At 43.7% G+C, this 288358-nt stretch overlaps 1 protein-coding gene across 1 annotated transcript; it reads left to right on the top strand.

The window, feature by feature from the left end:
- Nucleotides 1-140966: 140966 nt before the first annotated feature.
- Nucleotides 140967-264049, top strand: LOC146191286 (cell adhesion molecule Dscam1-like). The gene is made up of 28 exons (XM_084600303.1): nucleotides 140967-141030; nucleotides 144757-144929; nucleotides 146694-146850; nucleotides 188101-188262; nucleotides 192285-192446; nucleotides 206256-206603; nucleotides 207830-208156; nucleotides 213620-213797; nucleotides 214424-214653; nucleotides 231880-232041; nucleotides 232359-232646; nucleotides 235750-235869; nucleotides 236228-236404; nucleotides 237827-237974; nucleotides 240851-240999; nucleotides 245972-246103; nucleotides 248405-248572; nucleotides 249063-249133; nucleotides 249329-249569; nucleotides 250713-250805; nucleotides 252520-252741; nucleotides 253477-253782; nucleotides 257319-257486; nucleotides 257633-257970; nucleotides 259176-259242; nucleotides 260631-260814; nucleotides 263254-263438; nucleotides 263868-264049. Exons 1-27 carry the CDS (start codon nucleotides 140967-140969, stop codon nucleotides 263381-263383), a joined length of 4965 nt encoding a protein of 1654 aa, XP_084456429.1. The 3' UTR covers nucleotides 263384-263438; nucleotides 263868-264049.
- The last annotated feature ends 24309 nt before the right edge of the window (nucleotides 264050-288358 follow it).

The following is a 288358-nucleotide window of genomic DNA, read 5'->3' as shown; positions in this document are numbered from 1 at the left end:
TGAACTCCGGTGAGACACGACGGCGCATGCTGGTTTGTTGCGCGACCAGGCGCTATATGATGGATCGTGGCGGCAAAGCTTATTTATTTATTTGTAATACCGGCAGCGCTCGACTGCATTATTGCAGCGGGTAATGCTTATTGTTTGCGAGAGGCCGTTGTGTGAAAAAGAAGGCAAGAAAAGAACAGAATGTCGGCACAATAATAAACTAAGAAAAATAAATTACAGGAATGAACGAGCAAATTAAACGAAGTGACTGCGCTAGTAGCTACACTTCTGACATTAAAGCCCGAAACAATGTTTAACGGTGATATTCAGCAATTTTCTGTGCAATTCGATTTCATTCGCTGACCTAGTGTGGAAAAAATTAATAACGAAAGACATTGGTCCGACAAATAAATTCTCTAATTTTAAGTTGCTGATCGCAGTGACCTCTTAGACACAAAACGAGAAGGCAAACAGTAAGCTTTTCTGTCTACTCTAACTGTTCCGAAATACATTCTGTGGAGCATTTCTAACCGCAAGTGTTTTCTGCGCCTGCTTAATAGTTCCCATTCCAAGCCATTCCTATGTGATGAAACGCTAGACGTGAAGTTATAATTATTGCAGAAACATCGAGCTGCACAATTTTGCATCCTTTCAAGCATGTCGGAAATAAGTTTGATATGAGGGTCTCAAATCGTACAGGCATACTCCAAAATAGATGTTACGTTAGTAAAGTAAAATATTTCTCTAATTTCGGTAGGCGCTTTTCTAAAATTACGTTTGATGAAATTTAGCATTTTGAAGCCCTTGCTGATATGTATTCGACATATTTATTCCAGATTAGGTTAGATGAAAAATGAGCCCCTATATATATATGTATTCGCTCACTCACGACAGCTGTACAATGTCTAAAGTACATAAACAGGGATGGGTAGCATTTACGTGTGAAGAAGACAAATTGCCACTTAGAGGGGTTAAGAGGCATACATCACACACCAGCTCTGTACAAAGTTCACATTTCTCTAGAGATAATTATGGTAAGAGGGACACATGATGCTGTGATAAATGATGGAATCACCTGCATACAGACTTATTTTGCATGACAGATTATAAAAAAATATCATTGAAATATATAAAAAGACAGCAAGTTCCCTAAAACAGATTCCTGAGGGACTCCAGAGGTGACCGCAACATAATCAGACTGTGAGCCATTAATTATAACGCGTTGCTTTCAATCCTGTAGATAGCATTGAATCTAGTCAATTAGTAAAAGGTAGACCTAGAAAAAATTATTCATGCAACAACAAATTATGGGAAACATAATTAAACGCTTTTTTAAACTCCAGAAATAAGCAGTCAATCTGTACACCACGGTCAAACGAAACAAAAAGATTATGACTGAATTCCCAGAGTTGGGTTGAACAAATGGCCAGTTCTGAAACCATGCTGGGATCAGGGGAACCACTATTGTTTTCTAAATGCTTTACTAAAGCGCTGTACACTATGTGTTCCATCGTTGTATTGCATACACTTGTGAGCAAAATTGGTCTGCAATTGAATACAGTGTGTGTTGGGCCACCTTTAAGAATTGGGACTACATTTGCAGTTTTCGATTCTTGAGGTAAAGATGAAGAATCTAAGGATATTTCAAATATCAAAACCAAAAAATAGGCAATTGTGTTGGAGCAAGCCTTTAACACGTAGGAAGGTAGGCTATCAAGTCCATTTGCCGAGGAAACGTCTATATTGGCAAGCAATTTGACAACGCCATTGTATGTAACAAAGAGTTCGGTTTTATAGCTTCAACACAACGTCACGAGTAATCTGCAGTTTATGATGCAGTGAAGTCTTGAAAGCTGACTGGAAATAAGTATCAAATTAGCAGGCCTTCTTGTAGTCATCTAACTAATACATTACAATTTTTTATGCTATGAAAGGCAGTTGATTTTCTACCGGCTGTTTTTAAAGACTTACACATTCCTTTCGAGTTGTTCTTTAATTAAGACCTAGTTCTAAGAAATATCTTTCTTTTGAAACCTTGTTTGCTATATTTACATCTTTTGTAAGAGAACGTAACATGGCACGTGCTCTAGGATTGCGATGCCTCCGGTAAGTGTTTAGGAGACGATGTCTCTTATTAACCAGTCGCCTGACCTCCTGAGTAACCCAAGGTTTACGTCTGCGTTTCTTTGCTGTCGGAATTTTGGAGGGAACGTATTTGTCTATAACATGTTTCAGGGTGCAGCTGAATGTTTTCCACAAATCATTACACTCTAAGGATGAATTTAGGTGGCTGAATTCCGGCAGAAAATTGGCAAGCTCCTGTGAGAGTGATGCGAATACGGGCAACAACGCATTCATGGTCACTAATACCAGGAATGACCAAGTTTTCAGATACCAGTGAAGCCCGATTTGAAAAAGCAGGTCTAGAACAGAAAACTGGCTAGGACCAAGCCTAGTAGGCTCAGTAACAAAGTGGTAGAGTTCATTTGCCATTATTAAGTCATGAAAAGCTAAGTAAAGTGCTGATAAATTGCTAAGGACAGACTTATTCTTCAACCGCTGAACTTCAGACATATTGAAGTCCCCGCCAATAAGATAGTCGTTATTTATTGTACACAAACAGTCAGACAATAATCTACACGACTCAGGTGAAGTGAAGCATGGGTGAGGTGTGCCAACATTTAATAGATGCCCATTGCTAAGACGGATATTGCAGCAGACAAATTCTGCGCCTGCAGCTGGGACTACAAGAGGAGACGACTGAAGTAATGAATCAGCGAGAAGAAAAACACCAGCGTCATTTAGATGGCGCTCGAAATGGTACACGTGAAATCTAGGTGGAAAAACTTGGGAACTAAAAATGTAATCATCGCGTCATAACTTTGTGCCTATAACTACGTGTGGTTTAACGAAAGAGACAAGAGTAGCAAATTTGTCGGTTTTGTTTTTATGCTCCTACAGTTTACGACCAAAAATGTAAGGTCAGAAATATGGCGGGCTGGACGATTTGTATGCTCCCCTTGCTAACGGGCCAATTTCGCAGCTGCCTCCCTCTTTGCTATTCCTTTAACTCAACAATTAAGCCCTGAGTGCGGAGTAAACAGCTGACGGAGGGAAAGGGGGTCGGAGGTTCTGCAAGAGCATGTGAAGAAGCGGGGCTGGGACTCGGGTGTGCTGCCTGCGGGCCAGGCAGGCATTGCTGTAGCGACGGCCCGTTGGAGCCCGCCGCGACATTCCCGGACCAAATAGGGTGCATGTCGCCCATCCTGGCGGAGGCGCACCGGGGCGAGCCTCAAGACGGAGCCTGTTGCGGCATCAGGCGTGGGTGGCTCCTTCCCCCGCAGTCCGTCTTCGTACCACTGGTTACATTCAATTTTTCAGTCCCGGACTATCATAGAGAAAGGATTGGATAGTCCTTTTTCTATGGGTCTACTGGCTGACAGTTGTCGTCTACCACTTTAACGGAAAGCAGCGCTATGGTCACATGACCTTGTAAGTTTCCTCTATCGTTTGCTTTTAGCAGACGATCCCAGCCATCAGTCACCACCAAGCATTTCTTTCGTAGTGACGCCGCGCGCGTGTTTATCGTTTGACGTGGCTGTAGTACTAAATATAAATACCAAAGGCACGAGTAAATCGGTGCTTTTCGGGAACGGAGCGTGGCATGCCTGAAGGCTAAGAGCTTTGCAGAACTTTGTTTGGCAGGGTTTGCTTGTCGTTTCTGGTCGGAAAGTCCTTCCAATCAGGGCCCAGCTCATTGCGCTCAAAAGTAGACAAAGCTTTTGCAAAAGCATTTAAGACAAGTGTTAGCTGCGGCAGCACACGATGGTTCGGTTGCGATGCTTTCAAGCCTACGAGCTGAAACGATCGCGAAATAGATGAAGTTGTGACCAGCACTAACAAACATCCGTGGCTCTGGACGTTCCGTGAGTTATGGAATCCAAGGCAAGAAAGCAAAGATGAAGATGCAACACTGAAATGTCTTACAGCGGCTTCGAAACCAACTACGGAGCTTATCTCATTGTTCAATGCAAGGCAAAAAGTGTTCATAATACGCCTCACTCAATATGGCCTCAGTAGTCTGACTCAATATGGCCACCAGCCCGGGAGCTATACTGGTGTGCCGATCTTCTGGGCTGCCCGTGGAAAATCGAACGCCGGACGCCTGTCAGCAAGTGCTTCGCGACTGCCATAGGCTGACAATCGAAATTACCGACTATGTATTGTTAGCGTATGGCTTCTTTTCCCGGCAATCGGACCGGCCTTGTAGGTCACGGCATCATTTTGCAAGCTCTCTCGCTGTAACAAATATACAGCAGCTTCTACTAGTCTTTGTTGTCCCGGAATAAACGGTGTTTTATCTAGATTGCTCGTGGTGTTTCATTCGTCGTGTGGTACCATGGCTGAAGAACCTAACTGTAAAAGGCGTGGTCCAAACTACGATTTCTTTGTCGAATTTTCTTTCTTGTGCTTGGTGGGCATGTTGTCAGTGGCGGTTACTCAAAGAAGGAGATGGGCGGCTATTGGGAGGATCGTTTTATGGGGTGCCGTTATTTAAAAGTGTAGAATTTTTGTTCACACATTTACATAGTCCACAGCTTCTCGTCGACAGAAGACCATACTGCTAAAGCAGTGAAAACGATGGCTTGTTCTCCGAACACGCAGAGTAAAGCCCCGAAACAAGTGAAGTGTACTGGATTATCATCCGCGACCTGCACGAGCTCTCATAGCTTCTGGTAAAAAACCTTTGATGGCCAGTTCTTCAGTAATTACCCGTTTAGTAACGCGGAAATTATTGTTCGCATTCTGCTTGGCAGCTTTCCGGATGGCCTGTAAGGTATGGTTAACAGCGGCACATTAAGTTTATTCGGCCCCTCAGAACATAATTCTACATCGTCGGCCGTTATATGGAGCCCGGCCTGAGTCGTTGCAAGATAAATGTCCGTTCCAAGTCAGCATCAGCAGTTCAAGCGGCCCAGAGAGAAAGATAAGAAAACGTAGACAGCAGAGAGTGCTTCGGCACCCCTAATCAAAACGGCTGGCAGGGAAAGTAATAAAATGATGAGATCAGAAAACGTTTTGTCGTCCACTGCCAAAGATGTCAGGAAAGTGCCTGGAGACAAATATAAGAGAATGTGATAACAGAACGCTTCAACACCCAGTACAATACAATGGAAACATACGTACTAGAACAGCAAGATATTGACACTTCTTGACATTAATCTCACGCAAACTCAAGCTGAAAAAGTAGAATTACTTGCACTTAACAGCGCTACGAATGGTTGGCACATACGCCCAGAGGAGTAGCTATGACTGCTTCCTCAATGCGTAATTAATTTTTTTTTGTCACACGTTACAGAAAGTATTGAGACGCGGACTTCTTTATTGTCTCGCAGCCTTTGTTTAGCTTCGACGCTACCTAGTCTAGCTAATATTTTTCTCATCATATACAAGTTTTGTGCAGGCGCGAAGCTCGGCTAATAATGTATTATATGCATAAAATCATTTCCTGCAGTACTCAATTCTTAAAATAGTTCCTTAGATTATACTCTTGTGTTTACATTAGGCTCCCAGCACCCATGTTTATCACAGTGCACGCTCTGCTTTCTTAATGCGCACTGAGAGTAGCCGCCCAAAGCAATAGATGAGTAGCTTTTGATCGTGTCTGAAAACATTGCCACAGATACAAAGAATAACTGCTTGCCTCAGTGAACCAGATGACCATATTTGTAGCATGCGATTACAGTGACAGTATCAAATGCGATGGAGGGATGACACGTCCTCTTAAAGAGTAGCTTTAGCACAAGTATGCAAAGGTACTGAAGCAGGATAGGGTTTGGGTTGCGTGTGAAAGTCTAACTTTCTTGGATATCACTTAGTATAATTTATGAAACAACTATGAAATACTGAAGATACTGAGGCCAGCAAGAGTGGAAATTCTGCACGCCTTCGCAGTGTGAGTGTTACAGGAGCAGCCTTAAATAGCACCCCTAAGTGTGCTACTGCTTACGTAAAGATCAGGAACTCTGGACCTAAAGTTATCTCGACAAACCCAGCCCTGACACATCGATATGATGGCCACGCGCCTTCAAGACACTCTCCCATGAACTGTTTGCTGACGAACCTCAGCTTTTTGCCTCCATCATAAAATAGCTATCCGATCATAATATGTATTTTCGATATTAAGCGCCGTCAGGATATTAAGCCAATGCCTCGCTGAAATGAGCTAATCAATTCTTTCAACAAAGGCAGAGCCACTACACGAAATCAGTAAATGAGAAGGCATCCCAATTATTTTTCAGGGTTCTAAAAGTTTGTCTCTGTTCGTTACGGCATGACCTCAACAGTTCCCAGTGCTGAATCGTTGAGAAATAAAGTTGTTTACCAAAACAGTCGAAACCGTTTCGAAACGCTCACAGGTTTTCTGACATTTCGCACCCTAACAGATAGATAACCGTCATTGCGCGAGTGCCAGACTACGTCGCTTGCGATCGCTACTGCCTTCCCAATGAAGCGCTGAGGGCCCGGTAACATATAAAAAACAGCTCGATGCCTCAGTAATCACCTCAAACGTTGCACAGGTTATGTGGCTCAAGCTACAATAACGTGCGAATGCAATAGTTTGGCGCAGGTGATTTGTAGGTAGAAGATGAAAATGATATCGCTCTTTTCTCGTCATTACTTGTCAGAGGTAGGATCGTGGGGAGGACCGTGATGTACTACATTGACCAAGTTACCAGGAACGACACTGATATAAATCTCGCTTTAACCAAGAAATGAAAAAGTGCTGGCTACCTTCCTTAAAGAAGTTAAGACAACGCTAAAAAGTTTGTTGTATGGTAACAATGTGGGGTCCCTGTCTAACTGCCGCAATCTTTTTGAACCTCATCTACGGCAACAAAGCGATACCCTTGATTGCTCTGGTATCGAACACATAAAGCATTAAGCAGAAAGCTGCCAAGTCATAAATCAGCGCTAGAATGTTTTAGGTTTTCCATAGCATTTTAGAAGATAATGTAATGAACAGTACCTTTTGTTCACTACGACATGGGCAGCTTCTTATCAAGGAAGGACTGCTGTCCATATTGTACTGCTCTTCACTGCGTCTGGTCTGGTGTTTCGAAGCCAACCAAAAATAGCAAAAAGTATATAGGCATCATGGGTACGGAGAGACAGGAAGACAAGAAAAGACAAGGAGGCTAACCGAGAGAAGACAACGCTCTGCTGGCCTACAACGTGGAAAAAGAAAGATATTTAATTGATATTAGAGTATAGATAGTGAGAAGAATTCAAAGGCCCGCTGGAAGCAGAGCGAGAGGTGTGTTAAGAGTGTCGTGCTTTCTTTGACGATGAATAAAAAACCGTCCAAGAACTTGGAAGGGTCACTATTATTATTACATAGTAATTATGCCTAAATATTTATTTAAACATGGGCGATATAAAGCAGGATTTTATGTCGTATTGAAATGACATAAAGAGTGGACATTACGGAGTTATGAATTACGTGTGCGTATAAATTTCGGGACAAATACTTTAATTTGCTATATTTGCGCAGCCAATTCATACATCGTTCAGAGAGAAAGGCGAGGCACTAAAATGAGACTGCCAATGTGGGTTCGCAGTTCTGCTTGGATACATTCGAGAAGCTAGCAGCAAGGCGCAAATCGCCCGTTTTCGTGCCTTAGTGCCGATAAATAGCACCCAAGGGACGAAACGATAGATTTTAGATCGATGTTTTCCACAACTGAACAAGAGAAGCGCTGCCTCTTAAAGTGAGAAAATAGAGTATTTCACGCGCTACAAAAGCCATCGAGCCATCGGCAACGCAAGCTGATTTACGAGAGGACCCCTGGAGCCTTGTCGTCTATAGTGCTCTGACGACAGCGCTGCGGCTCCCCTGTTACCGGGCGTAGAAGACGCTCTTCGATTTTATGCCTCCGCTAGAATCGGACTTGGGTTTCGCTGCGGCCGAGCATTTACGTTAGCTGCTATTCGTCATAGCAATAAAATGAGCGACACGCCACAAAAACACAGCGTAGACAACCGGTCACGCTAATGCACTCGCACTCGGGCATAAAATTGGACAAAGAAATGGCGTGATACAATTGATTTATTCAGTCGAATGCGGAGAAAATAATTTACGATCGGTATTTGCAAACGCCTTCAATGTTTTGAGAGGGTAATCACAAATCCATCAGTCACAGGTTTCACAAGAAAGGAGTACTTCTGTACTGTTCTCTGTGATTACGTATCTCACTCGTGAGTTAAAACTGGCAGTGTCTTCAGAAGGCCCTAAACAAAAAAGGCAAACTTTTTGCCGGATAAAATGAAATGATATGAAATATGGAGCGACGCTATTACCTCGCCTGCCACGGTGGTGCAGTGGTTAAGGTGCCCGACTACTGTGCCGGAGCACTTGGGTTCAATCCCGACGGCCGGCGGCTGCGCTTCGATGGAGGCAAAACAGAGAGGCTTTGATGTGTTGTTGTTGTGGCTGTAGGAAGAAGGAAAGGAAAATGCACGGGCCTGCTACTGGCTGTGTAGCTGAGCCACCTCCGCTGCTTCGTGCGGACAGAAGAGAAAATAGAGAAGAAAAAGAAGAGGGAGAGAAAGACGCGCGCCGCAACAACAGCCATCGTCCACCACCGACGCAGTTGCAGGTGCAATGACGGCCTACAACGAATCAAATTCAGTGGCAGGCTAGCCCCCGCCGCAAGCGGCGGTGGCCTACCTGTCCCAATCCCATCAGGGCCAGGATCAGCCACCCTTCACCACCTCCGCCGCTTTGATGTGCTGTGCAAAGTCAGTGCTCGTTAAAGGTCCCCAGTTGGTCGAAAATACTACGTAGCCCTCCATGATGGCACCTCTTTTTTTCTTTTAACTTTCCTCCCACTTTTCGCAGATAGTTTACGGCATGGTTCAAGGGCCCACAGGCCAAGTGTGACAGATACTGCGCCTTGAGTGAGTGAGTGAGTGAACTTTATTAATTGCTCGGAGATATTTTTCTTCGCCTCTTCAACCGAGGCTGACGAGCGGTTGGCGCCCCCAGTCCAGGGCACCACTGGCTTTCGCCAGTTTGCGAGCTCTTGTGACCAGGTAGAGCTGAGCCTCCGGGTCAGAGCTGGCCAGCAAAGCCTCCCACTGTCTTTCATTTGGGTTTTCAATTTTTTGCAGTTGATGTGAGCTGCATTCCCATGTTATGTGGTACAGGGTAGGGGTCTTCCCGCACCACGGGCACTCGTCTCTGAATGTTGTGGGATGCATCATGTGTAATATGTGTAAATTAATGAAGGTGCCCGTCTGTAGCCGCCTCAGATCTATGGCCTCCTCGTTGCTGAGCTTTTTATGCGGCTCCGGATATACTTTCCGCAAGCCTCTGTAGTGTTGTAGTATTGTGGTGTAGTCAGGGTCAAGCGGAATCAGGTCCTCTGTCCCGAGACTGTTGGGCGCACGGTAGGTTGCATGTCCTCGTGCTACCCTGTCTGCGTACAAATTCCCCGTGATCCCTGCATGCCCCGGAATCCACACTAGTGTTTGAGTGTATAGTTTTGTTGGCTCGCTTGTGGAAGAAAGGATTTGGTGCGCTACCTTAGATAATTTACCCCGTTGAAAATTTCTGCATGCGGATTGAGAGTCTGACAGTATCGTCAGACTCTCTCCCGTTTCTCTTCCTTGCCTAATGGCCAGTGCGATAGCCACTTCCTCTGCCTCCGTGACTGTACAGTTTTGGATCGAGGCGCTAACTACCTCCCGGCCTTCGCAGTCTGTGACCGTGGCTATCGCCCTCTTTGCGTTGGTTTCGTATAAGGCTGCGTCGGTGAACCTTGACGTGTCTTGTTGGCCGAATGTTTTTTCATAATACTCTGCCCTTGCCTGCCTTCTTCCCGGGTGTAGGCGGGGGTCCATGTTTCTTGGTATGGGCCGAACTCGGTACCAATTTCTGACTTCCCGCGATACCTCTCTTGTCTTGTTATAAGCCTGTAGGTGTGTGCTATATCCCAGTCTTTCCAACACCCGTCTTCCCGTCCTCGTTTGTAGAAGTCTGTTTAGCTGTGACTTGATTTGGGCTTCTGCTAATTCTTGTATTGTATTGTACAGACCCAGAGCTGCTAGTTTGTGGTTCGGTGTGTTCTTGGGGAGCTTGAGTGCGGTCTTGATAGCCATTTTGATGATGGCGTCCGCTCTGTCTTCCTCTCCTTTGGTCATATTGAAGTAGGGTAGAGCATACGCTACTCTGCTAATAACGAGGCTCCGGACCAGTTTGAGTGTGTCGGGCTCCTTCATCCCCATTTTTTTTTTTTGCTGGTCACCCGTGCTATCATTCGGGCGACCTGCTGGGTCGAGGTCTTGAGCAGATTAAGTGTGTGTTGACACCTTTGATTCGATTGGAGCCACATCCCCAGGATCCTCACGGTTGTCTTTTCGGGTACTGTCTCCCCTTGCAGCCGGATCTCGAGCTTGTGGCCTTGATCTGTGGGAGCAGAGCGGTTGCCCTTCCCTCGCCAGAATCTGATCAGTTCTGATTTTCTTGATGAGCACTCCAAACCCCTTTGCTTTAGATATTCTTCGATGACAGATGCTGCTTCTTGCAATTTCGCTTCCTTCTCCCCGAGTGATCCTGTGGTCGTCCAGATGGTGACGTCATCAGCATACATAGCGTGCTGTATGCCCTCCACCTTCTCGAGGCGCCTGGCCAGGCCAATCATTGCCACGTTGAACAGCGTGAGCGAAATGACTTCTCCTTGAGGTGTCCCTTTGTTGGGCGGGGAGAAGGTCTCTGTTTCTATATTGCCAATCTTGATTTCGGCCGTCCGGTTACTCAGAAAGCTCCTAACGTACTCGTAGACTCTGGTTCCACAATTCGTGTCTGCCAGACCATCTAAGATCGCCTTGTGACTAACATTATCAAATGCACCTTTAATGTCCACTGCCAAAACTACGTGTTCTGCCGAGCGTGGGATACCTGTCAAGACATCTTATTTGATCTGCAGGAGAACGTCCTGGGCTGACAGCTTTTCTCTGAAGCCAAACATGGTGTCCGGCATCTGAGCGCTATCCTCTAAGTAATTTTTCAGTCTATTATTGACAACCCTCTCGAAAATCTTTCCCAGGCACGAAGTTAAAGAAATGGGCTGCAAATTCTCTATTGCCAATTTTTTCCCGGGTTTCTGGATCATGATGACCACCGAGTGTTTCCACTGCGCTGGCACCGTTCCTGCTTCCCAATGCTTGTTCATGAAATGCGCCAGTGCCTTGATATTGCTGTTGCTCATGTTCCGAATTATGCCATTAGTGATCTTGTCGTCACCAGCCGCTGTGTTTCGAGTGGCACTTGCTATTGCCGTCCGGACTACTTCCTCCGTGATCGGCTCGTCCAATTTTGGATTTGGGTCTCCTTTGTAATCTTCTGCGTATGGATATGGATCCTCTAGGTCTACTCCGTAGCATTTGTCGTGGACGGCCTTGATCACATCTTCCTTCGTGCCTGGGAATGTGTGTAGCAACCGCTCCAGCGACTTTTGCCCCTCTCGCTTGGTTTTGGTGGGGTCCATGATGGCTTTTAGAATTCGCCATGTCTTGGAAGTGCTGAGTGTCCCCTGCAGAGAGTCGCAGAATTTGCACCAGTTGGCTCTCGTCAGTTGTTCCGCGTACTCCGCCGCCTTCTTTGTGATCTCCACGATTTTCATCCTAAGCTTTCGATTGTGCCTCTGTTTCTTCCATCTTCTTAACAGTCCCCTCCTCGCTTCCCACAGGTGGAGTAGATGGGCGTCTATTTCTGGTGTCTCATTTGTGCGTGTCAGTTCTTGCGTAAATCTGCTTGTTTTTCCGCAGCGCCCCGCACCAGCTATCAAGATCCTCAATCTCGCCTTGGTCCTCCTCCTGCGCTTCTCTGAACATGTGCCAGTTGGTAATCCTGGCTGCGCCAACCTGACGCCTGATCTTGTAGGTGTGGATGGTCGTGCTCAATATATAGTGATCACTGCCCAGATCGTTAAGCGTGTTTATCCACTTAACATCGCCACAGTTCTTGACCATCGTAAGGTCCGGGGTAGTGTCCTTGCTCACACTGTTGCCCGTTCTCGTGGGCACTCCCGGGTCCGTTACCAGTGTTAATTCATGTCTGTCTATTAGCTCTCTAATAATGCGGCCTCTCTTGTCCTGTCGCGTGTATCCTCAGGCCAGGTCTTTTGCATTAAAGTCGCCTAATATAATTAGCTGATTTCCTCTTACCAAGTTTAATATGTTTCTCCGAGAAGCCTGTCGAAGTCGATTTTTCGTTGGGAGGGGGAGCTGTATACATTTAGGATAAAAGTGCCCTGTTTTTTGTCACTCTTTTGGACCACCTCCACAAGGATATGGGGTGTTTCAATCCCTTTAAATTGGTCATGCCGAATTGTTGTAATGGTCTTCTCCACCATTGTCGCCACCTTCCAGCTCTCGTCATCGGCAGCAAAGACCTCGTACCCGCTAATTGAAGGGGAACTGCCAACCTCCTGTAGGGCTATCACAGCCGGTGGTTCCGCTTGTGAGGCCAGCAGCTGTGACAGCATTCCTTTCTTGCGTCTGATGCCTCTAGAATTCCACTGCCAAATCTCTAGGCGGTCTTGCTTCGCCTTCTGGTGTCTAGTCATGACCGGTCTCAGATTGCAAGCTGGTCAGTCCGGGCCTGTGATATGGCTTCTCCGCCCTTTCTCTTACTGTGGTGGCTGTTGTTTGCTTCCTAATCAGTTTGGTCATCTCGATTTGCATCGCCTGAAACTTTTGCTCTATATAGCCTGTGACTTGTTCCATGGCTTTCTTTGTGATTTGCTCAATGATGTGTGGGAGCAGCTGTGCTAGCTTTCCTCTACTATTCTTCCTACGTCTTCGGCAGTCAAAGGGGGTGTCTGATTTACCGATGGTGTGGATTTTTCGAACTTGTTTTGTGTAATGTTAATTTGGTTCTGCATCTGATCTAATCGTTGCTTAATCATTGCGTTCTTCTTTCTTATTCCTTTTAGCTCGGCTAGAATTTCTGTTCTTTCCTCATCTAGCTGTTTTTGGGAGGGCAATGCTGGCCAGCTCACCTGATCAAGGTCTTTTTTCTTCTCTTCTTTCTTCTTCTCCCAGGCCCCTGGCTTGCTTTTCTTCGCTGGCTTCTTGGGTTCCGCGTTGGCCTCCGACCTGGACTGGGACCTGGACCGCTCACGCGATGTTTCCTCCTCCCCGTCCGAACTGAACCACCTCTGATGCTTCTTCATGATGCCACTCGTTTCTGGGCGGCTCTGACGTGACTTTGGATGTCCCTTTGTCTTCTTTGTGATCTCCTTGAGCTTGCTTCGGCAGCCGGTGGCTCCAGTCTCATGTGCTCCTCCACAGAGAGCGCATTGGGGTTCGCACTCGTGACTTTCCTCCGGATCTTGCTTGTTGCATCTTCTGCATGCCCTGATAGACGGGTTCGGGCATACGTCTGTTCGGTGTCCTGGCTTTCGGCAGGTGTAGCAAAATTGCTTCGTTGGCTTGTACGGATCGCATGGGATCTCTCCCCCATAGTAGTACACCCACTTCGGTACGATTGGCCCCTCAAAGACAATGAGGGCCGACTTGGACTTGCCCATTGCTCTGGCCGCGATAATTTTCACGCCCTGGGTCCTGACGAACAGGTTCTCCATTAATTCCTTCTCCGTTGCCCCGGGGTTGATGCCGTGGGCCACCCCTTTGAGGTACTCTTCCGGTGTAGTCATAAAAGCGTTGACCGGATGGTCTTTTCCCTCGAAATTCAAGCTTCGGATGCTCATCATGCGCTCCGCCATCTGTATGTCTGGGGTGCTGGTGACGATGATGTTGGATCCCGGTCGGAGGCGGACCAACAAGTCTTTCAGACGAAAATTCTGTGGATCTCCGCAGGCTTGCGCTATAGCCTTGGCTGCTTGGGGTGTTGTCAAGTTCTTCACCACCAGACCCTGATGGGGTCTGAAGATCACCTTAGCGTCATTCATCGGCAGTGGTTTCGCGCGCCTGAGTCGCCACTCCGCCTCTCCGCCTTTAAAACGGTTCGAATTCCGCGCTCCCTCCTCCGCGCCGGGCCGGCGTCCTCTCGGAACAGGCGCGTCAGCTACGTCGTGACGTTGGCTGGAATCTTGCACGGTGGCGCTGCCTCCGCGGCCTCCCCGGCTGCTCTCCGCGCCGCTCGCCATCTTGGATTCATGTACCGCCGCAACGGCCATCTTGGCTGGTGGCGCCGTCGTCGCCGTCTCGCCCACTTGAGTGTTTGCTGTCGTATTCTCGGTAATCTTGGCCTAACGCTCCCGTTTTTTCGCTTTTTTCTGCCATAGTCTCGAAACTACGGTTGTCCACTCGCCTTGAAAGGTGTTGTCCGTGGTATTCGTATCGGTGGTCTCGATGGTGTTGGCAGCCGGCGTTCCGCCTGTTTCCCCGTCGGGTGGAGGCAGGTTCGGGCACGGTGTGGTGTCCATCGATAGATCTTGGCCTTGGGTGCCGTCCATTCTCGAGCGAAATGTTGGCCCGGGTGGACCTCCTTTGTCTAGATCCTCGCCCCCGCGGTGGCTGCCGCCAGCCGCAGGGCGCTCTCGGTCCCACTCGCTCCTCCGCTGCCGCGCTAAGCCTAACGCCGGCGTAGTCGATGGAAGTGCTGCAATAATCGAAAAATCGGTGGTCCGCTCACCAAAAAAAAATTGGTACTGTCAGACTCCTGTCATCTTCCGATCTTCGATTGATAATTTGAAGGTGGTCCGATGGAAGTTGGCACCGCAATTGGCTCTTTTGTCGGGAGCCGAAGTGGACGCGTCCGCCCTGTCCGGCGTCAGTCCGGCGAAAAACCTACTGCGCCTTTCATCTCCTATCAGAATCAGAATCAAAATTTATTCAACGAGCTATGATTGTATATAAAGATTTTTGTAAATACCGGAGGAGGTCCCAAAGCCGAAGGCTTCACTGGCTCTACCAATTATTAAAATGGTGCGAGGGTATGCAAACAATGGCATTTTGCGAAGCAGCCGGAAAAATGGAAAATAATAGGTTTTTTTAAATATGCATCTGTTGCTATGATGTCATAAACATTCTGCTGTTTCTTTCGCCACAAAGTTAGAAATATGCCTGTGAATAAGAACTGTAAAAGAGGCTGTGGTTATTAGAAAGGTAGTGGAGGTGTGCCCGTTGTTTTATTCCAGGCGCTGTCAACGAAGTCAAAAGCATTGTACAGCCGAAACGGTTTCTTCACTTCGCCTTACTCTAGATTAGTGAGAATGACATTTAGGTGAATACGCTCACTCTATAATATACGTGGAACATGCCACATGCACAAAATCAAGTCCATGAAACACATTATTGGACAATTCCCCTAAGGAACGACTAAAAAGAATGTTGTATTCATGTCTTTGATTTTGAAGGGAGGCAACGTGAAAAAGATCTTCGAAAAATGTTGAGCATGGTATAGCTTGGCCTAACCCGAAATAGCCGTGGAAAAGTATTGAAATTGCCACAGCAAACATCTCTGCATGAAGTGCCACCGCATCGTAGACGTATATTGCATTGCGCACATCCGCCGATCTACGTAACAGCTCTGTCATAGCAGCTGCCTCCTAGCTTAGTCTACCATTTACGCTACTATGTGATATGAAAGATTTCTATACAAGCGTATAAAATGGTACTTAAGCAAGCTGTACGAACGTGCCTGCGTGGTCTAGAGGCAGCGTGTCTCACTCTGAATCTTAGAATCCTATAAGGCTCTATCCTGACCTCACCCTCACCTCAGAATTCAGTAGCCCAAGGTGGCAGCTGCCGCCAAATCGGCCATGTCATAGGCTCGCATGACATCGCACAATCCCAAAAGTAATCAGCCTCAGGCCATGTCGGTTAACAGCTTTAACCTACCAGAGTCATCCCTGTGACATTCATTACACAAACTTGACGACATTCATGCCTGGATGAGTATGTTTTGCACTAAATACAGTAGTCTCGAGCCTTATCTCTCATACGATCACTTTATATAGGCGCCAAGAAGCGGGACTGTTCCGAAAAGATAAAAGCGTAGACCAGAGGGAACCGACGATAGACATGCAGCAAGAGAAAATACCTACGCTACGAAAAATTCCAGCACACACCAATATCACTCCAAAAACTAACTGCTCTTCCAAGACACCTATAATTAAGTATCCGGGGCCTATACGATTGAAAAACGAACGCACATATTAGGAATCAGAATAATCGTCATGGCAATATCTTAGTTAACGAAGTGCAGAAATACTGAGAACCTTCAATAATATGAGCAATTTTCTGGTTTAAAGATATAAATTTGAAATCAGCATTTTTCCTGTATATAAATGCAAGATTCTAGGCACTTTCTTAGGCTGTTTCACTGGGTAGTACCATGGAAGAAGAGTATGTACGAACGCATGCTTTCAGTACGGAAAACCTGCTGAAAACATTTCCATCAGGTTATTGCTTCGCATAGCTACAGGTCTCGATAATCGTTTCATGAGGAGTTCTAGCTGCGAACGTTAAAGTAGGCTTTGTTTGTTTAATTGCAAATAGAACGGTTTAAGTCAATAGCCCCTTCATAATAAAGCGTATGGTAATATGCCAGTCTTAGTATCTGCGTGTACCAGAAGGTCAACAATCTTTCGTGAAAAAAGACTGAAGCTCCGGGAAGGTTTCAGAACAAAGAGATCAATATCTGTAATGAAAAGTGTGAGCCATGATATCGTGCTTTTCCAATCTATAGCACTGATAATGACAGCGCAGCAGATAGCCAAGATAAAGGGTTTGCGTGAATCTTTAAAAAATTTTTAAAAATTTATTTTTTACTCGTCTGTGATTGGAGTGGTTTGCTTGTTTTTATATACGCTTAACTGCTGGCGTATGTTGGTTAAGTTTGCAGTACACGTGCTCAGAATTCATTACCGACACAGGATGTCACTCGGTCATACCTGTGAGAAAAATATTTATGCCTCTCTGTAGTATTTGCAAATAGCGTTATTTAAAAAAGAAGTCGTTCCATCTGAGGTTTGTCATAAAAGCGATGACGCTTCCAGACTGACTGGACAGCTTAATATTATAAAGCAATAATGGAGATTTACTTTGTACGTAACCGTTGAATTACCCACTATTATGCAGACAGGAAATGAAATAATCTCAGCAAGTTTGCGCTGTATTGAGTGTTCAGTGCGATCAATTTATTTTGTTCATCTTAAACTAATTGGAAAGAAAGCCTGCGCTGACGCACATTGATGCTTCAATTTTTGCGATGTTTCCTTCCTTTTTTTCTCGTTTTTCGCGAGAGAATATTAGGAACAATAATTTACCAATGCCAGTGAACATTCGTCGCTGCTAGGAGATGAGTGTGCTTCTACTTCAAGAGTTCGTCAAAGTAGCTACTTGGACTAGGATTTAAGAGAGATGATACATCAATGACTGTGTTTAGAGAAGTTGATAATGTAAGATCTGTATGAAGTCAAAGGTAAAAGTGCACGTTTTTTCGGAAGCAGAATTCTGAAACTGTGAATGCTGCCAGTATGGCCTGCGTGCGTCTTTGATAGCTGCTGCGAGAGCGTTATGTTCCAGATTTAGGGACAGGCCGGGGAATTACGTTTGAGTTTAGGCGGTAGCTATTTCCCTGTCTACTGCCAGAAAAAGCTTATCACTCAAGAAGCAACAGCTCGTTTTACTAGCGTTATCCCCACCAATACAAGGAATAGATAAAACTAGAGGTAGCATATGTACCTTAGTAGACTGTGATCGGCTTCTTCTGTCCTTTTCATCCAATTTCTCCCCACAGCCGCAACAAATAAGTTCACATACGTAAAATCCGGAGATTTTGCTTTGACTACTTGACGTGTGATTGGTGTATACGTTCCCATTTTCTGTACTCGCGAAGGAAGCGAGGAAGGTTATTTGCTTTCACCGAACACCTCAATTGTCTGTGCATGTTTTTATTTTCTACATGCATGCATGTAGCTAACCGGCGTAGCATCGCAAGACTATCTCTTTTTTATAAATTTTATCATCATCTTTCGCACGAATCTGTTATCATCCCTACATACCGCATCTTCAGCCGCACGAACCACGAAAAGATAACCCATCTTCCGCAAGCCCGCACATCTGCGCATCTATATAAGTTTTTCGTTCGCACAGCAAAAGACTGGAATGACTTGCCTGCCGACGTCGTGCTCCATACAGACCCATCAATGTTCAAAGCATCACTCGAAGCAATATTATGCCCTGTAACCCACTCCCTCATGTAATACCCCTTCAATGGGGCTTTTAGGTCGAAATAAATAAATAAATAAATAAATAAATAAATAAATAAATAAATAAATAAATAAATAAATAAATAAATAAATAAATAAATAAATCTAGCAATGGGAAAACTGTATCTAGACGCGCAGGTTCGTATGTTTTTCATCAAGAATTCGCTGGCCCTTTTAAGGCCAGTATCTTATAGACTGGATAGAACGTCCTCACTTTAAAATATTTTTAATAATTAGTTGATCTTTCTAATCTTATTATTAGTTAATCTGGAACTCAATTTGACATGTTAAATTTCAATTGATGGATTATACATACATATTCTGTCCTTTCAGTTGGTACTTACATGTTGCTGAGTAAACGTCGGCAATTTTCTTTATATTTAGTCCATTCGTGCTTAAAGTTTTCAATGCAATGACCGTTAACAAACCAGCAGCAAAGACCATTAATAAAGCAAGACAAAATGAACCGCCATGACGCTCCACACTCGCCCTCGACTCTCGTGATAAATTAATGAACCGAACTGGCACCGCACATGGCCTTCGGCTCCTACCGCAAACACTGTCCGGTCTCTACGCAGTTCTGCAAAAGAAAGGCGCCGTATCTCCTTTCGAAGGTGAGGGCCGCGTGGCAGAGTAATGACTTGCCGTGACTTGCCGTCGCCTTTCGCACTCTCTGTTTCCATAGAGCAAACAGCACCTGCCTCTATATACTCAAAGCCCACTGTTTGGCTTTGCCGCCGCAGCTTGGTGGACTCTTGGCACGAACGTGGCAATGTATACCGCTTCCACCATTAGCATGATTGATATTACTTTCTGTGCGTAGTACCGCCTGAGTGAAAGGGAACTGCACAGCGTTTACTTTTCTTGGGTGCGGCTCTGACGTAAATGGCAGGGAGCGAAGTAATCTCATACCTTGTCTAGGTGACGTTGCAAGTTTATCATCCAAGGTACGGCATTTTCAATACTCGCGCGGCTCGAAGCCTAGTGGTGCTTCTTCAGCAACCAGTCGCAATGTGCGTCCACATTATGACAGTCTCTGGTGCGGGTTTCGGATCGTGTGCTTTGTGCTGTGGCATGCATTTTTCACTTATCTAAAGAAATAGCTAAGCAAAGCTATTTAATTTTCCCTTTTGGCGATTTGAAATCATCCTATTTTGGCGTTGAGATCATGAGCAAAGCCATGCAACAGAAAAGAGCAAGCCTGCCGAAAAGTGCGCTCAGCTTCTGTTTGCTCACATATTGGGGTCGGAAATTTTAGTAGCTGGCATATTATGCTCAGAATACCTTTTTTGGTGAGCTAAGGTGATTGCTGCAAGCAAAAGGTAAACGTGAGGGCAAACATATTTAAGAACTTCCCAAGTTCCTTTTTCTTTTTTTACAAAGACATCAAGCAGAAAACGATACAGCGTTTTTCCACGAGCAGGATAGTAAGCCAGTGGTTGCGCAGAGATATTTTCTGTCCCGATCATTAACGACTTGAACACAGCATCAGCCGATATGTTCCCTACTCTTACGCTACATTCTCCAACTGGCCTCATTTCGCCCTACGTTTGAAATCTTGAATTCATCATTGGTTACTTGGTCCACATGCGTCACGAGTGTATGATATATATAAGGATTTTGGCAAACGAAATTTTGAAATCAGCGCCGTGTAAGCTATCCGACCCTAAATAGAGAAGTGGCTGAACCCGATGGAACGTAAATTACTCAAATGTGGAAATCACCAAGCAGTCTCGTTAGCTAACATTTTGCGCGGACACATAAGTGCCGCCTTGTTAATTGCTACTTTATGTGATTCAGCTTACGAATCCTCAATTACGTACATGCACATTGATAGTCGCTTGATCTCTAATACCTAATTTAAGCCTCTCTTATGGCGCCCATATTCATTAGGATACAGCCATGAGCTATACTCGGCATACATACTTAAGTCCCAATTTAACCAAGCCTTAAGGATATGCCTGCATGGCTGAAGAAAAACGTTTCTGGCTCATTCCCACTGTTCCTGAAGCGTTCAAGTTTGAGCACAACCCGCCGACTAAACAGTGCACAACCATGTTACCTGCCAGAGTTATGCCCGTAATATTTTGTTCACAACACCGAACACACCAGATTTTCCTTACTATAGATCCTTTAACGCTATCTAGTTAAAAAGCAGACGTTGACGAAGGGTGCTGGAAGGGAGAAAAACGCTACAAACGCCTTGTGTGTAACAAGCGCACAAGCAGGTCGTGATATCACGCAGGTTGGCTAATTCCAGCAACCAAAATGCTTGATCAATATTGGAGCGCGGACACCAGCATCGACAAGCAGTCGTTGTAAACGGTATGCCGCCCCTTCAGTGCAGGTCAAGATTTGCATCTACGCTCGACCACGAGATGACAAACTGTTTGTAAACGATAGCATTAAAGCCTTTTCTCGAGAAAATTTGACGCTGTCATTGGTGCCAGCGTTAGTAGTGTGGGCGGCGTTGTGAGCGAAAACTCATGAGCATGCCTGTAAGTGAAAATAGTTGGCAGCTGACTAGAAAGGGCCCTGACAAGTTGGTGAGTTGTGTCAGGTTACCATATCACGTGATATTTATCGAGCTCTGCCAACGGCTGGCAACTCGTTGAGATCATTCAAGATGGGAATAGACCTTTCTGGAAACCTTGGATCCGAGACAAACACGCTGCTCCCAGACCATTCAGAAATATTCCGTCGGCTTGATTCAAACTTTCCACATATCTAACTGAACGGACAATGTCACAACGATAGCATAAAATGAGCAGGAATCTTGATTGCTAGTTCTTGCCATTTCCTATCTGTTATCTATTTGTTTAGGAACAACTCACTAGTCAGGTACACTAATAGCGCCAGCCACACTCACAATACCGTTTATCCTTTTCAGACTTCGGTGTAGCTATACGAACAATATTGTCGACGTAATCAAAATGAACACGGAGAAACGCCAGAACAAAGAAGACGTCTATTTTTGGAAGCGGTAGTTTTAGAGGCCAGAAATTATAGTTGTCTGCGTCTTGTTATTAGTTCTGAAGCAAAGAAACCAACGTCTCGATTAGTATCACACTTCGGTTTAATTAATACGGAGGAAAAATAGTAGTCGACCGCAATTTCAAAGCAATCTCGTATGTGTAAATCAGAAGTGCTTTCTGGAGCCAGGCTTGTTGTCCTGTCGGCATTTGCTAAGACTCCATAATCAAGCTGACACAGTCAACTTTATATTATTCGTTACCAAGTAAGGCATGCTTTCGGAAAGTGAATTCTTTTGCATTGTGTGAATTATTGCTATTTATGTGAATGTGACGAAGCAAGGCATTTATTCTTTTTTCCTGCTTAACGCATGCTGATGCTGCTCCACATTTTATTACTTGAATATAACGAAATCTTGAGCTCCACGATTTTTTATACCTATATCCTGAGCACCTTTTTTTTTTTTTTTTTACCTATATGCTATATTCTTGAACTGCCCTCACCTCAACTTTTTGGCCAGTTTCTTATCCGTAGGGCGCCGGAAAACGGTTACATCCTAAATCTATATATTTACACGGTGGCAAGGCAAGGTCTAGCAAAGGAACTAATGAGGCATACGCGCTTTTGTAAAATCAAAAATTGACATTCGGGAGCAAAGCATGGTGGAGAAACTTACTTCTGCAGACTCCATCTGTGGAATATAATAGACAATAAGAAAAGATCAACCGAAGAGCTGCAGAATAATATTCACCCTCTGAAGTTTTTCAATGTTCATTGGCATCACAGAGTCACGTGCTTTTGTATTCTCTTCGCTGCACTGTATCATGCGCGCTGTGCAGAGTGTCATTGGCCAATGTCGAAAGTATTTAGTAACTCTTGCCTACTAGCTGTGTCTCTCTATTACACAAGCACATCTCGTGGGCAGGTCGCATGTCTTCACAGATTAATCATTTTCGAGTTTCTCCATAACATGCTGCTTTACTCTACAGTAATATCAAAGCTGTGAATGAAATCAGCTTGAAAGACCGAACGATGCATCCACCCGAACAAGCCAGCCTTCTACATCTGTGGTTTAGAAGCCAGGAGCAAGTACTAGAAGGAATTGCGGACAGAGATTGCGGCATGTATAACCTCAGAGTTTGGACTTCGGGAGAGAATGGGAGGCTCAGATGCCGAGTTAGGAGAGTGTTGGTTCACCTGGCGCAAATGAGGAGGCACGTGTTATTGACATAATTGTACGAAGGGAATAAGATGGAGAACAGGCCTCTAAACAAACGACCGCCGTTTAGGACAACACGTTTGGTTCATCTCACAGATGCGTGTGACATCTCGGACGAATAGGTGTTTCGGCACGCTAGACTGATTTCCACGCGACTTCAGCACCCACGGGACTGCGATACCCCAAAGAGGCACGCCTAATGCTTAGTCGGCTTGAAATTATTCTCGCTTGGTTGTTCAATATTTGCTGCGTGAATGCAAAGTGATGAAGAAATGCAGATGTTTGCCGCCATTCCTAGTAAATAATGGCAAAAATAGCGCTTACGATTACGGCAACACTGCGTGGACACAGATTGAAAAAGTGCTCAGTTAGAGAGCGCGGGATTTTGGCGTCAAGATCCAAGAGCGCACATTTCGACAAAGGCTAAACACAAATGCACAATTGACTTTTGTTTTGTGTGCTAGGTGGGCATCTGAGAATTTATTGGTAACTCTTGTTTAAGGAATCTCTCATAGGTTTCCTTAGCGCCTCTCGCGGATAGGCTACACTCCAAATAAAACGCCAACAAACAGCAATGAAACATTTGATGGTGCAAGAGTTGGTTGCATTCATACATATCTTGTACATGACAAGCAGCGTCCCATTCATGAATTCATGCCTTCCTTGCTGTCAGAAGGTAACAGCTCATGCAAGTGTTTTTTGTTGTTGTTTATTGTCGGCATTGTTGTTCTTGCTGTTGACATGAATGCGCTCTTGGCTGCATTATGGCAATTTCGTCGTGCCGCGTACTTCTGCGCGTGAGCGCATCCTTTTCCCCTGTTTCTTCCGTAACTATGCACCAACTGCTCAAACAAGCTATACTTATAAGAACCAGCATATTTCCTCTTGTTTTCCTGCTTTCTTCGAGAAGTGACTGATGCCTAGCAAATCGGTTTCCTAACTACAGCATTTACGACATCTTTTGTGGCCCCGTCATTAAAACATGGGCTCCGTCTCGCTAAGCTACCAAGAGCTCAATGGATGAAGTGTGAGTATAGCGTGCTTAGAGGCCCTCCAGAAGCCTGGGTCATCAGGTCTTGATCGTAACGTGGGACAGCTATTAACGTCCGTTCAGCCGTACATAATTTGGAAAGGCAGCTTTGACTTAAAAGGTTAAAAAGAATAAAATGGAGAGTAAAACTGATTCATGAACCTCTTCCTGCAACGCTCTGCTCTTTTAAACCTATTAGTCGTCGCGGTAGCCGGAGGTCCGGAACTAAAAAGCGCAGCAACCTCTCGTTTATGCGATATATCTGGTGGTGTTCGTTTTACCTCATCTTGATCTTCACTGCATCTGTACGCGGCGTGGCTTAGGCTGTTGCCTAAAAAAAGGCATTTTGAACAACAAAAAGGACACTGTAGCCTTAAATATGCTTCTGCTGGGGGCTTTCTTCAAGTAGAATTACGGGACCGGGTTGTTTGCAAAAAGTTTAAGAGTGCCGGTATATCCCTGTTTCATTTTTTTTTTTTTTTTGAATGAGATAGAAAGTCTAGCCAAATGTACTCACACCAACTAACATCTTCGCACTACTAAGATTCATTTACAATATTCCACTTTCAAGCTGTTCATGCATTCGGCACGCTCTGTAATTTTCAAACTTTTGTTTATTTTGGATGGTGGAGTGACTTTCCGATAGTGCGTGCTGTCCCGGCCTGTTTGGATCCCCGATGTGAGAATTTTCTTCATATTTGCAGATTTTAACAATGCTACATTCCCTTTCTCGGTGACCACGTGGCGGCTTCAAGGTGAATGAAAATGAGTAAATACATTTTATAAGAATTTCTACTGAATATAGGTATAAGAGTTCTGAAAACTAGTTACGGTGCATAAGTGAAGAGTCTCTTCATTTATATGTGTCTCTGCTGACTTAAGGACCGTACTGCGTGTTTCTTTTAGTGCACTGTTAGAGCACAAAACTTACATTTTTACCGCTATATTGTCTATAAAAATGACGGCGAAAAAAATACTTTCACAAAAGAAACAGACATGTTTCGTAGTATTATCGTTGTGTTTTAACAAAGCAGCACTGGAGGATATCTCTTTATCTTGAATTTTATTAGGATCTGCTCAAAAATTGGGGAAAGGTCGTAACCTAAAACTTTCAACCGCAATCCGTGTTCGTGAGTACTAGCCGGAATCAAATGCTCACTACCATTTCACAACAGTGATAAGCGTTTTGTCTCCGCGTCTTTCAGACTTCTGATAAGCGTTTACAATTCTCATTCATATAATTTCTCAAAGAACATGTGCATTGATGTATGATAAAGACCAGCTATCAATATTAAAGGGCTCATCACAGCATTACCTCTCATTCGGAACTTAGAAGGGGATTGAGCATTGCCTTTAAGATTTTAACACTACTGTGTTACATCGCACGAATCGCATCTCGAATTCATTGACCTAATCATATTTTGCTTGAGCCAAGATCTTTTGTGGTGCATAGATAGCATGTTGGCCTCTCAACACAGAGGTCGTGGAAACGATTCACAAACCCACCCAAAATGAACCATTTTATCTATCAGTCTAATCTATTCCTTTTATTTAAAGGAGCTTTCTTCACATATCTGATGTCAATCCGAACCATATGGCCTTGTCCTAAATTACGTTGCCCATTTGGAATGTTTCACTTTAGACCAAGACACCAATTTCATCGAGGAGGCAGAATTTTCTGCGACACGGAACATTTAAAAGCGAGCGCATACAAAAAATCTAAGCAAGGTCGTGTGGTGAAAATAACACCTGCTAGGTGAGAGCTCACCGGCAGTATACCAGGTCTTTTGGTGCACAGTTCTTTCTGACGCGTTTTACGGAATACTGCATATATTATGTTTTTTTATAATACGTATTGCAACATGACATCAGCGCGAAACAGTGTCGCTGTATTCTCAGTTGCATTTCGCTTTTGATGTTACAAGCTGCGTCTATTTACTCTTTTACTATTGAATTTGGTTTCATATCATTATAATGTTTTATAAATACTCGTGCAACACTGGTAATTGTTTTTTTGCTACTTACCATGTAAATAGGACCCATAACTATGATGCGTACAGTCACGTTCGTAAATAAAACTAGATTAAATTTGTGCATTTTACTTCTTTATTAAATGTGCCGCAAAACAGCAACTAAAAATGAAAAAAAAAGGCTGTAAATTACTTAGAATGGCAATATATAACAAAGAAAATAAGAAGCTGATTCTTCTCTTCACGCCATATTGAAAGATCTGAATGATTAGTTGCTTTGAGACTCTTTTTTTCAACTTCAGTTTGCTGTGTTCTGCAAATTCCGCATTAAAGTCGGACAGCAAATGTTCCTCAAAATTATACCAATGGGATTTCTTGCGACACCAATGTCATAGCGTTTGCTTTTCGGGATTGTCTCAAACCAGCTCTGTTTAAGCAGTGAAAAATCTACGTTACGCAATTTTTGTTTTGTAAAGTATTTTCTCTTTTGGAGAGAATGAATGCTAGTGTTTGAAAATGAAGCTTATGCGGTTGTAATTTGATCGAATGACATAGTTTGTGAAGGCGTTGCTACTTGTGACAACTGTGGGATATACAGCAATCACATTCCGAATTAAAGATGGAGAGCAAGGTTACCTGTAAACTCTTATTAATAGAAGCATGGCTATATAGACTTTTAAAAAGGCTTTGCAAATTGAAGATTCGATCCTTAAATCACAGCTCCAAAGTATACTTTTCATCGAGTAGAACTCACCCGAAGCCTTCTTTTTCTTTTATATGGTGCTAGACCAGGGCGGGAGAATCGTTTTGAGACCAAGACACACAATCGAATATTCGAGTGATGTTGTGTGGCGAAGCCCTCCTTCGTCGCTCTCTATTGAGAAGACGCTTCCCAGCTTTCCTCGCATCCGGACTCATTCGGCTAAGCCCCTTCTTTTGCTATAATGGTTAAAATTAGTAATTAATAGCCGAAAGCGCTTAAAAGGCAATGAAAAGCGCCTGTAAACCTACTGTGTCGCGAGATTAACTCAACTTTTTCATTATAATTCAGCTGCTATCATACACAACCGTATAACCTATGAGGCCAGGGGGCGCGAACGCGCACGCTCTATATTCCTCTCCAACTGCCTCACATTTATTTTTTTCATGCGCCCTGTCTTTTTCTTTTTTATTTGTTCCGAAATGCAGCGCAAGCAAGCATCCTCGCTGTGGTTCCGCCACAATCTCTAACAGAACCTTCTAAGGGAAGGAGAGGAAAGAGCGCATTAACACAATGCTAACACCGTATTCCCGTGGTTGGGGATCTGTTCAACGCCCATCTGGCGTACTTTTTTCGTTGCATGAAGGCTCATATAGTCTTCGCGGAGATGTTTTACTTTCGGGAGCAAATTTAGGCAGAGTGCCCTTCAAGTTCACCCTTCAGTACGGTATCATGTTTACTCTCCGGTTCGCCATGACCTCCGGATGGTATTCCGCTGAGTTTGCCTAGAAGGTGAGCTGGAAGATTTCCTGCCTAATTAAAGTAACTTAAAGGGGGGGGGGGGGGGCGACTACCTTTGGTGTTTAAAATTACGCCAAGGAGGAGGAGGAGGAAAGGCAGGGAGGTTAACCTAAAAGAAACTGATTTGCTACCCTGCACTGGGGGAAGGAGATTAGTGGATGTAAACGTGATGAGTAAGAGAGGGATGGGTGAAGTCAGTATAGTCACAACACATCACGCCACAGTCATATCACGTCATATAATAGCAAACTCGATCAGGCCCGTGGTTTTCATGAAGCGGAGCAGTGCCTGGGAGGTCTTCACTGCCGACGATCGCCACGGCCAGTGACCTAGAACTTTGATTTCTGTCAGTAGGCGTCCATCTAGACGCTCCAGCGCATGGCAGAGACAGTGTCTTTCCGCACTGTATATGGGGCACTCACAAAGAATGTGACCTACAGTTTCGTCGCACCCGCAAGCTGCATATGCAGGGCTATTTATTATACATATCACAAAAGAATAAGAGTTTGTGAATGCTACACCAACCCACAGGTGGCAAAGCAAAGTTTCTTCACGTCGGAGTACGCCGTGTAGAAGCCGGAGCTTCAGGTCAGTGTCCAGGAATTTTAAGCGCGAGTTCGCAAACTGGCCAAAATTTCCACAAGGTGAGTGTGTGCTCCCGCGTAAGTGTGCGAAGCCTACTCCTCTGCGTCGGCCGTTTAAAAAGGGATCAACACACAATCTCCATCTTGGTGGGCAGTTCGCGCGAATTCGTCCGCACGGAGATTGGCCACTATGCCGCTGTGTCCTAAAACCCATTGGTAGATGATGTCATGTCCTTCATTTATAATAATAATAAGACGTTTCCCGCATGCTCCCGCTTAATAAAAGGAATTAAAGAATGCTGAAGTAAATTTGCGGCGTTTAACCCGTTTCGCATGCAAAACCTTCATACATTTATCCTTATATATCATCCTTTAAATTTTCATATTATAGACTGACATGAAATATTATTAGGTAAAATGCGTCGCATTAGTTTTATTTAAACATATCCGAAAGAAGCGATTTCTCGTCTTAACAAAAGCGTGAGAAAAACTTCTTGCCCTGAGGGAGGAAAGTTATTACAAGGCCGACATTTGTGCGCTGTCCCCCCCCCCCCCCTCCCACCTATCTAAGCCAATATATTCCTTCCTTGTTGGCCGCAGGGTCGCTAGCTTTTCCAAAAGCTAAATAAAGGCGCAGTGAAATAACAGCAATGACAGAACGACACACAGCATGGTAGCTTTCGATGTTTCGGCTAAGAAGCCTTTAGATGATGGAAAGTTTTTCAGATATTCTTTTTTATCTATATCTACCTTCTGCTAGCTTTACCTCTGAGTATGCTAATAGGCATTTCCTTTACTGCGGAGGTGACCACAGCACAATACAAATTATTTTGTTCATGCTATCAAGAATGTCGTCATGTTCCCTATACGTCTACCAGATATGGATTTTTCACTGGCAAAAATGTGGCTGTGCTTGAAGGTGTCAAAAGACGCGAACAAAAGGTTGAGGTTGAGCAAGGCGAAAGGACATGTCGAGAAACATGAAAAGAAATAAAATCGTCAAATTTTGAGAACAAATTTTACCAACTCTGTATTGTCAAAATTTCTTGGGGAATGTCGTCATAGATGTGCGTACAAAAAAATTTCTTAATAATATAGCTGCTGATGCGAGCATGCACAATGCTCAGCACAATAACACTTTGAACTAAACATTTTGAGGTTTTTGAACGACGTCATTGTACAGACCAAGAACCTCCTCGTGCCATCACAATATTTGCGGTCACTGGTGCTGGGAATGTAAATATGCTTAGCTTAACCAAGAACACAAAAACCTAAGTCCTCTAAAATCAGGCGCCTAAGGTTAGCTTTTCTCACATGCTTAAACTGAGATGTTTCGGTTCCTTATGGGAGCCTAGTCGGGGGTACAAAGCTGGCTCTGTTTTTCCACTTATGTTTGTAGGCGTTCTATTCAACTATCCGAATGAAAAAGCACACATACTTGGACCTAATGTTTGAATGCCAACTTCTTTTGAAAGTACGCCTGCATTATTTAGTCCTTTTACGACCACTTTCCCTGTTCTGCTGCGTTCCTCATGACTACTCCTGCGGGCCTGCTACAGTACTCTATCGGCATTCAATTATGGAGTTTCCATAATGGACTCTATTATTATGGTCTTTGATAGTCGAGTTCGTGCGAGGATGAGCGAGGGTAAGTCTACAGAGTGATCTGCGCTTGATTGCTCGCAGCTGGAGGCGTATGTGCTTCAGAAGAAGCGAGTATACTTGCTGCTAGGGATTAGCCTCAGAGTAGGGACGACAAATCCCTGTGATCCGAGCGCAACCATATAGGCAGTGACAAAGTATTATGCACGCAGACTGCTCTATGAGGATAGCAACTGAGCAGCACAGTGAGCTGTTCTGAGGACCTAGGAGATTGGGCATGAGATTAGCGAATGTATACAGCTGGATTAGTAATAAGCAGAGCAATGCAGTAGATGGAAAAGTTCGCGTAGTCTGCGCTTAAAGGCAATGGGCAATTCTCGCTCCGTGATTATTCCTTTGTGTCATTGCGGAACTGAACGTCGGGGTTTGATTTACACGGGCGCAGAAATAAAGGGAAAATCAGAATCCATGAGCGGAGTAAAAATAAACTAAGAGCACTGCAATCTCTGCATTGGAGTAATGCGAAAGCACGGATGCTGCTGTTGGTTGCTTCTGGTTGCTTATAGTTGCCTTATTCACTTCTTGTTTGCCCATTTAGTCTTCGGGGCTTTCAAATTGCGCGCTAATCCATTTCTATGTCCTTTTTCGGCTCTACTTCCGGTCACGTGACGTCACATCCTTGACGTCATGTCCATTATGGCACCCCTTAACTTTCCGCTTTCCACTGCCACCTTCCTCCCTTCCCTACGGCACTGTTCAGTGTCCACCGAACAAATGGGGCAGATATTGCGCCTTTCCTTTCCTGTGATCCAGTTATTCTAATTAATTACCTAATAAACCTATTGGCCCAATTTATTTTTTATTCAGCAACATTACGTCACCCTCTATTGATTGACACCACTAACCTCTACCACTTATCAATTACTCACAACTGCTGCAGACACAATTATGCGGACAAGGTCTGCGGACACGGTCTGCGGACATGGCCTGTGGACATGGCCTGTGGACACGGCCTGCAGACACGGTCTGTGGACAGAAATCTGTGAACATAGCGAAGTAATGCTTTTGCATTGATAAAGAAATGCTTCAATCAGTAAGGTTTAGGGTGACGATGTGAGCAAGTAGCGGTCATTTAAGTTCACCTCCTTAATTGGATCGTGCACTTCTTGTTTTAGTCAAACGGGGGTACTGGATACTTTATCGGAGATTAATCAATAATAAATTTGTTTTACTTCCGGGCCAAGTAGTTCGTAAAGGGGAAAAACAAGCAAGCTTGTCAGGTGAAGTCGTTTTATTTTTGCCTAAGCGTTATTTTGGTCAAAGCAGCTTTCAATTTCTTGATATTTTGTAAAGCTCTTCCTTTTATGTTCCTGCGTTAGAAATGTACATGACAACCACCTAAAAAAGCTTTGGGTACCATGTGTATAATTGCTGATGTTTAGCTAGCAAGGTAGTTTTTAGCAAACCTCATCCAACGTGTTTGCGCCAATATTCAGAAAATTGCTACAAAAGATAACATTTGTAGTCAAATCCGTTTCTGCATTCTGTCTTCATGGAAATGAGACCGCCACCGTCAAGATTGAATCATGCGCCTTCCCTGTACCAAGCTTCGACTTCGACAGTTCCTGAAAAGTCGCAGTGAGTCGCGTTTCGGGTGGTTATTGTGAAGAAACCTCGCACATAAAAATTCCATTCTTAGGGATTCTTAATGGCTTGAGTAGGGTAGTCGATAGGAATGTAGGCGTTACACGTTTCACATTCATGCCTTATGAATATGGGCTATGCACTTTCCGGCTTCCAAGCGAAATCACGTTCCAGTTTTCGCTTTTTTTATAAGCAGAAGACAATAGCCATGCGTGAATAATTTCTCTGGTAAAAATGAGCATTACTAGCTTGCAAAAAAAACAAAACAAAGAAGGCTGAAAGAACCATTCACGAATACGCGGAAGTGCGGGCTTGAAAGAGTGCCAATAGTATAGATTTCCGATAAAAAGCAGGAAAGTAATGGCCGTGTGATGTCGGGGTAAAAAACGAGACAGACTGACACCACGGGCTTCCTTCATTATTTCTGCTATTATCTTCAGTTTCTATAAAGCTACGTCGGTCTGAGAAAGAAATGCAGCATTAATAATTCACCAGCAGTTAGTTCAGTAATGCTGCTGATTATTATGTATCTCTAAAATAAAGTGCAGTCTTTTCACTCTGGCTTGCTTATTTCCTTTTACTAGGCGAGTATTATTTATGTAACAAAAGAACTTCGAAGTGGCTGTACTAAAAATAAAAATGAACGTGCTGCCTATTGTACGCTGTTTTTGGTGTGATTAATGCTAGCTAAGTAGCAACGATTGCAGGAAAAAATGCAAAATTGTCCCTTGTTCGTCGATATTGATTATGTAACCTGTAATGAGTTCTATAGTAAGCTTTAAGGTTTGCGATCAGGTGCCATTACTGAGGCTGTCGATCAGCATGGAACAAAATAGGATTAACAGTGAGTCTCCTTTGAAGACTGAAAATAATTTTGTGCGGCAATCTAGAAATTATCATAGCTATATTTGACAATCAGGCAATAACTCATAGTAATGACTCTCAGTAATAACTCATAGTAATGACTCTCAAAACACCAGACCTAGGATATTGCTCTACAGAACATAATTTGTCGGTCTCTGGTTTAATACTGTCCAAGCTCAGGGCATCCACCTTTTTATCCTCCTTGTTTTCCTGTCAAGTGAACAAACATTTCGGGCTCACTCAGCATATTTTAAGCAGCATATAAGGCATTTAAGTGGGTTATCCCGTAACTGACGCTCTACATCATGCCCGTTGGGCAACTTGCATCACGCAAACGAAAAAGTTATTTCAAGTGCGCTTGGGCACTAAAATTCGAAGACCGCCGCTTATTTCCTCTTGTTACGTTTAACCCAATACAGTAAAGCTCCTTGCTTGCTATTTTGTAACAATGATTCGATTTATTGAAAGCTGGAGTTCAGAATTTTTATTGTTTTTTATAGTGCTTAAGCCATCACGCTATGAAGATGCGCTGCACGGTGACACAGAGAGCACAGAGATAGTAATGTCAGGCACTTGATTTCGAACGCGTTGTGGAACACGACACGTAATTACAGTGTGGTCACGCGTTGAAGGTCTAAGCCAGCCATACGCTGGGATGTTTAAAAAAAAACATAAGTGTAATGGTTTAATGGGGAAATAATGAGAAATATAGCTCAATGCTCCTTATGGTTTCCTGCCGTGGGTTTCTGTAGTAGTTGGTTTAAGCTTTATACTATCAATGCACCTGAAATGACCTAAAAGCAACAAATACTGCGACATCGCCATCGGACCTTGAAAGTGACAAAAAAGTCATATTTTGCAAAACGAATGTGAGGCGAAAGCTCACCTTCGAGCAAACTATATCAACTATGCAATAACAATGCACTTATTCCAGTTATATGCAGTCTGTAGTGGACTTCGAAGCTAAGCGAAGATTGAGCTCAGAAACAAACATGGAAGCTTGATTGTAGCTATTTCGTGGGACCGATGATTTCTTTACCGGAGCAGATACTTGGGCTGGTAAAAAAAAAAAAAAAAAGAGAACTAGTAATTAATTTCAGGACTTCAGCATTACTCTTGTGCATTATTGGCATGGGGCATAATTTCTATTGATCATAGAATACTCAAGGACTTTACAATAAGTACATGCTGATGCATTAAAGGTGATAATGTGCCTTGTGCGGTATAGCCATTTTGGCAGTAGATCTCTATGGAAAGACCGCTGCCGAACGTCCTGCGTGTTTAACTGCCAGTCTCTCCTGCTAAGCTTGGCATCTCGTCGCCTTCATCAACTTTCATCTGCGCTCTTTGAATCAAGAACGCACTTATATCGCACTACCCCTTCAGGTGTCTCAAATAGTGATAAAATTTTACATTCCGATACCACTAATATTCTCAATCACCTTATTTGATCTATTATTAAGCATGCTTGGCTTTAAAAAACGAGCCTGCTCTCGAAGCGCAATTAAAACACGACGTGCTTGAGCACCTCCTTCTCATTTGCCTAATTAGGCTTACTGCTTCGTCATATTATTGTCCTTATTCCCTTTTTACATAATGAACGTTCCTTCCCTCTGCTCTCATTATCTCTTGCTACAATCGTCACGCTAAAATGATAATTTAATTTGGCCACTCATAATGTTACGCTCTATGCCTCGCATATCTGCTTGAAGTCATAAAGCTACTATACTGCACTGTTTATGTATTGTAGGCTAAAAGAATTCATTATCAGCCTTTCTTACTTCTTAGTAAGCTTATTCCAAAACTATCATACTAGTTGCACAATCGCGTGCGCGTATATTGTCACAGGAAACACTCCTTCTCAAATACGTCACCATTTCCTGAACCATCAGCGTACTTCTTTCTCTAAGCCAAGCTAGCCCATTGCTCGCACAGCATTCGAAAGTGAAACAGGGGCATAGCCAAGAAGAGAGCGAAAAGACGATGGCAATCCGAATCAAAGATAAATAATTGGTTTCTACCTTGAAGAGGGTGCCTAAAAACAGCTTAAAATGGATGGCAGTGAAGCAAACTACGTGATCCACCTATCATATAGCTACGAAAAAGATACGTACCGCTGCCATTAGAGACTTGGCTTTATGCCCAAGTATAGAATGGAGGAAGCTTTAAAACTGTGATATATATACAAGGACGTTGGACATTATTGCAGAAAACAATGCAGATAGAACGCTCCGCACCACGGCGTTCGATCGGAATCGGGCCATTATAGAAAATGAAGGGGTGGTTACGTTTTCAGCAGCCGTGTTTTCTAGAACTGCCAGACTCAGCTGATTGCGACATCTCTTGGTTTCTTTCAATTTTATCTCTCATCCGCATTGACTTTGAGCTGGGACCTTTTTACTCAGCACTCGTTATCTTTTTTTGCCGAAAATTAATTATATGAAAAACATAGAACTTAAACCGACGCCGAGATAATTTCTCATCCCGCTCTACTTCTCAAATAGCTCTGTGCTTCGTAGGTGACTTCGTAGGTTTTCGATCGATAGATAAAAAATATAGACGAACACTGAGCGGAGCAGGGCTCAAGGGTGGAATGCGTAATGCTGTCATAAAATAAAACTGCCTCAGAATATATCTTATTATACCCTTCCTGCCCTTTCTCCCTTTCTTATTTTGCGAGAATTGTTTGCAGTTGTAATAAACTGTTATAGAATCTGTGCCCAATAATACCAATCTAATTATGGGCTATAAAATGTTTTAAGAATAGGATATGCACGTCGTGTGCAGGAGAGGGGGGTGGGGTGCTGAGGAATTATGATGCAGTCACTTATCCCAGTTGCTAGTGCCACGTGGCCTTCGGTTAAGATTGCCTACAGCTGCATCTTGTCGCCCCTGTCTGCAGATGACATGCCTAGAGCGCAATCAACCAACCAATTATGGCATCACTCATGACCTTCTAAACAAATTGTCTCCATCCCCCTCGCACCCTTTATCATTATAGGCCCATTACCCCAATTTTCATGATCGCCATCTCCCCCGGCGCAACTCTAAGTGTTTGCATCTCTTACCTTGCAAAGTCCTCGCTGCCTTGTGTACCTTTTATGACAAGAGCCATGCAGTTGAGTGCCAATGCGGGTGCGTTCAGTACCTGAGTGGCGCTGCTCAGTATGGATGTAATCTTGTGTGCTGATTGTCAGCGTCGTAAGACTCTTCCTTTACATCGGTCTACGCCACTGCAGGCTTTCCACTGCCCAAACCGACCATTTCTTCAGTTGAATAGTCCTAGCAGTCTACAGCCTATATAGCTACGCTAAACCGCACCACTTGCGGCCTTCACCTCAACCAATAGCACATCCTTATTGCTTCGAAAATTCCTTTTGAAGCACGGTGCTCCACCTCGAGTTTGCAAGCAATAGGAGCCATGCCATCTTATTTAAAATTTTTGAGCGAAGTACTAATAAATGAATAAAGGCAAAGTACACCGGACTACGAGAGCTTGCGAGTGCCTCAATTACTTACCTAGTAATATGCTACCTATGTATGTCACGTCTGATAACCAGTATTGGGATCAGATTCTACCATTTATTACCTATATGCCTACAGCTTCCTTGTTTATGCAATGACTGAAATCTATCTGTTGTTTCTGTTGTAATGTCGCGAACTTCCGTCTACGCTTGGAACCATCGTTCCCTGCCATCCCCCAGATCTGAGGGCTCATTTCGGTTTGGAAATCTCGAACCGCGCTGAAGAATGCCAGTCAAAGCAGTCAAACAGAAAATAAAGAGAAAGAGAAGAGCTGTCAAACCGAAAATACCCCTAAATATATCTTTGTCCACATCTTCCATCCTGGCACTCATTAATTGGGGCCTCAACACCAGCGGATCTTTACAAGAATGTCTGTCTTAAAGTATCGCGGTCCCTACTGTGTGATACAGTGGACCTCTCCTGTCCCCTGTCTCCTCGAACACTTAGCGCACCCAGTGAGCTTCACTTCCGTAGAAGTGAGATCGTTCATGTCGACTGCATTAAACCCAAGTTATGACCTTGCTGTTATTTTTGTCTATTTCAGCTGCGAAGGCAGCGCCCCCTTCCTCGCGGACGCGAGACTGCAGTGAATACGTTGAGCGAAGACAATGGTGGAATACGAATACGAGAAGCGCTGTTCTCTAGGAGACTACTAGGCACACAGGAAAACCAGCGTTACATTTCGAACGGCTGTCAGCAACCAAATCGCGAATATTGTTGGCATAGCCAAAAGAGATCATGAGCAATCACCGCGACCACGTGACGCGTCCATGTTGGGCGGTATGCGATCGAAAGTCTTGATAAAAGCTCGCCTCTGCCATCGGTCGGCGTTCAAGTGCAGAGGCAACGCATCGGAACCCCACAATACATAATTTAAATGCTCTTGGTAGGTTTTTTTCTGTTTGTCTTATTAGATACAATTCCTTTCAATTGTGCCAGTGCTGCTGCTTTTGCTACTTGTCTGGTTAAGATACAGAGTTTGAAATGTTGTCAGTACCATGAATGCATATCTAGGTAACACTCTATCAATAAGCGGGTGTTTGATGTAGCCTAAGCGTTCAATGAAAATGGCCCCGTACTTAAATATTGTGAGAGAATTAGCATGATCTGCTTCTATATTTCCATACCCTCATATTTTTTACACTGCTTTCAGGAGCAACAAACGAAGCCTGACGCAATCTTCTTCCTTGTGCCTTTGCAGCCGACGAATTGCCGGGTATTTTCGCCTGTTTTAGCAGGCCATGACGCATACTCGTTTTTTCCGAAAAAGATAACGCTGAAAAATTGTGACCATGACTGCCGTGTTAGGTGCCATTGTGTGACAACACCCGAAAAAGCAAGCAATAGGACACAATCCTTGTCGGCAGTGCTTGTCTAAATTTTTGCTTTCTTCTTAAACTCTTTCTACATGGATAATTCGGGTTTCCCGTCCAGCCTTTCTGAACGCATTTGGATTTAGAAAGACGTTGTTTTCGGGACAATGCGAAACGGCTCCGAGCGACTGTATTAGCGTAATTTATTGTCACAGCTCGTAGACGTCTAAGCCGAGCAGCAACTCTTTTCACGATCAGCGTCACAAGGAGTACGGGAAAAGGAAAAAGAAATTATTTATTGTTTACACACATTAATTTCTACACACAACAGTGGTAGGAAGATACGTATTATTTGTTCGTGTTCTGCATAAAACGCTCTGCTTAGTGGCCTATATAAATCCTACTTTTTCATTGGTCCAGTCAAGCTGCCAGAGGGCGGCTTTTTTTCCGCAGCTTTTTCATGTATTTACATATACATGAAAACTAAAGTTCTGATTTGATTTGATTTGATTTTTGCATGTTTGGCGCTAAGCATGCGTAATATAAAATAGAATTAAAGACAAAGACTCCGTGAATAAAAAAAAAACGAAACCATGTGCCGACAGAGCTACACACTCGCTATCTACTCGTTTTAGCGATATACTTTAAAGCTCTAGCCAATTTTGTTTTTCAGGTGAACGTTCATTACCACGTTTTCATCCCGCAATGTCAACAAGCACTGTCTAATTACTCTGCCGGGGGTGCTGAGCAGTGCTCAACTGCCGATCGAGAAGATTCGAGTTCGATCCCGACAATGGCGGCTGCGGGGATGAAATTTGCCCGGTGACCGTGTACTGTGCAATCTCACTGAGCTTTAAATAATTCTAGGTGGTCGAAATATTATCCGCCCTTCACTGAGCCTCCCCCATAGCGTATGTCGCTTTGGGACGTTAAACGCTGTAAACCAAAGCAAAGTATGTTTACCTACTGCAGTTTTGAAAAGTTACCGAACAGTACAATTTATGTAGTACAAAAGTTTTCCCTGTAAACAGGGAGGGAGGCTCATATTTCTTAACAATTTACGGTTTTGCTTCGCTTATTTTTGCAAGCCTAAAAGAAAGAATACTGCGAAGTTACCAACTTCTAGAAAGAACATATTTTTTATAATGTTTGATACATATGAGACGCTCGGGAGAGACACAGCGCAAAAACAGAACGAATGAAGAAAATGACGCAAGCAGGCTTCGATTCTGAACTTTATTTAGTGGTTTTCGGCGAATATAACCATATGGAAAAGACAAGGGGATGATTGGCACAAAGAAATCTTTGTTTTTCTTTACTGAAAGTACAAAAACACTTGCTCAACCTAATAAGTCTGAGCGATATATTAGTTCTTAATCGAAACGCAGGATATAAATAAGGAAGATGCGCTTATGGGTTTTTCTTTCAGTAATATAGTACGTTTCAGAAATTTGGTTAGTTAGCAAGAATTTTAATTTTTAGTGACATGACATTCCTCTATTTATGCATGACAGCATAAATTTTCTCAATGTGTCGCCAAGTGACAGCCATGTCTCCCTATCACCAAATAGTCATGTTTACTGAAGCACTCATTCAAGCATCCTCCAGCATGTCTGACGTAGGAAATTTCTAAATGAGATGAATGAAACAATGAAAATGTTTTGTCTTTCTACACACTTTACTGCATGAAGCTCACTGCAGAAAAATGTCTCCTCAAATCATTGGATCACTACTTGCCCAAGACCGCAGAGCTTCTATGGTAAGCAAGTGACTTGACCCTGCCTAGGTGGGGAGGGAAGAAATATCCGGAATTACAGGCAAGTTCGGTCTTGGTGAGCCAAATGAAGCTGGGCAGAGGCTAGTAGAGTTTTGTCAAGAAAACAACCTGACCATAGCGAATACTCTTTTTCAACAGCACAAGAGGCGCCTGTACACATGGACTTCACCGGACGGTCTGTACAGGAATCAGATTGATTATATTCTTTGCCGGCAGAGATAAAGAACCGCTATACAAGCTGTAAAAACAAGGCCTGGGGCCGATTGTGGCACCTATCATCAGCTTCTTGTTGCCAAATTTAAGCTTCGATTGAGGAAAACGCAGAAAACTAGAAGGCCTATCAGGTATGATCTGGATCGAATTCCATCAGAATATGCTGTGGAAGTGAGGAACCGATTTCAATAAATATATCTAGAAGACAGAGAGCCTGAAAAGATGTGGACTGATGTTCCTGATATAATACAAGTTGCTACTAAGGTAGTTCCAAAGCAAAAGAAATGCAAGAAAGCAAACTGGTTATCTGAAGAGGCTTTGCAAATAGCTGAGGAAAGGAGGATGGCAAAAGTTATGGGGAAAGAGAAAGATACAAGGTTCTCAATGCGGATTTTCAAAAAATAGCAAGGAGAGATAAGAATGCCTTCCTGAACATACAGTGCCAAGCAGTTGAGGACAACAGCCAATTGAGGAACACAAGCGCTCAGTATAAGACAATCAAAGATATCAAAGGAAGCTTCTGTGCTAAGCTGGGCGTGATAAAGGATAAACGAGGCAGGGACCTCACTGAAGCCTCAGAGATAAAGAAGAGGTGGAAGGAATACACAGAAGAACTGTACAAGAAGGACACGGATGTGCAAATCCAACATAAGACGGTTGTGATTACTGATCTCGAGCCAGGCATCCTGAAGAGTTAAGTTGAATGGGCCTTAGACAGCCTTGCTAAGAACAAAGCTAGCGGAATTGATGGAATTCCAGCTTAGTTGCTTCAAAAACTCAACCCTGACGCTGTTAACGTTCTGTATACATTATGTCAGCAAATCTGGACAACGCTGCAGTGGCCACAGGATTGGAGGAGGTCAGTTTACATCCCCATTCCAAATAAAGGCAGAGCCAAAGATTGTTCCAACTACTGCACGCGCTTATTTCGCATGCTAGCAAGGTGATGTTGAAAGTCCTCCTAGGTAGGCTGCAGCAGTATGTGGATCGGGAGCTTCCGGACGTGCAAGCTGGGTTTCGCAAGGGCAGAGGAACTAGAGACCAGATGGCCAACCTTCGCTGGATTATGGAAAAGGCAAGAGAGTTCCAGAAACCAATCTACTTCTGCTTTATTGATTATGCGAAAGCGTTTGAATGCGTTGATCACAGTAGATTGTGGCAAGCTCTTCAAGAGATGGGAGTTCCAATTCACCTCATCTGTCTCCTCAGGAACCTGTATGAAGGGCAAGAGGCCACAGTCAGAACGGGGCATGGTCTTACTCATTGGTGTCCGATTGAGAAAGGAGTGAGACAAGGCTGCATACGGTCGCCCTGCCTATTTAACCTATATGCAGAGCGCATCATGAGGAAGGCCGGTCTGGACGAGTCTTCAGCTGGAGTGAAGATTGCTAGAAAGCGTATCAACAACCTTAGATATGCAGATGATACCACTTTAATGGCAGAAAGTGAAGTGGAACTCAAGAGACACCTGATGCGCGTGCAAGAGGAGAGTGAGAGGTTTAAGCTTAAACTGAACGCTAAAAAGACAAAGATCATGGCGTCTTGCCCTTGCGTCAATAGAACAGAGTCGCCAGATAGACAATTACAAAATACCCATCTAATCCGAATAAACCGTGCTTTCTATTGGCTTTAGCATCCGCGGTGACCACGTAACAGACGTGGATAGGTGCTGGTGAGGTTGACTAAAGCAGTCTGATATGCTCTCATGCATGCTATTCCATATAAAAAAAAGCTGCGGGAAATCGTGCCACTGGAAATAACTAGATAAGAGATGCCTTTGTTTTATGGAGGCTTACAAAATAAGAACCATCCCAGGTAGCACAAAGTGGGCTATGAGGGGTGGGCCCCGGTGGGCCCGATATAGGCAATGCAGGACAGCCCCGGTGGGCTCAATGTGGGTGCTGCAAGAGGGGCCGACGTAGGCCCGAAGGGGGCTGTCGACAAAGCCCCGATGGGCCCCACTAGGGGCCGATGCAGGCAGCCCTTGCAGGGCTGCCCACATTTTTCCGGCATTGTTAAAAGGGCACATCCCGCCAGCTCCCCGCGATGGTCCTACTTTGGACCGATTTGGGCAGCCGCTTTGGAAGAACATTTTTTTTTAATTTCAGTTAGCCCCTCAGATAATGACATAGGACCAATGCGGGTTCTATAGCGCTAGCCGCACTTGGGCTTGCCCACATTATTCTCATAGGGGTCCGACGCAGGAAATTGATGGAAAGCCCTAGTCCCAGTTTTCCCAATCAATGTTTATGCACATAATTAAGTAAATATTTTATACATGTCTGCACTTTCTAAACAGCCACAATAATACATTTTACAATAATTCATAACATTCATCTAGCCGAAATGACTTCATGTACATCTTGTTCAGGCTATGGAGATGTTTGTTCTGAACAGTAATATTGTGCTGGGAGTTGCAGGCTGTCCAAAGCAACCACATAAGAGGCAACAGTTAGCAATCAGTTTGTTTTAGCATTTGTAGCGCAATTTGCATGAGCGCGAGAACTAAAGCCCTGTAAATTTCTAATCGACTAAACCTGGCAACAACTATTATACAAATCATCTATAATAGTAATTTAGGGCAACATCTAATGCAAATAAAGGTTGGAAACAATGATTACGCAATTGCACGCACGCCTTCTAGCCCCATTACGGCCGATGTGGGACCTACAGCGGTTTTGTGTGGGCAGCCCCAATTGGGCTGAGTGTTGGTTTTGAACCTAAAGCCCACTTGCTGTTGCACGTGCCTTCAAATTCCCCACAAGGAACCAATTTTGGTATCATGCGGGCCCTCCCGCCTTCTAGCCCCATTAGGGCACAGGTGGGATATAAAGCAGTTTTATGTGGGCAGCCCCAATTGGGCTGGACGTTGTTTTTGAACCTAGAGCCCACCTGCTGTTTCACGGGCCTTCAAAGTCCCCACAAAGAACCGATTTTGGTACCATGCGGGCACGCCCGCCTTCCAGCCCCATTACACCCTATGTGGGACCTAAAGTGGTTTAGCTAAGGCTGCCTCATTTGGGCTTCACGAGGGCTTGCCCAAATTGAGCCCTTATTCATATTTCACCTGCCCTCAAGTAACCTACAAGGGGCCGATTGGGGCAGCATGTGGGTATGTCCGTTTTCTTGCCCCACTACGGCCGATGTTGGTCCCACAAATATTTAATTGGGGCGACCCTCGTGATCTGGATGCAGGAATGTGCTCTGCATTAGCCCAAGAAACGCCGCTATGGGACCTATGCGGGAGGAGCAGGGGCAAGCCCAAATGGGGCTTGCCTACTTTTGCCCCATCGGGGACCGATGCAGGTTTTATGATGGTTGCCCCAGCCCCACTTGCCTACATCGGACCTACTGGGGCCCCACATTCTGTGCTACCTGGGATGATCTTCATTCCTCATAGAGATGCCCTCACTTTCTCGTTAAAATACGTGGAATCGCTTGAGGTAAGCGAGGACTTCGTGAAGAGCAAGTTAAACTCTAGTATTAAGAAAACAGACAATGTGACATGATGGTTGCAGCGACCTCTTTCATTGACCCACCTCTGCAACCAATATTGGAACGAAATGGTTGCATGAAACGCGAGAAAGCCTATATATTCCCGTTGCCTAAGTTGCAGAGAGATTCATGGTATTACGCAGTGCTTCAAAGTTTGTTTGGGCTTATTTTGACGATGTACGTGGAGTGGAGAACGGTGGATAACGGCTCGCAGCAATGAGATTCGTTTGCACCCATAGCATAAGCTCTTCTGTCGCACACTGCTTGCGGTCATGAAAAGGGCCACTTCTTAATTCTGGCTGCACGCAAGTCCTCACTTGAAGCACAGTGCGCCTATATAATCAGCTCACCTGGCCGACCAATTGTGCAAAAGAAGACAGCGCTAGATTATCCAGACGACAGATCGCACTCTTCAGATGGCGTCAAACAAAATGTTTCTAGATGCTCACCAGGTCAGGTTCGTGTCGCATTAAGTCTCAGCAGGTTTTGAAGCGCATTCGTCTTCCAAAATTGGCCTCCGGCGCTGCACAGAAATTAGAAGTTTAGTGAAATTGCGTAAAAAAGACTAATACCTGCTGGTCAATTTCGGAAGACTCATGGTCTTCAAATTGAGCGTGACGGGTGTTGCTAGGCGCTCTTAGAGACTGTGTTCCAAGCTAAGCTGATGATCAGGGTAGGAGGATTACTTTTCACTAGAACCTAATCATATGTCCCGAAAAACAACCTTCGGTGACATTTTAAAATGTACTTGAAAATGATGCTAAATCTTGTGATAATTTCTTGAGAGGGAGTGGGGGGTGCGGTTAAAGGTCCGTGAAAAGGATCTTATTCTCCATGAGTTAATGCGTGGCACTGTGCGAATAAATTCAAGTATACTAAAAAGATATTGAATAGTGTGAAGAACATCCGGCTGTCAATAACGTTGCATGTGTGTCAGACCTAGAAAATCTGATAATTGAAAGGAGTTCTCCCATAGTAGCCTACACTTAAGCTTAACCTTTTCTTATCTCATTGTTCGAATGCCCATAGGCCTAGTTAGTGTCATGGGATGCTGGTTGCAACCCTTTGTACCAATCAAGTGCTAACACTGCTTTCGTGGGCAATCATTTTACATTTAATTTCATACGAGCTGATCCCGATGGCCCAATAATTGAAATCGTAAGCCATGAGGCTCCATGTATATTGAGCACAAAAAAATCTATACCGGACAAAAGAAGCTTCGCTGCTGCAATGAACATGCGTTCAGTAAAACACTGAATCCTTTTACAACTCATGCAGAATAAAGCGTCATTGAATTAGTTCACTAGCTACAGTTTGAACGAATACACACAAAAATATAAGATATTGCACTTGGTTCTCTCTCTCTTTTTTTTTAAGGAACCTAACAACTAGTACACCTGCGGCGATAGCGCAAAGGAGACACAAATATTTGTTTCGAATTTGCTGCCGAATACATTTTCGTAGAACACAAGGTGATGTGCTTGGCCGTTGACCATGCATCTAACATAGAAAACAAAACAAAATAAGAACATTGGCATCAAAGCAAAATATATCTAATAATGTTAATTTGAGGTGGAAAAATAAGAATTGGGTATCCTTCGTAGCAGAGTCTAAGTAACTTAACACGCTCAGCGCAAATACTAGAGAACTGCTAGATGTAAGCAAAATAAACGCGAAAATTTTCCGCCCACGCTTTATTTCGCCAGGGCGGATGCAAAGAACTAACAACAAGAGCACTGGTCCAGAGTAACACGCCAGGAGAGCCTTTCCTCGCGGAAGGAGCTGAGATTGCAGAAGCAAAGATAAATGAAGTGCCCGTGCTGCGATAACCTACGGCAGGAACTCCGAATGATTTTTTCTCGTTTTTCCTACTGGTTGACGCGGAAATTCTGCTGTCTCAAGAGGGCAGCTGGCATAAAAGCCACTAGCATTCCCTGCCGTCGTCAGCACAGCAATACGTGCAGCTATGCTGTACATGATTTTTCTTTTTGCCTGAGTGATATAAGAAAAAAGTGCGATCAAGAGAACTAGCTTAAACATCAGCAGGTGCGAATGGCGGCGATGGCAGAAAGCATTGCAGCTGCAAAGCACGCAATTATGAAAGGCCGGAATGTGATAATCGATTATGTCCTAACTTAGCAAAAAAGAAAAGAGGTGGGGGGCGGATACCCAGACGAGCAAGGTTGTCTTCTGAAGTGTTTTTCAGTATTGCACTTATATGGCAATGAGCCGTATGGTTATGTTGGTACAAAAGACAGCTGAAAACATGAAGTATTTTACTTTTTATTTTGCATTTGATGCATGCATAGTGTAAATTCATTTTGGTACTGATACTGTAGGGCCTAGAAGGGATAAAAATGATAGGCTCAAAAATTAACATGAAGATATCATAAATATTCCAGTTCCAACCCCCCAACCTCGGATGACGCTGTCAGTCATAATTTTAACGGCAATGAGAATGCATGTTTCACTGCAGCACATGCCTCCTCGCAGGAGTACGCACTATCTCTTCTACGCAGTCTAAGGAACGCGTTTTACGGCCCTAGCAAGCAAACGTGTATATTTCGTTTTTTTTTTTTTTTTTTTTTTTTCTGCGGCTATTGATGCAGTTCTGTAATTGTGACACATTGCATCGGTTACCAAAACTGTAATCCACCGCTTCTCACAGCCTGTTATTTTACCCTAGTTTAAAGGCTGCCCACCAGTAGGCTTTCTTCGTATGTATCCAGTGCATAATACAGTATGAAATATTTGCCTTTCAGCTTTAGTAAACCAAACAGGGACGAAGACTTGACTGCAACTGCAGCAATCGGAGAGCTATAACGTATTGTATTCACTACTACATGATCGACAACAATAACTGACCGAAATAGAGAAGCCGTCCTTTCCCCTTATTTCGAATGCATAAAGACTGTATGAATGCAAAGCAGGCTGTCATCTTTATTCTTGTCAATGGCTTTTCAGAAGATTGCTTTGTTTTTACGGCAATTTCACAGTAAGGTTTAATAGGAACCATTAACACATTTCTTAAGGCCCAAGACAGAGAAAAGTAATTTCTCCTTTTTGTATAAAACGCTGCGCGATGCAGGCCATCAACCCCCCCCCCCCCCCCCCCTTTTCTTTATCTCTCTCTATCCCAATTTATTCCTTTGACCATCTGTGCTCGAATCACTACAGACCCCCTCCGCTGGAGAATGACGCTGGAGCCATGCACCGCACAATGGCATGCACTGGAACTGTTGCTGCACGCACTCTTAAGACGAGCGGTTGTCGAAAGGCACAAATAAGTGACCAAAATATGTTGAGCCGTAGCTCCCAAAATGCGACTAGCGTATAATAAAAACATAATGTGGCTATTACCAACGCACAGTAAAGAATCTCTAATTAGAAGCAACTCTCTTACTCTAATTGCTAATTATTTGCACACTAATGACAATTTAAATTACCAGTGCCTGACACTAAATTAGGGGTCATATAGCAGAAGTAGAGCTGTTAAACAACATGGGAATCTTCCCCGCATATTGCAAGGTGGTGTTTACTACCAAAAATTAGATTGCCAGCTTAGTAATATCAATGTTCTCGTCACATGCCCTCGAATGTTGGTACTTGAATTCCACAAAAGACATCCTATACCTAAAATCTTGTTGGTAGCTTTACTCTTCGCTCTGAAACTCTCGACGTCATTGACTTGCGCGTGTGACCTTGAGCAGCCGAAGAGGGCCTAGCGCGAGCGCGCCTGTCCACTCAACTCCCTATTCTTCGTCTTCCCCGTCAGTAGCACCCCCTGGAGTCACCGAGTGATCGCCCCGATTGTGGACATAGAGGCTCTCCGCTGTGATACCACGTGACTACGGAGGGTTAACAACTGCTTCACTGGCGCTTGTGTGCTCAGTCTCGCCATAGATGAGGTGTCGGCTTGTCCAGGTGCGTCAAGGCTTCAGCGCAGGCTTCAGGCTGCGAAGCCTCTGAGAACCCGCAGAGAAGAGAGAGAGTGATAAGCTCGAGGCAGATACTGACAAAGAGAGAGAAGCTCCCATAAACAGAAACTCCAGTAAGAGCGTGTAGACATCCTTAACAGGCCTTACGCCCGGATAACTAAGTTAAACCAGGATAAACCAACGCGTTTTCTTCAACATAAGCGTAGAAGCTTAGAGCAAAGTTTGTTAGGCGGAAGTTTAGCGCTAGCGAAGATGAGAAAATGATTACGCATAGAAATTGACAGGCCATTTGTTCGGCGGTTGCGCCGTATTCTTGCCTTACTTCTACTAGTTTCTCTTGGTTTGCAAGAAACCTTCGTGCAAACCTTCGATTCAACAGGTAGCGCTTTAAAATTTCAGGAAAGCTTCGTAGGAACAATCGCTATGCATCTTGCTTCCAGTGACTGCAAAAAAAAAGCGATAGCGCGTGACAGGCTATGCCTATAGTGTTTCCTACTTCACCTTCTTATCTCATTGATGGGAAGAGTAAACTTGAAACTTGAGAGCTGCAGAGAAACCAGGGAATCACCAAACACTATTCATTGGCAAGGATTTGAAACAGCTTCAAGTAGCGCGTCTGAGAACTCATAGCCTGTGCAGCTCTGCTCGACGATGCTGCATTATTTTGCCTTTGCTAATTGTACGGATAACGCATTGGGTTGATACTTGTAGGTTTTTGGTTATCTTCTTTGCGCGTCAAATGCAGCGGTGCCTTGATGCTGCAAATGACGTCGTTTACAAAATCGTTGAGCGTGTTAACATTCACTTTCTGTTGAAACTGCGGAAAATTAGCCCGTCTTTGGATAGTGAAATACAGAGCCTTTGAATATTGGTCCACTGTGACTGAGATTTGTTTTTCAGTGCATGCACGGCTTCAGATACAAGAAAAGACTTTCCAGTCTTGAAAGCTGTATTTGGTAAAATAGAGCGATAAATTGTAGTAAACTCCCTTTTCACGACACCCTTTACAACTGTGCAAAGTCATTCTCCTATGCTATATATATATATGTCGAATTAGAGTCTGGGTAACTACGGAGTCCGGACCATATTGATTGAGATGTAAAATTTATTGTTAATCTTCTGAAAAATATTACGTGGGAAGCCGAGAAATTTTTAAGAATTTCAAAAAGAAAGCCTAGTCGGATGCTTCGTTAAACTTTCTGCATCTTTTATTCACACTCTATCACATTCAGCTCTCCCAGTCCACACTTCAACATGCACAACAGGTATGTCCTGCATCCACTCCGACGAGAGGTCATGACAAGAGGCATTCTGAGCTGATCTAGCTTCTTCTACCTTCTTCTACCTTCTACGTTCTCGGTATTCCATGCCGCCACGAGAGCCTCACGCCCGGTTACGCATAACAATGTGAAATGAAGCCTTGAGCGCATGCGTATGGATGGCAGCGAGGAGGAGTGCGCGAAGCTGCATTAGAGACTTCATTTACCGCTGCTACCTATCGTGGATGTCTACCGCTACCGCGCGCCGTCAGCCCAATATGCGCTGATTGGTCCCTGCGTGCGGAGTACACCGGAATGTGACTAAAGATAGAAGGGCTTTAAATGTGACAGGAGCGTGGCGTCATCTGTCGGCCTCGGGATGATCTGCACATGCGTGCTGATGCTCGCACGGTCGCGGTAGACGGTAGCGGCCACCGGTAGCGCTAAACTAAATGTCTATTTTCCCCTTCTGCCCAGAGCGGCTGTTTTCCCTTCCCTAAACATCGATGTTCATCCGCTTGACAAGCTCGCTTCCCCAAAAGTTGGCTAAGAGTAGTGGTTAGCAAGCTCTTGCCAAAATTTGCGGTTCATGTACTGACGCGGACACCCTGGTTCAATTATTATTCTTTTTTTTTTTTTCACGTAGTACTAAAAAGGGCAGATATGGAAGGGTACTGACCGCCAGATTTCTCCCTTTTCGGGGTGTAGACGGTAGCGGCCACCGGTAGCGCTAAACTAAATGTCTATTTTCCCCTTCTGCCTAGAGCGGCTGTTTTCCCTTCCCTAAACATCGATGTTCATCCGCTTGACAAGCTCGCTTCCCCAAAAGTTGGCTAAGAGTAGTGGTTAGCAAGCTCTTGCCAAAATTGGTGGTTCATGTACTGACGCGGACACCCTGGTTCGATTATTATTCTTTTTTTTTTCACATAGTACTAAAAAGGGCAGATATGGAAGGGTACTGACCGCCAGATTTCTTACTGTACCTCACGACCGGACCTTGAGAGAGAGATTTAAGGTCGGCGCTTTAGAAATTCAGCAGCTATTCCTATGGCATGTGACAAGTGGTGACACCAGGGCGTGACGACGGTTCACCATATAATTTTCTTTCTATAGCAGCTGTAAACAGGATGGTCAGAGAAAGTACTTGCAGCGCTTTCCTTTTGTTGAAAAATGCACGCTAGCATGTTACTTTTATTAAAGAGACTGCCATTTTGCAACACCGGTTTTACGCCCAGGCCCACATAGAGGCATGTTAACCGAAACGTCAACGGGAAAGTCAACTGGAAGTTTAATTTTCACAACTCCACGACGACCACAATATAAACAATGCACTAGGGCGCGAAATTCAATCTTGCACTTTCTAGCGTCCTCATAAGACATTAAATAATGAGGCTTCTCAGAATTATGAGGTATCTGTATTCGGGGCTGCTGGAACATGAATTCTACAGCAAAAGTTACGAAGAAACGAGAAATATTCTTCATAACTTTCTTCCTATTCTGTTACATTCAACGAACCGGGACTGTAACAGTTGCCTTGTAAACATAGAGTTCAACATATTGTTTGGCATTTTGTAAGAAAGGGTAGCGACATAGCCGTTGGGGCTCACACACGACGATTTATGGAATACGGTTTAAATGTTATGATAGATCCTAAATATGATAAAAAGTTTGTAAACGTTCCTGGCATTGAATTCTTGAAATATATTCATCAATAACATATATACCTTGAAAAATTAGGAAAATTGTACCTGAAGATAATTTTTTCATTATTTTTAATTGTCAATAACAGAATAGTATGTTCTCCCTCGGCAGGTAATTGGTAGCTTTTTAAAACTACATTAAAAAACACACAGACTGCTGGTTCTGTATGACAGTTATGTCTAATATTGAGGGCAGGGCAAATTTCTCGTGCAAATGTCTGCTTCGCATCACCAGCTTCCACCATTTTTAACAGCATGTTAATAGACGTATCTTACAATATTCCGTAGTTACATCACTACTGTTTTTCCAAATGCAACCCACTGGACATCTATGACATTTTTAACGGTCACATGTGAAGTAATACTGAAGTAACTAGAAGTGCAATGTGAATGGATCCACTTGTTATTTTAATATTAATGAATTAGCCGTTGCCATCGAAAATGCGCGCACAAAAATACGCACACAGGCACACACAGGCAAGCAAACGCACGCACGCACGCACGCACGCACGCACGAACGAACGAACGAACGAACGAACGAACGAACGAACGAACGAACGAACGAACGAACGAACGAACGAACGAACGAACGAACGAACGAACGAACGAACGAACGAACGAACGAACGCACGCACGCACGCACGCACGCACGCGCACACACACGCACGTGGGTTGTTACATACAATCAAAAACAAGAAGAGCTTCTTTTTCTGGTTGAAAGGCGAATTGTTTTCTTCCCTGGGGGAAAGATATGCTCAGCTGAACAATAGCAGCACTGAAAAGCGGGTGAAGATAAAGGGAATAATTCGCAATGGTCTGAGGCAACGTGAAAGAAGGCGAGGTATGAACGGGCATGGCTTGGCTTGTTCGTAGCAGCAGGAGGAGGTCCACTCTATAGCAGGCCAGGAACCCCACAATGAGCCTGCCCATTGTGACAAGGGAGCCGGGGAGAGAGAAGAACTGTCTCAAGAGGTGCACAACAAAGCGCCCACTACGGCCTTTTGAACCACACTGTGCAGAAAGGATTGAGTGGGACCGGGAAGTCTGTGCAGAAAATCGACAGGGCTGATAGTGCAGCGGTCACAATAACACACAAGTTGCTTTGTCTCGCAAAATGCAACTTTTATTTTTTTTATCTTCTTCGTTCTATTGTCTTCGCGTTATCTTTCCTTCGGCACGGATACATGTCGCTCAATCTGGCGCCCTGTCGATTAGGCGGTATCAAGCGACGTTAATGGGACCGCTATCAGCAGAACCAGATACTTATTCGACTATTTACAGTTGGGAGATGTCGGGCTTTTTGAAGCAGTTCGTAGAAGGTGCAACAAAGAAATGTTTCAACAACGCTCGTTTGTGTCACTTGCCTGCCCTCTCTCTTTTGTTATGACTTTCCTTCATTATGAAATGTCGCAGTGCATGCGGCCTCATTAGTAATTTATGAGAATGCATTTTCGAACGGTAATATTTTAAACTGTTCAGTGTGGAGGTATTCATCGCTTGATGTTTTCCTTGGGAATGTCCGTTGGATATCTTTGGAAAGCGCGTGTCAACAGAAACATTTTGCACGGGAATTTATGAATACTAACGTGCGGGAATCCGTAAGCATTATATGTCCATGTAGTGTGTTCCAGTTTCCAATTGACATGTTTTAATGCTCTTCACCTCCTCCCGCGTCGCCCTGTCCTTCAGAGGAGTGACGTAGTTGGCACGAGCGTGATGACTAGACATCTCTGCATCAGTGTCGCATTGTTTTCTTTAGAAATCTTTGCGCAATGCGCACTGTATGAGGACTCAGGACTACGACGATGAGTCACGATCGTGTATTGTTTGTGCAGACTCTGTACCCTCCATCATATTACTCCTAAAGTAATTAGTCATGCTACGTTCTATATAGAATGGTTCTGTCATGACTTTGCCTATGCGTCATGCCTTGCAGATTTATAGTATAATCATCACCCCCGGCTGCACATGTTCTCTACACATGTATTTTGTCATCGTTTCCCGGCGCACTCACCAAATTTCTTGATTTTCTTTTCATGGGCAATGAACGGCGGATAACAGCCTTTTTGGGGCTCATATGGCACATGTAATACCTTTACATTAAAAGATGATTCGCATTTTTATGACGTGATTAATGGCCGCAAAGCAAGTAAATATAAGGCCATGCGTCGATTTAGACATTAAGTGAATTGGTAGTGAGGCAAAATAACTATTATTAGTATATACCGCAACCTACCATTTTCTAACAGAAATACAATTCAATGATCGTTTGGTTAAGAACAGCCCCAACACGAGACGAAGGAGAGGTGACACGAGTATCGTGTCCCCTCTCTCCTTGGTCTCGTTTTAGCGCTGTTTTTAGCCAAAAGCTCATGCGCCAACCAGCCCAACTTTTCACCATGTTAAAACAGAATGCAATGTCGTGCTTCAATGATGCGCCAATACATGCCCGAATTCCAATCAGAGCTGATGAGTTTGGTTGTTCCCGAATATCGAAAAAAAGAAGACATAAAAAGCGAAGTTTGGTAAGCTATACAGTGGTACTAAATACGAATATATCTGCGTGCCACATTCAACGATGCTCAAACAGCTCACGCGACGAGTGTCTAGAATTCATAGAGGTGTTTCTATATTTTTTATCACATATCTAATTCCGAAGCCACATATTGAGCAGGACAGAAGGTTGAATATTTTAGTATTAATTTCGAGACGACTTTACATAGATGCCCGCGTCTAGAATTTCGCTGATAACTCGATGTTCTAGGTGAGGTGCCAAACAGTCTCAGTGCCAGTGAGGATAACTAATCGTTCATTGAAAGTAGCGCATCCTCTATATTCTTGTAGCTTTTTGTAGTTAAGCTACATTCATTCGTTCATACAAAATAACGCTAACGATAAGATTTTTCACTTACCATAGAATGTCTATCGCACATGTCTGCCCCGTGTACTGTCATGAAGAACGCAGAATTCTGACTTACAGCTTATCAATATTGAGCTTTATTAGTTTTAAATTTTCAGCTATACCCCTAAAAACTAGATAATACCTTGTAACCAATGAGGTCTGTTAACCGGTAAAAAAAGTACACTGCCTTAATAAAGATATTCTATTTCATGGACCAGTTTGTCAGAAAGCGTTTCCAGAAGTCAGAAGGCGATTTCCTTTACCTGAGGCTGTTGATGATTTACAACATTTTCAACAATCTCTCCTTACGCAATAGAGTCAGATATGCACTTCCGCGAGCATATTTCTTCCAGTGTCAGTTCCAGATGTGGGCTAAGCACGCACACACACACAAAAATACAATGACATTGAAGAACTGGGTGCGCTTGCATGCGCTCATCATATCTAGAATTTAAAATGGCTTGGTTTCACTTGTATGCATCGTCTTGAAGAATACATAATAAACACATACAGGGCAGGAAATAACATCCTTCCAAAAAATGGTAAGCGCAGAGATATACAATCAAAAAAAAAAAAAAAACGACCAGTAGGGAGATTTACTAAAGAATTCAGCCAAAACAAACTACCTATCCATAAATACTCACTAAGATGGCAACGAGAAACATAAACGTACCGGCTACCTGCAGACACCGAGCTGGGAGTGTGCTGGAAAGAGATCAGGCGTGCTTGGCGCTTGTTTATGTTCAATTCTATGATTTCTCCCTTGCAACCCCGAAGTTGTGTTTTGAAGTATTTTTTTAATGTCCTGGGGTTTCCGTTGCTCACAGGCGTCCAAAACCTACGCTTCTAAGATTTTTAGGTTCTTTGATACTCGCATATTAAATTCGCTAGGCCACATTGTCTTGCGATCGTCTGAATATAAACCTGGAAAAATCTGGGCCTGCAAAACAGTGTCTACATTTAAATACAAAGAAAATGAGGCAAGAAAACAGAGTTCTTGGAGTGCCACGCTTTTTTACTCCATAGTGCTTTGTAAGGCAATTTCATTTTCTTCCATCTAGCAGCAGAACTGAAGTCCCGGGTTGGTTTTCTGTTTAGGCTTCTGGAATACTGCATCACAAGAGCGGTTTGGTAAAAAGGCAAAGTCAGCATCGGTGTCCCGGTTGGCTGTAGGAGCGTCTTTGGGCTCGCTGCATCCGAGAGCTTATGTTCAGGCGTTCTGCTAGCAGCGATAGCCAATACCATAGTGAGATGCCGGCTACTTCGGAATATTCAAGGCAGCCGAGGGCATTTGCATAATTGAGTGACGCTCTCCCTCGAAAAGAAGGTTTGCCAAACATGTTTTTTGGCCAGGTCAATTCAGGCTCACTGAAAGGCTCAGAGAAAGAAATAAACGGAGAAAAAGACACTACCCCATACCTCGAGATATTCACGAACGTAGCTACCTTGTCTCTGATTACAAGGACGACGAATAAGACGAATTTATACGACGCACAACGCTGCGTTTACGAAGTGCGGCATGCCTACAAGGGCCATTTCTTACCTCAATATTAAAAAATAAATTGCTGTTTTCTATCGATCCCAGAGCCCACGCTTGTTAAGCAAAATGTTTGCAGCAAGATTCATTTTTGCGCTCAGAATTCCTAAACGACCCACTCCTGTGCGTGCGAAAGTTATATGTAATTCACTACATATTATAAATTACATCCGAGGCAATTTGCTAATCAGCTAATTACATTTTCAATCAATAATGTTTCGGGTAATAGAATTATTTTTTTAATTTGATTAGCTGTAATTATTACTTTAAAAAGGGCTAGAAGCGTCAGTGATAATGTGATTTCATTAAATTCTTTGTCCGCACGACGATGCGCCTGGCTGCATGACACCAACACAGGTGACGTCGAGACCTCCACAAGGAAGAGGAGGAGGAAGGTGAGGAGGAAAGGCAGGGAAGTTAACCCGTAAAAGCAACCGGTTTGCTACCCTACACTGGGGGATGGGGGTCAGTGGATATAAAAGGTTTTGGTTGAAGCAATGAACTGCACTTGCTATAGTTCCACACCAGAATCGACGCCTGATGCCCTCAAGAAAACACATACGGACAGTTATTTTCAGCTTTCAATCTGCCTTATCCTGACGCCTGTGCATAGCGCCAACGCAGACACGCAGTGCTTCGTAGGAGACAGAAACTGCGTGCAAATGCGTGCGGGTGCACAAAGCGCTCGTATATTAGACTGCCACGGCGGACCAGTGGAAGCGCACCTAGTGCGCACCTATAGTGCGCTTCGATTGCTTAAATTGGTTCACAGGAAGGGAAAGGCGCAGTAACTGTCACACTTGCTCTGTGGACACCCGAACCGCGCCGTAAGGGAAGGGAGGAGGGTGGGAATGAAAGTGGAAAGAGAGAAAGAGGAGCCGTAGTGGAGGGCTACGGAGTAATTTCGACCACCTGGGGATCTTTAACGTGCGCTGACATCGCACAGCACACGACGCCTCTTCGTTTCGCCTCCATCTAAACGCAGCCGCCGCGGTCGGGTTCGAACCCGGGAACTCCGGCACAGTAGTCGGGCGTCTTACCACTGCACCACCCCGGCGGGGCGCGCTTCGATTGCTTTGAAAGAGTTTTGAGTGTAATGGCTGATGTATTCACAAAGAAACGTTGCGGAATCAGTGACTGGAACTTTGCAAAATGATTTCTGTTGAAGATTACTGGCGTGTAAAAAATATCAAGTAATCCGCACTACTTGATTACAATTAGTTCGAGTTTGTGCCATGTCAATATTATTAATTAATATTAGTTAGCTACATTCTTTATGGAGTACTTGTAATTGCAATCGATTAACTTCTTTTGTGTAGCGTGTACAACAGTGGTGTAAGCTCTTGCGTTTTTTAAAGGGTATAGAGGTACAATAAGTAGAATAAAGAGTGTTTGCATTCTATAATTGGACAATCTAGCTACTATTCCTTTTTCTGTGTTTAGACCACTTGACGATTTCTCATTTTTATTGCTTCAATATCAGAACATTGTGTTATCCCTCCCATAGTGGTGTATGTAAATTTATTACCAGAATGCTTAATGAACAGTCTAGAATTTTTGGTGGTTTGTGGGGTGCAACATCCCAAAGCGACTAAGGCTATGAGAGACGCCGTAGTGGAGGACTCCGGAAATTTCGACCACCTGGGGTTCTTTAACGTGCACTGTCTATAAACCTTTAGCACAAATGGGCATTACGAAGTTCGGCTGAAATAATTTTGTTTTTTCTTCCTTAGAACTAGTACTTTAATTGGTAGCTGAAATATATGAGAGAATAAATCCGAAAACAACATTTTATCTGTCCTCTGCCCATGCTGATTGTCTATAAGTAGTGGCGAACGTGCCGTTAATACCTGTATGGCACATGAAAAGGTACTGAGCGAGCGAACTTCGTGTCCGTTGTACGTCGATAAGATATGCTCATCTCCAACGAATGCCTGTGATAGATTCGCTTGCTAAGATTCATCGTTGTAGAAATGCGACATCATTGTGTGCTTCCTTTATCATCTATTATATATGTACCGTGGACGTTAGTGAGAAATACAACGTGAGCTTTATTGAGGAAACACTGTTGCATTGTGAGCGTGTGTTCAAAGAAACTGTGGATAGATTTTTGGCCACCCAACAGGCCATGAATTGAAAATTGCAACCATCCGAACGCTCAAGGTGGGTGCGCTCTTATCAAACATGGTTGCACGACGTCTACACTGCGGGACGGCGCAATAAAATAAACATTGCATGCTTCCTCACCTGAAAATATTTCATTGTCGCCAATACTCCTTCCCTTATTTTGCTTACTAAACATTACACGATTTAAGGTAATTTTTTTAACATGCAAATTTGTTTCTTTACTCAGACCAGTTTTCTTTCAAGGATTTTCAGGCATAGCCTATAAATATTTGCCACTGCTTTAGGTTCACGGACTTTTAAACATTTCGGTGAAATCCCCGCTCAGTAATTATATTCCTTTCGCCGAAACAAGATAGACTTGATTCTTTTGGACCCGAAAAGGTTTTTCGCTGAACTTGAAATGCAGTGGCCTAAAATATTGTTCCCACTAGACAGGGCTGGATTTTTTCGAGGTTATTTCAGCATGGCCGATAATTATTGTCATTTCGATGAAGCTGCTTCCAAGTTACAGGTTACGTTTGATATCTCATCGACCTACACTCCCTACAATCTCCAACATTATACAGAATGAGTGGTAATCACATTGTGCGACCTTTGCAGCAAGAAGAAAAAGAAAAAAAAAGCTTGGTTAAAAGGTTTGACAATTGTGGCATGAAGCGCAAATCAGTGGTGTTATCTATATCGCTTTTGCGGTGTCTACGGTTCTTGATAGGCAGCCCTTTATAAATAACCATTGCCTCAGAGGAACTGAAGAATTAAAAAAAGTTAGCCTGTTAAATGCCAAACGCTAAAATAAACGAGAATAAAGTTTGATTTGGTTTGGTTTGTGGGGTTTTACGTCCAACGACTCAGGCTATGAGAGATGCCGTAGTGGAGGATTCCGGAAATTTCGACTACCTGGGGTTCTTTAACCTGCACTGACATCGCACAGCACCAGGGCGCCTTGCTTCTCGCCTCCATCGAAAAGCACCCGCCGAGACCGGGATTCGATCCCGCATCCTTGAGAACAGTAGTCGAGCGCCTTAACCACTGCGCCACCCCAGCGGGGCAGAGAATTTGTTGATGCCTAATTTTGTCCTATACTACAACACGTGCCCCTTTGAGCAATATTCGCTCAAGGAAGCAGGGTTTCTAAGAGGACATAGAATGGCGGACTTGCGAAGAAATGTGTGAAAAGAGGAACCATAGATGCAGAGCTTTGCAGTAGACCGACAACTGTAACAGATTCTCGACCCTACCTTAAAAACAGCGCTACGTTTTTGCAGTTTTTCGGCATCAGTTTTTGTTCGCCCTCTTGAGAAATGAGGTTTAAAAGTTTGAGCCTTCACCCATTTTTTTTTTTTCAAGATATGGCGACAGGTGGCAGTAGCAGCCAAAGAGCTGTAATAAGGACAAGCGGAAAGCCCTTGTAAATGTATGATCGCATGGGGAAGAAACATGAATCTTTTCTATTTCGCTTTTTGGTTTCGTGATTGGTTTTACTTCAACATATCTATATACCATTTTAAGTTTGTTTTTCACCTCTGCTGGATGACCAACGTGCATTTTTCACACTTTATTAAATACATGTTCAAGAAATTTCTGCTGGCATACAGTAGAATGCAACAGCGTGAATTCTGACAAGCTAGCAAAAGCCCCGCGTCCTCAGATACTCTTTTTGACGAAAAAGAGGACTTTTTGTGTTTATGCGGCACAGATATTATTTTTCGCGATAACTTTACTTAACTCATCACAGTGATGCCGTGAAATTTGGTCACTCGGCTCTTTCGACTGTTGAAAAGTCTCATAGTATAGATCCACTCGCAACATCCCCGGAAGCGAGTGTGTAGGACAAAGTTAACCGATTTGGTCGTTTTGCGTAGGCCAAAAACCGCTTCCCTGCGTGTCTGTCTAAACAAAGGTGTCAAATATACCAATGTTAACCAAACACTCCCTTTGTCATAACAGACATGCATACACGCATCAGGTGGTAAAAGTTCACTTATGAGCGAAATCATTCTCTGTGTTGTCTCTGTCTTAATGTTTTGAGAGCATGAGGCGGTGATTGAGACGTCGCCTGGGAGTGACCGCAGGTCGGCTGGTTTTCTCGCTCTTTTCTGAATACTAGCTACCCATGACCAACTTCTCTTCATAGGTTCAACAGAGGGCAATGTTCTAACTGTTGTCGTTATTATGGTATTTTTTATTGCGTTCAGTGATGTATAATGGACGTATGCTAAGGACGACAATAAGAAATGGGTAGTTTAAAACTTTGAGGACGTCGATGTAGAGGTATTCATCTAATTACGTCATTAGTTTTCAGTGCATTTGGAAACAAAGATAAAGGCGTTAAAAATATTGGCGCAAATAAATATATTCAATAAATGTCACAAGGATATTCTACACGTCGCTTTCAGGTAAGCGCAGAACAGGTTGCATTTTTTTGTTGTGAACAGGAAGCTCACAGTTTCAATTGCACCCGCTTCTAAAAGTGGACTCTCTCAGCAAATGCCTGCTGGAACCAAGTAGTCGTCACACATCAAGAAAAACCTCCCACCTCATGCACAGAATCATCGTATGTAAAGGTCATCATATATAATCCCCCAGCAAACAAAACGACCAATATTGTATCTTCGACATAAAGTGCAGAGGTTTGATGCAAATGTTTGTGTTTTATTTTTTTTAAATCGCGAGAAATTGGAGAATAATTTGCACTGGTGAATGTGATGTTTTCCGAAAGCAGCGTATTCGAAGCTGTAATGTAGGACATCGAAGCATATTAAGCTACATTTAATTATGCAATGTTTCCCAAGAAGTTCTCAAGGTCATTCGTAAATTTTTACGAATCACCAAATTACTGAAAACCTAGTTTCGAATCCCAAACAGCGTGCAAGGTTATTTGGATCTTTGTCTTTGAGTGTGCATGGAAGCCAGTACATTCAGAACAGTGCATAAGCAAGCTAAAATGTCAGTGTCTTTCCCGGTGGGTAGGAAGTACGGTGTAGTCCAAGAACACAGCAACAAGAAAATAATAATTTATCCTAACAAAATTGGTGAGAATCACTGCCCAAGTCCTGTCTCGACGAGTGTTGATAGGTGTAAAGCCAATCTTTTGAGGTTCTGATAAGTGGAGATCCCCGCTAGTTTCGCATCAATGTAAAGTGAAAGAGAAAGCTTAAAAGAGAACTTCAGTTTGCTATCTTCGAGAAGGTATTAAGCAGCCAAAGTAGACGATAAAACAAACGTGGAGAGCGTTTGCTATCAAAATCACTAACTCTGTTGCACCGCCGTCAAACGCATAACGACTATGGTCATTAGTTGTGCCATCCGTTAATAATAAGAATGTTACTGTCCAACATCGTAATCGGAGGTAGCCCTATTGGTATGAGAAGCCTCTTGTCATACTGGAGGCGCGGGATTAACTCCTGAGTGCAATCGAACACCCATCGTTAAATGCAATAGGTATACAGCTCATGATTCGGGATAATTACGGTGAAATGCTTCGCTAGCATGTTCGAGCGCCACCTTGTGTAAACAAACGGCACAATATGCTTTCACCTCCAAGGGGGATTTCGGTTCAGCACGACGAGATTTTTCATCGAGCGCGCGGCGAGTCAAAAGGTTCTTATTCAAAGCATTTAACCCTGAAGGGGCAAACACAAGCTTGGGAAAATTTTTCAGCCATTATAAAACAACTGATTTCCTGGTGGCACTGGGGACAGAACCAAGCACGCCCAAATGTGGGTTACATGCTGCGCCAAAGGACCACTGCTTCGGCGGATAATCGGAATATTACCACCCATCGACTGTGGTGACGGCAAGCTCCTGTAACAAAGTTGCAACCTGCATCAATGAGAAAGATAGGACTCAAAAAGCGGCGTCAAGCAAGAAGTAAAAACACTTGATTCCCTCATATCGCAGTTGGTCGAACGGAAGGCGTTTTTACAGTTTATTCAGGCTTAGCATGCTCCCGTCACGACTTCCTGAAGGTACCCGACGTTTGATGATATCAACACGAGGTGAAAAATGGGAGGATGTTTGTTTCGCCTTCAGAATAGATGTGTTAGCGCCTTTAAGGACGTCTTTTCATTTCGCTAATTTTTGCCATTGAGATACTGGCACAAAGTTCGGCAAAATGTGAAAGGTATTTTGTTTTTGTTTTTTTTTTTCTGAAAGAAAGGCTCAGTATCTTTCTCGCTTCTCGGTGAACACCTACACTTAAAATGAACGGCATGCAGTATGAATCCCATAGGTCGTCGAATCGAATTCCTATCGCAAAATATCCTCAACACAAGATACAATTTCTAGCAATTTTGAGTACATTTTACGTAATTGATGAAAACATCACTGCGGGAATCTCAAAGAGTATACCTACACTCATGCAAACTTCACTTGTTCAAACTCTTTTTGGGCTGACTTGGGCCCGCAAAAGAACTAAGCAATCGCGGGCGGCGATAGCAAAAATAGTGCTCGGCGGTCATCGATCTACGAATGCCAGTCGCACTTATTGTCAACGCTCAGTTTAAAGGCGTCGAAGAAACATCTAGATAAAGATGCAAATGGTGGCTAGCACAACCTGGAATATTGAATAAACACACGCGACTGGCCGGTATCTTCGAGACACATCTCGGCGCAACTTGCGCGACAAAGAAACTGATAAAGGTGAGTATCGCACAACAAGCATATACAAACAAAGAATTCTGAATTAATCTACGTGCGAGAATCAGAGTGATAAGGCCGCGTGCGGCGGCTGTTGAAAAAGGAGCAAATAAATATTTGTATGATTTGTGGCATTACTCACCTTTTGAATAAGCATCGACTCGATGTTAAAAAAACTAAACACACAAAGGTAAACAAAATACTAGATATTATAATAAGGTTAAGACATGTTATAAGGTTTGAGGCTCACAACATGGACGATTTCAGGGCGCGCTCGGCATCGTTGAGATTTGGTCGTGCCGTCGGGAATGACCTCGTAGTCAAGCTGTCCGATGCGTCGAAGGACTCTGTATCGCCGCAAGAGCTTTTTACTCAGTCCGCGACGCGTATCGGCATCCAAACCAACACTTAGTCTCCTGCTTTGTACTCTGCGTCACGCCGTCGCAAGTTGTCTCGTCGGGCATCGGTTTCGTTGCTGGTCTTCAGTGCTAACCTGGGCGAATCGTCGAGCTTCCTCTGCATGCTGCACTAAGGCGGCGACAACGATGTTGTCTTCGTCTGTCATGTGCGGCAGCATTGAGTCGAGCGTTGTCGTCGGCTCCCTAACTTGCCATACACAAGATTGAACGGGGCTGCTCTGGTTGTCTCCTGGACTGCCGTGTTATACGCGAAAATCACGTACGCTACGATGGCGTCCCAGATCTTGTGTTCGGTGTTGATGTACAAGGCAATCAAGTCTGCGATGGTTTTGTTAAGCCGTTCTGTAAGTCCATTCGTCTGCGGGTGGTAGGCAGTGGTCCTCAGGTGGCTCGTTTGACTGTAGTTTAATATGGCCTTCGTGACTCCGCAGTAAAAGCAGTTCCTCTGTTAGTGGCACGGGCAGAGGCATATTATTTTATATTTTTTTTTGTAGCCTCAGCAGAATATATGTCCGTGATGAGCACTACAGGAGCGCCATGTCGCTAGAAAATTCGTTTGACGCAGAACGCACTTCTACTGTGGTATAACGTTAGGAAAGGTTTCGCTTCGGCGTAGCGGGTCATGTAATCGGTTGCCATGATGATACATTTATTCCCCGCTGAAGAAATTGGGAAGTGGCCGAGGAAATTCATCCCAATTTGTTGAAACGGCTTAATCGGGGGGTGGTATTGGGTTCAGTAGACCAGCTGGTCTGATCGGGGGCGTTCTGCATCGCTGGCAATCACGGCACGTTTTCACATAATAAGCAACATCGGTAGGCAACCGTGCCCATTAATATTTTTCCTGTATCCGATGCAACGTGTACCTAAACCCGAAATGCCCTGCTATCGGCTGATCGTACAGTGCCTGCAGAATCTCTTGTCTGAGGTTTTTGGACACAACAAAAAGCTGTGCGGTTCTGTTGGCTGCAAATTATTATTCACGACGACATCATTGTTTAAGGCGAATGACGATAAGTGACGCCTCAACACAGCAGGAGGAGAAGCGATAACTTTTTCTTGTCCGCCAATTTTCTTAACGAGAACGGCGCCTAAATTAACTCTGCTTGGTCGGTATGTGTTTCTGCCTCCACGTTTTCGTCGAAGTGTCCGTGAGCAGGAGAAGACTGTAAGCGGAGCTTAAGTTCCCCTCAAAAAAGGAAAAAAAAATTGAATGGTCTGCGGCCATATAGAATCTATATCAGTCTTGGTAGTCATCAGACAGGAGGCTGTCTTCCAATTCGTCTTACGTTCTTCGTATATATTTCTAAGATATGAGTCAATAAAAGGGAACGGCGGGTAAAGCGTAGACTAGAAAATTATTACAATACTGTTACGCATGAGCAGATTTAATATATCGCGTTATTTCTTTATTGGTAGAATATTTAGGGGAATCCCCGAAGGTGGAGTAGATTTTTAATAAGGGATTAATTACTCTTTGGCATCAACCAAGCGGAGCCGTACGGCTACAGAGGAACGCTATAAAACATTCTCAGAAACATCGTAGTAAAAAAAAAATTCATCCTGGTCCGGGGACCAAACAGGGCACCACAGCCTTGCAGGAGCAGTCGCTCTACCAACTGAGCTTATCAGGATGGTCAGCAGGACAACTGGTATACAAGGCGATTCCCCTAAATATTCGACCGATATCATTCCCACTCCAAATTATTGAGGAATTCGCTGTCACCCTACAATCTTTTCTGCTGACCGTTCTGGTTAGCTCCGTTAGTAGAGCGACTGCCCCGGAAAGGCTATGGTTCCTGGTTCGAATTCTGGACCAGGACAAATTTTTCTTTAACTACGAATATTCTGAGAAAGCTGTATAGCGTTCCTTTGTAGCCTTACGGTTGCGCATGGGTGGATGTCAAGGAGTAATTGCTCCCCTATTATTTCTTTATTATGACCACCCTTTCAGTGTAAGTGAATTGTTTTACAGGGACTTTATACACACTCCTTAAATGACAGTGATGTGTCTATTTTTGAACAGGAGAAATGTGGAGCATTATATTGCATCGCAATGGTGCACAGGTCCATGCCCAGTTGCCATGCACAGTGTTATGCCTAGGGGAGCGCACCCCATGGAGCTAGAGACAGTAATTCAGGACGAAAAAAAAAAATGGCGCAGTAGCGGTTCATCTCCACTTGGCCTTAACACCACATGGACAGCAACGCTAACTGGCGGTAAATGCAGCTGTTGTCTTTCTGTCTGCCCGCAAAGGTAAATTTCACCTTGCTCCATCTTCCGTCGCTCAAGTGTGCTCCTTGCACCCACGTGCGCAACTCGACCTCTCTTTGGCAGTAATTTATTGCACGTAGGAAGGAAGGAGCATACCATTAGCGTTGCTCCGTGAGGTGCTGGCATCATATAACGAGAGGAGAGGGAACGAGGGAGAGAGCGAGGCAATAAAGGTGGAAGGTGATGCCCAGGGAAACGAGAGCTCTTTATTGCCCATTCTCGAGCTCGCCTCTACAATCGATCCTCTGCTCGGCGACTCTTTTCTTAAAGCATTTTCTTTTTCTTTTCTTTCATTCGAAGCACGCCTGCCAACAATTCTCGAAGAGAGCAAGGGTGAGTACCCAGGGGAGGCCAACAAGAGTGCCTCTCCAATTACCGCCTGTTTGGGATCCCCTTAGGCGCGCCCCATGCTCAGCTCTTGAAAGACTGTTTTTGTTTGTTCCAGATGGGTCCCCCAAAGTTCCGGCTCCTTCTTTGCCATTATTTTGCTTTCACGTACTCTCGCTGGCAGTCTTCCTCTTAACATAGCGGAAGAGTGTTTTCGCGTACTCAGCCAGAGGTATCGTTTACCTTGTCCTCGTGTAGTTGTGCATCGATGATGATACCTGTTCGGCACATGCGTGGCCTATCAGTGATCTTCTGTGTCACGGCGCGGCACTCAAAGCCATCAACTTCTTATCTTTCTTCCTCACACTCCTCTTTCCCTTCTCACATCAAAGTCCCAGCCAATTTCAAGGTGCATCTCCTGTCTTCCGCTGGTCTTTGTTGTGGCGCTTCCAGTGTGAGGCCTCTTTACTGGTTTTGTGCTCTGCCATCTCTGCTCCTCTTACAAGCGTAGTCTCCTTTACGCCCATTAACGCCCACGACAGACGAGATGCTTGTCGCTCTGCTTGCGAGCCCTTGCTGCTTGTTTAAGCGCCGCGCCCAACGCCCGAGCCTCTGCAAGAAGCGCTTCTCCCGCGCGACTACCAACCACACTGGTCCTGTTTAGCGCGTTCAACTGCTGAGTGAGAGGATTCGGATTAAATCTCCCATTCTTCGGTCATTTTTTCATGAAGGCGAAACTCGAAAGCAGCAATGGGCTGTGCGATCCGAATGTACTCAGGAATCCCGGCTGGGTTTACATTTTTTCGGCGCCTTCCATCAGATGTCGCTCATATGCCAGGTGGCACCCCTAGACGTGGAACTCACGTACATGATACCTACAAATAGAAAGCTGTTGAGTGATGTAACTGACTTATTACGAAACGGAAGTAAGCCATTGGCTATATAAACATTGCTAGGAGTATGATATCGCATAGCTTAGTAATCCAGTGTAAAATAGGCGCATATATTAAAACGGAAGAGTTAAACTTTAGTGCTCCCGATTCCAGTATTGTTATAGCCAGCTTTGTTACTGAAAAACCAACTGCATGGCTCTGGCAGGTGGTAGTCAGCAGGTGGCCTGGCAGGGCAGTAATTGGCCAACGAGTTCTGCGACGTCATGAAACATCAAGACATGACAGGAGATACCCCACTGGGCTTCTCATTTGAAACGGGAGAGTGAGATGGGAATCCAACCCTCAAGGGCCCATAGGCGGTAAGGTACGCTGCTCCTAGGCCATGCAGACCTTGAAATAGGCTTCGTTAAAGCGGGGTTTATAGGTCTATATATCGTGGCCTTTCAGATAACTGCGCGGTTTACGACTAAATGCTAATAAATATATACGAGGTAATATAGATACTAATTAAGGTACTACTGATTAGGCGAGTAGCGGAGTACATACACGCGAAAGAGGGCTCACAAGCAGAGACGCTGACAGAAACGATTAACACTATCGCGTCGATCGTACATTGAAAGGCCGAGCTTAAGTATCTCTCTAAGTGCATTCTGCACAGTTGACGCACCTGCCATGAGATCTGTTGTAATGGGCGCTAGGACGGTTACACTGAGAACCATTTTGAGAGCCACGAAAGTCGACTCCGATATTAAGTTGTGCCTCAGCGAGTAACCACTCCTAAGGAAGCGAACGTTGCTTTACCCAATATAGATTTCACACAGCGTTTCTACTGACTGCATCGTTAAAGTTCACAATGATTTTGTCCTTCACGCGAGTCAGCATGCTGTTGAGTTAAAGCGTGAGCTTGATGGTGCGGCGGCGCTGGCATAGGCCCCGTGTTAGTCTTGCATGCGGCCTAAAGCGCATGCTCAAGAGGAGTTTGGTCGGATCGCTAGCAAGCACCTGAGCGGTCGCCTTGGACGTCGTGTTTGGAGAAAAAGCAGCCCGCTTCTCCTTTCCACTCAATGGCGACGGCAGATAATAAGGAACCAGCTTCGCATGGAGTTGCTTTAGGAGAAATGAGCTAAACCACTAAACTGCAATGTGTATTTTGATATGAAATGCAGCGGGACAATCCTGTGGGATATAGGCAATTTCTACAATCTTTCTTCAAGCGAGCTTCTCTGAGAAGAGGTTCTATAGACAATCTCCATATATTTGTAAACAAAGTGGTGCTGCTGTCGCCAAGTACTCGGGATGCAGGCAAAAATAGCAGACCGCCTTTACTGCTTACAGTGATCAGCGACAAGCGATATTGCACCTTAAATAATGTCGCACGCTCGATTTATTACTTTATTCTGCGAACGCAAAACAAAAATCCGCAAGGGGAGCCCCAAAACGTGAGGCATTAACACTATTGCACCCAGCCTTCTAGGCGGAGTTTAACTTCACATATTTTTATATGAGAAAGAATTATTTTTTCTTTATCAACGAAACTTGGTGCGGTCCGGTGCGTTGAAGCCTAATCGTGAAAAATTCGGGCCCGGTGAGACAGAGGTAAATATTACCACGAAAGCAGTCATGCGCTCACCACCACCGACCAAAAAAAAGATTGTCCGATCATTGGCAATTGCTTCGATTGGCTTAGCTGTTCGTGAGGCCACAGCCATGTGGCATCGCAGTGGTAATTAAAACTAAATCTGGTATAGCAGCTTCAACGCGCGACTCCCCCTGAAGGGTCTTTAGGGTTCTCCACGCCAACAGAAAAAGTGATGGAGTCTATGACTGAGCACAGGACCTGAATGTAAGCTGTTTTGTTCTAAGTCGGGAATCTTGGATGCAGTAGCCGAGGTCTTTAACCACTGAGCCACTGCGGCAGGAGTGTTCGTTAAAATCTGGTGGACATCCACCGTTTGACGACATGGCCTACTGGTGGCGCCACAAGTAATGTTGAACATGTGGCCTCCGAAATTAAGCTCGCCGTTGCACTGAAGCTGGTAGCGCAGAACACTCTTAAGTCTCCGCTATTTGATGAGGCGGTTCCCACATGGCACGGCTTGTACACCTGAAATTGCAGAGCACAAGTTCCATAGACAAAGAAAGTTTGCATCAGACATGTATTGTTTAATAAAATCAAGTTAAAACAAGTAATACGAGCAAAAAGCCCGTTCTTTCTACTACATGCTGAGGTGAACACAGCAGGAGGCTAAAGCTTCGCGCTAAGACGATTCAGTGGCACCTTTCACACCATTATATTATTCCGTGACTTTATAAATAATTTTGGATCGAAGCTCCACTTGTTGCATACAGAACGTAAAGTCAATTGGTGCTCGATATGACCTCTAACGAAGCCGCGGTGCCGCTACAGCTGTGCGCTTGTAGTCAAGCCTACAACCAAAAGAGCCCCTTTATAGCGTGTCTAATAGAGCAGCTATCGTGAGAGAGTAACGTGCACAGGCACGCCAAAGGGTGCAAAGCAAAATAGCGTGGACATGAACTACGCGGTTTCTCCGCGCAGGCCGTGCTTTTGCGATCGGCCGCAAGGCGTCAAAAAAGAACATCAAAATTGGTACTACGTGCCACTCTTCAAATTTGAGCGTAAAATTACAATGTTTGCCATTTGTTGTCCGTTGTTTCTTTGTTTGCAAAAATGACAATGAGGTAAACACATCAAATATAGCCGGAGCTGCTTCTCTACACAAATCTCTGAAGTCACTGCTTTGAAAGCAAGAGTGATTTTCAGGCTGCTCGGTTTTATCGCATGACTTATCACTTCAGTAACATCCTTAGAGCAACTTAAATAATTATAGCAACGTGAGACTGCTTATTAGAAGTGCTGTCCTAAACTAGAAATATTAAGTTACACATAAAACTGCATACCGATCTCCGAACCTCATGTGTGTACCGCAGTCAAATTATACCAGTATTCAACTGTTGCTAGGGCAAAACTCCCACAATTCAGGTTGATACGGAAAACAAAATCGCTTGTTCGTCGTAAAATTTTAGCATGTTAAGGGTACTCTCTTAAAGCGCACCTTTTATATCGGCTATCCAGACACCGCAGTAACCACGATTTTATATGTACAGTCTTGCTCAATATTCCTAAAGTCAAAGGACTCTTCTGTCAGTCTCATAATGAGGTTGTCATATCACCGTTAAAGGCTCAAGAGCCGTGCAATGTTCTGAGATAGTTTCTTGCTGTGACAGGAATCCACTTCCTAAAATTTATTAGGCCAGTCGGCCTTTAATGATGCGCCGTCACAGCTTTATTTTATGGCTGAGAGGAAAACCTTTTGGCTTCCGGACCAAACTGTGCATCTTTACTTTAGCTCAGTCTAAGGAAAGTAACGGGTGAAGTTTCAGTGTGACATCACTTAATATGGTCTTACGAGTCATATATGGTTTTATGCTGTCGAAAATGTTGTTGCGGCAGAGCAACAGACAATAATGAGTTAATAAAACAAGCACATTTATGCTGCGCTGCCGAACTCAAAGCATTAACGATTTTCCCTCATTCAACACAGAAGGCTGCTTCACGGCTGACACGTTTCCCTAAAACAGTCTTTCTAACAAGAAATTTTAAAGAAGTGTTAAAAATTTGTATTCGATGTGGTTCTTCGTCCTTGACGTTTTATGTTTTGGGTTTTCTCGTGCAGAACTTCACCGGTGCCCCCTTGCGTCGCAATCCTATGTTTCTTCAACGGGAAAAATTGTATACTTTGCAGTGCTTTTCCTTTGCTCTATATCAGATTTTCTGGAAATAATGTCGTAGCATTTACGAATTTCACACGCCATGGATCAGCCACGTCTTGACAAGTGCGTGCTTTTCCGCTTATTTTGGCAGATTTCTGTTCTTTTTCTCCGCTCCTAAACCTCTCCGTATTCTTCGTTGTCAAGCTTGCCTCGTTAATTTTTAACGGCTACTCTTCTGTACACCGTAAACGACCCTGTTTTAAGCCTTCCTGGGAAAAAAAAAGTCCCATTTAAGTGACGCAGGTCTCCTTTGCAGTCAAGATTTCCCTTCTGCTCTTCTTGTTCATCCTTGCGGCTTTGTTCTGCCCGAGCGAATCTGCTATGGGCCTTCCCCAATATTCTATCTTACGCGTTCTCTTTTTACTGGCTAGTATTTTTGGCTTCTCAGTGCACTTGTTTTTCGCTTTTCAGAATCAATATGGCTGCACTTTCCACTGTCGTGACTTTCTATTGTTATACTTGCGATTACTTACGCGCGATGACTCATAGTTGAGCCTGCCCACTATTTGCAGAACTGTGTAAAACATTATATCACTAATAATTCGGTAACAGAACGCGATAGGCTTCACCGGCATTAGATAAGAAGTGGAGAGGTGTAAGAAAAAGAAATATGGTTGACAAGTGCGACTAAAAGCCGCACAACTTAAGCACGAAAAAAGAACCGACTATATAGCAAAGACGACAGAAAGAATAGGTGTCATGATAAGTAAGAAAACATTAAAGGACATCAGTATTCTCGTGGAAATGGTTTTCATTATCAGTAAAGCCTACAGGGGAAGCAAAGAAAAGGTTTCTTATTATCGAATAAACAAGTACAACTGAGAGGATCAGCAGACTCGAAAATGAACTGTTTTTATTAAATCAAGGAATAGGTGTCCTCTAAGATACTTCGCCCTAAAAGCTCTGATGATCTACATCCCAGCTGGTACTGGTCCAGAAATAGTTGTCAATAAACGAAATTTGGAGAGCCCAATAGCGGCATTTGGTACTGCTATTTCTTGTTCCCTGTGGCATCCCCTTTTTTTCTACGCAAATTGTTTTCCATCTGATAACGTAGCGCCCCTAGCTATAACAATCTGAACATTTAATCTTAATTTTGCTTTATATATTCCCATCTTTATTTTGTCATTTACCATTGTAATGATTTTTAAATTATTTTATTTTTTCTTCCTTTCTCCAATTTAGTATTTTTTTTAAGCATTGAGGTTTTTATTGTTTATCTCGTTTTTCATTATGCAGATATCATATATGCAATCCGTTTCTGAGTCATTTCCGTGTTTTTCCCGTGTTCCGGAAGGTGTTTAGGAACACCTTCCGAGTGGCGAAATCTTTGCAACCCTTTAGGTGGCTTGCAATAATATGTTTGGAAGCAACGATAAATTACAGACCCTCATCTGCACATTAGTTTTTTCCTATAAAATTAATATCTGTTGTCGTGTAACTAAAACCAACGTCTTACAGTGTCATGCAAAAGCACGCGTCAATACTGTTTCTCTCTCCTTTCGATTGATAACTGGTATTCTGCCTCGCCAACTTAACTTACTTTAAAATAATGAACTAATCCACTAAGTGACAGTCACATGGCTAGAAAAGAAAGCAGCAGACAGCTTTCGCAAGCGCCTTCCAGTTGAAAAAAAAAAAGTATTTGTCCTGTTCGGTGATCTGGATTATATGTGGCAATCGCTCTTCCCATTACACAAGCAAGGCAGCCAGAAACCCAGCTGGTAGGATACAAGCAATTAATCGACACCACAATCTGGGAACTCTGCAGGAGCTTTGAAAACATACCCCCTTTGTAAAGTAGAATAACTAATTCTAGATACCTTGGTTATATTCTCTGAGTAATATTGAAACACCGCAATTTATATGGACCAGTTAGAGCAGTTGTACTCTCTTTGCGCACTTTCACAATTCTTCTTCTCCCGTAATTTTGATGAACTCATAATTACTTTTTTTCCAACATCGCTTACGTAATCACCGCTAAGGTTCTTAGTCAAATTGTGTTACAGACATGTTTAATAAGAGAGTAATCACTCATTGGCATCCATCCAAACGCAGCCATACGGCTACAAAGGAAAGCTATACAGCTTTCTCAGAAACTTCGTAGTCAAAGAAAAATTCTTCCTGAACCGGGGATTGAACGCGGCATCACCGCCTTTCCGGGGCAGTCGCTCTACCGACTGAGCTAACCAGGATGGCCAGCAGATGAGATAGTAGGGCGAGATCGGATTGATCTATAACTCGAAGTGGGAATAGTGTTGGTCAAATATTTAGCTCAGTTTGTCCCGTCGACCCGTGGAGGCATGGTAGCGACAGGATCGTAGGCAGCTGCCTGACGAACAATGGATGTGTGCGTGGGCACTTCGTCGACGCGCTGCAGTACGTTGGTGACCGGGAATTCATGAGCAGCCTGGCGTACTTCATCTCTGACGACTTCGGTCAGTGATGTCACTGGCGCAATCTGAGGCAGACGGAAACATTGGAGTTCCTCCCGAACAACCGACCGAATGAGGTCACGTAAGGCGTCCACACCACCTCCATGGCACGACGAAAAAACATCTGGAACCAGGCTGCTGACATCTCGGTTGTACTGCCGGGCCCGTTGTTGGAGCGTCGTTTCCATGGTCGTTGCCTCCGCGAGGAATTCAGCAACGGTACGCGGTGGACTGCGAACGAGGCCCGCAAACAGCTCCTGCTTAACTCCAAGCATGAGGTGGCGAAGCTTCTTCTCCTCTTTCATATTGGGGTCTGCGCGCTGGAAACGACGGGCCATATCTTCACAGCACATGCGCATACTTTCATTTGGCTGCTGGTTTCTGGACTGAAGTGCAGCTTCAGCTTTTTCGCGGCGGTCGGCGTTGGGGAAGGTGGTCAGAAGTTCACGGCAAAACGCTTGCCAGGTTGTAAGGGCGCCCCCGTGGTTTTCGAACCACGTACGCGCAGACTCTTGTAGGGCAAACTAAACATTATTGAGCTTATGCTCGTCACTCCAGCCGTTGTACCGAGCCACTCGCTCGAAGGTCGCCAGCCAATCCTCAGTGACTTCGAAGGCGTCGCCGTGAAAAGATGGTGGTTTTCGCGGGGGGTGGCAGAGGATCGGAGCTGAGAGCCTGGGATCAGTGACCATGCCGAGGTGGCTCGAGAGTTGCGGCTGCGTCATCCTCGTAGGGGTGGAAAGGTGCCCAACCTCAGGCGACGGTCCGCGGAGGCGGCGACTGAATCGCTGGTGGACCGGAGTCAGATCCGTCGTGAAGCATGTAAAGTGGGAAAGCGCACCCAGCACGTCCACCACACTGTAACGGGTATTGCGCCAAACGTCCAGGCAACGCCCTAAGCCTAGAGGACTGCCGAAGTCCGAGAGCGGTCCGAGAAGTGGTCTCAACGCGGTTCCAGGCAACCAACTTCAACGTCTTTACCAACCAGCAACCACTTTTTCGTCTACGCCAACTAGCCACTGATTGTCTCCGCTTCGTCGTTGACTATAGTTTGTATCAATATTTACTCATTTCCGGTCAGTTGCAGTCATTACAAGTCGTAATTTGACATATTGTTTGTCCCGTAGCCATTTTAGTTATTTTATTAGTCATTCCCAACATTAATGAACTCTATTGATATCTATCATGTAGCTTTTATTCATTACCAATAACCATCAACCGTTTCCTTCCTAATGTTCCTCCTCGTACATCTGTTAATAGCAAATGACGTATCACAGTACAGATCCGACGCACAGATCCCGTACACAACTCTCCCGTACTACTCTCGCGCACGGAATTTCTTTCTAGGCGAAGGCACAGGCTTTCGCCTTAAAAAACAAAACAAAATGCGCTGATAGTTAAGCCAATGTCGGCAGTGACGTCACCGCTGGAGAATTCCTATGAGCTCGCTGCTGAGAATTTATTTGCATGCACAAATGCCTTATAAATTATTACGGGGGTGTGGCCAGTGATCATAAAAACAAAATGGCCCATATTTGAATTCTCTTAGGCCCATTCATGTGCATTTGGTGCAAGGCAAGAATTGTGGAATTGAAGACATGGTTCAACTCGCCCATGTCAATATGAACCGTATCAAGGCTGTTTATGAATCTACCTGATGCTCCTTAATCTTACTGCAAACGCGATGAGAAATAGGTGTTGCATTGACGCCACGCATGGCATCATGCGCTGGGAGAACGCATAGAGAAAGGAGTGGGGTTTGGTGCCCATAAGACGCTTAGTATTTTTGTATTTGAAGCAGATAAAAATAGTACACTTAATATCTGTACATTGCGGCATCAGTAAAATTGACCGAAATTTCCAATACCTGCTTGGGCAAAGATTTGTAGCACTTTATTAGGAAGAGAACGAAAGAAAAGCCGGTAGCTTGTGACCTTCGGGGTCATAATCAAAGAATCCAACATCTCTATTCTTGATTTATTTATATTGTTCCATTGATGAAAAGAATGTAATTTGAAGCTTTCGCTGAAACACATTTATTCCTCTTAACCTAATTTATGCTCAGTGCCATTCTCCCATACATATTGTGCCTCATACTGTGGTTTTACAACTATGCAGCAACATTAAAAAGAAATAGGTGAATTCTTATTCCTAAATTCGGTGCAGTTATTGTGAAAAACTTTTTGGCAGCTAGCCGCCTATGTAAGCCAACAGCAAGCGGAAGTATTGGGAACGCAGATCACGCACACCTGCCGCGCACCTGGCGTTCTCCTGTAGGCGAAGTTTGTTTGTAACGGGCAGCAATCAAGTGGGTAAATATATTTCTTACAAATGAAATGCATGAGGCTAACTTCTGGCTGTTTTATTCCCTAATTACTGGTGTACTGTGTTAAAACTGAAGTTTCTTAACGACGCCTTGTTAACGCCTGAATGTGTCAAAACATTATGAGCTCTGTCTTGCGTTGGTCTCAGATCTCTGGTTTGCTCTGGTCTCAGAGATTAAATTTCACTACGGTTTTATGAAACTGTAGAATCAGAGCTACGCAAATAAATAATGAGCCAACGGTCATTCTTATTTGACTATTCGAATACAGGACAACTGGGCATTGAAGTATAGCATCACTGTTCTTTCGTTCTCGCTTCAGGGGAATAATTAACAATATGAATGTGACGCTTAAGAAGTTGTGAACATCAAGCCTTAAGGGCTACCATTTCCCTTCATTAACAATATTTAAGGACATCGGCACGAATGCGCATTATATGTGCTATGCCCCACTCACTAATCGGCATGTCAAACTTGCTTATGGTTAATGGACATGAAGTCTGCGGACCATGGTTGAAGACAGAAATTCTGCATTTGTAAAGCCACAAGCGGGAATGCTTTAATTGGACGAAGTTTGAACATTCAAATGCCTATAGTAACCAATTTTATGAGCAAGGAAATACTGTCAATCTCTTTTTGCGCATGCTCGCTTTTACCGCGGTTCCGACAGCGCATAACAGCTGCCCCACAGTTTGCGTTTCTACAACTTCATTCAAACACCCTAAAGGCCCTTTTACGGGCATTCGTCGTCAGCAGCAACAGTAGCTGAATTACAGCCACTTCTATACATGCTTTTGTATCCATTAAGGTATCCTCCTCCTTCAGTGCAGCTAGTTAACCTGTTTTGCTTTCCACTGGACCGAAGCCCCCGGCGATGAGAATAGCTTACGGCGCACAATGCATCATCCGCTGGCGCAGCGCAGAAACCTCAGGCATTGTCGAGCTCGTGCCCATTACACTGACCAAACCACACAAATAAAGGAAAATGTCATTAAACTCGGGAGGCGATTTGAGTGCTACATGGTCTTTTTGTGTGGTATTATAGAAAATATAAAATCTCATTTCTTGCCAGAGCTCACGTCCTGTTTGGTTTCAATTCTATTTTATCTACGTTTTTGTACTGTAAGCTTTCCTGTAACGCACTTTTTTTTCTCTTTGCAGGGAATGTCGAACTTCGGAAAGAAATTTTCATTTTTTTCTGGTTTCTTGCCTTTGTATTTCAATGTCGTTCTTCATCGCATTGTTCTAAACGCATTTAACAACACGAGCACTTGTTCAATCTCTCCAGCCATTTTTAATGAAGGTGTTCAACTTTCGAGTGCTTGCTTTCTTTCACTTCACTTCAGTTATCGCTCTCAGTCTGCTCCTTTCGTTTTTCGCACAGCGGCAATTCGCTCACTGTAGTTTCTCTTCGCCTTGCGCCCGGCGAGCGGACTGTCTGGACTGAAACAGTTGCATTTCGTTCTTCCAGTCTGGCGGAAAGACAGATTTTTTAAACTGATGAGACACTTTTCTGCTGAAACGAAGCAAACAACAGTATAATCTTGGTACAACGCTGTAGAACTGGGATGTCCGTCTGCTAACAACATCTTTCCAGGTCTTTATCTTTTTTTCTGAATCAATTGCTTTGGAGTATTACTGTTTCCAGCGTGTGGCTTTGTACTATGGTGATGGAGCCACAAGAATAAGTCTAACATGGCTTCGTTTACTAGGGGAGGATTTAATTTCCTTCATTTAATTCTAGCTGTTCAATCTCGATACATTAAAAACGAAATAAAACAAAGAGCCGTACGGAACGCTCAGCAAAATAGTAGAAATGATGTCCTGAGCAGAAAGTGAACATCAGGTTAGGAATTTTTTCCACTGCTCCTATGTTATTTCACATCGCCAAAACGATATATAACTAGGGTTTCTTTGTTAGGTCTCGATTGTTGGTATTCTTTTCACGTTAAGCCAGATTGCGTTGCAAAAAGGGTGCTTGTTGCAATACGTACTGGTCTTGAAGGAAATATTTTCTTTATTGTTCATGCATTCTTCTTTTCCAAACTCATTAGATACACGGTGGGGTCTGTGCAAGCACATTGTACATCAAGGCAGTCACTATCTAATCCCCCATTTTTATTTTATGTTAAGGTCTCGCAACTATATTCCGGGGTAGAAGACCGCCAATATAAATGACGAGCCCAGTTTCATTTTTCTTAGGCACTCTAATTACAATCGTCGAAGGTCAGAAATGGACATAATAAAGATTGTTTGCTTAGGCATTTCTCTGTTTCACGTTTCCAAAATGGTGTCTGCGCGCAGCATCATCCCTGAATTCAAGTAATATTTTAGAAATCATAAACTAAACAATTATGTTCTGTATTTTTTCCAGTATAAAAGCCGCGAATTTGTACACAACCAAAAGCCGGCACCAGCGGACACCAACGTTAACTGGATTCAACTTTTTTTCCCAACTTTAATACAGTTCTCAAAAACACCACAACATTATCGAGCAAAACGAACAGATGAAGGAAATGCTCCCCACTCCACCGGGCGTTATGTACACGCGCGCCCGCAACATCCGTGATATGATTACTTCATATACTGCCGGTAACCACATGCTCACCGGATCCGCGCCATGCAACAAACCAAGGTGCGAACTCTGGCAAAAATTACCTGCGCTAACATCACAGCATCAACATTCTTATAGCAAATAATAGGCAATTTTCATGCGACAAAACTAATGCTATATACCTCCTGGAACGTGGCAACTCGAAGGGCTCAATATACGTGGGCCATAAAGCTACACCATGCAAAATTTATATTAACGACCGCAGGTCACGTGCACGAACACAGCTGAATCTCCCCCTTTTAAAACATATCTACATCCTGGGGCATCAGTTCGGTAAATTGATGCCTCTTGCACCAAGCAATGCTGCAAAGCTCGCATGAAGAAAAACAGGAGGCAATGAAAACCCTCACAAAAGTGAAGAAAAAAAAAAAAGAAAGACCCATCGGAAAGCCGATCGGCAGACAATAAGACATGGTCCTGAGAGATGTGGGCAATAAATTCTGCCGGCAAATATATCTTGCTTGAGATAAATACGAAGCCATGAGGACTGGGTGTGAGGAGTTGTGTACCTATGGCAAAGTAGACCCAAATATTATCTGTAAAGCGTGAAAAAGAGAACTGGAAGAAAAATCTATAAGAAAATGGTCAGTAAGAAAAATGGAACTATAATTGCAGTGAAGATAATCTTAAGGCCGAGAAAAATGCTCTGGTTCAGCGTCGGCTTCTTTTATTAATTTCATTCTGCACTTGCGACACTTTAAGTGAGCATAATATAGCACGCAAGCATCGGTTTATGGGCAATGCGTCCTGATATAAGCATCGATGATTTTCACTGCACACAGCGCACTAAATATTGCATTTATGTTTCCAAAATTAGAAGACTAGGAGAGTGACTAACGTCAGTAGTTGGCGTCTCATAGCCGGACTATAATGAGAAACGTAGCGACAAAATTCAGGCACAAAGCTGGAGCAGCCACAACTGAGTGGCGATGTCCCACTCGTCTGTGGCTCCATTTTTAGGTATTTAGTTTTTCATTCAGAGTGTATTATAAATGTAACGTTGCCTGCATGATCGAAAGTGGAGCAATTTCATATCAGATCTCTGACAACAGCAAAATGACGTCGAAGACAGTTCTGCAGCCTCTGCTTTGGCTCAGCAGGATGAATGGTATACGTCAGTGGACCAATTAACACTTAACCACTAAGCAATAAAATTTTACGACTTCGGCTATAATCGTTCCACATACAATGCCTTCCGCAGTACACACAAGACACGGGTGCCACATCTCTAGTATTGCCGACTGGCACAATAACGCATAATCAAGCCATCACTCCGATTTCCCACTATCGTTCAGGCCTGTCGTATACGCCTCCTTTTCTTCCTTATGTGCACTTTTATCGATATTAAGCATTCAATTTCATCCTTTAAGCATTCGAAGATTCGAGGCACCTATACTGCGAAGAAAACACAAAAGCTGCCATATCAATGCCCCTATCTGCGGCACTCTTATGTTGCTGCTGAGCAGCAAGTGCACTTTTCTGAGGATTGAATTTCTTCGCGAGGATCATGATTTTTCTCCCAAGGGCTGTTTGAGTACACTCTAGAATGGGATGGAGCAAGCAGGGTTTAAAGAGATCTCCCTTTGCAAGAGAACTTCATTGACTCCTGAAAACCCTATCAGCGTGAACGGCGTTGCTTCTTATATTGACAAGGCGACGCCTGCCCGCACAGAGTTCCTGCTGCACTGTTCGCGAAGGCCAATTTTTTAATCGTGTGAGGTAGCTGGGACGTCGTTGCGGCGGCAGCTTAAGTGAAAAAACTAATAAATTCGCGGCAGGTGTTCGCAAGGACGCCTAGCGCCGAAGCAACGCGAAAATTGCGGCTTAAACAGCGCGTAAAGATAGGAAAATGGTTCACTATGGCAGGAAGGAAGCCCGAAATTGCGCGCTGTAATGGAGTGATCAGCAGCCCTAATGAATTCTCTGCATATTTTGCTAGAGAGCCTGAGGTAGTTTTGTGTTTTCCTACATGCCTCTCATCCGTCGTTAACATGCTTGTCCGCCAAAAATGATGACCACGTTAGTTGATTAAAAGCAGCGGATATATTTTACATCGCAAAAGTTTTAACCAATTCTTCAAATAAATGTTTTACGCTTTTAGCTTCTTTAAAGCGCCGCAAAATATCTTCGCAAAGTGGTCCTTGCATTTGACTTTAATCAAAAGCGACCGCTGCGGCTGACATAACAAGAACTGAAGGTTAAAAGCTAAATTTGCATGCCTATTATTCGTAAAATTGAAATTGGTGCATGGAGACTAAATTTTCAGGGTTGGTATTTGGTACGTAGTAATAAATTAGTATACTGTACTAATACGCAGTATACTGTACTAATGGGCGACTTCAATGCCAAGGTAGGGAAAAGGCAGGCAGGAGATCAGGCAGTAGGTGACTATGGCATTGGTTCTAGGAGTAGCAGGGGGGAGTTACTGGTTGAGTTTGCAGAGCGCAATAACTTAAGAATCATGAATACCTTGTTCAGCAAACGGAAGAACCGTAAATGGACATGGAAAAGTCCTAACGGGGAGACTAAAAATGAAATTGACTTCATAATGTGTTCAACCCCCGCCATTATGCAAGATGTAGAGGTAATAGGGAAAGTGCGATGCAGTGACCACAGGATGGTGAGGTCCCGAATTAGCCTAAATCTGAAGAAGGAACGCAACAAATTAGTAAGAAAGAAACCCATCAAAGAATTAGCGGTGAGGGGAGGGCAGAAGAGTTCAGGATTTCGCTACAGAATAGATATTCAGCTCTAAACGAGAATGGCGACATTACCCTAGAAGCAATGAACAATAATTTCAGAGATATCATTACTGAATGTGCAGTAGAAGTAGGCGGTAGGATAGTTAGAGAGGATACCGGTAAGCTGTCTAAGGAGACGAAAGATTTGATTAAGAAACGCCAGAGTATGAAAGCTTCCAATCCAACAGACCAGATTGAATTGGCCAAGATATCACAGCTAATCAATAAGCGCAAGGTGGCCGATATAGGGAAGTATAACATGGAGAAAATTGAGCATGCTGTAAAGAACGGGGGAAGCTTTAAAGCGGGAAGGAAGAAATTGGGCATAGGCAAAAACCAGATGTATGCGATAAAGGACAAGCAGGGCAACGTCATCACTAATATGGACAAGATAGTCAAAGTAGCCGAGGAGTTCTATACAGATCTCTACAGTAGCCAAAGTAGTCAGGACCCTAATGAGATTTGCGGTAGGGAAAAACAGTCAGACGTTCCACCAGTGACGAAGGACGAGGTCAAGAAAGCACTAGAAACTATGAAAAGGGGGAAATCAGCTGGAGAGGATCAGATAACTACAGATTTGCTGAAGGACGTGGGGGATATCGTGCTAGAAAAACTGGCCACCCTGTATACGCAGTGCCTGGTGTCATCGACGGTACCGGAACCATGGAAGAACGCAAACATTATCCTCATTCATAAGAAAGGGGACTCCAAGGGCCTTAAAAATTACAGACCAATCAGCTTACTGTCTGTTACGTAAAATGTATTTACCAAGGCAATCGCTAATAGAATCAGGACAACCTTAGACGGCAATCAAGCAAAGGATCAAGCGGGTTTTCGGAAACGGTACTCTACTATCGATCATATCCATACCATCAATCAGGTGATAGAAAAATGCTCGGAATATAACCAGCCCTTATACATAGCATTCATTGATTACGAAAAAGCATTTGACTCAGTTGAAACCTCGGCGGTGATGCAGGCATTGCGAAATCAGGGGGTAGACGAGCCGTACGTGAAAGTGCTGGAAGATATATATAGTGGCTGCACAGCAACCATAGTTCTGCATAAAGAAAGTAACAAAATTCCCATAAAGAAAGGTGTTAGGCAAGGAGACACGATCTCCCCAGTACTATTCACAGCTTGCTTAGAGGAAGTATTCAGAGACTTGGAATGGGAGCAGTTAGGGATAAGAGTAGATGGAGAATACCTCAGTAATCTGCGATTTGCTGATGACATTGCCTTGCTAAGCAAGTCGGGGGATGAACTGCAACTAATGATTGGTGACCTAGACAGGAAAAGTAGAAAGGTAGGCGTGAAAATCAATATGCAGAAGATTAAGGTAATGTTCAACAGCCTCGGAAAGGAACAGCAGTTTACATTAGGTAGCGAAGTATTCAAGTAGTAGGCGAATATGTCTACTTAGGACAGGTAGTAACCGCAGATCCGGACCATGAAAAGAAGAATAAGATTGGGATGGAGCGCATTTGGCAAGCACTCACAGATTATGACTAGAAGCTTGCCGGTATCGCTAAAGAGGAAAGTATATAACAGTTGCATCTTACCTGTACTCACCTATGGGGCTGAAACGTGGAGGCTAACCAAGAGATTTCTACTTAAGTTGAGGACAACCCAGAGGGCTATGGAACGAAAAATGGTAGGGGTAACATTAAGAGTATAGGAAGCGTGCAGAGTGGGTCAGAGAAATAACTCAGGTTACCGACATACTAGTGGAAACTAAGAAGAAGAAATGGGCATGGGCAGGACATGTAGTGCGAAGAGAGGATAACCGATGGTCGCTTAGGGTAACAAACTGGATTCCAAGGGAGGGAAACCGTAGCAGGGGGCGGCAGAAAGCTAGGTGGGCGGATGAGGTTAAGAAGCTCGCAGGGGTCAAGTGGATGCAGCTAGCACAGAACCGGGTTAAGGGGAGAAATATGGGAGAGCCCTTCGCCCTGCAGTCGGTATAGTCAGGCTGATGATGATGATGAATAAATTAGCTCAGGTGCACTCTCCGAAAAAGCGTAGTTCTATGCACATTGCTGAAAAGACAAAGCCGATTCCAAGGAAGTTCATTGACAGTGGTACGCGCACTCACTTGTTTGAAGATTTCTTCATTGCAGTGTGCCTCAGCACTTCAAGGTAAAAGTACTGTGCGCTTTTCGTGATCACGTGACCAGCGCAAACGTTTGAAGAAGACATGCCACTGACACGACCTACAGAGTGCAATCACAGTCAGCTGTACGGGCATAGAGAAAGTATTTGGTAACAACCAGACACTCGGCAAAATCAGGCCTCAAGAAATGACTCATGACGGATAACGTCCGTTAGAGCCCCTCAAAATAGATAGCGCCACCAGCACTGGTCGCGAGCGCGCGGTTGCCGCCGGCGGCTGACCAAAAAGACTGCGAAGGGCGCGGCCGTCTACGCGGGCGGCGTGGTTTCTCGTGGTGGCAGTCCGCGCGTTTTTACGGCTCTGTTGGCCTTCGAAGCGGAACTACTGCAATTTGTCAAGATGGCAGAGTGAGCAACGTTATTTTGCCGAACAATGTTACATTGAAAGCAGTTTAGGCAGACTGCGCCGGCCGGTTCCTTGATTTGCACAGGACGTGAACAGGCGCCGGTGCGCACGTCATGGGACAGCCAATTCCTAACTGCCCCGACAGCTTTCAGTAAAGACGAGATGAGAAATGCTTTCTGCTTGCGAACTACGCTCCATTTCAAGCAGTTTAGCTCAGCACTCTGACTGGCGCGGTTGTAAAGCGAATGCCTATGTATTCAGCCGTAGCGCTACAAGTGCAGGGGTCAAGGTATATGTACTTGCAGGAGTGAGCAGCGCCAATGGTGCTCCGCGGAGCAAGTCAGCGCCATCTAACGTTAGGCCCTGTGTTTGAGTTATGCGTTCCGTACGATGCGCGGTCAAAAAAAAAAAAAGCGGTGCCTGCTCGTGGGCTATCGGCCTCATGTCCGCTAAGGGCTTCCGCTTCATGCCGCTAGGTACGACATGCTTAACGATATATAACAGTAGCTGTTATCCCAACACTTTTCGCCCGAATCACGAAGCGGCTAGGCAAGCAAGTGCAAGCGATATCGAGTGATCGCTCGGTTTTAAATCAAATGCAAGTGATAGCGTATGATCGCGGGTTTCAAACACGAACAAGGCTAAGAGTGAGAGAATAGGGCGCAGCTTGTTATTTTGTTTGTGCATGTGTTTTCGTCTTCTCCGTATAAGGTTACGACCACACGCCATGCGTTGGGGGCGTATAGTTGGATGGCGCTGGGTTATCAACTACTAGTAGGGACACCGCATTTGGCGCATTCGTACAGATCTGGGAATTTGACTTCCTTCGCTCGAAATTAGCGCAGGGGCGGCGAGTGGTGCGCATGCAGGAACGCCAGTTTATCCGCTTTCACTCGCGCTTGTTTTCCTGGTCGTTTCGTCAAACTCGAGAAGCATAGCGACATCGCGACGCCCTGGTTATCGTCACGGTCTCAGAAATACAGGCAGCGCGACCCTAGCGACACGAAAATTACTCGCAAAACGGGAGCTGCACAAGGAAACGATAAGCAGGCATCTCTTTGATTTTCCGCGCATGCGCACGGGACGCGTAACTCAAACCCAAAGCCTAATTTTAGGTCGCTAAGTTCCTCCGCAGAGCGCCATCCGCGCGCTCTAGACAAGGCTGCTCACCACTCTACTCGCCGGTTGGTGCGCTGTTAGACAAGAACAGACCCACACTTGACGCTCTTTGCTCCTTTTCCTTAGCCGCTAGTCTTGCGCGATTTCGCGTTGCGTTTTATGTTTTGGGTACTTGTTTTATGGCCTTCACATATGCACTATTCATTCCGGGTTATATATGTTGGCCAGGTGAAATTTGAGCATCGAAAGAATTGGCGAATGTGTTAAGACGAACTTTCTCGCGTAGTACGTACGCTTTACAGTTTTACAGCATGCGAACAAGAATGAAATGATAAAACTATCAGCCGCATTCGCATTTTTCTGACAAAAAAAAAAAAAAAAAAAAAAGCTGAAGACATACGAGGGCTCCTCCGGATAAGTTATGCAGAGAGAAGACGCCCCTGCAGAGGTTATCTCCAGGGTGAGTCACATGAAAAACGTTGTTGAATATAGGTTTATGAATATTCTGCCAGTGTAGCGCTGTGAGTGTAAATTTTGCGGCGTGGTTCGCGAACGCATAAACTTTCCGCTTGGTGACTAGGGTTTTCCAAGCACATATCAGTAATCGTGTGTGACTAGCTTTACGGATTGAGTTGTTCATCATTGTTGAATGAAGAAAAAAGAAAAAGCTTCACGGAAATGTGTAATTTTTGTTGTCCATCATATCTATGATTATTGCAAGAGCACCTTAACTCATTTTCGTTGCCAAGCTAATGACTAATGTTGGTATAGTAACTCAATATGTTAAGTTTTAAATGATATCTAATTACCGTAGCCAGAAGGCACCTACACGAATTTTCTTTCCTTCCAGAAGCCTATGATTAGGTTTTCATTCCCTCTGCTCATATCTTTTCTTCTTGCTCCGAGTAAATAGAAAAGGACAGTTAGCCCGTTTTCTATTCCGCCGTCTTGCGAATATTTTGTAGTTACTGTAGGCGATTGCACGTCGATTTCGACATCAAGTTTCATTATTCTGATCAGTACCTTAGAACACAGCACAAAACAGTCTTGTTTTTGGCCTTAAATTGTAATTATTTCCCCACGTTTTCCCCATCTATTGTTAGAAATTTCATAGGAAAGCAATTCTGGTCTAAGAGGAAAGGAAGACTGCTGTTGCAATGCGGTTTGTAGAAGGCTGTTCACGGGCAGAGTCTAAACTAGGCTCCAGCAAGCAGTCTTTTTGAAACATATAACAAATTTTATGCATAGTGTGCCGTTTTCGTTGTGCTGAAAAGCCGTCGCTGTATCCCGGTTTGAGAGGCTGCTTTCAAATCAAATTCGGTCCACAACTTTCCCATGTAAGGCAGTTCTTATGGTGGCAGTATATTTAGTGGAGCGAATGTTTATATATGTAGTGGCCTCCTGACAGGAGGGTTTTACCACCCCATTATTGAATTTGTAACGGAGGTAAGGTGGGATGGGTGCCCACAACTCATTTCAGATGCCGCCATCTTGTCTATGACCTCACGCCGAGAGCCGCTATCTTAGATTTGAGATTTCAAAACTGTGCCGCCATTGCGACCCATGACGTCATAGACACGTGGCTCCACCTCCAGTCGCCATATTGTACTATGACGTCATCATCGGTACTCGAATCGGGCCACAAGTTTGAATTCTTCTGAGTTAGAGATTTTCAAGACATTCGACTTGAATTGCGCACGGACACTAAACCAAGTAACGCAAGAACTCTCACGCTTTTAAACGTTGAAAAAGAATCAATGCCAAAATAAAAAAGGTTGCAAAGAAATTTTAGATTGTATAAAATTCGCAACATTGACAAATGTTTTGTGAAAATGTAGTGCCCCTATCTGGAGTTACGTTTTTGTAACGTTAATAGGAAGCAGTGGCCATCATACATTGGCTGCGACTGTTGCAAGTTGACCTAACAATACTTTTCATTTAAGCGAAATTGTCAGAAAATTAATTTTATGCTCAAATGTTTATATTGAAGGCCTGAAGTTCTCACAACAACACAGTTAATGACTAAATAAGTTTGTTTTCAGTTCAATATGCATCTGCACACAGTGCAGCTTAGTTTTAGCGCTTTTGAGTCTTTTTTGTAGCCATGTTCTAAAGAAGATCTTTGGTCCCTCAGCCCGCCCGCCAGAAATGGCTAACGGATCAGGCGTCACCGTAGGCCCACGGACCAATAAGAAATCAATAATAGTCTACCGAGGGTACTTTTCTGGTGATAAAATTGTTCCCTCTCAGAGTGTAACACCGGCTAACTCGGAGATGTGATGCGGTCTAGGGACATTACACGATCCGCCGACCGATCAGTCAACAGATGTCACCTGCCAGAACCTCGGTCACGATGTTTCGCTCACAGCTCCAACTCCGATGCCAGGTTAATTTCAGAACGCGACTTTCATGCTTTGGAGTTCAGCATTGCAATTATAGCGTGATCGTCAGCTGTGCACATATAACCGTAAGTCATGTGCATTTATTTTCAAATATCATGTTTATGTGGAACATTATTAGGGTTGGAACGCAGTCTCTACCAACAAGAAAAACAATACACTTGAAAAATAGTGATAAAAAGCAATGAAGATGGAAAATGTGACGTTCAAACTTTCAAGCTACAGCTGTAAATACAACTTATCTCACGTTCAGTCCGTTGTGCGCACCCCCGTGTTGCTCACATTTTTGCAAGAATAACGATTGATTCGATTCTATTGAAATCTAATAACTGCAACAGTGCGAATAATAATAAATGAACAAAAGGAATACCTTCAAACGTTAACAATTTTTGCAGCTTTTCAATTGTTCCAGTAAACTCATATCTACGGCACGTCGTTCGCACTTGCCACACCAACAAAGGAAAATATAACTTACCCGAAAACCCATTTCCCCGCTTATCGAATGAAAGTAAAAATGGTGAGTTACCAGCTTCCCTCTCGTCACCCTTCGCCGCCGCGCAGTTCTTTCAGCTCTTTCACGTCAGAGCGTGATCCTGAAAAGAGCGGAAGGAGGATTCCGGGACTAACGTCCTGTCGCAGTCGCGTTACGATTTCCCTTTTTTTCTTGACGTTTCAAGGGAGAGGCGGGAGAAAGAGGGAGTTCAGCAGAGGGTGCTGGTGGCGGATAGGGAGGGGTGAGTAGCTCTCCGGCAAAAGGAGAAGCCTGGGAAAGAGCGAGACGAAGGGAGGCGCGCGCACGCCACATGCACGTGGTTTCTCTCCGGGGCCGCGCAGCCTGGAGGCGCTCGTAGCGGCGCGCGGTAGTTGGGACCTGGTTCGTTTGCTAGCCTTCCGGGAGTCGGCTCGGTGACGCCGCGAGTGGCAGACGTGCGCCGAACCGACACTGCGCCTCCTCTTCTTCGTGTTTGCGGTACACCGCCGCCTCAAGCTTAACGACTCGTGCTGCGGTTGCAACGAGTGTGGTGCTCCTCTTTTTTTTCTAGCCGTACCTGTCCATCATCGACGCAGGTACAGTCAGCGGATTTTTGTGTATGCGTGTGTGTGTATGTGTGTGTGATTCGTGGTTTACTGGACACCTGTGAATTCACCGCTTTGTTGGTGCCACTGGTTGAGCTCTAAGACCTGTGTGTAGTGCGTATTGTGTGTAACCACGTTGCTGGGCATTCGCGATTCATGTGTTCAGCCGTAACACCTCGATGAATAAAAGGGTGAAATGAACATAACTCATTCGTTGGCTGCAATTTGAACACACCGAGAAAGGGACAGCTTTTGAGGTGTTTAGACGCTCTTATGTAAATTAGCACTGTGTGTCGTGAGAACGTTCTTCGAGAACACAAGAGCTTCACTGCCACCTCTGCACTCTTTATCGCACCGCAGAAACTTCATTCTACGAAGAAAAGAACGTGTTCACCTAAAAAGGACCGTAAAAGGACGTCGCAAATGGACCTGGACTCACCAATGAGCTTCTGCGTTGTGCCTAGCGTCTGGATTACGTATTCTTAGTGAGTGGCGAACAAACTACAAGAATTGTGGCCTTGTAGCCTGAGTTTCGGTCTGCTATTGAGAAACGGGGATACTGCTGTCAGGTAAGCTTGACAATGAAAGCGACGTGAGTGAATCACAGTTGCTGCATTTGGCTTGATTGTGCAGATAACATTGTCGTACCTGGATTTCCAGCTCCGGTGCGGACTGCTGGTACTTCTTTCAGTTTCCCCTGACAATCGTTAGCCGGAGTTTTGTGCCTCGGCTACTGGTGCTCATCTCGGCTACAGACGGATTACCGACCTGATTCCGATCACCACTGGCAGTTATCATGGGGATCCAGACTACACCTAGAGCTGGCTTCTTCACTGCTCGGCTTTTCTTGCTCGCCATGTGTCATTCGGGTAAGCACGTTCTTTCGGTGACGAAGTCGTTACCTAAATCTTCTTTTGGTCCCCCAGCCTGAACTACACTCAACAGGGAGATCAGTATTTTTGTTTGAGCTGAATTCTCCAAACGCTGCGCAAACTGGCGTACTTGCGCCTGCCTTCCTAAAAAAACATCTGAACATTAGAGGATGCATCGCATTTTCTCGTGCACTACTCTACGCAACTTTTATGAAACTTGAACACTCGTAAAAGAAAATGAGTTGAAGGTAAAATCCCTTCGAGCTGAAGTCAACGGCAAGCATGTGAAACAAGCAGCTGCGAACTCGCCAACAGTCGCGCACACAGAACGTACAAGGGCTAGCTGTCCTAAAGTTAGACTAAGATATGCAGTCATTTGTTCGCGTGTTTCGCCTTCTATCTCTAAAACATTCGCTTATGTCAGTATTCTTTTTTCAATACTGGTTATTCTAAGAAATGAATAAAATATTTGGCGTGCCATAGATTAAATTGCCATTTTAATCAGCATTTCGTGCTTGTGTACAGGTTGTTTCACACTTAGAACAAAACTGCGAGCGCGTGGCCACTCGCCGCCGCCAAGGGTCGTCGCGAATAGGCGGCCTCCAAGTCTTGAACAGAGAGAGCAGCCACGTATTCTTACAGTGCACGCTCCTTTTCTGCCTGTGGATGTCAGCAGACGCGCTTCCAAAGGGCGGCGGTCACGCGCTGCCATTTTCCCCCTAGTGTGAAAATTTGGGTTGTATAAAAGTCTATGATATCATGAGCAGCAAATTTACGAATTAGCACCTATTACTTAGCAATGATAATTGGGCAGTCTGAAGTAACATTCTAGGCTCGGAGATTCATATTAATAAATTACCAGCGCTAGTTAGGAACACGGTGGAAAAAATCCTTCTCCCGGTCATCTCTAAATGCCGCGTCTGTGCCAGCACCAGCTATCCTATTCTAGTGTCCTTCCTAAGCCCAGTATTCAATGTGCATTTGTATTTGCTCTAATATCTACCCTTTTGATTATATATTATATACTCGACATCTGAAATCAGCCTACCTCTAAATGTGTTTATCAGTATGTTGAGCCTATTTTCGTTTCCTTGTTTCATTACGAGCAATATCATCATAGGCTTTAAGTTCTCCAGACCGCGTTGCCTTTTCTCGCTGCGGGCGCTCTGCTTCCTTCCACTAAAAACTGGTGCCACGTCAAGCGCCGATAAAATGCAGCATCGGGCTGTTCTTTTAAGGCCTAGTCTGCTGCTATGGGAGATTATGGCCATATTTACATGAATTGTACTGTCTTTATCCCATAACTCTCAATATGCAGCTGAACGGTGGATATGTGACGCAACCTATCAGTAATGGATAATGGGCTAGAGATGACCACTTCTTGTTCTCTTCGATAGGTTTTTGTAGGAGGCACTTTCATTATGTAGGCAAAAGTTTGTGTAAGATGGCCTTTTTTTCCTAGCAGCCTCGCATCATTAGCAGACCTCAATGTATGATCTGTAGTCACCACCAGAGGCTAGTAATTATCAGAGGTAGTACGCGTCATTGTCGTAATTATTGAGGTATCATTTCTTGTTCTTGTAGCCATTACAGCATGCGTTCCTGAACCCCGGGTATGAAAGCATCTGGAATCAATTCCCGTCTTATAACAATTCCCAACTATCTAGCAGCTTACTTGACATTTATTAAGCATTTCACCCGCAAATTTGTACATTGTACACATCTACACAGTTCGAATAGAAAAGCTCTCTTTCGTAAAGACGAAAAGTTAGCCGTATAAATATATATCTCCATTTGCGACTGGGTAAAATATCTTGAATCACTGCAAGAAACTGTTGTTGGAAATTGTTGCTGAAAAATAAAGAAATTTTCTGGCAGTGCTTCTGCCAGAGATGTTCTGGAAAGTTATGTTTTCTGTTTTTATTCCGTGATGTCGTAGTCATTCTTCTGTTTGCAGCTAAAATAAATGTCTTGTAAATTAAATTGAATGAAATTATTGGTTATTTAGGATCTTTCTTTCTAGTTTTTTGTCAGTTCACAGGCGTCTCTGTTTGAAGCTAATAGAAAATGTCTATGAAGTTTGCTATATTTTTATTCTTCTATTATTTCAGAGGTTTGTCTGCTTTTAAAGAACAGAAATACCAAAGCTCCATTTCCTTTCATTAAAGAGCATTTTTAAGGCAAAACCCTTACGAGCCTCATTATGCCAAAGTCTGTCTGCGCTGGCAACACTCGATGGCCCGCATAATGTTGGCCCTAAAACAGCCATTGTATAGACAAAGAAGCAGCGAGTGGGATTACGGCATGCACAACATACACCAGCAGCAGGCCATTCTTTTTTTTTGGTCCACTATATATGTTTGTAGGCATCCCTAACAGGCGGGGGCGCCACTGTTTATACTTTCTAGTATCAAAATTGGTATCGAATCATTCTTCAGACAGCGCTAAGTGAGTATCATACCATTTAGCTTGCTACTTAGCATGCATCTGATATTCAAGTAAGAATAATGCGAAATGCGATAGAAAATTAAACTGAAACGACGTATGTAGCTCCGAGTTTTGCCTTCTCATCAAGGTTTAAAGTGGAAAACAAGATAGTTTTGTGTGCAAACGTACTTCTGTAAATGGCATATAACACGTGTATTCTCCGTTTGCGAACAGGAATTCTCCTTTAAGCATGCCTGTAATTTCGCGCACATTTCTTGAAATGTGGTAAGAAGAAATAGGGAACTCAAGACCTATTCAGACGAATCGTTATATACCTGCTGATTTCAATATGCTGTCATTCTACTGAAAGAGCTTAACGGACAAGGTCTTTTCACCTAGCAATTTTTCATTGCACGCAAAGATCGTTGAAGTGTTCGCATTCCTAATATGTTGAAGCTATTATTAAGATCATTTTATGTATTCCTTGCGTCACAATAACTTTTTTCGAAATATAAAAGTGTTACGTAGTATGCACCTGTGTTCCGCGTCACCAGTCCGTATGGTAACCGAACTGTCGCTGTAAATTCTGAAAGACGATACTTCCTAACGGGCACAGGTGCTATAACCATTATAACAGAAAATTTCTTTCTTTAGTTAATCTGACACAATTTAAACGGCGCAGTTTTTCATAGACACACACGCTCACAAAAAAAGCTGTAGCTATTCAAGGGGCCCTATTATTATTTGCCCAAATTATAGTACAATCGAAAAACCAGAAGTAAGCCCAGCACTGGTTAATGCGAAGAGAAAAGTGGTTGGAATTTCTCCTAACAAGTGTTGTCTACCGATGATAATTGAATCATACATCAAGTACAGGCACTAAACACCTTTTTGCGCAGCACCTAGAGCGCAGTTAGCGTCCTTCATTAAGTTCCCACTCAGAATAGTTCCAAGACGCTTGTCACCCCGCTTCCAGAACACCATGTACGCCGCAACTGGGTAGGCAAAAATATGACACTGTGCTAGAAGCCAATAGAAGCGTAGCTTACTAAACACATTGTTGTTGATTTTTCCTCAAGATCAACGATATGAATCCTCCTGTCTACATACCCTTTCGCTTCAGTAGTGACTGCGGATACGTATCCCGATCGATTAAGGTGGTGTCTTTACTTACTTGGCTGTCTCAAAGAACAATGAATAAATTTTGTGTGCGTATGTTAGCTTGTTTGGGTGCGTATATGTGCGCGCTCTTTCTTCCCTTCTTTATTATTTACTCCCATTCGGAAAGGTTGAGTCAGGTTTCCAGTCCCCCCCCCCCCCCCCTTTCCACCCCTGCATAGACGAAGACAGAGAGCGTCGCTTTAGCTTAATGAACCGTCTTTCGCATCAGTTGCCTCACTGAGAACGGGACGGCGAATATAATGCCGCAGAGGGGCTCGCACTGCATTGCACGCGTAATTGGGGACAGCTGATTGATGGTGCTGGCGTTGGCAGGAACGGCGCATTGCTCTCTAGGATTTAGTCGGCCGTTTATTCGGGCGTAACGGAAGGATCTTTAGGAGCTATAGCATCGGCTGAATTGAGTCCGGAGAACACTTCCCCCTGATTGAACTCTGATGCAGACAAACTCCACCATGGCGTGCGACGTACCCACGGGAACGAGAGTGTTTTATAAACCGAAGCACTGCACCTTGTCAGCGTATTGAAATTGTTTTGCGTCAGCACGTTCAGGACGTTTCGGCGGAGAAATCGTATCTGGACAACGTCTTCTCAAAAATGTGCATCATGGAAATTATTTCTGGCTGATTCAATGCTTAGTCCGCTTCTGTTTCATCATATCAATGGGCGCTGAAGTATTGCTGTGCAATTAATGTTACTGTCGTCACTTGTTAAGGATGAATAGAAGTTTTTCTCTTAATACGCACACGCACACATACTCACGCACGCGTGTATGTGTGAGTTTGTGTGTTTGTGTATACGCGTGTGCATATATATTAACTTCCCCGTCCTCCAACGCTGAACGCTTAAAAAGTTCAGCTCAATTAAGAAAAGCCTGACGGCGCACAAAACGTTTCTGTACCTAATTTCAGTTCCTGTGGGCAAAAGAAGTAGTTCTGTCGCAGATGGGGTCACCATATAATGACACGAAAGCGCTTTTACAAACTTGTTGAAATCATGACACATATATTGCTAGTAACCTGGCTTCTGAAAACGTTTTCAAAAAAGGCTGCTTTGTTCCCTTAAAACTTTTGTGCGTCATTGTCAGTGCACGTACTAAATCACGGGATAGCAAATCCAAAGTAAAGTTCGAGCGCCATGACAAAAAAAAAAAAAAAATTACGAGTTCCTTTTTTCACATTCCGCGCTAGAATCAACATGTTTAAATTAATAAGAAGAGTACTGCGCCTATACGCGCTTACAGAACTTTCCGCGGCATGTTCACTGTAGCTTTGTGCAACATATCTAAAACATTCCCTCTTTTTTCAAATCAAAACTCACATGTGGCCGCGCGGAAGGCCGTTCACCTCCTCGGATTGCTAGCGGATAGCCGGTCGTCGATGGCACTGGAACGGTTTCAACTCCCACAATCGCGAATGTGTCGCAACAAATTGAGCTGGTGCAACCGCACAACCCTGTCGGCTTGTATTGCAAAATATCGAGTTCGGGGAAGAAGGAGTGCCTAACGAGATTGTTGAAAACCTTGCAGCAGCACCGTAGCCCCCTTTTCATCCTTTCATCGCCACTGTGGCTTTATCCCCTGAAGGTGTTAGGATAGGGATAAGCCTGGATGCGCAAATAGATTTCGGAATAGAACTTGAGCAACAGTGCAGACGGGGCTGCCAGTCGAGGATGACTGGTCGTGCGTCACACGCTTCGCGGAACGTTTTATGCAGTAGGTATATGCTTATAGGTATAGGCTGTGTTGCTCTCGTTCCAGCCAGAAACTGCGTTGACTTGCAGCAATCTCATCTGCACCAAGATCTCGAATTGCAGAATAGTCGCACGTTTTATTCCATTTCAAGTTCGTCGAATTGTTGACAGCATGCAGAATTCCGGCCACCCGGCCGCTCTTAGATGGACGCGAAAAGCAAGGCGTCTGTGTGCTGTGCGGTGTCAGAGCACGTTAAAGAACCACATGTGGGCGAAATTTCCAGAGTATTCCACCAGAGCGTCTCTCATAGCCAGAGTCGCATTGGGACGTTACACCTCACAAAGAAAAAGTCATCTTAATCGAAATTAATAACAGGACAGTTGAGGACGAAATACACGGCAGTATACCTTCTCATACAAGAAACCAGACCTTTCCCTTTTACGCACGTAAAACGCTGCACGCAACAAGGCGTGCGACGCGTGGCAGAGAACTTCTGTTATTATTTCAGCCCGAACAGAACAGAATACCCAGTCGTGTAGAGAAGCGTTATCAGTGTTTTACAACCATAAAGCAATATAAAATTTCTTTAGGAATAGCGATTAGCGGTACCGATACCGCTTACGGAGCGCAGCATATCATTAACGCGCATGCGTGGGCCACCATTAAAGTGCCATGCGCTGATACTTGCCGGCCAGTTCCGTGGGCTGATCTGCCGTACTGAGGCCATAAACACATTCGTGTTGGAGGATGGCGGTACGCGTTACCGCTGGCGATACTCGTTTTGCTAAGTGCCTCTAATGACGTTATTCGTCTTCGTTGCCGTTTTCTCTCCTCCCGGCTCAAGGACAAAAGTTGTATCTCCACTTTTTGAAACTAGGCAATCGTTTAGAACGTTACTTACCTACCGACCAGTGTTGGTTTCTTCTGTTAGAGACAGTGCAAGGATACGTGATAGCGATGGTGTCTTCAAACACTACGTCGCTTAGAGCACGACACTAAACTCTAGTTTACACACCTATATATCTACAAGATCCCGTGTCAAGCGAAAAGGGAGCCAAGTGATATAATTTCGGCAAAAAACGAGCACAAATATTTCACACCTAACATCGCGCGTAGAATACTGAGCCTTTTTTTTGCTTTTTTTTTTTCAGACTCCTACATTAACCACTTTCCGAGGTACCTCAGCGCGGTTGTGCGGTCTAGTTGGAACAGCGAAATGGACAATGTGCCCGATTGAGAGCTTAATGATTAGGCGCTTCATTGGATAAAAGTACTTATTCAAACTGTTCATTTTTAATTTCTAGGAGCAATATAAGACTAGTAAATAAATGCCGTGAACATCAAAGTTAAAATCATTTTAAAAATTTTTAACTGGCTTTTGCTTTAAAACATCCGATGCCAAAAACAGGCGCGTCAAATTTCATTGAGTTGGCTTTCACGACTTGCTCACACTCTTTAAATCTGTAAAAATAAATGTATCACCCGGTATATGCATCCTACAGAGAACTGAGCAAAAAAAAAAAAAAAGGTTCAATAAAGCTATGGTGCAGCTTAATTCGTTCTTTATATTGCTTTAATATTGGATGAAGACGGCAAAGTTGCAATTCTCAAAACTACGGCAAGAAAACATAAACCTTTAATGAAACACAGAATTAAGTTTTGCTGATTGTTTTCTACAGCGTTGGAAGACGAGAGCGTGCTGCCAGGTGGCATGATCAAGGCAATCAATAGGCCTAAACTAAACTAGATTGTTTATAGTCAGAGACTTACTAAATCTAAGTTCAGGGGAACCAGTAGAAAATAGTAAGCGTTAATATGCGTCTTGCTAGGAAGTTCAGTGCACTTACGCACTACTACCTGGGGCGAAAGAAAAGGCTCTTCGAAATATTCTTGACTGGTACATGAAGTTCACTGCACTTACGCACTACTACCTGGGGCGAAAGAAAAGGCTCTCCGAAATATTCTTGGCTGGTACATTAGGCCACCACGCATGCTCTGACGATTAAAAGGTGCATATCGGTCGATCTAGATCAAATTGCCAATTTCGTTACACGACGATCAAGGTTAGGTGCTGCATATAGAAACCTCACGAGAATGTTATCGGACTAAGCTTGACCGATTTAAAAAAAAAAAAAAAAAAAAAAAAACAGAGCAGACTGTAAGCAATGGTAAAAACCTAACAAACAAAAATACGCAATAATGCGAGCCAAACTGTGCTCAAATGCCTCTACTCAACTTATGTCTGCTTTTATCAGAAACTTTTAAGGTCCATGCTCTAATTCTCTCCTGGGCAGTTTAGTGAATGCAGCAGAAAGTTTGACCAAGATGCCCCGTAAAAAAGGACCCTTACACGTTATTTGATGTAAAATGTTATTATTTATTTATTTAGTCTACAAAGATCGTGCCAGCTCAGCGAGCAAAACGTCAGCTGTCGAAGAGCAAGGGCGGTTCCTTTCTTCCGGGGCAATTTATCTCTTCAAGGGAAGATTGGTAGATGCCGCCCTCTTCCGGATTTAAGTACCCCTTCTGGGTAAACGACTGTTTTGCTTCTTTTTTGGCTGTTATAGGAAAATGCGATTCTTTTTTAAATCAGCTGCGAGACTGTTCTTCGCATTTTCAAAGATGACGAAACTTTATTTTTTGCATTCCGTAGTATAGATTTTGTGCCATTGCAGCAGGAACAATTTAGTAGGGCAAAAACTATTTTCAGTATGCTATGGTGATAGTATTAGCAAAGCACTTATAATTCGTGAGTCTTTCCTGTCCTTTGACTTGTTTGCTCACCTGGCTCAGGCTCTACACCTGCTGCTGCTTGCAGCTAATTTGCAGCTTTATGGATGATGGTTCCTCGAACCTGGACAGAGATGCAACATTAACATGTCACGCGTCTTGTTTACTGTTGCGAAATTACGCTACAGAAAGAAAACACACTTTCAGTGTTAATTATGAACAAATTAAGTGCCGTTTTATTTCCCATATTTGAGTCAGGGTGCGCATTTACTGTGTAGTAATGAACGCGAAACATTTGGAGATGAGAACAGCCTTAAGTAGAGCATGATTGTGCGTTGTACGGGATTTTCGATAGAATAAAAAAGCGACGTTTGCTTTGCTGCAGTATTTGAGAACCTAGGTGCAAACATTGAACAAAAAACACGTCAATTTATGGGATGTATTCATACCAAGATGCTCCTTTCGTGAAAATAAAGGTCCGCTTTTCTTCAATAAAAACAATACTTTTAAATTCTTTCCCACGACGCGGTAGACTGCAAATAACGTTTCACGTAAACTGGTAGTACAAATATGAAGTGCTGTAGTCCCCTTTACTTTTTCTGTTGCAGGTGAACGTTAACTACTTAACGTATATTTTTCATGTGCGATATCTTTAAATATCACGCGGAAATGTATCTTTTTTACACAAGGGCTGCTGTTTAATCATGTGTTTGCATTTTTTTTGTGATGGCGTACAGAGATTGTAAAACGTTTAGAGCCTGTGAATTTGATTTTTAAGCCATGTAGTCGGGCTTCTTCAGTATTCGTGGAAGTCCTATCACTGGAAAGAGCAGGAAAACAAATCCTACTTTCAGAAGATTTCAACGCTTGGGATGCATTACGAGCAGCACGGTATGGCCTACGAGCAAGCCCCCCGAAGCATAAACTATTATAGAATGTTTTTCATGATCGCACAAAATGTGTCTCCGCCTTAGGAAATTGGCATATACTCCTGTCAGTCCTTTATTGTCCTTCTTTGGTTAGGAATTCCCGTCTTTAAAAAAAAGCCAAGGCACGCCGTATATATTGACATATACTTGGGGGTTGTCCCCATCCGCGGCAATGTTGATTGTGCTTTCAGGGGAGCAAATATAGTATTTACACTGGCAACTTCACACTACAGCATAGTAATGCTGAAGAAGACCCTCATCAGAGGAAACAGGTCTCAGTGACTTTCACTAAATTCAAAAACTGCAGCTTAGCAGGAGATACATACAAATGAGAAAATTTGCGAAGTCCCATGCAAACTTATTTTTCGTTAACATGAATTCGACTTTCGGTTAGTCACGATATATGACTAGGTGGTCGGTCATGAGTGAGAACATTTTTCTATTACCAGGAAGCATAACTTTTAAGCGAAAACTCTTTTGTTGCGTCTATGAGCAACACTAACTTAACGGTTAGCAGTTTTGCCTCAACGAACTTTTCAGGCTAGCGTACTTCATGTAATTGCACACAAAGATTCTCAAAGCTCTAAATGTTTTGTCTCATTTCCACTATCGTACTTCTTAGACTAAGAAGACACCTTCATTTAGGCAAGAGCTGGCGTCGAGCCGTCTTAGCTCCGTCGCTACGATTAGCTTCTACTTTGTGGTTGCTGCCGTTTCTTTACGTCAGTCGCGTTATCGATCGGCAATACCGACCACTCCCACGTGGCGAGACACTCTCGGTCTCTAACCGTCCCTTTTACCCCGCTCCTGCCGAAATGCTTTCAGACGCGTCGAAGAAGTCTTGATGGGTGGTTGCTTAATCTTTGTTAGGGTAAGGATGCACAACAGCTTGAAATCGATACTTTGTTTCACTTTCTTATCTGGCGCCGCCCGTCCTATATCTCCTTTGTGCGCTTCTGCTCTCTCGTGGTCATTCCCTGAACAGACCTCTATGGTTGAAGTTGGAGTTTCCTGTCATTCCCAGTGTTCTTCGCTCCGTACCTGTTGAGAGTCTTCGCACTACATCGCCTAGCTCTCGTTCCAGCCTTATACGTTTTTTTTTTTTTTTTTTTTTTTTTTCAGTTTTTCATTTTACTGCACTATCCTCTCTTGTTGTCACCTGCAGGTGATTGTCGTAGTGATCACTGTTCCCAGCGGTCGGTTAATTATGAATCGAGGTTACTGAACTCACTTCAACGCAGGCCCTATCTGGACGAGACGACCCTCCTTGTCGGGATGAAAATTAGAAAAAGTGAACGTATTTATTGAACTGCCGCCGTCATTATCAGACGGGTGTTAGTTACTACGGGGAAGAAATATTTCCGGAGGGAAAGTCAACAATAGTGTGGCCTTGAGAGAAGGTAACGTGCTATTCTATTAAGATATTTCTGTTAATGCAGTAATAATTAAATACTTCCTTAGTAAATATACAGAACCTAAGCACATGGCTGAAGTACAATTTACTAGAAAGGCGTTAGCGTTCCAGTGTTGACATTTAATCGTACAGTAAAGAAATTCAGATGCTATAGTTGAATTTCTGGGTCCTCTAGCTATTTGAATCAGATAACTCAGAGTAAGATGGCAGTGGAAGTAAGCGAAAATTTTGTATGATTAGCAGTCTTTAATTTCCTTTAAAAAAAAAATGAAACCCTGTATTCTCCTTGCTGTCTGCAGTGCGCATAAGCGCCTTGGAAACTTCATATGAACGACATCAGAGCCGCAATCATCCAGTGCAATGAGACGTTTGCATGCAGAAAATTTGCCAGGTTCTTTAGACTGCTTCTAACTTCTTTGTACGCTCTAGTGTTTTATGCACTGTTCCATTGTCATTATTAAACGCGGGCTTGTTACGAATCAGAATATTCGGTTAAAACCTGGAGTTTCATTCAAATGCGAACCCATTTCAGGAGAATGCGTGTACCAGTGTGCTCTGAATCAGAAAGGAACAATCAGTCAGTTCGATTTAGACGCTCTGGTCTGGCTCCATCCTAGAGAGGTAGTCTCTTCATTGCGCCATAAACGCAGAGCTAAACGATCTACTATGGTACCGTGTGAAAATGATATTCCTACCTTCACGATGTTTGAATGGAGCCGTATTAGCTCATGCCTACAGAAAAACTGCCGTGTCGTTCTTGTCTTCTATGGCGGAGGTCACTAATGGGAAACATATGTCCCCACATAGTTTACCTAGCCCATTTTTCCTTCGAAAGAGAAGGCTGCGCTGCGGGGAGAAAGATGTGATGGATGTTTGAACTGCCCTTCCAAATATAAAGAGTAGGACAGAGTTAACATAAGCAAGCAGTGAAACATTACCCAGTTTTTCTCAATCTCCCAGAGACCTGACGTTAAAGTGCGTTGGTCGCCGACTGTCCTCAGGTACGAAAATTAGCTTCCATCTTTTTCTCTTATTTCAGCTGGTACGTGCTTTCAGGGGAAAACGGCGAGATTAATTGCGTTCATCGATCGAAGTTTCTAATTTTCTCGGTGGGCCAGACAACACTGCTCCAACATAGGTTACTTTAATTACGAACGCCGTACTAATAGGCGCCGCCCGGCTGTCGTTGACTTTGCTAATTAGGCTCCGTAAGGCCCTTTTTCTTCTCTCCTACTGCGTCACAAAAAGAAATACACAGCCAAAATGCAGCACCGCTAATGCGCACCGTAAGTTTAGCTCGAACCCTGGCCAACAGCCCGTTACACCATCGGTAAATGGGTGGACTTGAACAATCAGTTGTTTACTTACCTCTATTAAAGAGGCCCTGAAACCGCCATGTTTTCCTGTTCATGTGTTTACTCCTCTCCCATACTCCGGGACATTGAAAGTTATCAGGGCGTGCTGCAAGCGCTCCTGAAGATAAATAGGCGTTACACGCTGACATTTTTCAACAAAAGAAGACCAGAAAACATATTCTCTGGTGCGACGAAAGAAAGAGAGAAAGAAAGAAAGGAAGAACTTTGGTTGGTTGGTTGGTTTGTGGGGTTTAACGTCCCAAAGCAACTCAGGCTATGAGAGACGCCGTAGTGGAGGACTCCGGAAATTTCGACCACCTGGGGTTCTTTAACGTGCACTGACATCGCACAGCACACGGACGCCTTGCTTTTCGCCTCCACCGAAAAGCTGCCGCCGAGGCCGGGATTCGATCCCGCGTCCTTGGGAACAGTAGTCGAGCGTCGTAACCACTGCGCCACCCCGGTGCTTTCCTTCGTCTTTCAGGAGGTACAGGAAGGGTCAGAGACCCATGAAATGTGCCATCAACAATAGGACGATAGGAGGCGCGGAACCGTTTTATTGCGCTGAACGTATCAGAACCAACCTGGCTGTAATTTAGTTTCGACCACATATTCTCAGCTCTAGTCTGAGTGAAGCAGCTGAGTGAAGCACCTAGTCTTAAGCCATTTCAAATGGACACCACAGGAAGCGACAGCTGGTAACATCATTGCTTATTATGCTGAGCTGAAGTTATTGTCACTCTAAGTTACTCGAAGATGTTGCTGAGCAGAAAATTGAAGGGGAGATGAGGGTCTCGTTACGATACAATGAAGGAGCCAACAGTCTGCGAGCCCAAGGTAAACGTAGGGAATATCTATTTTTTGTACTTTTGTAATTTATATGGACCAGTACTAGTCCCGTAATGATTTTAGAGAGAAATAATTAAATACAAAATGGATGCGGCGAATCGGTGGCTTGAAAACCTTGGGCGACGTCGGTTGCTCTGGCCGCCATTCGGGGACCATGCCCTTCATTATAGGGCGAGTTTCATGGTTCTAATGTGTGTGAGAAGAAAAGTTTCTTTGGGAACGCTATTGCACTGAGGTTTCAGCATGAAATCTGAACCCCTGAGGCGACGAAGTCAACTCTAATAATTCCACACCTGCAAACCTCCTAGTCCACAGCACAGCTCTAAGGGACACAGCGACATTGGTACCATACATTTTATCCGTAATATTTCGTCTAGCTCTCCTTGTGGAATTCTGACCAGTTTGCGAACTGCCGTTTAAAATCCCTGGACCCTGACCTGAAGCTCCGGCTTCCACCTGGCCTTTCATGTGAAGAAACTTTGTTGTGCCGCCTGTGGGTTGGTGTAGCATTTACAAACTCTTATTATTTTGTGATAGGTATGGCAAATAGCCCTGCATGCACAAGCTGCGGGTGCGACGAGACTGTAGGCCACATTCTTTGTGAGTGCCCATATACAGCGAGGAAAGACAGTACCTATGCCGTGCGCTGGGGTGTCTAGATGGACGCCCACTAACTGAAATTAAGATCCTAGGTCCCTGGCCACGGCGATCGTCTGTGATGAAGGCCTCACAGGCACTGCTCCGCTTTATGAAAAGCACAGGACTGATCGAAAGAAAGGCTATGAGTTTTTATGTTATGTGATATGACTGTGACGTGATGTGATGTGACTGTACTGTTATCCCCCATCCCTCTCTCACCCACAACTTTTATACCCTCTTACCCCTCTCCCGAAGTGCAGGGTAGCAAACCAGTTCCTTTAACAGTTAACCTCCCTGCCTTTCCTCCTCATCTTCCTCCTCCTCCTTCGTCTAGCTGCTCACAGTTATCTTTTAATTTTTTATGACTTCAAAGTGACTCTGCTATGTGAAAACAAGCGGAGGTTGCAATTCATTTATATTTCATCGACAACATTGTCCAGAGTCATTCGATCGATGCTTTAGAGATACAAATCACACGTATTCATAAAGTTAGCTAGGTTATTCGATAGCTTTGGGAAAAGATTTAAATAATCAAGTAAGAACATTGGGCAGTGGCAATGCTTTGACAGGTTTAGAATTGTTCTAGCCTGCTAAGCCACGAGCTTGCTATCCGTCCGCTTCCACTGTCACCGTCGTCTTTCCCACTATAGTTCTCGTGCACGGTGGAGTCAGGCCAGCCAGGTCGGGTTAGCTTCCATGCTGAGCCAAGAAAGTAGGCACTATACCAGCTCATATATTGTTATTTTCATTTGAATTTGGATATGCGGCTTCCCCTTTTAACAGGTGGACCCTGCGAAAAAACTGCACGACACAAACTATGAAGATGATGGTGACAATGAGGTTTTCCTCCTTATAACGGGTGGTTCATTGACTGTCCTAGGAAAAATCAAGTTCAGCCAAAAATTAATATCGTCCCCTTCATCCGTTTTCTGGCGGCCAGATGTCAAAATGCATGCCATATTTTAAAATAAATGCCGCCCCTTCTAGTCTTAAGTAAAACTCTGCCGCAGGATATGAAACTAATCAAGACCGAATTTCAGCGAAGAAAGCTACCGAGATGACGCAGTGTCCGGCGAAGCCGATTCTTTGCCTCGGCCTTTATATTAAACTCACTGGTAGTGAAGAACTTTATTTTAGGTCCCTCATTGTTTGCTGCGCAAGTTTTCTGCTTCTAATTCAGCCTCGTCAAGTAGCCTCGTGACGCCCAACAAACCGCCGACAGAAATTCACGCGGCGTTGCTGCACGAACCTGCAGGCTGCATCGGTTATTCGACTTGATTGACAAAAACACGGAGCACTTGACCTTTAAAGTTGTAGATTGTAAGCCTTTTAAAATTTAAGTAATTAGGAATTTCTACGACCAATTCCGCAATTCAAGTAAAAACGTCTTTAATGGCAGTTTAAGCCCTAGTTTGAGGGCAATGAAAAAAAAAAAATCCTCTATGCGGCCAGGGCAGTAATTGACGTCGCTGGCTGCCGTTGTTACTTAAAATATCTATCATACTTGCTATCGCACTATCAATTTTGCATCCTGTCGGTAGATTTTGGGTTAGAAGAATTTGCACATCACTTTCCTTTTCCTTTTCCCGCATGCCACGGTTAGCACACATTTTATATTGCAAGGATCAAAGTCATCGCAAAACGAAATTAGCTTTGATGATCCTTGTCTCGAAACCGCGAAGTCTGTTTCGAGGCAAGGATACGTGAATAAAAAGAGTCATATAATTGGGGAGCAGATAAAAGAGCGCCAAGCAGGAGCCGACGTTTCCACGGCGCCGGAGAGAATTGGATTAAAGCACGAAGAGGCGAGACAACGAGTTTCCTCGCGGGCGATAGAAGGGAAGAGAAAATGCACAAAGGGTTTCGACTGCCGGATTTAAATTTCTAACTCGGTTGATTTGCATGCAGCAAGAAGCGTTGTAAAGTGGAGTTGCGCTTCTGCCTACGCCACATGGCGACGCGGCAAGCAAAGGCAGCGCCGCAGATTCTCTCTATTTTAAGTTCTTTGTGTAGATGTGCTAATGTTTTTTCAACGCATTCAAAGTTCTTTATGAGTTTTGGTTTCTGGATTTGTATGTTCATTGTACCATTTTCGGTTTACGTAATTGGCACCTGTGCTCCACGAACTGATGGGCACTTTTCCCCCTTTTGAGAGTGTATGCGTACCTCTTGGGCCCCTGAGCTGCACTCTGAGTTTTCCTTTTCATGCTATATATGTTGCTGCTGTTTTGATCAATCTACAAAACATTTGCATGTAGTAGTGTTTTAAGCTGCTACAGCATGGGCATACGAGTACGGTTTCGCGGTGTTAAGATGACTCTTACGCTTCGTCAAAAGGGCTTAAGAGGAATGAAGCATTCGTATTTGTATTCTTTGGCAGGTGCAATGCGGTGTACGTTTAAATATATTCGAAAATGTTTTTTTTTTTTTTTGTAATGTTCAGCGAGATTTGCACGTGTCCTGTACTACAACGAAAAGTATTACTCCGTTAGCCATAAAGCGACTTTCTTAATCTACATGCGTGATCAAAAGTGTTGTGTATAAACATTAGGAAATAAGGAGTGTTTACGTGAAAACGCAGCGCTGCAAGCTATGATTGAGCGTGTAGACAGAAAGTTCAGTCATACCTTTGATCCCCCGGATTTCTTTATTGCGCAGCAAGCAAAATTTCAGCATTCAGTCATTATACGCAAGCAACAATCCGGTGGCTGAGAGCCTAGCAAAATCGTCTAACCCTTGTATGTCCGAGATACATAGCAATAACAAAACAGAATAGAAACAAAATAAAAGCGGTCGGAACTTGGTAGCTATTAACACAGCTGATCACATTGCGTGCTTAACTGCTACTATGTCACGCTCTGCATTGTTGCTGTAAGGTTCTAAACACAGAGCGAAACCGTATAAGCCTACAAGGATAAACACACGCTGACACACATCTACTCAGTCAAATGACGTTAAATCAGTGCCACATGGCCTTTAATTTCGCCTGCATTCAAGCAGGTTACAGCGGGAGGGCCTGAATTACGTAAGCGCGGGGTCAGCATGCGCACAAAATCAACACCACAGTGACAAAACGGCGCTAACGATCACAGCAAGTAACAGACTAACAAATTGCAGCACTTTCTTACTACATCGAATGCAGCCCCCTCTTTACTGTAAGGTAGTAAGAAAGCATACGGTGAGCTCTTGGAAGGATTAAAGTACCGTGATGGCAAACTGGTTAAGTGGCCCCTTTTTGCAGTTTGTGAGGATCATTAGCAGTGGTTACTGCTCTTCTTCATCCCACACCGCCGCGACGGTATTCTGGTTAGAGCGGTCGACTGGGAATCCGGAGGACGTGAGTTCGGTCCCTGCCACGGAAACTGCTCTTATGTTTAAGCAAAACGCAAGGTGCCCATGTTCTCTGCGATATAAGTGCTCGCTGAACAACCCCAGACGGTCAATATTTTCGGCGCCCTCCACAATGACGTCCTTCATAGCTAAATCCTTTTTTTAGCAGAACCCATAAGAGAGACAGGACAAGCGATACTGTTGCGCCAAAAAGAATTCCACATTGAAAATATTGTTACAGGGGTAGTTCAGCTTAAGGTTGCAGAGAGCGGAGACTGGAGACAAGGCTTTCACACAACACGCCTTTCCTGCAGGCACCAGCCGACACTGCTCGAACGTCGTCGTCGTCTTCGCCAAAACTCCCGAGATTCTTCTTTTTCGTTCTTATGCGCATGTCAGCTGCACCGCCTAACATAACAATATGAATCAATCAGCCGAAACAAAGTTTGATGCGCTACCTTTCATAGCCGATGTCGTTTTGGTGCGTTTAACTACGACATCTAAATCAATATTTTTATACAGTCATGTAAGTGAGCCAAAAGTGGACGTTACTATTTAACCATTGCTCCTATTGGGCAAGGACACAGTCTCGGAACGGAGCTCAAAGACACAGTACAGGCGCTTTATTTCTTTTGACGTGGACAGCTCTGCCGACAGCCACATCTTTCAAACACGCGGCACGCACTTGGTCAGTTTGGAAACCGGTAAGAAGGATTAAGCCCAGAAAGTACATGAATTACGTGATTGCATTGGCACATGTGAGTTCGGGTGAAAACGAAGCGACTCAAGACTGGGCAATATTGGTACAGAAAAGAACTTATAAGTTGGGCACACTAGCTAGCAGCGCAGTGCATCTCGCAGTACTGTATTTTGTGTTCTTCAAATATACACGCTGTACTGAAACAAGTGTATCACATGCGGGTTAGTCAGAAAGATACGATTTTCGTGCAAAGAGTATAGTGTCGCGGACAGAATAAAATGGGCCACGCTTTTGCATTAAAGCTCTTTTGTCCATCCGTCTAATGGAAAAAAGTATTTTTGCTCTCTTCGCGTGCAAAGACAAATGTAAATATTACGAGCTAATGCAACAGACATGGATTATTTTAGTTAATTATCACGTCAGAATACTTTGACTGCCAGAGCGTGGTCCATATTCGTCCGTCCGTGACTGTACGTTTTTTACATGTCCTCAACAATAACAGCGCACTAATTAAGGGAACTTCTGTGTGCTGTTTAAATCGTTTATAGATCATGCAGCAGAACACGAAATCGTCGCTTCATTACAGTCCAAATACTCAAAGGACAACTGTGTCACCCATCGAACTCTATTTGCGGCAGAGCATGAACTCCGGGAATCGACTAAGTGTTACAATGTATTCAGCTGAAAATTTTCTCTTAAAACCCGCCAAAAGCGTACATTGTTCACTTGATATTGCACAGCTAACAGAATAATAAATAACCGAAATAAACTGAAGAAATTATCAGGTTTTCAATTTTAGATCTCTAGGTTGTACAGCGAAATTTAAGGCTATACCAGACTGGATGGTGAGCGCACTTTTTAAACTGCTCCAAAGTATCGAAAGGTAAAAAAAAAAAAAAAAAAAAAAAAAAAACTGTTTTCAAAGCTCTTTAAATTGCCTTTTCTGCGTTGAGCATTCATAAAATGAGCTTTCGTAAATAAAATAAAAAGCTGTTTATACTTTTGGGAGGCAAAGATGAAGTTAACCTAAGTCTGTCTCAATAATACGTACAGTGCTTCCATTTAACCAATCTGCAACGCAGGGAAGCAACTCTAACACGCTATCAAAGTCGTATTTTCGATGCGATGTCTCTCCAACCACAATGCTGATTAAGATGTATCGTTAATCAAGCTCGCTTGTTATTTCGAATGCCTTCATTGCTATCCTGTATCTTAAACACCCTCTCACCCCTCCTCCCCGAGTAAAAAATAATTCAAAGATATTTTTCCGCGCTTCACCTCGCTGATACCGCTGAAATTACGATTTCCCTCACTATACAGACCTCTGTGACGCTGCCACAAAATGTGTTGTTGTGCATAGTGGGCAAAAATGTGCATAGCCTCTGGATTCTTACTATACACCGTTCTCTGCTCGAAAGGTTGGAACATGAAGGCAAAGCTCCATGTCACGCACCAAATGGGCCAACCCGCGGCAGCGAAAAAATCGAGAGAGTGAACTGAAGGGTCTCGTCATATGTATGTACGTGCATCTGGAGAGGTCGTAAAATGTAGCGCTTTGAGTGCCATAACACATAAAAAAAGATGGTGTTGCTACCGAGCAGGATAAAAGTTTTCGCCGGCAACCATTGCGCCGTGTTCGCCACTATCGTCAAAGTCGGCCGCGGTTGGTTTTACGGCGCAGTTTAGAAAATGCTAATATAATAAACTAAACCAATTTTATACGCTCAGACATCGGCAGCGATCGAATGGAAAGCGGATTTTGACCGGACCCGACGGGGCTGCTGGTTGTTGGAAACGGTTTATAGGCACATCTATTTGTTTGCGTATTTGTTATGACTTGAACACCTTTATGCCCTTTATCATTCTCCTGCCCTTTTCCTTTCATTTTTTTTTTCCGTCAAGCTAGAACATTCAAAAGAGCAAAAACAGGCACTACCGCTTTACAGCATGCGAACAAGAATGAAATGATAAAACTACCAGCCGTATTGGCATTATCCTGGCAAAAACAAAAAAGCTGAAAACAAACGAGGACTGCTCCGGATAAGTTATGCAGAGAGAAGGCGCCCCCGCAGAGGTTATCTCCAGGGTGAGTCGCATGAAAAACGTTATTGAATGTAGGTTTATGAATATTCTGCTAGTGTAGCGCTGTGAGTAAATTTTGCGGCGTGGTTCGCGAACGCATAAACTTTCCGCTTGGTGACTAGGGTTTTCCAAACAGATATCAGTACTCGTGTCTGACTAGCTTTACGGATTGAGTTGTTCATCATTGTTGAATGAAGAAAAAAGAAAAAGCTTCACGGAAATGTGTAATTTTTGTTGTCCATCATATCTATGATTATTGCAAGAGCACCTTAACTCATTTTCGTGGCCAGGCTAATGACTAATGTTGGTATAGTAACTCGATATGTCACGTTTTAAATGATATCCAATTACCGTAGCCGGAAGGCACCTACACGGACATTTTCTTTCCTTTCAGGAACCTATGATTAGGTTTTCATTCTCTCTGCTCATATCTTTTCTTCTTGCTCCGAGCAAATAGAAAAGGACAGTTAGCCCGTTTTCTATTCCGCCGTCTTGCGAATATTTTGTAGTTACTGTAGGCGATTGCACGTCGATTTTGACATCAAGTTTTATTATTCTGATCAGTACCTTAGAACACAGCACAAAACAGCCTTGTTTTTGACCTTATTTTGTAATTATTTCCCCATGTTTTCCCCATCTATTGTTGGAAATTTCATGGAGATGTTGTAAGACGAATTACTGGCAGACTGAGAAGGATGTTTTGTATGAGGCAGCTACGCGGTTGGTGCGAAGGCGAAATTGCGAGGTTCGATCTTTAGAAATGGAATCGAAGCACCTTAATTGTGCCGAGGAACCCAGGTGGACCGTCAACAAGTTGTTGAGGATCGTACGCGTTCCTTGAATCTTAAGGCGAAGCTTAAGCGCCCTACTACTTGATTTTCAAGGCATAATTTCTCTTACTTATTCCGCACAGCAATGCACAATATGAAATTCACATGTTAAAAAGGCAGCTTTCATCCGTACAATGATAAGCTGTAGAAGTGAAGATAAAAAAAAAAAGAACGAAACTTCGTAACTTTATTCAGATGACTTTGCGCGCTCGAGTTCCAGCAGATGTCCTAAGTTTCCTGTGTTTCAGGTCAGCAATGTTCTTGAGAATCCTAGCGGGAGATGGTATTGAGGCGAGGGTTCAGTCAATCATCCAACTAAATGTGTGGACAATGGTCGCACAACAACCGACAGATTTCCATTTTATGTCTATTTTTATGAATGTATAGTTAACCAGGACGCGTTCTCCTGCACTGAATTTTCTCGTTGTCCTCTCTATTTGCATATTTATAGCTACATATTTAAAGTAACTACTGCAGTGCCTGTTTTCTGCTTCATGATCACTAAGAGCAAGTTATGTTCTCACACTGGGTTCTGTCGAATCCGGGGGTTGCGCGAGCTGCTTTCACTGTACCGCCCTTGTTGGAATTCAATAAATTGGGTATAAAATATTCGGCATTTAATTAAAAGTTCATTTCTGAAATCAAGAAAACAAATGTTTACAAAACTGTACAGAGCGCAAGAAAAAAGGCGAAGGCAGATAGATGCACAAGCATAATCGCTTCACTGTTACGATGGAGGGGGTTTCCTTGGCGCACATTGATGGCTGCTGTGGTTATTGAAAACATTTCAGAACCCCTGATGAAGGCGTTCGCGTAACACCACCATATTTATTTCTATAACGTCACCCTACGATGTGCATGGAGGCTCGGGAAAATACCATTCTGATAATCTAAAATAATTCCAACTATGTACCAAAAGAGGGCATCAGGCAGCAATGCCATTGATTAATTCATAATTTTATTCGAATTTTCACACTACACTACAACTGTCAGCAAATAAACGCTTGAATTTACGATAACGCCTCCAAAAGTGTAGCAATCATGATGGAAAAATGAACTCTCATTGTTTTTGCTACATGCTCTAAACGGGAACGTACAAATCTCCGAAAAATTGGTCTAGAATAGTCGCCAATACGGGTCATCTTCAAAACCGCGCAAATTAAACAAGGAGAGAGGGAGACAGAGCACACACTTGGCTGTGTTTCCGTTCTGTCCTGTTTTTTATTCGGGCAGTTTTTAAGAACGAATTTCATCAACTTACCCGCCCGAATGCTCTTCTGAGCTACAATACGGATATAAAGTGGAACTCCCAACATCACTATGTTTTCTGAGTGTAAATAACAATTCCTCTCTGAATAAATTGTAACGTTGCGGCCAGGTCTCAGTGAGCTTGCGTTTAACCATTGTGAAGCATCGAGCATCGCAAGCGAAACACTGGCAACATATTTGAGTCTGCATCCTCATTGCATGTTGAGTGAATAATTGTGACAGCTGAAACGTTAATCGCTGCTTCGGCATCAACCTTGCTCACTTACTGCCATGAAGGAAAGTTTAAGTATATCCTCTTCATTATGGGTGACAAGACCGACAAACAGTCTCTTTGGTGTCTGGATTACCTAAATGTACGTTTTCCGCATTTTTCCATGGAACACGTTGTCTTCTTGTAGACAATTAACTTAATCTTGATTGTTGTTTTGAGAAAAAATATTTCGGAGGCTAAATATTTCAACTAAATGACGCTGTGGGTGCCGTGTAGGTTGCTTTAAGGTTTGTTCTCGTATACGTCCCACAGAAAGCTTGTCACTGGAGATAAACGTATCTCTAATTTGCTCAGATATTTTCACAGTGGCCACTTTGTGAAAGCAATATTTTCCTGCTCACATTAGTTCCATAATACGGAGATCAACTATCACGAGTGGTCGCTATTCTAACCTTGCCAGGTTAATAAATTTTGATTGAAAAAAACAAAAAACAAAAACAAAACGCATGCAGAAGCGCGCACGCTAATCGTATTTGCATCGGACGAATTCCCACACTATACACCCCGCCGCAATCACTTTGGATCTGGACTGTCGAGACGTTCGCGGAATATTGAGGATCAGTTTAGCGATTCTGGGAGCGTGCATATGCCACACATGGGAAGCATTTTTCACATGACGTTTCTTTCGTCGCTTATGATTCATCTATTCAGCTCAGATCCTTTTTTGCTTCTCTCTCTATCTTTATCGGCAGTCACATGTGTGCGTGGTAGTGCTTCTGTGCGTGGTCGTGCGGAAGTACATAATCTCAAAGCGGCGAGCCTCCTTAGCATCTATTCTCTATAATTTTTTTCTCAACATTGACAACAAGGCAAGCAAGAGTATTCCTGCTTTCCCTTCTTCCTTAGAAACATTCTCAAGAAAAACGAGGAAAATATCTACAGCGGCGTATCGCTGGTCCCGGAAAGCCAGCAGCCAGCTGTGTCCGCACTGCTCCTCCCTAAATGCAGTTGCTCGGACAAATGCATTCACCAGCTCCATACGGGTCCCGATAATGCTTCCTTCTTTCTGCTCGTCCAACTCATCTCGCTCACAAAGCGCTTCCCTCCATACAAAGAGGTCTGATCCTAGCGTGTTTGGACTACAGCCGCGCCGCAGGTGATTGGTTTCCTTTCCTCCAGGCCCGCATGTCTCGAGTGGTCTATCTCCACCCCTTCTTTTCTCGAGGTCTTTGCCTGGTCGCCGATGATCTTGCAAGCGCTCGCACGAGATAAGCAAAAGCCGCTCTGCCCATTTTCCCTCCTGATCTCCCTCTCCGGCTTTGCCGAGGCAGGCAACGCCTGTGCATCGCATACAGATGTGGCCAGCTGGCTGCCACACTCGGTCGTCGGCCCCCGAGTAACGCGCCTTGCACCAGTCAGGCTGAGCGGATGAGGAGAAGCTGAAAGGAACGGAAGAACGACGGGAAACGAGCTTGACGTCTCTGTTCAGTCTGCTAGCATGCCATTTCGACTGAGCCGTTTTTGTGGTCCACGACAAAGCATTTTACCCACATTTTGTTCTCCCGTTGAAGTTTGCTTCGCTGTTAACACAAGGTACATTTTAGAATACATTCTGCGCATGTACTCTTGCTTGCTTGTTTTTTAAAAGGGATCGTAAAATGTGCAATCGTCAGAATGGCTTCTTTTGTTTCATATATAGCTTTTTTACACTGATCTTAACTATCCGCATAGAGAAGAGTTTGAGTTAACAAAAAAATAGGGAAGTTCATGTCACATTGGTTGAAAAGTTAACAGTATTAATAATACCTTTACTGTATGCAAAAAGATTATAGAGTACACTTCACTATGAAGCTGGCTGGGTTCCTTGATCTCCTGGCATCTATAGAAGTTGCACTATATTATGCATATATTTCCGCAGTGAGTGGGGAAATACGACGTGCAGAGGTATGCATGGTAAACTCCACAAACGACGCAGCCACCTTTGCATATTTCTCATAGGGCTTGTGAGTAGCAGGTTTAGAATACATATGCAGGTTTTAACAGTCAAAATAATGTGCCTTCGCAATCAAAATAGCTAAACAAGTGCGAAAAAGCATTTTTATAGGCTCGCAGAAATACATTCTCTCTTCACACTATAATAGCATTGCAATCTGTTAACTTCTAAATCGAGTTTTCCTGTCATTCTTTCGTGGCTGTTTCTGCGGCCCACTGCGGGCCTTTCTGCAAAAAATCAGACATTTCCATTGTTCACTTAACTCGTGCATATATGTTCCTCGGAAGGTGTGTAGAGGAGACCACTAGGCGCAGTAATGATACGTTAGCTTTGTAGTAGTGAATTTTGGCCTGGACACGTCACGGCTGAGGCAAAGCTAACATTGAATCTTTCCTGAATAAATCAAAGCGCAATTCGTTTTTTAAAATGAAAACGAATAAGAAGTTGTCAACTGGTTTAATCTGAGCGGACACTGAGACGCGCCTGTAAGAAGGGATGCGGAGCAATGAAGATAGAAATTAAATTGCACCTACCATTATTTCAAATTTAATTATTTCAAAGCAAACTAATGCCTGTGTTGCACAAGACTGCTGTTAGCTGTATGCAACTGTTTTTCCTGGGCTACATCAAATATTTGTTTTTGTTTTTAACCTTAGCACAAGTTAGCTGGGACACCTTATGCAAAGAAAGCAAAAAGGTTGCTTAACCAGCGTTTTCAGCCCTGCTTCTGTCATAGTCTCTAATTTCCCCTGGGGAGGGAATAAAAGCTCCTGCGTCATCCCTCCCGAGAGACCACTCAAACACGCCGGGCTCCGACATCGTCCAGTGTTCCCTTCGCGTTTATTGCCAACACTCGATGCCTGTTTTGCTGACTCGGATAGCAAGAGTCGGTTTTAATGCGGACGACCTGATTAATAAAAGCATCCCCAGAGGAAACATCGAGCACAACTGAGGAACAAAAAGCATAGCTTGATGGGCGTGCATAACTACGTCACGGAGCGACAGACGAAACCTTCTACGTACTTCCATCTTTTCCTCCTTTTCTCGCTGCCGTCTGCTTGCAGGTCACGTTTGATAAGCACCCAGCTGCGTTCTCTGCCTTTTGTTTTTCCCTTCCCTTTAGGCTAAATTCCTTTCTTTTCCCCACTGCACTCGTGCGTTGCTACAATGTCTTTGCAGTGCGTGCTTTGGGCACCACTGCACACCTTTTCTTTTTTGTCGAGAGTTTTGCTGGAAGTCTGAAAACAATTCGCGGTTACGCGAGGTGGCCTAGTGTACCTGTGCTTGCTGATGTTACGACAGAATTTCTGTGCGGGTTTTGACGGGAAACCTGTTGTGACAACAGAACATTCTGTAGTAACATCAGAAATTTCTGTAGTTACAACAGAAAAGTGCTACAGAACTACAGACAACAGAAATATACTACAGAAAAACTGCAGAACTACAGAAATGTACCACAGGACTACAGAAAAATGTGATGGTGACGACAGAACTACAGGATACTTTGTCGTATTTTTGACAAAGTTCTGTAGTTTTTTTCGACTGGGATGAGTCTGAAATCTATGAAAACAAAAGCGGCGCATTGGCGTAAAACCTTATATCAACATAAAAGAAATGGTGAAGACAATTGTGCGAGCACGTAACTGCGAGACGTGAGCAGCCCTTCCTAGAAGCAGCAGTGCGCAGCGGAAACTTCAGACTCTTCATATACGCATGAGAGACAAACCGTGTTGTCGTAAAGCGCGAAGGAATGTGATAGATAGCGGGAATGTTGTATTACGCCTGGATTTCACTTGAAGTCAGGGTTGGCTAGTTTCAGTCTTTTATTCGCTATTTTAGGCGCGTTTGTATTTTTTATTCAAAGGCCGGGTTCGCTTCGACTCAGCAGTGAGAAGAACTACCGAGTAAAGTGATGTATGCATGCATCGATGAGTGAGTGCCAATATTGCAGCGAACCATCAAAATCATTTATTTGTTCTTTTTCGAAGCCACCGGCATGCGGCCTTATCACTGTGATTCCAGCGAGCAAGTAGTTTCTGTATTCTTTGTTTGTTCACGATCGTTCTCGCGAGACCCCGCTTTATCAGTTTCTTGTATAGCGCAAGATACCTCCCGATGTGCCTCGAAGGTTTCGGCCACTTGCGTGTGTTTCTGCAATGTTCGAGGTTGTGCTAGTCATCATTGGCGGCTTTATCTAGATGTTTCCTCACCGTCTTTAAATCGAACGTTGACGGGCGCAACAGTCATTCTTTGTTCTATGACAGCCGAGCACGATTTTTGCTATCGCCGCCGAATCACCTAGCTTTTTGCGGGTGCAAGTCAGGCTAATAACGAGTTTCTTCAGCGCAATCCAAGACTCTCCATTTGTGTCATCTGCCTTGTCACCACCACGTGACAAAGTGGTAAGTAATACTATAGAGCGCTACTATACAGCTATGTTTTGAAGTTCGGTATCGTAATTACTCCGCCTACGCTATTTTAGAGGTCACAATTAAAAAGGCACCACATCACTTTTACTTCATATCTCCCGACTATATCTCTGCTAGTCGTTTGTGTCTCGTTTATAACTTATTTTGGGAGTCTAATTTTTTTGTCTGTCGCACTATTTGCTTAAAGATGTACGGTCGGTTCGATGCGAAAGCTCTTGTGCCCAATAAATCGACATTTCGGGGTTGTCAGAGAACACGAGGCAGGAGCTAGTATCAGGGGGGTGCAGCCATACAATGCTACAAGTAAGCGCAATTTGGCAATGCAATATATGAATGGCAATTCCTGGCATGTATGCAACATTAGGGAAACAAAACTGGAGTTTTCTCCGCGACGCCAGCGCTCGATTTCTGATAGAGCTGAGAGAAGCGGTAAAACCTACGCGCAGCCGCTGCCGCGCAGCGCACGGCCGTCTGTGGAGCCTACGCAGCCCGCCCGCGCGGGAGCGCGTGCAAGCTGCCGCCGCACGTGCACACGGAGCTGGAGGAGAATGATGAGCAGGGGGAACTGTCTCGAGACATGCAAAGCCGACGTTTTTCGCCAGTGGGGTTTCTCATCTTTGCTTATTTCGGTTCCCCGGATGACAAAGTTGCTGGTTGGAAACGTGTTTTTATCGGTGCTTTTGAATGTGAGAAATTATGATTAATTGATAGACTTTCGTAACTTCGATCCGTTTCAGGTCCTGAAGAATAATGGCCGCGACTATTGTTTTTAAAGAGCGCTTGTTGGCAGACTCTGAGACATAGAAAAAAGAAAGCTCAACGCGAATTCACTACTGTAATGCGAGAGGCAAGCGACAAGTATTTTGAAGGACCCTAGGGGGCACATCTTGTGTTGTCAAGGTGTGGGAGAGTAAAGAAAAATCTGGAAGCCCCAATGTCTCTGTCCATGCTCTTTAGATAATGAAGGGGGCAGCCTTCTCGTGAAGAATCATTGATACGCGTGTACATAGCGACGAGTGCTCCGGGCGCCGGCTGGGGAGCTCCCCTTCTCTTTATGACTGCTCACTCGAAAGGAGCACATTCAACTCTTTCGGAACAGATGTTTCAGGCAACCCCCGCAACAATGTCAACGAAAGTAAATGTTTCCACACATAATGACCCATTCGTTCAGCACGTTGAAGACTATAACCCTTACAAGAAAGCCTAATGAGTTTCTGATTAAATGTTGGTTACATTCCTCATCATGCACATTAACATTTCAATACATTTTCTTGATGCATTCTTGATGAATTTCATAAGAAAGTTATACACCGTGTTTGGTCAAATATTTAGGGGAATCCCCCAAAGTGGAGTAGATTTGTAATAAGGGAGTAATTACTCATTGCATCCACCCAAGCGCAGCCATACGGCTACAAAGGAAAGCTATACAGCTTTCTCATAAACATCGCAGTTAAAAAAAAGTTCGTCCTGATCCGGGAATCGAACCCGGCACCACCGCCTTTCCGGGGCAGTCGCTCTACCGACTGAGCTAACCAGGACGGTCAGCAGATCAGATGGTAGGGCGAGAGCGAATTGATCTATAACTGTATAGCTTTCCTTTGTAGCCGTATGGCTGCGCTTGGGTGGATGCAATGAGTAATTACTTCCTTATTACACCGTGTTTGCGATGCACTCTTAGTGCATGAATTTTTTTTTGAACTGTTAATGCATGAGTGGCTATTATCATAATGTGTATTGTTTGATGTGTTTCTAATGTCCCCAGAGATTCCAGTGCGCACCCTCGTGTAGTGGACTGTTATGGCCACTGACACTGGAATTACCCCAGAAGGCTTTGAAGTAATTCGATTTTCAGATCGTCACTTGGAGATGAAGTCAAAACTTCACATTTTATTTAATTTTGCATGCAACCATTGATGACAGGCTGCTCATTTTTTGCACCACAGTGGTGTTAAAATTGCCACAAGTGTAACCTGAAAATAGAGAAGAGGCATTTAATTAAATTAGTGTCACATAGATGGCATTTACTGCTCACATGCTCACATGCGCAAGATCCTACCGGCGACATGGTGCCTGTTTACGGCGCGGGATGGACGTATTGCCTACAAAAGCACAAAGCATATCGCCTTGCACTTTGGTTAATGTCGACAGTGGTCAGAGGAAGTTCGCTGCGGCGGCGCTGCCGTTCGATATCAATAACCTATCTACATTTAACGATGAGGGGTTTTTAATGACCTGGGTCACTAACGAGAAGCCGAGGCTTGCCTTTTTTGTGGCAGTTCTCCACGAGACGAACAGCGAGAAAATGCCTGACGACTTTTCATACAGACGGGAACATCTCTCCACGAAAACTTTATCTTCTTAGTTCTATTGCTACTCTGTGCCATCCCTAGTTCAGTTATCTCCTCCAGCGAGTGCACAAATTTATGCTCCAGAAGCAGGATCGTATATGAGAATAGAACGATTGACATGTCTGTTTTAGGCCGACTCCGTTCCGCGATGACCACTGCTGTACCGCCATGGACAAACAGTGGTGCAAGATACGAGGGTACGATGTACTTTAACAAAACGGGCCTGCAACCACCCCGTTACCGTTTACCATATAAGTACAAAAAAGCGCTCCAAAATTCATTCATTGTAGTTTTTTTTTCTTCCCCTTTCTTCGAACGCGACGGCGGCCAGAACCCGACAGCAGGAGGAGAGCAATAACCACGCGTGCGCACATAAAAACACGCTCGAATGCAGCGCGGAGCAGAAGACATCATGCATTTCAATGTAGCTCAGAGTAGATAACGCGGCTGTGTTGCGCGGCAGTTTTGCCAATTCCCGATGGAGGGCGCTGGCGCAGAGCGGTGAGCGCCCCTTGGCCCGGGCTATCTCCTCTATCGTAGCACATCTGAATTTCCGCTTGGAATTATCTTGGCAGAATTTAAAGACTAATAAATATAGTTGAGCGCGGCTGTTTGGCTAGGCCCTGCCCACAATTGGGCTAAGGTATCTTGACTCTGTCTTGGCCTACTCCCAAAAAGGGCGAACTTTAAATGTAGATGGACAGTTGAGATTTGGACGCTTTCACACGATACTACATTAGCTTTGTGCAGTTAAAAGTTTTTTATCAATTCGATCCACTAAATCTGACTGAAGAGCTGAGACCTCACGCCGTATAAAATTAATTTCATGAGATTCCTTTGAGCTATTGCGTCTGGTTATTGTAGACTCTTTCTTCCTTACATCTGGTTGGTTCTTTTCTGCGCACAGAGGTTTGAGATGAAGCCTGTACGGTAACGTAGCGGGCCATGAGAGCAGCCTGTGTCATACAAAGTAAGTATGTTTGAGATGGAGCTCGGTTGACCCACATTGCTGCCTTTTGCTTCTATAGGACACTTTTCAAGCGGATTGCTTGTAAATTCTCGTTTTTCTTCTGTTCTAACGTCCTCTGTCCTACGCTTTCACCCGGTACAAGACACTGCAGAGAGGATCTCAATGTCAGGACATTACGTATAGAGGCCGTGTCGGCTGCGTCACGCAAGAGAGCACCGCAGGAGGGAGCATTGTGCTCCCAAGAATTCTACGGAGGTGTCATTAAAGTGAACGACGGGACTACTTTTTCTTTTTATATTTACTTTTTGGCACTCCATCTCTTTCCCTTCGTATTTCTATTCGGTTATTTACTAACATAGTGGAATTTCCAGTTATCTTTGACTTTTTCCTGGCATCAATGTGAGAGGGTGCTATGGGCGAGTCGCATTTGTTGCGAGCACTCCATTTGTTGCGAAATTCTAAGCTTTGTGCTGGCTCCTCTGTCTTCGCTTTTTAGTTCAGCAGTACATGCCGGGAGCAGCTTTGCACGCTCCTATTTAACAGCTGGCAAACACTCCTTATACATCCAAAATGTATAACAAGTACGTTTTTAATATTTCAGTTTGTAAAAAATAATAATGTAAAGGCGGCTCTTGAGTAAACTGCGTAGGTATCATATTCTGCTATTGAACACAAAGAAAACACCATGTCGCAGTGGTCGCAATTATCTCGCTTATTGGTACTACGTTGTACGTTGGTAGGATCTGAGCTGTCGAGAATACAACAGACTCACCGTTACGGCTGTTGTTGGATCTGCCAGTGGAATTTTCGTGCGCAGCTGGGTGTGCTCAGACTTCATTGTGTAGGACTCGAACAAATATAGTTTTTTTTTTTTTTTACATTGACATTCGGCCGCTATACTTCACGCATGATATCTTGCCCTTTCCTGCTTCCAATATTTCCCCCAACTTACCACCTCACCTCTCCTTCTCTGATAGCATTACTTCGTCCCTCGTGAAACTAGTGGAAGAATTTTCGCTGTGTGCTCATATTCTGCAAAATATTTCAGGTTCGGCATGCTTAAGTTTTTCATGCTTGCGGACCTTTTAAGACCAGTGACGTGCTTGTCAAAATTAGTTTTTGAACTCTGCATAACCGTTTTTGTTCCTTCGTGCAGAGCGGTTGTCCGAGACGAAGTTTAAATTTCGCTAATAAAACAAACTTCTTTTTACGAACTGCATGTGCTAATATTACAAGAGAACATAAAATTTAAATATACAAAACTAAAAACGTTTTGTAATTAGAGAGCAACGACAATGTGTAGGTCATAATGACATAGACGCATAAGAGTGATCACATGTAGCCGCATTGGACAAAGGATCTACATCTGATCCCTTTATATTGTGTGAAGGATTCTAATACATTGACTTGGTAAGCATTATCTGTGCTATTGGCGAAAATATTGCCGTGTGTTCATACGGGATTGCCAAGTGAAGCCTCAGACAGCTGCGGCGATATACGTTCGCGAGGGGAAAACTGCATTTACAGTGACGGGCTGCCTTACGCAGCGATACCTGACCTATAAACAATTGAGAGGCAAACTGCGGATATATGGAATCGGAGCTGAAGGACAGGGCGCGTCTTAGGAGAGTCACAAAAAATGGCAGCCGAGGAATCTTCATGCATGCGCTAGACGTTACTAAAAAAATGTCCATTGCACTAAGCTTTCAATGTAATAAAAAGCTAGCAAGTGCCAGAATTTTGCATACTTCTCAGGCCTTGTCAGGTCCATAGGATCCAACGAGACCCCTTGTAGGTCTGTGATGACAATCTCATTGTCATGAGTGGAAGAATAGTTTATGATCACGAATGAATGAAAGAAGGATCAGAAAAACTACCATCCTAAATGTCCTGTTTCCTGCTATTGTGCGTAGAGTAGGGGCTGCGAATAAAAATGGTTATCCTGACTAGCGCTGGTTATAGAAGAGAGTTGGAGTTTAAAGTAACCTCATCAGGACTGCCCCTATTGATGACAATGAGTCAAACCTTGTGTTGTGCAAGAAACAAGGTAGGACACGAACTGCATGGAGACCTTTCCATCCCTCTCCCGATGTGTCTCTCAGTAAAACTTCTTTGAAAATAGCCTGTGCAAAATAGGCACCAAAGAAGAGATGAACACGTGTCTTTTGCAGGCCTTACAGGACCCGCCACAAGTATATATTATCAACGGCATCAATGGCGCGGCCAGACCGGAAGCTCGAGGAGGGCTCACTGAGGAGGGCTTAAATGTACTCAGATTTACCTTGCTTGGCGATTTGCACGCGATATGGAGAGCGTCGTAGTTGTATCTAGGAGTACCTGACTGAGCCCTGTCTCTTACTGTGGCGTCCACAAAACCGTAAAGGAGACTTCAGTACTTGAGACCGGTGCTAGTGATCGGAGGTCATTGCTCATCAGGCCGCTCTTTGCGAATCAGTCGGCATTCTCGTTTTCTTTCAGCTCGGGCTATGTTGAGATTCAGAGGAAAAACAAGTATTACACTGACGATTTTCTGGAGCAGATGGATGTAGCTCAGTGATGTTCAAAGCCAAATACTAGTAGATTTACTTTTAAAAAATTCTAGTTTTAAGCCGCGTGCTTAAGAACGGAATTACGCAACACACTCGATGACGGGTTATATAAAAGACGCGAACGGCTTGACGCATTCCAACAATTTGAGTAGCATTTTAAGTCGTTTTGTGTTCTACCATGTAGCGAGGGTTTCCAATCCTGAATACGGTCATACGATCGCAAGCATTTTTAGGAATCGAGATCTTCCGGTGAAGAGACGATAGGGACCATTAAAGGAGGAAGTAAATGAGGCGAGATAACACTTCCAGGAGTAAAGACCGGGCGAATCAGTGGGAAAGAAGTACGGAATAAAATACTAACCCTGGAGAAGGTACTTGAATTACAAGATAGGAAATGGGGCAACCTGTAATAGTGCGGTCTTTTCACTTGTCAATAAAGAAAAGCGGGCCCGCCAAATAAAATGCAGAATAAGAGCTGCGAGAAAAGATCCAATCTTTAGAAAAGAGAGAAAGACCAGCAGCAGTGTGGGAGAAAGATCAGATCAGGAAGGCGCCTAAACTATATGGAAAAAAAAGAAGGTGGATTACAGACACCCTCTGCATTCAGCCGTCCGTGTGGGATTGAAAAAGGAATAACAGTCTTAGTATGTAATGACCAAGCAAAGCTCTAAAAAAAAAAAAAAACCACAGAAAGACGAGAAATCTGCGTTGTATTGAGTAAAAACGTAAAAGATGATTGAATAAAGCAGTGCAGCGAAAGGAACGAATAAGCTCGGAATGGAGTAGAGAGCACGCGAGGGGGAAATTGTGTGGAGGCGGCAAAATGGCTCGCAAATCCAATGTTCACCGAATCTATACGAGAACTAAAGAAAATAAATATCTGCAGAGTATAGCGCAATCAAGCAAAAGGAAGCCAGCCAATGTGCTGGCTGCGGAGCTCCAGAGATACCGTGCGCTGGGAAGAGGAGACCGAAGCTGTGAGAAGTACAGCCGCGTGAACGCGAAAGCCAGCGGAAACCATTACGCTCGGAGAATACGCGTCGCCCGCCACAATGCAATTGCAGTGTCGGTAGCTGGAGTGGCGGTTCGTGGTTGTCATTGCTTTCTTAAATCTTCTTTCGTGTTTCAAATGTATGTATCGCACATTCGAAACCAGAAGTCATGCTTCAAGGCATGCAAACTTATCTTGCATGCACGAAAATTGCTTTGCGTTATCATATTAGATGCTTCATTGCAGCAATATTCGGCATTAGAAAATCATTGCATTCAGCCTGCTCTATCCGCAGTGAACACTTTTATTTAGATGCCCATTTTTTTTTATGTTTAGTGTCACTAATTCCAAAAAATTTTCGATCAGTGAATTTTCTCAACGGAAAGTTGCTTATGCATATCGCTAGTTTCCACCATAGGAGTCAAGTTTTCAGCGTGGATCTGCCGTCGATGATGGAAGCTTTCTGCAATTTATTGGCAAACATTAACCAGTTGGTTGCACATGGCAATAGAAGCTACTTGATGTGAACTCAAGAAAATTTTGCTTCCCAGAACCCATAACATTTACCGGCAGGTATGAGCGAAATACAGCTCAGAACGAAAAAGCAAAGCTAAAATGCTATCATATAGTGTTGTCATGTCACTACAGACAGGGAACCAACAACTTTGCATGCATTTTCAAAGCTTATAAACCACTTTTTGTATCTCCAATGATCTCTTGATATTTGTTACCAATATATAAGGTCTCTATCATAAAAAGGATTAAAAAGCTCTTTTTTCTACGCTTCTGCCCAGTGAACCATTCCCGCCATTTTTTTTATAACAGTTGCAGTTAGCCACGTTATACAACTGCCTTACTACTAAGAGTGGCTTTTAAGAAAATCTGGATTTCTATGTTGTTGATGTCATGCTGCGCACACACAAGACAAATAATAAAATTATGACAGCTTGCCGTGAGCTTGTTCTGTTCTCTACAGTTACCGTTGACGATGATGCATGTAACATGAGAACCGCATAGAGGCTCCACGTCGTGCAGTCAGGCTCTGAGAGCGTAGCGAAAAAATCATACGTAAACCAGGCGGAACAGTGGCTCAGCATTCGAGGGAAGTAGGTATTGCTTTACAGCAGGCGTATATATGCTTCCATGTCTCTATTTTGTGTTCACAGGGACGGCAGGGTCACTATTGTGATGCGAAAACTTCGCTACGCCATGTAACGCTAAAGTTTGCCGTGAAGAGCCGGAGCCGCTACAGCGCATGCACCGAACAATAGGTGCCCCGCGCGTGACGTCATAGTTGCGCCGCCGCCGCTGCCGACTCCGCAGCCTCGCTTCGCGCGTTCCGTATACGCAGTAACTACAGATGCGAAGTGCGCAACGTCAGAGTTGCGCTGCTGCGGACTTCACAGGCTCGCCACGGTTTCCAGCAGCTTCAGAGATGCCCAAAACCATTGCAGTCTTAGCTAGCGCAGTAGTATACGGGGTATCGCTGTATATGTCTTACCTAAATGGGCGACAAACACAAGATTAACAAGCTGTGACAATAAAGAGCTTTACTACATGTAACCATGCGTACAAGCTTTCGTGGCACACTAAGTTTAACCGGAGCTAAACGACAGAATTTTTTTTAGATATCCGTAGATGTCGCGTGCTGTAGAGTTTTGCATCGTACCAAAATTCTCGTTATTTTAATTTTTACACCTTGCGTCCGCCCATAACGCGTGACATCCCATTGAAAAACCGAGTGATGCCTAGAAAATGCTTCTTGGGAACGTATAGTTTTCGATTTGTTATGAAAATTTACTGAGCTTTAGGATGTCTCAATATGCCCCAGTAATCAACTGTGTCATATTGGAATATCCAGGTACGTTCCCGAAAATAAGTGTTGATCGGAGTACGGTCACTTTCATAGGTGTCGATGCGCACTTCCCTTGCGCTCTGAACCACAAATTCACTCTTGAATACATCCAACTCCGGCGCTCTGCCACTTACGTGAGTGTTACAAAGACAATGCATGCTAAACCGCGTGGATAAGTGCGTGCTGGGTCAAATGTAACTTCAAGAGAGATCTTGTTTTTTGAAGAAATTTTATTCCAGATTCTTTCGTTGCCATTTATATCTACTGGAAGAGAAATAACAGACTATCGATCACAGCGGTGAAGCTAGAGTGCCCTATTCATTTTTTACGCACATCTAAAGCGATATCGCGCTGACTCGCTGAATTTCACTGGCACCATTTGGCCAGTACACACAAAGACAACGCTACTGCGTTCAGTGCGCCTAGTTCTGAGAGCGGTGCAGTTTTCATGGTTACCTATTTATCGTAACCATGGCTTCTATAATCGCGGCAGAGGCCCTCTTATAAAAGGAATTGTCAGAGATGCGCGTGCTGAGGTTCATACAAAATAGAAATAGTGCTGCACAGTTCATACTACCTAAGGGCAAAGCAAAGTAAATTTGGAAATGTGCGCAATCGATGATTCTGTCTACTGGAGTGAGTGAGAGGGCGGTAATCTCCTAATACTTCGCGCTCCACAAATTAGAGTCAAGGCTTGATGTACGTGGCGGACGCCGTCTCTAAGACACACGCAGGGTTCACCTTTTAACCACTGCCCTGAAAGACACTTCCTTTCAGTTGAAAAATCTTCGATTTGGGTATTCTGCTGTTGCAATGAGACGCCAAGAAAAAGAGCAACTGAGAGTAAAGCGATCGCGAAGGGCGAGGGGAGAGGGCATCTGCGTCCATCACGCGATCCACTGCTGTCGAATAATGGGCGTGACGCGTCTGAAGCACGCCAGGCACCTCGGGGTACAAACGCTGATATTCAGCTGATTAGCTGCAGCCAGAGCGATCGATGACTACCAGGTCACGTCTCTGCTTTCACTCATCGATTTTCTTTCCTACAAGCCCCTTCAATCAACTTGCGCACGGCACGTTCAGTGGTGGGGTATAGGAGGAAACCTACACGTGACGTTAGGCCGTCATGGCCGCAGAAGAAACACTACGAGGTCTAATAATAGGCCATAATATTGTGTGTGTGTGTGTGTGCGTGTGTGCGTGTGTGCGTGTGTGTGTGTGTGTGTGTGTGCGTGTGCGTGTGCGTGTGCGTGTGCGTGCGCGTGTGCGTGTGCGTGCGCGTGCGTGTGTGTGTGTGTGTGTGTGTGTGTGTGTGTGTGTGTGTGTGTGTGTGTGTGTGTGTGTGTGTGTGTGTGTGTGTGTGTGTGTGTGTGTGTGTGTGTGTGTGTGTGTGTGTGTGTGTGTGTGTGTGTGTGTGTGTGTGTGTGTGTGTGTGTGTGTGTGTGTGTGTGTGTGTGTGTGTGTGACGGCTCACCTACAGCGAGGTTTTCAACTGTGTCGCTTGCTCATTCACACAATGTGGGTGTACACAACGATATACTACGCGTGTGTGAAACAATGGGTAAACAACTGAGGCTCCAATTAAGGAAGTAGTGTCAGTTGAAGGGTGGTTATGTGGGAAAATAGACTCTAACTGCGCGTCAACAGAAGCTAGTCTGTCTCATAATTTCCTTGATCACGTCGCAGAACTGAACTGCCATGGGCGCTGAGCTCAAATTTCACAATTCTCAGTGCTCAGCAGCACGTAATCGTCACCCAATTTCATCACCTGAGAGAGGCTTCAGATGTGCTTATTTTGAGGCCATTTTCACGACAGCTTTCTTTTTGCTAATTTCTGGACATAAAGATATGTATCAAGTGGTGCATCCCTTATAACAAGACTGTAGTAGGCTGAATGCACCAAACGATTAATCTGAGCAATCAGGAGGTTCTTCCTTTTAAAAGCTTTGCCCTCAGCTATCTTTATCGTCAGCTGTCGTTACAAGAAGCTCGCAAGAGCTTCTGTTACACGAACAGCACGGCCAATTTGATATTAATGAATCTGATGACGTGCAACCGAAGTGAAATGGCTTCCTTCAATGCTTTTGATTATAGCTGTCGTCGCCTTTCACGGTGCCGTACACCTTGCTGCATTATCCAAGAACAGATGCCTTGCCACTTTTCATTCGGTGAAGCTATTACAGAGATCGTAAAAAGAAGCTGAGATCGCTGTTCAGCCGGCGATTACGTCTAAGCCAGAGGCAGCTTCTGAACCAACCGCTGAACTTCTTTTAGCTTGCGTACAGAAGCGTCGAATATTTAGCGAAATAAAACATGGATTTTTTTTTTCTGTCGCTTATTTCATAAAAAAAAAAGTGAAGATGAGGACCCGACTACGCTTACAAAACAACAATGTACACTGAGGCTAACTTTTCAAGCTTCGGCCTGATCAATTATCAATTTCGTGCACCTTTCTCACAGTGCTGATATTTTCGTGGCCGAGTTACAATTATGAACTGCTTAGAAAATTAGGTACCATACCTTTATCGCCTCTTTTCTAAACTCACGACATCTACAATAAAAAGAGCTCCGTAATTTTTTTTTTTGAACTCATTGACATTACAGGCTCAGCTCTGCGACCCACTGACGCAGGGACGCATGGATGCTCCGCAATTAGCAAGTGAAATAAGCCGTTGATCAGTTCAGTTCAGTTCAGGCGTTCAGTCGTGTCCGACTCTTCGTGACCCTATGGACCACGTCACGCCACGCTTTCCGGTCTCTCACTATCTTCTTAACATCACATAGCTTCATCTGCAATGCCTCGAGAATGCCATCTAACCATCGCGTTCGCTGCCTACCCCTTCTCCGGCGACCCTCAACCTTTCCCAACATCAAATCTTTCTCCAGCGACTCCTCTCTTCTCATCAGATGACCAAAGTAGCTGAGCTTTAACTTTAGAATTTGACCCTCCAATGAGCAGTCAGGGTTTATGGTCGACAATATCGACTGATTTGATCTTCTGGCAGTCCAAGGAACTCTTAAGAGTCTTCGCCAGCACCACAATTCAAACGCGTCAATTCTTCGGCGGTCAGCCTTTTTCACAGTCCAACTCTCGCATCCATACAAAGCCGTTGATACCACACTTTTAATTCATCTCTCGGCCTTTCTTTGTTGAAAAACCTAGCCTTCAATGAATGCAGCTCGTTCAACGTTAGAGTGGCGTCATCTATGGATGCAGAACACTTTTGTAACGAGAGCTAGATTGGCCACACTCTCGCCATTTCGCCTTGCCTGTCCGTGCCTGTCCGGTACCTAAAGAAGAAGAAGAAGAAGAAGTACTAGAAGTAGAAGAAGAAGAAAAAGAAGTACTAGAAGAAAAAGAAGAAGAAGAAGAAGAAGAAGAAGAAAACTCGGTAGTTGTAGAAGCGTCAATTTTTCTACCCGTTTCTCCTGGCCTGATCCAGAACTTTGTGATCCCCCGATACAAAGGGGAATGGCCGCATCAGCATCAGCATCAGAGGCCAACGAAACCAGCCAGTTGCTATGACAGAAGGTTCGTTCGAACGTTGTGACGGTGGTGAGAGAGCGACGTAGAGACGAAGTAGTCAGTGCAGGGGAGTAACATGCGTTTCAGTCTCTGTTTTATTGGACAGTGTACATATTCCCACATTTCCCAGGCGGGGTGGTGTAGTGGTTAGGGCACCCAGGCGTCCTAACTACTGGGGCCTCGGCCGCTTTTCGTTGGAGGCGAAAAGCAGGGCGCCCGTGTTCTGTGCAACGTCAGTGCACGTTAAAGAACCATAGGTGGTTAAAACTTCCGGAGCCTTTTACTAAGGCGTCTCTCACAGCCTGAGCCGCTTTGGGATGTTAAACCTCATAAACTAAACCAAACTATATTCACACATTTTACACGGCAGAATGCAAATTTCAGGCATAACGCAATGTGATGTAAACTCGCGATTACAATATGCTGCTAAAACGCGCATTGAGATGTTGCTGAGTGGTTAGACAGGTTCTGTACGTCAAGCGGAGTTTCATTTAGTTTTTAAACAAGATGCCGCAAGCTCTTGGTGTACGGCCAATGGACGGATTATGCTAGAACCGTTAAGTTGATGCATATTTGCCGTTTCTTTTTTAGAATGCTGATTTGACGAAAAATATGCGCTCCAAATTATTAATCCCATGCGCATTGTTTGGCTTTATGCACTTTACATGGCAGATGTTGCACATAGCTTGAACTGGGAATTCAAAAACAAAAACTGAGAACCACGAGCTGAATGGGATAAAATTTTTATCACTTGCAAATTATTAATCACAATCCAGTGTTCCTAAGTGTAGTTTTCTGTATTGATGTTTATTCAAACATAACTAATATGAGTCATGCAAAATTATTAGCGTTAACTGGGTCAGATGCGTTTCCTTCTGTTGTAGACGGCGGTTGGGGAGTGGACGGGGAGGGGGGGGGGGGGTTATTCAGACACAACCGACCCTATATTTTTCGGCAAGTACTACTTTGTCGTATACAGTACAGTACAATTACATAAAAATGTAAGAGCGCACAGCCACTGTTTAACAGTGACGTAAGTATATTATATACAAATGTATTGTCATAAAGAACTGCTGTAACATGGATATCAAGTGTTGCGAAGTAAATCTTTTTACAGAATGGGAGGGAAGGCGCGAGCCTAGGTTCTTCCCAGCCATTTCTAGAGGTGCGTTGTCTTTCATGAAGCCCGAGCGATTTACTCTCGGCGCGCTCACTTTTCATCGCCGCTGTTGGCACTCGTGGCTCTCACTGCACCGATTGCGTCACACACTCATTTTTCCCGCCTCACCGATGCCTTCGCTCTGGCGACTGGCAGGTCGCTATCGGCCCCTGGCTTCTGATGCGGGTAGTGGCCACATATCTCTCTGGACTGCCTTTGGCCGCCTCACATCATAGATGGCGTGCTTCGCTGGCATCATGAAATAAAGATGAGCAAGCTAGCGTATCTCTGTCGCTCTCTTCGCGCTCCTTCCGGCCCGATCTCCCTCCATCTGACCTTTTTCCGCTCTTCTCCACGGATTTCATCCCACTCATGCCTGGGCAGGGACTTCCTTTTTCATAATATCTTTCACTTTATGCTTCTATGCTTGTTCGGGGAGAAAACCGAAATGGGTGTCTAGTGACAGCTGCGGCCCACCGCTTGCATTCGGTGTTTCCATGTAGGCGGTGACAAACGGCTACCGCAAGCACCTTCCACTACAGACAGCTCAGCTTCTACCACACGGTTCGACTTCCAGAGCCGTAGTGCCTTTATCGGCGGCGGCCGCTCACTTTCGCGGGCCTTTCTAGAGCCTATGCAACGTTTACCTTAACCGTAGGCTTTCCGAAACGTCTTAAAATGAAGCCTGTTTTGAACCTTCAACGTCTTTGGTATTTTAATTCAGAAAGTTCTGATTGTTTCAGCACTTTCTTTTGTTTCTATACTCAAGCATTTATGGAGGTAGAGTTTCACTGCAGAATCGAACGCAAATGAAACCATTGCCGAAGAATAATGTATTTGCATCTTTTTTAGTCTTCGCTAAAATATCTCGGTCGTAGGTAGCTATGAACTTTCAAGCTACTTTAAATAGCGGAGCCCCTGAATAGGCGCCCTTTATGGTCGCCTGCCGCTTTCAACCGGCTCTTTCATTGGCCTTGCCGAATGTCGTCTTCTTACATTCGTATTACATGTCCCCGTATATTTCGCGCGCGCTACAACACCTCTCTCTCTTTCTTTCAGACTGTGAAATAAGCTTTGCGAATAGGTAACTGCTTATTGTAGGTGATACAGCGCTCCTTTGAGTTAGATGTTTGGTATTTCTTCTGCTTCAGTTGTTACCATCCAGAGTGAAATATTAACAAAGCTTGTTTGTTTATTTTTACTGCGTAATACTCTTCATTCGCCAGAAAACTGATAACGATAGAGTTCTAATCACTTTGCGCACGACAGGCTTTGCTGCTTATGGGCGATAAAACCCAACACAGCAGTGTACTTATTGTGAAAGAAAGTAAAAGCAATAGTATTTACGTGATACAAGAAGCAATACAGACGCATCTTTATGACGCTTTTTCTTATACATCTGCAGGCAGCGGTTTTCTACAATTTACAATGTTGTGTGCATCAAAATCAAAATTGTGGTTTCGTTGCTACGACACTACGAAGGGGTGTAAAAGGTGCACTCGAGCTTACGGAAAACTTCGGCTGCAAAAGTGCAAAAGAAGATGTGCTTTTCCACTCGAGGATATCAACGCACGTGTGTATCCCACGTTACGATGCAATAGCACCTATGTCTCTGCTGAGAGCAGAATTTGGGAATGAGTTTTGAATTTTAGATGATTCCACCGAGGCTGCTTTAGAGAGAAAGTGCGCAGGAGCTTTTTCTGCTTTTACATAAGCAACAGGAAGCAGGTAACGCGTATCCTCGGCGGATAGTGTTTATTAGTTGCTTCGCTTTTTTATTATTTCTTTAGCGCCATCTCTACTTGCTCGCGGGGGATTGAAAGTGTTTGCAATCAATTCTCGTTAACTCTGGGCGAAGTAACCGCGTGTGGTCGCTTTTGCCTAGTCTCACGTGAAATGAGGTCGCTGGCGGTGTTAGAGAAAAACCAGAGTCCATTTTCTGTGCAATAAACGTGGAGATTCCAGCAGCAGACACCTGTGGAGTGGCCGAGCACGATCTTTGCGCTCATCTCGCTCAACGCGCTGAAACTCTTCAGCCGTTAAATTATCCCCCTGGTTTTTTGTTCTTTCAGGCTAACCGTGATTGATGACGTAAACACCAGATAATATAGGATATGTTTGCATGACAATATACTCTGTAGGAATTATATTGGCCTCTAAAATAAAGGCTTTTTTCATGAAATGTATAATTTTCCGGAGGTTGTTCTAGACACCGCTAGAAACACGCCGCAGAATTAGGATTGTTTTCGATTTATCTTTTTCTCTTTAACAGTCATCTAGCCGTTGTCCCAAAGAACAGCGTGAAACGAGTAATGACATAACACTTGCACAAGCTATCTCTAAGAAAGTTTTTGGGACGAAGGGAAGAATCGAGATGAATAATGATAGCAGGAAACCGTTGCTGATCGATTGCTGCTTCCTGCAGCAGCTCCTCCCCATGTAAAACAAATGAAATGAAACATCTAGAAGTAGCCACGCTCTAGTGCTCTTTTTTAAGCGTCGGCTGGTTCAGACTTGTCTCTTGACATGCTTAAAAGAAGTAACATTGCTTTAGCCTTTTTTTTTCTTCACGGTTCTCCTGTATTCTCTCCACTCCATGCTCTCTTTCCACTTCGTGCGCAATCCAGAAGCCAGCGTTATTGGCCGAATCAATCAAACCATGAACGGTTGCATCTCAGTTACAGACGCGTGTCCAACTGTGCTGTACTGTGATGAGCAGACGCTCTGGCCGGGATTGAGCTATCCCTCAAACTGCACGATGGTACGTCACTCGCTGCCTATGCTCTCGAGAGTAGGTTTCAGCTGCTTCCATTTGTCTTCCGCGTTTCCTCTTAACCTTGTGTTCGGCTTTGGCTCTTGCTTGCCAAGGAACAGCTGTATGCGGGTGGTTTCGCGGCGCGTATATGGCTCTGTCATTCTTGTTGTCCGTGTCGCATAGGTAGTTTTATGTTTGAAGTCCTGGGTATTTGGAGGACGACGCACTTAAGTTATTGTAAATTCACTTTGATGCTAGCGTACAAGGTGATTTTCATTTCGTTTCTCTGCTGCCACCATGTATGCCCGAGGCTTAAGCATAGAAAACGTAAGACCTTTCCCAGAAATGAGGAAGAAGTATTAGGTTACCTTAAAGAATAATGCTTAATAAACAGAGTGAAATCAAAAGTTTGACGGAGATATAAAAACGACAAAAACCAAGCGACTGAGTGACAAATGCAGAAAGGACAAACTCTGCGCGCGCTTACACAATTCTTAAGGAAACTTCTGTGAGCCGCTATTCCTGATAAATTTGTGCGTTAGAGTCCCCAAAATATACATTCGTTCAGTAAAAAACACTGCGGTTCATTGTGGACGACTGAAGAGCGACGTTGCGTCAATGAAAACAGGATGTGTTAGATTGCTCACAAGTGGCTGAACGTCTGCCTGCCATGTTGAGCTATAGTGTTCACTGCTAAAGTTTTCGATGTGCGCTAGTGTTATTTTTTATTTCACATGTGAAATTTATATTGGAATTGTAACTTTTTTCACCATTTCGCGGACGTTTACAAATGCTCATAGTCAGGTACTGCTAGTACTCTACATAGTTTAGCAACGATAGTTGGTTCTACGTCCCTCTGGGTAGTTTACCCCGCCGGGGTAGCGCTGTGGTTACGGCGCTCGACTACTGTTTCCAAGGGCGTGGGATCAAATCCCGCCCTCGGCGGCCGCTTTTTGATAGAGACGAAAAGCAAGAAGCCCGTGGCTGTGCGATGTCAGTGCACGTTAAAGAACCCCAGGTGGTCGAGATTTCCGTAGCCCTCCACTACGGCGTCTCTCATAGCCTGAGTCGCTATGGGACTTTAAACCCCACAAACCAAACCAACCAGTTGGTCCTACAGTTGCTGCTTGTTATCTGTGACTTTCGTTTCTCCGCTCCCTTCATGAAATTCAGAGCTCTGATAAGGTTTTTGGGCAGCGCAGGTGGCACAACTTTAGCTTCAATATTTCGTCCCAAAAGTAGTACCAGGCTTACGCGCTCGTGCACGTTCCAAACAGTCTCTCAACGGTTATAGTAAAGAACCTTCTGTGTCCTAGCTCTTAAACAGAAAGGGAGCGTGAAGAGCAAATCGGGACTAAACACGTTCCAAACCTGAAGCAGCATTGTCCAAATCTGTGGGTTTTTTATTGCCCAAACTTGCTTGCATACACCAAAATTACGGTTGACAGCCGTCGGACGGGTGGCATCGTTGATCCGCCTCGGTGAATTTAGTATTCCTTATTCCTGTCAACGGTCGCTCACTAGACTTGTATCCTCACAGTTTTGGAAACATATGGTGTGCGTTAAAACTTTCTCTGTTCACCAGCATGGTTTGCTCTAAGCGCGTATCTTTGTATTATTATGACCTTAATTACATTTGAACGACCTGCTGTCAATCCATTCTGTCAAAGTAATGTCATATGCTACTGTGGCACCTCTATAATATGTTAGATAATTGCTTCTTTGAAAAGTTATTTTTTTATTTCGTATTATCGCTCAACAGTAGATATTTCGGCTTATTTTCGTTGTATAGTTGTGAACGAGCACAAAGCACATGCTTCTGTTCCACTGCAAACGTAATTTTTCTCACTAAAACGTTCGATATAAAATCATCGTATGAAGTTTTACGAAAGTGGAATCCGTTTAAAGGAAAAAAAGAATAGAGGAACATTGTTATCCTTTTCATATGTTTAAGCCTGGTTTCAACTACTTTTTGACTTACTTTTCACACAATTTCTTTATGTGAAAAAGCCAAAAGGAGCACAAAGAGATATTGACTCTTCCCAGAGAGTTCTTCACTTATTGTTGTTAGTCCGTAATACCCTACGCTTCGCTAGGAGTGTCGCTATTGCAAATTATTGACGAGAGGCTTAAGCGTATTGCATTCGTGCACGTTTCTGGAAAACCAGTGTCTCGCACTTGCGCTGGGTTTTCACTTATAGTATCAAAGTTTCTTAAAATCTCCACCTACAAAAGTATCCACTTGAAAAGAAGGAAAGAAAAGAAAGCCTCAAGAGAGACTCCAGACTGGTCCAAAAGCTTAACCACGCTAAGAGCCCTGAGCCTAGAGCTGTTGCCAAAGAAACTCCGCTTCCTAGCTTTCTAGTTATTCAGCTTCACTTATATTTAGTTTGTTCAAAACAGCATAAGCTGTGCCGTAATTGCTCTGTCTGTGTACTAGCAGTGGAATCTTGTTTTCTCTGGATGTTACTCGTATATGTTACCCCATATTCCAACTGGAGACTCAAGGCACTGCCTTAATCGAACTGTAAAAAAAAAAACACCCCCCTAAGCTACCAGAAAGTTGAATGTATTTTCTGCCACTCTTACTGCATGTGTTCAGTGCAAGGGATAACCGAATGCCTGGTCATACAAAAGGAAGTATTTTTGACGGACAGTGGTGGAAATTTTGTTAAATGCGTCATTGTCGCAATCCTTCTCTATTTTATTGCCTCCAGAAATGATCCTTGACGTACCTTGTCTTCGTATGGTTACGTAAACTTAGTATACATTGGCAATCTATAGTAACCTGTGAAGAAAACCACTAACAGGAGATATGGCTTCGTAACACTTCGGCGTGGCTGTAAGACAGCTCAGTTACCGCTTGGTTTAGTGACACGTGATGCACATGGCCCCCTGCGATCACGGACTAAAATATATAAGCACAGCATCTCAGCCCTTCGTATTTCAAATGAAGCTGCTAGGCAGCAGAATATAACAACAGGCGTATTGGTGATAGGTGGGCAGCGCCTATATGTCTAGCAATGATCCTTGTTCTGAACACGAAACAAGAGCTGTTTTGGTGCGTGTGTGTGTGTATGTCATAACTGTACTATAAACTGTTTATTTCAGCAATTCTCTTCGATTAGTTGCATGTTGCTGCGTCTTCGCGCACTCCGATAAACATGAACAATTTGCAATGCATGGTTCTTCATCTGGCCGATTATAATAAAAATTGGTTTAGCTTATCCATGAACCCATTTCTGATTTAAAATAAGTATGCATATCGAGTACATATTTACGTCGTGCGTGAATTTTTCGGCGGTATTTGTGCCTGACCTCACCATGAGGCGACGATTAAAGTTGTACTGCTACTCCGTAAGGCTTCATTGTCGTCTGAGTGAAGCAAATAGCAAACTTCGGAGGAGTAAGAGCATAGCTGTTTCGCTGAGCCATTAAATGGCATAAACAAAAAAGCTAAATTGCATACATTCTTGGTAATTTACTCACACTTTCAAAAGTCCCATTTATACCGCACCTACCAGTAATCATCATTTATCACAAAGAATACAAAGCAAATTATTTTACTAGCAGTTAGAAAAATGAAACCTTGCTCCCGCTTCTTTATAAGTCGCGAGCCTATACCGTGCAAGACAAAAGCCCTTTCACAATCGGCACCAGCTGAAAGGAAATTCCTCTTACGCCGGATAGAATTCAAACCTGCGGTAAAGTTCCCTGTACATAGATGAGCACTCTTCATTGTTTCACTGCGGAATGCAATTAGCGCGGTGTTTTTGTCAGCACGCATCCTCCGAAATGTAATTGTTAGATCATATTAGCAGCGCATTTTCGTAACTATTTAGCTACAAGATGCTGCTTTAGGATGTATTTGTGGGACTGTAGTATTTGCTGTGTAGCCTTTTATGACGTCTGTGCGTAAGCAGTAAGCAAAGGGTGATTTGCGAACGCGAAAGAACATTTCAAACTGTTCCTGTGACCAACCATGGTCTCCTACAATCATATATTTGTTTTCGCGCTCCCATGATCGCTATCCCTCGCATTCTCCTCTGAAAGTGAATGCACCCGTGACCCGTCTCAAGCTGCAGTTCACGTCACATCGACGACTTTGGGTTACTACGCTCTATCGATCACGCACTCAACCAGCATTACACGTGCACTCAATATCACCAAACTAATTTGATCTGTTTCTTTTTTTTTATTGCGATAGGAATACTGCGCCAGGTTTCGAGCTGTCGCGTTGCTCACGCCCAGTCGCCACGGTTGACCTTCGACAGCCGCGAAGAACAAGAGGAAGAAAAAGAAGAAGAAAAAGGAGAAGAAGGAGAAGAAAAAGGAAAAGAAGAAGAAGAAGAAGAAGAAGAAGAAGAAGAAGAAGAAGAAGAAGCAAAAGAAAGAAGAAGAAGAAGAAGAAGAAGAAGAAGAAGAAGAAGAAGAAGAAGAAGAAGAAGAAGAAGAAGAAGAAGAAGAAGAAGAAGAAGAAGAAGAAGAAGAAGGAAAAGAAGAAAGAAGAAGAAGAAGAAGAAGAAGAAGAAGAAGAAGAAGAAGAAGAAGAAGAAGAAGAAGAAGAAGAAGAAGAAGAAGAAGAAGAAGAAGAAGAAGAAGAAGAAGAAAGAGAGAAAGAACAAGAACAAGAAGAACGCTCGACCACCGGCAACTCATACTTTCGCTCCCCATTCGGTTGAGCAGCCTTAAGCCCTTCTCATTTATATGTGGGCTGGTAGCTTACGCTCCCGGGTCATACTCTTAAATGATGAGCTGAAGTGTCCCCAATAATGTAGTACCTTACACTGATAGGGCGTGATAGGTGAATAATGTAGCAGGCGAAAGAAGCTTCCACCGTTGCTATTGCAATTCAACTAGTGTTAACCAGAGTTAAATCACAATTAATTGTTTTTTAATACTTTTGAAATCCATAGCAAAAGGTGAAGACTGCATGACCAGCCTCTAATGCACGCTACAGAATGGAAAAGTTCTACCCATTTTTGAGTGCTTTTCATGCGTATGATGTGAACATGAACGTAGGAAAAAAAAGTCTCTGGTGCTAAACATCCTTTCTAGAGGTCTCTGGGTACCTACCAAGCTGAAAACGTCAGGTGTCTGCTTCTGTTTGTGCTTATCCTACGCTGCTTCCTATGCTGTTCTTGCTAGCGGTAGTTTGCTGACTTTTACTCATGCGAGTTGCTCACTCCCATGCTGCCATGATGTGTTGGATGCTATTGCATTTTAAGCTTGCAAAGAGTACTTAAATCACCGCCCGTATGACAGCTGTCGCATAATTACTTTAAACGCAAGGCATGCTTCCTTTTTTTCGAAGGCGAATTTCTGCATGTATTTTATTTTTATGCAACAGTGCTATAAGGCATTAAAAGCGGTATAAGTAGCAGCGCTAAAAACCACATGATGCCTTCTACAAGTTTAATACCGCTATAACAACTTAGCTAAGAAATCATGCTAGGCATTTCGTCTTTTTATTACTATGCTATTGACTCCTCTTAGCCCGATCTCTTGCTTTCTTGGGAGATGACAGCGCCTTCTACTCCCTTTCTTCTTGTGATAAAAACTATACGACGACATAAGATGCTTTCAACCTGTTTATAGTTTTTATACAAATATTAGTCTAACAAGCCTGAAGCAAATCATTTAGTTTTTCAACTCTGACAACAGATGCCTTAGAAAGATGCAAATTAAAAAGTACTTAAGAGGTTTCTCTGCTGCGCCCGAACTTTGCATAAGTTCATAGAAGAAAAGGCAAAAGAGCAAGCTCATTAGTATTGCTGTTCTGCGGCAAGAAAGAACACAGCAGCAATGAAGACCTTTTCTTGTGTTTGTTAGAACGCGCTCGTATGATGCTCTGGATAGCAGCGTACTACGCGTTCTGGTAGCCTCATGGTGCAACGAAATTTGCAACACTTTCTTGCGGGGACACCTTGTTTCTCTTCGTTAGTTTAATGCCGTTCTTTCTAGTTGTGGCGTCGCGAATACCACCGACGAGACGTAATTAGCGTGTTTCAGGGACGCGTAGCCTGGATGTCACAACACCTCACATAAGCACTTCCTACGAGCGATGCTTTACCTACTAGTCGTTTTTTTTTTCTTTTTAGAAAACAAAGGGTGATTATTTTTCCTGGTACAGCATTCCTAGAGACTACATCCAGCTAAAAAAAAAAAGGACGGCAGGAAAGTTCTCTATACCCGCTAAATACGGGGAACCCGTCACTGATTAGTGGTTTCCCTCCCATAAGCGCTTCCTGCGAACGATGCTTTACCTCGTTCTTTTATTTATCTTTTAGAGAGAAAACAACGCCGCAAATCTGTTTTCCCGCGGACAGCATTCATGGAAACCGCAGCCAGCTAAATACTAGGACAGTATAAAAACTCGGCCGGTCCGCTAACACGGGGAACATGCCACTGATTAGCGGTTTGCTACGCCGTGTGCCTGCGTGACCCTCCGGTAACACTTCGAAAAGGAAAGTGCTATTGATGATCTCAGGCACTAAGTTTTGTTCGTGGCGCTTTTATAGACACTTTTGCTGCTGAAATTTGCGCAGTACATTGTGAACAAGTGGTAATAATTTACCGATCCTGGCAGCAGCTCAATATAAAATAGATTACGGGACATTTCGCAGAAAACGCTCGATTTACCGTCGAAGGCTCTAAACAAAAGCTTCAATACGCGAGATGATATCTTTAGAGGGTGAAAGTGTGCGGAGACGTGTCTATAGAAGCACTGCACGGGTGAACAACCCCTTAGCTGTAGGCGCGGGGTGGGCTAGAAAAGTGTTTTCAGGATAGTGCTTCTCGAGCAGAGCAGACGTTTGCGCCAGCTGGTGTAGATTAATTTGAACAACTGAGAAAAACTAGGAACACAAATGCAACACGCAAAAAGAAGAAAGCGACGCAAGTGCTGCTCCGAAAGCGTTCTATGTCTCAAACATACTGTGGTTAAGAGAGGCCCTTCTATTTGCTGCTCTCTTTAATCCTGACCTTGCAAATGGGCCATGATCAAAGTCAGTAGATAAATAATGACGCTAAACGAGGGCCAGGTATATCAACAATTCCCGAATGGTTTGTTCAGCCAAGCACATTAGTTGTCCCGATTATTAATTTCGTTCGCACCGAGTCCGTGAACTACAGAGTGTGGTCTATATTTGGGTCGAGTTTACTAGAGGGCCAGTACGTGCGGGAAGTATGCTTTCCGAGTGGCACAGCACGCCTTAATCAGAAGTTGATTACATCATTGTCATTTGACTAATTATAACGTTTCAGTGATGTAGTAGGTTGTGACTAAAATTGATTGCATGAATAAGTTATGTGATTAGAATAACATGAAAGTGGCGTAGTACGTTCTAACTACGAATTGATGACGTAATTAGGTATATATAACTAATTATGACTTGCAAAATGGCGACTTCATTTCTTACACTCGATGCTTATTGGCTTACTAGAAGCAGCCCTGCTGCCATGAGACGTCTTCGCGCGCTTGCGCATGTGTGGGGAAAGGGTGAGTGGGGCGTACGCCTAGGTGGGCAGAATGAAGATGGCCTTATTGTCCCTACACCGCGGCGGACTGAAACTACACTCATCCTGACGTCGGCATCAGAGGAGTGACGCACGCGCAGTGTCGATGCGTTAAGCGCGGCAGATATAGCAACCAGAGCTAACTTAATGGCCTACTGCTATCCAGGGCGTTTCATTTCGTTTACAGCACGTGTCTCCCCTCACGACACGTTTGCGGTGTTCACCGTGATATGGGAGGTTTGCGTTGTTCGGCGTTGCGCCTCGAAACCAGAACGAGGTGCAGTAACCTCATCTTGAAATCTAGGGTGGTATTCTAGGAGGTGCCCTCCGGTCTTTCCTCAACAAAATTCTGCATGCTTCCAAAGCGGCCGCGTGCCATGGAAGGCGTACATATGATTCGGATTTAGCGGGTGGAAGTGAACGGGCTCCTCAAAGTCCCAATACTCGTTACGCCAGAGATCGTCAACGAAAGCACGCAAGTAGACTTACTGAAACATCGGAACAGCGAAATATGTCTCAATGCATCAAAAATAGTGAACAGAAATAAAAAGGAGAAGGTTAAAAGTAGGAAAAAATGCAAAAGATGGTTAAGCACCGATAAATTGGTAAACATATGTGATTTTTGTACTTTACAAATGTTGTGAACATTCCTTGTCAAAGCCTCCTTGCATTGGACACTCATTGAAAGAGAATGCTCGTACTAAGTAATAAAGTATCACCATATGTCACATATTGGAAAGGGTCACCTATGCGATTGTCTGCATGAAGGATAAGAGGGTAATCAAAATTCAGTATCCAGCAGTGCACTAGTTAACCTTTGGCCGTTTCACTGCAGGTGTTAATCGAATCACACGCCTTGCCGCAAGCCCATATGTCGTTTGCATCCCCTATACGCAGTTGTTGGCACACTGAGATTGACTGCAAAGTGTTCTCATAAAGGTGTGCCGTGAAATAAAAAGCAAAATCTAATTTCAGCCAGTGAAAATAATATTGCGTTGCCTTTGCTAAGGAAGAAATAAACATAAAGCGGCCAAGGTTTCCTACAGCTTCTAGAGCTTCCTGCGTCTTAGTCAGTAACGCTTCTTTCTTCTTTCGCCCGTTTCCGCAGAAACGGCCTGTGTCTGTGTAACACTGGGCAGCACCACACAACGAAACCAGGAAATTCAGCCTTTGCGTGAAGCTCATGTGGATGGTCGAAATTACAGACAGGAAGTGCTCGTAACAGTAGCGAAACTCTTTTGAAATTGGCAGGCACAAAACACGTTACATCATCTGAGAAACTTTCCTGGGGAAAAAAAGTCCAATTGCATAATCACTGACAAACCAAAACACGCAAGTTGGCGTGTAAGACGAGATAAACGTCTGCAAAGCAGCTCGAGGAGCGTTAGCGACCGCGAACTTCATTTGCATAGCTGTTCTGCCCTGAAGATCGATGAGCATGAATTATGGGAAACGAAAAAAAAAAAGTGATCCAAAGTGCTTCGCCTTGCCGGGTGCGTGCGACAGTCTGTGTGAGGTGCTTGCTTTTACATTGGGCTCAATATTTCGAAGACAAGAATTAGATGCTTCGTCAGACGCAATAGCGCGGCAGCAGCCCCAACTGTGTGGTATTAACCTGCTGCCAGATTTGATAGACTTGCAGGGTGACTACCTGGTCGCTCAGTGTGCCGGGGGGCCCGTACTAGACTAGTTACCGCAATATCAAAGCACATGCAAAGGGAAGATAAGACCGCAATTCATGTTATTTTTTTGTGCGTTTACATGTCGTGGTAGCCAGTACAGAGTGGTTTTATGCACATATATTTAAGGCGCACTGACTGTTCCGTTAACCCGCAAATAAAACAGAAAGATGTACTCAACACATGAAGCTATACAGTGTTCCCTTCCATGTCCATTTCCCGGCCGCAGCGACCGTTTTTCGGTGGAAGCGAAACGCGAAAGACGCCCGTGTGTGCTGCACGTTCTTAGCGCACGTTTAATGCTTCAGATGTCCACAGGATGTCTAAATTAACGCGAAGCCCTCCACTACGGCGCCTTTCGTAGACTTAGTCGTCTAGGAGCGTGGTAACCAATATGTCACTACCTCCACCACTTCCTTCTCACCTTTTTTCTTTGGAAGCTCTCAAATCAAATATTATGGCCAGGATTACCAATCTTAGTACACCGTTGCAATAATCTCGGTTGCAGTTGTAGTTTTCGATGTGTCAAGGCTTGTCCTCATCAATGATTGCGCAGGCGCAGCCACAGCGCTCACCGGTCGAATTCGACAATTATTGTACTGCAACATATGTGTACGCTACCAAAACAAAATATTACTAAGTTCAACATAGCGCAACGCGTTCACTATGTGCCTCTCTAACACGCTTGAAGCAGCAACCTTTATTGGCCTATATGCTTCGAGTGGCCATCTGGTACGCAAATGCTCTGGATTACAACACCAATGCCGGCCAATTTTAGTGAATTACTTGTCTTATTCGTTGGTCCCAGTCGTTGTAAACGTTATAGAAGCAGTCAAGTATTGGCAACAGCATCCAGGACAACAGTGCAGAATGGATTTTCGCCTAATGGGGTTTATAATGTTTTCGCATTAATATAGCCGTGGTATACACTACAAATTGGGCGTATTTAGGTCAGTGCTCAACATCACAGTCTGAGTAAGCGCATCCGGTTCGAGATCAGTTACCCCACTAAGCCATAGCCGGATCGTGCATACCAGGGTAAAATGGCGGCCTAAGGTGACGAAGCCCGAGCCGGTACCTATCTGATGTGGACGGTCGTCTTTTACGTAATTTATTTTTGTCCCTGTCTTTGGGTAGCGCTAACCGACTGATTTTTACCTCTCTCATAATAATTTACCTATTCGAATGTGTCCACTTTTGCAGACGCTTTGATCTGCATGCTGCGCTGTTTAGAAAGAACATATTCTATTGCTCTGCTTCTCGACAAACGTAAAATTTCTTGCTCGAGTACTCGAGAGCATTTGCTGTTATAGCCCCGTATGTAAAGCCGTGTTGAGCGGACCGAACGGTGGCTCGCAACGTACCGCCATACCTTAGCTTCAGCGGTGCCTGGACGAGTTTGTAGTCAAAGTTTACTCCGAATCGCAGGCAGAGTCGAATGATCCAGCTGAGGGATCTCATAGCGCCTTAACTGCAGGAGACGAGAAGAAGAAGCCTCAGCTGAATACAAGGCTGATCGGAACATGGCAAACAAATCGCTGAACGCCCGCCTCGTCCTCACTTCTTTAAAACATGGCTCAGCATACATCACACTAACTATGATGAGTCTCTCCTCACCTAGGCACCACCATTTCAGCGTAGACATCTACAGGCACAAACAATAAGTCGACGATCAAAGAAAGCAGCCATTGTTCAAAAACAAGTCATCAGCGTCTACCCTTAACCCAGCGTAGAGCCAGACTTCAAATTTACAGCATCGTTTATGATGGCATCGTAAATATTTTATTGCAGTCAGCTGGCCAGTGCTATACCTACTCAGGAAAGGATACGTGCCATGCGATCGTAAATTCCGCTCTCCTCTGCTAGCAGCTGCGGAGATCTGTGAGAGGCAGTGAGTGCGAAGTTAAGTATCGCGAATAATAGGAGGAAATACGAGGTGGAGGATAGCAGGTAATGATATCAACAGTAACCCCCCGGCTCCCGACCTGAGTGATGAGGAAAAGAATCAGGGCACCGCAAAAATAATAAAATGTATGAAGAGAGGAAGACCAAGGAAAGGGGCTGCATACATCGATATCGTGAAGATTTCCTGAGTAGCACACGGGACGTCAAAAGAATCGCATACCTTGACCATCAATTTATCACTGGGGGAGGATTACAAAAATTCCGTGTAATGAGAAGCAATGCCTATAGTAAGTCATACTGATACCATTGCTGCTTTCTTTATACATAGGTGTTTGTGGGCGCTTTTATGAGCAAAATAAGTAACAGTATATTTACTTTTGTACTAGTTAGGTATGTATGAAATATCATCCAAATAGAACACCGTCAGATCGCCGGGCTGGGCTGAAACGAATGAGCCATGGCGGCTCTCATAACCATGCAATGCCAGGGCGAATGCTTGCACTTGCATCTGCAGTGCTTGAGGGCAGTAAGGACGTGAGGTTTGGACGATGTGCAATCTGAGTAAGACAGGAAGCAGGAGAATATAACTCTTATCTGACATTTGCCTAAAGGGCCGAAATGGCTATTAATGCCTGCAACGAAGAGCTATTTTAGGGAGCTCCTCTACGACGGCTTTTGTGTCCAGTCACAGACAACTGTGGCCCAACCGCGCAGCTATCACGTGCGAGGAGGAATGCACAGCTGTGTTTCGACGACCTCTGTGGCATAGCGCACCCTACGCGGTGACCTTCCAATTCAAGCAGCGCTGGAAATTACATAGAAACTTACGTAACTTTGATATAGCGAAGGATTTGAGAGCCCCCTCGTGTGTTTGTCCAAAATATTTAGCTAAAGACAGGGGTGTGGCGACACAACCCTGCATTCAATACAGTGATGTTGTTTGCAAAATAGTCCTCCTTATATTGTTTAGTTCGCGAGGAATACGCCTATGGATTGCCTTTTCAGCAGAATATTTGCCATTCATCCCTTACTGCGGGCTGGCTAAAATCAATATATTCATTAAGCGGAGAACTTACTAAGAAGCGTGCAACTCTGTCAACAATTGCGCCATTTTCCCTGTAATTGTTTTGTCACACGCATGTGCTGCGAATCAATATAACATTTCTTTTTGATTATTCTTATCATTTAGGCGTACATGGGCATATTGTATCATGCGTTCAAGACAGTATGCACCGCATAATTCATAAGTATAAAATACCAATAATATGACTCCCTACAACGGAGATTCAATTAGAGACAGCGGATCCTGTTGGGTAAGAACTCTTGCTTCACCAGACTAACCGAGCTGTCTCGGCCCCACAAGCCCGATTCAATTAGTGTGAGGGAAGTTTTTTTTAGTCATTTTCTTTTATTTTATTTCCTGGTATTTTAATCTCCTCCCTCGTTCTATTGCTTGTGCGCTGAGTGTTTATATCGAAATGATAAAGCAGAACGAGACAGACTAGGCCTAAACGGCTTAAGCTATAGCAGACACCTCCGTAATGATAACTAAGCTTTTTTTTTTCTAGTAAGCTTTTGTCCAAGAGATACGTGGATCAAGCAGGGAGCTGAGCAGCATGCACATTTAAACTAGAGCCAAGAATTAGGGTCTGATAATAAAAGTAGGAATCGTGCCAACTCTGCAACGTTCGGCCCATAGTTTCTACAAGCTGTACTACAGTTTAAATACACGTGTAGCGCATGCTAATCCTTTCGTGAAACGTTTTAGTTATTTGTATTGTATTTAGACAGGTTAGAAAGAATGACCCTGGCAAAGGGCTCTGCCGTCGCTGTCGAAGTCCAGCCATTGCCACCCACGTTGTATGGTAATTCCACACATTTTTCGAAGATGCGGTGAAAAAAGCACGCAGAATTACAGAACTGCGCTTAAGTCTACTTATGAGCTTAAATAGTGAAACCCACTTTACAGAAATTTTTTCGCTAACTTCATCGTCACTGTCATGCCTACTATAATCATCATCACCACCACTATTGCTACTATTATCATTATAAACTAAATGCACCACCCCTGTCATCGCCATTGTCATCATTATCATTGTTATTGAGTGTCTCGTTGTCCTCGCTATTATTAGCGAGTTTTAGAATAGGGGGACCCTACCAGTTAAGGGAATAGGGTAATAGGGTCATTGCGAAGGGGAATGCGCATGCGCAGACTGCTGCTATGAAAGTGCGAGGGCTGCAGCAAAAACCTCTGAGTACGCGGGGTACGCACACGTACCCCGCGATTCCTCTATTATTTTAACCGATAGGGTCTACCTAGTCTAAAGGTATCTATTACCATCACACTAGACAAGGAAAATATAAAAATTACGATCGGATTCTCTGGTATGCGATCTGATTAAGTCGGGATTAAAGAAAGCCTGGCAGAATTAGTATATTTCTATGTAATACAGACACAGAAATAGCCTGGCTAGTAGTAGTATTTTGCGCTCTAAGCAGGGGGGGGGGGTTAACCTTTTTACCCGCAAGTTCGTGCAAACATTTCCTCAGCCCATGAGCCCAGAATGGCTTTCGCCTTACTGGGCTTTCTTACTATTTTCTTACTATGCCCTAAGGATCATGTAACTTTTTTTTTAATTCACAATGTTCGCTGCCATCCTGTTGGTTAAGTAGAGAGAAAACTCTGGCTGTCGGGGCTGTAGTTTAATACGTAATAGGTAGCAACGCTTGCTTAGTTTGCCTCGAAACGCCGCTGCAGACTTGTAATTGGTACAAAAAGCAACTCCTTCTCGCTTGCTTCTTCCACCGCTCTAAATATCTTCTTCACCAGGAAGAATACCAAGAGGCAAGGGAATCTGGAAATCATCGTTCCTGCACTGAGGTAGCCTCAACGGAATTTTTATGGTGATGAGGACGTTTGAGTGCACCACCACTGCAGGAAAATACAGTACCCGAGCGTAAATAATGTCATATACAGAATAAAATAAACATGAAGCTCTGCCAGCATCGATAGAGTTACGAGAGCTTGGAGTCAATTGTTCCAACAAGAAATAAAGGACATGTAATGTGGCTCTTTACCTTTCCGCACAGTAAAAAGGGCAGAGAAAAGCTCTACACAACGATTCAATTAAGCCGTGACGCAGCTTCAGCATGCCGGGTTAATTTTCAAATCAAGCATGGTATGAAGCAGAGTGCATCAATATTTCATATAAATATAATGATCATGCAACTATACCTGTCTCCACGCCCGAAAGTCGAGTTCGAGCTCTATTCTACCTATCTTTGAAGGCGGCGGTCTACAATTCTCTCGTGAGTTTTTTCATAGGTAATATATATTGCTAGAGAATATAATTGAAGCTCCGCGACTTGAAGTAGGTGTAAGGGTTCGTTTGTTGCAAATTTAGCTGCATAAGAGCGACTGTTTAGCGTCGGCTTGCACACCAACATAACTTTGAATTCTGATGGCTTGAGGGTTTCTGACCACGCATGACTGCCACAAAATACTGTTCCAAGCTCAATATAAATATACAAACGCATCTCAGATGTTCGCACATGATCTCTGCATCCTCTCACGCCGATGATTATTTTTCGAATTCCAGCATAAGAAACAATACCGGAAGAAGTTATTGTAATTGCACTGCTTGGCCGCCCTTGAGAGTAACGGCGGTATACTCATAGCATTAAACACCTCATAGCTGCACAATCTCTGACAGAGAGGCAAAGCGAATACGACCGATTTCATTTGCCAGAATTGCTAGCAGCTCTCTGCCTCTGAGCTTCGACTACACACAGCGCTAAACATTTTATATCTTTTTCATTTCCATTATATTAGAACTTGAAAGACGCCGTTGAGGGTATTACACAAGAGGTGGTGCAAAAATAAAATATATGTTTTCTTCTTACATGATGCTCGGTAATACTTTCACGGCATATAAAGGGAGTCTTGATAGCAGCAATATGATGGGAAAGGGCTTTCCAGTCAGGTTCGTTTATTGGAAAGAATGACGTTGAAATGTGGGCGCTACGGGCATGTGATCTTAAAATTTAAAGGCAGTCGCCGGTGCCCTAGGAAGAACATTTAGTAGGTGTCCAGGTGTTTTGATACAGCCTTAAACTCAGTCCAAAAGAATATATACACAAAGAAGACAATTTTACCTCTCTCGGACACTACTTGTCGCTGCAAACAACTATGAAACATTGTAATAGAGTGGTGAATAGATACTATGGCAATAGTCAAGCTTCCGATACATAATAAAATTTTGCTTTTAAAGTTGGCCCTGCTCTCGCAGCGAGTAACTGATATTTCCACAAAAACCCCATTGCCCTTGGTTTGGAAATTAAATAGCAGCTACTTCATGGCTGCTGAGGGAAGATCTGCAGATGCATTGCTTGTTATGGCACAGTCGTACAATACGTTCGAAATAACTATACGCTTAAGAACACTTTTCCAGAAGTTGTCCAGAATGGACAGTTGCAGTTTTACAGTATCATTTGAAAACGTATCAGCGATCTTCAATTCTGCTTTTGCGATGTGAGATGCTTTTCGTAAGGTTTAAAGGGGCTCCCCGGGTCAAGCCAGTGAGGTGCTGAGGCAATGAACCTCACGTAACATTCGAAACACGAGGTTGTGTTCTGCGTTTGCGCGACGGTATAAAGGCATTTACAACTTTTAGTCATTTCCCACATGCTCGTCTTCAATTGTGGTTTTAAGCGATCACTGAAACAGACCTGAATGAAGCCTAACCCGGAGCAACGGGGTGGGCTTTATTGTTGCATTATTCTTTCACAGAAGTACTCTCGTTTTTCACGAATGCGTGTAACAGAATGAGCGCCTGTGAATGGCTAGTATAAAGCTCTGAGCTCTGTGGCCGTGGTCATACTGTGACGTCATACCGTGACGGGAGCATAATAAATAAAAAAAATATTTTTCTTTGCAATGAAACAGTGTTCTATATACATGAACTTTACACAAACTACGAGGACAACAATGGTAAATTAAAAGGGCACACATACAGCACAGCTAAGCAACAATAAACCAGAAACTACCGGCAGTGAAGAGCGCAACACTGAGAACCACCGCCGCTGCCTGACATCGCACGTGTTATTTTCGCGCTCTGTGCGTCGCCGTCTTCATCAACTTCCATTCGTGTCCAAGTCACTGTCAAATGAAGACCGCGCAAGCACTTGCACGCGCAAGCTAAAATTTGAACACGTGGCCGCATCCGCTCGGGCAGGCGTCCCACGACGCAAGTGGTAATGAGTTTTTGGACAGCTTTGCGTCGTTGCTCTCGAAAGAAGCAGGAATTGAGAGCAAAGCATAACGTCGACGTCCCGCTCTAGGTAAGGAGCCTGACACTGAAAGCTCCACACATTTCTGCGGTAAATTTCAGTGAACTCACGTTTATCGGCTGATGTCCTGAGCCCGACAAGCTTAGCTCTACCATTTTTTATGCCCTTAGTTATCGAAACCCCAGCTGTGGTGTACTCTAGATTTCTTGTATTCAGTGAACGCACCGACTATTCATTACGCTCTCTCCGAAGATGTGATTCCTTACTTCAGCATCCCACCCTCTTTTTTTTTTCTCTCACAGTCTTGGCACTGAACACCCAGCAAAACGGTGGTCGCGGTCCCACCATCGTTTTGGAGCCGCCGGCTGTTGTGGAGTTCTCGAGCGACACGGGCGCAGTCCTCCCCTGCTCGGCGCAGGGACAGCCCCCGCCCAGCATCCGGTGGGAGAAAGAGGATGGCAGCACTGCAACCACGGTGAGGGAAATTGAACAATCTGATGAACCAGTGGGCTGTATTTATTAATGTACGCGCAGATGCCTAGCGCTGAAATTCGCTTACATCATCGGATGTTTCCATGTTGGCTGCGTTAAAACGTACACTTCATAATATAATTTGTAGGTTCACAACACCTGTACATCGAGGGCTGTACGCACGACTGTTCTTGCGACTGGCACCTTTTAATAAAATCCACGGATAGTATTCTGAAAGGAATCATCACCATTTTTCAATTTGGGATCCCGTTGGTAATCTCATCTTAGACGAAATTATTCGATGAACCATCCGCAACTTTCAATCATGTATTGCGAGCGATCGGTCAGACCATTGGCTGATTAACGGCGATACCTCTTAATTGGCTTCGATACGCAGCCAATGTTGAAACAATGCGTGCGGAGAGTAGGGAAAGCTGTCGTCTTCACGACGATCAATTTCCGTGTGTGCTCCGATATTTGATATTCAGTGTGTTTGTCTGATGCTTTTGTCGCACTGACGTCAAGACAAACGAAATTGAAAATAGGTAATAGATCCCTACAGAATACTACCCTAAAGAGCGCACCAGATAAGATATCTCATGAAGAAGCATGACTGAGTAGATATAGTATAAACGATAAAAATGAGTGTCTGCAATCATTTTCAATAAGTTTAAATGGCCTATTGCAAATATGCTATCTAATATCAACTGAATTTGGGCAGTGATCTCCGCTACCGCGAAAGAAACACAACCAAGTAGGCTGGAATCAAGTCCTTTCATTCGTTGTCAGTGTCGCTAGTGGCATGATTTATAAGGTTACAAAACCCGAGTTCATGTCTGTGTAAGATATAATAAATACTGTCAACACGAATTTGATGAAGTCATTACAATGATTCGTTCTTACTTATGTAACAATTACATCTACTATTCCTAACTTTCGTTCACATATTATCTTCATTCTGAAAATTCAGCCAGCGAGATATCGATTCAAAGCCGGTAGCATCATCTCTTCCACGAGGGCCTTTTTTATTTTTTAATTTGCAAACGTGAGAAAGCGGGGATGTCTTCGGCAGAAGCTAGGAATAAATCAGACATGTCGGTAACAAGCATGATGCGCTCACACTTGAGAACCACGCACAGGCCGCCTAGTCCTGGCTCTTCTCTGGGCTTTCAGACGTTCCATCAAAGCATAAAAAAAAAAAAAAAACTTCGAAGATAATATCAGTGCCCTCGACCGGAAATGGCGTTTTCTTCGTAACGCTTTCCACCCTGAAAATCACCATGATATTTATCGTGTGCACTTTATTAGCTGAACGAAGGTATCAGGAATCAGCAGCGGCTTAAGAATTTGTTCTGGTAAAGTATTGAGCAAATAGTGAAGTGAGGTGCCTAAAATATCTTATGGGCGCAATTATTGAAGTACCAACTGAACACTTTTGCTGCAGTAAATGTATTCTGTATAAAGGTTGACCAACAGTAATTTAAAGATGACCCACTACGTTTCCATTCATCATTTTCTCTGAGTTATTGATCGCAACAATTGTGTCACTCTACACGCAGCCCAAGTTACTGTATTCAAGCCAGAACAGCAAATTGCCACTTACATAAATAAGCACTTCTCTCAAAATCAGCACGATCACTAAGGATGTCACCAGTGACTTCATGATCTGGGAACCTGTGCTGACCGCGGAATGTTTTTTATAAGGCTTGACCGCGTTGAGGGCTTCAGTCATGATCCACGCACAATAGCAACGATTCTTTTTCCTCAGGTCCCCGGTTTGCGGGAAACCCGTGCGGATGGCTCTCTGGTTCTCCCGGCGTTTGTTCCTTCCCAGTTCCGACCGGAAGTGCACTCGACCACATACCGCTGCTTGGCCTCTAACAGTGTGGGTCTTGTGAAAAGTCGACTTGCGCACGTCCGAGGAGGTGAGTGCTCTGAAAAAGACCACTCGGGCCCAAAGCTGTGGGCGTACACAACTAAAATACTCATGGCTATAGAAAATGGCGATTAATTCCTACTTTAAGGACATCAGAAGGACTGAATGCCTGACTGAATTTGTAGAAAGCCCTGACGTATTCTGGTAAGCAGGAATCACTGGCTGGAATCTGCCGTGCGCATCAAATCTTCGGCCTGAAATGAGTTTCAGCGAAGCTTGCAAAATTACGAGTTTAAATTCGAAGTTTGTCTTTGGCGCCTGATATTCAGTGAAACAAGGGAGTCAGACGAGCTTGTCGTTATCCACCAGTCTTTCAGCAAACTTATAAAGCGCCGGCTAAAATGTCGACTTGGTAAACGGGAAGCTTGCAAAATGGATCGCGATGTTCCGCACGCGTTGTACGCACTTTCTCAGTATGAAGGTAATTGCTACCAATTTGTTTCAGTTGGTGGTCCAATTTGTAAAGTTTTTCGGTGGCAGTCAAACGAGCAATTTTGAGTATAAAGAAAAATTATTAGAACGTAAGTACATTAGGTCCGACGCCTAAGAAAAAAGATGTCAATTATGTCACCTGCGCAGCACATATTGAGTAAAGTTACAATGAGATGGGAGAATACAATATCGAATCAGTGTATGCACTACTTAGTTTTGTTTAAAAAAAAAATAAACGAAATGTATGAGAACTAACGCCATTAAACGCTACCTCACCAAAGCTACTTGTGAGAAATTTGAAAAAAAAAAAGAAAAAAATGTGGGCCAAACACGTCGTACACGGGATTTTCCTGGATAACCTCTAAATTAAGCAGGCAAGCAAGGTGATCTAATGAATATATACTTTTGCCGGCTATTTGGTTTCAACAAAAAAGCAAGCAACAGAGTTTTCTTTGCGCATTTAATTGATCTAACTTTCATTCTGGCCAGATTCAAGTGAACGCCGTGTGGCAACCGCGGCGAAGATAAAGCCGGAAGTTTCGCCGAACCGAGGGCGGGCATTTCAAAACTTTCTCTCCTTGAATGCTGTCAGCGTTAGTAACTGCGATCGTTTTTCCAGGCCGCTCCTATGAGGCGGCACTGAACCGACGTCCATGAGAGCGAGAAGAATGGAGGCCATCTGCGGGGTCGATGTGATGTGTGAAACCACAACGCGCGCTTAATCGCTTTCGGGAGGGAGCTGTTCGAGAATGCGCCGCGCCTTTCCATCAGCGCCTTTCGAGCTAACATTTACTATTAGTAACAATACAGGCTGTGATTTCTGGTTTATTGGCGTGAGAAGAAGGTTTCGCTTGGAAGCATATTTATGCATGAAATACTTCTTTGTGATAAAGCGTTTTTTTTTTTTTTTTAATAGGAGAAGGGGTTTAGCAGAAACATAAAAATTTTGATGTTGTTCATTGCTAAACCCCTTGTAGCGCCGTACAAAAATTTTCTTTTTTGAAAGTATAAAAATCGGGCTTGCGGAAAAGACTATTGCAATAGTAAGGAAAATACGCATTTCTTACGGTTTTACTTCCCTCTGCCGCCTTGTTACAGACATTACAGAGGTTATTTTGCTTTAGCAAAGCCTGATGATTGCAGTCAAGACCTATAATTATTTAGGCAATATTCATAATTAAATATGCATTTCATATACTCAGGATTTGGCAGCAGTTGATAATTGGGACTGATAATGCTTCAACCGTGGAATGTATTTTGCTTTCGCTTAGAGTGAGGATGATTTAACGGTGAATTCTTTTATGTGTCTGTGCGCGGGTGCAAGCAAAGTAATTAACGATGACGCGCCATGCAATGATAACATGGTATCGCCTTTTGCGGAATGAAGATGGCAAGATAACAATTCTGCATTCTAGAAACATTACAGTAGTGTTGACGAAGCGGCTTCTACAAAGACCCTGCAGAACTTCAAAAATAGTATTAGTTGCGATCAAGTGCATTCCTGCTACCTCCGGTGAACGATGGGCGCTATATGATTAGACTGAAGTGTAATTGAGAAAGTTTCAAGCGAACCGCGTCTATTCTTTACTGCTGGGAATTCAGCGGTCTGTTTTACAAGAAAGAGTAGAGAAAGAGGGTGAGTAGATATAAAAGTGGTGGGTAAGAGAGTGATGGGTGAAGTCAGTATAGTCACATCAAAGCCATATCACGTCACATCACACCACGCCAAGCTCATATATCACGTAACGTAACTGCAAAATCACAACCTATCGATCAGGCCCATTGTTTTTACGAAGCGGAGCAAGGCCTGGGAGGCCTTCACCGCCGACCATCGGCGCGACCAGTTGCCAAGCATCTTGATCGATAGGGCTTCAGAAGTTTCGACCGCCTGGATTTCTTTTACGTGCACTGACATTGCACAGCACACAGATGTCTCCCCGTTTCGTCTGCTTAGAAACGCAGCCGCCTGTGGTCGGATTCGAACCCAAGTACTCCAGAAGAACGGTTGGTTCAAACCATGTAATCCGAACAAAATATCATATATGTAAAAAATCTTTCTAGATAAGGTGATAAGTTAAAAACCTACGCGTAGCATGACTCGTACTGACTCTGCCTCGCTTTTTACTCCGCGAGCATTAGATGTATCAATTTCGGAAAAGCCATGCTGTACGAACTATGAAGCCTGCCGAGCAACACCCTCGCGCCACTCGCAATCGTATCCGGAATGCGACGAATTCTGCTTCAGCTACGTCAACCAGCCTGTTTCTCTCTCCTCTTAAGAGAAGAGGAATCTCATCAAGGAGACCCATGCGTGGTCAAACGAAGACAACGTCCTCGCTGTACCTGGTGGATAAAGGGTCTGTTCCTTTGGCTACAGCTGCTGTATATGACATACTGCATGTTGCTCAATTATACTACGCACCCAGTAGGATGGTTCAGCTGTTAAGCCAGAAAGTAGTTCGAGCTCATATTTCGCTCAAAATGATATTTTGTCGGCAATACTCTCTTGCACCCGTTTCTTAGGGAACTTCTCTCATTCGATGAGAAGAGATCTTGCATTATCATCGTCTGCGGCGACAGCAATGCAGATCAGGCAGATGTCCCAGCTATGGTACAAATGACGACGCCTAATTTTGATTGTAGCAACACTGCCATAGAGATTCGGTGAAGAAATAGAGGCAAGCGTAGCTGTTTAGTAGAAGGATTTAAGAAGTTTCTCAGCTACCTAATAAAAATAATAATAATGATCGCCTAAACAGGTTTGGCCAGAGCAGCACTAGATCTGGAAAGATTTGTTTTACCGCATTAAAATGTTTATTTGCTTGCAACGCCTCTGTATGACGCCGGCGATATCACCGTTTGGACAGCTGCTCGTTTTGTTTGCTATTTATTTATTTGTGTTATTTATGTACTACGTACTGCAGGCTGAGCGCCAAAGCAGGAGTAACAAGCAGGTATATACAATGCAAATATAGCATGAAAGTACAATGTACAAAACACGTCAACACATTTGGCATAGGCAAGCGCAAGCGGTCGTTACTACAGGTCAGATATATCAACACAGCAAAAACTGAAACTTAAAGCACACAGTAGACGAAATTTCTTCTATCACAGCACACGGCTTGAATATTCGAATACTTGATCGAAGCAGGCAGGTACCCCGAGTACCGTGTGAAACGGTTCTGCCGAATAAATGCCGTGTCTGTGAGAAATTCGGGTTCAAGCAATGCACCCGTTTTGATGCGAGAAGCATTCTCTGGAGTAGGTATAACCGCAGAACATGTCAATAATGTCCCCCTTTGGTTGGATTTTTATAATACCATGAAATGTACACTAAATCGTTTTTCAGCAGCCGGCAGATTACAGAAGAGGCTGATTAATACAACTAATTTGACGCTGAGAGTCTTGTTTTGCACATTAAGCAAAAAAAAAAAAAACATGCCAGCACACCTAAGTCGCTGCGGAGCAAATGAGGTGTAACGTTTTTGTAACGTTCGATTTTCGGATGTGTTGTTTTAGATTTGAGAACTTTATAGGCTTAAACATGAATTTTTGTTCTATGCAAGAGATACCTAAATATGTCTGCTAAGTGTCAGATACATAACTCATCGGTGATATTTTCTGTTAATTTCCACACGCAAAGGAAAATAAAACAAATTTACGCATCGGTATACCCGCAGGACTCTCGGTGGTCCAAATCCTTGGATGAGCCAACGAACACAATTCTTTCTCGCGTATACAATTTCATTATCTTATATTCATCAGTAGCCATAATTATTTCTAAAGAAATATGAGTTCTGATTCCCACCATATTACTGCTACATAGAAATAGGCGGCTTAAAAACACTTAGATATGCTGAAGAACCTGTCTCAATCTGAAACAGAATTCAACTGCTCTTTATTTCCTTCCGATTTCATTCGAGCACGAAAAGAAAGCGGAGGATATGTCGACTTTTTGAAAGTTTTTATTTCTTCTTCCGTCTCACACAGAGCCCTCTTGTACAAGATTTTCTTTTAGGATGAAAAAAAAAATACTTTTAATGAGCGAAGATTTATGCGTCCTCTCCGATTTCACTGGGGCGTGGAATCAGCCACCCTAATGAGGCGGTTCAGGCAAAACAGGTACTCACGAGGAATAATAGCGTTAATAATTCGTATTTCCATAAAAAGGAGGGTCAATATGTTCCCCCATGAATCTTCTGGGCGGCACCCTGCTTTATGAAGGGGAGCTAATCGCTTGTAATTCAGCGCACGTCTTTTCCCGCGAGAAAGCCGACTTGAATTTATTACTTTATTTAGATTGTCAACGCAGTGCAACAATTTGTTGCTAAATATTTGAACATGCACATCATGCCGGCTTTACCTGAAATTTAGAAGCCTGTTAGAGACTTTTTTTGACATTCAGAGCATACGCGATAAAAATTGCAACAATATTATCGAGAGAATTTTCAGAGTAGATGATTGCGGTCAGAAGGAACTGGGAGTAAAATTACTGGCTGGTGTGTATGAATAGCGTAGCGCATTATATCTACAAATACACCAGTCACACTGTAAACTGAGTTTTCACGAGTAAGAAGTGACTGTGAACGAAAAGACGCTGTAGTCATCACCGCGTATAGCTTAAGTGTTTCGCAAGTAAATTCCGTGCGTCGATACCATCATTGATTTCAACACTGTGGCATCCTGTTTTTGTAGTGAAGACTAACGAATTTGAAGCAACTGTCAGGTTTCTAAATCAGCTTGCGGCCTGACGTGTAGTCTGCTGCAAAATAAACTTTGCCATGACATGGCATGGGAAGCGGTAAGCTCGTGCTAAGCTATCAGCCAATAGGTATATTTATTTCTCTCATCATGTAGCCTTATTTCGACTTGCCACGGGTTCACAATGCAATATATTTCGCGCTGACACGTTTTAAATATATTACGTAGGAGTGCCTATATTACCAGGAGCAACAGGATTTTCGCAATGTATGTCCTACACAGTCCCGGATGACCTACTATGAAGCAACGCAGATAAAAAATCACATTGTTCGAATAATAATGATACCTTACGACTTCATAACTTTATCCTAGCGGAGGAGTGAAACGACCGCCTTCTGTTCCCAGTAAACAAATCATATGAGTATTTTTCGCAGAAGCGACTAGTCTCGGTTCCACATATCATAAAAAATTCGACAAGCGTATATTATAAGTATTTACTAATAAATATTTAGGAACTGGTGTTTTCGTTATGGCGCTCGAAAACCCACATATTTAGTAGGGAACTATTGTGCCAGGGGAATAAAGGTTTAATTTAAAAAATAACGCAAGGGTTTAAATAATTTGGGCGTTGAAAAATATCCACAGTTGCATCTACAAGGAAAACGAATTATTTATCCACATTCAGTACCACTATGAGGACCTAATTTCATGACAATGCCCTTTAAATTAGGAAATAAGCGTCGGCTCAAGATTAAACTTTATGAGCAATTCAAGCTGGATCATGAATATCAATAAACGTTCTACACATCTTTATGTGCCTTTATTGATTCAAGAAGCACTGTAAGAGAAATGCGGTGGTACTTCTCGCTGTAGTTAATAATGAAAGTGTACCTTTAGTTATCTTTTCAGGTGCTAAGTTTTCAACTATATTTCCTAAGGCAACTGCAATTTCGAATCCAGCGATAGCCATACTTGCGTCTGCTCTTACTTGCACAACGTTCATTTAGGCTATCAAAGTTAGCAGAGGCGTTTTATATGCATCTCTGCCCGCGTTTCTTTCTGAATAAACTACACCCTCAAGTTTCCGTAAATACCATGCCATGGCCACAAACTTTCCTTCAGATATTTGGTTGCACTGGCCCCCTGCAAAAAAAGCATTCTGCACAGCCTGGGTAAGAGCCCCTTCTATACGCTCACAATGGCAGCAGGCCGGGCCCCATCTGTATCCCCTGCCAGCCGTAACGAATGGCGCTAAGTCCGAGTAATGGCCCCTGTCCAGAGGGCTACGACAGCGTCAATCCTTGGGTTCGGCACCAGCCCTTCGGGGCAGGCTCTCTGTGCACTTCGGGCGGTGAAGAATGGATTCGACCAGGGTAGGTCACCACCGCCCGGCGCCGAGATCCGCGATCTGCAGCCGCGATAGTGGAGGCTGCGCCTCGTTCCTAGATGCGAGATTACAGCTGGCTGGAAGAGCGAGGGAAAAGTCGGAAGTGGATGGAGGAGATGGGGACCACGGAAAACACAACTCATTATGGCATCTTGTTCTCTCAGTGGGTCTGGGTACATCGTAAGTGGCTCCCAATGAACCAGTCTGCTTGGTGGGCACAGTCAGTCCAAGGCGACGCAGAACTTTGTTTGTGTGTAGAGTTCTCTCACTTAGGTAGACCCTTCGTGTCGGGGAAGAAATGGGTTAAGGTATTCCTCGCACATTTTTGAAAACTTAGAGGCATTCATAAAGTTGTCAAATTTTCGTCCAGTGCCATGTATGAGGACATGCATAAACTTGGACTAACACAATACTCATATTAGACAAATAATCATGCACAGCAATGCAAACTACAGATCGTTGTGAACGTTACGACTCTTGTTGGAAAGCAGTCATCGAACGTTACTTCAAAACACAATAGCTGTAAATCTCAGACGGCATATTCTAGCTGACAGCCGGTAAGCTTGCCCGTCTGTAATAACGTTTAGCACCGGCGCACTCTCACTCTTACTGGCTTGCCTTGAAGGCAAATAAGAAAAATACCAGTTGTTGGAATGTGCCCACAAAGAATCTCGAGCAACATTTACTCCGACACTCTTGTGCATGACATCTGTACTTAATCTGACGACGCTGAGCACGCTCAAAATACAAAACATCTTAGTTTTCTTTAATATGTACTGCTAAAAATATTGTCTGAAAACGAATCTTGCTTTTTATCGCCGCTTCTTCTATGCTTGATTGGCGAGACAAAATGACACAAGAACACAAAGACAAGGGCAACACAAAGACTGTAGTTTGACAATATGAAAGTAGGATTTAATTGTATGGCATCCAGTGTATTTCCTTCTGTTTTGTTGCGCAAATGGTGTGCATGTGACGGGGCCACAGAAGTAGTATGGTAAATTATGGACCTAAATAACGCATTTGTGTTTGGGACTGTAAATAATAATACTTTGCGATCCCACATTAGTTAAGTAGTGATGTTTTTAAATCTTTCTAATTCAGGACCTCTTATTGACACGTAACAATTACTGCTGCGAGTTTCGGTTCGATTTGCATCAAAATATTTTAATACAAATACTTGGTAACCAAGTATTTTTATTAGTTCTTTAATGCAGTCCATAGACACCTTTTCATAAATCGATAATGCCTCGTATAGGCACCAAGAAATTAAGACATCCCCGATTTCTAGTAAAAATCAAAGATAAATTTTTCTTCATATATCACTCTATATAACAGTTAGCTTCCCATAAAAGGCAACGTTGGGATGGTTCGAAAATTTTTCAATTAAACTTACGTGGTGATTTAGCGCTAGAGTAATGATTATGCCTCGTTGCGACTGATTTTCATTTTGGAAAACACGCATGCACCTCTTTTGTTCACTCCGGCCGTTCATTTATTACGCAGTTTTCAACAGCACCATTCGTTATTGTAACATTGTTCAGGCAGCGACAACTTTCTTCTACCTGGCTCTAAACAAAGGTGTTTTCTCCCTTCACTAGTGCGCGCATGTAGTCAGCAAAGTTCTCGCACAATTATCTCCACTAAATGGCTGCTTGGTACCTTTCTCATTCCTCCGAATTTGTTTTGCGTGCTTCCCATTAAAACTTCGGTATAACGACATGACCCAGGAATCGAGCGTTCCAGGCGCGACTCAAACACCTGGCCGCGTTCCCACGAATCAGGAGCCCTGAGAGACGATCGACACCACTGGAACAGAAGCTCGGAATGATTTGTGGCCCCCGCAGCGACAGGGAAGATTTAGTTGCGTCCGTCCCGCGATCGTTTATTTCCGCGCTTTGGCAGGAAGCGTTCGAACGTGGAGTTTGTTTCACCCGCCCACAGCTGAATTCGATTCAGACGTGGGATTTCCGAGGCGCCGCACGCATGCGCGCATACGGAACCACTAGGTTCTTTTATGAAAGCAACGCATTTATTTTTCTGCGTTTCTAACTTTTTTTTTTTTAGGCATTTCGATTCATGTTTGTGGTTGTGTCTAACTCTTGCGCACCCATAACAACAATTTTCTCAATAAGGAATTGTTTATTTTTTTGTATGCTCCTAAAATTTAAGAAAGGAGCACAGGACAAGGGCCACTTTTTTATGTACGCTCGTACTATATAGTTCTTCGAATAGCGTGATCCTACGCAGTCACACATGCAGACAACAGCACGGAAGATATTTCATGCAGCTTACGCCTTTTCACAGGCTAACCAATGGCCCGCAAACTTTCTTTTTTCCTTGTTCTCGACTGGATAATTGCTTTTAGGACGTTGTTTTCAAATAATCTTTGTGAAAATGACACAGTCTGCGGGCCGTAAACATCGAAGGAAATTGTATAGCAGTGAACATTTTCTCTAACACCAGTACAGCACATTACAAGGACATGCGCAAATACATTAGCAACTCTTTCTGGTACCTCCTTATTAAAGACTAACCCGGTCCCTTAGAAAAAAACAACACAAGCCTCAACAATATGATTCGAGCTTATGTTATCTTGTAGATGTTTCCTACAAGGAATCAGCAAAAGCTCAGTAATTTACAAGCTGTTCATGGTTTTCCATTACCTTCAAAATTTTTAACACCAGCTAATGACGGTGAGAAACCATTGAACGCTGTCTTATTCTTATTTTTCAATTGACAAGTGCCGCGTCGATCATAATGGTTACGCATTATTACAACATGAACATCGGTACAGACGTCTGTTGGGCAAACTATAGGTGTGCCTTCAATGGATCCCATCTCAGGTTTCTCTTGCGGGCCTTTGTTTGCATAAATGCACTTCGCTACCCGCTTAATCGCTAATTACTTTTTATGCCTCTATTGTCTCACATATGCTCATTAGCATACAGTTTTAAGCGACCACGCCAAATGCAAGATCTTCCAACATAGAAATACTGTTTGGCTTCAATCAAGACATACGAGGTTGCCCCAGTCATTTATCTACTAGTAGGGTGTTTGCCCCGAGGTCCAAGGATCTCGGTAGCTTCCATTCACATCTCACCTTCTCATCTCAAAGGAGCTATTCAGCTCGACAGCTGCTGCCTATTTAGCCGCATGACTTGTTCTGGTTACGTCCCATGTCCCACAGGCGCCAGGTCAGAATAAGAAATTCCTAGCATAACAGTATTGTAGCCATATTGCTGTTTAAATTAAAGAAAGCGTTCACACATGGCACCGGGGCTTCATAAAATTGTGATTAGTTTTGAGGTAACTAGAAGACCAGTCGCTTGTGGTTTGTTCATAACGTCGTTCCGAGCCCACACGTCACCTCGCCTTCTCTACCGTACATCTATTGGATCAAGGAAGAGAGATGAGCACCGCAGAACCGAAGAAGCCGAGGGGAAGTCCTTTGACTGACGTCAAGTACGGTCGAGCTGTTGCCTTGGCTTGCCAACAGAGTTTGCCCTTGTTTGCCGTTAATGTACTGTACGCCTCCCGAGCGGAACGATTACTTTCGATTTTTATGTGGTACGGGGTGACAACTGGTGTAGCGTGCTTTCTCTATACATCACATGTTTTCTCACGCTGTTCAGGCTTGGTTAATATTGGGTGATCACGTTCATTGTCGCACACTGACTCTTGTTATAAGGACTCCGTAATGGAGGGCTCTGTATGATTTCGACAACGTGAGGTTCTGTGCGGCGCATGCATATCGCGCCGTACGCATGCGCGTTGCATTTTGCTTTAATCGCAAGACAGCCGCCGCAGCCAGGATTGAACCGTTTAATCGAGCGCCCTGAATAATGTGACGCCGAGCTGGGGACTCTCGCCGTTCAATAAATTACATCATTATTTTTTTCAACTGCGTATATTTTTCAAAAATTGGGATGGTTGTAAGTCTTTCACTCCTATTTATTTTTTCAAGCCCCGTTTAGAGAACAATTACTTATCTCATTTTATTTCACATTACTCTTAATCTCGATTGTGATTATTCAGGAGAGGGCGTATGGTTACCACAACGAGTAAAATGTGAAAATTGTAGAAAGGAAGAGCCAAAAAAGAATGCAATGATACAATGAGTTTCATTACACTGGATAACAAACTCAACATATTGATCTTTAAGAACAGCATACAGTATTGTTGCCAACGGAAAGGTAAGTCGTGGTCACGTTGTTTCTTCCAAATAATTTGTGAATCGTTACAACGAAAACAGCAGAGTAATAAATGGTTTAAGCACGTCGATTGCCGCACAGCACGGAGAAAAAGAAATTGGTGAAAAACCTCGGCGTCTTTTACGGCACAGAGGCCTAAAGCAATGAAAATCTGTAATCACGGGAGCTCTAAGTATTCACCTAGAGGAAGGAGTGGCATAAGTTGAGAACAACCTGTGAAAGGCTGTGTACAGTAAATCTCAAGATTAGGACGAAGACGGTGAATAAATGTTGATAGGAAAATACCACCATGTATATAGAATGGAGACGCGACAGCGTGAAATAGTATTAGAGAAGACATGAACTCTGGATGAAATTATGTACAAGGAAAAAATCTCTGGCTTTTTGTCATTTGCCGTTGATACCTGAACTTTCGTTCTTTTTGAATGTTCGCTAATGGAATCAAGCATGTACGACCGGAAGGAAAACATGTGGCGGGTGGATAAAAATATTGTATACCTGGAACGAAGCATAAGAAGCATAGCCGCGCTTCCATCCGCTGAGTTAGTTCTTAGGAGATATATATATTTCACTCAGGAACTAAGTGCGAATGTCAAGGGTATAAACTCGACCGTGCGTCATTCAGGCGTCCGGCGATCCGCTTCTCTGGAATGTCAGCAGTAATGTTAATATTGGACGCAGAGCCCGGCTCTTCGTTTCTAATTCATGATGTTTTTCAGAAAACCTTCCGCCAAGTATTTTGCACCCTGTTTCTTTCGAAACGTAGCCGTAGATTCTTGTTTCTGCTACTCCTCTTCCGAAACTGCCGGCTACTTTATAATGACAGTTTTCTACGCAGTTCTCATGCTGGCCTTCTGAATCATTCAAATATACTCGCAAAAATTCTACATCTTCTCCAAATATACCTACACTTTGAGAACCTGTCAATTCGAGCAATGTATAATACAAAACGTTTTCAGTGCGAACAAAACAAAAATTCAAATGGTTAAAAATGCTGAAAAAGAATTTTAGCTGTGTTTAGCCATACTGCTACTACTTTGAAAAAAAAAAAAGCAGATAAGTTCGAAGGCACCTTACATGGTTTTCACTGAAGTGGTCAATCTAGGGTCTTAGTCCTACAGTGTAATTGTGCAGTCAGAGAGAGAACAGGCGTAAGCATTCACTCAAGCGCAACTACATGGCTGCACAATGAACATCACTGCTTTCACAGAAGTTTCTCAGTTGAAGAAACGTTATTCTTCGTCTGTTGGGTCTCATCTCGGCATTCGTGCTGCCAAGCAAGATAAGCAGGTAGGTTATAGCAGATGGTACAACAATACCAAATCGATCAACAGCTCGAAATAGGAAGAATGGTTATTCAACGTGTGTAGTTACGGTTCGTCGGTTGAAGAATTTTTGTTTGCCCTATCGGAGAATTGCCGTGGACAGCGGCTGATCAAGTGGGACCACCAAACGTTCAATATCGTTCGTTTAAATCTCAGCGCACTGTCTATATTGCATTTCACCTCTAGTACGTCTTCAGATTATAATCTGTCTAGTGCGTGCTAACTGTTCAGTTTTACGGCTCTTGATGTACACCCAACAGTGTCTATTGAGGACCTGGCTTTTTACAACTAAATTGTGCTTTAACACAATGACACGCTCCCTGCACGCTAAGCCCTGTTCTGCACTCTTTTGGTTGGCTGCACATATTCCCTGGTAATTTTTGCGTGTAATCGTATTTATTTGGTACGTTATTTGTGTATTTCCTTTTTCTCTCCAAACGATATATTTTATGAACTATTCCCAGTTTTTCTAATGTCTGCGTTTTTTAATTCGGGAAGTGTGTTCAGAATACAGAGAGAGGGGACTAAAAAATCCTAATTAAGGGATAGAAAAGAAAAAAATAGCGGAGCTTATATATGGTCATCTGGACTGCTCTTGTGAATAAGTCTTTGTCAACCTTCCTGTGGTCGTTACTAAGAAAAGGTTAATTTATCCGACCTCGGAAGCGATAGACACTGAGTTCAGACTTGATCAGACTTTCTGCAGATAATAGAGTTCCATAAAGATATTTCTAATGAACCACATTACTGTATAAGGAAGCCGATCTTGCATATACGAAAGAATCAAATCAGTCATACTTATAAATAGCAATTTGATTTGATACCTGTAGGCTTTCGATAGACTGAATATTGCTTCGGAGGGACATTTGGTTATTCTGTTTTGCTTGTATTAATTCCGATTAGTTGTCTCTTTGATGTGTGTTCTTATAGAATTAACCATGTCTGACTGTCGGTAGACTAGATATAAGGTTATCTTTGTGATATACAAGATGCCTCTCCAGAAAATCCAGACGCGTTTCTTTGCGCGCAGCGGGCGTGAAGGACACGAGGCCGTGTAAAGCGTCTTATAGACATATTTTGTCTCCCCAGCCTGAACAGGTGTAATCAGAAATATTTTCTTGACATGTATCCCAATTCTGCTGAAATTAATTTTTTCTCTTCGGTTTTTGCGCCAATAACCACCACTGTGAAGATTTTGTGCCTTTTTGTGGAGTTTGCACCAAGACGACATTAATTATCATCAAAACATTATAATCGAAAAACTGAATGAAATGTGTTGACTTGCGCTTGCGTGTGGGCACATATGTGAGACACAGAGAACTACATTGACATTGACGCAGGGACTGTAACAGAGTTTGTGGACGTATTGTAACCACTCATTAAACAACACGCCAGAGATCGGAGTTGACAACGTATCCTTGCCTCAAAATAGTTCAGGTAAGATCTGAACTTCTGCGTGCATACTATAATAATCTTTGCCAAAGTAGGCGCCATGTTCTTTAACTGGTGAGTGTTCAACCAAGGCACAGATAGTCTAAGCACGCGTCATAGTTTTAGGAAAAGCGTGTTGAACCGGGCAGTACTTCACTCTAAGTAAGATATTGCAAGTCACTGCTTGCGCTTCGGTAGCCTATAAAACTCATAGCTGTCAGTGTGCCAATGTTCGCGGCTTTTAATATACTTAGCCGCACCTACACAAACTGCTATGAACTCAACCGGGCTGCGCAATAATCGACGAGAAGGCTACAAAACCCGCTCACAATTGCAAACATTTTTTTTTTTTGTATTAACGCCAGTTTTATGTCTCAATTTGCGCAAAATGAAAATAAAGAATTTTCAAACATCGTTTCCTTTCTCCTACAAGGTCGTAAACGGATCGCTGACAAAAGCATCTTCTACCTGTATAAGAATAAAATCCTGTGTTATTTCAACTACCACCTCACCACGTGTTCTAAAACGTCTGTGATACTCAGCGAAGGTTGCCATACGCATATATTGTGTGCAGTCGTAGGACATGCGCTGCCACTACAATAATCCTCGCAGTGATGGCCAGGCCTCATGGCTGCACCTAGCCGATCATGACACCCTTTGCTCACTAAGATAACAATTCTTTGAGGAAGCCGTAAATCGGCGGCACGTGAACCTGCCGATACTGTCTTCGTAAACAAGCATAGAAAATCGTTGTATATGCAATCCACCAATCAGCTTGTACAAAAAAGAAAGCAGGTTTGTAAATCTCACATAGGTTATTATTTGGTGCGAATAAGTGATTAATAAATGCGAACCTGTGACTTAAAAACAGATGCGGCCTTAGCCTGTCTTTTTCGCGTTTTGTCAATGTTAGTTCTGAGCACTTTCTTTGGGGATTACTTACCACCGACTTGCCCAAAAAGATGTTTTTTTTCCACTAAGCACCTCGGATAAAAACTGGCCGGTAATATTAGGGCAAGGTGTCACCTAAGTTAAATTTACTATACCGGGATTAGATGCGCTATAACATGAGCAGGATACTCAATTTTGGAATGAACCTTTCAACCGCATTACTTAAGCCCTAGCGTCTCAGCAGTCCTTTAATGCAAATCTGCTTTCTTCCTCAAACTTCGACAAAACATTTGCTTTTATATTAGAATCATAGCAAACTCATCTTTTGACGGAGCCTTCTCCTAACTTCGCTATTAATTGAACAATAAGTGTCGTGGAAATTGAATACCACACCATAGGAAATAACTGCAGGAGGGCGCGATTCAGTAGCTAATGTATCAGTCCTTACTGCTGCCTTTTAAATTTTTTTTAGATGGATTATTTTTATCAGCGCTTTCAATGTTTCATGGTTGAAATCATGCTGTCAGAAATTCTCTCTTACGATGAGAGATATTTTTTCTTTACTGTTTAGTTGGCAATACAGAGGTATTGCCTGAGATGCAGGACTAAAGGAGACAAAAAGGTCTGACTATTTCCTGACCCCGCAGTTCACAACAGCAGTGATGCACAAGTAAAAACAATATATTACATGCGTAGAGTAGAATGAACCACCCGAAGAAGCACTCCGAAATACTCATAACATGGCATAAATGGATGAATTTGTGTTTCGGATCATAAATAAGAATATGATTGTGCTAAGAATGCAAGACAGAATTAGAGTCATACAATCCAAAAAAGGCAGACCAAAAGACAGATGGGGGTCCGTTATAAAAAAAGTATATAACACAGCCTGCTGTTTGCAGACAGATACAAGATAGAATACAAAAATACAAAGCGCGACACCTGCTGCACAGAGCAGGTGCAGTCAACCTGTCAGGTGGATAGCTCCGACATTAGTGTCCCAGCTATTTACTAATGTAGCTAGGGTGCAAAAGGACAAGCTGCCTTTCGGGCATCTGATCGTGAAGAGCACCAACTAAGTGAGAAGACTGTCAGAACGTTCTCAGTCAAGCGCATAAATTTGTTGCGCGTGAAAGAGAATCCTCGGTAATTACAATAGTGATATACTGTCATCGCTCTAGAAGAACGGTGCAATATTTCGCAGCTGTACAACACGAAAGAAAATATAAACGTCGGCTGTGCAAACAAAGGGCCAGAGGTGCACAAGTAGCCCGCACTCTGCATGCCTATCAAGCAAGCAAATGAGAAGAGGAAGAGAACCAATAAATAAAGAACAGAAATGACAAAGTGCGGAACTGAACAAACGTTTGCTGCTCTCTTCAATAAAATATTCACGTAGCAGAATAAGCACGAGCACTCGCGAATAGTCAATCTGGTGGCCGACAATAGTAGCGTGAATTGCATATCTTATGATTGAGAAGATGTAAAGGATTAAGAGTGCGCAAGGCAATATATCGCTTAAGTTTCTCATCCAGTACACCTCTTAGGTTTCTTTACGTGGCTGGGCAGTGAAAGTCTTCAGTGCGCACGCGTTTCAATATCTTGCTCCTCGTATTTGTTAATCACGCCCCATGCTGCATTACCAAGCCCCGCTTGATGCGCAGTAACGTTTTCAGCATCCAGCTTAATGGTGGCTTCCGCAGAGGTATAGTTGGCGTGCGAGACGGTGGCTATGTAATCGGCTTGCTGGTGGCTCTCACTCTTACTCATGGCAGTGTCTTTGGAAATGCAACAGCCAGCGTTACGCCTACAACGACCTTGGAAGATAAGAGCGTTGATGACGGACGATCAGGCTTTCTCTAAAGCCCAATGCCAAACGTCGGTAAGGAGTGTCCTCTGAAGAGCCACCGGCCTGATGGAGATAAAATTGGCAAATGTGCTCTCTGTAAGTAAAAAGCATCTCTCCATCAGCGCCGCACTGAATCTGTGGCAGGCTTGGTGTGCGGAGAGCCACACGTGGCGCTTCATCTGCGCACGGCATGAAGAGGGGCATAAAAAATCAAACAAATTTTGCTGGACTGCCACTGATGAGATGGCGCATTAGAAGTGCGTCAAAAGCAGCATAGTAAGGGCGTGATGCGCCACTTGATGATCTGGGCGCTTGGAAAAAATCGCCCGAGAAATAAAACAAGCACTAAAGGGGGAGCGTTCACGTACCACCACTGGAACGTGTCTCCCAGCAGCAAACTGATGTGGTAGGCGGAAGAGAAACACGTGTTTATGCTCTTTATCTCGGCAAGCCTCTCTGACGCGTCATGTGGCTGCAGCAGTCCATGGCACAAAAAATGCTACGAAAAGACACGAGAAGGAATTCCTGTTTTGATTCTCCCGCATAATAAACAAGAGTGAGACTATTGACAGAAGTAACTGGGTTACCTAAGACAGATGCTCATACATCTCTGACATGCGTGGGTGCCAGCTTTAGTTAGATTAGTCTGGCGTGGGCTTCATTCCTCAGCCTTCATTCAGTGCCCTGCCCCGGTCTACTCCTGCGATATGTCAGAGTAGAGCTGTAAGTATTAAATAAATCAAGCACGTTTTGTGATGGCACAAGTAAAATGCAGTGCGCCGCCAGCAAGCCCAGTTAAGAAAAGTTTTGGATCAGCTGTTTGAAGAAGCGTGGTGAAGACGTGTAGACAAAATGTTGTGCGCAGGTAACATTTTCTAAAAAAAACGAAAAATAGCATTCGCTCTTTCAAAAGGCAATCCAGCGTAATTGTTTTTTTCCGTATACTTAGTGAAAAAAAATATAAAAAAATTAAGCGGGATGTCCTCTTGAATCATCTAATTCTCTGTAGGCGCTTCTGCAGTAATCATAAATGTAAGACTGCCAGCAACGCGAAATGCTTTGTTGGCTTCTTCATGCCATATTGTTTCGATTGACACCATGCTTCAATGTGAAACAAATATTATTATATAAATATATGTTTTAAAGGTGCTGGCACCATTCTCCCGAAAGTGCTCGCAGTGAAAACAGGTTTTTAAGCATGAAAACTGTTAAGATTTCATTCTTGGAAATCTCATTCAAATGACATTCCAATGGGAAGAACATTGACCCAAAAATGGAGAATAAGATATGGCCGAGGTTACCCAACACACGCCGAAATTTTTGTGCGAATGTAAGAAAACGAATATATATTCTAATGCGGGCGACATAGCTGCATTACAAAATGATCTGAATCTCAATTAATCCTGGTGATTCAAATGAGTAATGCCTATCAATATTATAATAAAACATCCGTCACATCTTTCCGTCGAAAACACTCCTACCCACTACTTAAATGCGCCATTTTTGGTTCAGAAATCTCCTTAACATAGCCAGTAACATAACCAGCGACCTTTCGTACAACGACTATATCTCAGCAATAACGAACGATGCTAAACAATGCTTGGCTTCCTTTTGCCGTCATCTAAAGCTTCACCTCCCCCCTCCCCTTCTGTGTAAAACGCATGGCCTACCTAAACCTCGTTGGACCAATATTTGAGTACGTATGCTCTATTTTGGGATACCCACCAGTCATACCCTGCAAACACTCTCAAGTAAGACTCTCTGATGGGCTAGTTGGTTCATTTTAAGCGAACGAATAAAACTGTGCGAAAAACGGCACTGAAGGAAAACAGGCACAAACAAGGAGCCTTGCGCCTATGTGTTCTTTTAGTCCCGGTTTTCCCTCTGTTTTACTCGTTCGCTTAACGCTCTAAAATCAGCGCAAATCAATAGACGTTTTGTCCAGATCGAAATGCGGCACCATGTCGGTATCCCCCCAAAAATAATAAAACGTTTGAGATCACACTGGCACTCTCAGTGGGGGAATGCGTAAGCATTCATTGTGGAAGAAAGAAGACACGGAAGAAGAGGCTTCCGGTTTTTGACGTCACACTCTGACGTAACACCCCATGGAGTTTGGATACTACGTGACACCACTTGAACGTCGACATTATCCCACTTGGCTATTTCGACATCTTATTGACGTAATTGGCTTTTGCAGACTTTTGCAGTGACGTCACACCTTATGACGGCTTTATGAAAAGTGATAGTCAACATAACGTTTTCACTCATTCATATCCACCAAGACACGTGACCGACCACCAAAACAAATGATCGTAAGTTGAGAACCGGAACCGAATGTTTGCTGGCGGCCATCTTGCATTCCTTTTACAGACTTAATTAGCTTTAATTAACTCACTAATTATTCGACACCGAACGTTTTTAATTCCGCCACACCTTTTTTGATGATCTATTCGATGACACCATTCGTTTTCCAATATACCAACCAGTTCTCTTTCTACAATGTGGATCAGTATTAGAGACGCCAAACTTGCCGATGACTCCTTAATGCTTACGCATTAACAAATTGAAATCGTATAGATATCTTCATTTCTCCTGCATGAGGATCGCATTAAGAACTGTGAAGCGCTGTATGTTTTTTATGTCTTCACTACTCTGAAAGCAAATTATACATTTATGGAAGGCAGCTGCCACTTACCGGGCCATCGTGCGGCACGGTGTGCTGCCTTTCGACTCCCGGCACTGTAGTTACCGCCTGAATTGTGTGCAGAGCAACCCTAGAACCATGCAACTCAGCTCTTACGAAGTGCTTTTGTAAACAAAAGCGCGCGCTGACTGTTTGTATTCTGAATGCGAAACAGCTAGTCTCGCCATAGAGTCGGAGTGTAGGAGTCCGTTTCTGCCGGGAAAATATGCCCATTATTGTTATGTTTCGGGACACACCGTGAAGCTTTAGAAGAAGGGGGGGGGGGGGGGGGGGGAATACGACAGCAACAGTAGCACCGCCAAGTCACAAATTACTGTCGTGCTTCAGAAAATTTGTCACGCTGTCACAATGAGAACCAGCTTCTGGAGCGTATACTCAATGTGCTGCATGCGCTCCGGTATTTCATTGAATGTATGGAGGTCTTCTCCTTTTCTTTGAAGTAGCTTGTTACAAATATTCTGGCTGCTGTTTTATTTTTTATTCTAGAAAGGAGTTGTATTATGTTCTCTTCACCTGCTAGCCGCTTGGTCTGGCTTTTGACAGCGCCTGATTATAGGCTTAGTCTCCGGCTCCGAGCCGTTAGTGGCAGCTTTGAGCGCACAAATTGCGGGTTTCTACGACGCTGACGTGAAAGCAGGTGAGAGAATATCTTGGTTACTTGCCCTGCATGACTCAAGCTTCATTCGATGTGCCACAATGGCTTTGATGTTATAGTATTTGATTATTTATTCGGCTAGGTACTTAATATTTATCTCGGTAAATTCTCTGAATATGTTTTTGTTCCCGCAGCTAGAAAAAAATAAACTAATATTCCTGCAGTTCACCGAAGAAAGCATGGTATTTCAAATATTTTTAGTAGCTACATAAAGTGAGTGGTGCCATATTCATTTCTGTATGCACAACCTTCTTCCCAAGTATTGTCATATTACTACCAAGTTTTACAGTGATATATATTGCCTAAAAACTAAAGAATGGCTTCGTTATGTACGACAACGACAACAACAACAAAAATATCCCGTAATTTCTCGCCGATATAGACCACAGACTTTTGTATCGTCCATTCCTGGAGCTGTAAGTTTCAAGTTGACCGACGCGAAAAAGGTGTGCGAAAAACTTCCCCGGGCGCGTAAATTCCGGCAGGCAAGGAAAGTGCTCCGACGTAATAGGCTATTACCGGGACGCTGGCGCCTTTGCGAACCCCTGCGTACCCTTCACCAGAGGGTTTGTGAGTAGAGCGTCAAGCTCCAGCGAGGTGGAAAGTGGAACGGCCGAGCGTGCCCAAGTACTTGGAGGCCGCTCTTGGTCCGGTTCGCAGCGTTTCTCGGGTACTCCAAAGATTCGTTGTAAAACGCGAGTATCTGGTCAAGTGCACTTCCCCATTACGCTGTGCGGACAATGTCATCCGAGAAGCGGCCGTTGCCCGCAAATAGCGTCCACACGACCGCGCTGCCAGCGCACCGCAGGTGAAATATCGGGGAGCGGACTCCACCATTGTAAACACTTCTGACGGCGCACTTCTTGGCTCTCTCGCCTTTATATGTGTTTTCTTTCGTGCTTCTACCCATAGAACCGAAGGGTCTCAGACGCCGTCCCCTCCAACCAACGATGATGACCCCGTCGTTTGGTTTTCTTTTCAGCCCCTCACTTCGTTCAGGTCACCGAATGACCTTTTCTCGAAGACACGTACAAATCCGGCTCAAATAATGTAAGGCTGCCTTCTCAATTTTGACTGTTTATAGTAAATTTAAAAATTCAAGTTTTCAATGATTTGCGGCCCGAAACAGCCTCTGGGATACTTGAAGGACTATCAAAGAAGAAAGGAGAATAGATATAAATAAATACTAAACTTTCATCATGGATAGTCAACCAAAATAAAGAAAAGCGCCTGTGATATTCTTCGTGAAGACTGCGGAGTGTCGACCTTAGGCCTGAAATATATGTTAGGGACAGCACAACTAGAAGCCAGCAGGTCACCTAGTTAGCGTACTGGAGGCACCTGTGCCCAGAAGATCATCTATTGCGGTCCTTGTTGACAAAATGCTAGGCTTGAAAACTGTGATGTTAGTGAGCGGTTATGTTATGAGTTCTTACTCATGGAATTGGGTCCTCTATGTTTTCTTGGGAGGTATTCTTATTGTGGTCTTATTTTCTGCAAGAAAATGGTTCGATTTGGCGAAGTGGCGTAAAAGAAAAGCTACCGATATCGGCTTCGGACATTTTTGTATAGACCAGCTGAGCGCACTGCTCTGTCTAACAACTTATTTTCCTACAACAGCTTTGTTCAGGGAGGCGAGTTAACATGAAATAGAAAATTTTACATGGTCTTCAAGATCCTTCGCCTTCACAAGACAAGGATGCATTTTGAGCACATTATAAAATATGTGAAAACTCGAGCTAAATGTAATGAAAACTTACCACTGCCTTTGATTTAAGGGCAGATTTTGAGCTAAATATAGTAGAAACAATAATAACAATAATGTTTCTGATACGAACAGCAAGTAATGGGCATTTCAATCAAGGAACAAAATAAAAGGCAAAAATGTCGTACGTTGAAAACAAATAAATAATTGTTTAGCAATAACGGAAGAGCTTTAACATGAACAGAAAGTCTTGCCTGAGCAGGTTTAGCGAATTATACCCGACAACGCACTAGTAACGTTAAACATAAAAGCAAACCTTCTGAGATACGCGGGTGGAGCTGGATGTACAGTCCCCATAACCACGTTAAGCTTTGTTTTGCCGTGCAACTCAGTGTTTTTTTTTTTTCAAGCTCATATACAAGAACAAGTGCTTTAAATTACTATAAGCATTAAAATTATTAATGCGCTCTGAGTCAGGTGTTGACAATAACTGCAAGTGTAGATGTGTGATGCCGTAGTCGGTGAAAAATTCAAACATGATATTTCATCGAGCAGACATCTGTTGGGTAGTCACACTGCCTTTGCTCTTCGTTAGAAAAAGAAAAACGCGGGACACTTAAGCTCTGTCGTTTAGAATGGGACATGACTGAGTTAATGGCTACCGTGTGCAGCTCCCACTGAAGGTTCTTCTTTGGCGTTCATTCACGTTGCTAGTCGCTTGGTCGACAATCCCTTAAATTTCGCTTCTATTTTCTCGTGCAAACTCACAGGCATAAAGCAGTAAGCTTTGACATTAGGTAAAAGGCAAGCTCGCATACATATAAAGCCTCACTTTGCACAGCCCCCACGAATGTGCCTCCTTGGCTTAGACGCGCCAAAGGCCCCAGATTCCACTCTCGTCTCACCCCCCATACAGCTCCTGCCAAGAGGCAGCATCATGAATTCCCCTGACGTCACACAACTCACTGACCGATTAGCGCCCGGAAATCTCACCTGCCAGCTGTCACCCGCCACAGGCTTATGCTCGTAATTTTTAGGTCCCAAACGCCGGCAGCTGCGTTAAAGCTAACGCAAGGCTTTCCGCTGGACAGAAGTCTCAACTCTGACACGCTAATAAATGCACCAAAGGCAATGCTGACAGCTTCAGGTGTACATAACGAGGATATTAACATAACGAGAAAATAGTAATGGAGCCACAGAAAGATCCAGAAAGAAGCCGATGGCAAGCTTGCCACTGGGGGAGCTGACCAGTCGTATATTTCGGCTTTGCCTGTCGATGTGGTCATGGTAACAACTATGGCTATACCTATGCCTATGGCTGTGGCTATGGATATGGAATGCCTAGGACTATAGGGAACTAGATATCGACTGGTGTGCACTACCTCAGAATATCATTCTGAGCTCTGTTTTACAGAAGCCTCGCACTAAAGGCTTCCATTGTCCATTTTAAACCAAAGAATATAACCCTGATTCACCAAGCGCTCTGCTATATCTGGCCACTGTACGAATTCAGCTTAGACAAGCGCGATAGACGATTATTATTCTTATTCCCATATCAAGAAGCTACCTTGGCACCTCTTCGAGCTTAACGAGGAGTGGAAAACGGCAACTATTTCTGCTGTTTGATGAAAGAATGGCGTTGCAATGTGCTTGTCGGGCTGTGGAGCTTCGAGCCTAGTCTTCGCATATATTGTAGATAAAAACTAATACACCTCAACTTTTCTTAAGCTTTACAGTGGAATCCCGCTTTTTATGAATTGCAGGCTGTTGAACGTTCTACAAAATGCGTTTCGAACATACACGCGACATTTTAACAATGCTTACTCGATCTCCTGTGAAGAAATCATCATAAAAGAAGGACTCTCGGTACCCTTATAATGGCTAGTGCCAGGGCTTAAAATGGGCTGGGATGAAATGCAGAAGAGAGGATGAATTGCGTACTTGTACTACTGTAAATATTTACCCTGCTAATAGATAAATGACTGCAGAGAACGGCAGCCAATAAAGTAACAAACCTTACTCGCACACTTCCCTGTAGTAGTAATATTATAGTAAGCATTTCATTGTGATTTGAACCAAAGAAGCTAATAAAGTATGCGAGCTTTATTATTCCCAAGCGACTCAGATTGTGAGGAATGCCATGCCTGATGCCAGAGGAATAACTGGGACCGCATTCGGTCTTTACGTGCACTGGCCTCGAGCAACGCACGGGAGCCCGTTGCGTTCAGTCTCCATACAAACGTGAGCCCGACGACCGAGATTGAACCCGGATGCTCCGGTTCAATCCAGGTCGCGGTCGCGGTGCCGTAACAGCCTTATTGTATCCAGTCGAGCTCGACGAGACGCCCTTTTCCCCAACGATATGCTCTTGCACCAGAACTAGCTCAAAGCCTACTTTTCCCGCCTTCTTTCTATGCGTCCCCATAGGGCTGTTCTCACCAAAGCAAGGCTCTGGAGGGAGCAGGCTTTCAGCTCCCTAACTCCTGCTCGACGTATATCCACCTTTTTTTGTCTTTTCTGAGGCATAAACGCGGGCCTGTGCCGGCACGATAAAAGCGCCGTGGCTGACGGGGTTATGCAGCGGTAGCGATCGGGAGGAGACGAGTCGTGTCCCGGAGGCGCGCGTTCAATGCAGCTGCACCGGCACAGGCGTGGCCCCTCGGGATTACTCCGTGTTACAAGATCCTAAGATGACGCCAGGCTAGCACAGAGCAAACAGGAACTGATCATAATTAGTTACCAATACATTTTACCGCACTTATATGCTTTTAGACAGCATGCATGATTAATGAGATAATACGTGTGATTGTAACCGGTTTGTGTCATAAGGAATGGTGGTATAAAAAGCATGCGTCACTATAACAGAATCACTTCAATAAACTGTTAAACCTCGCGAACCACCAGCCTTACGTAGAACATTGGAACATCCTTGATTCTACAAGCACCATAAATTTGAAATATGTCTATTCCCACAGCTTCCTGCTGAACGTTTACACCGTGTTGACTTCGAACGCCACGATGCACACGCTGACTAAACTTTGATTAACGAGGAGTTCGTTATTTGGGTGCAAGAGCGCTAAGTACTATCGATGCATGTACGAACTTGCCGACAAACATTTCTTCCCGATAATGCATTTTAAGGTGGTCCACTGGGCAACAGAGCATAGGCGAAGCTTGCCATACGAAATCAAGATTGTCTGGTGCTGCTGCACCGCTTCAATACCGCACACCTTGCAAAAAACGCTTATGGTAGAACGAAGCATGGCTGGAATATGTAGCCAGGCGGAACAGCATAATAAAACATGGATGCCATGTTGGTCCGATGCCTACATTGGTCGCACAAAAATGTTGCAGCCTAAAAGCTTCCCTTTGTTTTTGTTTTGTTGCTTTTTTTGTTGTCGCATCCGTTTCTCACACCTATGTTAAAGGTACGTATGAGCTTACAGCGTGCCATTCATTACAACCCCGTGAGATATTTCATTTTGTACGCTCTATATGCCTGTCCTGCCCAGGTTTAGTTGTTTACTTAATTAAAAAAAGAAATTCACTTCATCTCAAATGTGGGGGCGAACTCTTCTTGAAAGAGCCATTGCTCATTAACTTTGGGAAAACACAGAATGCGAAAGTCCTGTTCTTCAATATCTCTCTATTCTGGCTTAGCATATTAAACACGTCGTGGATCATGCTCACGTGTAGAATGAAACATCACAAAGAAGGCATAAGGGGAGAGGAGGGGGGGGGGGGTAGAAATTTGCTGAGGATTAATGAGTGTTCGCTAAAGTGTAACTCTCAGCTTTTTCTTGCCATGGTCAGCCGATCCTTCGGACATTGTGCCCCCTGGTTCAGAAAAATACGTCACATGAAGAGCGTGGTGCCGTGAGCAGTTTTATAGCTAACGTGAGATACGTGTAAAACAGGCTTAAATTGCCCTAGTGACGTTACAGAGCACAGAGCTTTGGCAGAATTTTGAAAACAGTGCGGAGGCTGTACTTGGTAGTCCCGCCACCCCCGCCAGTGGCACTTTACGTTTCATTTACAAGTTACTAACAGCGTCGCATACGTACTTGCACTTTGATAGCCTGACCTTGGAAAAGGTATGGCTGCTAAAGTGGTGAATCCTAGTTATGCTCTGCGAAAAAAAAAAAACGAAAAAGAAAACATAGCGGTGTTAATGACTACAATAGGTCACATGCTATAGAAAAGCAGGGCATCACATCACTTTATTTACCTTAAAGACCCCTTTTCGGGGTGTTACACCAGGATACCTCTAACACTACATTTAATATCCGACTGTCTCTGGCTATAGATGTCACAGCATGACGATCAGTTTCTCCTGCGCGCTCCCAGTCTAAAACCTTTTCTTCTTCCTCATCGTTCAGCTTGCAGATACTTGCCCAATCTGCAACACATGCCTGCTCATTGGGTACCTATACCCGTCAACAGGTCTGCTGGTGATGAATAACTCCCGTATAGTAGCTGCACGTGTGGGTGGAGACATTGAGCAGCCAACAGGACCACGCCTCTCTTTTCACTTTGTTTTCGGAATAGGATACCGCGTATCTCCCCAACTGAAGCTCTGAGTTATTATACCAGTCGTTCGAAGTTTCCTCCCATAATGTTTACAACACGGAGAAGCGAATGTATAACGTTCTTTTCCTTTTTTGGTGATTACCACTCAGGTGCATCAGCTCTTGGTATCTCGGAAATGAATGCCGTATATTAGCTACGTCTCTTTCACAGGAGCATTCGTATGCCGACCCGCTCTAACACACGCACGCACGCGCGCGCGTACGCTCTAACTTATCAGCTTGAGCATTAGACTTCTTAGTCGAAGGAAGCAGGATGGAATGCGTGCCGTAGAAGCCTCCTTTCTATAGAGGTGGAACATAAAGCAGGGCTCTGTGTTACAAGATGTCAGTTTACTTAAATAAAAGAACCAGCTATTGAAACCTATTTTACAGCCCTCGCATACCACGCTTCTCACAGTATATGTTAGCTTTGCAAAGTTTAACCCCAACTACCATTGCACCCCTTCCGTACCATACCGAGACAGACACAGTCAGACGCATTCCAGCTCAAGAGCTAGGATTCTAGACTCTACTCAAGAATAAACAAAATTTGCTGCCGAGGCGGGAAACTACGGGTAGAGACAGAACGAAGAGTAAAATGCGCGGCCATCTTGGACATCGGATTTGCTTGTAAACACTTATTTGATCCCATGTTCCTTAACTTTTCGCTCTGCCGCTATTTTCAGCAACGGGGATGCGAACGAATGTTCATGCAGCACCACCATAGCCCAGAATGCACGAGCAATAACTTATGCTAATGTGGCGGCCGCTCGCGGCCTTCCTCGGTTGCCCGCCAACGACGCTTCGGAAGAGCACGTGAAAGCAGGCTGGGGCACAAAACTCATTTATGCTCCTGCCAAGTTGGGCAAGACGACAAAAAAAAAAAAAAAGGGAAAGAACAACATAGAATCAGAACAAAACAGTGACTCCAGAGTACTGCGAATACAGCAGCTTCGCTTGCTGTCCTTAGCATGTGAGGCTTAGCGGTGAAATAAAGTGGTGGTGGATGACCCTAAAGTGAATGCTGCAAGTGTAATTTATTCAACGTTATCCCTTGCCTAAGAAACGCGCTATTGAGCAGCCACTGGACTAAAAGATTTCATGCGTCCCTATAAAGGATGTCGCAAATGGAAAATATATATTTTGGCAAAACAGGATGCAGTGCGCTATTATGCGGTTGAAAATGAACTGGCTGAGTCGAAACTTTTGGATTATAGCAAAAAAATAAAAGAAAGAAAAGGGCGAAAACGACTGATATATTTTGCGGCTACAAGACTTCGAAGAACAAACTTAATTTCATCAATCCTCGGCGTTTGATTATGTACATAGCGGACAGCCGTTGAATATAATAATATATATTGCGTAGAGTTCATATGTTTAACTAAAACGACTGATCTGTCGACTGGTGTCGTTATGACTACTGGTGTGGTGATCGGCATTCCCGCAGGCCAAACGTACGGCGACGAATATGCGGTTTGTTTCAGCGGTCGTGCGGTGTTTTGCGGATACATTTCACCATGCAAGACTCAAACTGAGTAATGAAGGAGTATCTAAATTTATGAATAAAAGTATCTTACGAAGAGCTCACTTCTATTAGAGTAACCGAAATGAATGGTGACCCCTGAATGCGATAATGACCGTTCCGTTCCAAAATGAAACGAGTAATAATGGAAAATAATTGCGTTACATTGTGGAGGCCAATTGCAGCAGCATTTGATCTTGATGAGGGCAGCAAGATAAAAGTTTCAGACAATGGTTTATTACATAGAAAGCAATTACTCTCTTGACTTAGTCACAAAAAGGCTCTGATTGAGTACCGCAAAAATTATGTTTGAAATGATAAAAATTTCGTTTATCGCAGGTTAAGAATGCGGAATGATTAGTCTGTGGTGAACATATTCGATGCACTGCTTAAAAAAGGTTGTGAACACTGCTTATTTTTAAAAAGAATCATTCAAATTTGAATAATTATCTTCATGTTTATCATTGCCTATTCTCCTTTATTCTATTGTGTGCTCACTTTGATAGACGTCGAATGAATCCTCAGTATAGATAAATGAATAAATACATAATGTCTAAGCATTTTCCCAACAAATCGAGCACTGAGTTTTCATGATATGGTCTTGCTATGGTTGAATTTTGCCATTAATTCCACACAAACTCTAAAGGCCTTGTTCTTTTGGGTGTACTTATGAATATTCTGTATGTCTTGGTTGTTCGTATCTTTTTGAATATTTTAAGGAAATTTGAGACGACCATTTTCATCGCGTATAAATGCGAAATGTGTGGTATTCTACCTGTGCCCCAAATTTTCAATATTTGCACATATTCGTTCAAAAGCACTGACGACAGTTGGCTTAAGCTCTTCGAGAACGGAAAATTCTCGCATAAGGAATGACCAATCAAGCCACGGAAACAAAGCCTGCTGTTACTGCACATACAACCAAAAATAGCGTAATCAGCACTATTATTGGGACATCCTTTCAGGGGACGAAATGAACCTGAGAACAGTGGAACGAACATTCCTCTGGGTATAGCCAAGACTAGTGGTCCAAGAAGAGAGTACACTTGTGGGTGACAAAAAGGACCCTACGTTCCAAAAAGTCTTTTTCAGCAAACGTTTGCAGACGGAGGCGACTGCAAAGTAGGAAATGACGCGGCGCTTCAGGTTTATTTCAACAAGCGATCATACGAAGGGAAGAGCACCTAAAGCAGAGGAAATAGATTTAGCTCAAGCATGCTTCTTCTAAGAGGGGTCAGAGTCATCTAAAATTGGCAAGAGTGGCGTTGATTTCAGTAACGCTTGCAACGTAGTAAATGCTAGAAGCTATCGCACAGCAGTCCGATGATGGCCCATCTTTATTTAACATTTGAAAGTGTATGAAACAGACATTCACCTTTAAACTGAAGCAATCAGGATGCAAATGCAGATTGGGTCCGCTCTAGCTATACGACGCGAGAAGTTTCGTCGCCCCATTCATAACAATATTTCTTTGGCCAGAGAAACGCATAAGCCTTCCATCACGATCGTGGCAAGGCACAAAATCAAAATTATGAAGAAGCAAATGCGATCAGATTACTAATCTCAGGGCAGTACATGCATGAAAGCACCTTAGTTAGAATTTCACTGTCATACTGTCGAGGACATAAGTTCCTTATGGACTGGAACAATGGTCGAAATTCAGAAATAAATGTACAAACGTCTGCAAAGAAGTCAAGTGAAAAAATTGTAATGCACCTTGCATCCGACGACAGCTCTACGGTTTGCTTATTCGCTACTACTAGGTGATTTGTTTACTGTCAGATTTATATTTAAAAATTTATGAAGTACCTGTGCATCAAGGTTGAAATTATGCACAGCCTTCCGGAGTTTTAATATGTGAGCATCGACAGCCCGTCAAGCTTCATCAGGAAATGAACAAAAGGAGAAATCTTTGAGAGAGTAAGGGAATGCCCACAATTCCTGCTTCTGAAGGGAGTGTCATATTGTCGGCTATTCTGAATAGGCAAGAGCAACCGCTGTCAATTATCGGCTCCATCTGAACCCGAAGAAACTGCTACTAATTGTTTCCCGCCTCGTGCAATGACGTTGACAACGAGATAGGTGCACATTTGCGATGCGCGGCCTAGCATGCTCTGTAGATTTTTTCGAATCGTAACACACACAAAAAAGAAAGTAATTTGGAAGACCCTTGTTATCGGCGTAGTAATTTTGTTATAAGGGCATGGTTATCCATTAGCGTGATCCACCCAAGCGCAGCGATAAAGCTAAAAAGCAAGAAAAACTATAGGTTTAAAATATTGGCCTGGTGCGCAGTTCGAAACTGGGCCACCCCCTAATCGAGGCAGCTGATCTACCAACTGAGTTAACTAGTGAGACTGGTGCATAAGAACGTGCAGCGAAAAGGAATTTACTAAGCACTTAAAGTCAGTAGGATTTTATTCCAGATCCACCAAAGGAGAGAGTACGGATTAAGGGAGTAATGGAGAACATAAATAAAATAAGCCTAATCATACGCTACCGGCAAACCCGACGAGGCCTTATCATCATGCTTGCAGCGTTTGAGCTTTTAGCTGAACCAGAGCGGTAAACGAACTGCGGACAGAACAAAACATAAAAATGCAACAAAGACTCGGCCATCAAACTTGCTAATGGAGGCAATATTGTTTAAAAAATTAGTTCTATTTTCTTAGACACTCCAGTTAAAGGAGCCTGGTCCCTGTTTTAGCCTCATTCAGACCCTCCTCCGACTAGTTATATTTAATGGGACGTAAGGATTTTGAAATTTCTTCCCTATGTTACGTGGTTGTGACATTGTGGCACTGTTGACCCAATGCGGTCGGGAGCAGCGGCTATCTCGCGAAAGCAGTTTTTATACGCCCTCACGTAAAAAAGTTTTTATACGCTCTCACGTAAAACGGCGTCCTTGTTTTATGTATCAAAAGAGCAAGTGACCACATTTTTTAAAGCGGAACACGTAGAGCTCAAATAGCTTGCCATGTATATTATAGTCATTCCATAGTTCGAATCGCTTTTCTAATTATAGGAAACTAAACAGTCGATTAGGCAACTCTAGGTAAGTATTTGTTTAAGGATTAAGCTCTGTTGCCAATGAAATGTCTGCCTTGTTGTACAACCCACCAGCTCTAACCACACCGTGGTATTTGTCAGTTTTTAAAATACGAAGCCGTAACAGATGAGAAAAAAAAAAAAGAAACGAAGAACATATCACTCGGTATATGCAGGCAGCTATGCCTTGAGGAATTTCGATACACTGTTTCAAATTCCTCGCTGGCCCTGAAATATGTGCTTTTTTTAAGGTTTAGCCGGACATGACGACAATTCTTTAAAAAGAATGTATACATGCCGAAGACTATGATGCCCGTGTTTTCATCGCAGCTTTTAGTTGTTTTGGTTCTGCGACATGCTGGCATAATTTCAAAGAAACATTTTTATACATGTGTGCAGTCCACAGGACGTTAAATATTTTTCTAAACGCAACCACCAATCAAATGACACCCTGTTGTTTCAGTGTTCCTGGTTGTTATAAAGGAAGCTCCACCCCCATCAGCGTGCCCTGTAGAATCTTTCACGAGCGGCCCAAGAGGAAATTCGACACATTTAAATTGTGTGCAGAGATACTCCCCGTGAAAAGAATTAGCGGTCTTTTAAAAACACTGCCTTAGATTCTACGGAGCGACCACGATATTGACTCCGGTCTCGAGCAGGTAGCGAAGTGGCATACACTAAGGCTAGCACTCCATGTCACCTCCATGATAGCAATCTATAATGAGGCAGCAGCTCCCTCATGCCAGAGCCATGCTCATCATTGTTCGTCGCCGGTGATATCAAAACCAGACACTAACCTGAAACATTCACGAAACCTAAGACGCCGACCTGTAAAGACAAATCTGTTTCTTTTTTTACTGGTCTGTGTGCCTTGTTTCATCCAGATGTATACTTCCCCCGGCTAGACAGTTTTCCGTCACGATCGCCCCCTCAACCTTATTTCTTCGGTGATAATGTAAGGCATCTGCGCTTCTCTCACCCACGACCGCCGTTTACGGCGGTGGTGCTTCCACCTTTCCCCCTCCCGATGCTGCTGCCTTCGTCATTCTATAGCCGCAGTTCCTTCCGCTACCTTTCATTCTCTCCCTTCTGCGGGGAAAGCCCTCGCTGTAACTCAATGGTTTGTGGTACAAAACCATCGGCCTCTCAAAGTACCACCCACAGGTTGCGCATTCATCAGCCTTGGCTATACCCCCCTCTTTCCGCGGAACGATACCTCAGTGTGCTTCCTTGCGACAGTCGCATTCTGATTGCGCGCTCCCTCGCTTTCGCTACACAGTACAAGCCACTGAACAACCCTTTGTCTCTCACTCTTCGTCCCTCCACCCTCTTCCTAAATGAGAAGAAGGTATTTCTATCTCTCCGTCTATCTCTTCGATATATCTGCAATCTGTGGCGGGTACTGTTCCGCTCTGAATACCTGCCCCGGCTGCAGTCGACTGGATTGCACTGGTGACTGCGGCAACTACAGCAAAGGTAGGTGACGCGAAATTCAGGAACAAGCCCCTAAGAGATCTAGTTTATAAACTATGGGCATATTATTCATGGTAAATACCCTTATAGAGTGTCTTGAATAAAACAGGCCGCAAGACTCGTGGGCAAAAAGTCTGCTCTGCAAAACGTAGTGCAGCAGTGTATAAATACCCTCAATGGAGTAGTCATTTATCAAGAGACGGTTGGGGTAATATCTGTCCGGCACTATTTTTTATGTACTATACACATGACAAATACTTGAATGTTGCAAGCATTTAACATGTAAATATATAATATATTCAACACTGTTTGGTATCTATCTATGTAGGAGCCACTGGCTGGCGAATTATATAAACAATAAACCATGCTTTAATACCGTCTTCACCAAGGCATAGCGTACCGTTCTTTAAGCAAAAATAAACGATAATAAATAAAAATAAGAAGCTGAACTTTTTTACGCTTCCGAATGCAACACACCTCACAGACCTCACACACCTCACACACCTCACAGAGAATGCAATGCAGCTCACCTCACAACACCTTTCACGTAACAATTTTTCCTTTACTGAAACAAAACTTTTCTATTAGCTTATTTGGAATCTCAGTCCAGTGTAATTGTACCGACCACTTGAATCGTTTCTGGCTTCAATAAATAATTTATCTCACTGTGCCGCAGCCGTAATCGTTAGGAGAACAGCCGAAGGATACATACGATAGCACGGCAACTACAGCGAAAAGGCGTTCTACTAAATTATCATCTATAATTATTGAACTGTAGTTGATCGTGCAGCATGCGGCCTGATACGAGTTCATGGCCTGATGCAATAAGCCATTTAGGCAACGTTCTAGGAGCTAAGGGAAGGACATATCAACATTATCAAAAATATGGTCTCAAAAAATAAGCGTTACTTGCAGCATCGACATGCTTACAGCTAGACTGACCGCTTGAACTTCATTTACAAGAGGACTCATAGCTGTACAGCACTATTAGAAGTCTTATCAAAAAAGTTCGACATAAAATATGTCAGGCGTTCCTAACATACATTCAATGATCAAATTCATGCTCTCTCGAATAAGGTGATGTACGCGTAATGGTTTTTGATTGCAATAGCGCAATAAATGGCAGCAATATAAATGTGCACGCTGCTTGAATAGCGGTATATGATCGTATGGTGAATGCGTAAGTCAGCGCCTTGCTTAATTAAAAGTAAGAAATTGGGATTCTGTACATTGCGACGAATCATTCAAATCTTTGTTTGTTTCTTTTCAATAGCGCCCAGCATGTGGCTGTTGAAATAGCAACCAACAAATGTCTGAATGGTTTTCAGTATTACTCCCCCAAAGCACCGGTAGCCGATTACAAAAATTTAGCGTTCTTGCCTTCGACATTTAGCAATTTCACATAATGATGGGCACGTGGAGTCCATTAGGATCGAACCTTTTTTCATTTGGGTTAATTTCTTCACGGTGAATGTATTACCCAAAGCAAGCGTTCACCTTCGGACGTGCGTGTATAGCTGGTCACAATGCATCTAGGTCGCCGTATTTCCTATTTTAGGGTGGTGGACAGAGCGGAGAATTTCAGTTGTGCAGTAAAGCAGCACTCACTGTATGCGCAAAATTCATGCATACCTTATCTCATTTATGATCAGATGAAATGTAAAAAAAAACAAATCTAATGGAATGGCTGGCGAATTGAGCAATGTTGTTTTTTTTTTTAGATTGCATTGAAATAGGGAATGCATGACCACCTTTCAAATTATATATATGTTTTCATTTCTTTTTTCATATCACCATTTCTCTTTCTTTTGGCTGCGTGATCAGCTTTGACGTAGAACCGCACATTTTATGGTTTGGCACAGAGAATCGACCGATGGCGAAACAAGTTCTAGCCGTTTCCAGTGTCTAATGGTTCATCTATCACTCGCAATATCAAATTCGATTTTTTAAGCAAAAATATTGTTTTGAATGTGGCACTGATGACAAAAAAAAAAAAAACTGGAATAGAATAGAGAGAGAGATATATATTTTAATGGGAACAGGAGATGTCTGCTGAATAGAATAGGCTTCTCTGCTGAGCTTTAGGCTGCCCGCTACTGATCGCGCGTTTTAAAAATGAAAGCTTCTGATTTTATTACTTGCAAATAATCGCGTGTGCCAATTCCACATGATTCTTCGCCATTGCAGAGGAATGGTTGATGACTACATTAAGAACAATGTGAGTAATTTATACTTATGTCGAAAGTACTGGCTGCAATAAAGCCTCGCGCATCATTGAGTATTGAGATAAACAGTAATCTATTTCCTTGCTCTCAAAGGAGGTACCAAAGTTATGACGCCCATGACATCTGCCATACGTCTGTCAGTTGCTGAATACAAGTGTTTTGAAGGTAAAGTCTTCGTTATGTTCTCAGCTGGGGTGATACAAGTTCCTCTTTGCACTGCTTAGCCAAATTCTGCAGCCTGTTATCAATGATCATTTATACCCATCGGTACCACTCAAGATTAGCATGGCGGGCCAGCTCCCGTTTGCCGGTTTCCCTGTAATACTACTCGAATGAAACTATGCTACCTTCGGGACCCATCTCGTATCGTGCGGCAGAAGCTTCAGGGTGCGTGTAATATCCGTACTCGCTTGAAAAAAGAAAAATATTTTTTAATTAAAATGCCCTTATGGGTGAACATGTGCGATGTTAAACTGTCTTGTTTTATTTGCCACAGGCTTCCCTTCCTCAGATCATGACTACGCTTCCTTTGCTTCTTTCGCCTTTTTTTAAATATGAAGGGAGGCTGGCTAAAACAGAAGGCAGCATTGATTCCCAGCACTGTTCCACCGCCACAAAATACACGTTAGTTGCATTCCTTATGAAAGGTCTTACGTTCGCATGCTTTTAAGTCAGATTTTTCTTGTGTCCTTTCCGACGCATTTCTGTACAACTTCAAGCAATTGAAAAAAAAAAACGTAGAAAAAAAGCTCTTATTTATATATATTGTCTCAACGTCGGCTTAGGCTGCATTATCCCATATTCTGTCACTAACCCGAGATCGCAAAAAAAAAAAAAATGTTTTCTGCTTCTGAGCAGGCTGGATGATAGAGGCGACAGCCTTGCGTGTCCAACGCAAAAGAACTTGGCGGGTGACAAGAAACCTTTGTTCTGCGAACCATTGTGACAATGTGCTTCAAATATTCACACATCACCTATTCTGCTTATTGGCATAAATGTTATATTATAATTGCGTTGGCTTCGGAGAATAAAGAAGAAAGAAAAACGGAAAAAGGCGCATGGGAAACCTGTTAATTATATTTGGACGTATAATAAGCTCCACCAGCCGCTATGAGTACGTTTGCCTATGGGACGAAGATCTACAGCTTGTATAGGCCTGCCTAGGTAAATTATTATAAAATTTACCTTCACCTTCAACGAAAACACAGAATATTTCCAACTACTATATCATAAAAAAAATTGCCCGGCAAGTTCTGGGCTCTTATGGGCGGTTGTGTGGCTTCATAGTAAGGATTTTCAAAAAAGGCACTGAGACTTCTATGTGAACTTCAGTTTTTATAGTGAAGCGAGTGGAAATTATTTACTGTTTATACGTCCAGAAAGGAGTCATAAGTGAAAAAAAAAAACAGCCCAGTATTAGAAGCATTGAGATTAGATTCAACCTCTCCTCCAAGAAGGATACATACATTCCAAAAATGCAAATTTAAAACAGCAGGCAGCTACATGGCCAGATTTTAATTGGTATGTTTAAACCTTAACTTCACATAAAATAACACTCACTGTGATTACTGAATTAAGAAACTTATCTAAGTGCAGCTAAGAACCAATACGCGAAGAAACAAAATCGAATTCTGGAACGGTCAATGTTACTTTCGCTTAACATTAGCGATTTGCTTTCAGTCTGATTCTGGTTCGAATGGGCATCAGTGACGACCGCGATAAGCAGAAAATTCAGTGCTGAGCTCTTTAAGGGAACATCTGGAAGCCGTACTAGTTGACATTTATAAGTTTCGCTATTTAAAACACTTTAACTATAATTATTTTTAATCCCCTTTAACTTAAAAAAAGAGCAAATTTTTGTTTCCAGGAAAGTAATTTTATTGGCATTGTATCAACCAGGAAAGTCATTTCACCGGTATTATATCAAGAAGAAAGACAATTTTATCTACGTTGTATCAACTATATGTGATTGGGGTCACGGCTCCTATATTCAGTTCTTAAACTCCTCAAATATGTTGCAGTTGTCTCTTCTGCTCTTCCTTTCCATTAACGTAGCCCCCATGGTAATTTGTTCCAACACTTCAAACTTTGCGAAGCATGCTTTGCTGTATACAGAGTCTGCTTGAGGAGAAACCACTTTTACAGGTACCAAGGTCTGTATTTGACAAAAAAAAAAAAAATAACGCTGCTCGCCTCTACTCTAGAACATTAGATACTAATGTTTCTTCTCGGCAAAATCTTAAAACTAGAGAACCTAGCCAGGCAGGAAAATCAAATGGCTGAGTGAGAGAGGAGGAGGACTTAAAGAGAGAGCATTAGTAATTCCTCCGGGCAAAGCCTATAAAGAATTGGTGCGTCTCTTAAGTTTTAAGCTACCCTCGTGCTTTTGTAACGATGTTCGTGACCCTGTATGAGTCATTCCCAGTGTGTAAAAGATCTAAATGACAGAATAACAACAAGCTCCTGGTTGTGTGTGGAACCTGGTTGCGTGGATTCGGTCTAGGGCACGGTGGAAACACACTTTAAAAAAATGTTAAAATCAATGCCATCGAAGCAAGATAGTTCTACAAAGTGTGAGTAACAGAATTAGAAGCGAAATGTTCCTTGTAGCTAAGAAAGGCTCTTAGGCTCTCAGGGGTGTTGCGCAGATAAAGCAGAATGCTGTAGCGGTCGCATGAAATTCTGAAACTTTTCCGAAGCTGAAGCAAGTGCTGAAGCTTTCCCTGCTTTGTGTCGTTGTTTGCAGTCAAACATTTGAGCTGTTTCTGACTGATTTGAATGCAGATATTGATTTTATTCGGGAGTACAGGTAGCAACCGAACAATTATGTCATAGCCTTCCCAACTGGCGATAATGTCGCAGCAACCACACTTTGCTCTCCGTGTTTGCTTGCAAACAGTAATGGAATGCGAGTATTGAGTGGAAAGCTGCAATCATAATATTTTCTTCTGTTTATTCGTCTGTCTGAGGTGATTACCAGTTACAATGAAGTCTCAGAGTATTTAAAAAATAGGGGCGCTTAAATTCTACCCTTTGGCTCAACAGCGTTAGAGGCTCCCTCCTGCAGATGCCCTATGCGGATCCTCGTTCACGCACATGTATTTGGCTATTTCTATATTATTATTATTATTTTAATTTGCACCTTTATTACCCTACACATACTCATTACCATAGAATCGTATGTTAGAAGATTTTACAAAAAAAAAAAAAAACCGACACTGATATAAATCCCCGCCTTAAAAAGTCGTCCGAATGTGCCTGCATGGCTTGGGACCAACTTGTCTAAACCAGAATCCAAGGGTCCTGGAGGGCTGCATTCTGATCTCTAGCTCTCATTTCAAATACGAAGCCCGATGGGGCAGCGCGTGTCAACTCGACCGTGTCACGAGGTCTCTTGACGTCACAGAACAAGACGATCAGCTGGAGCACGGCTGGGTCACCAGCAAACTACCATCTGCCGGAGGCATTCCCAAGATTTCACGCTTACAACGGCAAGGACACCGACACTGGGTTTTCCGGGTAGTTGGGCCTTTAACGCTGTTGATTTAAAACGAGCTGGAGTTCGAGTGCATCATTACGCCAATCCTCCTTTCCAGAACACACACGCGCCATTGAATGGCCTGCCATTACAGGGACATTCGTGCAGAAAACTCCTTGCGTTTTCGTTAGTTGTATGCACTCAAAGACAATATCTTACAAAATTATCCTGACATTTACCTACCTCTCCACAAACCATCCTTCTGTATAGGGAGCTTTGAGGCCTTATATAACAGCGCTGACATGACACTGCGAGCACTGCTCTATGCAGCGTGGAAACGCCATTACTCCTTCCTTTCTATTAATTTCTGGCACCAAGAAAGCGACGTCGGGGCAGCACTCAATGTCACTTATATCTCGTAAGCATGAAGACATTTACTAGAATTCCTAAGATGTATTTTTTTACTGAAAAAGTCTGTCAACGTGCCATTGTGCCACCCAATAACTTTTGAAATGAATTCGATCGCTTTATTTCAAGCACCGCTGCTTCTTGGTACATTTTACTGTGCAGCAGCAGCATACGGTTTCATGAGAATCGCAACTATGCGTACGTTGGCTCACAGACCCATGAAGACAGAAACAGCAAGTATGTATTGTACATAAATGGCGCATGTGCTTACGGCTGAGAACAAACTCACGCCTGAAGCACAATCTGGATGGATTACTAGGCTCACCTTAAATTTATGCTCTCGTAGGGAAGCAGTAGCGGAGTGTGGAGTGTCATGTTGCTAACGTCTACAGGCGAAGATATCATTGAGGAGGCTGTTTTCGTTACCATTTAAAAGCATGTAACGCTCCGACGTCGCTAAAGGACATGAGAAGGAAGTTCCATGACGCTTCATGCAATTTTGCAGGGAGACCCAGGCTTTTGACAAGAAGGAAAGCATCCTAAAAGATGGTTAACATTCTCGAAAAGAAAAGCGTGTGCGTGCGTACGTGTGCTTGTGTGCAGGTGTGCGTGTTTGAGTGCGTGTGTGTGTACGTCTGTATTTTTTGCAACAACATACTGCTGTTGCTAAAGAAAAACAAGAATTGTATATAAGAATATTGCCTTTCTTCATGTTTCCATTAATTTGCTCTAGACCTTAGGCTCTGCTAGGCCATGTCTTTCATGTTCATATTATACTTCTGAATTTAAAATAAAATGTTAAATTAAGGGCATGCGCCTGCGAGAGAGGATGGCACCTGTCCAGCACAAACCTTACTACTTCGCAGGCGCAGTTGGCTCCTCACGAAATCGGATTGCGGCTGCGTCTAACACGTTTTTTCGTTTTCATTCAGCAGCAAATGCATTAGCGCTACTCTCCAGAGGGCGCCACGTATGTGAAAAAGGCTGACGTTGCCAATCTGACGTGGCCGACCGCAACTGCTGCGCTTCCGCGGCTCGGACCTCTGTGCGTTTGCTTTAGCTTGAGGGTCATGTCAAATCCGACCCTCCAACGGATTTAGCTGTCGGTAAACTACTCTTGGCTGAAGACCGAGAAGGCAGCTGTGCCGAAAGGTAGCTGAGACCTCCGAACGAAGAGAACTATAGACTAGCCCACTGCCGAGAAGCCTAACAAGAACGCGAGCGTGCCAAGATCGAAGCGGCAGCAGACACTGCTACTTCAGCTGATAGTTTACACTCGTATAACTATGCTCAAAGATAGCCGAACCTCCATAAATTTTATTCATTCACCCATATACAGAATGCAAAAAGTATAAAGATTTTTTTTTAAGGATACCTTTGTTGATTGTAAAGCGTAATCATATGAGGAAGATAACGTAAATTTGGATAGTGTTACTCAAGAACTCGGTTTGCGCAAGGTGAATAATTTGAGACGGTTTGAAGGAACCATTAAGTCTCATTATATGCTACGCTTTAATCACTTTAATTCTCCATCACGTTTAACGTGATGGAGCGTTTTGAAATTTCCCTCCATTCATGCAGTTGTGAAGCTGTGACCTATCGACAAATCAAAGTTTTTGCCTCACATTTATTGCTGCTTACGGCGACGATTGCGTCTTTTATGCAGAATGACACCCTTATGCTGTCACGTGAAAGAAATTACAGCAAGAAGTACTCAGAATAACCGCCTGAAAAGGGGACTCAGCATACCTTTCTTGCCTACACCCTGTGTGATCCTGCATTAAAAACCATGTGATAAACGCAGCAGAGGCTGACAAAGTCCAAAACTTAGATGTCACTAAGTTGCTTTCTTCTTGTTTTTTTTTTTTTAGTGTGCGTAAACAGCTCGAATACGGCATAAACAAGATTTCATGATTTCTTTTCCCGTTAACTAGCGAGTTCGTTGAAAGTGTTGCTCATGCAAGGCTCCTCATTCGATTTATAGAATGAATGAAATTCGATTTAATCTCTGATTTGGTCAGTGCGTACGTACGTTACACATGCCGGTGTTTTAGCTTACAATTATTGCAGACAGTTTTTTTTTCCACCTTAAGAACGGAGCCCAAAGCTTACTACATACTTTTTTTTCTCACGCGATAGCATATAAAGCTCGTTCCGTCTAAAAGCTGGTAGATCCTAAGGTGGCCAGGAAAATTCTGATTGGTCGACAGGGTTATGACGTCACAACCACAATACCTCGAGCGGAACTTTCAAACAACCCAAATTTGAGGAGGACTAAAAATTGTGGGGAAGGTTCAAATTTTGTCGAAATTGGCGAAAAGACTCCTCTAATTAGAGTATTTAATAAAATAATGATATTTAATTAAAGTTAACTTTGGGCCAGTGAGGTTCGAAACCAGGCCTTCCGCATGCCACGCGAGCACGCAACGCATAATAGGCCACTAAGGGCCGTTGGTGCCAGTCGTTCTACAGGGACACCTAATTAACGCGTTGTGGTATGTGTCACTTCAATTACTCTCGTCGGTTCGCACTGTGTGCTGATGTTACAATGACAATAATTTTTTAAGTTTTATGTAATATAAACAAAATATATTCAAGTATTCGAGGTATGGAAAGGCAGTCTTAAAGAAGCAATCGCATCTGCTCTATTGTATAAGTTTAAGAATGTTGATAAATTTTTCCTCCGATGATACTGGGCAGGGTATAGCTATGTTTACTCATCCTATACGCTTGACCTAAATTCACTCTGTGAGCAGGCAACCGGAAACACTCATTTATTGGCGCGTAGGGTTAAGTACGGCGATATCTAAATACACACTCTGAGCAGACAACCGTAAGTACTCATTTATTAGTGCGTAGGGTTAAATACGGCGATATCTAAGTACACACTCTGAGCAGACAACCGTGGGTACTCATGTATTGGTGCGTAGGGTTAAATACGGCGATATTTAATAGCTGGAAAAGAAAAGCCCTATATTCCAATCAGGATAAGGATGCAAGAAGGACAAGTGTTGAAAATATTCCTAGAGAGGAACGAAGCAGGATTATTGCAGATTTCATTTTTCTACAGTCATTGATGCATTTTATGGATAATGTCAGTTATCTTCATGTGCATTTATGTTGTTAGCCAGCGTTCGTTATAACGCATGAGTTTTATATTTTTGCCTCTTTCTTCTTTTTTTTTCTTTCTCCACCTATTCCCTGTTATGCTCCACAACAGTGGTTCTGGAGAAGTTCATGGCCAACGTCTACGACGTGTATGTGGTGCGCGGAAACTCCGCCATCCTCCGCTGTCACGTGCCTCCTTCTGTCAGGGACTACATCACTGTGACGTCATGGGTACTCGACAATGGGGTGACTATCGGCACGCTGGAAGATAACGGTGAGTTTTATCTCTCTTCCGCTTATCTAATTTCTGCAGCTAAGTCGACACAGCTTCACTTATGTTAGTGCCCTAATGTACTACTACCGGAGATCACAAAACGCGAGATAACTAAACAATTTCCCTGATTTTAAAGCGGAAGCCTCCTTACTACTACCATCTTTCTGATTCCCAGCCGAGCGCGCTAACTATTGCGCAACACCAGGATCGTGAGAAACCGATCGTAATTCTCCTTGTGTAGCGTGAGGATGATAGTAGCGACAACAATCACGACGCAGTTAATAATAATGATAATGAGAATAGCAGAAGGATAATGACGATGCATTTAGTGATAATGTTGAAGGTATTAGCGATGACAATGAGGGTGCAATTATTTGATAATGATGATAGTAGCGATAGTGTTGATGATGACGACAGCAGGGATACAGTGACAATGCAGTTTGTGAAAACAGTGATGTAAAGTGCTTTTACCCTTTTTCGTTCTTAACCGGGCTGCAGCGCAGTCCTGCAATTTTATTGCGATAGCAATACTGCGCCATGTTTGGAGCCGTCGCGTAGCTCACGGCCGGTCGTCATAGTTGACATTCAAGTGACCTTGATAGAGCGTAGATGTCCACGATTCCGTGGTGCAGACTACAAGTATACTGCGCCTTCCTTTCCCCAAAAATTCGTCAAGAACCACACGTTACTTTTATTGCTATAGCAATGTTTCGCCAGGTTTCGAGCCGTCGCGTAGCAAGACGAATAAGAAGAAGAAGAAGGACACGAAGAAGAAGAAGAACGCTCGGTCACCGGCATCTAATGCTTTCACTCCACATTGGTTTCAGCAGCATTAAACCCTTCTCATTTATATGTGAGCTGGTAGCTTACGCTCTCGCGTCATACTCTCAAAGGATGATCTTAAGTGTCCCCAGTAGTGTAGCACCTTACACTGATAGGGCGTGATAGGGGAATAATGTAGCAGGTAAAAGAAGCTTCCGCCGTTGCTATCGCAATTCAACTAGGGTTAACCAGAGCTAAACCACAGCTAATTTTTGTTTTGCAGTTCGTGCAGCTCTGCTTGGATTGATTTGTAGTCAGTCATCGTTAGAAAGGTCTGAACTGAATGTGTTCAGCAAAGTCCTTGAATCCTTCTGAAAGTCAGCATATGGTTTCTTAAAAGACAACGCTCTTTCAAGCAATAAAATAGTAATCTTCTGCGCGAGGAGCCTGCGTAATATTTTTGATGCACGAAACGCTATTTTGCTCCTACGCCATTCTGGGCACGGTTTTTTTCACGATCCGCTGCTGCAGCGATTTTTTCTTTATCTCAGCATAATTATAAACTCCAACTTGTGAAAATGAAGAATATGAAGATCGAATTTTATTTATGAGAACAGGGTACATGGGTCCTGTTATCATTTAGGCATCACCTTAGTTCTTGTCCGCTATTGGCGCTGCTCACCCCGCCTGATTTACGGGTGTGGGTCAGAGCTGGGCAGCTCACTGTCCACCGCCCTTCACGATCGGGAACTTGATTAAAAAAAATATTTCTGCAATATTAGATGCATTTCATTGTTCTTAACAGCTAAACCTAGAAGTTTTCAGAAAATGATTTCAGGCTACTTTCTCGGTGTCACCCTTGTAAATACGGTAACAGGCGTAAAAGTATGCATTTTTGTAACTTGACAACATTTGAGTCGCTATGGCACTGTCGACGCTGGTTTTGCTGTGTACTACCCTCTATGAGTTCGCAGTTTTTTCTGGCGACACTAGATATTACTCATGGTAGTCTAAATTAAGTTAAATGTGAGAGTGGACATTTTCTGTTCTAGTTGTTTCAGCGGATGTGTATTTGTCTTGTTAGCGGATGTCCATTTGTCTATTCTTGAGACAGCACTGAATTACTTGAGTTGCTGCCTTTCTCGGGAGACAGGGCTGTATGCGAAATTTTATCGACTGTAAGTTTGATGTCTAAATGAACAAAAAGGAAAGTGAAGAGTGAGAATTACTATTTTTACCGACCAGAAAGATATTTTATTGCAATATTTTCAAGCAAACAGTTCACAGTTGCTACGCAGTGAGATATGCACAATTACCGAAGCAATGATGCCTTTTTTTTTTATGCAAAAGTTCTTATCCTCTTCCTACATATTTAACTACTTATTTCCTGTGTTGACCCTGGTCTGCCAGTAAGCTACAATTTTCTTTTCTGTTTTCAGCATTGCCTCATGCCCCTCGCTTGAAAGTTTTATTTTTTAAATTATGAATTTAATATTCGCGGTCTTCACACAACGTTCATTCGTATGTATGAAACAATTTTGTTTTATCCCAGCAATGTTTTTTTTTTATTCTTGGTTTCTATGTTAAAAAAAAAAAAAAAAAAACTCTATCAGTTTGGAACTTTGAAACTTTAAAAGCTCCATCTCCTTACAACGCAGCTGAATGCACCTCTGCTTTTGATAAATCACGAGACCCCGCGCAGGAGACTACGTAGAATAACTCTTTCGATGTCGACCGCAGAGCATGCGTATCCTGGCTATTGCGTGCACCACCGAACTTCCGGCGAACTTTCCTCAGCCTCACGCCGCGCCAGAACTGATTCCATTTGACGCTGAACACCAATATGGGCAAGCTGGCTGACGGAGTTTTCTTACTTCTTTTCGCTCTTCGTATAGAGTCTCCAAAGTTCTTTACATCTGTCGCGCTTCTCCACGCTGCCGCAGTGCTCGAAAGGAAGCAACTCACTTCTTTTTAGCCCGAAAAGGAGCCTCGCTGGTAAGAAGCAAAACAATATATAACTGAACACTTCTGTTCCTTTTCTGGTTTCCTTCTCAACGCTGCAGAAAAACGCCTGCTTAGGCTACGAAGCTGAGTGGTTCCTTTTCCAGTCTTTTAGCGAGCCGAACGAAATTAGAGACCGCCACGAATGACTGGCTTCTCCAGAACCGGTTTTGCCGAGAGGCTGTGTTAGCTCTCATGGTCTGGAACTTTTCGGGCGGTCTGTATCGCTTTTTTCTTTCCGTTTCTCCACCCACTTTCTTCGGTACTAGTGTTCTCCGGCTCCACTCTGCCTAGCTTCAGAGTTAACCGAGCTCAGAAGAAGATATCCAGGCACCTTCACCGCTTCCACTTTCGGGAATAGATGACCTCGTGCGGGATCAGTAGAGAAACCACCCGTGCGGAGTGTTCCAACGCCGTGAAAAGATTACCTCATTTTGATGAAGCCTTGCGCACGCCTACATTAAACACAAATAACAGCAGCCGTCAACCATAGGATGGTGTTAGATCTCCATATGATTTTGCTTTTTCTGTGGAATATCAAACAGCGCCTCTATATTGTGGCGCGTTTTGTGTCTCAGCTGGGCCACTTGCGCCAGCGTAGAGCAAATTTTGGGCTACGTAGAATAACAATTGTCGAATGCGTATTTCGACTGAACCACCCTATCACTTGCTTACAGCAGTTACTGGCCGAATTTAGGAGCGATAGTGCTAAGGTGACGGCTTCCGCTGGCGGTCTGTCATAAAGCCAGAATTGTTTGCATAGGTTTAACATCGCTCGTGGAGGAGAGAGGAGGGAAGCGAATATATTGAATTCATAAAATGTTCAAAGGGCGAGGGCGGTATCAAACCTGGATTCTTTGATTCCGTAGTCACACATACTTAGGTATATGTGCCTTATGGTCACCTTATTATACCTCGCCTTAGAAGCAGTGTAAAAAATGGACACTGGTTAATGTGCGCGTCGAGAAAGTAAGCCACAGTCAACGAAATCGAGGATGCTGGATTACAATTTCAGGAAGAACAATTGCACAGTGCCTGAAAGGTGCACCCACCAGCTTTTCACCAGTTATTTTGCCTTATATTATCCTCCCCGACGTTCTTGGTAGAGGTTTTTAATATACCCTATTAGTTCAAGAAGTATGCTTATTTTACCTCTTGCTGTGTTAATTGACCAGCTGGTAAAAAAATGTACGCGTTTTCAGTTTCAATTATGTGAACTTTTTTTTACAACTTTCTGCCCGCCACCCATCCCTTTGAAGCCCTGGACAGCCGCTACCTGGTTCTGCCTAAGGGCGAGCTCATCGTGCGGCACGTGGACGAAGGAAGTGACGCCCACCACCGCTCCTACCGATGCCAGGTGCACAACACGCTCACGGGAGAAAGCCACCTCAGCAATAGCGCCGGAAAAATTATCGTCACGGGTGAGCCCCATTCATCTTGCTCGTTCATACGCAAATACTATGAGCACCTGCCTTCAACAACAATCATTCAGCAGCCAAGGTAATACGTGTAATGCTAAGGCACAGGCTGCATTAGCCTCGCCCTACCTGTTTCGCATCGTCGTTGGCGCAGACAGATTGGAAACGAAATGCAAGCTGACTTTGTAGCTCTTTCTCAGGATTACTTGACAAGACAATAATGAGAGTGCACTGAACAAGAGTTGAGGGAGAGTCTCGGTTTGCAAGCCGAGCCAACGTTTCGGCAAGTGGACTTCTCTTCGTCTGGGCTGCGCGAGCATTAGTGGCGGATGTTTAAATACGCTGCTTCCGAAGAAGGAAAGCCTGGGAGGGGAGAGAGAGGAGGATGGGGCAGAAAGAAGAGGGCAGTGAGTGAAATAATGTTTCCTTTGCTATGAATTTCTGAGAATGTGGCCGGTGATCCCGTGGTCATAAAAAGAAAATAGAAAGCGGTGGCAGCAGAAAAAACTGCAATGCGTAATGAATGATTAGTCATCACGTAAAGCATATTCGATGCTGACACGCCGTTCTTGAAAAGGGACAGGCATTCCAAAGGGTCTTAATAAAACATACAGCTGCAGGGGAATCGTTTTTATATTTATTTATTGCTATACCCATAGCTCAGTGTGGCATTACAGTGAAGGAAAGGTGGGGGGAGGGGGCAAAATAATTATAACACAGTTGATAAAAGCAGGAGATGCAAATAAAAGCATCTACGCATATAGACGCCTTGCCTTAAATGCAATCTATGTGAGAACGGCTCGATAAATTTGCTATACCATCAATCAATTATGCAAGTGATACTTCTGACAACCATTGAAGAAAAAAGGGCCCATACACAATTCTGAAAAAAGGGGAAAATACATCAATGGTGGTAATGGTAGCAATATTATGTAGATGTTTACTCCATTCGCAAATTATCTTGTGGAAGAAGGGCACCTTGAAGGCGTTCGTTTTGCACATGATCTCTTTAATTTTATAGGCATGATCAAGGCGCTGTGAGACGTAGTCGGGATGACGCAGATAATGCGCCAGGTTAGTAGCAGTTTTATTGTGAAATACACTGTTGAAAAATTTTAGTCCAAGAGATTTTCTTCGCTGCTGAACGCATTCCCATCTAAGGTTATTGTTTTTAGCGGATACAATAAGTTTTGGGGGGATAATTGGCATTAACAATCACCGCAATATTCTGGATCCTTTCAATCTTGTGAATGCATATTTGCAGCCAATGGTCCTGCAGACACAAAAATCATATTGTAGTACTGGCCTAATGTTAGTTTTGTACAGGAGCTCTGTAGCGTTAGGCGGTAAATTCTTCGAATTTCTTTGGAGGAAACTCAGCACTGTGGATGCCTTGCTTGATATGCACTCTTTGTGATAACGGAAGGATAAAATTGCTTTAAATACCAAGATATTTATATCAAAAAACATTTTACAGTGTTTGGGCATTAATGCTGTATACCAAGTCATGACAATTTGTTTTCCTAATAAAACATATGTATAACTTTTTTTTACACCTTAATGTCCATGCACCAAGTATTGTACCAGTCAGTAACCAAGGACAGATCATTTTGCAGAGCACTACAGTATGGAGCTTATGAAAACCTTTCCTCAAGGAGGCAAGAATGACGACGAAACAGACAATAACAAATCAAGTAAACCATGGCTGCCACTCCAAACATTCCCTGAAGAAGGAAGAACCTCAGTAAGAAATTATACGGAAACTTAAATGAAAAACCACGTGAATCATATGCTATTGCGGGGATGATAGAGTATACACCTACTGGGAACAAACTGAATGAGACAATGGCGTCAAATAATCGCAGGTTGTAAGGGCTTAATCTACCATTTTCTCTTATTCTCAACTGCTCTTAACCTAGCTTCCAGTATACCTCCTGTAAATCCGCGTTGAATAGAGCTTGAGACACGCTGTGTTTTTGCTTTTCTATGCGGGATTTTAGTACTTTCTTTACGAAGGAGTGTGGTGGATGTGGAGTAGGTACAGATATCATCCGGTATTTCCACGTACGCCATTTCTATGTTCTCTTTACAAAACTCTGACATGACTGCTGAAGTTTCGACCGCTTGTAATATGTTTTTTTTTTTTTTTTTTATCCTTTGAAGACTATGTATAGGGCTCGGTTACATTCTAAGAATTTCTCTATCACTTTACCAGTAGTATAAATGGGCCACACATATATTTACAAAGCTCCTAGCTCATGGGCACGGCCACTTTACCCTATGCGTCTGCCTTCCAATTCGGTGCTCTTGGTAAACAGATTTTGAACGTCGTCCATAATCGTGACGATTATGAAAACAATATTTGTCATATTTGCATTGGTAACGGCAACTGGTTCTGTTTGGCCAGTAGAAGTTCCGTGCACGTCATTTAGCGTATCATCATGGTTATTGACTTTCAAAACTAACTCATGCAGATAGTGAGCGGTAAAAACTGTTTAAGTAAGCCTTTTTGACTGATCAACTCATTTAGCAACGTCGGCATCAATCACCATTGCGGCACACGCCGCCTCTTCTATATTCACTGCCTTTATTATATTGACTAAAATAGGAGAAGCGGGACAGGCTATATTTCGCGCTGATAGTATTAAACATACCGAGCGCTTATGTTAGTTTCACTTAACCCACATGTCGATAGTTCCGCCTATTTGATCTGTGCACTGTACCTGGTTCGGGTGAAACCAATCTTCTCGACTTTTCGCTCCCGTCTTGAGGCCAAGTCGGGCTATCTTGTTTCAATCTCTAGGTTAGGCTGTTTTTCAGACAAACAAATAATGAGAACTTCACCTCAGCAAAGAAAATACAGACTTCATATATCAATCCAAAGCATTGCCGTTAACATTTCGATGCTTGTGTCATGCTTCTTCGGCATAACACTCGGTGCCGACGGTTCCACATATTCACTTTGTGCGCAACAATATACATCTTTTTCATGCGTTGGCTTTGCCGAAAACATGGTTTTGACCTGGTACAGGCTTTTTTTTTTATATTGTTACGGACGACAAGGAAGAAGAAGCGGGCAGTGGCGCGGGCAGGAGCGCTCACGCTAGGCCCGCGGACATTCATTAAACGTCATCTACCATCGTCATCGGTCATGTTCTGTCTCCTGTCTTCATCGGCTTGCCGCTTCGTAACATTTGGTTGGAGGTGAGGCGTACGGCATCCCCATCCTCGCCTTGGAGCATCGAACGCCATCTTCAAGCCGGGACCATCACCGAGGGCCCAGGGACATCGCCGAGCAGCTTCGCCCCAGCCCTTCAAGCCCAGACCTGAACAACTACCACCGCCCAGCCCCCAGCCCGGACCTGAAGACAAGGAGAAGAGACATACCGATCAGAACCGAGATGAAGGACCCGATGACCCGAATGACCCGAAGGAACCGATGGACACGAACACGCAACCCCCGCCCAAGCTGCCCGACGTGACCTCGAGCCATCGGTCCCATGGACTCTGGTGACGGATGGTTGACAGCTCCAAGGGAGGCGGATCACCCACGCATCAGACATCGTACCGGCAAGCCGATCTATTCTTCCTTCTTCCTCTTCTTCTTCAAGCATCCAGACACGCCCATCATCATGCCATAAAATCATTAACATCGCTAAACTTCCTCGTCCACGATCGGGACGATCGCTCGGTGGCCCCGGGTCATGTTACGGACGACAAGGAAGAAGAAGCGGGCAGTGGCGCGGGCAGGAGCGCTCGCGCTAGGCCCGCGAACATTCATTAAACGTCATCTACCATCGTCATCGGTCATGTTCTGTCTCCTGTCTTCGTCGGCTTGCCGCTTCGTAACAATATCATAGGCCTCCTGAGTGGCCCCACTTCGTATAAAGATGGAACCTGCGCTCATAGATCACATGTCATATACAGTCTGCTTCTCATGCTCGTAGGGATCTACTTACAGGTGTATATTTAAGACGCAACACGGGCCCAAATACTTCAACGCTCAAGCTGACGCGTATTGCGGTCGAAACGAAATGAACAATAGAAGAGAAGGTTATATATGCATGGCTGATAACTCTAGACAGGCTTGGAAAGCGACCAATGTTATCTAGTTTTCTAGCCACTATCTAGACAGGACCGCCTGCAACGAAAACTTGGCGCTATTTGCTCCTTGTCAATAATCCCCACTAATGCATTTCTGGTTCAGGCTGTTATTGGACCTGCGGTGTGCTCTGGTGTTCGTCCATGGTTTTCCGGCATAATAAACAGGATAAATATCGTTTACATTACCCTGAACGTTTTCCGTCCCCGGATGCTGATATGTATGATATTTCTGATATTTCTAGAGAATCGATTTAGTTAGTTTTTTTTCATCATAAACATTTGGGACGGTATTGACAGGAGTTGGGGTTACAATGACACGCTAAAACATATATGTATATATAAACTCAATGCACACAAGTCAGACATTTCAATATGCGATGGTGGTTACTGCGGAGCGAAAATATTGATGGTCTTCAATACTATAGTTGATGGCTTCCTTTTCTAGGAAATGACACACGTCCTAAGTGCCTTTGGGAAAGTACCGTGCTTTGACATCCGGCACGAAACCTGTTCGCGTATTCAGCGAAAGCAATAAATTTACCATGGTTAGACTGCTCCACGTCCGCCCCGATGCAGCAGAAAGACTGCAAAGATGAGTATAAAAACTAGTGCTTTCCTTCAACCCCTTCCTTTCGTTTCTGCACAGGGCGAGTCGCAGAGAGCTGGACTTAGTCCCTCCTTATAGCTAACTACAATACCTATAGGGAAGCACGAAGAATGTAATGTAGGTGCATGAAAACATTTGCTTCTTATTACACTCGATTACAGCGAAAACTGCTTGATCTGCGACGCACAGCGTGCTGCATATACCCGGCAGTCATTAACGTCCGGGAAGGGATCCGCCTGATAGGCGGCTAAAGATGAGTGCGCCAAGGAAGGGTACTGCCAATTTTTCTACAAGCCTCGCTCGCGTGCGTTGTCAACGGGGATTGAAGGACATTTCATCGTGCCTGATCCAATGCGGCACTACAAGTAAGGCAGAGTATGCAGAATACAAGGAATATAAAAAAACAAACGAAGAAACAAAATGAAAGAATGCTGAAGTAAAACTAGGCGTGACGTAAAAAACAGCCATAGTACAGAAAGAACAGATGAGTAGTTCTGATTACAGTGAACAATAAAATGCCGCAAAAGCGAAAAGCATTGGATAAAATAGGTGCAATAAAAACTTTGAGTAGAAAAGTCTCATTCTAAATGAGCGTTAGGCTTACGCGGAGTGATACGCTATACCATTCTAGTCTGCTGTTTTCTGTGCAGATAGCAAGATCAAGCAACATGCTGTTTGCAATTTTCTTGCTTTTTGTGGGAGGGTTGCGGTTACTGACTGTAGCATTTGTACCGAATAATATACACTGCACTGTAACCTGCGTATTTTGTCGGAATCGACTTCAATCAGTTTACTTATAGTTTGGTAGAAAAATGAAGGATGGGGCATTCGTAGGTCGGCTATTATTTGGTATTTGACAAGAATTAAAAAGCATGCACATTGGCAAAGCTCAAATTTTTCACTGCTGCAGTAGAACGAAAATATAACAACGGCGGCAGATCGCCCATCACAGCGAAAAAACATATAGCGCTGCAGACGTTACTATACCGAGATGACAGTACCTAAACCATCTTCCAAAGTCATTCGTTACATATAAATATGGGCCCCACCGCGGTGCCTCTGAGGCTAGGGTGCTCGACTGCTTAACCCAAGGGCGCCGGACCAAAGCCCGGCCTCGGCGGCCGTTTTTCAATGGAGGCGAAAAGCAAGGCTCCCGTATCGGGCGCGAGCGCCACCACTGGAGCGAACGGCGCTAGTGTCGTCTTAGGGGAGCAAGTGGGATAACGCGACTCCTCATAGTGCTGCTGGAGTATACGCTCAATCTGCTTAAAATTCAGCCTCCATTTCGTCAAAGGTTGCGACTAATTTCATTTTGTTTGCTTGCTCCACCAGCCAACTTTCACAAAATGGAGTCCTGTCATATCGCACATCACTAGCTGCTCCGAGTACAAGAGCCTAGGTAATGAGTGCACTTGCGTGCTGTAAAGGTGGGCAGAACTTACATAAGATACATCAAGCCAGATTTTTTTTTTATAAGTGGTGAAGACAAATGCAGAGAAAGCAGGCTAACGCAGAGCAAAATATGAGTGAGACAGCGTGTCACATGAACCTCTGGCATATTTCAAAATATACTCGAGGCCAAGGCGTCAAGCTCGCGCACTCATATGTCACATCTAGCACGTGTCACCTTTCTCCAAGTTTGCTTCTTGTGCCATCTCTCTTGAGCGCAAGCTCCCTTGGTGTTCCATCATCTGTGACTGCGCTGCAAAGCTGGCCTGTCAATAACCGGAGACGTCGCGCAGATTCCCCGGGTCGAAATACAGCCGCCTCTGCGTTCTCCGCTCAGGACTGAGCGCAAGACTATACGATATCTTAGCAGTTTCTTTTTTCTTCTACCTTGAGTTCGAAAACACATTCCCCATCTCTCGTCTTGCAGACCTTTTCATCTGTTCGCATTCTTGACCCCCCACGCTTGGCGAACGTCGAGGAAAGAAGAAAGTGAAACACACACACACACACACACATGGACAGCCCTCGCACGACATATTGGTAGTCCGCTGTCGAGAGAGCAGCTAGCAAGAGAGGTCAAGCGAACTGCCGGAAAATCACACTGACCGTCCGTGAAACACGTGCGGCAATAAGCTTTTCCGTTTGGGTCGGCGTTCGCTCACTCCTCGCCTGCCCTGCAGCAGAGAAGTGGTATAGCTGTGAAAAAAACAACAGTACAAAGGCAAAAGGGAATCGTAACATTCGAATGGACACATTTTCAGCCCGCTACGTATTTCATGTGTATAATTTTTTTTCCGCTTCTATCAATCAGCCGATGCGTGCTTCTTCTTTTTTTCCTTTAATCGCTATTTCCTTTTCCTCCATTCCTGTGAGCGCGAAGATTTTGATTTTCTTTTCTTTTAGTCACCATTTAGAAGCTAGCAGTTGGTCAAAGTTTTATTTTACACAACGATAGCAAAAATTTCGTCAGCTTTTAAAAATGTCTATTTTTTCTTAACGGATAATTGCTGGTACTTAGGTAGGAGCTAGTTATTTTAACAGCATATGCTTGTTTAGCTCTAGCAGTAATAAGTTTATATGACTGCTTTTCGTTCTTCATATAATGTTATGACGCATAATTATATATTAATAGCAATATATTCATCATATGTATGCATAATAAGATACTTTCATGATTATAAGCCATGTGGTTGTGTTAACTCCTTGAATTAAGGCGCGAAAAGAACGTCAACGGCTGTAATGCAATCTCAAGTGAGCTCTCGATGAATTATGTTACAAATTTTTGAGGTCCAAGTGAGCCGTGCGAACAAATGCACTCAATTTTTATTCTCCGTACGAACCGATTCATTAGCTCAGAAATGTTCCCATGGCACTAATGCATGTGACTGTTGCAAAAAAAAAAAAAAAAGGAATTTAATGTTTGCTCTACCTCGATTCATACTCTCCTCGGATACGAAAAATGGCACTTTAGTCACGGCATACAAGAGATTAACAATAAAACCTAGCCTCTGATGGGTACGTAGGACTGTCTTCATGCCTTCATGGTCTACAGTTTATTTATTTCCTGTATTTAATTTTATTGCCGTGTTCCACTTATAAAAGCTCCATATTCATTGAGAGTAACGCGTTTGTGGGTAGAACATTGTAATTTAGGACCAACAGGTAACACTTCTTTTGTCAGCCGCGTATACCATCAGCTATCTGAAGTTTATTATGCGAACAACGAGCGCCTTTGGATATTTACCCCGCATGTGATAATATGTACGAGCCAAAAATATATCCGGCGACGACGAGCCATGAAGAAAGAGCAGTGTCTAAGTTGTTTTTGTCAGTGTTGTCTGTATAGAGAAGAACAATGCATTCTGTTGTATCCTACCAGCAACTTGTCAATGGCAGCAGTAGCAATATTTAAGTTAACCGCCGGCCTTCACAGGGCACTAAATTTGACCTTTAGCCAGCTAGAGGTCATTCATGGCTAGAAGTCACACCACAGCTAAGTCCTTCAGTGACCCCTTGCGCCACAAGGTCCTGACCATCAACCTTTGACCTATGGGTGACATTTCACCTTCCAAACCTAGAGCTGAGGACAGTGTAGAAGGGGGTGGAGTACGGGATTAATCACTTAGGTGACGTTACGTCGCACAGCTACAAAGCGTTCTACCAGGCAATATTATGACGTGATGTTCTCGAAGTATACCATGTTTAATTATACTATAACCCCGCTAATGTTTTCAGCAGCACAGCTCCGAATCGCTATCAATGATGGTGTGAACCGTGAGCTGCATCAGCTTTGTTCACCGCTCTGCACTACGTTACGCTGTTTTACAGGCATTACCCTTTCTTCTGGTCGAAGGTTAGTAGCCAAAGTTGCGCCATTTCAGGCCGTGTACAGTGAAGATGGAACGGCGCTCAATGGAAGAGGACTTAGTGTGGGTGCCTGGTCCTGCACTTCTTTTGCTTGCGGAGGTCCCGTCGCTCCTTTCATGCAATCCGTGTCCTGTTACTTCAATTTTCCCAGAAAGATGAAAGACCTCGAACCAAAAAAAGAAAATTGCGCATTGCCTAATACTTCGCTACAACTTAACAAGATGCAGCATAGAGGCGCTTGAGAAGAACATATATCTGTTTCAGCTGTTTGTAATCATGTCCCGCTCTTAGTCCTTGCACTATTGTTAATACATAACAAAGGTTGAGAATAACAAAGTTTTCTTTAAATTTTAGAAAATAAATAGGAACAAAATGTTAAGAAAACCTGATATTATACCCTAACACACAAAGAAACACAGTGGATACGGAATATTCAGCCATGCTTAGCACTCAGTAATAAATAGGAGGCCCATCTAAACATAAAGTGTTATCGGTACAATCCTCGCAATGCAATTACTATTCTTCACATAAAAGAAAATTTCGTTGGTTAGTTTTGCTAACTTTTTTGATGCTCGGGAAAGCAAAACTTCACCTCATATTTAGAGTGAAAAACCTGATACAGTTAAGAATTATTTCCAGTTAGGCTCTAATAATGCAGTATTATAAAATAATTTCCGGCAGTGGAAATAATTTGCTATTTGCCCACAGTTCCCTATGAACGTGGAGAGTCTCTACTTCTCTATTGTCACTTCGATGTTAAGTGCATTTATTGGAGGCCGTCAAAAGGAACTGTATAATAAATGAAATATTTTTTGTTAATAATGTTATTAAAGCTTGCTGAGATTGCTTTGCCTCCACATTGTATGAAAATCGAGAATGGCTATGAAACAAGCTGACGTAGATGCTCGCTTAGTGAAGGAATGTTTATTTGCAAGTATGCATTACCTGAAAGCACGCTATAATAACCAAAGTGAGAAGGCTGAGTAGATGCCAGTTTTATTGATTTGGCTAACCTAAAGCTTTCTTGAAACTCAGTGCAGCCTTACGTTTCGCTGGAGCTTTCAGTGGTATTACACTTTAACTGGTGTTCTCGCCACACGAAATTTCTCCATGGGAATAGAAAATAAAGAAAGAAAACCTTTGTTCACCAACACGCGGAGCGCCTGGGTTCGGACCTCACTGGCAGCAAACTGAAATATTGAGATACTTCTGGTTTCTAAAGTAACGCTATATGTGGAACCAATTCTCACTAATTTTTTATTTATTTGCCCCCCCCCCCCCTTCCCCCTTATGGGATAGCTTTTTTTGGACATGAGGTATTTGAAATCCCAGTGCAAAGTCATGTGGCTGTTATCCTGTCCACCAATAGGGAACCTCTCGGGCAACTCGGAGGCAGACACGGCTTTCGTTTTGGAAGGTGACGCATCAGACCGTAGGCGGACACACCAAAGTGGAAGCACAGCAATTAAGGTGACATCCGATATGTGAGCGAGTGAGAAGCGTATGAAAAAAAATTTGAGAGCACTGTGGAATCTACACTGCAGAAATGCGAAAGCTGGAGTTTTGGTGCTGCATACAGTGCATTACGTTTGCTCTCATCATTATTATCAACTAAATGCACCGTCATTATCAATGCTACTGTCATACAGCTGTATAACGTCACAACACCTGGGGCGCTCCTGGCGGAGAGAGCGGCAGTTAGGCCGCCGTTCATGCGCACTGCCGTCTCTCACGAACGGCGCGAGTTGGTCGCCCAGCTTTGAAGCGTGACGTCATAACACCTGTGGCGCTCCTGGCGGAGAGAGCGGGAGTTAGGCCGCCGTTCATGCGCACCGCCGTCTCTTACGGACGGCGCGAGTTGGTCGCCCACATTTGAGGCGTGACGTCACACAGAGGTGATGCAAAAGGTCGTTTCATGTGCACCGCCGCCGCACCGCAAAGGCTTGAAAGTGAAAGTAGTATTGCTTTCGCAATAAAAAAAATAAGCGTATACGTTGCACCAAGACAAAGAGCTTCAGACGGCGTCGCAGCTGGGACATCAACCCTCGGCAACGACCTTGGAAGTCGATGCACCCTGAATAGATGGTAGGCTGAGGCAAAAACGCACGCAGACGATAGCGTTCGAACAGAGTTAGAAGCGCTAGGGACTCAACGGAAACGTCAATAAGATGAACCAAAGAGAGGCATTGGCAGGACGGGTGCTCCCAAAAAAATTCTACGTTTCATTGTCCGAGTGCAGCTCGAAATTCCGAGCGTGCGCTATCCTTCGTGCTCAACAAACGATGAAGAAGAGCTATCTTTCAGAAAGAACTTAATGAAAAAAAAAAAAACATGACCACGCATAAAGCAATGTTTCCGCCTTCCCATTGCTGAGTTGTCTAAAGTGTCTGTGCTAAGGTTTTGCTTTCGGCGGGAACAAGCACCTCTCAAGAACAGTTGCAAGCAGTTTTAGGAAGGAATTAATTTATCGGTATGTGATCGCAAAGACTTTATAAAAACCAAGTGTCTAGTGACATTCGATACCTTTCCAAAGGTACACTGTGATTGCTGCGTTCACATGAAAGAAAACAAGTTGCTAACTTTTGTCTATTTTACGTCAGATAATGACGTTAAGTTAAACTAGCTCCTAAAATATTTTGCGACTATTTTGCGATGAAATTTAAATTGACACAAATGTAGAGAAGATATGTCAGACCAAAAGAAAATTTCTGTGCAGTATACATATATCGTTTTAGTGCTCTAATACTTAATAAATTAAGTTAGAGTAATGACCGAGTTACTGTATCTTGCTTTTAATTCGGGTATCGAGCTATTTGTAAACAGTACGAACCAAACAAGGACACCGTCAAGTAACACAAAAGGAATACACAAAATGAAACCATTAGGGAAAGCGTTAACCCATTAGGAGATGAAATCTTTATTAGATAAAAGAGTTACACCCTATTCATCTAACCTCTTTTACATAATCTTAAACATTGCGATTGTATTTTATGCAAAGAGAACAAAACCGCCATCAGTAATTGCTTTCTTTTTATTTATGCAGTGCGCAGTGCCTACGCGTAGTTTCCGCACGTTTTTTGTAATTGTTTTCAAACCTATGGTTTCGCACTTTGCTTGCAAAAGCAGCTTATTGGCAGCATAAATCGCAACATATTCAGTGTTATCCACATGAATACAAAATAAACACAGACATTTATCCTCCTGTTTACTTCGCGGAGCTAAAAATCCCGTTTGTGCGTTGTCATAGTAATGTTTATTTTGTTTGTATTAGTATTTGTATTAGTCAATCTTGATGAATGTGCGGCTGACGTTACATCGGGGGTTAAATTCAAGTGATTAATGTTTTGATGCATAAGATTGGCAAAAGCAAAAAACAAAAATACGCCCTTCCAACTCCACTTAGTAGTGAACAGAGGCATAATAAATTTTTTCGTTATATCTGAGTCTTATTTCGGACCACCTTTCATATACAAGCCAAAAGGGGCATTTCCCTCGCCATATTTTGTCCCCTGTCAAGCGTGACAGGCATAACATAGGTCTTTCGCTAATGAAGTCCCTTGGAGCAACGCGATTATTATGAGGTTTCGTTCTCAGTCAGCACGCCTCTTAAGCTAACGAGGTGCTCAGTCAAAAAGTGAATTTCAATTGTTCGTATCTTTGGTTGTTATTATCAGTTATTAGTATTGCGCTACTCAAATACAAGACAAGGCGCATTTTCCACCATTGAAGCATTAGTGCTGGTACACTACAACTTGGGAGGAGGCTTAACTCCGTCTTTAAGAGTACGACACGTCAGCGATATTGACTGCGGTAAGTGGCTCCTCCTAGCTAGCTTACGTTCGCGTATCGTACATTTACTTTACTACTCTTTCTTAAGCCTGCTGTTGTTTGGCTGCCGCTGATTACTTTGACGCGAGAACACAGGTGAACACGCGAACTTCTGATGTTTCGTGAGTCACCCGCTTGTGCCTGCATGCTGCGCTGCCTGTGGAACAGCGCATGCTCCATCATTTGTCTTCCCAATCCCGTAGCGGGCAAAACTGCAGCCCTTGGAGGCAGGGAGTGTACACTCTTACGTGCACTCCGAGCAGAGCATTCGTATTCCTGACGGCTCATAAGAGAGGCGACCATACCGCGTTAGTTGCCGACGTTAAAGAATGCTGCGTGCCTGCCAAAATTACGCGCTGCGATATCGTGGCGCCATTGGTCGGAGTGACATGTCGCCGCTCATTCGTGCGCGAAAAAATAAAACGTAATAAGTGATGCTACGTGCCTTGTCCAGCATGCTACAACGTGCTAAGCGGAGATAAACCCCTTTAATTTGTATATGTATACACTCGATTATGTAAGATGCTGTGCTTCACTAATTGTAACTAATCAAATTGTTAGCTATACATATCATCCGCAAGGCCATCCGACGCTGAATAAAGCAACACTTCACACAAACAGTACGAACGTGTTTCAGTTACCTAAGATTCCAGGGTTTGAGCTGGGATCCAAGAGTCCTGGCAGGTTCGTTTTCTATCCTACCTTCTCTTCTCAAAGGAGCTATTTAGGTTAAGCTCCAGGCCACTCGCCCATGCGGTCATGTCGTGGTCACGTGTTCTCGTAATTTCATGCAACCCGCCTGCTCTTAATTGCCCGGCGGTGTCACCTGCCAACTGCCGGTCGTGTCACAACAGCGACGCCAACACCAACGCCGGACTTTCTGTCCAGTTAAAGTTTTTGACCTTTTGTATGATGCAAGAACATCGTGGTAACTATTACTGTGTGCTCTATGGGATCGTGGCGCGGCGCCTCATCCTCTCCTGCCGAGCTGGGCAACGGCGACGAAACCTAAAGCGCCACACCGTGGTACAGCCGGCGCTCGCTTCTGCTCCTCCCGCACAGTATTAGTGCTAGGTTCACGCTCTTTCGGCTCTAAGTTGAATTGTTCAGCCTGTTTTTGCGTAGATGCGCTTAGCCGTTTCGTATACTCCTAAATCTCCATTTAATCGTCACTCTCGGTGAGGCAAAGGGAGGGAGTGTGCACAAGGAAGCTCGGGCGCACCACAGAATGACGTATCCCTTTTCCCTCTCTTGCCTCCTACTCCTCCACTCCTACCCCTCACGTCACGACACATGACACAGGAAATAGAACAGAGAAAAACAGCACCATCTTTCTCTTACCATGCACAAATGCAAATCATAAATACTTTATGTATTTTTCATTAAGTGTGAAATCTATGCAATGCGTCGGGTGCTCACAATTGCACCCTTTGTTATTTTTGTTTTGCCACACTCAGAGCCGCACAGCCAGCTCCCTCCTCGGATGGCCGAATATCGCAGCGTTGTCCGCGTGGAGCAAGGGGAGCGTGCCGTCTTGCCTTGTCTGGCGCAGGGGCACCCGCCACCCAGGCATCACTGGTTTCGCGTGGCGACGACTGGCTCTGCCCACGACAGGTCGTTGGAACGAGGTCCGCCAAGCAGTTTCCAGGGTGCCGTGTCCGTAAAGGCCTCCGACAGGATGTCTCTCCTTCCTGAGGGCGCGCTGGTAGTGCTCGCGACTCGCGTCCAAGATAGTGGAAGGTACTTTTGCGTGGCGAACAACTCTGCCGGTGAAGACAGGGCTTACACGGAACTGCTCGTGACAGGTAAGCAAGGCGACGTGCTTTGTATAACACTTTTGAATGAGCCGTACATTTGTTTCAAGTTGGCTAAAGTAGAAATTATTAGCCAAGTTTCTTTGCCATGCGTTTGCAAAATTCGACACTACTTCTGACTTCGTCGTGCCCTCTTACTAGTTTGGTGAATAATTTTGTGAGTCGGAAAAGCATTACAAGCGTTAAATACATTTGGTCATTGCAACGAGATTGTATATGAAAGTAATTGATCCCATTCAGTTCCTCGTTTGTTAGCCGCTTATAATTTGTACGTTTTTTTCTTTATATATCACCTAATGTATTTGGGTCTTTAACATAAATTTGAGAATAAGCTTTTAGATATGTCAATGTGGTGACTTACATGAAGACCTCTTTCACACAGTGGTATTCGAAGGTAAACTACAAGTAGTTAAATTGAGTAAAACTGCAAATTAGAAGATAAAATAAAAACTTTTGCAGGATAATGTTGTGCCTTATATTTGGCACGCATAGGATAATTTTCCGGTCCCCTTTAAAAACCAAAAAGCGAAAATGCCTTGCTTTGCAATTTACGTTAACATAACACCATATATACTTCTATACAAATTCATGTCTTCATAATTTTTCCACACTTCTGAGAAGTACTTGAGTTTTTGCGAATTACATGTATACAATTTTGTCGAACTCGTATTTCTTTTACGGGTGAGATAAAAAAAAATATTTCATCACCTAATTCATACGAATAGTCAGGTGTCATAAAAATTGACGTGCACCTATCTGTGACCTGAGGCAACAAACATGTACTGTCGAGGTACTTGTGACTGCTATGTGGAACACTTTGTTTGAAAACGCCCTCATAGTATGCTGATTGATCAGCACTACTTGTGAAAAAGAACTGCACCTGAATTGGTTTCTCGAGAAAGAATATATCTCAATAGTAAAATACGGAGTAAAGATTTCAAAAATTACAAGCAACAAGTCTAAAAGCAGATAGTACACTTACTTGGTCAATGCTCGTTTAGAGTCCACTTTACAGTATCGAAAAAGTTTTTTTTTTTTATTGAGAAACAAAGAAGTCTTACTACGATTCCGGTGAACGAATGTGGTTTTTGATGCCACGTAGATGTTATCACATTCGAAAGCATTATGAGGTGGTACAGCTCTTGACGACTGACCTGTTTTCCAAGGTTTATGCCGAATGATGTCCCCTGCTTTCCTTCTTTCTTGCTCTATTGCAGTTCCTCTGTCTGCACGTATGGAACCGGCTGTACAAGTAGTAGATGTTGGCAAAGGCACGAACATTAGCTGTCGTATCTCTGGACATCCGGTGCACGGCGTGCTATGGACGCACAACGGCCGCGGCATCTCACTCTCTTCGACGTTCGGCGGTGTTAGGGAAAGCGGTGGAAAAGTATCCGCTTCTGGTGCTTCGTCGAGGATCGTCCTCCTCTCTCGTGACGTGCTTCACATCTCTGCTGTGGAACGCCACGATCGCGGAATGTACCAATGCCTGGTGTACAATGAAAGAGACTCGGCTCAGGGATCAGCGCAGCTTCTCATAGGAGGTAAGGTGCACATTACTCAGTCCCTTGTTAAGAGCTGTGAAAACAAAGTATCCTTTCTCCAAGTTTTTTATGCCGTCGTAAAGAATTCAAGTTACCTAATTAACAGGTAACTTTTGGTCCAAAACAGATGCGAGCTTGTGAACAAATGGACGACCATCTTATTCTCGTCCAGGAATCATCCCATTTCTAATTTGAGAGCACTGTTTATCACTGCGTGTGGGAGCCTCCATTAGTGCGGTTTACTCTCAGTACGCAGCGTCAAAAGGCTACCGACTTTCACCCGTTATCCGCAATACATCGCTGGAGGTAATTTCGGGGAGCTCTTGTGACATTCTTCTGATGGGCTCGCTAGTACATCAAAATAGCACTAGTTCCGCGCTTAGAATTCCGCTAGTGGCCATCATTTCCGAAAAGCTTTTTTCTTTGATGATTTGCACTTAAATCTGGTATTTTCAATAGAAGTACCTGTGTCAAGCCGGAATATTGCAATATAGTGAAGTTTGGTGATGGAAAAATTAGTCATCCTTGGCGCTTTGCTCTGGAAAGTAGGAACTTTTAATCTAAACCTTATTTCATTCAACGCCATTACTTTTCCCTCGTTTTCACGTACCCGGTATCGTCGAGTATCCATCGGTTTTGAAAGGGGACAAGCTTTCTCCCGACTTTGTGCTCGGCTATTTGGGGTGAAGTGCGTGGGAACGGGGTCAAGGAGTGAAAACGTTGCGCCAATGGGCCGGTGGTTCGTTCCACCATCGGACAACCGTAAGTTCGCGTCATACGACTGAAGCCAATTATTTGGCACTTTTGTGTTCTATGACCCCTTTCCCAAGCATTTCACCCCACAAGAGCTGAGCACCAGGCTGGGGGAAAGCTTGTACCTATTGAAAAAGGGTGGGTACCCTGCGGCACCCGGGATCGAAGCTGATACCTGCCGAATGCGAGGCGTATGCTCTAGCACAAGACCACTGCTAAATTCAAATCTGAATCTTATTTAATTCAACGCCATTATTTTTACTTCCACGTTAATTGTTGCGTTTTGTTCAACACGTTAAGCATTTGCAGGCTAGTTACCGATTTTGATTTATTCTTATGCGCATTGTCATTACTTTAATGATTTACAGACTATACCTGACAATGGGAGTTCACTTATAGTTTTTGTAAATTTACCATCCCCAACCAGAGTTGCCAGGCAGATATTCATCATAAGTGTGCAGGCTGAACAAAGCCTCATCATTTCTTTTTTAGAATTCTTCTAGGCTTCTGAATGTAACGAAATATAACGGATTTGTATGGCCAGCGCAATGGGCCTTTTTTTCAAAAAGGCACTATGCAGCAACGTGTATTGCTTGGCAGGGTACTGCACCACTTGCGCCACCCTTTAACCTCTAAATGGTATAGGGAGAGTCGAACGCATATAGTTACTATTAGTACATCTTGGTCTTTGTAGGTGACTTACGAACTTTGTTATACTGCAGGAAAGCTAACCTATGGTTCTGGTTACTCTCAGCAAAGGCGGTGGCTTACAAGTTGTTTGAAAACGGCACTGTGTGTTCAGGTGTAGTACTGTTGTTGAAACATTTATTGACAGCATTGCTAGGCGCGTGCTGCTGTTAGAAAAATGCTAGAAGAGTGTCACTGGCAAATATGAGTGTAGTTATTCACGACTTAATGTAATCGCCTTCAAAATAAAGCGATAGCTGACGAAGCTCGGTTTAGCATCGACGTTTTAGTTGCAGTAGACATACCGGCAGGCAATAACGACTTGACTGCCTGAGGGAGGTTGTCGTAGAAGGACACGGGTTGAAATGTTGTGGCTCGAAATATTACTGTTGCGCGCCAGAGCAGGGGCCCTGAGCTCTGTAGTCCGAATTAAGCGATGTCACGCATGACAGCTCAGTGCTTCTCTCTGCTATAGTCAGGTGCAAATAGAGAGAAGAAAAAAGAAGCTGCAGATGTGCCTTAAAGGACCCTCGCACAGACTCCTGCAGCCAGTAGCAGTGCGGGGCATCCTTAGACATTGACATAGGGTGTGGCAGGTAAAAGAGAATTTACTACGGCATAATCAGATTAACCACGGCGTCATGAGGATCGGTCGATGATGTTCGCTGAGGGCTCTTCTTGTAGGGGTGTCTGCTGCTTTTTTTTTTTCTAGAAGTGCATACCACTATAATAGCTAACATTGTTGCAACGACCTTATGAAACTGAAGTATATACCTTCCTTATAAGAATCATGCATTTTTGCCAGAACTATAATGAAACTCTGGCCACTTCTCAGATCACAAGGCTTCCTTCATGAGCATCAAGGACTGAGAAACAAAGATTCCGTGAGCAGAGTATATGTTTAAATAATTCCTTTATAAACCCGCTTATGGCAATTTCTTTGATGTCATGAGTGCATCATGCAGCTCGGCCTCAAGCCCTATATTTGTTAGTATGTTGCGAATCGAAAATACCTGAATATCAATTGAGAATTCTCGACTTACACAATGGTATCGTTCTTGTGATTTGTTCTCCTTAGGTAGCTTAGATAAGGAGCGCTGTCGCTGACATATGCACTCGCATATGCACCTCGCTTGGCCGAGGTTCATTTTTAGTCCATGCTAAAAGCCATTATTAAGCATTTAAACTGTTACACTTAAGGTGTAACATATCAGGTACTATCACGACCAAGATTTTACGCGACTCGTGCTCCATCTCTTGAGAGCTTGATAAATGTGTGGGTGCTGGACTGTGTTAGTCTAAATAATTTATTCCTCGCACTCGCATTCTGTAAACGTTCAATTTAGACTTTTCATGCGTTCACTTATATGGCATTTTTGAAGCGGGCATCGTTGACATTGAAATGAAATCCAGACCGATGTAAGTCGGCGGATGAAGAGGGCTTTCATATGGGGTACTTTGGTTTTAATTTCACTACAAACCGCAGAACCGACAATTTCTCTTACTGTATTCTGACAGATGTTGTTGGCGTGGTAAATAAACTCAGAAATGCTGCAGTACCCTCGAAGAACAATTTGTTTTCTTTTTCTTTTTCCAGGTCTGTCATATTTGTTGCATATCTTTACCATATATAGGCTGTCAGAGTTTTCTTTCACCGAATTTAGCATTTTGATCTTCGTAAGCTGCTTTTAATGCCTTTGTGGTTTTGAGACCTATTTGCTGACAAACCTTCCTGTATTCCTCAAGCGAACTGAGGCTCCCTCCCACCCTTTCTCCTTCCAAATTTTTTTTTCTTGTAAACAAACCTTTTTTCCTGCCTGTTCTCTACTCTCTATTCTCAAGTTATGTGTTCCAGTGAGGAATACTGTTTTGGGTATTTCTTCCTCCCCCTTGTACCTATTTATTACAGTGCTTCTTTCCATTGCCTTTAATTGGGTCGGGGCAGGTTCCAACAAACTCCCGCAGTCGCTAGTGTCATTTTGTTGCGTTACATTGAAGTACCACACTTGCGTTAAGAGTCTATTCATCTCACAAAATATTAACAGCTCGCAATGTCAGGCTGCTCCTTGCAAGTCACCTGCCTATCCAAACGCTCTCCCCTGGTCGTTCGTCAACCAAGGCACGTCTCCATAAACCAGCAGGCAAAAGACGAAGCACAAGGTATCTGGCTGTTCAGCCAATGGCAGAACCCCTTATATAGTAGTCATCTGCTAAGTCTTTGGTTTAGTCTCCTCGTGTTGATGTATCCGCTCAGCCGGTCTGTCGGTTGTTAGAGCAACCCTCTATCGACTCAAACGATTAAGAAGTGACCCTCGGTGCTAGGAATGGATGACTGCGTGTGGAAAAATTATTGATTTGCTGTGTGTGGAAATAAACGAAAAAATAGGCTGAAATGTGTTCCTATCGACGGAGACAAAGTCTCAATTTCCTATTAGGCTACATTTTTCTTCGTACACCTCTTTGGTACTTCGGTGAAGGAGGTACTTCGTGTACCTTATTTACCTTCATCACTTTGGTATTTCCCCAACCTCCAATTATTGGCAATGATAAATGCTCCTATTTATTCCAGCCGCCAATGTAGTTAGACCCAAATTAACGTGCCAAAATATAAACATCGCCAGGATTTTGAAAACGCACAATGCGTGCGTGATCACTAAGGCCGTGTTCTCGTGCATATCCAGGTAACTAGAAGAAAATGGTCTCAGTGCTTTTTATGAGAGCTTAAAAATTATAGTAATATTACTAAGAGCGGAAATTTAGGTGGGAAAAATAAAAGATTAGACTAAAAAAACGCATCCATTTTGTCACGTAATCAGTGAGGTGCGTATCTGTCGGAGTTGTCCTGGGTGTTTCTTGTTTGCCGCTAATTTTCTTTTATTTCTCTAATAATTATTCCATTCATCCCTTATGTTTCAGTCATTCGAATTTCTGTTATCGAGCTGTTCAGTATCTTTCCTTTCGATTAGTGAATAAAGTAGACAAAAGTCGAGGAATGGTGTCGAAATTGGTTAATGACCCTAAATGTTAACAAAACGGCCCTAATTACCTTCTACAGACGCCAACACTATTCTTCGTACAACTACGTACTAAACGGAACTACTATCTCCTCAGTATCTTTTTTGAAATATTTAGGTGTCACAATTTCCAGTGATCTTACATGGCATTCTCACGTTACATCCGTTACTAACGATGCTAACCGCACACTTTGCTTTCTTCGGCGTAACCTAGCTCAGGCACCTTCTTCTGTTAAACATCTAGCTTATGTAACTCTTGCAAGGCCCAAATTAGAGTACGCATGCGCATTGTGGGACCCGCATCTTCAAAACTTGATATCTACCATTCAATTAACACAAAACCGTGCCGCTAGATTTATCTTCTCTGACTATTCTCGTAATACTAGCGCCACTAATCTAAAAGCTAATTCCGGTCTCCCAAGCTTGCCAGCACGCCGTAAAATATCTAGACTCTGTTTATTTCATAAATTTTATCATGCCTTATCATCTAGCACAGCAGTCATCATGCCGATTCATCGAACATCCAGTCGCATCAGCCACACCTTGGCTGTTTATCCGCCACATGCCCGAACGACAACGCACCTCAACTCATTTTTTGTAAGGACAGCCATCGACTGGAACAATCCTCCCGCTGAAATCGTCGCTCACTCTAACCCGAGCCATTTCAGAACCGCCATTGAAACATTTTTTAGTTAATCTCGACAATACTGTCAAGCCTACCCCTCATGTAAAACCCCGTACTCCTGGGGTATTTGAGGTATTGGAAATATAAATAAATAAATAAATAAATAAATAAATAAATAAATAAATAAATAAATAAATAAATAAATAAATAAATAAATAAATAAATAAATAAATAAATAAATAAATAAATAAATAAATAAATAAATAAATAAATAAATAAATAAATAAATAAATAAATAAATAAGCTAGGTTATATAGACATGCGAAAGCTGCGCAGTTCATGAAGCATCTCGCCTCTTTTTGTCCCTTTTTTCTACCTCCGCAGAAGATGCCCCTGTGCTGCAGCACGTGTTTGCGGAGCGTCAGGTGCGGCCAGGTAACACAGCATCACTAAGGTGCTCGGCTTCGGGGAACCCCCTTCCTCAGATCACGTGGTCCCTGGACGGTGCGCCCGTGCCGGAACACTACCACGTCCGTATCGGAGACTACGTCAGCGGGGAACGGTATGTTCTTTCAGTCTTTATGATGCATCGTGCTGCTTGGCTTTGTTGCACTTACCTATTTATGCCCCTTCAAAATTATCTGGGCACTTTAGAATTAAATGAACGATTAGAGGGCACTACATTTCAAACTCTGAGAAAAAAACTCTAGTGCGTATAGGCATAGAAGTACACTTACAAGCAATTTACTTAAATGTGAGTAAAACGCAGTATTCTAACAGCTGCGAAAAAAAAAGTGTAGCGCCCGCTGCCGTCACAAGCGAAATACGTTTTACTGTACAAACGCTTGTCCGAAGTAAAGATCAGACAAAAATGTGTATTACTGAAGACCGTATATCGCCGACTAACACTTCTCAAAAAAGGTGCTTGCGAATTCAAATAATAACTGGCAGTGTTGAGGGAACCATTGCTGACGTCACGCGAGATACCCCTAATGAACTGAGCTGAACGTACTGAAACGCGACTTATGAATTTCGAGCTAGCCGCTTTCTGTAACGCATGGCACAAAAGAGCGATTGCATCCACACCATAACCTGTGACAATTCAGGCTATCGGCGAGAAACAAAGAAACACGTCTTCAAAAAAATAAAATTTGCCCTCTTTTCTTTCTCGCATGGTGGACAAAGCAGCTTGGTACACAGCTATGTGAACCTTACTGGAGTACGAGTGGAAGATGGAGGCCTGTACACGTGCGTTGCCCGCAACGGCGTTGGCCGCGTCTCGCACTCAGCACGGCTGAACGTCCTCGGGAGGCCCCTGGTACGGCCGATGGACAACGTGACAGCCTTGGCGGGACGACCAATGCGACTCCATTGTTCCGTGGCCGGGTACCCCATACAGAGCATAGTATGGCAAAAAGGCAAGCCCGTTTTACATAACTCCATGAGATGTTAGTACTTTATAGCCAGCTTTCATACAAGTGGAATAGCCGGATTACAACCTCCTGCTCAGATATTTTTTTTTTCTATGTGGAGAGTTGTGTTGTAAAGTCACTAATAATTATTTTGAACTGTTTTTTTATAAATATGATACCTTTGTAAGACATGAATAAGCACCTCGGAGCCTTATAGAGCATTAGCTCCTCAGCTTGAAGCAGGTATGATGAAAAATGTAAGTAATAAAATCATTTTAAAATTTAGGCATTTTTGGCTAAAATTTTATTACGGTGCGAAAATACTTTTGCACTTGGTTTTAAATTTTTATCACCAAGATTTGACACTCTGCTGAAGTGAAATACGCATTTCTCACGAATTCAATATCTGCTTTTATTTATTGGTTGTGCGACTGCAGTATACCTTGCCGTTGCCTCGGCAATGCGTTTTCATGTAGCTGCTCCACAAGTAGGAGGAGATTTTACTTGGAATATTTTACGAGATGACTCTAGAACTGGCGCGTATCCACAAACAAGAAAAATTTTTTTCAGATATTTTTCTCATGTTAGTAGCCTCCGACAGCTACGCAGGGACATAGTTTCACAATATAGGCGCGTTTTCCTCAGGTTTTGCTTGGCGTAGCGTCCTCGGGTTTGGTGCTTTCGCACCAGCGGTTTACGCCGTTACACTCTGTTAACTTCATAAAGTATAAAATGAACTTTCCGTGTAAAATTACCACTGAACTAACGAAAATCGCTGATATACCAGAAAAAGCATTAATTTCAACTAACCTTTAAGGTCAACTTATGATGCTCGCCTAGACATTGCTTGAACGCGGGCGTATGTCTGGGTCCAGTCCGATGCTGTATACACGATGAGCTGTAGGACGTGTCAGGCGTAAAATATGCTGATATACATCGATTGCATCATGAACTGTTCGGATTGCGGTCTCTATTACTGTGGATCAGCCTAACGTCTACGGCCTTTATCTCAGTGTAGTGATCCGAACTCTGGGAAGAGGTTAGCGCTTGTTTCTTGCATTGCCGGCCGTGTGTCATATGTCGCATTCGACCTCAGCTGGTATTCAGCTCGTTATAAAAATATGTGATTCACTTGAAGCCTTTGGTTTCGCATTCAGCCTGTTCGGTACTGCTCAGCGCTTGAATGTAAAGCCCTTTTTTATTTTGAGAGGAAGGCAGAAGGCTGGTGTGGATTGGGTGGGATGGAGAGGGGGGGGGGGGAGGGAGGGGGAGAGGAATGGCACTAGAGCGTTGGCCACATCCGAGTCAGTGTGTTGTGCATTTAGCTATGGCTGGACCTGATATAGATGGATTTGGTCGGCACCCCTACACCGCCATAATAAGATCACTTCGGGTATCATATATGTAGCACATAGGAGCTGTATGTCAGTATTGATGTGCAGCGCGGTATTCTAAGCAACACCGAGAATTGGTAGAATTAGTCCACACTTACATCTAAGAAACAGCGCTAAAGAAGAGCGTTACAAATGACGCGGACAAGAATTGTCCGTGTCGTGAGAGTGCGTGTTCGTCGCTTTTTTTCCTGCATTTTTTCATCATGACTGGTAATCTAACCTGTGTGTTGAAGACACGGCGTGACCATTCTAAGCTTTCGAATGCAGCACAATGCCATAATAACTGTGTAACATTCGCTCGATAGTGAAGCCTGCAGTAGGCACATGTTACCTGGTCATGTCGGCCCACCATTTCGCCAGAGTATACGAGCGTACGCTGAGCCGGAATGAAGTTTCCAATAAGACCTTTTGAAAAACTCATAAGGCGGGACTTACAACATAACAGCGTCAGCGGGTTAAGTCGTTTTGGTGCGGTTACGACTTGATGCAAAGGGAGAAGTCCAGACGCAGTCCATTCTAGCTACTGACTAGGACGTGTATACTTTAGGAGGCTGTGCGGGTCTGTCCTAAGCAATTAACGTAGAAATAAAATGATTGCCTCACCTGCAGAAGCAGCAGCGGCTTGTGCCGCAGTATCCAAGCGTACGTATATGCTCCGGCGTACAAATTATTTCGATCTGATTACCTGCCTGTGCATGTCAAGGACATTGCGTTGGATGGTCATGGCCGTGCCATTCTCCGCCACAATGGGAATAATTTCGGAGTAGGTCGCGCGTGAATCGGTGAACACTTTGAGTGCTTTGCACCAGCATGTCGGAGGGCTCCTGTGGCTTCCCAGACTGCGAGAAGTTCAGCTTGCGTTGTGGTACTGAAACATATATTTGTATTAACTTGAAAGCGCTTAAGGCCCAGTTGTCCAGAGTATACAGCGTTGTTGGCGTCGCGTTGCTGGTTTTATGATCGAAAAATTACAAACATGGCTCTGGCAGTTGGTAGCTGGAAGGTGACTCAGACGCACACGGACTCTTTGGCAGGTTCTGCGACGCCACGAGACCATACAATATTGATGACCTTCTACTTTGGGCTTCTACTTTCAGATGGTTGCTCGAGGCGGAAACCGAGCCTTAAAAAAGTTTTGTACGATACTCATAGTATACGCAGGTACGTCTTTACGGCGCTTTTTAAAGCGTAGCTTTATACATATCTACGTCGGGTAGTATCTCACATAAGTGGGTAGCTTATACCACTATGTATACAAGAAAATAGAGACAAAAGTTAGGGGTCACAGTTTAAAGGAGTACCAGAGCTTAAATACGTAAACAATTATCCGCAATGGGGCGCAGTAGATAGGAGCCTTTAACGATGTCGCGTCATCGCGTCGCGTGTTTGTCAAGACAGCTTTTGTCGACCATTGTTTGTCAGGACGTCAAGTCTGTCGGTGGCACAAGTCTTTTTATAAGATCGGAAAAAAAAAAAAAAAACGCCAACGCAAAAGTCTACGCTGGGCAGTCATCAGCGGCCATCACAGAAGACGATCTGACGCGTGTGAGAGATTCTATGTACTCGGACCATCGTTTAAGCGTTCGTTTAGTGACACTCGTAGTGGCGTTCGTTTAGTCATTAAACATTCGTAAAAGTTTTTTTCGCGAGATTTCGAGGAATAATTTTTATAGACTAAAACTATACCCGAAGACTGTACCTAAAGTGTTATCGAGCGGCTAAAAGTCGCTCCTAATCAGAATGTGCCAGGAACTTAGAAAATTGTGCTAAAGTGACCCCCGAATTTCACACAATGTCATCAGATGTGATAAGTCGGGGCGGTCTAAATACAACCCTGAAGCAAACAAAAGACAATGTACCTAGTGGCACACTTCGGCGTCCCCTCGTCCCAAGATGGTGGTAATGAGTCAGACGACCTCCGGCGCAGCATGGCTATACACACACAAAAAAAAAAAAAACAATACACACACAAGAGAATTAAACCAAGACGTTAACACAGATGCTGCTGAGTCGTATAGCCAACTAGCCCGCTCGCAAGTACTACTGAGTGGTAATGAACCTATGGAAGGTGAACCCCGCGCTCACTGCGCTCTTTGAAACCGTGGCGTCTGTGCAACATGGTTTTGTGCCGCGTGGTACAACTGCTGCCAGCATTATGCTTTACATGGAAGGGCTTAAAAGGCTCAAATGAAGGGCCCATCACATCAAAATCAATATTTCGGGGTATCGGAAACTTTGCGAAGACAACGTGCCAGGCCAGGTTGCTGCCTTCGTGGCCCACTCCTAGATTCATTCAAAGGTGCCAAAGGTTTCTCAGCCGCCCTACAGTCCTCCCGTGGCTCCCGAACAATTTTTTTTTATCAGGACTTGAAAACCGTCGCCGGGCGCCTCCACATCGGAAGTTATTTGTTAGGTCACGCCCGTGTTGTTCTATTTTTGTTTTACGTGACAAGAGTACAGGACGAGCACAGCTTGCGTATATACGTCGCTTCTATCTGTGCGCGACACGCTTGCAGCAGCGTGGCTCGTGCGCGCTGCCTTCCATTTCTTCCTCTGCGCACTCATGTGTGGTCAGCGTCTTCGCTGGGAGGAGAGGAGGGGGTATTCTTCCGCGTTCGCGTGACTGAGCTCGAGCTTACACCCCGGTGCTTGGCCATCAGTGGACACCCGCCCGTAGTGCCAAGCCCAGCCGTGCTGAGACAATCGCGGGCGGGCGCCATTCTCTTCCGCGCGATACATTATTATTATATTTATTTTTATGATGCCCAAACCCCTCTTTTGTCACTGTCGCTTCCCTTTTTTGTTTACTCTGTCCCCATGGGGCCCTTTATTTCCGCCACCTCGACTCAGGTGCATCTGGACTAGATGGCAGATATGCTGCGACAGAAAAAAAAATAAAGAAACTTATGGGGGACGTATATCTTTAGGAATACGATGCCATAGCGTTAAAAGCTGCGTCAGCTGCTGCCTTTCCGTTTCGCCGTTCGCGCACATGTAGTCTCTGCTCGTATAGCTACTAATCCATTAATTTCTGCCGTTAATATTTCACACATTTTGAACAAGAGGATAGCGTTAATGACCATTATCTGCAAAAACTATCCGGCATTTTCGGCGTTATGAGCGAGAATCACAGACCTGGCTCTTGCAGGTGGGGACTAGCAGGTAACAAGGTTGAGAAACGATTCATTGATGGGTTTCGTGACGTCCGAAGACCACCTGAGATTAGAAGAATGGGAGGAACTACCTGTTCACTGGTTGCTCCTTTGAGAGGAATCAGGACTGGATGGCACTCAAGCTTTCCGTGTTCACGGATATCAATGGACTCTGCAGCTCATATACCACGCTGGCACGTTTCTACAGCTCGATTAAATTGGGGCTTTACACACGCTCATGTCACGTGATCACTTACGGCTGATAGCTGCATAGCTTGACTGCTTAGGAATGAATGCAATTAAGAGTGCATGAGGTGCTAGATGCAATAAATAAGGTAATGTCAATTACGCCAGCACGAACTATATGTGCTTGAACAAAGAACCGGAAGGGGAGCGGCAAGCAGGAGCCACAAACACTATCGCGTCACACCCTTAAATGCGGCACTTAAGTGCGCTTTCAGTTTTTTAGCACACAATTTTAAGCTATAACGTTATCTGTTAGCAGGCGTAGCCGTCCACCCGACATAGGCAGAGCAACTTTATCCAAATCCCATTAACGTGCCTCAGTGGCGCAAGATTGCAGTTTCTGACTCGCATGCGAATGTCCTAAAATGGTCACTTCTATATGCCACCCTCCCACCACAAATGAGTAATCCGAGTTAGCAGCTCCTCTCAACTTCGTGAAATCACGTTCTCTCGTTAAAATACACAAACCATCGAAGAATCCTTGCTCGGCTATGGCACCTGTAGGCTACTGAATGCCAGGGTCATTCAGTGGTTTTTTTGTGCTCACAATACCAGCAACGCTTTAAATGTCGGATTTTTTTCCAGAACGGGGCCTGTAACGTTATCGCGTTAATCTGTTTGCTCCTTTACAATTATTGTATTGTAAAACATATGTCCTTAAAAATGTTAATATTTGAGAACTTCCTTACAACGACACCGTTTGAGGGCAGTTGATGAGGTCAATCAGGCGTGCACAATGCGTCGAAATCAAATTCAGCAGCTGCTTCTCACTATTGTACATGCACTTAACGCCGCTTCTCACTGTGTAGCCAAAGTATTAAGGGCATCAAAGCTTGTTTTTTTTATTAAAGGCTCAAATAGAAATCGCATTTAAAGGAGCGTTCGCATATATTGCTTGTTTTCGCAGCTCCGTGAATACTTAAGTATGAAGTGATGATGTTGCTTAGGACTCAATCTAGTTCCGCGTGGACATACATACCCCTCTAATATAAAAAAAAAAATTCACAATTTTTTAATCAATTCATGATTACTAGTCGCAAACATACTTCGTTAGCTTTCTTACTAATTTTACTCTGAGAGCATGATGCGAAAAAGCAATCTTCAACTTTAGTAGAAAAGCTTTTCGAACATCTCTTCTTGTGCTACCTAAGTGCAGAGTAAAAAAAAAAAGGCATAAGTTCTCAATTTTGGCTGAGCACAGAACGACTACACTACCAGTTCTGAATAAAAGCCTACTTAGCGTCTGAACGAAACACCATATTTTTCTTTCCTTTTTCTCAGCTATTGGGAGAATATAGACTGTTGCTGCATATGCATTCCTAGTCTTACAATCAATGAATATTGTGCCCCGCCATCCTGCACTGAACGGCACCCAAGAATTTTCATGTTTAAATGTGACCTATTAGCTCGGATTGTGCTCGCAGGTTGTCGATCTTGTATTTTTGGAAAAAAAAACGGTGCTTGTAGCAAATCTAGCCACAACATCCGCGGCAATTCAGCAAGGCCTAACGTCAAGATATATCTGCTAAGGCAAGTATTCAGTCACAACTGATCCACAAACGCGCTTTGCCTATCACACATTCCATTTCTCATCCAATCTTGTGTTGAAAACCACTTTCTCAGTTCTCCAAAAGTGTAGCGCAACATTTTTGCCTCGTCTGAGTTTGAGCCAATGTCCTCGCCGGTTCCGGAAGGAGTCCTTTTAAGAGACCGAAAAAAGAACAATAATATTTTTTTTTCTTTTTTTTTCAGTTCAATACCCACTCGTGTCTTAGCCGTGGACCACGCCCGTCTCACTTATCTGACGACCGTGAAATAGCCTCTCAAAAAGGGTCAGCGGGGCGTGATTCAACAGATCTTGCCAGGAAATATCACACTAATCATTTTTCCATTAAAGTAGCTTCAAAGGCACCATCTGCCTCCCAAGATCGCCAGCTGTTAGATCGACCTGTCAGACACGTTCTTTCCCGGCGCCGTGTCTCTTTCACTCCACGGGCAGCACTTTCATTTTAAGTTCTTTTTAGTTTCTTCTTGTCCTTCGGGATCAAAGAAGCGAAAAGAACACAGCACCCGCTTTTGTTTCTGACTATGAACCGCTGTTACCCGTGCTTTCTCTTTTCGCTAGTGCCTTCGTAGTACAAACGGTGCTTCAGAAAGAAGCGCAAAAACACTCCCTCCTGTATAATCTACGCACTAGGTTTACTAGAAAGTTGTGAGTTGCGTTTTACAGGAAAAACGGCCAAATACATTTTATAGTCAGCGCCACGGAGTTTCGTTAAGGACAAGCTAGGGAATCGTAATGAAAAAAAAAAAAAAAAACGTGCAATAGCCGCATCATATTACGTTCTCTACGGTACAGTGAACCTATACGGCGTCCCTCCCGCACCTCATAGCGTCACATATCCTCAGTCGCTTTCTGGTGTTAGACCCCACAACTAAGCTTACACATTTACTAACATGTACTAAGGGTGTACATGTACACCCAAAACAGAATATATATATTATATATATAGAGAGAGAGAGGACGAGGAAGAAGCGAAAGGCTCGCGCTAGACCTCCAGGGCCATGAAGTGACAGCGTTTCTGGCTCCCGTCTTCACCTCCCCTTGCGGATCCTCGCTTGCGTCATGCACTGTACGGAAACGAACAATATGTACAGGTACGAAAACAGTTCTAATAAAGAAGTAATCAAGACCTGACCGAAAATCAAAATAAAAATAAAAGCTGTTTAACGTAGATACATGTTAACACCTGTGAAGGCATGGTTCACTTAGTGCATTTACGTTGGTCAAGTTATCGGTACCAAAATTTTTAGATGCACCTAGGCCAAATTTGGGCGCGGCCATTAGATGGGCGCGGCTTTTCATACTTAGATATTTATTTTGAATCCGTTTGGCCAAGATCGATTTTCGGGTAACCTGGGTTACGTTTTCTGGTGGCCAGGGCAACATTTGGGTATGTTCATCGACCTGGGGGAAGTCAATCAAACACTATTATTATTTTTGTTCAGTCCGATCACGTTCATTTTTTTCGTTATTGTGGACAAAGTTTAATGGAGGTCTGGGTGGACTCTGGGTGAGACCATCTTATTTCACGCTTAATCTGGTTCCCCATTATTGCCAAAAAAGTTCCAGGTGTACATGGAACTTCGACGTATATAAATGCAAGTTTAACATTTAACTATTCTGCTCTGCTATATACCACATGGAATGTGTTACGAATGCCGTCGTTCTACTCGCTCTTCGGTGGCTAGGCAACGGCTGTTGCGACCCAGTATTTATGGATACCACTGAGCGTGTACAACAAAGCAATAAAGATTTTCGCGTATTTATTTGGGGCTAAAAGAAAACATTATTTCACCTAGCGTATCTATACTGCTACGAATCAAGTGAACGGCGACAACGCGAACGAAGCTTGGACATGTCTAGTGTATGCTAGCTGGTCGAGTCAATGGCGACGGCCTGTTTTTGGATATCTTAGTGTGGCTTGTGCCTGTGGCTTGTCTGGTGTGTCGTTCGGTGTTTTCACGTATTGCGAATTGCGTCTGCCTCTTACCATTACCAAACTCATTCAAGCTGATATGCTTCGATTGCCTGTGCAAAAGAACAAAAACAAAAAACAAAGCCTCCAAAACCGTGTCAAATGTTACACAAGCTGTTCTGCGGTTCTTTCAGAACGTCATATTTTTTTTAACTGTTATTTTTTATTCCTTTTAGTTTCTTTAGTCGAAAAAACGTACAGAACCGTATAAAAAATGCGACAGCCTATACTTTAATGCTGCTGTAAATATCACAGTTTCTGTATACCTTACACTGGTACTCTTTCTGCAGTACTCTGTAGTATATAGTAGTACTTTTTTTGCTGTGACTAAAGACGAGTCCCATGTTACTACAGAAATTGCTCATGTCACAATAGGTTAGTCAACTGTCAAAAGCTGGACAGAAATTCTGCCGTGACAACAGAAAGTTTCAATTGTTTTCCATTGACGCGTCATTCACGTTGCTGAAACGGTTTACATAGAAGCACAAACTACGCGAAGAAAAAACATACTGCATTGAATTTTTTTTCTCTTCTTTAGACCTTTGGTCAACTACATCTTTATCCTCCGCCCTGAGCACATGCTTCGATTATCAAAGATATTAGCTAATTTAGGTTTCTTTTCTAGTTACACTAATGTCAAGCAGCCATTGTACTTCAAGTGTGCATTACATAAATATTTATTCTTTACCGGACTTTCTTGTTTAAGAAATAGACGGCACATTTCATCTCGCATCTTCGTTCACCGTGTATTTGTTTTCGTTATTGTTTTTGTACATACGCTTGGGTGTATTTCATTGAGAACGCGTACACTTCTACCGTTCGTTTACTTACCCATGCCGGCCGGCTTCTCCCAAGCCAACTCCGCCTTTCGCGCAATGGCTGCCAGCTAAGCGTCGTGATTTCGCAAGCACCTTCACTGCAGCCCTTCTCCAGCGTTCGCTTGGCCGTCACTAATGAGGCGATTGCTTCAGTTTCCCGCAGCGTCCGGCTGCTTTCCACCTTGATCGTGCGGGTCATTAGCAGCCACCAGGGGTTTTCGTTCGCGCTGCTTAAACACCCCGAAGTCTGTATCCCGTCTTTGATGACTTCGGCGGAGTAATGAGCGACTTATGAGCTCACTTTCTTCTGCGCTCTTCGTTTTCCTGCGAGGCGGAAAAGCACGTCTTGGCGCCTTTTGCTCCCGGATGTAAATTAGGGGCTTGCTAATGCGTTCTCGTCGTGTAAAGAAGCGAAACCGCATCATACTGTCCGCTTTTACTTTTGCCGAGATCTTCTTCCATAGCGCGTACTTCGGCTTAAACTCCTTACGCGGTTCGTTCAGAGTAAAAAAAAAAAAAATGAATTTAAAGAGCTCTAGCGAAAAAGTAGAATAAAAAATGAATTTACAACGCATCTAAGAAACGTTTCGAATTCTTGTACAGTTCGTATGACACGTTTCTTTAGGATATTTATCTAAACCGGCACGTATTGAAAAAAAAAAAAAAAAGTCTTCTTGTAATTAATTTCCACGGGAGGAAATCGAAGGAAATTTTACCCGCTCACTAAAATGAAGGAATCATGAAGTCATATATTTGCTTTATTCTTTGCTCATGAAATGAAATAACGTTTGCGGATCGGAATTTTTCAAAGAAACCTCGTTGGTCGACCTATTAAAACAAAGCTGGAATTCCGGCCACTGTAGTAAGACATTCCAGGTTTGGTTTGGCGTGTAAGGTATGACGTCCCAAAATGAGTAAGGCTATAAGAGATGTCGTAATGGAGAACTGAGACATTTCGAGCATTTGGAGTTCTTAACCGCGCACTGACATCGCACATCGAATAACGGCAGCAGCAGCCGGTATTCGATCCCGCGTGCGTTGTTGGATTCACGATTCGATCGATCTAACCACTAACCTCCAACAGCGGGGCAACTCCTGACAATGGTTATTCACCTTCACTTTTCAGATACTTGCGCTCTCTTGGTTACAGGAGAAAAAATTCTTCATAATTGGTCACACGCTGGATCGAGTAAAGCAACATTCTTGTCTGCGCGTTTATAGTTGAATGCTTTGCAAAGCAAGTTAACACGGAAAGCATAGCTCGACCAAAAGAGGATTTCAGATTTTTGCCTAGAACGCTTCCTCCTCACACTCGAACCCCCCAACCTCCCCCGCCTCGCTTTTGTTTTTCATCTCTGGGAATGACACGCTTAGAAACAGTAATCATTTTTTATTAACAACTAGCGTGCCTTTACTTGCAAGTCATCTTCTTTATTCCAAGACAATAAATTGCGATACAAAAATTTTGTTGTGGTTTATATCTGGTTACCCGTAAATCTGTGCGAAGGCGTCTATCTCGAAAACCAATGTAAATGCAATGATCAAAAATCGAAGGTCATTTTCATCATGGCGGACAATGTTCACTCGGGTTTCCTTTTGTGTGCAGCCTGTATTCTGTGGTGTACAGGACTTGACTCTGGGTAGACGGTACTATGAGAAGTATCCTAAAGAGCACCGAAGGTCAGGTATTGGACGAGATTCGTGATGGGGTTCGACCGTGTGAAGTAGTGCCACCTGTCACCTTCACAGCAGAAAGGAGATATAATACGAAGGCGAACCGAAATACAACACGAATGTAAACCTAGACGAAAAGCCGTGAGTGGCCCCTGGCACCTGAATGCCCCGCAGCAGCTGAGCAGCTCCTGCTTCTATACCAATGGCAGCGCCTCATTTTAGCCCTGGCGGCGAAGCTTGAAACTTAACTTCGGGATACCACCGAAGTAGACGTTTAACTAACTTCGTATACACGCACAGTGATCACGGAAGCGGTCCTGGAAAACAGAGCTACGAAGTACTGTTGTAACGTGGGCTGCCACAGCGGTACGTGTAAAAGCAAGACAAGGCCCAGCTGTGAACCAATGAGGATTTCTCTGTCACCATACACGCAGATCTTGCTTTCCAAACAAGAAGTCTTGTTTCGAGACGGCCATTTGGCACTTATGAGGAAACGAAATTAATCAATTGCCTCATGTACGTAAGTTCAGGAACGTCGCCAACTGACCAACACGACTTGGTGAGAGGGGTCGAAAGGGCGCAGTGGTTACCACGCCATTAAAATGTTATGCACAGAGAACTCTCTTGCGCCTCGCTCTTCATTCGTAACCAGTATTGGTTGACTCGATACACTTGCTCCAGCTTTTTTTTAATGAATCAAGTTGACCACTATTGTGAGTTCAGCGTCTACGGTTTCAAACTGGGAAGACGACCTAATTAAAGGATATCTGCCTTTTAATTTCCATAAATGCTGAGAATGAGGCGTCGGAGCACACCACCTTCTGGTTGAAAAATAGCCTTCCAGATAACCTTACTTACTCGTACGATTTCCACAACTTGGTCAGTTAAGAAAACATATCGCGCGCGCAATGCAAGAGCGCACCTTTGACTCGGCACCACTCACTATTCATCACATTAGCGCGACAAGTTTTTTTCGTGAAAAGCTATAAGTGATATTATCTGAGAAATGAAGATAATTGTATTGAATCTGAGCCAAAGTAAATTAGTGGAAGAACCAGTAAGCGGGTCATGTCCTACAGCACGGAGCGCGCATGTCACAAACTATAAAAGGCTTTATAGTCTATTAGCGCTCTTGACCGTTACAGAAACACTTCTTTTGCACCGTATCACTTTTTCGTCGACTGCACAGAGTTCGTGTAAAGCTGCGGTGGTCCATTTTTAAATGTTTCGGCGCCCACGACCGAGAAAGCTGCGAAGATGAAGAGACCGAGCTGCTCTTCCACTGAGGCGCGGCCGATTGCGCAATCCCGGCCACCGCGCTGCGCCTCCTCGCCCCCGTCGACATGGGCGAAAAGGCACGCTGACTCCCGCATGCATACAACCGCGCGGACATGGTCCTCCTCCCTTCGTGTTATTGAGAAGGCCGCGCGTGCTGACCAAGCCTTGGCTTCTAACAAATTCCAGGTCTTTCTAGAGAGCCAGAGGAGAGAAGCATATAGCTTTGACAGCGTAAAGCTGTGTCCGCTCCTTCTCGGACCTCGAACATTCCGCGCCGGTTTTTTGAGAGCGCGCCGCGCGGCCATCGGCGGTGCTGCGGGTCCTCCATGAAGCTACGATAGCGACAGCAAGCAGGCCCCGGCTTAGAGGAAGTCGTAAAGAGAGCCATGAATTCATGTTTCAATTAGCGTGCTAGCTCGTGGAGCTGCGCTTCGTTTTCAGTCAGTCTTTTGTTATGTGTGGTTGCCTGTCTGCATTTTGTAAATATGTTTTCTGTACTTTGTATTTTTGTTAATAAAGTTAAGTTTCATCTTGCTTCTTCGAGATCGTTGTCCTTCGGCTCTCACTGTGTGTGAACTACACATTGCCCGCCAAATCTACGAGCACCTTGGAGAGTTGCAGAAGAATGGAAGAACGCAAAGATCCTGGATTTTACTGTTCGCTTTAGTAAGGTCGTAATATCAGAAACGAAACCGTAACTACGCCATATGCTACAAACGAAAACAAAGGTCAACAATATATTGCTGCTGTTTTGCACGGTGCTGATTGTACTTTGTATGTCTTAAATATATTAAATGTAACATAATGAAATAGTGGTTAAGGGCACGCAGTGTACGGTGTTGTGGATCCCTTAGGAAACAGATTTTGAGGTGAAGTATGCCTCGTCGTCGCCAAATCTCTCCACTATATTGTTGACGCGGTTGATTAGTTTCTTCGCCTAAATTTGCTTAGCCCAATTATGTTCGCGAAATTCTGGCGGATCTTCATGAAGGTGCAATGCAGGCGGTGTATTGCGACGCTCCAGCGCGAGGTCGTACACGCGAAAACGGCAGCGCGCAGCGAATGCGGCAAACGCAGTGAGGAGAGCCGTCAGCGTCCCCGTGTGTACTTTTATGCCGCAAATCGTGCAGATGATGATGTACTCGTACATCAGGAACTGCTAGGGGGCCTATGTGTTGCGACACGGCGCCGCTTGGTGTTCTCTTTTGAAGGAGGATTTGCCGCTTCCTGCTAAAGAATGATGTTGCCAGATGATCGCTGTCGTGGCAACGGCGCCATTTTGTGCTGCATCTGAACCGGCGGTGCCGGGCGCTGTGTTTACCGGAGACTGTTGGTGCTCGTGCATTACGGCGGTCCAACTTTCTCTTTACTGCCCACTGTGTGAAAGTTCAGTTGCGCACCGAGGTGAATATTGATCTTATGGTATTCACGTGAAATTACAACTGTTATGTGTTTTATGCAACTGTTATGTGTATTGCGCTCTTTCGCTCCAAAAGCCGTCGGCGTCGTATAGTCAGTTTCGTTGTCAGTACCACGCGCCGGAAACAATCAAGGGCTACGTTAAAACAATTGCACCAAGCTAATTTGCGGTTTAATGGATTCGTGATTCACTAATGTGTGATAGGCGATGAAGAGTTAATAAAATCATTGTAATTTTGTGGGTTATAAAACTGAAAAAAATTAAAAAGTTGCTCAAGGGTGTCAACTTGCTCAGAATGAAAATCTATTGCTTGGTGATACTAAATAAAAAGTTTATGGTGTGTAAGTGATCAAAGAATTACTTTAAATAATAAAAAAATTAAAAAATTAAAAATTGGTTGCAAGATGTGAACACGCTCAGAATAAAAAGCGAATCCTTGATTACATTTATGAAGAAAATTTAAACTGTGTAATCGGACGGGTAATGCCAATGCTTGGTGAGACTAAGAAAATTTAAGGTGTTCATAGGATCAGGTAGTTAGTTGAAACAATAAAACCTGCTAAACTGCACAGAATCGAAAGGTACTGTTTGCTGATGCTAAGTATCTGTGTATAAACGACAAAAAAGAATTGGAAAGCAGAAAAGAAATATATAAGAAAGTGAAAAAAAAAATTGTTCTTGTGCATGAAACTCTGTCACCTTATGCCCTTAAAGGTGGAGATTAAGTTCTTCATAATTTTGTACGTGCGAAGTGGCAAACCTAGCAGCAGCGAAGGCGCTAAATTCTGGGATTAGGTTTCGCTTGTTTGCATGTGTACAAGTTTTACTACTTATGCTTTTCATGATGTGCTAACTGTGGCGAAATGCGGCTTCTGTACTGACGAAAACTGTCGCTCTTTTATTACAAAAGCATTTTATGTCGCTTCAGCACATAAGCCGCCCGCACTTGTTAACACTTTATAGTATGAAAACCCGATGGCGCTATTGTACGCGATGCACGATATCATACTGCATTTAAGAGGATAAAAATAGTAATCAATGATGAAAGTGACATCCTATGACCTTGTAATACAGAACTTAGTCATATCTTGATGGTAATTACTCAAGTTACTGAAGCTTTATTAACTACGTGCATGAACTAACAGCCCCGCAATGCGCATTTATAATGCAACATAGCATGAAGCACTTGAAAGTAATGCGCTGTAAGTACACAGTTTGCAAAAAAACGTATAGCGATGACTCAGAGTTATAATAATGACTCGTAATCATGAGTCATAATAATCACTCGTGACACTTGGTCATACGGTCCGCTGCAGACTGAGACGCTTCTCATTCCCTCCCTTGGGTGCATTTGCGCACGACGACGATTTAAATCAATTTTCACTGACTCAAGACATCAAAATGGCTGCACTTTAATCGATATTGGCTGATAGGACCGCCTTTATTGAAAGCTCCCCGTTCGCAGGAAGACCTACCAAACAGAGTGGATGAATACACATGCTTGTTCCCAATAACGGAACAAATCTCCGCAAGATATCTACTTCGCAGACTAAAGGCACATTTGTCTTCTTGAACCTTGCGCCGGAAGGATGGCGTCATCAATACATCTACATAAAACGCAACCAAAGGTTTTGATCGCTTCTGATCTTTTTAGTTAGGTATATATTTCCTGTTCTTCGAACGAGCTGCTACTGTTGGTATTCTTCTCGCACCGATAGTTTTTCTCTGCAGCATGTGTGCAAAGATTTGGGCGACTTGGCCACCCAAAGTAAGCATCCATTGTTTTCAGCGCCGTATTGTGCCTCGGGCTCTTGGTGCCTGCCGTGATAACGGTCCTTTGTTCGTCGCCATGGCTTTTCATTCTTGTCAGTTACCCATTTTGGTTATATGACGTCGGAGGAAGAATGGGATTTATTTGTAATATACAGTTTAGTTAGTTTATTCCATCTGATATTTTATTTTCGCTCCGGTCATGATAAGAATGCTGAAATAGCTAAAAAGAACCGCGAGGTGAAGATCATATTGATTGCGGATTTGAGATGGTAGTCACAATCTTGTTAGCAATTTAGGTATGAAATAACGATTTTAATTTTCATACATTGCCTATCCAATTACTAAAGGCGTTATCAAAGAGAAAGCTATTGGCGAGAAAATGCTGCCAATTCCTGAGATGGTCTTATTCATTGAACTTCGTAAGTACAATGCGCTTTCAGCGGAGTGGTTTTTGGTGGCTCCTCATTTATGGTTTTGGTATTTATTACTTACCCTTACCCGCACCCCGTTGCCTTAAAGTTCCTGTCATTAGTGCGAACCATTAAAGGTCCGGTTAACGAGAAAAGCCTCCGTCCGTCTATGTAACAGCTAGGTACGCCATTGGTCGATTGCTACTATGTTGTCTCATGACGTCACTTCCATAATCAGCACTCGTTCATGTTCCCTTATATTCTCGACCAATCGGAGGTTTCGAGGCCAAGTTGGCATGAGCTCTGACAAGTGACGGTGCCGCATGGTAATTGATCGTTAGGTATATATCCAACGTCAAAAGACAATGTGAAATTGCCGAGGGGGCAGCTGCCGTGACCGGTGGTAATCGGCAGGTGACATGGCCGAGCACTAAGTAATCGGCAAATATTGTGACGTCAAAAGACCCCTAGATATGGCAGCGTTGGCAAGTTACATCGCCGGTAACAGCCAACAGGTTACATGTGCTAACATTTATTGTTCGGTAATGTGTGTGTGACATAAAAAGCCCGCTTGAAATAGCCCAGTTGGCAAATGGTTTGGCAAGTGGCAGTTAACATGGTCGAGAGCTGTTTCGTCTAGGGGATATGCGACGTCAGGAAACAACATTACATGAACGAGTTTGAGCCGCGCTGGTCGTCACCTATGCATTGATGACGTGCTGGGGCTCAGAGCGGAGGCGGTAGGTGGGGTCCTCAGCTACGATAAATTCACGAAAATTATAAAAAGGAAGAGAACAGGGTAAAGAGCAACGAAAGCTGGAGTGGCAGAAACTCTAGCAACGAACGCTGCATATTATGCTTCTGCAGTCCATTCCTGAGGCGAGTTAAGCGCCACCCAATATTTTGTAGCTTTAGGTAGAGATTATGGCCGAAAAACAATATTATTTTTACATTTTCTGAATTTGTATTTCGCTTTCCTTATACTGAATTCGTGGATGTCAAATATATTCGGTGATTGTGTATTCCTTACTTTTCTCACATTTCACTAAACTTGGAGCGTCCTGTTCGATCAGCGCTCCCATTCGCTTGTCGGTAATTCGGGTCCTTGAAGGAATCTGGTAACAGTGCGCCCGCCTCTCCGCCTTTCCCTCCCGTCTGTTTTTGGGTGCAGGCTCTCTCGATGGGTTTTTTCTTGCTTCCTTTTTGCTTCTTGTCATGGGGCTACACTTGCGCCGGGGTTCTTGCTGGGAGCCTAGGCTTTGCTCGGAGGCTATACAAAGATACACGCTAGAATTTTCATTCAAGAGCACCCCTACTGCTTACGAATTAAAGATTATTCGAAAAATTAGTATAACTATGTCTTGCTCTTTTCCATCTAGTTTTGAATTCGATCATTAGATTACCTCTGATAATCTATGTCTTGCTCTTTTCCATCTAGTTTTGAATTCGATCATTATATTACTTCTGATAATCACAAACAGCAAAAATATATCTTCGAGTTTTTTTTTCCTTGTTAACTATGCCCCAGACGGCCGCTCGCTGCCCCAGAACCACCGTCAGCGCAGCTTCCCAAACGGCTCCCTGGTTGTTGTGGACGTGCAGCGTAGCGCCGACAATGGATGGTACGCCTGTCTCGCCAGCGATCCGCAGGGAAATACGGCCAGGGGACAACTCGCCGTGCACGTTATGAGTGAGTGGATCTTGGTAGTCTAGTCTATCTCTTCTTTACCGGCATCCGTTCCATGAAGTGTGTTGCAAACTTGTATTGGCAAAGAAGTGAACATTAGGTAACTCTTGTAAGTATGAGCTAGAGTAGAGACTTTTTGTCATATTTGCTGAATTCGTACGATGAACCACATTTTCAAATGGCCACCCGTGAAGATAAGAAAAGAGCTACCCGAAACGGGCACACATGTGCACTATACTTACACCCACAAACACACAAAGATATGTTTTCTGGTGGCAAAAGAGATAATGGCAACATTTATGCATGTTTGTATCCTGCAGCTCCGCCAGTGGTGAATCCGTTCAACTTCGCCGAAGACCTCACAGAGGGCAAGAGGGCTGGCGCAGCATGCATTGTGTCCGACGGCGACTTGCCAATCTCAATACAGTGGTTCAAAGACGGTCTCCCGTTAGATAGGCGTGCCCTGGGGGCGTCCATTGCTGAAGCCAACGACTACACCTCCTTCCTCTCATTCACCGGCGTACGTCAGCTCCATTCGGGCAATTACACTTGCGTCGCATCCAACCCGGCAGCGTCAGCCAACTACACCGCGCCCATGGTAGTGCAAGGTGGGTGAAAATTTCGGCAGTTGTCATGTAACATTAGAATTTTGCACCTCAACAGATGCCGCCTCAATGCACTTTCCCGATGAACTAGACAAAAAGACAATGAGCCAGTGCTTGATCTGACACATACTGGGCCATTCAATCACTGACTCACATAAGAAAAATCCGTTTAACCAATGTCATTGGTAAATCAATGACTTTGTAAGTGGGAGTTAAACCATATAATTAGTATTGGTTTAATTATACAAGATTTGAATCGTCGTGTCATATTACGCAAGAATAGGATCAATTAGCCCAATCTTACGTGGGCTCAAATGCGAGAAGCACCATCTCATATTCTGGTCATGACATACCTAATGTAAAATTAAGGAGAGCTTACTATGGGAATATCAGGTCTACAGACTACTCTGCGGAATGTAGGTGGCGATGGCGTTATGTAAGTTTGCAACTGCGAGCTGACATGGGCATACTGTCACGTATTTGTGACAGTAAACAACAATGGAATTTATGACAAAGTTGGTGGAGCTGCAGCGCTCACTGCTTGCGGCCTTGTGACGCATGCCTGACTCATGTAGGGGTTCTTATGGTGCGCGGAAAAGAGGGCAAGCAATGTTACAGTTTTTGTTTCCCTATATGGATATTTTGCAAACCAAAGTTTACATGGCTACATTAATTACACACTAATGCACGAGTCTACATCGTAGTAATTGAAACTCAGTGCATGAGTAGAGCCGTACATTGAACGCTACTAAGTACGAAGCATTACTAGGCATGACGACGTGACGGACAGAGCCGTCTGAGAATAAAATAAAATAAAAAAATCTGCCGGGGGCACACAAGTCTTCTTACATAACTCTCTGAATGCGTGAGCATTAAGTTCTACTGGTTCGCTTCTGCTCCGTGATTGTTTTTAGCAGAGTTAAATAGACGTTAGCTCCGTTTTACGTGGATTTTGGATTTTCCAGCGTTTAATTTTAGATTGTACTAGTCTAGACGTCTCCAACGATATACGACTTCGCGTTGCAGCTTAAGTTAAATTCGTAATCACACGTAACGAATACGCGGTCATTAAGAACTGCAATCAGTCCAGTGCACTTAAGCTATGGTTTAATGATATAGCGTAGAGTTCAATTTAATCACAACTGACTAATTAAGGGTAAGTAGGTAGGACCTACATTTAGTTTGATGCAATTTTACTCGATACGTTTTCCAACGATATAACATCTGTAGCTATTATCCTCGACATAAGCTACACAACCACCACCCGCGTATTCTGTACACACGTTCTGTACGCGCCACGCATGCGCAAAGTAATGCTTCGCGTTAAACCAGCTTTAAATATGCCGTCAATCCGAGCTTCTGTGTCAGAAGATGCACGTCATTCAGGGCAATATTTTATCATTAAACAATGCTTTTCACTCTTACATTTTTAGTGTGCAGCGCTTCTGTCTGCAATCACTGATTTCGTTGGTGGCGACCCAGCGCCAGCGCTCTCTCTCTCTCTCTCTCTCTCACCGTGGTATTGAGGCGCTACGGAGACGGTGGTGACGCCGCCAGTTTAGGTGCTGTTGCGTCACGCGTTGTAGCCAAATGAGAAGGTGGAGCGGCCTCACAGCTGCAGCCAATGAGACAGACGCGCGTATCACAATTGCTGCCGTCGCGGCCATCGCGTGTTACTCCGGACTGAGTAGCCGCGTGTGGCTCGGACACCCTCAAATTCAGACTCTTTCCCGCAGCGTCAATCATCCTCGCCCTTCACAAACAGCAGACGTGTACGCGTGGAGCTCAATCGACCTCGGCGTGGAGCCGCGCGGTGACAAGAAGCCCTGCGGATGGGGTGAAGAGAGCTCAGGACGCGGCTGCTCCGCGCTTTTGATTGGCATCGTAATGGATGAAGCCGGGCCGTCTGGTAGTGAGGCCTAAGCAGTTCTACGCACCTACTTTGCATTTCATTAACTATGCAAATAGGCCGTACCATTTTACCTGTGCGTGCAGGAACATGCCGTATTACAAAAGCGCCCTTACGCTGTACACCACATGAGCAGAGGTGATGCTAATCATATATAACGTGAGAAGTGCATCCTATTTTGCCTGATTTTTGAACCTGAATACATTTGAACCAATTTTGCTACATGAAGAAGAGCGTCTGGAGAATTCACGTGTCTAGACGAGAAATGGGAGGACTCGCGTTTATTTTCTTGCCGTATCGTTTAGGTATATTTTTAAAGCGGGCCTGTCCAGAACGTCCAGTTTATTTTCTGTCGGTTTTCATTAACGCGTGTATTTGGAATCTGGGCTAACGTTTAACATTTCATCGTGTGGCTTCATCTGTAGCATATGCATGAGAACTATATTGTGATGACACCACTCTGTCAGATTAATAGAGGTTAAGGAAACACTGAGAAGAAACTGCCGCGTGACATTATCTAGCACGCTCTGACTGAAAAAAAAAAGTAAGCGGTTTATATACCAGCAGTCTTTACCCTGTCAGAGGAATCTGCTTGCTCTCCTATTAAAATATCAGTAGGTATGTTTATCACTCAACGTTTGATTTGGCGGTTAATTACAGAAAACCTTATTTTTTCCGTTCACCAGTTTTCACTTCAGCGCGCGAACAGCGAAGCGAAGTCTCTCTTGCTCTCAGTAATGCTATCTATGGACTTTCACTCCGTAATCAGCAATACAGAGAATACTTAACCTATACCTGACCTATATGAAAGAACGGAACAATGTTTGAGGGGGAGCCTCAGGTCGTAAGCTAAGCCAACATTTCAACAAGGGCGCTTTGTCTGCATGGGCCCATACGATGACATGTCATCTTGTCGAAACGCTGGCCTGGCTTGCGAAGTGAGGCTCTCGCCCAATCTTTGTTCAGTTTTTTTTTCATACCATGTATAGCCATCGTCTTCTCGATGTACCCTATTTCCCCCTATCGCCATATCGACTCCATAGCGATTTGCTATTCCTTCAAGTCAAGTGATGCTTGAAACTTTCATCTTCTAGTTCTGCATAGCGGTCGTTGAACAAAAGCAAATAAAATTGGAGACAGCTCAGTTATGATCAGTAATGACATTCTCACAACAAACGGACCTGTTGTTATCGATAGTTCCTCCCAGATGGCGTCAAGAGCCAGTTGACAAGGCAGCAATCATGGGCCAGGCGGTGACATTCGACTGCCAGGCGGACGGGTTCCCGGTGCCAGTCATCCGATGGAAGAAAGAATACCGTGAGCATTAACCAAGCGTGTTTATTTATTTGGAGGAAGAGGCAGATCTCTTGATCTTCTAGTTTCGCCTTCAGAATATACGATGGTATCCAAGAAAGAAATCTCTAAATGAATACAACAATGGGAATCACTTTAGATTAAGCGTCGATCTTACTTGAGATAACAAAGTGACAAATATACTGCTGTTTGTAAGCATGCTTTTTTTTTATTCTCTAAAGCGGTTCGAACATAGTTCATTTCTCAAAAGATTTATCTTTACTGTTCGATTTGGTACTACTCGCAATTTATTTTTTTCCCTGCGGTAGCACGTGAACACACCCGTTGTTGTTTTTTCCTCTCTCGTTTATCCTGCGTACAGGTGCAGAGGGTGGCCGGGACTTCTCGGTGATCATCAGCAACGCCAACGTGCAGATCTTGGAAAACGGGTCGCTGAGCATACGCGAGGCAGATCGTTCTGACGCCGGCCACTACATGTGCCAAGCGCTGAATGGAGTCGGGCCCGGTATATCTACAGTTGTCAAGCTGGAGGTGCACGGTAGGCGTTTCTGAACAAGCAGATTTTATGAATTTCGAATTGTTCTCTCGCCAACGTTTTTTGCGGGGGAACCTGTACCCAAGGGTTATGTCTATATCTAATGTTCTCTGTGCAGGGCTTCATACACGATGACGTAATGGATATATGTCGTATGTAAAGTCGAAAGGAATGCTACGCAATTTTTGTTCAACGATGAATGCCCAAGAAAACATTATATAGGTTGTTTTTTGCATGAATTGTTAAAGGCATGTCTCTCTGAATGTGTAGCTAAAATCGTCAAGAAATTGCATCAAAGCTCATATCGAATTAAGTGCATAAGCGGCAAGTGAAACTGGGGCGAATATTTCTGCGAGTAACAAAAAATACTTTGGTATCAGGCGATGCTCCTGTTCTAGGAGGGCCTTCTTGAAATTGATGTAAATGTTCATTCGTAAACTAAAGGTACCATATAATATTATTACTCAGCGCGAAGGTTTGGAACGCCAATTATCCAGTTCAGTTACGAAATACCTCCAATTTTTCGCAGCCATCACTATCGTGGCAAGCCCCCTGATTTCAATGTCGAATAGATTTTAGCAGGTTAAAAGTATCAAAATTTAGGCTAGTGAACAAATTACACATAACAAAGTATATCTCCTCTCTTCTTAACATTTCACTACCTAGGCTTCGCCTGCATTTTCATCTCCCAAGTAACCGTACTAAAGCCCCTGATGAAAATGAGGACCATTTCCGCTTATAACTTTGGAAAGGAATTAAATTATTTTATTTTACGACAAAGGCAACTACATGAGAAGTTCGTTCGAACATTCTATAATTCGATCAAAATAAATATTTTATGGCTAATTGAAGTCGAGTTTTATCTTAATTTTTGGAATTTGTAGTACTTTTTATCGCTTCAGTTGTCTTCTGCTCACGAATAGACTATCTTTCGTATAAACCATTCAGTTCTCATGCGCGTGCATTCCCACTAGACAAGCAGCTTGCACCAAACACCCACAGACCAGCTTACAAGCCCACCGTGTCCAGTACTTACCTGCTCTACTTAGACTGCTCTAACCCCCAGGTCACCGCTGAGGTTGCTCAGAATGTGGTGCAGCAATTCCAATATAGCGACTCGATTATGTCGAATGACTCAGCTCAGCATATAAACGTTCGGAAAACCGGACACCCAGGACAACGCGGGTATTGCGCATCTTGTTTCCCAGTGGGTTATCCTTGTGAGCCTTATTATGTTCCACATAATTTTACCCGCGAAAATGAAGAACCAAATAAGCAAGGAAACTATTTCACTTGAATACATAATGCTTCACACCATCTTCGCAGTTACAACTTGCCGTATAACGCTGGGTTAGTCCCGCAGCAAATCGTCTAGTGATACTCACTTATCTGCCCACGCTTTTACCTCTTATTTTCATTTCATAGTGGCGGCGCACTTCGAGCGAAAGTTCCAGGCGCTGACGGTTCGTCGCGGGGAGAGCGTGACGCTCTCGTGCCGTGCCGTCGGAGAGCCACCCATTGCGGTGTCCTGGACGAGGGACAGGCACGGCTTTAGCCCCGCCTTGGAGCCAAGGTTGCTTTTGTATTGTTTTCAACTACTTTCATGCCGTTTGATAGCCTCACTTCAATAAAAACAGATGGGTGGGATAATCCGGTCTTTCTCAATGACATTTATTTCATACCAAAGTGAGGTAGGGTTTTCTTTTGAGACCGTATGAACCACGTGGAATGTGCCGTGAGGGGAATATGAACGTCCTACCAATTAGGCAAGTGTTATTTTCTTTTTAAAAATAGCGATCACCGTTAGTCTCTAGAGCTGATATTGGGGCTTCGAGAAGACCAACGTATCGAAAGGGAAGATGGGTCTAGATTTCAACGACGACATGTTAAGCCCTCGGCAGAAACAGATGTGCGGGCGACGATCGTTGTATGAGCTTCTGCTTTCTGGTTCTTGTGATTCTTAAGTCACGAACTTGTGATGGCAAGATTTCTGGTTATGAAATGGTGTTCTTTGATAATAGGTGTGGATGAGACAAGACCGCAAATAAAAAGAAACGCTCCCGTAAAGTTGTCACTGAGCAAGAGCGCGGTAGTAATCTATGCTGTTTCTAAAACTGCTCCTTCAGCAACGGCATAGCGGCATCGCAGTCATCGGCACTAGAGTATGCGGCAATATGTATACGATGTTTTTCAATATCTGTTTGAGATGAGTAGGATGCTGCCCGTGAATGGTATGCGCAGTTTAATGTAATTTTTGAGCGTATAAGTTACACTCCCTGGACTGAAGGAGGGGCTCTGTGAATAACTCTTATTGCCATGGAAGCATCCACTGGACGCTGCTGCATCGTCACTCATCGCAGAAAGATGAAACCATGCATCTGAGACTGCAGCCAGGACAGAAGTCTGTACCGTAATAGCTCAAGCCTCCACGCATAGTCAGGCAGACGCTGTGAGAAAAATAATTGTCGGCTGCGGAGCAGTGTGCTTTGCTGAATAAGGCCGCAGTAGGCACATCGTCTCTAATCTAAGCAAGTGTATTATAAAACAAGCGCGCACATAAGAAACATTGTCTAGAAATCGCTGTTGAGCTACTGGTACCTCTTGCATGCCAGATATGCAGGCTTCTTCACAAAAAAATATTACCAGGGATATAAAAAAGTAATGCATTGGTTGTTGGGTGCAACCAATTATATGGTAGTTTGCATGCGCTAGCTTACGTTAGAGTGCATTTAATTAATACTGAGCTACAAAAACGCTACTAACATTTTAACGTTTATTTTCCGGTCAAGCGCACTTTGTTAATTAGAAGGGGAGGCTAGGAAACAGCTGACTCAGTTTTTGTGCCGTTTTTCAAACTGGGTTCTTTTTTCCAACATTTAATGAAAGCCGGTGGCGTACGAAAAAAAAAAAAAAGAAGACAGCTACGTGACCGGGATCTTGTTCATCCTCTGTAGCGCTGCCAGAGCGCTTTGAATGAACCAATCTTTCGCGTCTCAGAGTTAGCTAGCCCAATCAGCTGTCAGCATGGTTTTGAGCGTGAGCTCACTTATTTTTCTAGAACATAGATAGAATGCGCGTGCCGGGGTCAACGATGAGCGACAGGCAGGCCACAGACAGTCAATTCGGGCGGAACCTTCATTAAGCCAGCGCCAAAAAAGCAAAACACAAAACGGAACAGCGGTGAAGTCTCATAGATCAAAGCAGCCTTTGTTTTCTTTTTTTTAATAATTCTGCAGCCCTTCGACCAGAACGACGGCAGCTCATTTGGGTGCGGTCAGCATGCACGTTTTATTCGTTCAAAACACGTTTGGGAGTGTTATTATGTAGGTTCTTTCACCAAGAATTCGTTGAAAGCCAGCCCATCAGACATTTCACAGAGCTACAGGAAAGCGATGAGCAGTAAGCTTCTCAACACTTTTTCCTAAAGAAAAATGAAAGCAAAACGTTTTTCGAAGGGTGTTGGAAAGGTGCCCAGACGCGAACAAGCCAAGCCACTTAGTTCGTTTTCATACTGCTTGGCATGTTTGAAATGCAGAAAACCGGGCAACGCAGGAGGTATGCACTTCTCAGTTGACTGTAGATCGGGGTAGAACTGTGCGAAAGAAGACGGTACTACGATGAACTAACTAGCCTGCAACAACGCTCGATACTACATCAAGTAACTGGATTGAATGTTTCTGTATCCCCATAAACACAAAAGTACCTTAAAGAGTACCCCGTGACAGTAAGTAATAGGTTGTGGATCCCAGCCGAGTAAAACCTGCAGCTTGTTTCTTAATCTGTTGGTTCTATTACGTGAAGCACCCTTTATAACCTTGAGTTTCGTATGGTTGAGTAGGGTGTAGTTGTGGTAAATTGAAGAGCACACCTGCCTTCGAACCGAGAACTTGTGGCTTGTTCTTCACCGTGTACAAAGAAGCTCATCTCGGTGGCATGCACTCGTATCCCGACGGTAGCTTCCTATTATATCCCGAAAGAACAGAAATTTAGAATGGAGCGGTGACCAGACTCCGGTCCGCAGCGGTCAGGGCTGCATTCAGGCCAGGCCACGCACACTGCGGGCTCCCATCTCTACAATTCGTTTTCATTCTCGGCTCCTCTGTGCATTTATTTACTGCTTCTCTTCCTTTTCAGTCTGCACACCTCGTCTCCAGAAAACCGCGATAGCCCAGAGATAATGCAGCTGCTCTCGTATGGCTCAGCCTAATTTGTTTCTCAATGCCACATGGTGGCGTCTTTTTGAGACTGTCTACTTGACGCTTGTCCCTCTCACTCACAAGGTGTTGGCATGCTAAATCGCGCTCGTCAGCTCGTTTTCCTCGTTATGAACTGAAATTCGTCTTCTTTATCGGAAGGCAAATGCTTAATAGAGCCTTCTTAATTTCAATATGACTCTCAGAAGAGCGCTATTTTTGGTGTGTATTCTTGCACGCGAACAAATTTCCACAGGTACATTGTGGAAGAAAAACCAGGCAGCGAGACGCTGGAGTACGTGGTGCGCATTCCGAGCGTTGACCGCCGCGACTCCTCCCTCTTCAGCTGCTACGCCGAGAACGCCTACGGCCGGGACGACACGAACTTCCAAGTCGTCGTGCAGGGTGAGTGGCAGGTTTTGTACTCACGTGACTGCCATCCTAACCTCGTGCATGAACGGAGCTTCGGAGGTGATGGCCTGGTTTATGGAGTTTATACGTGCCCCAAAGTAACTCAAGCTATGAGGGGTTGCTGTATGGAGGGGTCCGGAATTTCTAACACCTGGGATTGATTAACGTTCACTGAAATCGCACAGAACACGAGCTCTTGCTTTTCACCCCATCGAAAAGCGCACGCCGCGGCCGGGTTTCGATCCTGCTTTCTTGGATACAGTAGTAGAGCACCGTAACCACTGCGCCACCGCGGCGGGGGCTTGCGAAGTGAAGATACGTAGCCTATACACCTCGTATCTATAGGATGGTCGAGGACGACAATCTAAATCTCTGAGATGTGAGGGAAGATCTAGTGCTTACAACACTATAATCAACGACCCGGATAGTTGGTTTTCAAACTGCTGCACTCGCAATTGTGTTGATATAGTTGACGTGGCAGTTTAGTGTAGTCGGAGAATCTTGCTTTCAACTGGCTAGTTTTTTATATCTATCTACGGGGTTTTGGAAATAAGGCTTCCAAAAATGCGGATGCATTCTAGGTTATTCATGTCATTAATCATTTTATCTCTTGCTTCATGCTTATAAGTGCAGTAGAATATCCTTTGTCTTTAACAAGACCATTTTCACTGCTGTGTAAAAAAAAAAAAAAAAAAAAAAAAGAAAAAAAAAACTTATTATCATTGCTATGTTTTTATTTCACTCAGGCAGATAGGACGCAAGCGACACCCTCTCGATATCATTACAGCTGTTCGCCTTTAAAAAATTCTAAACAGCAACCTAAATTCGCTAGTCATAAGAAAACTTGCGGTGATATCGGCGCCTAATACGGTAGGCTGAGGTTGGAAGGTGTTGTCTCTCGCGAGTGATCCACTCACCGCGCAAGCTGTCACCTTGGTTGTGGGCCTTGGCCCAGTAACTTCGAATACCCGGGCCATATGTCTGCGCATGCTGTCTCTCGCATACCTTAGGTCTTGTTTCTCGCCGCTGCTGGTTGCTCTGATTACAGCGGATGAACATAGGTCAGGCAACAATATCGCCATATCACATCAAAGCATGCCGCCCGCTCAGTTTTTCCTTTGTTAGGTTGTTGGAAGATTTTAGCGGTGATGATCAAATTTATGTACCTCCCTGGACATGACGGATATTATTTCTAAGTAAAGGGTCTCTTCTTATGGCAGATGATGAGCGATGGGGCGCGGCATGCATATCATGTTGATTCTGTTAGGCGTAACAACTGTGCTATGGAGCGCGTGTGCGGAAACGTTCTCAAAGAATGTCGTTTATAAAATACATTTTTTTTCTTTTCCGTCTCGGCAGCGCTGGCGGTCGCATAAAACAGAGGAATAGAAGGGTAACTGACCAAACTTGGGATGTAAAAGAACAATATGGCCAAATTACACAAGTTTGAAAAACTGCCTCGTCCGACTGACAGTTGTTTTGTGCAGAAAACTGAAAATGTTTTAGCGAAAGAAAAATAAAAGATACAAAACCAGATGTAGCGATCAGCGGGCTATTTCGCGAATAAACGGCCTACGGTGACTAAGCATTCATAAAGGTGCGTTTCCCGAAAGTGAAGCTAGTGGCTATTTACTTTTATGCATTTATCATTCAATTATTCCGACAAAGAAGACACGACTTTGATTTAAAAGTGGAGAAACTACTAAGAGAAAATTTTCTCACAGCGTGATGTTCTTTCGGCGGGAAAGAACACGAATATATCAAAAAACAAACGGCGACTTCCATCTCTAAAGAAATCAAATATTGTATTGTGCTACCCTAGGCATCACTTTTGCTCTTGTGATTAGAGCAACTGGGCGTTTAGTCTAGTAGTAACATCGGGGCTTAGGAAAAATAAATGGCGAATTTGGGCACGCTCCTTTATTTCAATATTTATTGTTGTTTTCATGGCCCACGTGTCTTAGTCTCTGTCGGGAGGACAAATTGCAGCGAAATTACGCACTACAAATTTAGAAAATGCTGCTTCGTTTTTTCCTATGTGTGATCGCCGGATTTTTTTTTTCCTTTATTCATAGTACCTCCAGGGTCCCCAGGTGGGACATTACATGAAGGATGTATGCTTGAACGGCGGTTAACAATGGTGGTTGTTAACCGCCATTTGGCTAGCGAAGCGAGCTTCTCGTATTTCCGGGGCTTCGCAAATCCTTCGGGTTTCCACCGACAGTACGCCTCCATAAACGATGTCTAGTACAGCGGGCTTTACGAGAATGCGTGCTTAGCGGAATAACGGGTCTAAAGTGCGCATGCGCAGAACTTTAAGGCATAAGTAACGTTAGCGAATGCAGGAAATCTTCAAAAGTGATTATTGTAGCTATTGCATACTTACCGCTAAAACGTGGCGGTGTTCGTCCAAGCAAGACCCACGCGCTTCAGCTGAACACGTCGCAGCGGCCTTAGTTGACAATTTTACCGAAACGCACAAGTGTTGCTTCTTCTCAATATGCTTGAACTTACTTCGACAACTAAGTTGAAGCAGTAATTGATCACAGGTTTGGAGATACACTCTAGATTCTGGCCTAACAAAGCCCTATGGGGCCACTATATGCTATACTAGCGTCTGCAACAGCTCATAACGGTGCACAACCGGTAGAGACATCACAAAAGTGAGTTTTCAACCTCATGGCAGTTTTTTATGTATTTAAACAATTAAACACTGTAATTTAAATCAAATTAACGAAACAGTTTGTAGAGTTGCATGTCATCTAAATGAAATTGTTGACGTTTAGCGGTTTTTACTTCGCAATCCTTTCAACAAAATGGCGCCGCTAGAAATCAATTTCTTATTGCATATAATTTTGGTTGTCGACGCTTTTTTCGCACATTCTCATGTCAAACATTAGTACCGCTGTAATAAATTACTCTGAAATAATCTGATATATATTATTTTTCTACTCAACAGAAGAGGAATCAGGGAAAAATACATTTCGCGTCCCTGTAAAGTAGACCGCGTTTAACGATTTCGGAACGCTACAGTGAGACTCTATTTGGGCATAAGTTGCTTCCGGTACGCTAACGTAGCTTTCCTCATTTACGCGATGACGTTGAAGTTTTACCCGAAGTGTATTATTATCTCCAAGAACAGTAAAGAACAAGAAATCAGAAAATCGGATTGTTTCAATGTAGCTTTGCTTTGACTAAAAACCATTCAATGTGATGAGCATGGTAAACGAGGAAATAAACTTTATTGCTGCGATAGGTGTAACTGAGTGTGGAATAATTTTGTTTTTAATTGTCGCACAATTTTTACGACGTAGTAAAGTGCAATAAAACCCCTTTTTTTTTTCATGGAGGCATTTAAAAAGTTTGTAAAGTATTTTTGTTAACGCGTTCACGTTACCTTGCACGCTGAGGTTTAATTTCTTTTCTGTGATTACCGGTCATCCAAGAAATTTGAAGCCTTGTTACACAGAAAAGGACTTTAGAACAAAAGGAACATAACATCATAAAAAAAAATAACTTCTTTTTAAATAATTACTGCACCCCAAATTACCTCAGAAATACATTACACATAATTTGGAATCCTTCAACAACTGCACAAGTTAATTTGAAAAAAAAAAAATATGCTTCAGATACCAGCATAATACTTCATAGACCTCCACTAAATTTGCTTACATTTCGTACATAAACAAGAAAATATTCTAATTACTTTCTTGTGCTGTAACAATTCGTAACTGCGGTAGCCAATCTCTGTACAAAACAATAATTATCAGATGCTATAAACTGAAACTGTTATTTGCACCATACCACTATCAATTTTGGGTCTCAAAATGCCCGACAAAGACCCTTGGGGGCCGAGAAGCGCCCACAGGCAAACGTCACTCCAAGCTGCGGATGCTTATCAAGCCTATAGCATGCCTCCGCCTGTGCTGCTACGGCTGGCAAACTACAGTTTCGTCCCCCGATGAACAAAGATATATGTTTAATTTTCCCAGCCCCGGCCACGATGGGGGAATTCATAAAGAGAAGAAATATCTGAAGAAGGCCAATACGGCGCTTCTTTTTTGAGCTCAATAAAGCCTCCGCCGCGCACATTTGCCACTTCGGCTAAGCAAACATTTTCTTCGTGCTGGACTGCCTGAAAGTTAGAGTCCCAGCGGAAAGGCAAACATAGTCTTGCGTGCTTAAGGTATATCTATTTCTGCGCATCCATACGCGCACAGTACAAAAACGGATCGTTCGGCAACACGTCGCGGTGCCCAACTGGTGGAGCCCGGTGGTCGATCCCTTGCGCAAGCTTGCCCAGAAATTCTGAACAAGCGCATTATTTCAACGGGAAGTTGTTCATGACCGAAATGTTTTTGCAATATTGAGATTGCGCGATGGCAATCAATATATTCACATGTAGTAATCCGAGATGATTGTAGTTTTCCGCTATATATTACCGCAAAACGCAATCCATGGTTTCTATATTGCATCCTTAACTACTCGTTGCAGACCCAGGCCAAACATTAGAAGAGAAATTTTTTGTGCATCAAAAATCTATCACTATCAGTAAGTTAGTATGTTTTTATAAGAGTACCTTATAAAAATTGAGAATTCTCTAAAAATGGAAGTTACGTCCCATAAAGGTGAACTTTTTACAGTTGAGTAACAGTTGCCACACCATCGTTTACAAAGAAAGAGAGTGAGTTAGTCTTCGTGCCTCTGGACGTCTCGAGAGCCCACACTCATCAATTGTTGAGGTGACATATTAGATTTGCGTTACGACGTTATGTTTGACCGTGCGACACCGTGTCAGGCAAGCGAGCGATTTAAAGACGGCTTCACAGTAGTAGCTCGATTCGACCCTATATATGCTTTAGTGGTAACCTATAAATTTTCGTGAAAAATATTTTATCGACCTTCCTTTTTGGATCAATTGGTTTCGTCGCTTTACATTGTGGCATCTGGGCGCTTCATGTCCCAGAGCCCCCGGATAAGCCACGAGGTATGGAGGCAACGCAGACAACGAGCCGCTCTGTAACGCTCTCCTGGTCTCCTGCGTACTCTGGCAACAGCCCCGTGCTGAAATACCTGCTGGAACACAAGTTACAAGAAGGTATGTATTTCAAAGCTCTAAGGCCGCGGCGGTCATTTCAAAATAGTAATGAAGCACCCGTAAGATGGCACAAATAGCAACTTTGAGATGCTTCACATAAATAGGCCAAGCGATCGAACACGCGCTCTTGCTCGCGGCGCAGCGCCTTCTCATCCCCGCCGAGCTGGGTGATAGCTCGTATTTCGCCAGACCGTGACAGAAGCAGCGAGAAGTCTACGGAATGGGCGGGAGAAGGCCCAGCCTCCCGCGTCCGCGCCGCTGCGCATAGCTCCGGTCCTCCTCTTTCATCGCGCCCTAGAAGAGGCAATGCGCTACCATCTCAGACTTCCGAGAATTCCAGCATTTTCCACCAGACCTTAGGCGAGGGGTGGAGTTCTCAACACTCCTTTTATTTCTATAGAAGCTTTGGACATTGTTGATTAAAAGGCGCGTCGTGCAGCAATAGTCGGTTCGAGGTTGAGCTTCGACAGCGGAAGCGGGCCCCGGCTTTGGAGATTCTATCTGTTAGACGAGCGTGAGGCGTCTTGCGTGCGTGTTACTCCCACAACGACGCCGCAGAAGCAGGAAACGTCGCCTTGACAACCATAGCTGTTGTAAGCGCCCACAGATAACTCTCACGAGCAAGTTACGTGCCGTGCACGTTATTTTTTTGTGTTTAAAATCACTGCCGCCGTGTGTCACTGATCTGCGATATATAAATATATGGAGAAAGGAATGTGCCTCACCTTGCGTTTTATTCCGCTTGTCGTTTATTACAGATTATACAACAGTCACACACGACGTCTCACTTAACTTCACCGAATTATCTTTTATCTTATCTTTTATTATTTATCTTTTGGCGCAACCTATTTCTCGCTGTAGCAGCCGCACGGCTCCGAAAGCGAAATAGAGTATCAAGGCTCAAGCAGCAAGCAGCTTCAACCTGTGAAGTTATATACACGCAATTGTGAATACGAAGCTGCACGCTAGGAGGCTAATAAAATGCTTCTTCCAAGAACATATCTTGCCATTGTAGTTTGGAAGTTGTTTTACAAACATTAGATAACTTGTACTTTGTGCCCTTGTGTCAATTAACTTGAACTTGCTGGATTAGCGAGTGAATACATCGAAACCAGCTATCTTTGCTAAGCTTCGTGTATTTTTGTTTAAAAGAAACTAAAGAGTCTTAGCTCTAGAACAAATTATAGTCAAATAATTCAACCATACTACGCCCGTAGTAATACTTTCAGAGATTCCTTCTTCCTCAAAGTAATTGAAATGTGAAATCTCTTGCCAATGAGTGTTGTAGAACAGAATAATCTGCATAAATTGGAACGATCTCTGGATAGCCATTTGCTTCAAAGTACCATTTGATGCTTGACTGAATGTACCATTGATGCTGATGTACCCAGTGCTTCTGAATAATACTACTTTTCAAAGAAGTTCATCATATCTTATCTGTAAAGACCCTCGCACGAGGGTTGACAATATTGTCAAACAATAATAATAATAACATTAACAATAATAAAGTGTGAAATCTGTTAAGGCATGTAATTACAAAATTCCACAGCGCTCGATTAACAGAAAATATTGTGAAGAACCATTTTAGGCCTGCTGGAGGCTGTAAAAGGCAGGGTAGTGACAAATATTGTTTGCTTGCTTTCGCAGTTAGCCTCCGCAAGGTTTCTAAAAAGCAACAGACGAAACTAAACTTGATATAACAATAACAACAGACACTATAAAATAGTTTATACAAAAAATAGAGGTGACTTCATTTCCAGTTACACAGCTCCTGGCTGGAAACATTTCAATAAGCTGGAACGCTACTTGACACTTGAACTCGCAGCACGTTTACCAGACTTCTCAAGCAAGATGTGAACGCCAAATTCCGCGATTATTCTTCAGAATGGGCTAGTGCTACCTGTGACCTGATATGAGCTCCGCGCACTGATTGGGCAAGCTTGTAGCGCCCGCCGACGCTATAAAGCGGAGGCGCTGAGATCAGTGTTAGAGGAAACTTAAGATGTACAGCGCGTGCTCGGAGCGCAGGCACGGCACGGGCTATTCAGAATGAGAAGCCTGCCACGCTGGTCATCTTGCTGGTCAATGCTGTCAATACGCCCCACTGTTTGGCTTGGATACCAATCACAGATTGCTACGTACACATAAAAAGAGCAAGAAGACATGTTCACATAGAGTCACTAAACACGGTGTCTAATATCGGTATTTCGTGCTACATGCTTTACTTAAATTCGGATCAGCTAGTTCTTTTTTGTTTGTTTTTTTCTCATATTTAGGCCGTTTCCAAACAATATCTTTCAGGTACCTGGGAGCGTGATTCCCATATCACAGCGATTGAGCCCACTGAGTTTTCGCACATGGCCATTGGCCTACGGCCCAAAAATACTTACGAGTTTAAGCTGCGGGCGGAGAACGCCATCGGGCTAAGCGACCCAAGCGACATCCTGGTCATCTCTACAGAAGAAGAAGGTGAGGAGTACATTGTTATTGTTTCCTTGTGAAGCACAGTCATAGTTCTGCTTCTATATACACAGCAAGTTTTACGGAGCCGTGATATAGGTAATAGACAGTGAGACTATGACGCACATTTTATTCGAACCCGAACATGCCGTCTATGCATTTAATTCTTAGAGAAAACAGGCCCGTTTACTCATTCCCAATCTGGCTATCTCACTTAGAATGTCGAATTTAACTTGGTAAATGTAAAAAAAAAAAAAAAAAACACACACACACACATCAGGTTAGCCTAATAAGCGGCGCTACATGAAGTCGTTGCTGCTAACTTTTGTGAATGTTGCTCTTCGATATCTAGGTAAATGCTCATTTCTCGACAAAGATTTGAACTCCTGGCATTCTCCGCCTTTATGCCTGTTTAATTTTTGTTTTAATATTAAAAGCTCGGCGAACGCTTTGTGAAGTCTGTGGCGGCAAGTAAGAGGAATCTGTCCAATTTTCACAGCACCGAGCGGCGCTCCTCGGGATATCCGAGTCACCGCTACCGGTTCCAGAAGTCTGCATATCGCCTGGAAGGTAACCTTGCTTTTCGTCTATGCATATATACTCTCAGTTCTAATAAAATTTCCCCATAAGTAAAACACGGAAGTATTAAAATACTGTGCTTGAACGATGTCTCATTACGGCTTACTCGTTCTATTCTTGTATCATCTAGCGACATATATACAAATTGAGTTCTTTCGCTTGACTTTACGCCTTCCCTCTGTCCAGCCGCCATTGGAAGAAGAGTCCAACGGACTTGTACAAGGCTACTACGTGGGCTACCGAATTCGCAATGCCAAAGAACCATTCGCATATAAGACGCTGCAGAGCTCGGCGTCGTCGCTTTTGCAACAGTGTGAACTGACAGATCTGCGGCGGAATACGCGTTATGGTGTAGTGGTGCAAGCATTCAACGGCAAAGGTGCGGGACCAGCATCCGAGGAGGTCTTTGCCCAGACGCTGGAGATCGGTGAGTACATAATGTTGCTGCTTAAGGTTTTTTGGTTCTACCGACAATAAATGGCATGGAAAAGGTGAAGGCCTCTCTTTGTTAGCGCCCAATCTCATATTTTCTATAAAACTCCTGTTTCTAACTGTATAAAACACTACTCACCCCCTACTGGCTTGAACAATTGTTTAGCGGACTGAGATTCACCCGCACATTCTCCATCCTCCCTAATCCTTGTTTGTTTTCTGTCCTGTTAATAATTCTATCTTCCTGTCAATTGACCGCCCGACTTAAAAAAATATTTTCTGGTCTGGATAATGCTGCACGGATAGCGTCAAGTCGCCTTGTGTAAAATTCACTTGGTGTATCGCTTTTAAAGAACTAACTGGTGCACATTGGATCTTGGTTGGTTGGTTGGTTTGTGGGGTTTAACGTCCCAAAGCAACTCAGGCTATGAGAGACGCCGTAGTGGAGGACTCCGGAAATTTCGACCACCTGGGGTTCTTTAACGTGCACTGACATCGCACAGCACACGGGCGCCTTGCTTTTCGCCTCCATCGAAAAGCGGCCGCCGAGGCCGGGATTCGATCCCGCGTCCTTGGGAACAGTAGTCGAGCGCCGTAACCACTGCGCCACCCCGGCGGGCACATTGGATCTTGGAGAAAAACGCTTGTTTGTATGGAGTTGCACTGGATTGATTAAAAGTGTTTGGAACATTTAAGAGCATACTCAGTTTAGAAACAGTTGAGCTGCATATTATTGGCGTAAAACAGCGGAGTAACACTCGCAAATATCATTTTTACGAGTAATGACCCTTCTCATATGCTAATGCTGCTAAACTTCATCACACCCATGTGTCTTCATCTTGTTTATACCACTTCCGTTGATAAACGCAAGGCGCACGGGAAACTGTTGCGGTAGCGGACGGAAATAGCGTGGATGTGTTTCCTTATCACCCCCTCGACTCCTTTTACGTTCCCGTAAGTGAGTTTTCTGACAAGTTACATCATTGACATCTAGGACACTTTGCTTGCGCTACTTATCTTTCCTTCCCACTTTTAATATCAGGCGCTATAAGGCACCTCAAGTGAAGGGTAAGATAGTAGTGCAGTGTGAATGTTCCTACTATTACTTCATTTTGCGGTTGCGGCAATTACGGCCCAGATGCACCGGCAGCCCCACGGCTGACGCTGGTCTCCTCGACTTCATCATCTGTCCACTTAAGCTGGGATGTGGATAAGGAACAGCCCGTAAATGGTAAGTGATCGTTTTCATAACACGGGCGTCTTATCAGCCATATGTGGAACTTTCATTTCCGCTTTCATGCTGTCACCATTTATACTTACTCAAAGCAGCAGCAGTTCAAATACCATTTAATCTAGGCTAATTAATGCAATAAAACACAATAAGGCAGTTTTGAGCAGATAGAGTTTAAGGCCTGTACAAAAAATCTAGTAAATCTGAGCTTAATATTTATGTCGCGTGGTCTTACAGATAATGCGGTTGCTTATGATAGTACGCTAATTATTGTGAGAGATAAGATTAATAGAAGATAAAGGATCCGTGATTGAGTGATTACCGAAATGGGGGTACGTGGACGAGCATCCGCTTGTGGAGCCGTTATGGGAGTCATTTATGCAAAAGCGTGAGAGCCTTTAAAGACGCTGCCTAGGTGCCACCTATTCTTTGTTAATTAAAAAAAATGAAATATTTCGCTCCAACATATGCTTAAGCAGATCGCTCGATATGGTGGCCTCTGTGATAATGATCAGCCCTATACGTATTTAAATTTTTATTTTCATGATTCCGACGCCAGAATAGAGAAAGAATTGAGTAAAAAAAATCTTCTTGTAATAGATTTACACACACCTCCACCGATTTATATTTGGAGACCTGAATTTAGGTGTTGACTGGGTGGTTGAAATGCCGGCAAGAAGTCGTTTCCTGTCTTTGCTTGTTAATACGGTCAGTAAGTCGATTTAAGTATTGATTCGGCAGTATTACATGCCAATAATTTTGCAGCTATGGACATTCATTTTACAGTATCGTATATCTTTTACGTAATGTTGGTGATATTACTATTGCTTGAATTTCGCTCAAAGGAAGCAGTGTATTTAGGCTGCAGAAAGTACTGAAATTACCTTATCTCTGTCGATAGGAAATCGTGGGTTGGATTGCCGGAATGACGTATGAGTTTAATAGTTTGTTCAACTTTGTAGATCTTATAGGAGCATGGTGAGGAGCATCGGACCCCTACCATTACATTTCTGGCTGCCTTAGTTAATTCTTATGCAGTTTCATTCATAGTACGTTAAGTGTAAGCTAGAAGTTAGAGAGCGTTCATATTTTTTATATATGCCTTGCTTTGAGGTGTTTCACTATCTTAAAATTTTCTTTCATATTCTGAACAAAATTTAGACATGCCGGTTAACTTCAAAATTATAATTCACAATATGCCTTTCTAAATTCAGCGCGTTCTAATAAAACTCTGACGTGTCATTCGACTAAACTTTCTTTGTTCAGCGCTTTTACGTACACACCATTCCCACGTCGTTTAGTCATTCCTGGTTGAGATATTTATCTAGTGCGAAACTTTTTCGTGAAGCCTGAAGCACTGCTCAGGCACTGTTGTGCTATCTTCTTGCGTCAGCTTGGAGTATACCAGCTATACAGCTATACAAATTCAGGCTTTGGTAGGCACAGCAGCAAACTTCTTGGAGAGGCAACATTATAGTATGCATTAGATATTAACATGTGATCAGCGATTAATAAATAATACCGTTTATTCAAAAGCTGAATTGTGCCATGCAACTTCCGATTGAACATGAAACAAACGTTCAGGTGCCCACTTTTCTTTATTTGAATCCTTCATTACATGAGAACTTTTTCTAATTTGAGGATGGCAATAACTCTATAAAACTTTTAACATTAACGATCCAGTTTACCAACTCCTAGCTGGTATTTTTTGCAGGGTTCGTGCTGTTCCACAAAGCCGAGTCACCATCAGCATCCAAAGTTGAATCCACAGAAGACTTGGACGACTGGTCCGAAGTGCAGACGGGTGCAGACCGGTCGGCATACGCATTCCGCGGCCTGCGGTGCGGCCACAAATATGCCTTCTACGTGACCGCTTTCAACGGGGCTGGCAGAGGGCCCCGCAGCAACATCGTCTTGGCTAAGACTGACGGATCTGGTGCGCGCATGTTACTTCAAATTGCAGCCTCTTCTTTGCGATATCAAATTAACCGCTTGAAAGATAAAATCTCGTTTTAAAATGGCTCCAACGTTTATGTCAGCGCTAGTAGGCTCTATATTTCAAAGCCGCTCAATAAGCCTGGCCAAGAAGCATACGCTTAATTAGAGTCTGTTTTATGCCTACTGTCTTAACTGACTCGCGCTTTGACGTACAATCTAAGTGAAGAGTGTCTAGGGCGCGTCGTTTTCATCTGACCTGAGTATTGAAGCACCTCTAGCCCTTGAAGACCAAATAGCGTTTCAAGGTGTGGACGCTGGTTTACCATAGGAACGGCTGCCTAATGCCGTTACTTATTGCCTGTAATACCATGTTATGGTATCATAACATGTCTGAAAAGCAAGGCTTATATTCTTAAAGCTTTTGTGCAAAGATGTTCGTATGCTTCAGTGTTGACTGGGTTAGCCCGTTAGTGAGATGTGAAGTCAAAGCAACGTAAGAAGTCACAAGTAGAGAAAGGAGAACTTAAGTTAGTGACAGGCAGGATAGGCAAATGTGCTTATATGCATGCCCCTTTGTACATTCAATGAGCACGTATGGCTTCAAAATATTACGCTGCACGCACGCATTGCTGTACTGCTATACAGTGAGTGAATTAAACCAAAAGTCCTCTTGAAGGAAAGGATAGAAGTAGCCCCTATTCGCTGGGTGAAAGGTCAACTCTAACCCCCCCAGCACCGCTGGCTCCGGATGACCGCGACCTTTTGGTGTCCAACGTGACCTCGGTGACTCTTCAGCTGAGTGCCTGGAAGAGCGGCGGCTGTCCCATCACCTCCTTCGCAATTCTGCACAAGCCGCAGTCGCGCAAGGAGTGGTCTCCTACGTTGGCAACTCATGTGGTACCAGAGCGCCAGCAGCCTCCTGTGCTAGTCATCCCTGACCTCATTCCGGCTACGTGGTACGACCTCTTGATCACTGCGCAAAACGATGCTGGAGCCACGGAGGCCGAGTACGTCTTCGCTACGCTAACGGTGTCTGGAGGTAAGTGTTGTCGTTGCTGAGCCCTACACGATCGGTTCAAATATTGTGAGATTAACGAATTGGAAGTTTGGTTGCACCGTAGGATATGGTACGCAGGAGCAGAGAGTTGGACGCGGGCGTACGCTTTGCACGGCTCGTATGAAATAGCTTATATGATGGCGGCAGTGATGGTGGATAGAGCGAACGGAGTGGCTGTCTTCTCAGCCGCCTTTGGGCCGATTGCACGCAGTGTGCAGCTAGTGTTGGGGAATGCCGATCACTTTTGCCACCCCCGCTGTCATTCTAGGTAAAAAGAGCGATCCGCTGCAAACGTGTAAATCACGTCTGCGCCTTGTGGTAGCATTTGGGTAGATGTTTGCATATTGCTTCTCCTTGTCAGCATTCAACATGAATGTCGAAGTGCATAATCTTTGATATTGGTGGGACCCCGAAGCAAGTTTGTATATCGAATGATGCGGTGAAATGTGATTTAGTAGCAGCGGGCCTAGCACGCCCACTCCATCTCGCACCACTGCCAGATTCGTTGCCGTCTATTCCACAACAGCATGAAAAACAAAAGAAATGCTGGCAGAATTATTCAGAATAAACCGGTCTTGGGTGGTTGTGCCCCGTCATGAATTCATCATGGTGCTGCTGTCTGCATCAATGCCACTGACGAACCGTAAACCATGAGGAGCAGTGCTACAACTGGCAGAGATTTCTCTCGCCAATTCAAGGCAGCAGTCGCAGTACACTCAACCAGGTCCCCTCAATATTCCGCGGCGGACGTCAACACAGACGTCTCATACAACAAGCACCATTCACCGCCCGTAAACATTGGTCTCCTGAAGAGTTCACTGACTGCCTGAAGGAACATAGCCTTATGACCCTCTCATTTGCAAAGCAAGTCAGTGGTTGGATGACTCGTGCATAGTGGAGGTCGTGACGCCGCAGATATGCCTCAAATTGCCTCTTTTTGCTGTCTTGCCTCCGACACTGTAGACAAGACTGTGGAAACTGACTATTTCGGAGGAACACGGATTGTGCGACAAGTACTAGTGTCGTGAAAGCAAGATGAGTGCTTAACGAAGATGGGTTGTGCCACTTCTCTCATTAAATCCAGCTTCCAAAACTGGTCCTCTGCGCTTAGAATATAGTCTCTATTTTAATGTATTCTATTAAAACTATACAAATAATAAATGGATTTTTTTTATGTTTCATAGCGTTTTTATTATGAAAAATTTCCGCAACTGCGGTAAAAGTGAGGGTTTATAAGTATCAAAAATAAATAGTGCCAGTGTAGCTCTCCAAATTTTGTTGCTCTTGAATTCCACAGCTACTCCCCTTGCGTTATACAATCGACAATAACTTAGGTTTTTCGTGGCATTTAAGTTAGAATATGAGTACGGGTTGGAGACTCGGGAGCACATCGGAAAAGCCATTACCACTGCTTTGGTGTCGGCATTGGAATCACTCACCTGTACTGCGTCACGCTGATTTACCACGGAACTAGTATTACACCACAGATTTGGGTTATTGTTATTAGTGAGGGAGTGTGTTAATGCTTTATTTTTTGTGCCATGGAATGCGATGGCTGTTAACATCATCCCTATTCGACGCTGTTAGGATGTTATGCAGTTTCGGCTGCCTTTTTAAAAGCATAATGAATAAGGAGCTGCAAAGCGGTAAATGTTTCATAACTTTGACAACTAATCTTTTGGCCTGCCACTTTATTATTATGGGCTGCCTTTTTTTTAATGCCTAGAACTGCTAAAGCTAGAGGGAGCAGAATGTGTAATTTAAATTTCGACAAATAATTATTTCGCTAGCATTATTACAAGAATTTAAAACAACTAAATTTGAGTGGGCGTATATCTGGTAAACTGATTATAGTGCGAAAGGTGCGGAAGCTGTAGTTTCAGCTGTGCATGTGGCACCATCAAGTAGTTACCGCGTGAAAAGGCAGATTTAACCTTACATAAACCTGGTTATATCAAGCGAAAGCACCGCCCGTGGTGGATCAGTGGTTAATACTTTCGGGTACTGAAGTCGAGTAGTTGGGTTTGAACCTGACCTGTTCTAGTCCACTCCGATGTTGTTGCATTCTTGTTTTTGGTGTGAATGCAGTAAAAGAGATAATGGTTAGTCACTGGCCAGTCATAGGCTCCATTCTTTACTGGGTTGGCTGGCGAACTTGAAAGACCCGTGGTGAACTGGCGTGTTGGAGCCTTTACAACGGACCTACACGCGCAAGGCATGCACTTTCCTAATGATTGGTATCAAATCATGCAACGACTGTTACTTATAACGCATTTACTTGATAAAAATTACTTTAAAGTAGGACAGACAAAACGGGCGTCTGTGCCTGCGATGTACATCAGGGTCGTCCACTTCATTAATTTCGACGTAGGCGCATACTGATGCAACTTACCGCAGGCACAGATGATCTTTAGGTGGTGCTTGGCATGGCCTGTAATTGGCTTAAATGTGCGGCTGGCCGAAAAGGAGACAATGGAACTTTGAATACAAGTGCAACCTGCGCGCGTGTTCATATTAACAGGGAACGAAGCAGTTTTTAGTCGTCCGTATTGTGCCTCTATTTATATGTAACTGCGTCACAGGTCTGACCGGCGCCGTGGTCAGTTGTTCCGCAGCCGCTGGTGACTGAGGGCCGGGGTTTTGTGGAGCTTATCATGAGAGGTTGCGGCCAATTACTGCACCAGGGTGGCCAATTCCTGTTCTGGTGAGGGAGTGCGTTGCCGGAGGTTTTCACCGGCATCAGGTCGCACCCCAAAGCTATTTATGCAATTCCATCGACACGCGGATTTTTTTTTTTTTTTTAATCCGGTGGAGAATGGCGCGGAGTATTGCGATGGTCGCTGAGGGTAACAAACAGGATACCAAGGGAAGGAAAACGTAGCAGGGGGCGGCAGAAAGTTAGGTGGGCGGATGAGATTAAGAAGTTCGCAGGGGTCAAGTGGATGCAGCTAGCACAGAACCGGGTTAAGTGGAGAAATAGGGGAGAGGCCTTCGCCCTGCAGTGGGTATAGTCAGGCTGATGATGATGATGATGATGATGATGATGATGATGATGATGATGATGATGATGCTTGTATGTAACTGATGAATGTGCCGCTAAAGCATTCACACGAGATTGATCAGACGTGCTAAAAGATCGGCGCCACGCTTTGAGTTTGGGGATTTAGGAAATCATAGAAAATGTGCAATTCCCAAGCTAAAGTAAATTCTTGTTCCACTTCGCATACCAAACTAAGCTTTCTTTTGTTCTATATAGTTTGAATTTGTTCCTTAATACTACTATGAAACATTACACCTTACTAAATAAATGCTCCACCTGCTGAGAAATAAAACTGATTTTACGTAAACAGTGGCCAGTAATGAAATATATCCGACTTCCTGACCAGCGATACACGTCACACCAGTGCATCATGAGTATCAGCAGCTGAGTTGAAGGTTGCAGTTAATGCACACTTTGTTCCTCGCACTCGTCCAATGCGGCTATCACACGTAGTACTGGGTGCCACTTGATGTCGCAGGCACGCTACCACCACCCCAGTGGACACAGGCGGTGGAAACTCAGCGTCGCCACATTCACGTCATCATACCCGTCGTCTGCTCACTGCTGGTGGCACTTCTTCTGACAGCAGCCGCATTCTACGCCTTCTCAAGGAGACGACTGACCTCGGATGAAAGTGGATGTTCAGGTTAGGCATAGATATTATACTTTCGACATGGTCCCCAATTGGTTCCACGTACTGTACTTAAAATTGTATAATAGGATACGAAACAGAAGGTAATACTTAAGGCAGTTTTCAATCAATACTATTTTGCGCACCTTTCGTATACGTAGGCAACGGAGATGAGGCGATGGAGGCTGCGAAGTCCGTGGATACAGTGCCAATGAGCGTCTGGGAAAAGTCCAAAGACAAACAGCAGTCTCACATGTCGCAACACCGTCTAGACGGGCATCCAGAGCAGCTCTATTACCCTTCGCCATATGGCACGGGCGGCGGTGGTCTCTCATCTGTGTACGCATCCGAGGGACTACAGTCTGGCTGGGCCTCCGTTCGAAGCCTGAACAGCGCTGTGGACGACTCACAAGACGAACGGCTCGGGCCTCACCACACGTACGACGTGCCTTTCTCGCGCCGGCCATCCAGCCCACAAGAGAAGCAGCACAAAGGGCAGGTAACACCTGTAGCGTTAGGCAGACGGGAATATGAATATAGGTGATGAGACAAGCTATGTGCAAACTGATACTGCAGAAAGTTCCTCATAATCATCTTCCATCTTCTAAGTAAGATATATTGTTGACACGTTATCGCAGAATAAAATAACTAATTGAATAGACTCAAGCCCCTCAAGGTTTTCCATCTCATGTATTGTTCCTTAAACCTGTTCAAAACAGAGAATGGAACAATGTGCACCTCTAGTCACATTTAGTTAAGGGGAGGAAGCATTATCACAAATTGTGGTTCTGTTTTGTATATAGCGAATCACTGCAACACCAATGGGAAAATGTTTCTTATTTTTTATTATTCCAGTGTCAGATGCCTTTCTAAGCGTCCTAGAAACACTTGAAGGTAGCTCTTCAATCAAAATCGTCGTAAGACCTTTCTGATGTTAAGCACTTGAGGCGCGTAACTGCAGCCAAAGAGCTAAGAAAGGGAAGCAGTCTGCATTGCATCTCTGTACACCTAAAACGAGAGTAAATTAAATAAAAAGGCTTGCCTTGGGTCTTCGTTTGAGCATTCAAATAGGTTTATGTTTCTATCTAATGTATTTCACCAGACATACCGCTGGCATATATTGAGCAAATGCGAAGTTGAGACATTACAAAAAAACACGAAACCTCACATTTTCTGTTTGAAATTCAAGTTGCTGGGGCACAGATTTTCAGTTTGACAGCCAGGCATAACCATTCTGTCGTTATATTTGGCCTTAATTTTGACCTCTTGACTACATTGCGAGCTAGAAAGGAGCTTATGCACTTCAAGTTACAACGACGGCTGTTGGCATTACAGCTCACAGCGTATGCAGATGGCTAGAAATGAAGATTGTCTTTAAACGTTAAAACTGAATTAGCCTGTGAGAGTCGTGCAGTGTTTTCCTATGACCTGTTGAATTTCCATAAAAGGCTTCGCGCCCTGTTATAACGCCCAGAGAGCCACACACACAAAAAAAAAACGTTTATATTGCCTATCTTAGAGCATATGTTCCTATCTTGCAGCTCATTAAAAGAAAAACGGTCGCGTTAACTCATTTTTGTGTTCAATTTCAAGAAGTGTTGCCACAATGCATCATGGCGAATACGGTCCAGACATCCCTCTATAAACTCGTGCTGACTGAAGGTATTGTGTTCATTTCTCCACGTTGTTTTGCTATTCACGCAGTTAGATGGGCCGGGCATTGTTCTAGGATCAACACAGTGCCTTGAAAACAGCGTGTACTCAAAATCAGGTAAGATATTTAAAAAATTCGGAGTCTAAAAAAAGCGAAACAATAAAATAACACAAGCTTTTCTTTATTAATCACCTGTGCAACTTTTCGTAGTCCGGTCAATTGCATCGAAACTTCTTTCCTCTCTCATTTGGTTTGATTTAATGTATAGGGCATGTAGTGCAACGGCTGCCAACGTAATAAAACTACGTGTTCAAAGCACTGCACGCGCCAACGCAACCGCGTGGTAGTGAAGGGTGGCTGTTCCTGGCGCTACGGGGCTGAGTGGGTCAACGCCGCTTGCGGCAGGGGCTGGCCAGCCAGCGATTTTTTATCTGTTGGAGGCCGTCATTGCACCAGCCACCGCTTAGGTGGTAGACGACGGCTGTGGCGGCGCGAGTTTTTCTTTCCCTCTTCTTTTTCTTCTGTACTTTCTCTCTTCTGTCCGCACGAGGCAGCGGAGGTGGCTCAGCTATAGAGCCAGTAGCAGGCCCGTGCATTTTCTTTTCCTTCTCCCTACAGCCACAACAATAATAAGAACGCAACTCTTCATTCGCTTCGATAACTTGATTTCCTGTACAACGACCATTACACACTTTAGTGTTAGAGCGTTGAAAACTTGTTCTAAGAGAAGCATGCGTGTGTGTTTTAGCGCGTTAATATCGAAATATGTAAAACCTACCTTCTCAGGGATTACACATGTATATTAACGTTCACACAATCAATGCTTTCTTCTAGTTTAACGGGGTGGTTTTGTAGACACTGTTTTTCAAAACATCCCTTTCAATAATGTTTCACAAGGAATACCTATGCCGTTGTTGTGGATGGTTATTTATGAACGGTTTGTTGTGCCATCTTTCCCGAAAAATTATATTGTGTAAATTGTTTGCTGATTATTTGTACAAGAGGCCTTAAACAGATAAGTGAAAAATATCAGTCACACACTATGAACTTTAGTTTGCGCTGAAAAGTAATCATTACTAACAGCAGGGACCTCCGTGGCTTACAGTTCCTTCTAACCAAGCAAGTGGGATAATTAAGGGTGCATTTACTGCCAATAACATGGCAAGATTTGCCAGATTTGTTTTTTACACTGCAAATAAATTACTAATGGTGGTCCTAGCTATTTGGAAAGACAGGGGCATAGATATCCGCAGTCATAGATAGTTTGTTTATGCTAAATAGTCGGATAAGCAGCTTATTTATGATTCTGAGTATATGTTTAATGAGATTTAGAGCGGTTCGTCACGATCCTGAACTAAAACGGTTCTCCTCGCTGCTATATGCTATTGGAAATACTGCAATCTAATCTAATCCATACAAATGCATGCTGCCCTGTTGTAGACAATTCTCATGACCTTCAGAATGGCATTTGCAATCAGAAATTTCTTTTTTATTTTCACGCTTAGCCTCACTGTACATGTCACCCGAGAAATGCAAGAGCCTGCGAAAGTCACTCCAGGCACTCAGCATCATCGAGGGCTACCCCAACAGCGACGTCTCGTACGCTTACTCTCGCCCAAAAAAGAAGCACTGGGGAGCCTACGACGAAGAGGCACTCTATGCTGACCACAAAATGCGCAGGCTTGCCAGGTTCGTACTGCGCAAGGCATTATGTGTATTATGTGGTAATACCACATATTATGTGGTATTTCGTCACTTTATGATAGAGTGAAACACACTCCTTACTCAATTTGCCTCATGTACATACGCTCTTTACTCGAGGAACCTGTCTGAGGGCGCGGTCACACCTATGTCCTGGCTGCTGTTGTGTTCGCCGCCGAATCCCATAAAATGTGTCTTACGTGCCTCCAGCAATAAACAACACATGTTTTTCAAAGCAGAGCGATGATCATATGGTTGTGTATCTCAGAAAAAACTCACTCAGCATGCTTAGGCGAATGTGTCGCGAAAGATAGTTCTATGATCTTTTTTGGGAGTAGCTCGGAATATTCACTGCACTGTGATAATGTGGACTGCAGGAGTGATGGTATATGCATTTTCGTATGTGTCATTTTGAACGCACATTTTGAGGGCAAAAATTAACGAATAATTTGTCGGATGGCGGAAGGCTAGGGTCTGCGTGCCTCTCGGTAGTTCTGCAGGCATGGAAGGAACATGTGGTGCCTCGTCTTTACAGCGTTCCCCTTGTTCACCCCGGAGCTGCGAGGGGTCTTGCGCCATTATTTCCGCATAGCTTCTTTGAACAACGGCTTATCGATTGTTCCTCCTGCCAAAAAAAAAAAAAAAAAAAAAGGACTGATTAGTTTTTAATTGTCTGGAAGAAAAAGAGAGAGGAGCAACAGACAGTCTTTATTTTTTTGTGCCTCTCAATGCACTTATTCAAACTCTTTCAGTCCCTTTTCCACATTATTATGGCCTTTCAGACAGCTGTCTCACAGTGCCACAGATGCTAGAAATACCGCCCCTGTCAGTGTCTGCGCGCACATTTTTACGAGTGGGGGTCACTGTTAATCTTTTTAAAATATGTGCAACTCTATCAGGGCTCGGCCGTCTATTTTCTGCCATGGCTACGGGAAAAGTTCTATTCGAACCACCTCCTTCACTTGCGAAGTGCTCATCTGCGCCCTTTTGCGTCGAGTCAGCATGGAAAGCAATGCACACATATCTTGACACAGTATTATTTGTTGCGCGCTTGCGCGCGCATGAGCGAGCAATTGAGTTAGTATGTGAGTTGCTAAGTGAGTGGATAAGTAAGTGAGTGGATAAGTGAGTGAGTGAGTGAGTGAGTGAGTGAGTGAGTGAGTGAGTGAGTGAGTGAGTGAGTGAGTGAGTGAGTGAGTGAGTGAGTGAGTGAGTGAGTGAGTGAGTGAGTGAGTGAGTGAGTGAGTGAGTGAGTGAGCGAGCGATAGAATTAATAGGTGAGTGAGTGGACGAGGAAGGGAGTGCCTGAGTGGATGAGGCAGTCAATGAGGTAGTATGTGAATGAGTGGGCGAGTGAGTGATTGAGTGAGAGAGTGGGTATAGGGGTGATTGATTGAGTGGTGAGTTTGTAAATGTGAGATTGAGCGGTTGAGTAAATGGGTCGTTTAATCAGTGAGGGAGTGAGCGAGCGAACTGGCGAGTACACACCAAGACATCGAGCAGGTGATCAAGTTAAGGGTTATAGAAGAAAAATCTTGAACCTATCGACTTCATACATATGAATTAGAACTGCTATACTAATTAGTAATGAGTACTTGTGCGTCGAAACAGAATATCCCTGTTTGTTTATACACTTACGTACAGGGGAAATGATTCATCATGTGGTAAAAAAAATATAATTGCCTCAGCATCAAGAATGGGGATTAGTTAATGTGTTAAACATTACAAAATGACGTGTAATCGTAAAGCGCAGAAACATATAAACAAGTGGATGTTTTAAGTAACCTTTGAATCTCCTTCAGGCATTTGCTTTATAGCGACAAATACTCCACCTTGTAAAAAAAATAATATCATGTTTCATTAAATTGCTGGCCTAGTTTCTTTTGATATATTCGTCTCCATTTCGTTTTGTTGAAAAGACTGCTTGTAAATATAGGCTTTAATTATTTTTATTGATTTCGGCTTCAATCGTTTTTCGAAAGCATAAGATGAGTGCATTTGAACAAAAAAAAAACGCGTTTATGTCATAATGTACACTACGCAGGAGTACTTAACATACTTAGCGACCGTATATAAATTCCAAGTGGCCTTATATCTCCTAAAATACGCATCACGTCACTCTGCGTGTAAAGTGACGCTATGGCTAAAACGCGGTACAACAAAAACAACCAAAAACGAGAACAGAGTATTACATGACTGACTACAAATAGATAGGTTAAACTCAATTAGCAGTCTACATACGTGAGAGGGAGGGGCGGAATTCTTGGAATTTCCAGAACTGTCATGCATTCATATGCTTACCGCAGCCCTTGAAGCAGAACTTAAGTGCAAGGGCCGAGAATAAGGAGTTCCAGGAGTGCTAAAAATAAACAAATATGCACATATGTCCTCTTACATTCACAGTTTTCATCTCGTCGATCTTCGTAGGTACGCCGACGGACTGAAGCACGCGGAGCTCGAGTCGCACAAGGGAAACCGAGAGTTCGTCGTCGATGGCCAAGAACTGTCAGAGGCCGAGTGCGACATGCACACGAGCCGCCTCTCCGCACAGAGATGAATAGAAATATTGACGGGGACGTTAGTGGGGCGCTCTACGGTTGAGCAATCCACAGGTGAGTTCAGAATGCGGTTCACTGTGAACCCGGGAACGTTGGGCTATAGTGAACGAACCTACACTGCATTTTGAAAATTAGGGCTCCCAAAAAGCTGAACAGGAGGTGGTGTATTAAATTGGAGTATATTTCAGTGATGTTCTGTCGCACTGTTGCTTGAATAGAACCCAGCTTGTGCCTCCGTTCTGAGCGGAGCGCTTCTGTAAACTTCAGTAATTTGTTGTGACTCTTTATTGGAAGCGTACGATCACTATAGTAAAAGGAATGTCTAATGTTCTTAATTTCATTACCTGTTAAATTTTACTAGCCACTGATTTGGCAACATAAACAAACGCTTGATATACTGATGATTTTCGACAGTAGCTAAGGATACTAGAACTCTTGTTTGCTGATTGAAGCCACTTACCAACTGATGAACTTAAATCGCAGGGCTTGCGGTGGTCGAGAAGTCCGAGCCACAACACTGAGGCGTTCGGAGCTCACCTGACATTTGGACAGCTTGCTGAAGAAAGGTTTTTTTTTCCGCTCGTGATCTTCAGAGTGTGAAGGTGTTGCGGATGAGAAAGCAAGCCATGCTCTGTGGCGTTCGGCCAGGCTGCTGCAGTTCGATGCACTAGGTTAGTAAATGTATGCACGCGGTGGGTCACCAGAGATATGACTCTGTAACGGGCTTTGCATAGCTGACGGTGTTGTGCGGAGTCAACCTTTGTACACGACATTCGATGAGGTTCAGGTGCCGCCAGCAAGGAGCGTTTTTCAGCTTTTGGAAAACTGTCGATGCACCTTGCACTGGCGCATGCCGTGCTTGAATCAAGGCTGCCTATTTAATACTAATTAGTGTTTTTTCATGGTCTCATTTTGTACTTATCTTGAATATATATTATATATATTCAGCAATACATTTGTCGCTTGCAGTGTCCGAACCTGCATCCTCTCTCCGTGAAGTAAGAAGCTTCAACATGGCGAAACAAGAGTGCACTTCAACGGAAAGATTCCGGATCAAGCTTTCCGTGAATCCGAAGCTCCAGTGCTTAGTGTGTTCAAGTCGACGATGAAGACTGTGCTGACCTGGTGCACGGTGACGAAATGTGCCTGTGATACTCTGAGTGACATTTTGGTGACTTTTCCCGCTGGATGTGTTTAAGTGTTCCGCGCAGACTAATACTTGGCTGCAAATACTAAAATACCTAGAAGCTAATTATAGCCGACTAATTATTATGCTTGCGCCTTCGCGGAAATCATAGCCATGATGTGCCTACACTATTTCCCAATGTGGAAGGTGTCCATACGCTCTTTGCGTTCTTGTGCTGTGTCAATCACACTTGTCAATGTTCTGCACACTCTGATACCATTCATCTGAACACTGCCACGGAAGTTTAAAGCTAACAGCCCTTTGCGGGCAGCGCACTTGCTCAAGCGTTGAACAAAATGATATAATTTTTTCCTTTTCTAAAATGCCCGCTGAATGATCTCGTCAACTCAAATTGATGAAAGAATTATATAATGAAATTTGTATTTACAAGCTTCATTATGCTATTTATTATAATAGCGAAATTTAGAGGATAAAGATAGCAAAAATAAAAGATAACGAGAAACAAATCTTGGTTGTAAGATTATTAATATTGGTGTATTGTGAGACGGAGCTATCCCACCGCAATAATGTTTTTTTTAGAATTGGCTCTCTGTGACGAACGCGGCAGTTAAACTGGCGACCAGAATGAACAAATTCATTGATAAAATCCACCGCGAGGAGGAAGTAATAAAAGGGAAAGTAGTAAGTAGTAACAGGACTTGAAAAAGCAAGCCCTGCTGCACTGAGCACCCACTTGTCTTTTGCGCAGTTTGTTTTATGACGTCCATAAGATGGTAAAAGCTACAAAAAACGAACAAGGTATAGACTTTGGGTCAGCGAACACAGAACGCCAATGAATGGATGGCTTGCTTGTCAGCGGACAGAAAAAAAGAACGGTAAGCATAAAACACAATCTTATGTGTAGCGAACCAAGGTATCTCAAATTTATTTTGAGGTAATTTAATGGACAAAGCGAAATTTCAAATGGATGCGAGGAATATAGGATATTGGATAAGAAGTTGAAATGGTTCAGGAACTGAAGATCATCATCCCCCATTTCTCCTTTCAGCTGTGTTTTAACGAAGACCATGTTAATGGAAAACCGGTTACTTCTAGACTAAGTTCTGTTTTGAATTTCCAGTAGCCTAAATCTATTGTTTTCGAAAGGTTTCTATTGGGTGGCTTTAGAGCGCTAAATCTTCCCATTATTTATTAGTAGTGAGAAAATGCATTGAAAACTGCAGAGAAAATTCTACTATATATATTAACGGCTAACATGAGGAATATTTGCACTGATGCCCTACGAAACGCTGTAGCAGAGCAAAAACGAGCGGAACTGTGAATATTTATACCAGTGAACAGTGTCGCCTTCAACGCCATGTGTATTTTGCTTAATAAAATGAAAAAGAAAAAAACCTCTCTTGGTGTCAGTGAAATGCCGATTACCAAGTGCTTGGCTGACGCCGCGGCCATAAACATAGAGTAAGTGGACAATGGAGATAACACAAACAAGTAATTCCTTCTAGCTCCAGCTGAGACACGCTAGAAGTAATTATAAAATTAACACAGCGTTAAAAACCTGTCTATTATTTGACTAAAAATTGTTTCAGGCATGGCTTGCAATATCTCATCTGTGACCAAAGACAACCAAAAAGTTTGAAAATACAAAAAAGATCACAATGACCATTAATTCCTTTATCTTGAATCGCTGCCTACGAATATAGCACTGCCACGCCGGGGTGGTGCATTGGTTAGGGCACTTGACTGCTGTGCCCGAGGACACGAGATCAAATCCCGGCCTCGGCGGGACACCCGTATGCTGTGTATGCTGTGCGATGTCAGTGCATGTTAGAACCCCGGGTGGTAGAAATTTCCGGATTCCTCCACAACGGCGTCTCTCCCAGCCAGATTCGCTTTGAGACATTAAACCCCAGAATCATAGAAATATAAGATCTTCGCAGTGACAGCAAGGGCGAGACTGCACTTACGCTAGTGTAACCTGCTCTTCGTTTAACTATAGCCTTAAGCTGAAATTTTATAAAAGAAGAAAGAACACTTCCGTTCGAATTTCGCACATATATACATTTAAGAGTAAGCATTATTCACCATCACTTCTGCTTAGGAAACGGTTTATCAAGAAAAAGCGTTCATCACAAATCATCGACTGCAAAAGCATTTAGGTACCTGCAGCTTATGGGGAGTTGATTTTCCCTGTTGAAAATATCATCGCCTTCAGTACTTTCTAGCGTGCATCCAATCGATCAGTTCATGAGCTTTAAAGTGTCGTGCCGGAAGGCGTTCACTTCTTCGTATTTAAATCCATTGCTACAACTGTTTGTCAATGAAGGTTGGTATTTTAGACAATGCGTGGCGAAGACTGTCGTGAAATTTAGCCTTTCCACACAAAGGGGCAAGTAATAATGACTTCATTTTATCAGCCCGCCTCGACTGGAAAGATCTTGCCATCGTCGTTGCTTGGCTTCTGCCTCAGTGACTAGTACTAAACCTACTGGCGCTGTCGCCACGTCTCCACAGCATTATACTGCTTGGCTGCTGCACCGTATGTAGTGTAAGCCAGCGTAAGACTAAATTACTGCGTGAAACGTGGTGGCCTTATCATGACATAATCTAACCAATTCTTCAAGGGGTAGTCAAGGAAACGAAAAAAATAGGCTGTGGCTTAGCTAAGGTGAAGCCTGGTTATAGGTAGCGAAAAACTAGGTGAAATCAAAAGTTCTCCTACAGCGTTTAACACTGGTAAACCGGGAGGCATGGGTGGATAGCGATACCCGTTGATAACACTATAGAGAGGAAGTTTCTGTTCTACTAGATATCCCTTACAAGTCGCGCACATCCTAGCCACGGTTCCCCTCAATTCGACACATGCCAAAGTCAACGTCTCGCGCATACTACCCCTTACCGGGGTCAAGTCTTTCAAGTGCCATAGTCTCTCACACACATCACAAACATGGCCAAACGGGTTGTTCACTAAGTCCGACGTAAACAGTCTAGATTCACTCGCGCCTTCACTCAGTCTTAACTCGTGTTCGGTGCAGCGGTGAGTCTTGAAATCTCCTTCATGATTTCCTCCTTCTGCTGCTCCTCCTCCTCGGATGGAAGCTTGGTCGAGTTGGTGACGGCTTTCTTGCAACATAGCGCTAAGCAGTGCTCTTCCTCCTCCCTTTCCTCCTCCTCCCTTTTATTGCGAAAGCAATGCTACTCTAGGTTTCGAGCCTTCAGCCTGGCGCGGCCGCACGCACGTGACACTAAGGTGACAGCTGGGCCCGTTCATACGGTTTTGGTTAAAGCGGTGCTCTATATGTGAGCTGGCAGGAGCGGCCGGGTCTCTCGTTTCATATGGAACGGTTATGTCAGAATCAGCCTGTAGGGACCCTGGCATTCACATTACCCCTATAGGTCACTAAGGCACGTTCATATGGGTTGGTTAAAGCGGGGCTTTATGTATGTGGGCTGAGGAAGAAGAAAAAGAGAAGAAGAAGAAGGCTCGGTCACCCGCAGCTAACGCTTTCGCTCAATATTTGGTTCAGCAGCGTTGAACCCTTGTAATTTTGTTGACTACCACTGGCCACAGCGGTGGCCATAGCGCGTCATTCGGCTTCTTGACGACGTCTTTTCACGAGGCGTTCCTCGCGTTGTTCCGGTGTTTCAGATGCCCTTTCGCCTTGGCTCGAACTTTCCTCCGTTGTTTCAGATGCCCTTCCGCCTTGGCTCGAACTTTCCTCCGTTGTTCGGCGACCAGCTCGCAAGCGACTACCTCTGGAATGGAAGAACTCAATATCTCTGCTCTTCTGCGTCGTTTAGCAGCAGCCGCACTCTTCGCTTCCATGTCGAACGCGCCAGCCAGTTCTCCGTCAAGCGCATTATATACACGCGGCGCACCTTCCTCGCGCATGCCTCTTGTGACGTGTATTGGTTTTCGAGCATGCGCAGAACTGGCGGCTCCCGCCCACTGGAAACTCGGCTCTAATCTACGTAGTGTAGCTTCTCGCTACAAAAGAGTTGCGTCTTTCTAGAGCTACCAATAAATTATGAGCCTAAGTCATCTTCAGAGATCTCCCTTCTTATGGGCCATGCTGACGATTACACCACTGCTCGCAGATACCATGAGCGGCTGAAAGGGCTTTGGTACCCGGCAGCGCTGTTAGCATTAACGATACAGTGCGGAGTAACGTGGCCGGGGCTGTCACTGATCGCGCTTGATGTTTCCAACGTCACCCCATGGCTACAGAGCGAATAGCTTTAATAACAACTGAGCTGTAAAATATTTTACTAAAGTGTTCCTCCTGTGGACTATTAGCCCAAAATATTCGACAACCGACTCAACCACAACTCACGAAAATGAAGCTTTTCAATGAAAAAAAAAAAATCTAAGCTCATTTTTCATCCTTTTTTATCACTGTCCACTTTCTTCACTTCATTAAATAGCGGCTAAATTTATTCTGTTTCTTTCCCTCTGGAAACCAGCAGGACGCAACTATATTACTGTGCCACGTGATGTGCAACATGATTTGTCTCGAATGGTCACTGCCAAGAGCTCTGTTCTACATTGCTGCTATAGCCTCTGGCGTCTGATCTTGTCACTTTTCTTGGCAGGTTTTAAATTGAGCGCAGGTGTATTTGGCAGGCATTTTTTTTTTTTTTTTGAGACCACTGCCGAGCATGTTACTTCCTGTCACCGCAGCAGAGCTGCAATCTTCATGGCGGGTTCAAGCAAGACTGCTGCACCCTCCCTCCTCTCGAAAGAAAAAAGCAGTCTCAGCAGAACATTAATTTTTTCATATGTGTCCCTACTGTAGTGATGAGCTCATGACATGTGAGGCAGTGCGAGGTGCCCATTTTTGCCCCCGGCATTTCATAGCCGATATGCCGGCCTTGTTCGCTTCACAGTGGCCTGTCACCTGGGCTCTTAGCCAGCTCTAGCTCCAAAAGCTGCCATCTGAACACCGGGTACTACTCGATTTCACTCTACCTCAGGTGAAATTCTCGACATCTACTATGCTCACGCCCACAGCTTCTTTTCCAGTTGTTATCCAAAAGCTCTGAATGCCCAATTTGAAATGTGCTCCCGACGAAGGTGCATCCAGTCAGTAAAGAGAGGTAGGAGCAATCAGCAACTCGGATGATCGTTGCTTCAGGACTTTGAAACATCTTTTTTGTAAGTTATGGTATCGTCTGTGCATGGCATCAGAGCACAGACTCTCCGTAACGAGATGGGAGCAATTCAAGAAGGGGTTGTGGAAGATGTTCTGAGCGTCTTGAGGAAATGAAGAGCCTAACTGTTCTTCTACTCTATAGTCCGGCTCTGCGACGAATCCGCCCTCTCTTATGTCCAAGAAAAGAAGAGCTTCTTTTGTCCAAATAATCCTCATATGGCCGAGGACGAAAAGGTAAGATATTGAATGCGAGGTGCGAAAGAGTCACATTTTGCTTTTGAGTCGCCAATTGCTTATTGCCATCTTCGTGACAAACCTATCCGAACACAAGACCTCTGTCTCAATAAACGTTTCCAACATAAAAACAAAACTATCGATGTCCAGACTGTTCATACAATTAGCCCGTACAGGTGTGCGTAATTTACTGGACGCAACAAATGCTACGAACAACATTCGAGAAGTGATCCGAAAGGCAGTCGAGGAATAACTACGTAGGCTGCGACAGTCTTCTTCAAGGCCTCACGCAGTCTTCCTGGTCGATGTGGTGAGCAGAGAAATACAGCAGACGACTGAAATTCCGTCCTTGGCGGTCACTCTGAAAAACACACAGTCCATGAGCAGTCCTGTCGTGTTACGTGGTCCATAGCACGGCGACAGTTCTCTCACGATATTGCCACAGCGTGTGCTGCAGATCTCTTTTCTAAACAGCAAATACGCTCGCCGACCAAGTGAAAGATCAGAAAGTCGGATCTAACAATAAAAATATTTACAGCACCTATCATCGACGAATGCTTTGGTAGAAGATAACTACATTGTTATGTCGCAGCAATGGGACTCATGATGTTTCAAGAAAGGTGTACCGATAACTTTAGTTCACATGTGAAAGAAGATGTTTTAGCTATTTATGTTTGAATGTGGTACTGCGTACTTTACAGAGGGATCGAAAAAAAAAAAACATTCATGCCAACCAGGTCCTTCCAAACAGCGATATGAGAACCCCTTCAGGACTGTTGTGCGAGGTCTCTATACCAGAAGCCGTTTCCTCCGTGAATGCGGACGCACCTGCTGGCTTCAATGCGGAAAACCAATATCAATAACATGCGCCGCACTGAAGCCACCGGAAAACTAGGTATATTCTAAAGCAGAAGATCTTAACGGCCAGAATAAACTTTGTAGTTTAATCTGGCCGTTTTTCAAAAGAAGCATTATTTCAAAAGAAGCTCGTAAACTGAAAACTGCTAAACGCATACAATCCATAGCGGGATTAAAAGAATTTCGGGGCCATTTTTATAGTGGTATTCCAGAAGCAAGCCAACAAAAATTTGTTGGAGGCACTTGGATCTCTTTCAAGTGCGGTAAGGCGAAAGCTTTTTCTTCGACTCTGTGAATTCCTTTGCCGCTTTTTCGCTCATTTTGTTTTTTCTTTTTTTTCTTTTGTTACTCTTCGTGCTTTTCCTCTTGGTTGTTTTGTTTCTGTTTTCTTTTATTTTTACTCTTTTTTTCCTTTTTTTTACTATTGACTGACTTTTTTCGATATAACGCAGAGACGAAGTCTGACACTAAAGCTTGCCAACGCTTTTGCACGTTGTTTGTACAATTTTGACGTATTTTGCACAATTGTGACGTCCGCGGCTGTTTTGACATCGGCACATTATACGACGTTCAGGGCTAGTTCAACGTCGAATTGACTTTTTCGGTTCTTATAAACTAGCTAATTACTCCACATAAACAAAATTTTGCACACAAAGACATTTTTCCCCCTCTCCCTCACTCAGCCATTCTTTTACTCATATTGTTACCCTTGGTAACAATAGTTGCTGTGATGTACTAAGATCGTACGTAGGTTACGGGACTGTGCAGGCAGGTAATGACGGCGAACACCCGGCGGCGGTGGCTGCTGCTGCGGCTAGCGACGGGAGACGGACGCGTATGTCTCGACGGGCAAGGTAGGTAAGAAACAACGGAGCACTGTAAGTAAAGGGCATGCACTTCTTCGCGGACTGCCTCCGGGAGGACGCAGGATGACGTATCATCAGCAGGCGAAAGCAGCTGACGAAGCTCGTCTCGGACAATTTCGCGGATCATCTCAGTAAGGTTCGCGGCGTCAAGGGAAGCGACCGGTAAGCAGAGGCAGCTGAGAGGTCCGAAACGCTAAGAACTCCAACAAGGTAGCTATAATGGTCCGCCCGCGTAACCAAGGATGTTCGTCATTTCTATCACAAAATCTGCCACTGTTATCAGCCGATCGCGAATGAGACCACCGAAAATATCACTCTTGGCGCCTCGCATGAGTTCGCACTCCTTTTTTTTCTAGGTGGTCGGCCCGGACACTAAGTCGCAAGACGTCTTGATCAAAACTTGTCACTGTCCCATTAGGTCACTGGAGTCTAGTTTGCAGGAGATCCTCTGCTCGCTGTCGCCGATATTGATTGGAGAAAGTCCTCCACAGCTCATTCATACAGGCGTTCCAGAATGTAAGGTGGGCCTCTTAGTTTTCATACCAGTGACGAGCAGTACTGTCCAGGCATAAATACAAATTCTACAGACAGTGTTCGGCAGTCCAGCCATTGTGACGGGCCACACATTTACACTGCTTCAGCCAGTCCTTTACATCTTCGGAGGCATCTTCATGGAATGAGCAGTCATCGTTAGATAGACCACGGAGGGCGCAAGAAAACAGTCTGGCTGCTGACATAAGGTCGTGGTACTCCGGGCCATTGTTAAAAGAAGGATAGACAATGGGCAAGTTGGTATTGGTTAATATTGGCAAGGTAAATCGAAAAAGACACAAGGAAAGAAGACGGACAGACGTGTAAGTCCTGGCGAACTGCTGTTGCATAAAGTTCGGTAATAGACCGAGTTCCGGAGCGAGGCATTGAGGCCGCCGGCTGGCATGTATCTCGCCTCCTCGTCGAAGGGGTGCCGGCTGAGATTCGGGAGCGGACTCAGCAGTAGGCGGTGAGAGGCTGCACTGCATTCACCCCGCACCACCACCAGAATATCACGGGTTCTTCCTACGACCCGAGACGGCCATGCAGAAGGACAGGGTCAAAGGACAGGGCAGGTGCGTTCATGCGCAAGAGGCAGAAATAGGAGCTGGAGCCAGGCAAAGTGGTGGTGGCCAATTCCACGCGCACTTCAAGCTATCTTCCTCTTCTTACTCTTTGTCGCCGATTCACCCCGTGTAGGAAGCAGCAACAATTCTTCGACAGCGATGAGGCGACACTCCCTGAGGACGGACACTTTCAGCGCACACCATGAGCCTACAGAGGCTTTCGTCTTAAAATATATATGTGACCTTCCTGGAAAAAGAAAAAAAAAACACTACAATGCGTGTTGGCATTCAGCTCTTTCGATGTCATTTTACGGGCGGAAATACACGAGTAACCGTGTTGTTACGCTAACTCTCCGAAGTGTTAAAAATAGATTCCTTAAAGTGCTTGCACCAGGTATCGGCTGCGTATGCGAAAATGAAGCCATTTTAGTCGATCAACGGTAACTTAAAGCGGTAACGATACGTTGTAACTCTCTAATAGCGAGATTTAGTATAGGGTGGACAATATCGGTTAGGGGAATAGGGTAATAGCAGGGCGCGAGCGAGCATACCCAGAGTGATGCCCAAAGCGAAAGCGGCAAGTCGTACAATTGAATGTAGACAGCAGACGACTTTTTGTATTCCGTGTTTCTTTTTTGGGACAGAGCTTTACTCACACTGCCAAAGGTACGGTCGGAACTTGCGATCCGGCAGTCCAATCACTTTGGCTGGACTCTCGTCACCGTTATCAAGTTTCGCAATGAATTTGATATTTTCTGAGTGTGTGGAGGGGGGTTTTGAAGAAAGCGGGTCTCTTACTGATAAAGTGCAGGAGGAGTTGAATGTAGCCACGAACAAATGATTTTGACATCCATGGCTATAAGACACTTCAGAGGTAGGTTAAGGAGTTTTGCACCTTCGGCTACGCCGAGGAGGGAATATTTATTCATCCACGCCTTCCAATGTATCGCATAATCATCAACTGAGGGTTTCCCTTTGTAAGTGTAGCAAGAAGCATCACTGTTGTGTATGCACACGTGGTTTGTGTGCGTGCGTGTGCGTGTGGGTTTGTGCGCGCTCGCGTGCGCTCGCGTGTGTAGGAAGCTCAAGCTCTCGGTGTGTGTGCATGCTTGCGTTCGTGCGTGCGTGTGTGTTAAAATGTAAGCCTGCGTTTTAATACCCAGGTGCTCGTTAAGTGAGATCGTTGCGTATATATATATATATATATATATGCATCACAAACACGAAAAAAGAAGCATGCCTTCACAGCCGCCCTATAAACATCAAAATGGTTGTTCTACTTTCCTTTTTTTTTGCTGTTCGAGCCTATGTGGTTATACTGCACTAAAGGTTCGCCGTGTGCTTGATGCTTAATCTGTAGCGGAGTGAATTCCTGTACCAGCATATGGCGTTGTCAGATATGCGTATCATAGATCTAAACAGCACCATTAGTGTTCGCTAACACATAATATTGGCTACGTTTTGTTGCGTTCAAACCAAACACTGGCAGTCGAAATGGCTCTTCTTTGATAGCATGATACAGCTGAACCTTGCGGAAGGTCTTGAACCGGAATCTTGCAATAGGTCCTGTCAGTTTGGTGGTGTCAAGGAGTGTAAGGACCGATAAGCCGCCGCCTTCATTTGTCTTTCGCAGTGGAAACTCGCAGTGTAGCACCTTATTTGCTTTTGTCGACATTAAAGCTGCTACAGATATCTCTCGGCAAGTTTGGTTTTACTAAAAGGAACACAATCACAAGACTGCGCTAAAGTCTGCCTAAGAGCGGAAATTACGAAAGCCACTTTACTGGACTTTTTTCACTTACTTAGTTGTCATTGGAATCCCTACTATCATCACCATCATCATTATTGCTGCTATCATCGGTACCATTGTCACTGACAGTATCGTCGTTGTCATCGCTACTATTATCCTCACGCTAGACATGGAGAATTTACAGTCGGTTTCTCACAAGCCAGGCGTGGCGGGGCCGACAATAAATGTAAACGAAAATAATAACTCGGCGTGGCTGAGTAGTTTGCGCTATCAGCTGAGTATACGATGGATAGTGGTTCGATTTCCGGTGGAAGCATACTTTTTTTTTTCTGGATTATCAGTTCGTGCAAACATATCATGCGGACATTTTCGCAGCCCAATGAGCCTATACAAAGGCTTTCGCCTTAAAAATCTTTAGGGAACGTGTCTGGCGATATTTCGTTTTAAGCGAGATTTGGGTTAGCAATTTATCAGCGCATTGAGAGCACCCAAATGCAACTTTCCCACACACAAGTACAGTCTGTAGCTCTATGACGCTTAGAAAGCTCTGTGTTTAAGTTGCCGTTTTCTTATCCTAGAGACGTAGCTTTTATCAAATGTTTACAGCAGGGGGTCTACTTCTTAGCGATACTATGTGGCTCGTAATTCATTCCCAGGATTCCATACCTTTTTTTTAGTCGATATTATTGCCTCGGGCATATTGCTTCTTCTTCTTCTTGCTGAAGGCACGAAGATTTTTCGTCCTACCCTCTCCAATGGCTAGGACTTCCACACGATTATTACAGAAGTCATATTATACGGCTTAAAAGCAAACCCTCTGCGCTGTAAACTTTTGATAAAGGCTGAAACGTATATGTACACTCAAGAAGCAAACTCACTTTGCAGCATATAGGGCACCGCCGAGCCAGCGGCCGTACTTGCACTCAACGAGTTGAAAGCACGACTGAAAGGAGCAACTGCAAACTGCAATTTGTTGCAACGAAATCACAGGGATTACATTGTGATGTACGAGTAACATCAAAAATACGATAAACTTGCACTTCTTACAGCCACTATATTGGGCATCGCTCTTTGGCATCCATTTACGGAGCGTCGCAAAGAGCGCGCAAAATTGTATACTACACTTACCCAGCACTACACAGACTAGTCTGCTGTACAGTGCACAGACGAGACAAAGCGAGCTAAAGCTGTCGTGTGAACAGAAACAGAACAAGCTCATTCCCTGAAATCGTCCGTCCCCATCCTATATTGCCCCTTCACAGCACAGCCGTCCTCAGGTCTACCCTCTTAGAGCCTGTTCTCCTTGCTTCAATTTTGCTCCCCGCCAAGGCGTGGACAAAGCGACTAAAAACCATAGAGGGGAAGGCGTGAACGTGCTCTAGCTCGCGGAGAATAACATGAGTGCCTTTCCTATTACCGCTACTCTGAGATAATTTTAGGCGTGTACCTGCAGCCCGTCGGTGCGTGTACGTTCTAGCAGTGCTTCGGAAAGTTTGTCCTCCCTCAGTCTTGCTTTTTATACGGGGGGCGCCACTGCTCATGATGGTAAAGTCATCGCCGTGTACATCGGCGATACTTTGCCTGCCTTGCTCTGCAAATGTATGCTTTACCCTATGGAGATGGCTCTGCCGCACGAAAGCGACCAACCCCCTGCAATAAGTTAGATTGGAAGCACAGTGCTACTATCCCCATCTGTTCTGTTGCTCTATTTCACTCTCTCACTGTTATCTTCCCTCTTCTAAAAGGTAGACGCAGTGCTTATTTATGCTCTGCTTTTCGACTTTCTCTTGTCATCGTCTGATGTACACGTACGCACTTGCGATAGAGGTAAGATTCTGGGGAGAGAGAGAAAGGGGGGGGGGGGGAGAGGACCAGGTGCCTACATTAAGGTATAGAGAGAGAGCTTCCTCTTCTGCGTCTCGCCTTGCCGATTCTCGTTCTTGTGCATGCATCTTACCACTCGCTTAATCCCTAGTTTCTTAATCTGCGTCCATATTATGTCACACGTAGTCAAATGCACACCGCCGTACGCTACCACATTATGTGGAATATCATGTCCCACAGATATAAAGCTGCACTTTAACAGTCCGTACGAACGTGCCCGCTCGGCGTCGTAATAGCGCGTGTGACTATGCAGGATACAATTCCCACTTCACCTTCTCAACTAAAACAAACTGAACGAATTAACAGCTCCTGGCATTTTCGCCATGTGATGTCATCTTATGATATCACACACACACAAATTAGTAGCGGCTATCCCTCTTGCCAACAATGACGTACCAGAGAAGTGCTTGTGATATTCTGAGGTTAGCGTCGACGCCGACAACGCGAACACCAGATTTTCAAGCGAACGGGGCTTTTGACGCTCTGGCGCTTAACGCAATTTCATTATTTGCACTTGCAATCTGCATTTCTTCGTTTCGGTCGCTTGGTGGGTAGTGGCAGTATAACGCTATTCTAGGACTTATACGCACTCTTTGAACCTCGCAGAAGTGTGTATTATTCCATGATATGGATATGGTGTATGAGGGGCACGACAGTGGAAGGCGCCGGAAGAAAAGCTGGAAGGGAATGGTCCTCCTCTTAATGGAATTTTATTCCAGGGCCCAATAATAGATGTTGTTTTGCGTGTCCAGTTTACCGAACCAATTCAACACCCTAGGGGTTTTGAATGTGCATGTATTTTTGAGATTACTACAAGAAATTTACTATTGAAAAAAGAATCGAGGTTAGTCACGTGTTGCAGGTGTTGCTTCTTTTGCTCTTCGCGGCAATAGGGGTTAAGCTTTTAGAACGCTTAAGCAACCTTTGACAGCTGCTCGCTTCCTGATGCAGAACTTCCTCACTGTTGTCTGCGAGATGAAAAGTGTCCGGTCTCGCTGGCTCACTTCAAAAAAACTAAGGCCTCTAAAATTGCCATTTTCACAACGGATCGAACCCCTTAGAGGCCAAATGCATCAGTGGCAAAGGCATAGATTCTTACAAAATACTTCCTGTTCCTTGGGAATTATAAATGTACTCACTACATAACTCCAAATAAAGCGCTACTTTGTTGTGTCGTCCACGGGTGTAGTTAAAAACGTCCCCGGAAAAAAGGTCCCCGGTAAATACATCCCCAGAAAACAACGTCTTTGGAAGAAACGGCCCCTGAAGAAGATGCAACTAGGAAAAAATGTCCGCAAGGCAAAAACTCGTCCTAAAAAGGATTTCTTCCGGTAGTCACAAGAAGAAAAAAAAAGATACACATTTTATGCCATTTTTTCTTGGCTTTGAGTTAAATGTATTCATTATTTGGAACCTGCGTCCTCTGGGCGCCCGAAATGTTTACAAAGCACAATGAAAGAGCCATCTGACTTTTTTTACGTTGCAAGGTTCCAAGCTCCATAGCTCATTAAGCAATCATGCGGCACGTCTAATAAGTTTGGTAATATTTGCCCACTGAGAAAGGTATATACGGATCGGCGTATGGTAGTCCCGGGCAACCGCCCAAAGCAGAAGACGCCACTACTAGAATTACTTTCCAGACCTTCTGGTGACAACGCTCAACCGTTCTTCTGATGATGGTGTAGAATGGTGATAAAGGTATTTATTTAGTATTTTAATTTGGCCATATTTTACAAATATGTCCCCGAGGTGAGGCTAAAGGAGGAAGGCAAAGCAGCCTCATGACGAGGCTGGTGATGATGGTATAAGGAGGACGAAGCTTAACTGGCCGTGCATGATGGCCATACAAAGCATCGCTACAAGCTTCCCCGGTAAAGCCGGTGGTCAGCTCGCCTTTTGCCCGCAAACCGAAGACGAGGCGCTTTCACTGCATTACCGCTGCAATAATGTTAACATGCATAATTCATCATTGCAGCTCGCCACGGGGAAACGCAGTCTACGTCCTATAGCGCAAGAATTCAGTTCCCGTTCGGGTACATTTTTTCCGACTTCGCAAATAGGGACATTTTTTTCGGGGACGTTTCTTCGGGGGACAATTTTTTCGGGGACGTTTGCTCTGGGGACGTTTGCTCCGGGGACGTTTTTACCGGATGCCGTCGTCCACAGAGGCCAATTTGTCAAAATGCTTCCTGAGCCATCCACTGAGGCAACTCTCTGGGCCCTTCTACGGGAATTTCCTCACAACGGTGACTAGGACGTAATCAGAAAAGTGAAGCGACTACCATTTTCTTTCTTTTCCTTAAAAAAAGAACTAAAAAAACTTCTTAACTTCTCAGCGCAAGCCTGAAGCCCCATCGCTCTCGCTCTTTTCACACCCTACAAGCTTGATTCTTTCCTCATCCGCAGCTCCAAAGACTTGGGGGTCAGTTCTGGAAAAGGGGATCCCAACTACTTCTACAGCCTTTTCAATTGATGTAGAGGACTTTTCTTACTCAGCTCTTCATGACGGCCTGTTCAAAGCAATCAGGAATATAATATACGAAAATGGTGAAATAGCCTTTCAGAACAATGTAGGCATTAGCACTGACGTGTTTGTAAAACTTCTGAAATTTTACCTCAGCTTTACTTTACTAGCCTTCGCAATGGTCATTTTTATTTCCTAAAATCTGGCATTTGTTGGTCCTCCGTTGCCCTGTTGTCTGTGATACTTTTGTGGTATCTTTTGACAGGCACCTGGAACAAGAGCTTTCGAAGCAGCCGGTGTTACATGTGTTTCGTTATGTATACGACTGTCTTGTGATCTTAGATAACTCTTGTAACCTTGGCCACGACTGTGTTGTTGCTAACATTCTCGACTCCTTCTCCCCTGAGGGGCAATATTTGCTTTCAATCGTTAATTGATAAGAGAACAAGATCCGATTTCTAGACCTTAAATTGATTTTCTCCGATGCTCATGTTTGCTGGTCGTACAGTCCTCGAACTAAGAAAAGTATTTTGCCCTATAAACTTGCGCATTCTAAGCTAGTGAAACGCAGCATCATCATGAACAGTTGTCACTTCGCCCTTCGGAAGTCATGTGTCCACTTTGTGTCGTTAAGTTTTCAGAGTCAAGTCCAGCGGCTCGAACGCGCGGGCTACTCTCAGCACTTAATTCTTAGCCCATGTGAAGGCCTTCTTTAGAAGTTGAAAAAAAAAGGGAAGGAAAGTATTCTACACAGACAGAATCGCTAGATTTGTCATGCCGTATTACAATTGTCTTTCTCATAACATCAAGAAGGTTGCAGGCAGATATGGGGTACGTGTTGATTTGTTTTTGTTTTTTCAGCCCCTGTCAAGCTGAAGAACGTTTATCATGGAGAGGAGCAGCACAAGGAAACAAGGACACAAGAACACACGAAAAAACAAGACGAGCAGTCCTGTTTTTTGTGTCCTGTCCTGTGCTAGTGTTGTTATTCCATGTGTTTTTGTGTTCTTGTTTCCTTGCGCTGCTCCTCTCTATGATGTCTCACCGACTGGCCCATACGAAGGTATTATTAGATATTAAAAATTTGTCCTTTGCTTTCAAGCAAGAATGAAGGAAGAAAAACCGAGCACAGCACGTGCGGTGTAAATCATGATAACAAAATTGTCAGGTGTGCCTCCGGGGTTATCTGTCAGATACCTCTACCTGGCGGTAGGGTTTACATCGGCCAAACTAGCAGGTGCTTGAATGAGCGGTCCTTGCACACAATAGGTCGATGCGCACCGGTAAAGGTAGCAATTTACCACTGCTTTGCAGAAGCTTCGGATGCGTCCCTTATCTGGAAAAACCACTTTCCTCGGTAATGCGCGAGATAAGATCTAAAGAGAGTTCATCGAAGCCTTCCTGATTACCAAAAAAAGCTGACGACTGCGCCAGTTTGCCGTCAGTATCGCTATCGAGACAGGATATTGAGTATCTTGAAGGGCATGTTCGGGTTCCACAGACGCTATGATTCTGCTATAAAGTGATGTATTCACTATGTCAAGCATGTTTCGAGATAGCGTCTTTCTTGTCTCGTTCAGAGGCTTTATAACCTGTTTCGTAAATAAATATAGTTGTGCCTGTGTGTCCCTTCAGTCTCTTCTTTCGCGCAGTTTTACTCTTTCGAATCAAATGAACCAACTATCCTACCAGAGCGTCGTACTATAAAATCGTTCACTGAATGATAGTCCAAACGAGCCCGCTGAGTCTGAACAATCTTAAGTGATATATCATAGCGTACAGCCTGGCTAAATTTCGGCACAGAAGCAATGAAAATGATCTGAAAACTATCATTTCAATGACACTGGCGTGCAGCGTTCGGCTGAGACGGATGCTATAACACTGGAGTTGTGCAGAGGTTGGAATGTGCGCTGCAATAAAACTGCGCACTGGTTGACAATTTGAAATTATTGCCCAGAATGTTTTTCTTGTTCCTTTACTGCCAGGACACGCTTCTCAGCGATGTTTCTATTATAGTTGTTTAAATCAGATGAATAACTCTAAGAAACATACATATGTAAAAAAGAAAAAAAAATCCTTCCAGACATATTTAGCAGAACATTTCAAAACAATATACATTTTCAAGGGTGTGCAATAAAAGCACGAAGGAAATACTGCTGTGCCACACCATCTATGAAAACACCATTGAGTAAACACTGAGCAAAATGATCTGGGTTCGCTTTAAAGTATGCTTAGTATGCTTCGTATGTTGCTGGAAAGTTGTCCGTGTTGGGTCCGTTTACATGTTCACATTATCCACGCTTTATTGTTTCACTTTTACGTTGAAATCTTAACGCTCTTGATGATTGTCCTGATGACTGTGCCTTGTTTTTACATGTCACTTTCTGTAATATACCCCCCTGCTGTAATGCCCTCTGTGCGCAGTGTAGGTAGATGAATAAATAAATAAGCAGTGTTGATATGGGGAACAAGTGCTGAAAAGACACACACGAACAGAAGAAAAAGACGTGACAGGAGCTACCCATCCCTTCCCTTCCGTCCCACCTTTTTCTTCCTTCCGCGTGTGTCTTTTGAGAGTTTGTTCCCCTTATCAGCAGCTATGCACCATCTCGCCCATGTTCACGTTATGTTAAATAAGCAGTGTTTACGGCGTGAATTTGATGGCTATATTCGCAATTTCTAAGTGATAACTTATCATGTAATATACGTTCGATGACAATATCTAGGTGTGACTTTCGGTTGAGTCAGCAGTTATATCGTTGTCTGAGACGCATTCCGCAGTAAGATAAGCACCACAGTCTACGTAAGAGAGAAAAAGCATCGAACTACCACTGCTATTCATCATGCTGAACATGGGATAAGAAGAGCATGGGTTTGCGGAGTAGCCGGACTCTTGTTACTGAAGTACTCAGTTCAGCGGAAACAAAGATATAATATCGTTATCCCTACATATGAAAATTTCGATTATAAAGATTTTATATGACTACCTGCTCATGGATATTTAGAATTTATTCTATACTTTAGGAGGCAGGTTTACCTCCTTGTGTATCAAACTAGAAGTGTCTACTTTGCAAAAGTGCCCCGCGTTATAAGCTCCTTGCACCACACCTGAGTTTCTAAAGATGCAGTGCAAATGTTTCTCTTTTTTCATAATATAATGCCCGGCTCCTCGTTTACCTGGCGATTCCTGGTCGAAGAAAGTTACAGAACCATGTCTAAAACAGGACGGAATATTGTGCAAGTTTGTCGTAGAGTCAGACTTTTCTGCAGTTGTTTTTTTTTTAATTTGTTTTAGTTCTGACCTTTATTCTCTACCACTTTTCCGTAGTGCACACTTTGTTATTACTTTATTGCTGCAACTAAAGAAAATTCTGATTAGGCTACCTACGTATATTTAGTCATCACAGATTCGCGGCCGAAACTTGGACACAAAGTTTGTTGTGACAAGATAAAATTTCCTGTAGTTTCTTTCGTGGGTGGGTGATGCAGAGGCTGACACAATAATCCGACCGAGCAATGATGTGCCACGTGCCACTTGAGCTGCACAAGAACTGCAGTCAGTTACTGCAAAAAGAGGCATCATCAGTCAAAAACATCTCAAAGCAGCGGCGGTGGTTTCTTACTGATATACCTCCTACACTTTTGCTTGTTGTCCGGACCGCCTACACGAGGCTCGGTTGTTACGACATTTCAATCTCCGCCCTGCTTGCATTGTTGCCGGCGACTTCCTCTCTGCTATACGGCTTTGCTCGCTCACTGTTCCGTGATGTAAGCTTCATGTTTGCTGCTTTCTGTGCAGATTCGAAATAAGCTTTTGTTATTGTTGTTCTCCATTTCCTTTCTCAACCTGTGAGCATTTATCTTTCACAACTGCATGCGTTGAATTTCTTCCTTCTTTTCTCTTTTCTCTCTTCTCTCTTCATCTCTCTTTTTCTGCCCTTTACCGCTGTGACAAAAACTGCCGACTACCTATACACTGTGGTTAGTGCTGTGATGGCAGTAATGGCTATCGTCATTATATTCGCAATCACTTTTCGATTCTGTAGGCTTCAAGGAGATGAAGCTGTTGATCAAGACCTCGCTCTAAATTTTGTTTCTAACTAAGTCCCCCGAAAGGCAAATTTATGGCGTACATATGCCGCAAAACATCATATTTGCGAAGACAATTTAGAAAATGGGCTAGTCCTTTGCTAGCGCTTGCAGTAAAAATATTTGTCAACTCGACGTGCATAATAAAATAAACGCAATAAAAGAGTTACTACTGGCACTGCGTTTGTGACAATTTTGATCAAGTCATGGAGGCAGCTCTACATTTCTCTTCTTTATTATCTGCTTTTTTTACATGAAAAAAAAAAACATTTCCATTGACAAAGCGCACGAAAACCTTTCCTATGGATATATTAAGTCACACACCATTGCCGATGGTTCATTTTAAAGGTGAATTATATGCATTTTATTTTAACATCAATTCGGTTCCCTGCTGTCGTTTTATATTGACAATATAAAAACAATTGCCTCACATATAGGATGCCCGCGCACAGCGGAAACATTCGTGCTTTGCTGTGAGGCTACCATTTTCCATGGCGGCGACAGCCTGGAGCTAAAACTGCTGGTAGTAGGAGTAGTACACGCCTACACGCGCTGCACAGAAGATGAGTAACGAAGAAGAGGAGAGGACTTATGGAAATTTTGTAGTTGTTATTCGGTCCCATAAATGTCTATGCGTTGACTTTTGCATGCTACCGAAGAAAAAGGGAAAGTTTATGCAAAGACGTGGAGTCGGCCCTTGCCAAAATGCTACCACGTGCCGCATTCGTTTTTTGTTTTTGCGTTTCTCCGCCTCACACAACGCATCAACACTGCATTCTGGGCATGGAGCTTCTCCAGCTAGCTCACCGTTTAATTACGGATTTTCCAACGGGCAGCTGTGCGCCCACAGCAATAAGATGCTCGACCCACGCGGTTCTAGCGAAGTCCTCGAAATTAGCCTTCCGACGCGCGAAGACGAGGTGAAACATGAGTGTCAAATACGAGGCGACGGCTGGTGTCTCCAGCGAAGCAGTAATTACGCTCTCGTCTTACACTGTCGTTCCTTAAAAAAGAACTGGTACTGAGTAGCGAGATCCCCCACTTTTTCTGGGCTTTCGTTGAAGAAACACACGAAGTTCGAGACATGAAAAGTGAGGTCTTGGTTAGTGCACAAAAAAGTAGATGCCTCGTATGAAAAGCTGGGTTGACACCAAGGCGCAGGAGCAGATTTGTGGGAAATCTGTCTTAGGGGTGGAGTGAAAGCGACGGGGGAAAGAGCGGCTTCATTTCCACTTCCATGGTTTTTCCTTACAAGCCTTTTATTCCCTATTTGATGGCAGTTCAAAAGTGGCAGTTCCCTGAACATGTCAGAAAACCATATTTGCACGAAGTCATTTGTTGAGTGACAATAACGCTGCTTGAAGTTTTAAAAATAGCTTTTTTTGAGGCCAAATAACACACATACGCTCTGCTGCTCTTAATGCACTGTTGTCGAAAAGCCCGAGGTAAGGCTAACAATACATGAGTACGGAAAATAACGCCTCAGTCATAAATTTCACGCTGTCTTTCTGCGCGTTTGTATTAGTACACTGAGGAAGAACGTACACTCAGCTAAATAAATGTGTCAACAAAACTGGCTAAAACAGACGCTTGGGCAAGTTGGTAATCCATTGAGGGTAAACAGCGCAAACAAGACGAGGACGAACGAAGTACACAAACGAGCGCTGACTTTCAACACGCTTTATTGCTTGTACCGCGAAAATATATACATGGAACAAACAACAAAAGAAAACGTGATGACACTGATAACCTGACACTGATAATATGACACTGGCTATCAGTGTCATCACGTTTTCTTTTGTTGTTTGTTCCATGTATATATTTTCGCGGTACAAGCAATAAAGCGAGTTGAAAGTCAGGGCTCGTTTGTGTACTTCGTTCGTCCTCGTCTTGTTTGCGCTGTTTACCCTCAGTGTCAACAACTTCATTAGAAAAATCCTACAAAGGCGATACGAAACCTGAGACAAGTTCGTTGACAAAGAAGTAATTAGGATGAGATAGTTTAAATTGTTTAGCGTCCCGAATCGACTGAGACTATGAGGGGCGCCAAAGCGGATGATTCCAAAAATTTTTATCTCTTGGGGTTGTTTAACATGTACATTGAGCAGGAAAAGGTCGCCTAGCTTATCGCCCCCATCGAAATACGGCCACCGCGGCAGAGATTCGATCTCGCGTTCTTGGGTTCAACCATCGAACACTCTGACCACTTAACCACTGCGGCAGCGCACGTGTTCGGGATGAACGCTACCAAAATTCAAAAGGAGAATTATATTACTTCTGCGCATAGGTTCCCGCCGATCTCACCGCACAAAGGTTGCGAAAATTCTATGCAGCACCTGTTACTATCGTCGTAGCATACTGCAAGGCTTCCATTCGTAGATAAGCTTCGACACCCAAGATGTTTGAAACCTGTTCTCGTTCCAGCACAGAGAGCTCTCTACCTATCAAAGCCTTGGTTTGTCGCCGATGCGCTAATTTCTGGAAATTCAAGTGAGGTCCACTTGCGATACTGATGCAAGGGAACACCCTAATACGGTATAAGAATTCGGAATCCCAATGTATACAAAAGCCCTTGGCTCTATACTAGAGTCATATAGTATGAACAATGTTGTTTATCAAGCTGAAGAGGCCAACCTAACTAAAAACCTACTCAGTTAGGTGCAAGACTTGGAGCACACTATTTTAGAGCGCAGCTCTTTGGCGCTCATTCCTGCGCTTCACGTCGTCTTCGCTATCGAAGGACTTCTTAACAAAGGATAATTGCCAACAAACTGAATTTTTTAACAGTCTGTTTCCTTTGCCACCGTTTTCTCACACTCATATTAAAACTTAAATTCTTAAACGTTTAGTGAAAGCTGCAAAGAATTTGCCCTGTGTACTAGACGTCGTCGTCTGATGGGTCGATAATTTTTGTACCCAAATAAACAGCGCAAAAATAGTTCAAAGCAGCTGGTTTGCAAACTTTCATCGGAGTGTACTTATTTGCTGCTAAGAAAACAAAAAACCTAAAAGAAGCATTAGTGATATGCCTTCAGAGCTTGGGTTGATTCTCGTAAAATGCTGTTCGTGCGTTGTAACAAATGAGTTCCAAATATTCCGCTCAGAATCCGAACCTCTGGCGAACGGAACTCATTTTTATTCCCTCTTCAAATACGTTCAGCTTTCAGCTTACCGCACTATACCTCCTCCAAAAGGTGATACTGGTCCAAAAGCTTCGCATGAAAAAGTTTGAAGTATGTACACAAGTCAATGCCTCTCTCTCACATTTGCCAAGCTATATAAAAGACATAAAGCACTCATGTGCCTCGAAGGTTATCCATACTCTTATAATGAAGGCTCTGCATCGTAGAACAGAGTTTCATATGCGTATGGCATGACAGTAGCGACCACACAACGCGAAACATTTCTTCTTTAATTTAGGTCTGTGCCACTTCAGCGCTACCTTGAATGCAATTAGTGTGAGTGAGCTTGCATGTAACCTTTAAATTCGTTCCAGCAATGAATAAGCCCCGCTTCGGCTGAAAACAGCCGTTCCTCTTCGATAGCACAAGATTTGCTCCAGGACTGTTGGTCGGTTTCTTTTTTTTTTTTTTTGTTGTTGTTGTTTTTTTTCAGGGAAAGGTACATAAAAAATTTTGGTTAGAAGTCAAAAATTATGCCAAAGGGGCACAACAGAAGTTCTGCTCCCTTTTCACGTAGCTTTGCGTAGTTGGCTAAAGTGAAACATTTTAAAGCGCAGCTCTTTGGCGCACGTTCCTGAGTTTCGCGGCGTCGCCGTCGGCGTTGCCCCTCGTAAGGAGGTGCCGCACTGCGCATGTGCGAGCCACCATGGAGGGCTGACCGAGTGGAGCAGAAAAGCTTTTGTCGGCGTCGCAGGCTAGCTCCCCGGCGTAAAGGTGGATTCTGCCTTGAACGCCGGTGAACTTTGATGCGGTCGACGGGACACTGGTTGTGTTCGATGCAAGCTCGGTAGCCCGCACCGCCAGAGCCGAAACATATAGTCGCCGCTATTTTCCACTGCGGACTACCTGCCTATATAAGTAGTTTACTCTCTGCCAGTTCTTTCTAAGGCATGAGTGAGGCAACCGGTGGAAGTCCTTCGTCTGCCGCTGCGCACACAGTTACCTCGCCTAGTGCCACCGCCGCCTTTCTCGTTGTAGCGCAAGCCACATATGCGTGTATATCAAGAACTGTTAGTGGAGTGTTTCTTGAAGAAGGAATATGTGTGAAAAATAAGAAGTTGTCTGTAATTGTACCTATGTACATGACTTGTCTCGTTGTCTCAATCTATTGAAAAGCTGAAAAAGCTGCTGAGTTGCTTAAATTTTGTATTGGGAAGTTACGTAATCGTCAACAGTTTTTTCAACAGTTAAATCTCTGCTTTTAATGCTTGGCTCTGCGACTGCAGCTGCATGCTGCGGGACATGTGATTGCATTGGTATCGAGCTGTTGGCTACCACTCTTGACCAAAGTAGTTGCTATCATATATAGGCACAATGTTATGACTATGCTTGGCTAAATGTTAAAGCGTTACTATGCAGCCGTTCCATAAGAAAGCAGAAGACAAGTATTTGCTCGGAGAGCAGCCTCCATAATAGTGCTTGCGCACTAATAGGTACGCACTAATAGGTCACTATCCTCAGCACGAGCTCAGCGTTAGTTTTATCGGATTTTATTGCGTATAAGCAGCTGTGGCTATCATGCGCCAGACACAAGCTTCCATCGAGCTCACCAATGATATATGCTAGGCAAGTCACGTTTTATCCGAGCTGCCCTTGGAGCGAGAGAATAAAATTTGTGCGCGCAGACAATACCCCTAAAGTCACTAAGCACATCCCACCACGAACGCCCTAACAAGAAACCTTGCTCCACTCCCCTAAATCAGTGCCGGCGCTGAAGCGCAGCTGAGGAAAGCTGCGAGTTTTGTAAGTTGTATTCTCTTCTAAGCCAGCATTTATTTCGCGTTTGTTTTCCTTCCACTCATCCAAGTACACACGAAGTTTGTTTCCAAGAAAAATTAGCGACGGAAGTGAAGTTTATTCACACCGTTGTGCAGAGTTGATGAATAAGAGAGGACCTAACAGACCGTAACGAGGCAATGCGCGGGCATGGCTCATTATTTATTCACGCATCACGTGCGGCTGGCACATTTTGGCTCGCCACACTCTGGCGAACAAGGATCCTATAAAAACCAGAAAGATCTTTTCGCACATACGCGCCAAGCTATTCTCCTCAACGGGAGGACGTGATGACCTGACGGAGAATGCAAAAGTTTAGAAATAAATTTCTTTGAAGAAGGTAAAGTGGCATGCGCAGCTCAGTTGCGAGTGCTCTAAAGCTGGTGAACGGTTTTGTTATCTGAGCTCACCAGACCTTTCAGAAGAATTACTGGTTCTAACAGGCAAGCACCAAGGCCAACTCCTTTTTCCTTA

The sequence above is a fragment of the Amblyomma maculatum genome, chromosome 4 (genome assembly GCF_055883805.1).
Source record: "Amblyomma maculatum isolate TAMU_Amacu chromosome 4, ASM5588380v1, whole genome shotgun sequence".
NCBI lineage: Eukaryota > Metazoa > Arthropoda > Arachnida > Ixodida > Ixodidae > Amblyomma > Amblyomma maculatum.
Note: the sequence above shows the minus strand (reverse complement) of the source record. Positions and strands in the feature narration are given on the sequence as shown.

What these genes read in the sequence shown, in the direction of transcription:
- LOC146191286 (XM_084600303.1), top strand. Translation starts at nt 140,967, where the DNA reads ATGACCCTGGCAAAGGGCTCTGCCGTCGCTGTCGAAGTCCAGCCATTG. An exon ending in AGCGCAGCTTCTCATAGGAG is followed by an intron (nt 208,157 to 213,619) that starts GTAAGGTGCACA and finishes CTACCTCCGCAG; the next exon opens with AAGATGCCCCTGTGCTGCAG. An exon ending in GGAACACAAGTTACAAGAAG is followed by an intron (nt 246,104 to 248,404) that starts GTATGTATTTCA and finishes AATATCTTTCAG; the next exon opens with GTACCTGGGAGCGTGATTCC.